At 41.9% G+C, this 240928-nt stretch overlaps 4 protein-coding genes, 2 long non-coding RNA genes and 2 other non-coding genes across 21 annotated transcripts; 4 read left to right on the forward strand and 4 right to left on the reverse strand.

The window, feature by feature from the left end:
• Positions 1 to 5504: 5504 nt before the first annotated feature.
• Positions 5505 to 16964, reverse strand: LOC120383283 (sterile alpha motif domain-containing protein 9-like). Of its 2 annotated transcripts, XM_039501208.1 has the most exons (4): positions 16304 to 16964; positions 14561 to 14678; positions 13172 to 13217; positions 5505 to 11462 (listed from the first exon to the last, which is right to left on the reverse strand). In XM_039501208.1, the coding sequence occupies exons 3-4, from the start codon at positions 13173 to 13175 to the stop codon at positions 6676 to 6678; spliced, it is 4791 nt and encodes a 1596-aa protein (XP_039357142.1). In that variant the 5' UTR covers positions 13176 to 13217; positions 14561 to 14678; positions 16304 to 16964; the 3' UTR covers positions 5505 to 6675. The 2 variants fall into 2 exon arrangements, with proteins under 2 accessions (XP_039357142.1, XP_039357143.1); XM_039501209.1 differs by lacking the exon at positions 16304 to 16964 and having other exon boundaries at positions 14561 to 15604.
• An 8893-nt stretch (positions 16965 to 25857) lies between these two features.
• Positions 25858 to 39330, reverse strand: LOC120383282 (sterile alpha motif domain-containing protein 9-like). Of its 6 annotated transcripts, none has more exons than XM_039501204.1 (4): positions 39290 to 39330; positions 32675 to 32764; positions 31611 to 31657; positions 25858 to 31210 (listed from the first exon to the last, which is right to left on the reverse strand). In XM_039501204.1, exons 3-4 carry the CDS (start codon positions 31612 to 31614, stop codon positions 26412 to 26414), a joined length of 4803 nt encoding a protein of 1600 aa, XP_039357138.1. In that variant the 5' UTR covers positions 31615 to 31657; positions 32675 to 32764; positions 39290 to 39330; the 3' UTR covers positions 25858 to 26411. The 6 variants fall into 6 exon arrangements, with proteins under 6 accessions (XP_039357138.1, XP_039357136.1, XP_039357137.1 ...); XM_039501202.1 differs by lacking the exon at positions 39290 to 39330 and adding an exon at positions 38584 to 38781; XM_039501203.1 differs by lacking the exon at positions 39290 to 39330 and adding an exon at positions 36593 to 37566.
• Positions 39331 to 41974: 2644 nt separating this feature from the next.
• LOC120383288 lies at positions 41975 to 54949 on the forward strand. The gene is made up of 3 exons (XR_005588400.1): positions 41975 to 41984; positions 42768 to 42770; positions 54860 to 54949. It is a non-coding gene; the product is annotated as an uncharacterized LOC120383288 (long non-coding RNA).
• Positions 49306 to 107339, reverse strand: ERN1 (endoplasmic reticulum to nucleus signaling 1). 3 transcript variants are annotated; one of them, XM_039501218.1, is made up of 23 exons: positions 107173 to 107236; positions 105296 to 105374; positions 85882 to 86002; positions 72549 to 72582; positions 71578 to 71650; positions 69946 to 70018; positions 68346 to 68468; positions 67304 to 67405; positions 64740 to 65001; positions 64339 to 64417; positions 62758 to 62920; positions 61904 to 62022; positions 61258 to 61449; positions 60273 to 60477; positions 59008 to 59098; positions 58390 to 58579; positions 55114 to 55213; positions 54293 to 54492; positions 53583 to 53730; positions 52903 to 53030; positions 52335 to 52458; positions 51684 to 51751; positions 49306 to 51308 (listed from the first exon to the last, which is right to left on the reverse strand). In XM_039501218.1, the coding sequence occupies exons 2-23, from the start codon at positions 105353 to 105355 to the stop codon at positions 51102 to 51104; spliced, it is 2862 nt and encodes a 953-aa protein (XP_039357152.1). In that variant the 5' UTR covers positions 105356 to 105374; positions 107173 to 107236; the 3' UTR covers positions 49306 to 51101. The 3 variants fall into 3 exon arrangements, with proteins under 3 accessions (XP_039357152.1, XP_039357151.1, XP_039357153.1); XM_039501217.1 differs by lacking the exon at positions 105296 to 105374 and having other exon boundaries at positions 107173 to 107339; XM_039501219.1 differs by lacking the exons at positions 105296 to 105374; positions 107173 to 107236 and adding an exon at positions 106917 to 106949.
• Positions 107340 to 108685: 1346 nt separating this feature from the next.
• LOC120383287 lies at positions 108686 to 110146 on the forward strand. The gene is made up of 2 exons (XR_005588399.1): positions 108686 to 109171; positions 109827 to 110146. It is a non-coding gene; the product is annotated as an uncharacterized LOC120383287 (long non-coding RNA).
• LOC120384103 lies at positions 109601 to 109665 on the forward strand. The gene has a single exon (XR_005588638.1). It is a non-coding gene; the product is annotated as a small nucleolar RNA SNORD104 (small nucleolar RNA).
• Positions 110002 to 110140, forward strand: LOC120384104. The gene has a single exon (XR_005588639.1). It is a non-coding gene; the product is annotated as a small nucleolar RNA SNORA50 (small nucleolar RNA).
• Positions 110147 to 112013: 1867 nt separating the features above from the next.
• On the reverse strand, positions 112014 to 214847 carry TEX2 (testis expressed 2). Of its 6 annotated transcripts, none has more exons than XM_039501214.1 (14): positions 214676 to 214847; positions 196065 to 196113; positions 193983 to 194062; positions 165418 to 167069; positions 150623 to 150823; positions 148224 to 148560; positions 147378 to 147625; positions 142360 to 142509; positions 137689 to 137788; positions 128375 to 128507; positions 117478 to 117603; positions 116610 to 116819; positions 116001 to 116121; positions 112014 to 114079 (listed from the first exon to the last, which is right to left on the reverse strand). In XM_039501214.1, exons 4-14 carry the CDS (start codon positions 167041 to 167043, stop codon positions 113957 to 113959), a joined length of 3375 nt encoding a protein of 1124 aa, XP_039357148.1. In that variant the 5' UTR covers positions 167044 to 167069; positions 193983 to 194062; positions 196065 to 196113; positions 214676 to 214847; the 3' UTR covers positions 112014 to 113956. The 6 variants fall into 6 exon arrangements, with proteins under 6 accessions (XP_039357148.1, XP_039357144.1, XP_039357145.1 ...); XM_039501210.1 differs by lacking the exons at positions 193983 to 194062; positions 196065 to 196113; positions 214676 to 214847 and adding exons at positions 179982 to 180045; positions 180886 to 180982; positions 181897 to 181922; XM_039501211.1 differs by lacking the exons at positions 193983 to 194062; positions 196065 to 196113; positions 214676 to 214847 and adding exons at positions 179982 to 180045; positions 180886 to 180943; positions 181897 to 181918.
• Positions 214848 to 240928: the final 26081 nt, after the last annotated feature.

Consider the following 240928-nt stretch of genomic DNA (forward strand, 5'->3'; position numbering starts at 1 on the left):
CTCCTCTGGACTCTCCAATTTGTTCAAGTCTTATGTACCAAACCTGGACGTAGTACTTCAGCTGAAACTTCACCATTGCCAAGTAGAGCGTGACAGTTACATGTGACACTCCTGTTATCCAGAATGACATTTGCTTTTTTTGCTACAGCATCACACTGTTGACTCATTCAGTTTGTAATCCACTGTAACCTCCAGATCCTTTTCTGTAGCACTGCTGCCTAGCCAGTTATTGCCAATTTTGAATTTGTGCACTTCTCTTCCTTAGTACTTTGCACCTGTCTTTATTGATTTCAGACCAAATCTTCAATTTATCAAGATAATTCTGAATTCTAGTCCTGGCCTTCAGAGTGCTTGCAACCTCATCCAGCTTAATGTCATCTGCTAATTTTGTAAGCATATTCTCCACTACATCATCCAAGTTGTTAATGAAAACATTGAATAGTAGTACTGGACCTAAAATGGATCCTACTTGCATAAGACCGGCCATGCTGGGTCAGACCAAAGGTCCATCTAGCCCAGTATCCTGTCTTCCGACAGTGGCCAATGCTACTTGATATCTCCTTCCAGTTTGATGGTGAACCATTGATAATTCTTTGAGTCTGGTCTTTCAACCAGTTGTACACTTGTTATAGTAATTTAATCTAAGCCATATTTATGTAGTTTCCATATGAGAATGTCATGGGAAGCAGAAGACTAGCCTGTAGAAGGAAATTAGATTGGTTTAGTGTTACTTGTTCTTGATAAATGCATCTTGGCTACTTCCACTTTATCTTTCATGTTTGAACAATTTGATTAATAAGTTGTTCCAGTATCTTTCCAGATATTGATTGCCCTCAGAAATTAGTAATGATGTGTCTCAAATTTCTAGGCCATATGGCATCATGTACCTTTTTGACTCCTGTGTCTATTTTGCATGAAGCAAGGCAGGTGCCTAACTCATTCTTGCTAGAAACAACTTAGGCATCTAAAGTGACTCCTGGAGATAGGTTCCCTGCTGTGAACTGCTAGTACAAATAGGTACCTTCCTGCAGCCCCAGCCTAGGAGCTGAACTCGGAGTGAGGATTAGCACACAACCACTCATCAGCATTTCCCAGCTTAGGCAGCTCCCACTTTAGCGTGCTAGCTTTTGTGGATCATGTTCTTAGGTGTCTCTCCCCTTGCCCCGCCCCATTGTTCAGGGACCCTAGGTACTTAACTCAGGCTTTGTAGATCACCTTGGCGCTCCACTCATTTTTTTTCTATGAACCCAAAGTTAGGCATTGTGATGCTGAGCGGATTTTGAGATCTGAGCCTAACTGCTTAGTGCAGAATTTCTAGAAGCTAATTCTTACAGTCCAGCTGTCAACTGGCCAGCACAAGGTGATTTTTCCCTTGAAACTGTTTGAATAATCAATGTTTTGCCCTTCATAGACTCATAGACTTTAAGGTCAGAAGGGACCATTATGATCATCTAGTCTGACCTCCTGCACAATGCAGGCCACAGAATCTCACCCACCCACCTACTCCTGTAACAAACACCTAACCTATGTCTGAGTTATTGAAGTCCTGCAATTGCGGTTTGAAGACCTCAAGCTGCAGAGAATTCTCCAGCAAGTGACCCGTGCCCCATGCTGCAGAGGAAGGCAAAAAACCTCCAAGGCCTCTGCCAATATGCCTTGGAGGAAAATTCCTTCCCGACCCCAAATATGGCGATCAGTTAAACCCTGAGCATGTGGGCAAGACAGCCGTAGTTTAAAACAACCTTGCCACATGTAGCTGAGAAGGCTCTGAATGAACCATATATAAAAGCTTAATTAATATCCTGGTTCACCCCATTGCTCTTCTGCTGTAAATACTGAAATGTGAGGTTAACCAATATCTTAAGCTTGTATCTGTCTTCTGGTGGGATCCTCAGCCATCTGTAGTTCAGATCCTTTTCAAGCTTTTATGAAGTCAATATACAAATACAAATTTCACAATGTTTTGCAGAGAGTGACAATTCTAAGTCAAGTTTTTAACTCTTTGAAGTGGACAGTGTGATGGAGTAGGGACTGTCTGTGTGGGGGATGGGAGAGCTGGGGAGGACTTTAGGTGATGGACAATACCTGAGCCTGTAACCTGAGCTAGGCAGGGGGGAGGGGAGGTCAACACCTTTGCCCGGAAAGCTAGACAAAGGCAGAGAGCTGGCTGGAGAGAATTGGGTCAGTTTCGGTTTGGGGCTGGGGGAGTGCAGTGCAGGGAATCCCAAGCTGGGAACTAAGCTCCCTGCACCCCCAGAAGGACCAGATTGAGGGGTCCTGGCTGTATCTCCAAGCTCTGCTGTAGCCTGCGTTCCGGTGTCCAATAAACCTTCTGTTTTACTGGCTGGCTGAGAGTCGCTGTGGGTCCCAGGAAGAGGGGTGCAGAGCTGGACTCCCCCACACTCCGTGACAGACAGTTTTAAAAAAAAAAGTGTGCAGGAATACCATTTGCTGTTCCAATACCATCCATAACTCTGATCTCAGATGCACCCAGGAAGGCTTAGGGAGTACATATATGTCAGATCCAGATTCATGGTTGGTGGTCTCATTGGGAGTGCCAGTTACATATTCTAGAATTGAGATGGATACATCTAGCTTGCAAAGAGTTTCTACCACTGATCAAAGATTCTTCCCTTCAAATTCTGGACAATCCACAGTGGCCTACTATATATAAACAGGGAAGTGAAAGATCAGATCTTCTGTGTCAAGAAGCCATAGGTCTGTGGGAGTGATATATCCAGAATTGTATCAGTCTTGATGGCTCTCCACCTTCTGGAGGAGAACAATGGTTTTAACAGACTCACTAAGCAAAAAAGTGACTTTATCTCACAAATGGGAGTTACAAGATTAATTACTGGACCAAATCTTCCAAAGATGGGTTTTTCCCCAATTAGACCCATTCACTTTGAATCAGAGAAAGCATCTGAAGTTTTGTTCTCGAGCAAGAAAGAGTCCAGGATCCATAGGGGACACTTTCATGATTGCTGGTTACACCATTTGATATGTGCCTACCCTCCTTTTCCTTGAATTCCAAGGCTTATTAAAGAACATATGACAAGAAAAAGCTCTAGTTATACTGGTAGTTCCTGGTTGGCCTCAATAATTCTGGTTTTCAGATCTCCTAATATTGTCCAATCACCAATTTATCATGCTGCTCATTCAGAACGACATGATATTGCAGAACCACAGCTTAGTTTTTTACCCAAATCAGCGTCACTGTATCTCGCTGCTTGGATGGTTTCTGGATGTCTTCATTAGATAGAGGGTGTTCTTCAGAAGTACAGAATATCTTACTTCAAAGCAGGAAATTGTCTACAAGAATTAGGTATTCTGCAAAATGGAAGTGTTTATCATTAGGGACAATAATTGAAGGGTCACATTCTTTCTCGGTGTTCTATTCCAATAACCTTGGATTATTTATTATATTTAAAACACGTGGTTCTATCTTTTGCTTCAGTTAAGGTACATTTTGCAGCAAAATCAGCATTCCATCTGCCTACAGAAGGACCTTTGGTTTCTCTCATTAATCAGTGAGCAGAATTCTGAGGGGCTTGGTTTGTTTTCCTCCTGGAAAGCGGGGGGGGGGGGGGGAGATTGCTGCAACATGGGATTTAAATCTAGTGCTTGCTTCTCTAATGGAACCCCCTTTTTGAATCTTATCAAGCTGTCCAATACACTTCTTATCAATGAAGGTGGCATTCTTGGTGGCAGTTACCTCAGCATATAGGATAAGTGAATTACAAGCATTCATGATTAACTCTCTCTCCACAGTTTTTCATATGAATAGAGTACCTATGACACCTCATCCATCCTTTGTTCCAAAGTATTGTCAGATTTTCATATTAATCAGTTTATTCATTTACAAGTTTTCCTTCCAAGAATTCATTTATCTCCAGCTGAAGCTAAATTACATAACTTGGATGTTAGAAAATTATTATTTTACTATTTTATTATTAGTCTTTCCATAAAACGTCAAGATTTTTAATTGCTAGAGGTAGCAAAATCCAAAGGAGTGGCTATCTGATTTGTACTAGGATGGCATATAGTGTTAGTAAGATAAAGACCATGTCAAACATTTGGACTTATTCTGATAAAGCGCAAATTACATCTGTTGCATGTCTAAGTCAAGTGCTAATACTGGAGGTTTCCAGAGCAGCTTCCTGAACTTCAGCTCATACATTTAAAAAAAATATTCATTAGTAAACGCTTCACCCTTTTAGGAAGGGTGGTTTTACGATCTGTTTTTTAAATAACTCCTGCCTCCCATCCCATTTAAGATTACTGCTAACTAATCACCATGAATGGGATCCACATGTACAGTACTCAAAGAAGAAAGAACTGTTACTTACTTTATAGTAACTGTGGTTCTTTGAAATGTTGATACATATGAATTCCACAAGCTGCTTTCCCTCCCCACAGCTCAGAGTCTTGTGTATTTTGGATTCTGGGCAGTGAAGGAACTGAGTAGTGGTTGGGGTCACTGCACTCTGTATGCCACTGGGAGGGGGAGCATGAGCACAATCCCCTCCTGGACATTGAGTGAAAATGTTCCTCACTACTGTGCTAAGGTGTCCATATACCATGAGTGGGATCCACATGTGCCTACCTCTCAAAGAATCAGTTACTATGAGATAAGTAACCCTTTCTGATTGAAAGACGCAGAGCAGGTGTAATCAAGTTAGATATTCCAACAGCCTACAGCTTTTCCGCTTGGAGTATTATTGGGAGAGAAAATCCAAGCAAGAAAGCTTCTCAATTAGCCCTTCACAATGTTGCCCTGATACTACATATGCTTAATTTTGGAAATCTAATAGCTTTGTGTGCAGCAGGCAGAAAAATATCGGGGAAACAAATTTCAAATACAACCATAAAGTCTACTTGAATCCGAGAGACAGCGCATCAGTTTGAGCATTTTCTGCACAACACCACTTCCTGCAGGTATTAGGCATTCAGCATCAATCTTCTTTCAACAATGTAGCGGAGTCTAGCATTATTTATACTTGATTGTGATGTAGACATATTTAAATACTGAATTGTACTAATGAATTCAGGCTTTGTGTCATCTCTCATATGTAACATGGATGTTATATTAAGTTTAAAACGTCAGCCGATTTTAACAGCCCTCTTTCTAACAATTTCCGTTTTAATTTAAAAGTAACTTTCCTCTTCCCCCAGACTTTAAATAGAGAAGTAGGGCTTAATCCTTGTATATAGGAAAATAGTGGCTGATAATAGTTTCAAATGAACTGCAGAACTAAGTGGTTGCAGCTAGAGCCATCAGATGTTGAGTGTTTTAGCAAAATGTACATCTATTTACCCTTTATCTTCTGTCTACATTGAAGAACTCAAACAAGTTGAGATTCATGTAAAAGGTTGTTTAGTCTGACAATATGCAAATGCTATTTGTTTACAGTGAAGTTTGTGAGTAGTAATAATACAATAATATTAAAAGAAGCAAAACACAAACTCCAAAAATAATGTATTGTTACTTTATTATACGTCATTAAAAATGAACTGGTGCAGTAAAAATACTTATGAGGGCTTTGCCTTTTCAACATTAGTAAATGATAATAGAAAGAAAGGATTCATGTTCAAATAAGACTATGAAATCAGTAAACATATAAGTCATGTCCTAAACCACATAACATGAAGGTGATATATCAGTCAGTGCCCTTTCTACAAAACATAACCTAGCGTTGTGAGAACCGCTCATGTTTAGTGTCTTACAATTTTTCGAAGTTTGTCTAAGGTAATGATGCTTAGGGGTTTTTTTTTACTACAAACTATTAATATATTTAAAAAGAAAGCTGCCAAGGTAGATTAGCCACTATTTCACCTACTTTACCTGTTTTTTTAAAAATTTGATTGGCAAACTACAGCAATTTTTTTGTAAACAAATGCTTACTTTTCCTGCCCACCACTTTTCTTGCACCCCTCTATAAAAAAATGGACAAATGAGTTGATGTGCTATTGAATTTGGTTATTCAATATGTGGTACTATACAACGAATGAAGTATGCTAAATAGTTAATGTACATATTTTGTTCATGTGTACAACATGAGTCACTTTAAAATTATTTTCTTTCCTTCGTCTTGGAAAATACTAAAACCAAACTACAGAACACAATTACAAATGATATTCTATTTTACAATTCTTTTGATGCATCCAAGAAACAAAATAAATTACCTAATGTAACAACTGTGGAATCCACTGTCTGGATTTTGGAGGAAAGGATAAAACTGACATTAACACCTGCTTTGTCTTGTGGTGGATTTTGCCTCATAACCCCAAATGATCTTTCTCATTCTCTCTCTTTTGCATTTTTTTAGTTTTACCAGTAACTAATACACTAGTGAGTTGTGCACTCGAATTTTTTTCACTGATAAAACAAACTTAAAAAGTGAATGGACCCATAATTATTCAGTCACTGTGATTCATGGTAACAGGTTTTCTAAAATAGAAGTTTTCAAACTTTGTAGATCTTGAAGCAGGCTTATTATGCTTCTCCCCACAATTCTTTGGGCTTGTTTTTTTTCCTGTGTGTCATAGAGTTTGATTTCTTGATGTACAATGTTTTCTGAATGTAACAAGACTAGCACAGTGTTCTAATAGTACAGTGGGTACTCTCAATTTAATGCATCCAAGTACCTTACTCTATGGAAGAGTTTTTTTTCTTTACTTATTGAGTTGAATATCATGGGCAACAAGCCCATTAAATGAAAATCCTAAATAAAATGTCACTTTTTCATTTCCATGAGGCACGGAATCATAATGTAAAGCTACAATCTGAATCTGTCCAACATGACCCTGTACAAACAGTTTTCCATTCTCTGTCCAACCTGAAACCCTTTTAAGAACATCACGTATTTTATCTATATTCCACACATAACCATGTTGCCACTTCTTCCGTCGATCATTTAGGGAGCCATCAATTAATTTGTCAATCCTAGTCTTGGGCGTAATCTTTTTTAGACCACTGCGCTTTCCTAGGAAAAAATGTGTGTAGATTTTTTTCTTTCGTGGAGCAATATTTTTCACCTTGATGTCATGCATGCGTTTCATAGTCTGAAGAGCTGATATGAGAATATCGTCTTTATCAGGATTAGGTTCTTTGTCTAATTCATCATCAGGCCAGTACAGTAAGGTGAGCAAAAAATAGGCACTTGCTGGAAATGCTGTTCTTCTCTGTTTAAAGAATCTATTGCTGAGTTCTCTAAGTGTCTGAAAAGGAAGAAGTTTGGAAGATCTAGGAGATAAACATGCTAGTGTGATGTGACACAAAATGTAATTGATGAGATCAATGTCCTCTAGCCTTTCTTTCTGTGGGTCATCTGGATAAAAATTAATGATTTTTTCTAGCTTTTCAACTGGCTTCTTCTCCTTTGAATCTGTCAAAAATGAAAGAATAGTAGTGACACTGCCACCACCATACTTATAAATGTTCATACGTCTGACGAGTTGAGTTTCGGATTCTGCATTGTTTTCTCCCATAGGATACTCTGAGGTAAAGAACTTAGCATATACCTCAGACTGCCTTTTCAACCACTTTCTGGGATTGTAAACTTGTTCTTCCTTCTCCTCCTTTGCGTCCTCATCTTGTTTCTCCTGGTTTTTATCTGTTTGGAAATAACTTAAATCTTCTGAAATCCAGTCCAGAGCATTATAAATGTTCTGGCGTAAGCCTTTTAAACGACTGTGGAGCTTTCCCCAGGGTTTTTTAATTTCCTCAGGAATGTAGTCTGTTAGCAAATAACGCACAAGCTCAGGATGTTCCCCTTGTGTGTTTCTGGGAAATACCTCAAGTGTAGACAGGAGTTTTAGTAGACGACATCCCACTTCAACCTCTCCAAAATAACCAGCATTGTTCATGCTGTCGATCTCTGACTTTGCAGCCTGTTGTGCAGCCCTGAAGCATTTCATAGCTTTAAGGGCAATTTCTATCATCTCAATGACTTCACTAGGAGTGGCTTCATCCATCTTTTTGTCCACAGTAAAACTAAACCATTTCCTATACACTTGACCTTCTGTATCCAAAATAAAAGAATCATTTGGCAAATGAGATTTGGCTACCCCTGCCCAGTATTCTGCATCCTCAAATTTTTCATAATTGTAATGCAATCGAGCAAGTTGCTGGGCAAAGAAGGCATCTTTTCCCAGGCATTCGTATGCAGTTTTTAAAACCTCTATAGCTTTTTCACAGTTTTCAACCTTACAGACATGCTCAATGAATGGAGAGAAGAGGCTGTCAGTATTGTCTCCCCTGCTCTTCTTGTCGCGTCGTATGAACAAATCTCTGATGAACTTCATGAACTCTTCTCGTCCAAATCTATGGTTTAAAAGCACTTTTTCCTGAAGAAGTTTCATTGCAATTTGACTCTGAGGCTGACTTCCTGAGAGCTGATGCAGAATTTCTTTTGCAACCAGGTAATGTATGATATGGACAGATGAAATACAGGTGGTATTTTCTCTTAATTCAATAAAAATAATTCTTGCCTGTTCACTTAAGTTATTTTTGAAATCATACTCTCTCACTCTCTTTTCTGTATATGCCCCCAGGCCTAGAAAAGCTTCACAGTGTGATAATGAAATATATGAATTGTGTACATAGAAATTGAGCAGAGCAACATACTTCATTAAATTAGTAACAGGGGAAGAAAGGTCTATGCCTTGCAGCAGGTGCTCTACAAACTCCCTCACATATGTTTCATTAAACTCCTCACTCATTAGGACAAACGTAAGAATAAATTCAGGCTTGAAGTCTTTCTGCTTTTTAAGTTTTTCAATTTTGGTTGTAAACAGGTGTTTCTCTTGGTCTGTCAGTTTGTGAGTGACGGCAACTGTATCGAGGGGAGAATCTTTGCATAGCTTTTCAGGGACATTAGATCGTTTACAGCACATGAGGATGAAACAAGGCTTGGAAAAATGACTTCTTCGAGTTGCCATCACATCCATTAAATGCTTTTTTAATTCATCCAGATAATCTTCATCATAGTCTTCAACAAGGAGGAGGACTGGGAGAGAATTCTTCATTTCATTTTCATCATATTCTCTAAAATTAACTGCATGCTTGGAGACACTGGCAATTGGATATGAAGTTTTGACCACAGCACATCTTAAATCCTTTCTTCTTTTCCATAGTACTTGCCTTGCAATGGTGCTTCCTCCACTTCCAGGTTGATGAAATATTTTTAGTTTAGCCACAGACCTCCTGGTTCTGTTCTCATGCAAAATGTCATCTAAAATTTTATGAACCTCTGCACAGGCCTCCCGCTCAATGACTTCTCCACAGCTCCCTTTATCAGCAAGCCAGAAATTTTTCCAGCTGACTTTTCTACCTTGGTAAAATGTACGTTCTATCTCTTGTATTTCTTTTGTGCTCAGAAGATCCAGTTTGATATCATCACATTGATCTGCACACAATATTTCAAGGGAAAACATTTTCTCTTCTTCCAGAGTTGGAAGCGCACACAGACCTCTTGTGGAAACTGGTAAATGTCTGGGACATATTGCGGATGGCAGCTTTTTTTGAATAGTGGCATCTACGTGACTTATCTTCATGCCCACAATGCTTCTCTGTTCTAGTGTCTCAATATTACAAGATGCCTGAGCTAGGTTAGCCCATTTCTCATAATTTTCTTTGGACTCTGCAATGCATATGATATAATCCATACCATTCATTTCTGTATAGAATTCCTGGAAGGTGTCTACAATTGGCTTCTCCACAGGTGATAAGAGGAGGAAAAGTACCAAAAATCCTTTAGGAAGGATTTCATCACAGATAAAAGAAACGGCTTTCTTAAGGTACTTCTTTTTAGTTCTAATCCAAGTGTCTTCATCACAAGGTTTTTCATTCCCAGGGAAGTCACTTCGTCCATTGCAAAATATCCAGCTGGTGTGATCAAATAGGCCCAAATGTTTTTGAAATTCAGTGGTGCTCATCTTGTTTTCATTGGCATAATCTCGCAAGAAATGCACATTTGTTGCATGATGCTCTTTGTACTTGGCATATAAACCTGACACATTAGAATCCTCATCAAAATCAAACACACAGAAAATATTCATGCGCATTAAAAAGTTGACAGATTTCAGATCTTCTTTTCCACATCTGTTTGTGACAAGAATGTACAATAGAGAATCATTCATATAGTTCTTGCCATCAGCGAATAGGACTGATAACTTACGCCCTAAATTTTCAGAAATTTCCATAGGGTCCTCGCTACTGGAGGACTCAGCCTTTTCCCTTCTGACATCCTTCTCTTGTAAACCCTGAATAAAAGCCACTAGTTCTTCATTCTTTACAGGCTCAGACTTTGTTCCCACTCTTTGATAGAGAATTGGAATTTTGTCGAAGTTCACCTTATTACTCTGTTCGTTAAATCTAGGTAAGCGTACTTGAAAGATCTTCCCCTTCACTGTACTGGATGATGGTTCAATGTCAACCTCTACCACAAAGTATTGTTCTTGAGAGTCTTTCTGAATCACTTCCGTAAAAATAGGAGGGTGAATGCAATTTCTTGCAGCTTCTTGTTCAGATGGTTGAAAACATTTTTCAATGTAATCTAATGCATCTACATAGATGTCTCTGTCTCTTACTGGTATGCCAGCTATCTGTCCGTGTTTCCAGCCCTTGTCTTCAACACTGTCCATTACACCAAAGTGTATCGTGCCATTTGTTCGAACATTCATGCAGGCTGAGGCATATCTAATCACTTCATAGGCAAACTTTGCTTGCAGTCGTTGCCTGTCTAGCTTCGCAGCAGTTGTAAAAGATTTGTATTCATGGCAAGGGGTGATCAAATCTATGACTCCAGTTTCCGGAGCAAGAATTCTGTTTTTCACGTATTTAAAATTAATGTCTTCATTTTTAAATTGCCTGAATTTGCTCAGAGTTAATGATTCAACTGTATTTTCATGTAAGGAATGACTTTTTCTACTTCCTCTCCGGCAAAAAGTAGACATTGTTTTTTCTGTGTGCTCCTTACCAGTCTCCTCGTCTGCCCCAGAGTTGTCTGTTTCTGAAGATCCCTTCTGGTAAGATGTTACATGAAAACTTTCGCGCTGTTTGATGGTGAGGGCCTTTAAATCGCTGTCTGTCTCTTCAGTTGGTGCATCAGACACAGCTGAATTCCTGTTTTTTACTCTCTTTTTATCATCATTGGTAGTGATATCAGAACCCAACACTTCTGAAGCCTTAATGCTGGGATTATCTGCTTGGGCTGAGCCTACCCCTGCATTTTTCTGCAAATGTTCCAAAAGTTCATTTCTTTTCCGTGTTATGATGTGGATTTGGCCTCCTTTCATACCCATGCGTTTGAGGAAAGGTTCATCTAATTCTCTGAGCACTGGGCCAGTCACTTCCTCTTCACAGAGCTTTTCTACATATTCTTTCTTAATTCCAATAGATTCTAGCCAGCATCTAACATGAGACTCGTTCCATTCAGCCAAAGGTAGCGTTTTGTAGTCTGAAAATGAAATTGTATGTCAGTAGCACATACTCAGGGAGGGTTACTCTTTATTTCACTACAACATGCATTTTGAATTAGTGTTACGGTCCTCTTTAAAGCCTTGTCTAGACCCAGAGTTAAATATGTGATGTTAGCTAACAACATGTTTGAAAACTCGAGTGAAGACAAGGCAGTTTAGATTTCAACATATACTAATCGCATTGAGTTGAAGGCCAGGCTTCACCCACCTATCTTAGAATGTGTTAAAGACAGCGTGGCTTGTCTACACTAGACTTCTCAAGCATGTTAGCTAAAACTTTCTGACAATGCACCTTTTATCCTAGTGTAGACAAAACCTAAGAGACTGTATGGAGTAGCTTCAGAGACTAGTAGACAGTGTGAAGCTTCATAGTTTCCTACAGGTTAAGGCCAGAAGTGACTGTTACATCATCTGGTCTGACCTCCTGCATATCACAAGACATTAAATTTCACCTAGATCACTGGTTTTCAGACTTTCTGAGGACCCAATTTTCAAAAATTGTGACCCAATGGAGCTGGGGGTGAGGGGTTTGGGGTGTGGGAGGGGGCCTTGGGCTGGAGCAGGGGCTTGGGATGAGGGCTGTAGGGTAGGGCATGGAATAAGGGTTTCAGGGTGTAGGAGGGGGCCCTGGGCTGGGGCAGGGGTTTGGGGTGCAGGAGGGGATCAGGGCTCTGGGCTGGAGGGCTGGGGATGAGGGATTTGGGATGCAGGAGGGGCTCTGGGTTGGGGGGGCTCAGGCTTTGGGTTTGGGGCCAGGGATGAGGGGTTTGGGCTACAGGAAGGGGATCCAGGTTTTGGGGGGCTCAGGGTTGGGGTGCAGGTTGTAACACGGACTTCCTTCCAGTGGCTCCCAGCCAGTGGCACAGCCAGGGTGCAGAGGCAAGTTTCCCGCCTGTCCTAGCCCTGCGGACCGCGCTTACCTGAAGCAGCCAGCAGCAGGTCCAGCTCCTAGGCAGAGGCGCGCAAGCAGCTCCACACGGCTCTTGCTCGCAGGCATCGTCCCCCAGCTGGCCAATGGGACTGCAGAGCTGGTGCTTGGCCACTTCTTGGGCCACTTCTAGGGCGCAGCGTGGTGTCGGAACAGGTAGGCAGTAGCCTGCCTTAGCTGGGCAACACTGCTGACCGGGACTTTTAACAGCCTGGTCAGCAGTGCTGACCAGAGTGACCCAGTGCCTTACATGCCCTGATCTAGTACTGGATCGCAACCCAAACTGTGAAAAATGCTGACCTAGATACTCCTCTATTATTCAGAGATGTTAACGAGACTAAAGCATTTCAGTCCTCAGGAGAATGCCTGGGGCACAGAATGTAGTGAACAGGAGAGGTCAACGTGCTGTCAGTGCCTAAGTCTGCAAGGGCAGGGGCTTGTTCAGATGAGATGTGCTCCAATGATCCCAGCAGGCGAACTACACCCCATGCTGCAAACTCAGAGGAAGGCAAAAGCTAGGGATCAAGTGCTGAGGTCTAGTTATGGGTGTGCCACTGATTTCCTTGATGTTCTTGGGGAAATCACTGAACTACTGTGTCTGTTCCCTTCTGCTCACTGAGGATACCACCTCCTTACCATTGGCCCAGGGCTGCTGAAAAGATTCACTAGTTTGTCCCACATGTTAGATAAATAAAATGTTTTATATTCAAAAGGGAAGTATTAAGGCAAATTCCATTACCCAAGAAGTGCAATACATACCCATTTTCTTGTAGAAGTAGTAGTTTATCCTTTCTCAGAAACTGATCTAAAGGGGAGAAAAGCCATAACAAATAGCTTAACAATTTGTTTCTATTTTGTTCACTCACTTTTTTTTGGGGGGGGGGGGACTAATTACTGAATTTAAACTAAACCTGAGTTTGCCATCTAGCTCTGCCTTTCAGTCCCCTGTATGAAAGGGGTGGAAAAATAAACCTAAGAATGTGAGAATCTCTTATTCATAAACCAGGGCAGTAGCCATTCCCTCCCCTGTCCTGCTCCCTTTACTTTTTTCTTGTGAAGCTGGTAAAAGGTGCCAGATTGAGGGCTCTGTTCCTCCATGGGGCAGTGGCTGTCCAAGCTTCACAGTGGAGGGATAAGCTTCAGGGATGAACAGATAGCTTAGGCTTTTGGCCATTATAATAATATATATGGAGATATCCTATCTCCTAGAGTTGTAAGGGACACTGAAAGGTCATTGAGTCCAGCCCCCTGCCTTCACTAGGCAGGACCAAGTACTGATTTTGCCCCAGATCCCTAAGTGGCCCCCTCAAGGATTGAACACACAACCCTGGGTTTAGCAGGCCAATGCTCAAACCACTGAGTTATCACTTACCCTGTTGGGTACTGGGTGTGTTTGCTGAGATGGCCCTCAAGGGGCCATTTGTGATAGTATTTCTCTTCTTGAACACTGGACTGAAACTATTCTGACAACTAGATTTCAGATAGACCACAGAGCAGCCAACACAAGGCTGGCAGAATTATAATTAAAATTTTAACTACTGCATTAAATCTGTTACAGTGTGGTCTGAATTCCACCTCTTCACCTTTACAAAGGTCTGTTTACTCTGTCTTCTCCCCAATAATGCACTTCTCTGGACAGTACCTTACCTAGTGCCACATTAAGAGAGGGCTCTTAAGAGCTTGTTTAATGCTGCTTTGCTTAAGTGAGCAAGAATAATTACTTGTCCTGCTCCTGCAGTCAGTTGGCAAAGTTTGTAAATCAGTGGGTCTCTGGTTATATCATGTAAATCAGCGAAACCACATTCTAGAGCCTTGTCTACATAAGTTGTACTGCTTTATACCATTATACTTTAAAGTGGTACAATCCTGTCCCCTCCTTAGTGTAGACACACTTCATTTGGCATAAAGGTGCCTTAAACTGGTGTCGTTTATTCCTATATTACAAACAACTCATCCAAAACTGCAGTGTGCAAAATTATACGAGAGCGAGAAAATAGAAATTTAACAATCCTTCAAATAAATATTTATAAAAGGTCCCTCAAGCAAACTGAGACAACAGAAAAGACATTTAAAGAATAACATCAGGTGCCTCAAAATATGTCAAGGAAAATTTGTAAGTACAAATAATAGCCACAAACATTTCCGTACCACACTATGAAAGGTAAATTCTGCTCTCTCATGCCAGGTCAGTGGAGGCAGGGTTCTACACAGCTGAGATCCAGTTCCATAGTGGCTATTCCAGGCTCCTACCTACTTCAGGGATGTGCTGTGAATTCAGATTTAAAGACAGAAGAATCTTTAGAGTGGCTCAAGAGAGCAGCCTGCAGCAAAAAGGCAAGTTAAGCAGGGGTGAGCGTAGGATTGGAGAAAGATGGTCCAATTCCTGTGAAGGGCAGGGCAAAGAAGGGACAGCAGGCTAGTGGGGGGTGGGAGAGATTGGTGATAAGGGGTTAAAAAGAAATGGGGAACAAATTCACACATTTAAGTAAACCGCAAGACCCTGGAATAGATATGAGAGCGCGATGGGTATCTGCTACCTATGCAATTAACAGCCCCCTAAATTCTTTTGCAAAAGCAACTCTAAGGCTGTACAAATACTTTTTAATGTTCTTTTATTTTTAGCTGATCTCTTAAGAGCCCCTTGGTGTGGGGCCTGATTCAGTGAAACCCTTTCCCTTTGAGCAAAGTGGGAATGTTAATTCCTTGGGCGGGGGTCACAGCCCACACCCTGAAGTACACAAAATGGGACCTGAAAATGCAGTCAGAGTTTTTGAGGAAACGAGTTATTTTTTACTGTCCTGGCTTAAAAGCTCCTCAAGGAGGCAGCAAAGTATAGGAGCTAGATGCATTTCTAAGTTGTTACATTCCTGATCGGAACCAAGCCCTCTGGGAGGATAAAAATGGCCTTTATCCCAGTCCCTACTGAAGTTAGAGCAACCCCCTGGGCTGCCCTATGTTACAATCTGCTGCCTACGGGCCCAAGGGGTTGTTTTGGCAGCCACAGAGTGTAGCACTGCAGCAATTCCGGCTCACAATGCTGTAGATTGGTTATGCTGGTTCTATACCACACTATGCGCACAGGGGTAGGGGGGAGAGGGTTGTCAGTGACTGACACCAGTAGTTTCGCTGCTCTACTTCTCCCGCCTCCCAGGGAGGAGAATTAGAGTCGGGACGGCATGCTCGGGGAGGATGCGGAGCCAGGGGCGGCTCTAGAAATCACACTGCCCCACGCAGCGCGGTGCGCTGCGCCGCCCTTCCCCGGCATGCCTGCGGGAGGTCCAGCCGAGCCGCGGGATGAGTGCCCCCTCCGCAGTCATGCCTGCAGCAGGTCCGCTCGTCCCGGGCTCCGGTCGACCTGCCGCAGGCAAGTCTGCGGCAGGTCCGCCGGCCCAGCCTCCCGCCCTCCCCGGCGACAGGGGACGCCCCCTACATTTTGCCGCCCTAGGCACCAGCTTGTTTTGCTGGTGCCTAGAGCCGCCCCTGTGCGGAGCAGAGGTGAGCTGGGGTGGGGAGGTGCTGCACGGCTCCCCGAGCTGGGGGAAGCTGTTGCGGGGGGAGGGGTGCCTATGGCGCGAAACTTCCTTGCACCGGCCCTAAGGGCATCTGAAGAACTGAGGGGTTTTTTTACCCCCGAAAGCTTATGCCCAAATAAATCTGTTAGTCTTTAAAGTGCCACTGGACTCCATGTTGTTTTGGTGGATACAGACTAACACGGCTACTTCCTGATACTTTATGCCTTAGGGAGTGTCATTAGCACTGAGTGACCGAGAACTATATACCCAAAAAGAACATCATATTCATCCCCATCCGCCACACCTAGCCCCTTACAAGCCAAACCACCTTTACTGAGTTTTGAGCCAACTCTCAAGTAGTGGTACAGGGAGGGATTACCTGACTCAAGCTGCAGAAGGGAGAAGCTGCCTGCTCGCTCGCTCGCTCACTGAAGCTCTAGGTCTGAGAGACGAAGCATTTCCCTTTACAGTTGAAGGTTTGATTGTGGAAAGAGGAATTGATCACAGGGCTGGCCAGTAGCCCATGGTGGCGAGGCTCTTATGCGGTGACGTCCCCAAAAGTGCGGGGGAGAAAGAGTCTTTCCTCTCCTCCCCCCAGAAGTGAGCTTCAAACTTGTCCAAGTCTCCACCCACCAGACTGAGCCTGGCTAGAAATCATCAAGCACAAGGCGGGACACTGTTTAGCTTGCCTGAGGCCTGGCCTACACAGTTTATGGCCTGATTTAACCCTGTAGGTTTTTCTTCTGAAATAGCTAAATCTGCACACCCCTCATGTGTGGCTAGTGCTGGTGTTCAGGTGCTTTATAACACCTTTCCTTAAGGGGCTAAGCACCTTTTACCACGGTAGCTGCCTCCGTGCTAGAGTGATCTAGTTAAAGCAGTACAACATTTGTGTGTAGGCAGCCCTTTGCTGCAGGCTGCACTGTGAGCTCTCCCAAAGGAAACCTTTGGGATGGGGGAGAAATGACAAAGAACCCCCCCCACACACACACCCTGAGTGATCATATTTTCCCAAAGGGAAAATGGAACTGGTCCAAGGTGCCCCCCCGTCCCGGTATGAGCCCTGCTCCCAGCCCTCCCTGCTGCCCAAGCAGGGCCAGCCCAAGGTCCCCCCCCCTTCCCACTGGCCCAAACCCCTCTGCTGCCCACCCATGTGGGACCGGCCTGAGGCTCCCCTTTCCCACCCAAGCCTCCCTGCTGCTCTCCCTGGGCTGGCCCGAGGCCCCCCTCCGCACACAGGCTGGGCCAGCCCAAGGCCCAGCTCTATCCCCTGCATTCGGGGCTGGCACAAGATCCCTGCCACCCGCCCATGCAGAGCTGGCTTGGCCCAAGTTGTTCTCCCGAACCATCCCTCTCATGCAGGGCTGGCCTTGCCGCTTGCCCCCCCCCCCTTCCCTAAATGTTCCTCTGTGCCTTACTGGGGTTCCAATTGCAGCCCACTTTTTTGGAAATAATGTGCTTTTTGCCCACTTTGCTCTTGCCAACTGATTAGCATGTCGGTGGCAAAAGAAAATGCCCATGTTTGTCAAAAAAGTAAGGCTGGCTAGGCCAGGGCTTAAAAAAGGGCCTGTCCCAGCCAAAACAGGATGTATGGTCACCCTACCAACCCCACCCCCACCCCCAAACAAACAAACAAAAACAACCCCACGCTCCAGGTGTTTTGTAGGAAATGTTCTCCAATGTCCTCCCCCCCAAATCCCGTCACCGCCCCCACCCTCTGTCCCGATTTTTTCATCCTAAATGCAAGGAACTGTTTGGATACTACAGGATGGGCTGAAAAACCTTGAACTGTGCATAAATCAGGAATTGCAGGGAGATTTGCAGCCAGAGCCTCAGTAAGACTCAACTCACAGAGTGTCAAGTGTGCTGCACTCTTGCAGCAAAAGGGATCGGTGTCGGGGCAGGGTGTGGGTGTGAGCGAGCAAGAAAGCGAGAGACCCCCCCGCTCATGGCTCTGTGAAGGCCCTGCCCCAGTTTAGTTGTGGAACAAGAGTGGAATCCTCGCCCGCCCCCCCCCCCCAACCCCCACCCAGGTGGCAGCAAGTGGTGTTGGGCTGGGCCGTGAGGGTGCAGAAGTGGATTACATGAAGCAAAAACGTACAGGCAATCTCTGGGCGCGGTTTAAAGGTGGACCAGCTGAATGTCATGCAGCCGGCTCAAATGGCATGTTGGGGGGGAGGTGGGGGTGGGGGAAACCTGTGGGGAAGAGGGCCTGACAATGTGTTCCAGTGGGCGAGGGGTGCAGACTGCGCAGGTATCCTTCTGTAGGACTGCTAAAGGAAGCAGGAGGCATGGCTGCCCTCACTGCTGAACCATTGGCTGTGCAGCTGGCAGCAAAACGCCCAGGCAGGAGGGAGCGCTTTGCTGTTTGTTAGTCCTTAAAATTACCTCTCCCCAGCTGCCTGCCCGTGGTGTGGTCAGATCACATGTAGGGAGGCAGACATAGTAGTAGGGTCACAGAACACGATCTAGAAACAGCCTGAACCCATTTGTCTCTGTAGTTCCAGGGAGGGCAGGTATATCAGGTGCCTTGTTTAGACATATAACGGTAGTACTAGAGGCAGTAGCCAGGTTGCAGTGGTGCATGCTGAACAGAACTATGGTAAAGGTGCTGTCACCAATTTGTCTAAATAGGCTTTTGCTGTGAAGCGTCTCTGTGCCCAAGCCTGGTTTTAGGGAGCTGCTTTAAGAGCCATGTTTCAAGGTTCTTTTGTTAAACCCTCGTTATTGTTCAAATGTCACAATAATCATAAGCCACACCCAGCAGGGGGCCGCTGGGTGCTGGCAGTGCTCTAATTCAGTGGTTCTCAAACCGTGGGTTGGGACCCCAAAGTGGGTCGGCAGCCCAGCCATGGTAAGAGTTGTGTGGGGCAGCAGTAGGGAGCCACAGACCCTACACCTGCCTGGCATTGCCCCTAACCCGTGTCCCGCTCTGCCAGGCCCCCCACCACCCAGGGCAGGTGGAGGGGCCACAGCTGCCCACACGGCTCTTACCATGGCTGGGCTGTACTCCCCATCCCACAGCCAGAGCCTGGATCAGGTGAGAGCTGTGCAGGCAGCTGTGGGGAGCCGCGGCCCCTCTAGCCTGGGGGAGCGGGGAGCATATTGACCTGAGGTAAGTGACTGATTCTTTGGGATTGGCCGTAACCGGAATAGTTTGTGATCCTTGGTGTAAAGTGATCATCTGTCAGTGTCTGGGTTGCATGGTAAATAGGAACGCCCAGTGAGAATGTCTGTGGTTACATGTTAAGGTTATATGGTGTCTGAGGAGTTTACACTCGTTACTTGGTTGGTGAAATCTAAGTAGAGAACGCTCAACCTGTTTGGGGTTTGTGCCCTGCTTCTTAACAGTCTGCCCTGAGATTGGTAGTGTTGCTTGTGAGCCACTCCAGAGTGTGATACCTCTCTTTCCGTAACTGTTGTTCTTTGAGATGTGTTGCACATGTCCCATCTACCGTGGGTGTGCATGTCCCATGCATACAGAGATTTTTTTCCCTCAGCAGTACCTGTTGGGGATGGTTTGAGAACCCTTTATTGCCACCCACCACTGTGTGCTGGTGTAAGAGAGGGGAGCCACTCGCGCCTGCCTCAATTCCTTTGTTCTGGACAGACTCTGATAGAGCCCTCAACTCATCCACCCTTCTGGCTGAGGTAATTGCCACAGAAATGCTGCAAGCTGCACCCTTATAGAGCTAATAGCCAAACTCTGTTTTAGAAGACAATCCAGCTAAAGGTCCTCAAGAGACCCCTTTCCTGCCAGACCAAATGGAGAAGTGCTTCCACTTAGTGCTTCCACTGTTGTGAGAGGATATGCTCTCAGTCGCAGCACTAGGTCCCATAAAGTTTCAAACCTGGCTTGTGGAAGCAAGCCCTTAACCTTCATGGCATCTAAGACTGCCTCGATGAATTCCATTGTCTTTGCCTATTTCAGGATTGATTTGTCTCAATTTACTAGGATCACCACAAATCTAAGAAACTTTCCACCGTCATAGCATATTGCAACATGGAGTTAAGCATCCTTTAAACTGAGGGTAGTGTACCAGTCTTTTAAATCTAAAATAGGCATGTGACTCTCTTTGTCTTGGGGATCAGGAAGTAGCAGGAATAGAAGCCCTTTTCCCTGAGGTACAACGGGACTTTCTCTATGGCCTGAAGACAACATTGGATCTCCTGTTGAAGGGCAATCTTGTGAGAATGAAGAGGGATGGGGAAAGCGGTTGGGGTGAGGCAGAAATGAACTGATGCTATGTGGGCCCAAGCATTTAGGCAGTGGGATAAGCAATTGATAAACAAACAATGGGGAACAAATGGAGCCACGGTGACCAGTACACTGTCCTCAACAAACCCATCAAAATGCCTGTTTGGATGAGGTGGCTGAATGGAATGAGCTCATTGAGGCTGAAGAGGAGGGTGGTGGAGGGCACCTCCTGTAATCTCAGCCCTTTTTTCTGAGTGGATCTTGGGATCAAGGTGCATCCTGGTATTTGTGTGGTTGCTGTGGATGATACTGTTTTATTTTTTATGTTGGAGTATAGATCCAAGGGGATTTGAATGATGCCTTAAAAACTTTATGGCTATGAAGCCTGATGTCCATTTTCTCTGAAAACAGTGAGGGACGCTGGAAAAGAAGATTCTAGATAGTCTGTTAGACCACTAGAGGTAGACCAGATGACTGCAACCATGAACTCCTTTCTCATAGTAATAGCTTTTGCCAGTTTGAACAACCGAGTCTGCACTATCCAAACCCTCCTGGAGGGCAGTCCTGTTACCCTCATCCACCATTACTGCAAATTCTTGTCTACAGTCCTCTGGTAGATGTCTTTAGATTTTATAATGTTTTCCTAGATGGTGAAGTCATATCAACTCACAAGAGTGTGTGGGTTGCAATCCTGAGTTGCAGGCTTCCTGAAGAAGAAAGCTTGCAACCAAACAGATCCAGCTTCTTTGAGTCTTTGCTTTTCGGCGTGGAAGTTTGTTGCCCCTGTCTTTCCTGATCATTGGCAGAAATCATCACAAGAGACCCAGGGGGCAGGGCAATGGAGTAAGAGTAAAAATGTTCATATGCCTTAGAGAAGATGAAGTACCTCCTTTCAGCTCATTTTGCTGTGGGGGGCAGGGAGGAGGGTGTCTGCCAAAAAAGCCTTGACTGGTTCCAGGATGGCTTCATTAATTGGTAGAGCTACCCTGACTGGGGTTGCTGATACTAGGATGACCACCAACTTGTGAGAGCTTTCACGCACGTCTTCTGCTTGCATGTCAAGTACAGAGGCCACTCTTTTAAAAAGATCTTGATGACCAGTGTGGTCCCCTGGCAGTGGTGAGTCACTTGGATGGCTCAACAGCCTCATCTGGGTGATGAGGATGCAACATGCATCTGAGGTGTTGGTTGGTCTGTGGCTTGTGGTAGGGAAGGTGCCTGAGTGGCTTCTGGCTGCTCAGTACTAGTCTCAGTACTGGGTACCAGGGAATGATGTTTTTTTTGGTACCAATGCCTCTGGTGCACGCTCAGCAAGCAAGATGGTTGAGGGGAGGTCCTAGCTGGAAGGGACCGTCCCATGGCATCCAGAATGGCTACTGATATGGGCCTGGAACCCATCCTTGCTCAGCCCATTGAGCCTTAGAAGAGGATGCTGTAGGATGCTGTATGCAATGCTGGGGATGCTGTATGCCCCATGGTCCCAATGACTTATGTTCCCCATCCTGGGTGGGATACAGAGCACCACACCTCTGAGTCTAAGGAAAAAGAGTCAGATGCTTCTGCCAGTGGAGGGGCAGATCCAGATGGGACCGGGAAGAGCTAACCGGAGCCTGGAGATGGCAGTACTGGGAAAATTATGGGAGGCTTTCTTCTCATCAACACGGACTTTTGCAAAGGCTTGGGTAGTGGCACTGTAGGACCTCGATATGGTGAGGTATGAGCAACAGAAGTAGGTACCAGCTGCACACCTTCCACTGCCAGCGATATTAGTACCAAGAGGCTGAGTAAGACTCATGCAGATGCATACACCTCCAGGAGGGTTGGGATCAGCACTGTCTGCTGGCCAAGTGTCATTCAGGGGACAGTCTTGTCAGACCTGGCACCGGCTCTGGAGGCTGTTATCCCCTCCTGGGAGGTGACAAGCTTTCTAGGGGGATGTGTCTCTTGCCCAAATTTTTTGTCAAGTCTCTGCCTTTGTCTGGCTTTGCAACTAAGTCAAGAGAGGAACTGAGCCTTCAGAAGGCCTAAACTTTTTCGTTTGTACCAAGGAACAGTCTCAAGGAGCCAAAGACACCTCCGGTGGCTCTGTACCAAAGTTGATTTACTTGGGGCGCTTTCCCCATGTGACGACTCTGAGGGAAGCAAAATGCTGCCTCCATAAGGAAGCACTTAAGCCTCACTGCCCTATCTTTTTTTTGAGTGGGGCTTGAATGCTTTAAAAATGTGACATTTGTCACTAATGTGGGATTCCCCCAAACATTTCAAGCAGGCTGGGTGCAGGTTGCTGACCAGCATGGGTTTCACACAGGTTCAGCAGGACTTAAACCCCAATGAATGCTGCACCATTCTGGTACCAAAAGAGAAAAAAGGTGGTCAAAAAGGGACCAAAACCAGAAAACTAGCACTAAAACTGTCTAAAACTGACAAACTACTATTTTACAACAAACAGGATCTATAAGCAGAAAAGAGTGAGGGAAGCACTTGAATTAACAAGCCTGGATCGCTCCAACAGCCGTCACTGGCAGTAAGAAGGAACTGAGGCAGGTTGGGGGAAGAAGCTCCACTCTCTTATACCAGCATACAGTGGTGTGTGGCAACAGGGCACTCAAGCCAGCTGGTTGGGTACTGCTGGGGGGCAGGGGAGAATTTCCAATATCTTTGTACAGGGTGTGTGTACACCTATAGTGGAATGGACATGTGCAATCATTTGAAGAATAAACAGCAATCTCACAGATTACCTCAATGGACAGTACTCAGCCAGTCAGGGTTGGTAGCTGAAAGACTCTATTCTTAGAGATGAGCCTTCCCCATGATAAATCCGTTGGCCACCAACAAGAACAACAAATACCCTTTCTTCTGCTCCAGAGCAGGTGCCAGCCAGGGTTCCTCCAGAATTATCTCATGCCTTGGTCTCAAAGTTTACTTTATGCCTTTCTCCTACTACCCAAAGTCATAAAGAAGATCGGGCAGGAAGGATATGGTTACAGTGACACAAAGAGCCCCCTTAATGGGCCAGAGCATATTCACTAGCAGACTTACTGCATCTGTGCACAGCGACTTCTCTCTCTCCCCGCTCTCCCAGACTTGTGGACAAATTCACCAGACCTTCCAAGTCTCCAACTGTTTAACCCTTTCAAGTCTCTACCAAGCAAATTTAAGTTAATTTCTACAGTTGAAATGACATGGAACACTTTGTGGCTCTTTGGGAGGCAGGGAGGAGCATGCAGCATGGGTTTTTGTAGTAAGGTAAAATTAAATAAGCTGGTTTTTAAAAAGTCCTTTGTAACAGTCTCCATTGTGTAGCTTTCTTCTCCCAAACTTTGAGCAGAGGAGTTGGGCTTCATCAGTGCTTATAGGAAAATAAGAGCTTAGTTTGCAGCTACTTTTATAATAACTAGTTGTACCTAGTCAACAAGTGTCTCTAACATCCTTTTTAGGAAAACCTGTCATCTAACTAACCTCTGTCTTGTATCTGTAAGAGAGAGCTCAGATTAGGTTTCTGTTAAAGGGTTCTTTTGTCAAACTAACAGCAAGTGATATTTTAGTCTCCTGTGGATGTTTCAGTGAGGTAGTAACAATGCAATAATTGTGAAAGAAGCAAAATGCAAACTTCAGGAATTCTTTATAGAAGTTACTGTATTGTAGTAAGTGCAATAAAAACAGACAATGAATCAGTACAATTAAGATATTTGTGCTGAGTGTTTGTCTTTTCAAAATTAATAAGTTAAAATATAAAAACTATATGTTCAAACAAATGACATTAGGAAATCAGTATACATGTAAATCCTAAAACTAAGTAACAGGAGGATGTAACAATGAGCAGTACAGTTTCTTAAATAATTTAGCCTTCCACGGTGTTAGAACTTCTTGAGTTTTGTTTCTTACCATAGACAAACTCTGTAAAATTGTAATGATGCTTCTCTTTTTTAAAAAAATCTTCAAACTACTATATTTCCCTTCTCCAAAATGAACAGATGTTTTGTTGTTTTATTGAATTTGGTTATTTAATACAGATAACTTTCACAGTTAGTGTGCCTGGTACTATACAACAGATGAAGTATGCTGAATAGTTATGGTACTGTAGTAATATACATAACTGGTATGGCAGAGAAAGTTTATTAATAGCTATCAATTGTTCTCCATGTCCACTGGAGGTAGAACAAGAAGCAGTGGGCTTAATCTGCAGCAATGGAAATTTAGGTTAGATTATTAAGAAAAACTTTCTAGCTCTAAGGGTAGTTAAGCTCTGGAATAGGCTTCCAAGGGAGGCTGTGGAATCCCCATCATTGGAGGTTTTTAAGAACAAGTTGGACAAACGCCTGCCAGGGATGGTCTAGGTTTACTTGGTCCTGCCTCAGCATGGGGGGGGCTGGACTAGATGATCTCTCAAGCTCCCTTCCAGCTCTACATTTTTGTGATTCCATGACTTAGCTGTGGGCCAATGTGCAAAAACCAATAAGTATCACAATAAAACTTAAAACTAAATCCAAAATTATAAATGTTAAAATACTTATAAATACAGCTTAAAAAAAGACATACAGCATTAATCTGTATATGATCACCATACCACTTGCTTTTTCCTTATACTATAAATGGCATGATAATATACCTATCTATATATGGTAATATATAAGTATTTGATATGGGTCACCTTAAAATGTTATCTTCCCTCTTACTTTCCCCGAAAAGATAAAAAACAAATTATAGGTTGCAATTAATTATAGCCACGTTTGTATCTTCTAATAATTCATTTACTAAATAAAAAATGAAAATAAATTACCTGTATTAACTACTGCGGAATCTGCTGTCCACATACTGCAGTAAAGACTAGTATTGATGTCACTTAAGTTGGTACACATTCAGGCTAGTGGGGAATTTGGCTCCATATTGATAAACAATTACTTTCTTTTGGGCTTTCCCACCCCACACAAAAAATCAACTTGACTATACATGACCATTACAGTTCCCATGATATTCTGCATGGGAGTTAGAGGGGTTTACAACAGAGTTATTAGAGCTACCCAAATTCCAGTTCCATTCAGTCTGCCTCCTGAAATTCCACTAGTTGTTAATATCAGATATAGGATTCTTCTTCACGTTCTCTTTTATCTATTGTTGAACACTGCTGCTGTTAAACTCTTAAATATAACTATATTATTTTACTAGTTGGTGAAAGGAACTAATATAAATGTGAGGCAATCTAAAAAGCATATTAAGAGGTTCCATTTATTCCAGCCAGCTGCCTGTACATATTTGAAAGCAAGCAACTGCAATAATAATCTGCTGCTCTCTCTCAACTGATGAAGCAAACTAATTTTTAAAGCCAAGGGAGCTGGAGCACATGAGTTATAAGGAGAGGCTGAGGGAACAGGGCTTATTTAGTCTGCAGAAGAGAAGAGTGAGAGGGGATTTGATAGCAGCCTTCAACTACCTGAAGGGAGGGTTCCAAAGAGGATGGAGCTAGGCTGTTCTCAGTGATGGCAGATGACAGAACAAGGAGCAATGGTCTCAAGTTGCAGTGGGGGAGGTTTAGGTTGGATTTTAGGAAAAACTATTTCACTAGGAGGGTGGTGAAGCACTGGAATGGGTTACCTAGAGAGGTGGTGGAATCGCCATCTTTAGAGGTTTTTAAGGCCTGGCTTGACAAAGCCCTGGCTGGGATGATTTAATTGGTGTTGGTCTTGCTTTGAGCAGGGAGTTGGACTAGCTGACATCCTGAGGTCTCTTCCAACCCTAATCTTCTATGATTCTATGACCAAAAATAGCTCAGTCACCATGATTACAGATTTTAAAAGGATTTCCTAGCATTCAAGATCTTGGAGCAGCTCCATCACTACTTTTCTTCTTATAAGTGCTGGCTCATATTTCTAAGTTTGTGTTATTAATATGAAAACTTACATATCATTTCAGTTTTATACAAATAAAGGATGAAGTCTCTCTATGTTGAATATCCAGTTTTCTTCATTCTTTCCAAGAGACAATAACTTAAAAATTTCCTAAGGGGGAATTGAATCATGACAGCTACATTGAAACAAAGTATTCAGATACAAAACAATTACTTGAAAATTGCATATGGCAGTTGACACTAATGACACTATGTCAGAGTTTTGGTTGTACTTGCTCTAAGAAAAAGATTTATTACTCATTTTGGACAGTTGGACTTATTTTTACTGTATGTTCTTTTCAGAATGTAACAGGTAAAAAAAATTTTTATATCTTGCAATGTTTTCAGTCCAGTGGGAATTTCAACTTAATGCACTAAGTATCTTATTTTTTGGAGCAGATTGTTTTATTTTTTTACCTGAATGTCATAGGCAACAAGCCCACTAAATGAAAATCCTAAATAAAATGTCACATTTTCATTTCCTGGAGGCACAGAATCAAAATGTAAAGGCAAAATCTGAATCTGCCCAACATGACCCCGCGCAAATACTTTTCCCTTTTCTGTCCAGCCATTCACTCTTTTTAAGACACTATGAACTTTGCCTATTTTCCATACATCTCCATGTAGCCACTTCATTCGTCGTTCATTTAGGGAGCCATCAATTAATTTATCAATCCTAGTCTTGTGCACAAATTTTCCTAGACCGTTGCCTTTTCCCAGGAAAAAATGAGTGTAGATTCTCTTTTTTCTTGGAGCAACGTTTTTCATCTTGAGGTCATATAAGTGCTTCATGGACTGAAGCGCAGCGATGAGAATATCATTTTTATCCGGATTAGACTCTCTGTCTAATGCATCATCTGGCCAGTACAGTAAGGTGAGCAAAAAATGGGCACTTGCAGCAAATACTTTTCTTCTCTGTTTAAAGAATCTATTGCTGAGTTCTCTAAGTGTCTGAAAAGGAAGAAGTTTGGAAGATCCTGGAGATAAGCATGCTAGTGCGATGTGACACAAAATGTAATTGATGAGATCGGTGTCCTCCCAGCTTCCTTTCTGTGGGTCTTCAGGGTATGAGCTAATTATTTTTTCTAGCTTATTAACTGACCTCTCATCCTTTGAATCTGAGAGCAATGAAAGAATGGCAATGAAACTGCCACCACCATACTTATAAATGTTCATGCTTTTGACTAGCTGGGTTTCAGGTCCTCCTTTTATTACCACAGTAAGGGAGTCTGAGGTAAAGAATTTGGCATACACCTCAGACTGCCTTTTCAACCACTTTCTGGGATTGTAAACTTGTTCTTCTTTCTCCTCCGCCTCATTTTCTTTGTTCTGGTTTTTATCTGTTTGGAAGTAACTTAGATCTTCTGAAATCCACTCCAGAGCATTATAAATGTTCTGGCGTAAGCCTTTTAAACGACTGTGAAGCTTTCCCCAGGGTTTTTTAATTTCCTCAGGAATGTAGTCTGTTAGCAAATAACGCACAAGCTCAGAATGTTCCCCTTGTGTGTTTCTGGGAAATACCTCAAGTTTAGACAGAAGTTTTAGTAGACGACATCCCACTTCAACCTCTCCAAAATAACCAGCATTGTTCATGCTGTCGATCTCTGACTTTGCAGCCTGTTGTGCAGCCCTGAAGCATTTCATAGCTTTAAGGGCAATTTCTATCATCTCAATGACTTCACTAGGAGTGGCTTCATCTGTCTCTTTGTCCACAGTAAAACTAAACCATTTCCTGTACACTTGACCTTCTGTATCCAAAATAAAAGAATCATTTGGCAAATGAGATTTGGCTACTCCTGCCCAATATTCTGCATCCTCAAATTTTTCATGATTGTAATGCAATCGAGCAAGCTGCTGGGCAAAGTAGGCATCTTTTCCCAGGCATTCGTATGCAGTTTTTAAAACCTCTATAGCTTTTTCACAGTTTTCAACCTTACAGACATGCTCAATGAATGGAGAGAAGAGGCTGTCAGTATTGTCTCCCCTGCTCTTCTTGTCGCGTCGTATAAACAGATCTCTGATGAATTTTATGAACTCTTCCCGTCCAAATCTGTGCTGAAAAAGCATTTTTTCCTGGAGAAGATTAATTGCAATTTGACTTTGAGGCTGACTTCCTGAGAGTTGGTGCAGAATTTCCTTAGCAACCAGGTGATGTATTATTTGAACACATGAAATATAGGTGGTATTTGCTCTTAATTCAATGAAAATAAGTCTTGCCTGTTCACTTAAGTTGTTTCTGAAATCATACTCTCTCTTTTCTGTATATGCCCCCAGCCCTAGGAATGCTTCACAGTGTGATAATGAAATGTATGAACCATGTACATAGGAATTGAGCAAAGCAACATACTTCATCAAACTAGTAACACGGGAGGAAAGGTCTATGCCTTCCTTCCAGTGCTCTACAAACTCTGTGATATATGTTTCCTTAAACTCCTTACTCATCAGGACAAACGTAATTATAAATTCAGGCTTGAAGTCTTTCTGCTTTTCAAGCTTTTCAATTTTGGTTTTAAACAGATGTTTCTCTTGGTCTGACAGTTTGTGAGTGACAGCAACTGTATCGAGAGGAGAAGCTTTGCAAAGCTTTTCAGGGACATTAGATCGTTTACAGCACATGAGGATGAAACAAGGCTTGGATGAATGACCTCTTCTAACTGTCATTGCATCCATTAAATCATTCTTTAATTCATCTAGATAATCTTCATCATAGTCTTCAACAAGGAGGAGGACTGGGAGAGAATTCTTCATGTCATTTTCATCATATTCTCTAAAATTAACTGCATGTTGGGAGACAGTTGCAACTGGATATGAGGATTTGACCACAGCACATCTTAAATCCTTTCTTCTTTTCCATAGTACTTGCCTTGCAATGGTGCTTCCTCCACTTCCAGGTTGATGAAATATTTTTAGTTTAGCCACAGACCACCTGATTCTGTTCTCATGCAAAATGCCATCTAAGATTTTATGAACATCTCTGCAGGCATCACGTTCAATGACTTCTTCACAGCCCCCTTTATCAGCAAGCCAGAAATTTTTCCAGCTGACTTTTCTACCTTGGTAAAATGTTCGTTCTATCTCTTGTATTTCTTTTGTGCTCAGAAGATCCAGTTTGATATCATCACATTGATTTGTACACAATATTTCAAGGGAAAACATTTTCTCTTCTTCCAGTGTTGGAAGAACACACAGACCTCTTGTAGAAACTGGTAAACGTCTGGGACATATTGTAGAAGGCATCATGTTTTGAATAGTGGCATCTACATGACTTAGCTTCATGCCCACAATGCTCCTCTGTTCTAGTGTCTCAATGCTACAAGATGCCTGAGCTAGGTTAGCCCACTTCTCATAATTTTCTTTGGACTCTGCAATGCATATGATATAATCCATACCATTCATTTCTGTATAGAATTCCTGGAAGGTGTCTACAATTGGCTTCTCCACAGGTGATAAGAGGAGGAACAGTACCACAAAAGATCCCTTTGGAAGGATTTCATCACAGATAAAAGAAACGGCTTTCTTCAGATACTTCTTTTTCGTTCTAATCCAAGTATTTTCATCACAAGGTTTTTCATTCCCAGAGAAGTCACTACGTCCATTGCAAAATATCCAGCTGGTGTAATCATCTAGGCCCAAATGTTTTTTAAATTCAGTGGTGTTCATCTTGCTTTCATTGGCATAATTTTGCAAGAAATGGAAATTTGTTGCATGATGCTCTTTGTACTTGGCATGTAAACCTGATACATTGGAATCCTCATCAAAATCAAACACACAGAAAATATTCATGCGAATTAAAAAGTTGATAGACTTAAGATCTTCCTTTCCACATCTGTTTGTGACAAGGATATAACTCAGATAGTCATCTATATAGTTCTTTCCATCATTTAATAGAACTAATAACTTACGCCCTAAATCCTGTGAAGTTTCTATCAAGTCTTCATTACTGGAGGACTCAGCCATTTCTCTTCTAACATCCCTCTCTTTTAAACCCTGAATAAAATCCACTTGTTCTTCATTCTTTACAGGTTCAGAATTGGCCTTAAGTCTTTGATAGAGAACTGGATTTTTTTCACATATTGTCTTATTGCTGTTTTCGTTAAATCTAGGTAAGCGTACTGGAAAAATCTTCCCCTTCACTGTACTGGATGATGGTTCAATGTCAACCTCCACCACAAAGCGTTGGTCTTGAGTGTCCTTCTCAATCACTTCAATAAAAACAGGAGGGCGAATGCAAATTCTTGCAGCTTCTTGGTCTGATGCATTGAAACATTTTGCAATGTTTTTATCCAATGCATCAATATAGATGTCTCTGTTTCTGACTGGCACACCTATTATCTGCCCATGTTCATAATCCTTGTCACCTTCAAACCTGTCCATGACACCAAAGTGTATCGTTCCATTACTTCGGATATTCATGCAGGCTGAGCCAAATCGAATCACTTCAAAGGCAAACTTTGCTTCAAGACGTGGTCTGTCTAGCTCCGCAGCAATGGCAAAAGATTTGTATTCATGGCAAGGGGTGATCAAATCAATGACTCCTGTTTCCGGAGAAAGGACTGTGTTTTTCACATACTTAAAATTAATATCTTGAGTGCCAAATGGTCGAAATCGGCTCAGAGTTAAAGCTTCAACTCTTTTTTTATGCATTGAATGACTTTTCCCATTTTCTGTCCTGACAAGGGTAGACACAGATTTTTCCGTGTCTTCCCTGCTAGACTCTTCTAGTGGACCAGAGATGTCTGTTTTTGAAGCTGCGTGCTGGTGAAATGTTACTTGAGAACTTGGTACATTTTTAGGCCGTGTGATTTGGATGGTCTTCAAGCCACACTCTCTCTTTTCAGCTGGTACATTAGCTGTTGTAGGCATGTTAGAATTCCTGATTTTCACTGTCTTTTCCTGAGCATTAGTTGTTCTACCACTGTCACTCAAGCTTTCTGGAGTCTTACAGCTGGGATTATCTGCTTGCCCTATACCTGCTTTTTTGTTCAAACGTTCCAAAAGTTCATTTCTTTCACATATAAGTACGTGGATTTGGCCTTTTTTCATACCAATGCTTTTGAGAAAAGATTCGTCTATTTTTCTAAGCACTGGACCTGTTACTTCCTCCTCCCATAGCTTTTTCACATATTCTTCTTTTATTCCAATGGACTCTAGCCAGGCTCTGACGTGACACTCATTCCATTCAGCCAAAGGTAACATTTTGTAGTCTAAGAATAAAGTAAGTTTTAATAATAAATAATAAAAATAAATCAGACAAAACGTGAGGTCACCCTGAGCAATTCAGCATGCTGTATTCTCATAATTATAATCCTCCTTGACAGCAAGCATGTGTACACATGGGTTGGTGGATTGAGTATAAAACTGGGAATCAGGAATTCCTACATTCTGATTCCAACTCTCACTCATTTGCTGCCTAGTCTTGGGCAAGTCACTTAGCCATTGTGGGTCTAAGTTTCCCAATCTGTAAAATGGGAATAATACCTATTTACCCACCTTGCTGGGCTGTTGAGAGGATTCACAGTTGTGTACCAGACGGTGGACCATTTACTTGTACTTATATGTTTAAAAAATAATTATGGGGAAATAGCTTAAAAGCAAGGTACATACCCATTTTCTCCTGAAGTGGGTTTATCCTCCTGCTGATAAATTAAGATCTAAAGTGGAAGAAAACATACATACATAATGTGTTTCAGAAAATCATTTCCACATCCAGATTTACTCTATCTATACTGTAATTAATTTTTTGCACCATTTGTCTTTTTATGTAAATTATTTCTTCGTTTTCAAAATCCATCTAGCACTCTGCTTTTCATAGTCTGACATAAAAGTGGTGAAAAATAAAACCAGTAATTTATAGAAAATAACATAACTGATTAGTCATGAACTTGGGAGCTTAAATTCATAACTCTCTAGATGCTAAATATCATGGGCTGAATAGAGACACTGGATTTAATTCTCATTACAACAATGTATAACCCACTAACTCCCCTCCAGCTGTTTCCTCCCTCCCCTTTCCCGGCCTTTGACTGGAGAGGCCTTAACAGGCCATTTCACCTTGAATGATCCCTTGAAATATGGGTTAACTACTTATGCGAAACAATCTGTTTCATCTTGTATTTAGCTGTGACACTCTGGTTAAGTTTCCCAGACATGAAGAAGAGCTCTGTGTGGCTTGAAAACTTGTCTCTCTCACCAGCAGAAGTTGGTCCAATAAAAGATATTACCTCACCCACCTTGTTTCTCTGAGGGCTTGTCTACACTTACAGCACTGCAGCCTGTCACTGTAGCGCTTACTGAAGACATTACGAGAGGCAGTAGCTATGTCGATGGGAGAAGCCCTCCCGCTGAGATTGCGCTGTCCACACCAGGAGTTAGGTCAGTACAACTGCCTCACTCAGGAGTGTGGATCTGACGTAGTTATAGCAACGACGTAGTTATAGTCTGAACAACACAATTATAGTAACGTAAGTTTGTAGTGTGGACCAAGTGCTGCACTCACACAGTCTGTTGCTTGCAAAATTGGGAAAACACCTTAAGATTTTCCCCATTCCGCCTCCTTCTTATCCAAATGTGGCACGTTAATGCAGTCAAATTAATATTGATAACCACAGTGATAATGGGCCCAGCTCTCAAATAGTGCTACATAGATAGGACAACCCTTGACTAATCACCTGTATCACAGAATCTCCTGCTCATCTCATTGCATCTGCATCTTCAAGAGAGTGAACTGGATACATTTTTCTCATTTGAGAGACGCTTGCCTATGGGTAGGAAGAAATGATCATTAGGGCTGGCTGGCATCCCCTGGTGAGTTTTAGGGCTTGGCTAGATGATGTTAGTGTGCAACAAGAGGGTTGTATATTAGAGTGTGTTCCAACATGTCACACACAAATTGGCTAATGGAGACTCTGCTGGCATGCACTAAAAATTCCCTAGTGTTAACAATTTACATGCCTGTGGTGTGCACTCACACCCTGTAGACAAGCCATAGGCTTAATTGGACTTCCCTAGAAGTGTCTATTACGGGGAGAGGGCAAACTTTTTGGCCTGAGAGCCACATCTGGGAATAGAAATTGTATGGCAAACCATAAATACTCACAAATTTGGGATACGGATGTGGGAGGGGGGTGAGGGCTCTGGGATGGGCCCAGAAATAAGGCGTTCAGGGTGCAGGAGGGGGCTCTGGGCTGGGGCAGTAGGGTGTGGGGGTAGAGTGAGGGTCTGGCTGGGAGTGTGGCCTTTGGGGTGGGGCTGGAGATGAGAGGTTATGGGTGCAGGAGGGTGCTCTGGGCTGGGATTGAGGGGTTTGGAGGGGGATCAGGGCTGGGACAGGAGGTTGGGGTGTGGGAGGAGGCTCAGGGGTGCAGGCTCCGGGTGGGGCTTACCTTGGGAGGGGTTCCAGAACCTCACCTCTCTGCTGGTGGTGAGAAACCACCTAATTTCCAGCCTAAATTTATTTATGGCCAATTTATGCACAACAGTCCTCGAGTTTAAAGACCCGCTTCTCCCGCCCTGGTGTTTTTCACAGACAGCAATCCTATCCCCTCAACCTTTACTTTGCTACATAAGACACTACACACTCCAGCTTCAGCCAGTTTGCACTGTAACCCAGGAACAAAACAAAACAAAAGCGATGCAACTTCATAGGAACCTCTGTGGTCATAGGCGCTGACTTCTAATGGTGCTGATAGGGGCTCAATTCCCTTCTGCCCACCCCACCCGACTCCACCCCCCTGCCCTGCCACATTCCAATCCCTTCCCCAAAGGCCCCTGCCCCAACTCTTCCCACCCCTATTCGCCTCCTTCCTCAAATCCCTGCCCCGCCCCGCCTCCTCCCCTGAGCGCACCATATTCCCACTCCTCTCGCCCCCCCCCCCAGAGCTTGCTACAGCTGTTTGGCCACAGCAAGCGCTGGGAGGTAGGCAGAGAAGCATGCCTGCAGCACGCTCACGGGTGGGGGGGGTGGACTTGGCTGCTGGTGGGTGCAGAGCACCCACTAATTTTTTCCCTGCCCCGGAGCACTCACGGATTCAGTGCTTATGTCAGCAGTGTTAAACCAGCTTAGCGACCCAGGGACTTGGTGGGTGTTACAGCCAGATGGGCTGCCCTGTAGCTACAAGAGCACCTTGAGGTGGCCTGTAAACATTTTGCAGTTCCTGGTTTCAGAGGTTTACGCCTGGGGGCACTCAACTTTCTGGAAGGGCAGGAGGCTGTGCTGGGCAACTGGACTGCCACGTTAACCAGGGGGGTTGGCAGTTATGTCCACAGGTTTTTTTTTTTGAAGAAAGTCTGTGCATAGATAGCGATCAAATACAGTCCCACCCCTACTTTCCCGGGTTATATTTTAGACAAGGGGCTGTGCTGTCTGTGTACAAAATGAGTTCACATCCCAGCTTGTTCCTGGTGAACAATACCCTGCAGTGCAATATCTAGCGGGGCCTGAGGGAAGGGGGCTGGGAGGTGTGTTTTGGTGGAGGAGCAAAGCTGGTGTGCAAAAGCCCAGTGGGGTGTGTTGGAGATGGGGGGAGGGAAGGCTAACTGGAGTCCGCGTTTTGATGGGCTGGGCTGGTCCTGCATGGTCTTTTTGGCTCTATTAGGGGTTGACTTAGCTGTGGGAGAGGTGAATATTACCTTGCCCAGTATGGTCTGTGCAGCCCATGTGTGTACAGTAGTCACAGGCTACATATATGAGGAATTATTGGAGCAGATGTAATGGGTGTGTTTGGTGTTTTCACTGACCGTGTCACATACGCATCAATGAGTGGTTGGATTGGCTGCTTACGTCCAAACAATGAGAATGGAGCAAACCCTGCTGGTAGTCTTGTCTAAGGCCTTGTTTACACTAGCAAGTTTCTGCGCATTAAAGCAGCTTTCTCACGTGGTGTACACACTGCCAAGCCACTTAGTGCTCAGAAACTCCGCAATTGCATCGCTGTAAAAAAAAACCCCACCCTGACTAGAAGCGTACAGCTTTCTGTGCTGGGGCTACACCAGTGTAGACACCCTGGTCGATTACAGTGCTGCAGTTGGCCTCCGAGAGGTGTCCCACAATGCCTGGTCCTGCCTCTCTGGTCATCAGTTTGAACTCTACTGCCCTGCCCTCAGGTGACCAACCATGAGCTCCAGCCCTTAATTTCCTTGGGAATTTTGAAAGTCCTCTTCCTGTTTCCAGGTGACCATGCCTGCTCCACACACCGGGTGACCCCCCGCTGGGAGCAATGCCAAGCTGCTGGACCGCATCAGCATTTGGGGTGAGGAGGCTGTCCAGTCCGAGCTATGCTCCAGCCATAGCTACGGACAGATTTCATGATGTATGACAGAAAGAGGCCATGACTGGGACACATTGCAGTGCAGGGTAAAAGTGAAGGAGCTGCAGAATGCCTACCACAAGGCACAGGAGGCAAACCGCTGCTCCAGTGCTGCGCCCATGAGCTGCTGGATGCGATATTTGGTGGCAACCCCACCTCCACTGTAAAGGCCACTGTGGATACTTTGGTGGCTCGCATGCCAGTCGAGAGTGGACCGAGCCAGGAGGAGGAAATCTTGGATGAGGATGTGGAGGGGGAGGGGACCGAGAGGCAGAGGACAACTCAGAGGTCAAAGATGTATGCAGCCAGGAGCTCTTCTCTACCCCGGAGGAGTCTAGTCAGTCCCAGGTGTCAGAGTTTGGTGAAGCGCAAACAGGAGAGGAGGCCCCTGGTAAGTGGCTTTGATTTTGGGAATCGCTGAAGCAAGTTGTTGGGGGCAGTAGGGTTGCAGAAATCAGGCTTATGTCGATACTAGCAATTTATGTCGGTATAACTGTGTTGCTCAGGCATGTAGGAAAATCATACCCCTGAGCAATGCAATTATACCGCCCTAACTCCTGGTGTAGACAGCACAACGTCGACAGGAGGACTTCTCCCATCAACATAGCTTCCGCCACTGCAGCCTTTTAAGTGCAGACAAGCCCTGAGTGTATCTGTATCTGTCATGCGTCAGATGCAAGTGTTTGACTTCTTCTTGTAGGGTAATAATTCTCCCTTTCCCCTTCAGATCTGAGGCTGCCTCACTGGACTGAGACTATTCTTCAGTTAGGCCACTGAGCAGCAACACAAGGCTGACAGACGTTTCATTCTAATTTTAATTACTGCATTAAACCTGTTATATTGTGGTCTGAATTCCACCTCTTCACCTGCACAATGGCCTGTCTCCCCCTCTTCTCTGCCAGTAATGCATCTAAGGGGTATATAGTCCACACATTGCCTCACCCGAGGCCACTCTGTGAGAGTTCCCTTAAGAGCCTGCTTAATGCTGCCTTTGCTTAGTGGACTTTATGTTGGTATAAAGGTGCCTTCAACCAGTGTAGTTTATTCCTATACTACAAACAACTCATCCAAAACAGAGTGTGCAAAATATAGCCCAATAATTCAATTATGCAAGAGAGTGAGAAAACAGAAATTTAACATTAATGCCTGCAAATAAATATTTCTAAAGATCCCTCAAGCAAACTGAGACAACAGAACAGAGTTAAAGAATAACAACAGGTGCTTCAGAATATGTCAAATAAATTTTTTAAGTATAAGTAATAGCCACAGGTGTTTCCATACCACACTAAGAAAGGTAAATTCTGCTCTCTCAGAAACGTCACCGGAGGCGAGTTTCTACAATTCCAGGCTCCTACCTGCTTCAGGGATGCGAATGCAGGTTTAAAGGCAGAAGAATCATTAGAGTGGATAGAGAGCAGTTTGCAGCAAAAAGGCAAGTTAAGCAGAGCCTCTGATACAAACTATGTTTTTTGAGAGATGAGAAACCCTTGCCCCTTTAACTTTGATGGCGAGGTGAGTATAGAACTGGAGAAGGATGGTCCAATTCCTGTGAAGGAGGGGAGGAGGAGGGTCAGCAGGCTAGTGGGGGAGACTGGTGGTACAGGCTTAAAAAGGAATGGGGAACAAATACACACATTTAAGTAAACAGCAAGCCCGTGGAACAGATGTGAGTGAGAGATGGGTATTTGCTACCTGTTCAATCACACCCCTCCCCCAAATTCTTGGGTAAAGCAACTCCAAGGCTGTACAAATACTTTAAAAAAATTCTTTTCTTTTTATCTGAGCTTTTCCTTGATGGGGGGTCTGATTCAGTAAAACCCTTTCCCCTGGAGTAGACAGGGAATGTTATTTCCACGGCGGGTCACAGCCCAGGCCCTGCAGTACAACGGGCCCTGACTAGGCAACCAGAGCTTTTGAGGAAAGGAAAGTTATTTTTGTCAGTCCTGGCTAAAACGCGCCACCAGGGGACAGCAAAGCTTGAGAGTGGAAATTGATGCGTTTGTCGATTGTTTGCCAGGTGAGGTGATCTGCTCCAGAAACTACCAGAAGTGGGGTCAGGGCCAGTCCAAGGGGGGGTGGGGTTGGGGATTAAAATGGCCTTTATCCCAATGCCACAATCAGCTGCCCACGGTCCCACTGCAAAATCCCAGCCTGCAGCAAAGCCCGGGGCACAATTCCTTTTAGCCCCGTATGCCCAGGGCTGGTGCCGAGAGGATGGGGACCCCTCACGGTGACCAGACAGCAAGTGTGAAAAATCAGGAGGGGGTGGTGGAGGGTAATAGGTGCCAGGGCCGGCTCAGGCTTTTTTGCCACCCCTAGCAAAAAACAAACAAACTGTGGTGCGGCCAGAGCGGCAAAGCAGGGGGAAAAAAAAACCCTGCAGGGAGGCCGGAGCCAGGGTGCAGGGGGACTCCCTGCACTGCAGACGTGCCCCGGCTAGCGGAGGGGAGAGGGAGGGAGCGGGAGGGAGAGAGAGAGAGAAGAGGGGGCGGCCAGGGCTTCAGCGGGGCGCTCGCCACGCGTCCCCAACCGCCGGACGGGCTCCGTGCCGCTCTGGTCGGCGGGGAGGGAAGGACACGGGCTGCCCGGCTTGTTGCAGACCTGGCACCGGCTGGGGCAGACGGAGCGCGCAGCCGGCTCCCAGTCGGGCGCTCCCCTCCTCCGCGCTGCCGCCCCCTACAAGGCGGCCCAAAAAAAAGTGGCCGCGCCACCCTAGGATGGGGCGGAAGCTGCCCCGTAGGTTCTGCCGCCCCAAGCAGGAGCTTGCTTGGCTGGTGCCTGGAGCAGCCCTGAGAGGCGCCTGTATCAGAACAAGCCCCAACTCTCTGGACTGTTCCCTATAAAATCGGGACATCTGCTCACTGTAACCCCCCCCCCCCCACTGGGGTGCGCAGGGCCCCCGTCAGCCGTTCTACTGCCAGGGACCCAGCACGGGGGAGACCCGGGGGCCGCCGCTGCGCGGGGCTCTGCCCCTCTGGCAACCAGGCCGCAGCGCTGCAACCCCGCCCGCCCCGGGGCCCGCAGCCCAGCTCGGGGCGCCCCAGCGGGGTGGGGGCCCCCTGTGGGGCGCGGTGAGCGGGGCCGAGGCCCGACACCCTCCGGCCGCGCCCTGCCGAGCCTGAGCCAGGGGCCCGGGCCGGGAGGGTGGCACCGAACGGAGCCGCGAGACCCTTCCCGGGGAGCCGCCCAGCAACTGCCCCAGTGCGGGGGGGGGGGGCAACGCTCCCATACCCCCCCCCCCGGCGCAACGCCAGCGCCCGGGGCGGCCTCACCCGTCGCCGAGTCCTGCCCCGTCCCCAGCCCCGAGCGCGGCACCGATCCCGGGTCTGATGCTCCAGTGGGGCGAGAGCCAAGCGATCCCTGACGTTGCACTGGGCCCTGCCCTGCCGCCCACGCACTTAAAAATCCCCAAATCTGGGTGTTAGGAAGCGCCCCGGGGTTTCACTTTCGTTTCCCCGCCGCCGGGCAGCGCCTGTTCCCGAGCCTGCCCACCCCTAAGGCACATGGCGCTGCCCCTGCCCAGAGCTCTGCTCGCACCCGCTGCCTGGCTGCTCCTGTTCGGGTCCTTCCCACCCTGCCGCTCCCGCTGGCTCACACACCGCAGCAGCCTTTAATGTTGGACAGTTACTGTAGCGGGGCAGCTTCTGCCCTGACAGGAGTGGGGTTAAAGCCCCCGCACCAACTCCTGTGGGCGGATCGCTCAGGTCTGCTTCCCCCTACCAGGGCCGCCGGGGGGGGGGGGCAAGTGGGGCAATTTGTCCCAGGCCCCACAAGCCCTGGCCCGGCGGCGGTCCGGGGCTTCGGCGGCCAGGGGGCCCTTCAGTCGCTCTGGGTCTTCGGTGGCATTTTGGCGGCGGGGGCGCGTCAGTGCTGCCAAAGACGCAGAGCAACTGAAGCCCCCTCCCGGCCACCCCACGCCAGGTGAGTACTTTGCCCCAGGCCCCCTGAATCCTCTGGGCGGCCCTGCCCCCTACCAACCTCTCAACTCTGCAGCTGCCTGCTGTTCTTGCACAGCCCCCATCTCCCTCCCGGAGGACATAGCGAAATCTGCTTCAGTGCTGGTCAATGGCATTCACAGTGCCGCTGTAGCCTGGGGGCCACTTCTGGGCCTGAGAAATGAACGGAGTGGTGGGATCACGTTGTAATGTGGGGTTGGGCTGACGCACAGTAGCTGCAGAACTTTTGTTTGGGAAAAGCCACCTGCCTGGATTGAAGTGCTGAGCTCACCCCAGAATGAGAAGTGACTGGGAGCTTACAACGCCCAATTGCTACCTGCCAGTGGGCAATCGTTTTGGAGCTGGAAAAGCCGCAGTGGGGGCCATGAGTCGCCTTGTGCGATGCAGATTTGTGACTCTCCATAAAATGCCGGACATAGTGGATGGATTCGCAGCAATGGGGTTCCTGAACTGAGCTGGGGCCATCGCTGGCGCACATATCCCCATTTTGGAACAGCTCACCTTGCCCCAGAGTGCAGCCACAGAAAGGGCTGCTTTTCTATGGTTGTGCAAGCATTGGCGGATCACCAGGTATATGTGTCACCAACATCTGTATTGGCTGGTCACAGACGTTGCATGATGCTCATATCTTTAAGAACACAGGGCTGTTGAAACAGCTGCAAACAGACACATTCTTTCCTGACCAGTGGATTACCAAGGGCAGTGTTGAAATGGCAACAGTAACCCTGGGGGACCCAGCCTACCTCCTGCTCCCATCGCTCATCAAACTCCACACCAGCCACCTCGACAGCACCAAGGAAAGATTCAGCTACCACTGAGCAGGTGCAGGACAGTTGAATGTGTTTTTGGTAAGCTGAAGGGACACTGTCACTGCAATCCAGTCTTGTTAGTAAGTAACACAAAGATACCCCAATGGTTATAGCTGCCTTCTGTGTCCTGCATAAGATCTGCAAGGCAAACGGGGGAGAGGGAGGGGGAAGGGTGCAGCCAGGTAGAGTGCCTGTCAGTTCAAACAGCCAGATGCAAGGGCTATTAAAAATGCTTAACGCAGTGCTATGTGGCTGAGGGAGGCTTTGAAAGAGACTTTCCTTAATGCTGTGTGGAGGCCTGTACTTTACCCAGCCCAGAAAGGTTGGGGCAGACAGGAATTGTGTGGTGTTTGGTGTACATTTGTTAATGCGCCTATTAATTTTGTGGTGTTTGCTGTACCTTTATAAATTATTACACTGTCACTGCTCATTGGAGTTCCATCAGCCTGCAATAGATCATGCTCTCACTAGCCTTAGTCATTCATGCCACAGCCTACGTTGTGAAGTAATGAAGATGAATTAGTTTCCAAAAAAAGATATTTTTATCGTGTACCAAAACCAGTGCACAAGTGCTATGTTGCAACTAAAAACCCAGTACAATAAAAACTTCTGAAATAAACAAACAGAAAATAATTTAACAAGGAGAAAGAACATTCATGTCCATTTCGACTACCCTACAGCAACCATGGCTCTCATAGGCCAGTGAATGTGAAGCTAGAGAGTGTGTGTGTAAGTGTGTAAAAAGGAGGTGCTAAAATGGACCTCTCACTTGACTAATTGTAGCAATTATTTTATCATTCATTTATTGTGGGTGGTGTGATGTTAGGATTATAGAAGTATAGGACTGGTTAGTAGTTGGAAGAGACGAGTATATATGAGGTATCTAAGTAAGCAGGGCTGAAACACAAGGCCTAGAGCCTGAGGCCGGTAGGAGTTTAGCTTAGTCAGATTAGCCCTTAGAGTTAAGAAATGCTTTATGTAAGTAAGTGACAGAAGAATAACCCGATGCCACAAGATTATGAAAAACAAATATCAGTGAGTGGTATTGCGAAAAATTAGCTGCAAGATTAATTTTAGATTACAAAATACCCTAGAGGCATTTTTTTTAACGTGTTCCTTAACCACAGGATACAGATTGTGTGTCAGTGCTGAGAATAAAAGGAACTATACACAACCTATGGAAAACAGGGTACCCCAATATTCTTGGGGGACACAATACAAATTAGGGAAAAGAAGGTAGACATTTTCACACACATGCACAGGGTATGAGGTATAGTCAGAATCTCATCATAAAAGAGGGTGCCCAGATTGGGAAAATTGAGCTCCCTATGGGAAAACTCCAGCAGGAACCCTCTTGTCTACTGATGATCAATCCACGAGAGACCCATAAAATCCGAAGACGATCTAGGAGGATATGAGTATAGCTATAATTTGTGCATGGATAGATGTAGGATTTATCTGTGCTTGGATATTCATTGTTGGTAACTTTTATCAATTTTATTAAAGATATTAGAAATTGTTCTAGTGAATGTATGTGTTACTTTCCTTGGTCTTCGTGTGTTCCTAGAGACTCTAGATCTGAAACAAGTGGCAGAGGGAGCTTTCACTCTGTTGAGCTTGCGACTATAGCCATCAGAGCCAAACCCACAGTGGTGTATACAACATTGCTAAATGCATTGGATCCGAAGGGACATGTAGCTGCATCGCTTCTTCCATGGGGAACTTTTGGAGGCAAAGCTCCTGAGCTGGGAACGATTGGCAAATGGAGCAGCGAGCAGTGATATGGGCTTCACCCAAGCAGTGGAGGCAATGTTGGTGCTAGTCACTCACAGAGAAGGAGTGAGGGCATGAAGAGAAAGTTACTCACCTTGCAGTAACTGAGGTTCTTCGAGATGTGTATCCCTGTGGGTGCTCCACTCTAGGTGACGGTGCGTCCCGGCGCTGTCGATCGGAGATTTTCGGTAGCAGTGCCTGGTTGGGGCGCATGCACCCAGATGGTATCTCCCGTCTACTTGGAATCTTCCTGAGTGCGTGCGCCCCACACCCTCCTCAGTTCCTTCTCTACCGTGGAGAGTCATCTCAGTACTCCAAAGTAGAGGGGAGGAGGGTGGGGAGTGGAGCACCCACAGGGACACACATCTCGAAGAACCTCAGTTACTGCAAGGTGAGTAACTTTCTCTTCTTCTTCGAGTGCTGTCCCTGTGGGTGCTCCACTCTAGGTGAATGTGTAGCAGTACCCACTATGGTTGGTGGGACTTTGGAGAAATGGCAGGGAGTACTGAAGATAGTACTGTATGACCTACTATTGTGTCTGCCGTGGTGTCTTGCGTTAAAGCATAGTGTTTTGCAAACGTGTGTTCAGATGACCATGTAGCTGCTTTGCAGATATCGGGAATGGGAACGTTGTGTAGGAAGGCAATGGATGCCGACATGGCTCTAGTGGAATGAGTTCTAACGCCTTCAGGCGGTTGAAGATTCTTCGCACGGTAACAGGATCTGATGCAGTCAGAGATCCACTTGGATAGGCGTTGTTTAGAAATAGCCGTGCCTTTTGATCTTTCGGCTATTGAAAGAGAGAGTCGTGGAGACTTGCGAAATGGTTTAGTCCTGTCTAAATAAAAGGCAATTGCTCGCCTGACGTCGAGAGTATGCAGGGTTGCGTCCTGTGGCGTTTTGTGAGGTTTGGGGTAGAAAGTTGGTAAATATATAGGTTGGTTGAGGTGGAAGGTCAATACCACCTTAGGAAGAAATTGAGGATGCGGTCTCAAAGTGACTTTATCTTTGGAGAAGATTGTGTATGGAGGGTGGGCCATCAAGGCACTTATTTCTCCAACTCTCCTTGCTGATGTTATGGCAACTAGGAAAGCCACCTTCATGGACATATGGAGATCAGAGGAGGTAGCCAAGGGCTCAAATGGAGGTTTCATGAGAGCATGAAGAACGAGGTTAAGATTCCATGTAGCCACTGTTGCGTGAATTTCAGGGTAGAGATTTTGCAGGCCAGAGAGAAAGCGTTTAATGGTGGGGTGTGTAAAGAGTGAGTACCCATCCAATAGTTCGTGGAAGGTGGTAAGCGCCGCTAGGTGCACTTTGATAAAGCTAAGCGAAAGTCCGTCCTGTTTTAGTTCGAGGAGGTAATCTAGAATGTTCGGAAGGGTCACATTGTTGGGTGCTAAATGTTTATGAGAGCACCAAAGAGCGAAGCGCTTCCACTTCTGAAGGTAGGTTTTGCGGGTGGAGTCTCTCCTACTGTGCAGGAGGACATGTAGGACTTGCTCGGAACAAGCTAGTTCATGGGTTTGGAACCATGAAGGAACCAGGCCGTGAGGTGGAGCTTCTGGAGTTGGGGATGAAGGACCCGCCCGTTGTCCTGGTAAAGGAGGTCTGGCCTGTTGGGGAGAGCCCATGGGTGACGGGAGGACATGCGGAGAAGGTAAGGGTACCACGTCTGTCTTGGCCAAGCCGGGGCAATAAAGATGACCTGGGCCTTGTCGTCCGCGATCTTCCGAATAACCCTGTGTAGTAGAGGGATAGGCGGAAAGGCGTACAGGAGGTAACTGTTCCATGAAATGAGGAATGCATCCCCTAGGGATGCAGTCCCGAGTCCCGCCCTGGAGCAAAACAGGGGGCATTTTCGATTTCGGGTCGTGGCGAAGAGATCTATTGATGGAGTGCCCCAGTGGGAGAAAAGGTGTTGGAGTACTGTGGGGTGCAGTTCCCACGCGTGTTCTGTGGAGAAGTGCCTGCTGAGTGCATCGGCAGTAGTGTTGTGGCAGCCTGGTAGATAGGAGGCGATGATCTGTATTCGATGTTGTATGCACCAATTCCAGAGTCGAATGGCTTCCATGCAGAGGGAATGTGATCTGGCACCCCCCTGTCTGTTTATGTAATACATACATGCTATGTTGTCTGTTAAAACTCGCAGATATCTGTTCTTTATAAGGGGAAGAAAGTGAAGGCATGCTTTCCTCACTGCTCTGAGTTCTAGGAGATTTATATGTAGATGCGTCTCTGATGGAGACCATCGACCTTGTGCTCTGTGTTCTCCTAGATGCGCTCCCCAACCTATCAGGGAAGCATCCGTGGTGAGCATGAGCGTTGGGGATCGTTGCTGGAAGGGAACCCCTGCACAGAGGTTTTCTGGACTTGTCCACCATTGTAGGGAAGTTATAACATTGGGAGGAGGAGTTAGCAGCATCCCTAAGGGATGTCTGCTGGGTTTGAAATTGGAGTTGAGCCAGCCCTGGAGGCATCTCATATGTAGCCTGGCGTGTTGAACCACGAAGGTGGTAGCTGCCATGTGACCAAGGAGCTGTAGGCAGATTCTTGCTTGTGTCCTGGGACGAGTAGAGAGTGTGCGTATGAGCTGTGTGATAGTGAGGAATCTGTTGTATGGGAGCGAGGCCCTGCTCTGGGTTGAGTCGAGATGAGCTCCAATGAACTATCTGTTGCGTGGGTATCAGGGTGGATTTTTGGGTGTTTATTTGGAGACCTAGGCTGTGAAAAGGGGAGATGGTGAGATGTGTGGCTTGAAGTGTGTCGCCACAGGAGTCGCCCTTGATGAGGCAATCGTCTAGATAGGGGAAAAGTGTGACTCCGTGTTTGCGGAGGTGAGCCACAAGGCTAAGGTCTTGGAAAAAACTCTTGGAGCCGTGGAGAGTCCGAAAGGAAGAACTCGGTATTGGAAGTGATCGTGACCGATTGTGAATCGTAGGAAGCGTCTGTGAGCTGGATGAATTGATATGTGGAAGTAAGCGTCTTGTAGGTTGAGGGCTGTGAACCAGTCCCCATGATCCAATGCGGGTATTATTGTGCCCAGTGTGACCATCTTGAATCTTTGTGTCCTCACGAATTTGTTCAGCCGGCGTAGGTCTAATATAGGCCTCCATCCCCCAGTCTTTTTCTGCGTTAGAAAGTAATGGGAGTAGAAACCTGTCCCCTGGTGTTGCAGAGGCACAGGCTCCACTGCGCCTAATTGCAGAAGGTGAGCCACTTCTGTGCGAAGTAAGTGCTCGTGGGAGGGGTCCCTGAAGAGGGACGGGGAAGGGGGACGGGTAGGAGGGTAGGAAATAAAAGGAATGGAGTAACCAGTCTGAACTATTTCGAGGACCCAGCGGTCCTGTGTGATCCGCTGCCAGGCATGTTGGAAATACTGGAGGCGGTGGCCAAATGGGAAAGTAAGTGGTGGAATCAAGGGGTGGTCATGCAGACCTTCGACCAAAGCTTCAAAACTGTTGTTTATTGCCCTGTGGACGGAAGGTGGTGGCTTGGTTTTGATTTTGTCTACGTTTGGGAGGTCTATTACGATTCCGAGTTGTGTCGTACAGTCTGGATTGAGGGCGATAATACTGACGTGTTCTTTGGTAGGGTTGATATCGCTGTCTCCTGGGAAGAGATGGTTGAATGCCCAGGGTGCGCAGTGTCGCTCTGGAATCCTTCATGGTATGGAGGAGTTCGTCAGTTTTTTGGGAGAAAAGTTTGTCCTTGTCAAATGGGAGATCCTCCACTTTAGTCTGGAGTTCTTTAGGAATGCCGGACGCAGAGAGCCATGAGGTTCTGCGCATAACCACAGCAGTTGCGGTAGTACGGGCTGCTGTGTCCGCCGTGTCTAAAGATGCCTGTAGGGCTGTTCTGGAGATTAATTGTCCCTCAGACAGGATTGATTTGAAGTCTGCTCTTCTGTCCTCTGGTATGTAGGAGGCAAATTCGAAAAGCTTATTGTAATTATCGAAATCATAACTGGCGAGGACGGCAGAGTAGTTAGCAATCCTGAACTGTAGTGTAGAGGATGTATAAACCTTGTGTCCCAGGACATCAAGGCGTCTAAGGTCTTTGTCTTGAGGAGTGGGTCGATATTGTGAAATGTTTGGTCCTCTGTGTCACTGCATCGATGACAAGGGAGTTCAGTGGTGGATGAGAGAATAGGAAGTCTGCGTCCTTTGCAGGAACGTAATATTTACGCTCAGCCTTCTTGCAAGTTGGTACCAGAGAAGCTGGGGTTTGCCAGAAAGTGTCAGCTGGCTCCATGAGTGCTTCATTTATAGGGAGCGCGATTTTCGAGGGTGCAGATGGTTGAAGGATTTTAAGGAGTTTGTGTTGCTTCTCCTGAACCTCTTCTAAGGGAATATCCTGGCTGATCGCAACCCTCCAAAAAAGTTCTTGGAACTGTTTGCAGTCGTCCACGATCTGTGGAGGTGGAGGGAGGCTGGCTTCATCTGAGGCTGATGGAGAGTTAGGATTAGGCGAATCAGGATATGGTGCATAGCTCCCCAGTTCAGGAGGGGGTTCAGGCACCCTGGAAGTGGATGGAGCAGGAGACTGAGGTACCGAAGGAAGGTGATTGATAGGAGGATTCTGCCACGGGTACCACTGCGGCCAAGGCATGGGGTAGGAGAACCCAGGCATCACCCACGGAGGGGCAGCATAGGGAAACTGAGGCTGCTGAACTTGAGCCGTGACCTGAGGTGGTAAAGGTGCCTGTGGAGGAGAAGCAGGAGGGGAGAACCCTGCTGTTGCAGTTCAAGGTCACCGTCGGTGAAAGCCATTTCAGGTGGAGAAAGTGGCAGGTCAAGGAAGGAGTCCTCTGCTTCCAGGAGTGGAGAGTGAGGCTCAGGTGGCACTAAAAGGTCCCTTTGAGTGAGCAGCTGTCGTTCCTGCTCTCTAGGCTGAGCTAAGTCTACTCTCTGCTGTAGCTGTTTACTAGGCGAGAGTGACAGAGAGTCTCCTGTTGTATTGTGCTTGGACGCCCTCTGCAGGGGGTCTGCTGCTAGTGCACGGGTAGCAGAGTGGCTGGGTGCTGACCCTGTTCTCGGTGCCGAGGCTGATCGAGCTGTCTGCACCGCAGCTATTTTGTCGCTGAGGCAGAGCGCGCTGGCGGGATCGTGGCTGCTTTCAGCGCTGAAATTGACCAGGCTGAAAGCAGCACGGCTGTTCTTGGTGTCGGTGCCGAATGCGCTGTCGGCACCGCTGCTGTTGCTGGTGCCGAGGCACGTGGTGCCGGTGTTGCAGCGTGCCTGGATGCCGCAGAGGAGCGAGGTGTCTGTGCCACAGCCATTTGCGGCGCCGAGGGGACCGAACAGGTAAGTGCCTTCCCAGCGCGGGAAGTCTGGTCCCTGCCTTTCAGCTCTGTCAGAGCAGTAGCTGAGGCATTCTAAGAGGCTGAGGCAGCTGTCTTTCCTGCTGTCAGCACAGGGGGTAGGGATCACGCCGGAGACCCCTTACCCTTGTTAGAGTCTCGTTTGTGAGACTTCTGCGCTTCGTGCCTCCGCTCCAGGGAGGGTGAAGCGACGCTCCCCACCGGTTCTGATCTGGCTGGGGAGCGTGTGGGAGCGGGTTCCACTTTTCCCATCTCCGACAGTGGCTGCAGGGATTTCTCCATCATGATGATCTTGAGGCGCAGATCCCTGTCACGACGAGCTCTTGATTTGAGGCTCGCACAGTGTTGGCACTTTGCGGGGATGTGGGTGTCCCCGAGGCACTTCACACACTGGGAGTGACCATCTGACCGTGGCATGGAGTCCTGACAGGAGATGCATCTTTTGAAACCCGAAGCTCCTGGCATTGTGAATTGGAGATGGGTGAGGAAAGTGTCTCAATGGGAGACAAGCCTGAGGGTTTTTTTTTTTTTTTAAACTAACTAACTAACTATGTAACTATACTAAAGGAAGGGAAACAACTGGGAAGTAATTAATAATTATTTCTATGTTTCCTACAGAGATCAGGGAAGAGAAGGCAGCACTGCTCCGAGTCCCGTCTTCAGCCGAGGACGGTTGAGAAGGAACTGAGGAGGGTGTGGGGCGCACGCACTCAGGAAGATTCCAACTAGACGGGAGATACCATCTGGGTGCATGCGCCCCAACCAGGCACTGCTACCGAAAATCTCCGATCGACAGCGCCGGGACGCACCGTCACCTAGAGTGGAGCACCCACAGGGACAGCACTCGAAGAAGAAGCTCAGTACTTAAACCCGAGTTGCCCGGGCATAGTGACCGGGCTGGGGAAGAGTCCGACAAAGGGAAGGAAAGTCCAAAACGGTAACTAACAACTATGAATGGATAATTAACTACAACTAAAGAAAGAAAAACAAAACAAAAAAACCAGTGAAAAGCACCGAGGAACAGGGGTTCCGACTCTGGCCACGCAGCAGTAAGAGGGAACTGGAGCAGCATCGACCTGCCCAGCCTCTTAAAGCCTTGGACATGCTACACAGTTGATGCACAACGAATGTGCGGGTCAACTGACACTATTATGAACAGTTCCAGCTCCAGCACATGGTGTGCATGCACTCTTGGAATCCATATAGGGACCATCACTCAAAGAAGAATAAAAGGTAGGTCAACCAGAGTTTGCACCGTCTGCGTTTGCTGCTGGAGACACTCCATCTGCCTCTCCCTTTTCTGCTGGGACTCCTGGGTCGGTTGGCTCTTGCCCTCTCCACTGTCTGAAAATATTCACCCTCCAGTCCCTCTGTTCACGGTTTAATGCAGCACAGGCTTGCAGGATCTCAGAGAACATGTCCTCCAGTATCCTCTTCTTTTACCCGCTCCTGTATTTTTCAATTCATGCATCTGATGAAGTGGGTTCTAGCCCACGAAAGCTTATGCCCAAATAAATTTGTTTGTCTCTAAGGTGCCACCAGGACTCCTTGTTTTTTTTTTGCTGATACAGATTAAGAGGGCTAACACTGAAACCTATGCTCTCTGTGCATGTCTCCACTGCCCTCTGGTGGATGGAATGTTAGACTCACTCAAATGTTTAAAGAACAGGAGTACTTGTGGCACCTTAGAGACTAACACATTTATTTGAGCATAAGCTTTCATGAGCTAGATCCCACTTCATCAGATGTATGAAGTGTAAAAGTTTATTGGCCTAGTGGTTGCAGCATAAAAACTCTTAACAGTATCGCACAAGCAGGGATTACCTTTAGCTCTTTATTAGGAGTAAACATGAACACACTTACCCAGTATCTATCTCAGAAACCTGATGCCTTGCTCAGGAGGAGTTAAAAAAAACAAACAAACAAAAAAGAGCAAAACTTTCTGCCTTACCCTTTTTGCTTGGTTACCTTTAACATGGGTTTTCACACTTCCCCCCCCCGAAAGCCATGCTATTTCCATGAAAACAGCAGCAGAGAGTGCACAGCTTACTTTCTAGTCCTACCCATCTTCCCAGACTCCTACTGGTGAACAGCCATTTTCACTAAAAAAGGGGAACACGCCTCAGTTTTTAAACCTATTTGTATTTATTACTGAGTACAAGTCATTATTTAGTAGAATTATAAAAGAACTGTACATTAGAGGTATAAAAATATGAAATACGCTTTGAATCATCTTAGGTAAAACTACCATTTTTTCAAGCTTTTAAAAACATGTAACTTGCACAATTTGGCATCTTACCTTGATATCTGGTTTCATACAATGTAAAACTAGGAAACTCCCAAAAATTTAAGCTTCAGAAAGGTGACTGCATTAGAAAAAGAAAAAACACACATCCCATAGCAATGCCCAATCACACAAGTAACCGTCAATAATTTACTAGTTTACGACACAATGGCACAGTCAGACAAATTAAAAGCTTCCCTGTTCCACATGATTTACACATTAATAAAAATAGACAAATTAGTTCCATTGAAAGATGCAGTATAGCTTTTCCTCTTCCAGTTATTAAAAAGTGGTTAACAGAAAACACTAGAAGGGTTTTTTGGTGTGTTTTTTTAAAAAAGATTTGGCATGCTTTATACTTGTACCATTTAAATTTGATACCACTTTGTAGTAAAAATTAAATAAATATAAATACGTTAAATAAATATATTGTAAAAGAATAATACACATGTATTACATCAGAACCCAGCATTTCTTAATGCTGTTCACACACTTAATGCTTGTCACAGCTTTAGGGCCACTGAAAAGGAATACTGCATCCTTTCAAATGTAAAGAAAATGTATATAAGCTTCACTTTGGACATCATTATCAATCCAGACAGACAGGAACTCAGGTTCCATTGCTTATTACTACTTTCGTTCACCAATTAAAAATGTGGTCCATAATTTCACTGTTCTTTAGAGCAATTCATATTTCAATCCCTTCCCCCCTGTAGGGTCACATTGCTTCTGGCTCAGTAACTGAAGACCTTCTTAAGAAGAAAGCAAGGAACAATTCCAGCCAGACAGTTGCTGTGTCCAACACACCCAACTGGCCTCCTTTCCTACAAAGAAACTAGAAACGGACATCTGAATATGCTTCTCCAAATTACGGCATAGCTCAGTTTTTAATACTGTGATCTAAGCCAAATACTGCCATTTCCTTTCTATGAACATTTGGCTGATCTCTCAAAACACCATGGCATGGAGTCTTGCATTTGTGAAGTAAATAAAACTGACCGATTTTTCCAATCGGTAATCAATAGGATGGCATTGTAGCTACCCAAGAACTGGGGTCTAATATTCCAGGGTTGTACTGATTAATTAGAAATTACATTCTCTTTACAGGTTTTGGATATTTTCAGATTATTCCCTTTACAATCACTGTATTGTATCTAAGACACTGTTTCAAATGCAGAATATGGCAGTAGTGCAATAGCAGGTTTGGATGGTTTGCTACAACTAAAAGGCTCCTCTTCCAGATCCTAATGCCTAGTAACGATATGGTTTCAGTCACTGTTTGATTCTGTGCAGTAAAATATATGAATGATAAAATCAAGTACAATGTAAGTATGTTCAACAGCAGAATGATGTTTACACACAACTATTTGCACTCCATTTTCACTTTCTTTCTTAAAAGCAGCCTTAGGATAACTCCACAGCTTGGTTCAATGCTTTTCTGACGTTAGCACTCATTCCTTGTGCTCCTACTGTCCTTTTCCTGCTCCAGCGCAGACACAACATAAGGCACGTTTGGAAGCTTGGTTTCTTCAAAGAGACATTTTACTCTCTGATGATCCCACTAGTCCCTGCTAAAGGTAGGCCAATTTCACAGCCCTATGCTTGGAATGTTCATCACAGAGAAGGGAGCTCCATCCCCACCCTCTCAAATGGTATCTCCTGAAAGTCTCTGCTCTGCAGAGTCCTGACTATAGTAATGCTGAAAGAGTCTTTCCCCGCAGCAGATTTGCATTGCATGGTAGGTGTGAAGGAGAAGGCGAGGGAAACGAGATGTGAAATAACATACAAAATAGTCTGGGATAGAGCCCAGCGTCTCTTGCACTTCCAGGGGCAGTTCTCTGTAATGATGTTTCTAGAAAAAAAAAATACAGACAAGCATTCTTTATAGGGTATTCACTTTCTTCCTCTATGCAACATACTAAAGAGATGCTCATGAACAAGAAGCAGTTTAGTGGCCAAAGAAGCCTTACTAAATGACAAGTGTCATTTTATAGTGGTGGATTGTTGGTAGTAAAGTGGAACACCACCTAAGATAAGCCAATAAAAAGATGGTTTAGGTGGAAACCAGAACATATTAGTGGAAACAGAATGTGTAACATTCAAGTTATTTAAAATGCTGCTTATACTTCTAAATAGGCATGGAGAATATGACAGGTATGGGTGGCTAAAGTTTAACGTGGTACAGATTCTACGGTGGTTTGACACTGGTTCACACACACCCCTTTACCTTATTTCTCATCGCCCGTAGAAGATCCCGTACTGAGCCCCCTTTATAGGATCTGAATTTTCGAAGATCTGCAAAAGCAAATAGGCTGTGTTTGGTTGGTTGTTTTTAAATGAACTGATGTGTACAAAGTCCTTCAGGGAGCTATACTTGCAGCCAAAACACGTGAAAGAGCTGTTTGTAATGTTCTGGCCAGGTAAATCAGGATTTGATGTATTACAAACACTTTTTCAAACACTAAAGGAAAAAAATCAGTGCAGGAGGCATATTGACAATGCAGAATATTAAACAGTTTGATATATGTGTGGCCCATATGATTTTTTAACTGTATCATCTCTGCTCTTAAAAAATAAAATGTAAATACCACTAAAGCCTGGTAAATAAACAATGGAAAATAGGCCTGACATTGCTACACTCTTGTTTTTTATGTTTTCATGCTTGTTTTAAGTCACTCAGCTCTAAAATAGGGTTATATACATGTGCACGCGCACAGGTGTACGTATATGTACTTTTTAATTTAGAACAATTCAGTGCAGGCCAAGATCTCATGTAACAAATTTGAGAGCCAATGGTGTTGCTGCCTTCCTGTACATGCCGGTTAGGGGTAATAGCCTGTCATTCCCTTACATTATTATGGAATATAATCTCAGTTACCTGTCTGAAGGGGAACCGTGATGTGCTCTCTCCAGTCCATTTTTACCACCTCTCTCCCTCCTCTCTCTAACTGCTTGACTATGGGACCATCTAGAGATTCTTTTTCTATTCGGTCACTCACATCCTGGAAGAAACGTTCAAGTTACTTCAAATGCTGTATTTTTACTTCCAACTCCTACCCACTCCCCACCCCCCAATTACAAATTGCCACCCTCTGCCAGATTAAAGGGTGTCCTGAAAAATGGCTGCTTGCTGCTGTGAGACAGTACAATGTAACTGAATTGAATATAGGATTGGTAGTCAGGAGCTATCTGCAAGAGTTCTTTCAACATAGAAAACCCAACACGCTCACTGGATTGAAACTCTCCAAAGGGCTGAGCATTTCCATACATGCACTGACTAAGCATACAACCTCACTTCTTTGTTCCTGACACTGTACGTTCATCAACTGCCGATTCTGCATGCAACTATCTCAAAGACTTTAAACTTGAAGTTTTAATGTATACGATTTTAAAAACATATGGATAATGTTTAATCCTGGACAAAATGAAAAGTTGACAAGACAGACCTGAAAAAACTGGAGCTGTCTTTCTAGATCCCAGAAGAACGGGTGCTTCAGCACACAGCTGGCAGATGGACGTTTCTGAGGATCCATGTTTATCATCTGCTCTATTAAGTCACGAGCAACTATGTCATCTAAGAGAAAAAGGGTGATTATTCCCAGACTGTCTGAAACAGTTAAAGTTGTTTTCAGTCTTTAAGAAGCCATCACGACTCCTTCAAGTTTGTCAGAAATCTAGAATTTCCAGTTGGACGCTTAGCCTACAAAAAACAGGCCAAATCCTGCCCTGATTTATACTCTGTGCAACCCATCAGCAAGTCATTGGGGTGGAACCAATACAGCTAAGAGCAAAGGTCAGTTCAATCTTTTGAACATCCTGGATATACATGAAATTCCTCTTAAAACTATCACAGTAAAGCTCAGAGGGATGAAAACTTTGCAATCACCCGGAATGTTGTATGCTTTTGGACAGTAAAGTCAATAGTTTTAAGGGCTTCCAACTTTTTTAAAGGAGCTTCCCATATAATTACTTCAAGTGCTTGTACTTCACATTTGCAACTTTGGGGTCATGGTGATTCATAGGTCTCAGACCATTTCCACTGGTGTTCTGGGAGCTATTGAGCCCCACAGAATAAACTGTGCAGTGCTTTACATTTAACAGAGTAGGAAAACATCCACCTGCTTACCATGCTTCTCTGGATTTAAGGAGTCCAGACTGTAAACACCCAGTAGAATGTTGGCTTGCCGCTGCAGGGACTTGCCAAAGGGATGGCTGCCTTCAGATACCACATAATAGAAGACACAGCCAGCCGAAAAGATGTCCACCGTGTATGTCTGCAAATAACATATGGTTTATAAGCAACATCACAATATAGTTTATTCAATACTTTGGCTCAACTTCACAAGTCAGTTGTGCATCTGAGGGAACAACAGAAGTTTCTACAATCACTTCTCTCCACAATATTCAAAAGTAGTTAGAACATGGCAAATCCTGCACTAAAGCCCACCTCCAAGAACATCTCCAGTCTTAAGTGACCACTTAAAGTATCCCCACTTTTCTAGTACAATTCTGTTCTATCGCTAAAGGCCACCATGAGTAAGTAACTGATTTTTGGTGGCCTCTTGGGTGATCACTTTGATTTCACTATGATTACAAAATATGGTACAGGATAATACAGCAACAGCCCACTGATCAGAAGTTCAGCCCTCAACGACAGCTAGTTGTGTTCAGAACCTCTGAAAATTAGTCCACAGACATTTTAGTTCCAAACCAGCTTGAATGAAGAGGCAATGAACTGTGGACGTTAAGGTCTGATGGCAACAACGTGACACTTGCCAATCCCACTCCATGGAACTTCCCTAACCCTCGGAACAAGAACAATTATGATTGACTTACAGGGTTCTCTTTGCAGTCTTCACTCAGCATCTCTGGAGCGATCCACCCTTCAGTGCCTGGCACCCCAGACTGACGGCTAAAACTGTGCCTGCCCACTGCCAGCTTCTTACACAGGCCGAAGTCTGAAATCATGGCTTTGACCTTGCCATGGGCATTGGGCATTGAAATTAGGATATTATGAGGTTTCAAATCCCTGTGGACTAATACAAGCACCAATTAATTAATACAAGCACCCAGAGCATTTTTAATTGTTTTATTTATTTGGAATGAAATCCTTTCACATTGCTGAAGCAGTTTTTGTTAATGTTCAGGGATCCATAGGCTTAAGTTCAAGGAACCTGTTGCCTATTCATTTGGGATGCCTATTCTACTCCATTTCCTTCAAATCTTGCAAGTTCTTGTTAGAGCCATCACCCCCTCCCCCTGATATTCCAGAGCCATCATTCGTTATATTCTACTTCTACAGTAGCTGAGAAGCTCAAAGCAAATACTAATATAGCAGGGAAGTATTATCCTCATTTTATAGATAGGGGAAACTGAGGCATAGAGGGGTTGTGTCACATACAGGCCTGTGGAAGAGCTGGGAACGGAAGCCAGATCTCTTGGTTCCCAGTGCTGCGCTATCATGGCCACTCCGTGAATGGGCATCATGGAATAGTATTGTTATTTAAAAAAGGAAAGAAAAAGAATGACTGGTCTCCACTTCTCCCAGCCACCCAGCAACAAACTACATGGCTGCCAAGGCTCCCTGCACCAGGCCGGCTTATTTTGCTTCTTAAGCAATAAAACATACATGAAATTAAAACAAAGGGCCTTCTTACCAATACTGAGAGAGTGCAGATACGCAAGACCAGATGTCGTCTGTTGCAGTAGGGTAATGGGCTGTAAGCCATGGCGACTGAAGTCCTTCTGCTCCACATACTATACATTAGATAAGGGAAAACAGAAAGTAAGCCTAAAACCCCAGCACGTTCCTTATACACTGGTCTTTATACAGATCCCAGGCCACTGAAGAGCTCCCTCAAGAGAGGTAAATTCTTCCCTGTCTAATGAGAGCTGGTTATGCACTTGCAAGAGCCTATTCCACAGACAAAGGGGAACTTTAAGATGTCAGACTGTACTAAAATTCTACAAGCCTGTCCCGCAGAGAGCCCATGTGCTGGGCCACTCCAACATGCTTTTCAAATGAAGGACTTTTATTTACAAGGGGATCTCAAATAAAAGTGAAGGGCAATAGACTGCTCAGTAGATCAGCAGAGTGAATTTTTTCAGCCGAACATTTATTTATTTTTGCCAAAAATGCAGATTCAGGTTGAAACTTTGTGCGTCTGAGTCAAATTTGCTGGTTTGGGTCAAACTCCACCCCCACCCGAAAAAATAATTCAGAAAAAAAACAAGTGTTTGAGTTTCAACATTTTCAAAACATAACATTTGGATTTTTCAATTCAAAATGCCCGTTTAGAATTTTACTGCAACTTTATTTTTAAAAAGATTAACTCTCTCCCTCCCCTCCACTAAAATGAAATGAAACTTTTTGTTTTGGGTTTCACTCAACTAAATTTTTCCCCCAGTCTGGGCACCAAAGCAAAAACCCAGGTATTTGTACATACTCATAGAAGTATGAAGGGACCATTGTGATCTTCTAGTCTGACCTGTGTAGCACAGGCCACAGAACCTCCCCAAAATAATTCCTGGCGCAGATCTTTTTGACAAACAGCCAATCATGATTTAAAATTGTCGATGATGGAGAATCCCACATGACCCTTGGTAAATTATTCCAATGGCTAATTATTCTCACCATTAAAAATTTATACCGTATTTCCAGTCTGAATCTGTGGCTTCAACTTCAAGCCATTGGATTGTTTTATACCTTCTCTGCTAGATTAAAAGACCATTCTTAAATATCTGTTCCCCATATGGATACATATGCACTGTCATCAGCGCACCCTCTAATTTTCTCTTTGTTAAGCTAAATGGATTGAGCTCTTTGAGTCTATCAGTACATGGCATGTTTTCTAATCCTTTATTCATTCTTGTGGCTCTTCTTCGAACCCTCTCTAATTTATCAACATCATTCTTGAATTTTGGACAACAGTCCTGGATGCAGTTTTCCAGCAGCAGTTACACCAATGGCAAACATAATGGTAAAATAACTTGTCTATTCCTACTTGAGATTCCCCTTTTTATGCATCACCGGATCGCATTAGCTCTTTTGACCCAGCGTTATGCTGGGAACTCATGTTCAGCCAGGACCCCCAAATCTTTTCCAGAATCACTGCTTTGCATGAAGTCCCCATTCTGTAAGTATGGCTACAGTCTTTATTCCTAGGTGTGTACATTTACATTTATTGTTATCAGAATGCATATTGTTTGCTTGCACCTAGTTTACCAATTGACCCAGATTGCTCTGAATCAGTGACATCTCCTCTTCATTATTTACCAATCCCCCAATTTTTGTGTCATCCAAAAACTTTATCAGTGATGACTTTCATGTTTTCTTCTAGGTCATTGATAAAAAAGTTAAATAGCATAGGGCCAAGGACAAATCCCTGCAAGATCTGACTGAAAAAACACCCACTCGAAGATAATTTCCAATTACATTTTGAGATCTATTTGTTAGCCAATTTTTAATCCATTTAATGTATGCCAAGTTCATTTTATATTGTTCTAGTTTTTTTAATCACAATGTGGTGTGGGTACCTGTGATCCTAAGCAATCAAGTCAAATGCTTTACAGAAGTCTAAGTATATTACGTCAACACTATTACCTTTATCAACCATACTTGTAATTTCATCCAAAAAAAAAAATGAAGTTAGTTTGACAGGACCTATTTTCCCTAAGCCCATGTTGATTTGCATTAATGACATCATCCTCTTTTAATTCTTTATTAATTGAGTCTGATATCAGGAGCTCCATTATCTTGCCTGGGATCAATGTCAGGCTGACAGGCCTATAATATCAAGCCATCCCATTTACTATTTTTAAAAACTGGCACAGCATTAGCTTTCTACTCTATAGCTCCGTATTAAATCTCTCTTATTTCCACAGTGAGAGCCCAAGATAGCTGGGGCTTTTACTCGTCAGTTTCCCTAGAGGGCCTGGTTTTTAAAGGAACATCATTCTTTTTATGTTTTATCCTAGCTCAGAGAAACCTTTCAACAGGAATTTAACTCTGAGTAAATGCTGCTCATTAGCACTGCCCAGTGGAGGCTGAAAGTAGGTAGGCTAAGGTGTCCAGCACCTTACTCACACCAGGGTAAGCAAAGCCGCTGCCTCAGTTCCCCGCACAAAGCTTTCCTTATCACATGCGCCACCTGCACACTCATGCTGCTGTGCTTCTTTAAAAGGCGGCTCTCAGGACAAGCTAAGGCCTTAAGAAGCAATATTTTAGAGAGGCTCCTAGTGAGGGCAGCAGATGCCTTACACATGGTGGGAGATACAGAGTGACTGAGGAGGAGCCTTTTTCAAGAACATATATTGAAGGTTCAATAGTCCCTTCTCTTGTATCAGAGACCTGGGGAGGGCTGGAAGCCAAATGGCAGGAACACACAGCAAAGGGGGAAAAGGAATGTTGTCTGGGCAGCAGAAAGCCAGGGAGAAGGAGGGGTAAGAAAAAGTTTTCTTGTTCTGTTTTACCACCAGGGCATTGGCAGGCACTGTGACACTGAGGCCATATCCCTTCTCTTTATTACCGTTGCTGATTACAAGATAGAAGGAAAACAGCAATTGTGTGTAGCCCGTGAGGCTGTATCCTTTGATTCTGTGATACCGGAGTATTACAGTAAATTGGGCTGTCTCAGATTCACCCTGGACTGTGATAACACTAAAGGGATGATGATGATACGAGGAGGAAAGCCTCTTAACTACACATACACCAACGACTATGTTGTAAAAGTAAATAACCAATTACAGATGGTAATTTGGATAACATCAGGAACTTTGTCTGCATATGACAGGTGCCTGAACTGCAGACTCAGAGCAGAGCTAAGAGTTTGACATTGAGAAGCCTTTCACAGCCTGTGTTTTCTCTCTGCGTTTACCCAGCAGCCAAAGCTCTTTGCTTTACCAATCTTTTAGGTTTGTAAGTGACCCGTTACCTCCTGTAAGGTGGCAGCACAGAGCTCTATGGCAATGTACTGAAACTGCCTGTCCTTCTCAGTGCAGAAATAGCGGATCACGTTGGGGTGCTCATCCGACTCACGCAGCAGCTGCACCTCACGGTCAGCAAAGCTGAAGCATTCGGGGAGAATTCTTTTCACCGCCACATCTCTGTTATCAAATGTCCCTCTGTAGACAGTGAATCATACAGCAGAGAAACCTCTTTGAGTCAATCTGTGCACTGAGATAAGTGGGTTACATGGAACACACTTCATACAGATAGATTAATAAAGCACTTCTCCAGTGTTAGACAAGGTGCCTCTGTTCAATGCTTTCATTTCAAACAAACATTTACAAGTAACAACATAACCCTGGATTTTTGTTAGTGAAGGGACACTGCAGAAAAGTGCCACACACACACACACACACACACACACACACACACACACACACACACACACACACACACACACACACACACACACACACACGACTTTTAAAAGTTCCATGGTAACGTTTCCATTCATATTAGACCATAAGAATTTTTTTTAAAATACTCAAAAAAATAGTGGGGCATTAATTGGGCTCTAAAATCAAATGCATATATTGTCTTGTACCTGTAAACAATTGTTCCTTCAGCTCCATGTCCCAGTACGTCTTTTGGGCTAAATGAAATCTTGCCGACCATTACTATGCGCGTGTCCTCATCTGAACAAAAGCAAGCAGCGAAAGGATTAAGGCAGATTTTAAAAGTCAGCACTTTGCAGTTGCATTTCCATATGGAGTCGGTATGTAAAACCTTCTCTTTCAAGTTTAAATGCACAACACTGAGAACTGAGGAAGGGGGAGGGAGGAGATCTAAGGCCAGGCTTTCAAAACTGTATGTAAATTGCCAACAAGTTTTTGTACAGGCTGACATTCCGAGTTGGGCATGCAAACTGCACCTGTGCATACAGCTTGAGTGGCTGGACACCAGACTATCCAATTCATGATTTCAAACATTCTGTGTACAGATCAGGACAGCCCCAGTGGGGCTGGCGCCCTCTGGAATTTTGGCTCTTACGACACAAAAGGTCATGGCTGGGGACATACATGAGACAAGTAGCTTTTAGAAGACAAGAAGCTCTTTCCAGTTTTTAAAACGCTTATGTGAATGTAGTGTTGGGGGAAAGTGCTGAACTGACAGCGCTGGAGAGTGGGTGCAGTGCAGGCACTGTGCTGCCCTGGTGGTGGAACTTACTTCCCTGGCGGGACCAGAGACAACATGCAGAGGGGAGGGGAGTCCAGTTTCCATGGTCCACTCAATTCTTGGCTTCAATTAATGCCAAAACAACATTTTATTAAAAATAAGCTCGATTTTTCTGCATTAGGATCTGCACTGAGGCCGCCAACCCATTTCAAATATGCCAATGAGCACATGGCCCATGGGCGGCTCAATACTGCACTGTCAGTGGTAGGATTAAGCCTAAAATGACAAAAACTTGTGGTCAGCATTGAAAAAAAGAGTTTGAAAAGTCACCTCTCACTAGAAGAGCTCAAGAATAGGGATGGAGAGAATACACCCAATGGTGCACATGAATCCCAAAAATCAGGATTCAAGACCAGATGTCTTTCTGGGAGATGTTCTAGCTCAACCAGAAGTCATGGGCTTGCTGCAGAAATCAAAGGGGAGGGAAGTTCTCTGGCCTGTGTTACACAACAGGAGGTCACAAATCAATGGTTCCTTCAGGTCTTAATCTATGAAATATTGTCAATATCCTACTTTTGTTGTGCCCCACCCGTTGTTGTACTTTGTTACCTTTGGCATTGGGGGAAATGTTATGAACTTTCTGATTTTAATTCTTATTGGGACACACTACAAAAGAAGTTAGATTAACATTACCTCGCTCTTCCTGCTCAGTGGAGAAACATCTCCCAGTGTCAGAGCCAGAGAGGTTGGAATACGCTGAATGGTTTGATGCTTTGGGAGACACGTTGGGTGTGCTGGTGGCTGAACTCTCCGTCCGCACATAGGAGGTGTCCAAAAAGTCTGTCTCTGGGGGGAGATCGCTGGGGGCACTGAAGGGCAGTTCCTGTTGCTGCGTACTCTTCAGGAGGAAAGAGAGATGGTCTTAACGCCACACCAATGAAGGGATAAAAATCTCAATAGACATGCCGACGAGAAGGCTCGGCCATGACTCAGCATCCAGAAAGGGCAGATTCTACTATCCTCTGAGTGAAAAACTTCTCATTGCCAGATTCCTAACTTATTTCTGGTAGGGCAATTAAAGAGTCTCTATCACCCAAACTGTTCTTTACCTTGTTATACATTTTTAAAGCACGGTTGATAACTCAGGCTGGTTGTTTGTTATAGCAAAAAATGCCATTAGCCTGAAGTTTTCCCTTAGAAAAGCATCTTTAGACTGAATAGCTATCGTTAAACAGTAAAAGGATACAGGGCCTGATCCAAAGCCCAGTGACGTGGATGGGGGCGGGGGATCTTCTGGTAAATTCAATGGTCTTTGGATCATGACCAAAAAAAAGAGAGCAACACACACACACACTCTCTCTCTAACTGAATGGGCAAAAATCCATGGAAGAGTCTTGCAGGTGGAATAGGAAAAGTCTCAAGGGTAACAGCATGTGTCACAGAAATCACTGCCACATCAAACATGCAGTAGCCTTAGTTATCGGATTGCACACCTGTGAGTTATCACAGTGATAACCGTTACTACTGATAGCTAATGGAGAAAGCAGAATTGCCCTTCTTTTATGAAGTCGTGACTCTTTCCCTCCCCAACTCCTGCATCATCTTTACCAGGCTAGGCTGCCAAACATTACAGCCCTTTCTCAGAATTCACTAGAATACCAAGATCAATCAGCATTACCATTGGACAGGTGATGACGAATGCTACCCAGCCAACAAACAAAAAGGTGCTCAGGATGATTGTGGCCATGTCTTTCAGCATAGAATCTACGGGAGCCTCTGGCCGAGGTACAGGCTGACTGGGCTTCTCTTCAATGTCCTTTGGAATGGTAGGAGGCAATTCTTTTGAGGAACCTTCAACTATACCAATAACCTAGGAAACACAGAAGACTCCATCAGTTCAAAGTCTCCATGGATAATGTATTTTGCAGCTGTACTAGCATTTATAAGGTACATTTCAATGAGGGACCATTTCTTAAAAGCTTAATGATGTGCAAGACTCTCTTGGATGTAATGGTGGCTCATAGCAAAATTGGTCAATATTCTGAGGACCCTGCAGTTCATTTATTCAATGGACTATTTCCACTGAAGTCAACGGGAGTTTTTGCACGTGGAAGGAAAAGCAGGACTCAGCCTTAAGTCTGATAGCCAGAGTTCTATAACACAGAATAATGCCAATGACACGCCATGGGAGGGTACTGTGCTGCACTTCCACAAAGAATTTGGGAAAATTCCCTACACTTTTTCCTACAGAGTCCAAGTTCTCCCAAAATTTTCATTTCCCTCCCCCTGTAATTTTCCAGTGGCTTCTTCAGTTATTCACAAACCTCCTCAAAACTGGCTTTATCAGAATCAGCTGGAATCACATTTTCATGCCGTTTAGGCAAACTGCTTGGAAATTTCTCCAGGATCTTTGTAGGGGCTGATAATGGTGTTTCATGGTGACCTTTAAATAAAACAAAATTTGTTACAAGAATGGTTCCTTTTTAGGGCAAACATGCTTGATTTTGGCATCTCTGCCAAGAAGCAATACTCAGGGCTTATTTGCATTAATAAAATGGCTTGAGGCCATCACAGTATGACAGTTTAGAATAAAATGAGGCTCTCTTATATGTACCTTAACACCAGAGCGCTGTCCCTGTGGAATGACCCAAAGCCTGGAAGATTTGGGTATATACCTGAAAACTGTTCCATGCCCTTTGAAGTGAAGCAACGCTCTTGCTCTTAAAGGCTCTAAACCTTCAAGTATTGATTATGGCCACTGACTTCGGCAGGACTTGTGCTCAGGCTCTGGCTGCAGATTTGGACCTTGACTTTGTCTCTTGTTGAAAATAAATATTGAATAACTACCCATTCGGTGAGCATTGCCCACCCTGTGCACTGAATGAGACGGGGGCCTTTGGAAAATATAGGATGGGATCATGTAATTACAAACAGTATCATGATGCATGTGCATAAGGGGGCCAAATTAGGGCTGTAAGGCAAACTTAGTTCTGGCATCCTCTAACTTTTGAGTGCTTGACTGCATCTTTTACAGTCTTTTAATGTAGTGGTTTTGGATGTACCGGTAATTTAAAATACTTTGTATATGGTAACAATAATCTCTGCTTGGATTATTGCTTTTGTCCACCAGAGGACAGTGCAACAGAGAGCAGGTGGAATATTACTGACTTCCTGGTACCTATTAACAGCCAGTGGTTCCTCCAATAGTTGAGTTTCTTTTCTTTCAATCCTGCTGAAAATTTTAGATCCGTACTAGGAGTGATAACACACTCGCCATTGTCTTCAATAGTAACTCCTTCTGTTTTGGGGCCCTCTAACAGAGGTATGGCTCTGCCCCGAGGCTAGAAAGACAGAGATTTATTATTACAGTTAACAAAGCACTATATCGCTACACAATACTTTACAAAGCCTCAGAGAATTTACCAGTCTAACTTGGACAAAAGACATGGGACATAACTCAAAAGTCATATTTGAAATACCACAAGCTTTCCCTTGGAATTAAGTAAATGTTTAACTCAAAATATTTTATTGCTAAATTACAGGTGGGAAGCTCTACATTACTTTGGGGTTTATACTTCATATACCATGCCTCTCGTACTGTAGAGTCAGAGAGTGTTAGCAAGCACCAAGTTACATGCCAGCAATGCAGTAACTGCAGGTAAACATGAGAGCCATTATGCTCTCAGCCATAGTTCACACAGCCTTAGACATTAGATCCTGCATTATTGAGAGAAGGAGTCTTGGTTAGGAGGTGGGGTTGCCCCCCCCCCTTTTTTTTTTAAATAGGAAAAAGGATCTTTACCTCCCCCCAGGCTAGCCACAATGCCAGCAAATAAAACCTTGCTCTAACATCTCATCAAAATGTTGGTGCTTTCAACAGTATGAACTGGGTGCAACTTTAACATCAATAACCACGACACATTGTCAATAGTGGTAGAAACAGCCTTGATAAAGAACTTGAACTCACACGCTCTGGTTCAGATGTGAGAGGGCTTCCGTCCCAGCTCAGCCACAGAGAGACACTTCCTGACTAGCTATAATATGCTTTCCTAAATTACATGGTTTGATTGATATCCTGTCACTGTTCAACATTTCCCTGCTAGGAATGCTGTACAGGAGACTGTTTGTGGGTAAGAAGCCCTGCACGGATTACTCTCCGTTCATATTTGGAAAGGGATCTTCACAACCATAAGGACTATAATCTTAGTTAAATAATAAAAGCAGTTCACAGAAGACTCCTGAGCATCTAGGCCTTTTAAAGTAACAAATTACAAATCAAGGAAGCCACAGCAAACCATGAAAATTTGACAATCCAACCTTATTTCAAGAGTGGTTTCCAATGCTGTAAGTGACATTTTAATTATGCTTTATCACAACAAGATCTAGAATCACTAAATAACCATAACTCACAAAGAATCATTGTATCTATATTCTATGTGTATTATGGTTATTTCTCATTTGAATGAATTTAAGTACTTAGCAGATTTAAAAATAAAAACCACTCCATAGATTTGAAAAAAAGATTTTTTTTCCCTGCTGAAACCGACACTTGCATTTTTTGCTATGACAAAGCTGTGATTTTTCCAATGTTTTGCCAGCACAAACAGCCTTAAAGGATAACTAGAGATGGGCTTAAACACCCCAACATTACAGACCGGATAAAGGGTCAGATCTCAACTTTGCTGCACAGAACCATACATAATACTAGAAAGTGGGCTTTTCAAAACATGGTATCAAAGTCCTGAAATATCTAACTTACCACAATAGCCACTCCTTCATGCACCATTGATGGAGATGCATACAAGCTCGTTGAGTATTTTCCTACATAGAGCGTAGGCCTAGAACAACAACAAAAATTAGGAAGAAAATTACAAATGGCTGGTTTTATCACCCGAGTTACAAACTCGGTCATACACTGTTTTAGAGACTCTTAAATTTGAGTCACTGGCATCATCAGCATTTATTTATTCCTGTACAAACACAACGTTCAGTAAATGTTAAAGAGTAAGGTGCCAATTATGTAGTCTCTCCTTCTACTATCTTGCAATTTATAGAATAGCAGCTGTATTAAGTAACTGAACAGAAACACAATTTTTAATTAGAGTACTGCAAAGCACCATCAAGCCAGACTCTGAAAACAATACTAATATTTATACTCACGTCAACTTGCTCTTGGTCTCTGTTTCCTTCGGGAAAGGATACTTCCACTTAGTGATGCGTCCAACCTCCCCAGACATGAAGGTCAGGTAGCGCAGTGTTTCTATTCCCACATTTGTGTGCATTACTTTCCGTAGTCCTTCACGCTGCCAGATGTAAAAAGCTACCACTGGGGACCCATAATTCTGAATCCACAGCACATCCCCAGACTCACTATCCACAGTCACCACCAGCCCGTCTCCGTTAGATACAAAGTGGGACATTTCTAAAATATACAAATACACAAGAGGTTATCTGGGTCTCCTGCTTATTCATGGCTATAGTAACACATACATTAGCAGTACTTGAATCGTAAATGAGCTACTAAAATCTGTTAGGGCTTGTCTACAAGAAAACGTAGTCCATGACAAGCCAGAGTGTGAATCTACAGTGCATTCTCATAGACTTAGACTTTAAGGTCAGAAGGGACCATTATGATCATCCAGTCTGACCTCCTGTACAATGCGGGCCACAGAATCTCACCCACCCACTCCTGTATCAAACCTGTGTCTGAGCCACTGAAGTCCTCAAATCACGGTTTAAAGACTTCAAGACATTCACTGCCCACTAACTGGCTGTGTGGACCCTGCTACTACGTGCTAGTAGTGCACTTGGACATAGTGCTGTGTCCATCAAAGTGCACTACGGGACTTTTAGTGCTTGGTAGCAGGGTCTGCATGGCCAGTTGGTGCACAGCAAGCTATTGCGCTGTAGATTCACACGTTGGCTTGCCTCGCACTAAGTCTCTGTGTAGATAAGCCCTTAGACTGGTTCATTTTATATTGAAAAAGACTAGCCTTAGTGCGTGGCTCAAGAGTTCTTGAAATTATCCTGCTGTAAATACGTTCTTCTCTCTCACCAGCAGAAATAATATATCGTTTAGTTTGGCTCCTCAGCATACACTTCTAAGGACTTGCAGATCTGCCTCTTCTTTACATACAGAGTAATCATGATATAAACCACAGGATCTCCAAACACGCATTACAAGACAGCACCACTCCTGTATAACTGGGAATTCACAGAAGAACTTTCAGCCTCTGAGCTGGGCTCTATTTAAAATGACCAGATTTAGAATACATACAGCCCAGTTCCGCAACACAATATGCTTGGGCATGCCCCGGCACCTGCACACAGCCCCCCTGGAGTCAACAAGTCATCCCATTGCAGGACTGGGGCCTTAACTGGGAATTAAAGAACAAAACCACGTCATGCACATTTCTTTTTGATTACTTCCATTAGAAGCAACTCTGACATTCAGGAATTAGGCTGAAATATTCAAGATTTACAGGGAAACTCCCGTGACACTGGGGTTTAATGCTGCCTATTCCAGAGTCAAACATTTGTTTGTTTGTTAAAAAAAAAAAAGCAGTATCAGCACTAAAAAGTTGCAGACATTTCCCAATAAGATGAAAGGGAAAGTAACTGTTTCCATGTAAAGTCTGAGATTTACCATAATTTGGGGGCATACTCCCATTGTGCAATAGTTTTGCAAGGTGAAGAAATACCCACTAGGACTCAGAACTGGAAGGTTCTTGTTTTTATTTCTAACTCACTTACCTGATGCTCTTTTCCATACCACAGGACAAGTTTTAAATTTCATGTGTGTTTTAAAGTTATTCTCTCTAGATCACAACTAGGCAGTGCCATTCTCCTGATCCACATGAAGCCCCACTGTTTTTAATAAACTTAGCCACAATAACAGGTTTCAGAGTAGCAGCCGTGTTAGTCTGTTAGCTCACGAAAGCTCACGAAAGCTCATGCTAAAATAAATTTGTTAGTCTTTAAGATGCCACAAGTACTCCTGTTTTTTTTTAGCCACAATAGTTACCTCTTTCAAAATTTCCCCTTCCACACAATAGCTGTAAAGAACGTTATTATCATCATTCATTCTGTGCTCAAACAGCAGGCACTGTAATTCAGGGAGGATACACTGTATTCTTCATACATAACTATTGTCCTACTCTAATAGTCATATTATTTTGCACTATCACACTTGTTGAGATCGTCAGGTGTAAGTGCAAATCATTATCAATAGTATCAACACCAATAACATTTTGCATTTCTTTAGTGCTATCCAACGGATGATGCCAACAAGCTTTACAAACATGATTTAAGCTTCTCAACCTCTTTATGTAGCAGGGAATTATTATCCCATTTTACAGCTATGGAAACTGAGGCGCTGAGAGATTACGTGTCTTGCCCAAGGTCACACAAGAAATCTGTGCCAGAGCAGTAGGGCCATCCTTTCCCTGATTGGACAAGTTAAAGGTTTGCCATATATGCACTCAGATTGAAGAAAAGACTCCAGGACTAAGTGGCTGAATTGAGTTTTTCCCTGGGGAGCGGAGGGAGGGGGACAGAGAAGAGAAGGGAAGGGGGCAGGGCAGAGCAACTTAAAAAGATCAGTGTGTAGATACAGAGGTGGGGAGAGGGAGGGGCTGGTTCTTCCCATTGCAGAGAAAAATGTCAGGATATTGGAGCTATAGCAAAAGTGAAAAAAATGCAAAGGACAAGATCAAAGTTCTTACTGTATTTCACATCTTCATCAGGTACAGTGGCTGCATAATCAAAGTAGGTGGCATTCCATCGGAGCTCCTTATTTTTGGTATCATACATTGTAATAGTGTATTCTGTTAAAAAATACACACACTGTGAAAATAATCCTTGGAGACAACAGAACTAGTCACCTGTAATGCCAGACACTTCTCAGGACAACGCACAACCTGCTTTTCATGTTTTTATCTTTCTTTTAGGTTTTTCCTGGCACTAAGAGATATAGTCACACCTCACGGAACTTAAAGACAAAACTAATTTCTGTTCCACTGAAATCTCCTGCTCAAAAGGAAGCTCGGGAGACAAAAAGCAGTAGGCAGTGCTCCAATCCATTTTATCAGCTCTTTGTACTTCTTCCTCCAAGACTTCTTCCGTAGCATTCCTATCTAATTTTATCTACAACCAATCCTTGCATTTCAAAATTAGGTGCAATATGTTCTGTAACAGAATTTTTGCAATAAAGATAATTTTAAAAAATATTCTTAAAAACAGATTAATCTACAGATCGAATGGCAAATCTGTAAACACAGCCTACAGAGAGACATCCCAAATATAGGTCTTTGGTCTATTTTAATCTTCTTCACTTAGAACGGAGCATTTGTATTTTCAGTATGACAGCTGCTGTCTCCATTTCCCCAACCCATTTATTCATGAAGACCAAAAGCTTCAGATGCAACCAGGGCTACAAGCTGCTAGCATGGTACATCATTGAATCAATAGAATTTAAAAGCCACTTTGCTTGGGAGTCAGCCCCAGGAATACTTACACAAGCACCACTATATGCAGAACCACACATTAGTCTGTGAATGTATAAAATGGCACATCTCCATTGCTATCGGAAGGCAAATAATTTTTTCTGTGTACATTATAAAGCCACCACCTCCAGGAGTTATTTTAGGAGATTAAACAAACCTGAGTTTATCATCACAAGGTTATCCTTTATGGGCCTGCACTAACTTTAAAATGAACCCAAAAAGCCAAACTTTCTTTTAAGCGGTAGAGGGAAAAGTGTCTTACCGGTTCGCCCAAGATACAAGAGGGATGTTGATGGACAAAGGCTTTCTGCAAATGAAGACGTTAAGGTTTGCTGTTTCTCCCCAGTGACAAGGTCTATCACATACCAAATATCTTGCTTCTTTCCTGAAATCACCAGTTAAATTGCATTATTCAGTCTGAAAATTACTTAGATACAAAATCCAGGCTCTTAGAAAAAGCTTTTTTGATTTGAGAAGTAGTTCTCTAGTGGGCCCATAGTTTGGGATTTTTTTTCATGGAAAATGTTTAAAAGTTTTTTTTGTTAAACAAAATAATTTTGGACAATAACCAAAACTAGAAACCAAAGAACATTGTTGTCCCCTCATTTAACGTTACTGACTCCTACCAGGTACTGGCAAGCATAGTAACAACATTTCTATGACATCCTTATAAGCACTATCACGTAAAATAAGGTTATCACATTCACAATATCCAATTGGCAAATGGTTACTGAAGAGAGTTTTGAGGATTGAAAATCCTTATGCTAGGAGAGGAAGAAGACTGAGGTGCTGTTTTTTGTAGCACAGTATGGTGGGAAGGAATGATCAGTTTCTACACATGTAGGAACAGTAGGACAATGAAACTGCCTAGGGAGGTTATGGAAGCTCCTTTGCTGAAGGTTTTCAAAAGGAGACTGGAGCCATCTGTCTTAGATGTTTTAGATATAACAAATCCTGCATCTTGCCAGACAGTTAAACTAGATGACCCTTGCGGTCCCTTCTAACCCTATGATTCTATGATTCCAAATTGATAATGGATTTTAGCCCTCAAAACCCAAATATCAGAGCCATAGTCTGTAGCAGCCTAGTTTAGAAGTGTCAAATAGTTAACCTGCTTTCTCCCCTCCCACAATGGTTTTCAACAGAGTGATGTGAACTGGAGAGCTAGAAGGAAGGGAGAGAGTGCAGATTTCCTCCAGGTCTTCACAGATGTGGCGTCATCTCCAAAGATGCCAACCAGGCAGAATAACGTAAATCCCCCTAACTATTAATGAATCAGGAGATCTGGTTACAAGATGGTTAAAAGCTGTAGTGTAGATTCAACCTAATCATGACCATGTAACCAGGCTTCAGATTTGAACCGTACCCCAGTTAGGTCTCGCCTACATTACAACTTAGAACCATGTTGTAACTCAATTTCCTGACTCAGTCATAGTTGTAATGTAGGCAGGGGCCTTTGGCTGGCTGAGGCAAGTATATTTATAAGCATGAGAAGGTGATTAAATATACCATATAACTGAGCTAAATATGTATTTGTGACAGAATAAAGTTAATTACATTTTCTGTAGTGGGAGAGTAACTTTTTTTTTTTTTTTTAAGGCAATGCAATGGTTTGAGAAGCTATTCTCCTTCTAAGGGAAGGCAGTTGACTTTTTATCTTCACATGTCAGTAAGTGCTGTATTTAACAGATTCTCTATCAGAAAATATTACGAAAGGCTATAATTAACAGCCAAGGCTGAGATGACATTTTCATGCAAGAGTCCTCTGTCTGGTTTAGGCAGTTTGTATTTGTCAGTTGCTGGTGGGTAATGTTGCAATCTTCGAAATCAGTTAACCCATGGAGAGATTAACTAGAACTTACCCATGTACAGAATCCCATCTGAACTGCGACAGGGTGATGCCTGCACCAGCTCAGGGATTGTAAATGGAAGTTTCTAGGGGAAAAATATGAAAAAGCTCATTTAAAATCATAATATTTTTATACTTTGAAATTAGTGCAATTTTCCCAGTTGTGTTCAAGGGAACCAATACAGCTCATCTGGGGACTTCTCAATGTTTTACTAGAAATGTAACAGGAAAGGAGGAAATATTTATAGCACAGAGGACTGGAAGCCAGGAATCCTGGGTTTTATTCCTAACTCTCCCACTGACTTGTGCAACCTTGTCCATGTCCCAACACTGTGCTTTAATTGCCCCACCTGTTAACGAGTATACATATATTTACCTGCCTTGCAGGGGTGCAACATTAGCATCTGCAAAGCTCAGCGATCTTCATACAAGCCATGTTATTAAAAAGGCAATGAATTATTATGATCGCCAAATTCTATAATGCTCTTGGGCATGTATCACGCCTACCTATTTGGTGAACAACCTTCCAGGATTTTAAGAGGCCTTCGTCAGGAAGAGAAAAGTGACAAACAGAAGTGTTGCACAAACACAAGAGAGGCCAGGACTTTAAAAAGTGAAATTACTTCCATCTAGCTTGGAACATCTACAATGATGCATCCAGTCAGAATATTTTTACCTGAGGAGATTAACAGGTGAAAGGAAACATGATGTTCAGGACTGATTGCTACCTATATCTACCCACAAAGAGCACCAAAAATACATACACAAATTAAGGCCACGTATCTGGGTGCATTAGGAAAAAACCTGTCAGTAAATTCTTCTCTGTTCAAAAATAAAAAAATGTTAAAGTTCTAAAAGGAAGTCATAGCGGCTGCCAGGAAAAGAAACTTGTGGGAAGCCAAACATTTTATCTGAGTTTCATCACAAAGCTGTTGCTTTACTCAAGTGTTCAGCTGACATCTGCGGGGTTGACTATTTCGATGCAAATATTTTGGAAGGGTTCGCAGTTTAGCCTGTTTACTAAGTGCTATAACAGCACCTGCTATTTGAGACAGCACAGAACCCGCCCTTATCCTAGTATGGGTTGGACTTCTCATTAGGACTACTAAAAATTTTATTTTTTTCAGGCCATAATTGAGTGTGCTGTATTGGATACCTCTCCATCCTGGGGTGCTGTGAGGATTACTTAATATCTGGAGAGTGCTAAAGAAGTGGTGTTATCGTCATCATTACATTAGCAAGTACTACAAAAATATTAAGGTGGGTCAAAGCGGTCTGCCTTTTGTTGGTATCCTCAAGCCAAAGGGGTTTTTGGAAGCTCACAAGGAAGGCTGTAAATGTTCCCTGTCCTAAACTACAGGATGACCCTCTGACCCAGCAAGCAGTGCAACTCGAATGGTGTCGTTCCAGGAATTTGTATCCTAAAATTGGCACTGAACAGTGCTTGCTAGCCAATGTTGTCAGGCCTTCCCAAGAAATACTTGCTTCCAGTAAATGATTCAAAATGTGGGTAGCCTGCAGAACTTTACAACGCTGTCAGGAAAGCAGGTAGTTGGGAAAGTAATTTAGGGACCTACCCTTCATGCAATCTAATTAGGGTGCATGTGCAGACAGATTAGACACTAGCAAACCAAAATATACTCACAGTTAAGCCTTCATTATTTTTGCCACCAAGTGTATATAAACTGCCATCGTTTGGGTCTGGAAGAAATGCTGGCCTATGAGTTAAATAGTGATTATAAATAAATCGAACACATGACACTTGTCACCAAACAGAGAAGCAGCAATGGTCAGTGTGTGTGTCCTGTGAATACCATTTGACATGTGCTTGTTTTCTTTAGAATATCTGGTTGTTCAAAACACTTATTAATTGAACATCAAAGAGAATGAATATCAGAACTGGCACAGCCTGTGAAACCTAAACTACCCTCAAGAGTGTTCCTAGTCCAACTGAAGCTGGGTTGACCAGTATGAATACAATGCATAAGGCCTTGCAGTACAGGGATCATAGTTCAAATCTAGTTTATATGTAGCAGCAATAAAACCAGCAGTAACATATACAAACAAAAGCGGCACAAAAGCCGGGGGACAAAAAAGCCTGCCCAAGCCCCACTGCCCTGGGTGTGGGGGACCAAAGCCCAAGGGCTTCAGCCCCAGGCAGGGGACCTGTAACCTGAGCCCTCAGGCGGTTGGGCTCAGACTTCGGCTCTGGAGACCCCATTAAAATGAGGTCGGGACCCACTTTGGGGTCCCAACCCACAGTTTGAGAACCGCTGAGATAAGGTACTTAAACTAAATCTTTAGAATCTGAACACCGTTCCCCAGCAGGTTCACTATTTTCCAGCCTGATCAAGTCAGTGATCCTGAAACAGGCATGGTAAACCTGCTTGTGTTCCAGACATGTGCTCCAAGCATGGTTTTTGGAGAGAGAAAGTCTGAAGGAAGGACATTTCATTTGACTCCTACAAACAGGGAAAGTTTTTAATCTTTAACCCCATGTCCGGTTACCTGTGGTATTTCAACAGTTCCCTATTTTAAACTAAAACCAAACTTCATGATGTCAGTGAAAATCAAACAAGCAATAGAGGGCTGAAGTAAACAGAGAAAGAGACTTACTCTTCCACGTGTGTTGGCACCTGGAGTACAGGATCTGCACAAACAGAACATGCAGGAGTCAATGTATAGGCAATTAAAAGTCATGAACTCACACCAAACCCAGGATTAACCATTTTGTGAGCCACGTTGGGTGCCTGAGGGAGTCATCCATAGGAATGTCTAGCATCATAACATTGCACCCATCTGACAATGCAAACGGGGCTTGTAATTTATTATATCCCTTTGTAAGCATCAGCAGGGCACGTTTGCTCCCTATAAAGCTACCTTTGTACTCAACCCTATCCACACGCCTCCACTCTCAACAGGTAACTCCCAAAACCATCAACAGGAGGGGATTCACATGGAGCAGCAGTGTCACATCATGTCATGAGTCATCTCTATATCTTTCCTTGGCCACAAGTACACTACATTGCATGTAAAGGCACCTTTCTAGTGGCAAAAACTACCTCTTCTTCTAAAAACAAGTTCCTTGGGGTCTGGTCCTTGGCTGCCCAGAAGGAAGCTGATCATAATTCCCACGCAGCCACAATGACAGGCTTCTGTGATCAATTTTGTTTAAACACATGTAAACATTCATTAATGTTAATGGGTCATGGAGAACAGAGAGAGAAGAATATAAATTTTAATGTCTGAATGCAAAAGGGCCTGCTTAATGCCTCTTTCATCTGTATTTTATGATCACTCACTATTCTGTGTCTAAGCAGGCAGGCAAGCATATACTTCCTTAGCGAACTTCACACTTAATTTATGATGCAACTTGTAAACTGAGGACCTGGTTCTGCTCCCATTGAAATCAACAGGAACACAACCAATGATTTAAGCGGGAAGCAGATCGAGACTTAAACCAGAACAACCCTATTCAACTTCCTACTCCCACGGAAAATGTATGGGATATGGAATAATTTAACAAATTAAAAGGTCACTGAAAAAAGCCACAGTGTCCCAAGAACCTTCCTTCATATCTGTCTGTGACAGAAAGGATCATCTGAACACTCAAGGAAAAGTGCATTTAAATGATATTTGGGGAAGTTTCACTGGAAAAATTCATTATTCACCCCTCAGCATTGCAAGTTCTCATGATTTTACTGCAAATCTCACAGTATTTAGTATTTTTCTTAAAGCCCGATCCCGGATTTCCTGTGATTCCATGACAGTTACAGCTTTCATTTAAAAAAGAGAATTTCTGGACCTTTTGGATGCAGAGGAAAGCTTGAAAACATGATTCCTAAAGGCTCTCACAAGCAGGGGCGGCTCTAGAAATTAGGCTGCCCCAGGCAGCGCGGTGTGCTGCGCCGCCCTTCCTCGGTCCCGCGGCGGGTCCCCTCTTCCCGCGGCTCCGGTTGAGCTCCCGCGGCAGGTCCACCGGAGCCCCGGGACGAGCGGACCTGCCGCAGGCATGACTGCGGGAGCTCCACCGGAGCCGCGGGAACAGCGAACCTCCCGCGGGCACGGTCCGGCGGCTCCGCTTGAGCTGCCGCAGTCATGCCTGCGGGAGGTCCAGCCGAGCCGCGGGACGAGCCCCCCTCCGCAGTCATGCCTGTGGCAGGTCCGGTCGTCCGCGGCTCCGGTGGACCTCCCGCAGGCATGACTGCGGCAGGTCCACCGGCCCAGCCTGCCGCCCCCTAGATTTGGCCGCCCTAGGCAACAGCTTGGTTTGCTGGTGCCTAGAGCCGCCCCTGCTCACAAGTAGGCATATTTAAAAAAAGGTTGTTTTTGTTTTTGTTTTTTTAATCTCCTGATTTTTTTAGGCTAACCTCATACTGTTTTGGGGCTTAAGGTTTGAATGCCTGGGGTTGACAATACTGGTACCAACATGCAGAGATACCCGAGTGTGCAGCATATACTCTTGTGTGCACAAAGCATGCATCCTTCCCCCTCAGCTGTAAGAAAGCTTTTAAAATAAACCAGAAGGTAGGGTTCACAACAGGTTCTTGCTCCCAAAAGATAAAAACATTAAAATAATTCAATGAATAAAGAAAACAGATTAAAGTTGACCAAACAAGCTACTGCAAAAAGCAACTCTTATTTATCTTTTACACCAGTTCTCTCTCCGCACACACACAAACAAAATGATGCAAGAGGAAGGAAATAAGGGCTCAAACATTCGCTTATGAGAGACTTTGATTGGGAAGTTGGCACATGTACTAGAGATTTCAAATACACGACAGTAAGAGCAGATCTATGCAAGATAAGGGCAACAGACTCACGTCCCTCCATTCCCCATGTACTGCAGCACACACACTGCTAGATCTGAAGAACAGTAGCGGAGCTTCCCCCACACCTTCAGCCATTTCTTCTCTTCCACTAAACAGCCCCACAGAGCAGCTGAGTTCAACAGGATCCAGAGTTTTGTTTGCTTTTTAAAACCTAAAAGATGACTGAGTAGGTTCTTTCTTAAAGCAGACAGAGCAGTTTAATTCAAAAGCACATAAAGCTTCTGGAAGAAACCCAATTCATGGGTGTGAAGCCAGCGTTCTGTTATGCTGTTCAGCAGTGTTACACTTGTAGATTAGATCGCCCAGGGAGGCCATGGCAATAAAGGGTTGATGCTCCCTACACACTAGCCCAGGGGTTCTCAAATTGGGGGTCGGGACTCCTCAGGGGGTCATGAGGTTATTACATGGGAGGTCGCGAGCTGTCAGCCTCCACCCTATACCCAGCTTTGCCTCCAGCATTTTTAATGGCATTAAATATATAAAAAAGTGTTTTTAATTTATGGGGGAGGGGGGATTCGCACTCAGAGACTTGCTATGTGAAAGGGGTCACCAGTACAATAGTTTGAGAACCACTGCACTAGCCTGTATATGTCATGGAAAGCAGGAACCAGGACACTACCTGCTTAAATCAAATCATTTACTTAAAGATGAACTATCACAGTAATTACCGTTGGTCGAGGCAGGACAGGGATAGGGTTTAGAGCTACAGCTGGCAATACAATGTACTGCTGTATTTCATTTGTTGTGGGTCCAAGTGCCACAGCAATAAGCTCCAAAAACAATTACATTTCGAAGGCCTTTGAAATAGAGCAGCTAAGTGATTCCTAGTTGTACTATCTCCACAGGCCTGTTTGGTTAATCAGAATAATTTTTCCACCCAGCTACATAGAAGAACAAACTGCAACAACTCATTTTCATCTGTTCAGGGGAGAAAATGGTCTGAACAAACCAATTTTTTCACTCTTCCCTCATAGGTCATTTTTTCTAGACCTTTAATCATTTTTGTTGCTCTTCTCTGGAATTTCTCAAATTTGTCCACATCTTTCCTGAAATGGGGTGCCCAGAACTGGACACAGTACTCCAGTTGAGGCCTAATCAGTGCGGAGTAGAGCAGGAGAATTACTTCTAGTGCCTTACTTACAACACTCCCGCTAATACATCCCAGAATGATGTTTGCTTTTTTTGCAATAGTGTCACGTTGTTGACTCATATTTAGCTTATGGTCCACTATGATCCCCAGATCCCTTTCTGCAGTACTCCTTCCTAGGCAGTCATTTCCTATTTTGTATGTGTGCAACTGATTGTTCCTTCCTAAATGGAGTACTTTGCATTTGCCCTTATTGAATTTCATCCTATTTACTTCAGACCATTTCTCCGGTTTGTTCAGATCATGTTGACTTTTAATCCTATCCTCCAAAGCACTTGTAACCCTTCCCAGCTTGTTATCATCTGCAAACTTTCCATCTAAATATCCATCTAATACAGGGGTTCCCAAACTTGGTTCACAGCATGTTCAGGGTAAGCCTCTGGTGGGCCGTGAGATGCTTTGTTTACCTCAGCATCTGCAGGTACGGCTGCTCGCAGCTCCCAGTAGCTGCGGTTTGCCGTTCCCGGCTAATGGGAGCTGTGGGAAGCTGATTTCCAAATCATCTCCTCACCAAAGATGAGTAGCAAAGAAAAAGCATGAGATGCCTGATGTAGGGTTTGGTTCAACTCAACAATAAAAAAACCAAAGACACCTGTTAACTAAAGAGTGATCAGAAACCGTAAGTGTCCATCAGAATCTGGGTGAGACAGACTAAAGGGAGAAAGAGATAGGACTACTATAGGCTAAGGTATTTATAGTCACAATGACCTCACAGGAAGGGGGAAAAAATGTTACTTGGTGATACGAGAGCATCATAAATCAGCAGTAAATGGCAAATGCTTCTGTTAAGTCAAACTTTAATTCAAATGTTACAAGCACTGCTTGAGGCAAACACCAAGTGACTTGCAAGTTCTTGATGAACTGATTATGTACAAAAATTTCTGATGTGGGAAGACATAAGATGCTTTTGGTAATTTCAAAGATTTATATTGTCAGTCTATCTTCAGCAACAGTACTTGAGCAATGCTGCCAAAAGCCCTATCTATGATCATCGCTTCCTCAAGTGATCGCTCATGATGATAAATCTGTACACTTTGGTTTTGAAATGGTATATTTGTTTTTTGGGTTTTTATTAAACTCAGCACAACATTACACATTTTAAAAATCACTTACTCCCTAGTCTAGACAAGTTCTTAGGTGACTATCTCTTGCCTCAACTCTTCCTTTAAACTTTTCAGACATTTTTAGTCTAAGGGTCTCTTATTTATATGAATGTGAGAAGTACGCCCATTGACAAACATGGTGTATAACTAGTGAGATCTGAATCAAGTTTCAACTTTTCTATTACACTATTTACTGACATACTATAGCATGCACTCAAAGCTAATTCCAAATGTCACCTTTAATTTAAAGGCTGCACTCATCTTCTTACTGATGAAATCCATCATTATGTGTTACTTTACAACTTGCTTCTAAACGGAACAGGAAAGGATGTGGTGTTTTTTCTTTGTATAGATTAGTACTTCAGGTTTTTCAACTAATGTATGAGAAAAGGCTTTAACTGATATGAACAGCTGCAGGAATGGACAGAAGGTTAGATTCTAATTCGGAGTGTGTGTATCTGGCTTGTCCACAACCTTAGGCAAAGAGAGTTTTAACTGTCCTTTCCCCGCAAAAAAATTAGAATTCAATTACAAACAGCGTAAGTTCCATAAAGCATTTGTGGACTAAAAAAACCTTGAGTTCAACTTATCTTTTAATGCTGGAGAACCTACTCAAGAGGCATGCGCTTCAAGGCTCAGCTCAAAGTAAAGCTCCCCTCCCCCTTTCCTACTACCTAAGGGCTCTTAACCCAAGAATATGCTGCGATTTTATCTACCAACTATAACTAAGCAATATAAGAGATAGGAACACACACACATTCCTATCTCTTATGTTGTCTCACACACACACACCTTAAACTCGGAGCTTTCTGACGCTGTTAGAGAAGAGTTTCAATCATGACAATTTCATCAACCAGTAGTACTCCCTTCAAGAGACTGAAGTCTCACAACACCAGAAATCCAATTAATGTCATCTCACCTTCCTCAATCAAGCTTTCCTGTAGCATTGTTGCATGTTCTCAAATATGGAAAGAATGTATTGTAATGCTATGAAAATAATGAGCTCTACTGTGATGTAAAAAGTATGTTCTCCAGTATTTCAGGTAGATCCTTATAAAGATATCACCACGACTGTGAGAAAGTTCTTAAAACGTTCTTTCCTGGAATCATGATTTCAAGCTCAATCTCAAAGAAAGGGAAATAGTGATTCCTTAGAGGTGAGAATTCCAGTTTTTACTTACCCTCTCAGTGATGGTAATTTGATTAAGTAAATAGTCAAAATTAGCAAGGTGGGTGGACTAGATTAAGATGTTATACTTAAGGGGCACAAAATTTTGTATTACTTACTGGACAAAAAACAAAACCAAACACCAATCCCATTAATGGCCTCCTAGAACATTGCCTAAATGTCCCATATGAATCATAAGAAATAGCTGCCTATATATAAAAAATACGGATCTGATTCATTTTCACTCCAGAGACTGCTTGCAGCAGAGCATAACCTGATTGAGGAAAATCTTTTCTGTTCCTTTACCCATAATACTGCACATCCAGTCTCAATTCATCCCTTGAAACAAATTTTCTGATTTCCTTAACACTCACATTATCTTTAATTAAAGTTTAAATGCCCTTGTGAAACTTCCTTCATGTGACAGGGGCGAACTCTTTCTTATTCTCTGTTGTGTGGTTTGGGACATACTACAACTTTATTTCAAAGTTTAATTTGAAATAAGAAGTTACCTTGGGATGAAAAAAGAAGCTTGTGAATCCAAGTTCATTGATATCTCATCTTCTGGTAGCTCCAATGTTAGCACAAGCAGACTAGTAAAATAAAGACTATCCTACTAGAACTGATGTCAAGCTTTTTCTGCCTAATGGGCTAAAATGAAGAAGGCTCTTGTCACAGTTACTAGGCTCTCTGAGTGCACCCCCTCAGGTCTTGGGCCTCGAGCCCACTTCTCTCTTGGGGTGGAATCACGTAATTTTTCCACTCTCAGACCAGACCCTGCGCTGCAGTTCCCTGTGATCAACCGTGATTACCTCCGCAGGCCTGACTTATCTTCATGCCTACAGTTCTGTTTCCTCTGGGAACAATGACAGCAGTGACCAGACAGCTTCCTTAAAGAAACATATTATTTATTTAGAGCTAAAGTATTTAAGAGAAAACGGATCTTAAAACAACAAGCCCATCTATATGCATGCCTGCTTCTGCCTGAGGCTCACCATTCCCCGAATCTAGGAAAGATCCAGCTCCTTCAAACTCCAGCCTCTCTCTCAGCCTTTCTCCCTGGACAGCAGCTGACAACTCTCCCCTCTCCCAGCCAAGTCTTTTTAACTGTTCAGTGTCCTTTTGATCACTAGGCTCCCAACCTGGCAAAGCTGTCTCACTTCAAGCTGGAGCCTGGAAGTATGCCCTTGTCCTGTAATTGCTTCCTATATTTGTTGGGAGGTTTGCTTATCTACATCTATTGTGCTGCTTTCCTGCTTGTTTTTTGCACTGTGCCACTATTACATTAGATCAAAACATTCATATAATTCAATATATAACAACTTCACTTCACTGACCAGTGCATCCCATTATTACATGTCACTATTCCTATGATTAAACACAGCAGCTGCACGCCTGCCACTGTCCTGTCAAAGCCCTCAAAAGTACTGCTAACCACAGAGAGATGGAAAAAACAATTGGCAGGGTCATTCAGTGCATACCCCTGATGATGCGGGAGTAGAAAATAATTTATTTCTTGAGATTTAACCAGTTTCCATTTTTGCAACTCTTTTCAAAAAAGATCTGTACTATTACAAATCCATGGGCTGGAAAATAAAGGGTTAGAAAATAAGAGGTTGCTTCTAGACTCTCTCTGAGGGCCCACTTACAAGAACAGAGTCAGGGGGCCTATTTACATAATGAATGTCCCTGGTTTTACCTCATTAATGGGGTCTAGTTATATCTCATTGGCAACAATGTTATAACCAGGCAGCAGTCAGATGCCCTGACCCAGTTCTGCTTGTAGTGTACTGTAGATGGACCCTACTAATGACAGACTAAATTATTCTAGAATAATTCTAGACAGTATTTTGAAAAGACAGCCTGGAATTTTAAAGTAAAAAAGACAAATCCTGCCATATTTGTATTATTTGAGAATAATTCCTAGCAAATGGCATAATCCTAAAAGCTGAATATGAACATCTATCGCTTTAAATTCTCTCTCTCTGCCTCATTAAAAAAAAACGAGATAAGGAGAGATTTGCCCTTTGACGGTTCTTTTTAAATGCATGAGATATCACTTCAGATTTCCATCACTTTAACGTGCCTCTAGGTTGAACAGAAACACATGAAAACAATGACTGAAAAAGGAGAAGTGGCAGATTCTGAAACAGCAACTGAACTAGTTGCTGCTACAGTGGAATGAACTGGAAAAACGGTTTCTGAGCTAGGGTCTCATCAGAAGATGTGGGCTAATGGACTGGGCTAAAAAGTGTGTGTCATCCCAGCTAAGCATTGCAACTTCTTTCAAAAAGATTAGAGACACTGACTCACAGTCCTCTGGAGTTTGCTAAGGACAGAGGAGTTGATCGCTTTAATGGATTTAACAGTTTCTCTCTCTAAAGTCCCTATGGGTTTTAATCTTTGGATCTGCAATTCTGTACCAAACAATCCTCCAAGGCTGGGAAATTATTATTCTTATGATTATTTATTTTACAGTAGGATCTATATAGCTCAATCTGAGCCCACTAACAGTGCTTGAAATATAGATTATACAAAGGGCCCAAACCTGCAACATCTATTCATGAATCCTTAACTTCAATGGGCTAGTCATGTCAGTAAGGCTTTGGAGGGTCAAGATTCTTTTTATAATATATATTGACAACTGTTACTATGCTCAACATTGTGCAGAAAAGAACATACAGTCCCTGCCCCAAAAAGCTTACACTCCAAATTAGACAATACACCCTATACTAGCTAAGGGAGGCAGTATGGAAAGGGTGCTGGACTGTGACTCTGGAGACCTGGCTCCATTTCTAGCACTGCCACTGATCTGCTGGGTGACCTTGGGCAAGTTACTTCATCACCCTGTGCCTCTATCAGGCAGGTGGGGCTGGTCAGCTCTGGCAAGCTGTCCACCCAGGAGACAGAAAACTCCAATTTCAAACCAAGAACATTTGGCCTGGCTGGCTGATTTGTATCAGTTGCCAATCACACATACTCTAAGAGTCTTCACACTGACTCTGACTAGTGGGACAAGGCAAAGGCAAAGCAAGCAAGCAACCTATACTGGCAATAGATATAGCCTCAAACCTGCGCATGTTGTATATTCCTTTGGAAAACACTTGACGGAAGAAGTGGATTTTAGGTAGGTAGGGAGAATGAAGAGAAGGATCATTTGGGGCAAAAGGGCAAGGAGACTGTTCCAACCAGGACAGCGACACAGGATGCAAAGAAATAAACTGGAGAAGGACAAAGACAAAATATACCCAAAATAGCACCTGAACACTTCATACTTAAATTCTTGACCCTTCAAGATGCTGCTTATTAACAAAGTCAACAGACTAGCCCAGAGTTAACAGACTAGCCCAGAGTGCTTTTTGGGGAGGCAGTGGGGACAGTACTTCTTACGAAACACCGTCTGAACAAAGACCACTGACATAAGACTTTTTAAAATACAGACCATTATATTGACGACATTCAGGGGAGAACCATTCTTCAGATCCCATCTCGCCAATTCGCTCTGGGCCGCCTACTGTAACACTCTCAGATTTCTCATTTGCACTTTTTCTCCAGCTCAGTCTTCCCTGCCCTGAGAGATTTCCTTTCCTTCATTGTGGCACAGATTATAGTTTTGTGACCAAAGCAGGAGGCTGCCTAATAAGTCACTCGTAGGCTCATTACTGGCTGCTTGCTGGTAATTGATTCTATCTTCTTCTATAGAAAGAATACTGCATAGTTGTCAGATACGTTTAGTCAAGAGCACATAAGAATAGTCTGAACTGCTGCACCCTAGCCTTGCAACACAAACTAAGGAGGTGACACAGAAGCAGCATCAGCAGCAATGCCATCTCTAACTGCAGAGCCCCATCATTTTAAAAGAAAGATGACCTTTCAATCCAGAGGGTTTTATTGATTAGTCACTTAAGCCACTGTAGATACAGATTTCAATCAGAAGGGTGAGAGTTCATATTTTATGAGGAATAATGGTAAGAAAAAAAGTTAAAACGGAAAGAGCTGCAAGCTAACATGGAGACTGCTCAACAGCTTGTGAAAAGCGCAACTTTACATTGCCTGGAATTTGCCCTAATCGTAGCTTTGTTTAAATGATCGTTGTTTGGTGCAGTGGCCTGATGATACCCAAGTTGGCTTCTCAGTCTCTGGATTCCACAGACAGGCTGTCAGTGCTGAGGAAGCTTGCTTGGTGTTTTGACAGTGGTGAGAGGAGAAGGTAAGGGAGTGCGTCACACCGCTCAGAACTAACCACTCCTTTTGTTGATCAGAGATGGCACTTTAGAGACTTGTTCACAAGTGGTGTCCACACCCTGGAGCCTCAAAATGCTACGGCTGGACGGTTTGGGGCTCTAGCAGGGACAAAGGCTCTTCCAGAATCTGACTACCATTTTTTTCCCTAACAACTCTAGGACCATCTTTGTGAAGTGGATGTGATGATGCAACATCAGTTACATGGCCAGTCACTGAGGGCCCGTTGACACCATTGGAACCTGAAGGCACTCAGCACCTTGCAGTAACTGAGCCCACAGTTCACACTGCAGGCAACTGTATAATGTGTTCTTTCCTTTCTAAACTATTACCTCTCTCACTGTTTACTGACAGTTGATTTGTGCTGCACATGGGGAGAGAGAGCAGGAGCATTCAAATCACCTTTCTTGGCAGCACTAGATGAGGGCAGGAAACTCAAAGATTATTGTGGTGATAAGAGGCACTAGTTCATTTACTTTGCATTCCTGTAATACGTTTTAGTGCTAATCAGGACAAACTGTAAATGGAAAGATGTTCATGTTTGTTTAAGCACTACTAGAATGTGAACAACCCCCATTCCTGATACTAAGTTTTAGCACATGAAGACACATGGCTGTTTTGTTTTTAACAAGAAGGTACTATACCAGTTGGTCGTGTTAAATACCTAACTTCTTAAGTAGAATAACAAAACCTTACGTCACTGATAAGTGATTTCACTGTGCTGTAGGTGACCTCGAGAGTATCTCAAGTCATGTGAACAACAACATATGCTTAATTTTCTGACATCTAGGGTACAAAGCAGCTGTCAGAGAACCCAGGCAGTGTGTGCAACGTAGAAGTTTCACAGAAAGTTTTGTATGAGTTACAAACTTATAGTTAACAGAGACAGATAGCACGACATATAGTAAACATACCAAATTCAGTACTAATATTACAGTTCTTCTGGTATTTAACCCAGCATTAGAGCAGGATGGTAGGCGGTTAGCCAACTCTGATGTTGGGCTCCCAGCACTACAGCTGTCACACATCTTTAATGTGGGTTTTTCACCAACCTGGTAGCAACCAACGGAAGATTCAGAAATGCCAATTTCAGTTAGAAATCTAATTTCCAAATTCAATTACCAGGTCATACATGTAGTTCCTTGCCTGTTGAGATTTCACAAGTTTCACTAAGCTAACCCAGAAACATGCAGCTTGTTTTTAAATGAATTCCAATGCTAATGAATATTACCATATATTTGTGCATTGAGGTTTGTGGTTTTCATTGCTATATAGAACCAAATCAATGGGTGATAAGCACTTCACAAAACACTAGTTGGGTGTACTGCACACAGATAAGGATCCAGAATATTAAGCAGTCAATAAAATAAAACTAGCACCACCAGACTGGATAATCCAGTTCTGTAAGACATTAATGTACCAAAAAACAACAAAAAAACAATGGTGTTTTGCAACTTTTTTTTTTTTATAAGGAGGAGTAACTTAAACAATCTGAACTTAAACTAGTGTCCTCTCTTATTTTCATTAGTTAGGTACCCTCATCAGAGACACCTAACCTCTTCCCCTTAATAAGAGTGCTTACAAGTGAAGGCCAACTACTGCACTGAGTCTATACAAGCGAGTCTAACTCTACAGAGGACAGGGCTATACACTTGTATGCACATATGCTGTGTTATGTCAGTATAGGTTAAAGTTTTTCTTAATATTAATATAGCTACAAGCAACAAGGCAATAGTGAATTAAGAGAGTAGTAATTTTCATTCTTCTAATCAAGACTGCTCAGGGATAGAGGGGATCTCCGTGCAACATTTACCTGGGTGAAAATATTGGTACGGGGGGGAGGGGAAATTGTGAGGATACCCATAAATAGAGATTCCTGACATTTCTGGCTCACTGGCTTACCATTTCCTACTCCACAGTGGATAAGAGGGGGTTAAAAAGTGCTCCTTGTGCTCTTATAAAAATAACTGCTTGTTTGCTAGAACTACATTCAAACAATGAACCATCTCAAAGGACAGAAGAACTGGTTTGGACCACAGAGATCAGACTAGCAGAGTCCTTCACCACCAATTCAACCTGCCGACTGAAAGGGCAACTGGTTTACAAACACTGAGTAGAATGATGCAATCACTGTGACATTTCATTTAGCTGCTTTCTAATGGATTTCCAAAAGGTGAGGAGAAAGGGCTACATCTCAAATATACCTTTAATGTGTAATCAACCACCAGAGTCCAACCACAACCATTTTATTTTGTATTAAATGCCATGTTTTCACGAAGAAAAAACTGATCAAAAGCTATTCTTGTAAGAGCCTCTTTCTTATTATTTTATGTATTAAGTTATAAAAGTGTGCAGTCCCTAGCATGCAACTTGTTCAACGTCAACAATGACAGACCTGAACCATTAAACTTGTGTTATCCCTATTGCCATTTCCCTCAGGCACACAGCAGAGACAAGAGATGACCTTTATACCCTGCCCTTTAGGTTAATAGACTTAGGCTTTATTGTACCAATGGCAGAACTTATTCCAGGGTTAAGAGCCTTCCACTACAAATCTTTTGCCTCCAGTTCCCAGTGTATCAGCAGAAGAACCCCAGGGAACCTTTATTCTGTTCTAATCAGAGGCTTATAAGGCACCCATCATGCCATGGTATTTGGGTACTCCTGTTCTTTTTGCGGATACAGACTAACACGGCTGCTACTCTGAAACCATCCAGAGAGTGACTCTCTTTCAAGTAATCAGACGCTTATCTGTGTACAGTTTTATAAATCAAATACTTTCAAGCACATTTGGAAGCAACCATAGAACTATTGCAGTATTCAGAGAATTAGTGCAACTGCTATGCTCCCCCACAGCTGGATGGGGGGAAAGCTATGTCCTGTAGTAGTGCTTTGTGTAATCCAATCTGGAAGGGACAAAGGTACTAAAAAATCCTTGCAGATCCACATTACCCAGTGCAGAAGAATGAACTTTAAAAGGGGACATTATGTCCAAAGGCAAATAAAGCTGTACAAATATTGCTAATGTGCAGGCCTGAACTAAGATGTTTGGTACAGTAATCGTATCTATAACCTCTGCCTAAATGTTCTGAAACATTAAAAAAAAATCAGATATAAAAAAAATCCACATGTGAAAATATACAGCTCAACATTATTACTGTAATGCTGCAGTTAGATATCAAGTCATGTCCAGAAGGAGAACAGCAGAGCTAAGGAATAGGTCTTTCAGTGTCTACATCTGTTTCAAAGATTTTTTTGGCTTCTGCACCCCTATGTTCATCCTTTACAAAACCATGATAGATTTTGTACAAAGTATGTCTTGTGAGGAAGTATTTAAAAACTCATAATCAGCTGAAAATTATTGTCATGGTAAAATATGTGTATCAGCATTGTATGTAAAGTTATATACAGTTATTGAAGTTACTGCACAGAAGACAGGAGGACACCTTGTACTCACCTTCTTTTAAAGCCCACTTAATTGATCCTGTCCGTTTGCTGACAGCATGCAAACTTCCATCAAGGGTTGAAACAAACAACAGCGTTTCTGGCACAGTCACCGAGCTAGTGCTTCCATAGCACTGAAAAAGAAGAGCCCATAAATTTACAATATAATTTGTTTACAATCTGTTACTTTTAATTATTTTATGCTGCAAAAAGTCAAGATTCTTTGGTTTTTCATGCAAGGATTAGTCTGCTTTCTGCAAGACAAACTGTTTTACCAAATCCCTGCTAGGCAGCTGTGTATAGTAGAGATGAATGAATGTCACTCAGGGGCACCCAGTAAACCTGCAGGACACAGGAAATGGCACTGCCAGATAGAAAATTGAGGAATGACTAGCACCAATCAGAAGATAAACTAAAGAATCTAAAATCTGAGCACTCATTTAGACCCCAGCATATCTCTTGGCTATTCCTGCTCCCAGAGCTCAGCCCTCCTGCTATATCAACACTGCAAAAACAAGCTGTGTTAGACACTTGGGGTGAAATCCTGGCCCTGTTAAATTCAATGGAAGTTTTACCATTAACTTTACCTTTAGTGTCAAGCCTTCTTTCCTACATGGGGTAGGGTACTATACTCTGCTATTCCTCTTGATACCAGTGGAGAAATCATTCTCAACACTGGTTTGCATAGGTGGGAGAACTGTTTACTACTTGTTGTCATTTTCATAGCACAGACAGTCTTTGAGTCTACCTATTATATACATGTAATTCTATCACAAGGCATCCCAGAACTATGTAAAAAGATAACTAGAACAACAAGGTTGGGTCAAAGGTGCTAGCAGACTAAACCAGAAACTTAACTGAGTCACGCCTCCCTCTCTACATGGTACAAAAAGAATCAATATATATCAACAGCCTCAACACATACATTTTGTTACAAGCCTTCAGTTATCACTCAAATAGCTTCCTTGTTTGTAAACTGTATTTGTATTGCTCATCAGCCTGCCATCTGCCTTGTCTGGGAAGTTTCAGAACTATATTTAAATCTCAAGCTACTATTGTTGGTAAGGTGAAACTGTGCATTGATAACCCAATGACTGAAATTTTAAAAATAATTTTTAGATAAATTCAAAGAGTTTTAGCCATATTAGAATTTGTGAAGGACAAAACATGAAGTTGCCACGCTCAAAAGCTTTGGCTCACCTGTGGCTCTCTCCTTGGAAATTGTGGATGTTTTCAGAACAGATCAATTCTGCAGTAATATACCCTAGTTCTTTTCCCATTATATAGCAGTATATTATAAAGTAATACTTAACTAACTCCTAGGCACCACCCACTGACATAGTAATACAGTGAGCATGCATGTTTCATAAATATTTATTATTGCTGTAATGCAACAGCTTGATTTAAACACAGAAAACAGTTAAAAGTACAAATCAACAACAGTACTGAAACCAGGGATGGGAGATAAACTGCTGTAGGTGCAGAGGAAGGAAAAATATATTAGTGCTTAAATATAGTTAAACTCAGACAAATAATAAAAGCTACAAGGCCTAATGTTCAGACAAAGGACATTTCCAGTTAAATAAAATATTTATACACTGCATTATAGACCAAACTACGTAATACTTGTTCAACAAGGGGAACTTAATAGCAGCCTCTCTCATGCTGGTCTGTAGTGCATAAGGCAAATGATGTCAGTAATCAATGTTCAGTTTAAAAGCATCTTTCCACACAAATAAAATCAACTGTGGCACCGCAGAAAAAAGAGGAGCTATTTTTTAAAGACAGGGCATCTGAATCATCTTGCAAAAATTATGACGAGTTTTTTTGAAATCAAGAAGTGTCCCTAATTCTTAAGTTCATCATCTTTTGGTCTTTTCCTACTTATAGCAATTAGCATTTATTCAGCATGTTTCCTCTTCAAATGCTGTACAAACAATATTTAGTCTCATACTGCATAAATCAACAGTTACTTCAGTGGAATTGCACTGGCGTAAACATGGTGCGAATATCTGAGTAGGTCTGTGATGTGGTTCTAGGTGGGGGGCTGGTTTACATGGCCCCATACGTCTGAAACCAGTTTTATTCAGCTACACCTGAAGAGGACCAGCTCCATGAGACACACAGAGGTGTCTCTGGACTGAACAGATCTCTTCACTTATAAAATACACAAGTATAAAATGTAATCTTAATCTAATACATTTTAATTTTAAAGTCACATCCTTTAAAGTGACTTCGAATAAGCTAAGTTGCTCACAAGCGAAGACCTGGTGCAATGGATGTTAGCCTGGAGAGATTTATAATGGAAACGCTGGCACAAATGTGAGCAGAACAGATCAGAATAAAAATGGAACACCCTTTTCTGATTAAACTGTAAAACATTAACGAGAACAGCACATGTGCATATCCTGCCTAGAGACTGGGAATACATTGCCCAGGCCTTGCCTGCTATTGATTCTGTGCAGACCAGTTTGCCCCAGGGCCGAGTTCAAGAAAAAAACATGTATATATATTAGTGCTTTTCGTGTTGCATAGTTTTGACACACCCTTTTTCTGACATGTGATTAGGATATCCTAAACCCACCATGAAAATATCCAGGGCGAAAAAATGGTGCAATAAGGACTGAACCACATACTGTGCTTCTATGAATTTTTGGCACTAGCATCATCATCTTATCAGGCTTTGCAATACAGAAAAACTGTCTGCTTGATAGGGTCCATCTTGATCTAAAGATTCCACTAAAGAGTCTGTTTTGTGGATTGAATTCTGCAGCAGAGGCTCTATGTGGATGGGGATCATTGCAAGATCAAGGCCCAGAGCTTTTAACTATTAACACTGAATATTAAAGGTAACAGACAATATTTTTAAATACAGTGCTGTTCATCACCAGCTCTCAAAGCATTTACAAAAATGGATGTACATCATATCCTCCTTTTTTTATAAAAAAGGAGACTTAGGCACAGTGGCTTGCCACATTACACACACACAGAATCAGTGGCTAAGCGGGGAATAAAGCAAAGTACTTCTCCCAACCCACTCCACCATGCTGCTTCTCATAACTATACAAAAAAGCTTTTCCGACAAATGCAGTGCAAATCTTTTTAAGCCATCAATTTTTAATTTTAATTTTATAAAGTAGATTTGAAAGGTTAGGCCCAAAATAACTAGCAATTCTGGTGGCTCAATATTTGGGTGCTGAATCTGAGATGCTTAAAGGGCCCTCATTTTCAGAAAGTGGTCAGCAGCTGCCCTCTGAAAAATCTGGCCTCTAACATGTCACAGCTGGACACCCAAAATCACTAGTCACTTTTGAAAATGTAGGCCTTGCTGTTCTTCTGTGAAGTCAAAGGAGCATTTTTAAATATTATGCATTAGATAAAATATTGAAAATAATAAATTGGACAAAAAAAGATTGAAAGAGAACCACATTAAAGAAAAAAAAAACACCTCCCCACACTATTCTTACCTTCAACAGCAATAGCACCATAAAGACAAAGTGTGAAAAATCTAATTGCTTTTCAATATTAGACTATTTAACATTTTTCGAGCTGAGAAATGCAAAAGTAAAAAGACCAATCAATTTTATTTTTGTTTATTGCAAGTTTCACTTTTAGTTTTGATAATATGTCCAGTGCTATCAGTCTAAAAAAACCCAAGTGTTTACATTGGAATTTATTTGCTTTTTAACAATTAAATTTCATGTAAATATGTGTATGGGTATTAGGTTTATTGCATGTTAGTTTCACAAAACAATTTTTTTATATATTTTATAGACAAGATTATGCAACAGCAAGATAGCCATCTAAGCGCCTCTACAGAAAGATCAAAGACCTCCCCCATATGTCTCTGGTCTCACAGTAGGATTTCACTTTTTAAAATAACCTGCCTTTCTCTTGTTCATTGTTGTTTAATATGCAATACAGATAATCATCATCTTTTTTATTAATGTTCAATGAGGCATGAATTTTTGGGGGGGACAAGGCGGCAGGTTTTTATGATATGTGGTCAGGGTATGTGCCAGATCTTTCAGGGCTTGCAATGAGTTCCCAGTTATTTTGTTTAGTAAACTGAGGCACAAAAAACCTAAGTAATTTGCTCAATATCACACAGCACCTCAGTGGCAGATCTAGGAATAGAATGCAGGAGTCAAATACTAGATACCACTCCATCTTTGTTTACACAAGTGCTTTCCCACACCAGGTCAAAAAAAATAGGAGTGAGAACAACTGTATTACACGAGCAATTGAAACTCTCCATAACTGAAGTTATGTGAAACCTACAGTATGTATTGTTCTCTCTCTTATGGTGTTATTTTTTCAGATTTCAGACTTTTCCTGCAGCATTAGCACTATAATGCAATTTAATTTCAAACGCTTTTCTTTCTATGAATCATCATCATCATCATTCATAAATTCAGGACATTCTGGTCTGGCATAACCAGACCTAACTTTCTGGTTTGCCTAAAGATTCAGCAAACAAACAGCACTAACAGAACAAAAACGCTTATGTTTGTTTCTCATTCCCATGAAGTCAAATTCCTCCTCCTCAACAGGAAAATCAACAGAAGATGTGAGTTAATCTGTGATATTTGTTTTGGAGGGAATTTGCTCGAGATCTAACTGACAATATTCATCAGCAAAAATTAAAAACACAGCCGTATGTCTTTCAAGAGATGTTCATGCAATCAGGCAAACTACATTAGTATTTTTAACCATTTTGATATTGTGTAATTAACAAAGAGTTAATATTTAAAGAAATTGGTTCTTGTTCTCAAGAATAAATTACTTTGAAAACAAAAACTAGTGAATTTTAAACAAACCTATAAATTTAAGGGAGGTTAATTTTCTGAATATCATCATTTGCACAACAATACTTTGTAACAATACTTTTCATCTGGAAATCTTCACAGATGTCACAAAAGATAATTAAGCCTATCACTGCTGTGAGGTAGGTAACCATTTTTAAATATGCCTTTTACAAATGGGTAAACTACCACAGAGAGGTGAGGTGATTTTCTCTTGGGCACATAAATCAGTGGCAAGCCCAGAAGCAGAAGTCAGGAGACATGACTCCCAATCCTTTGCTCTAATCACCAGATATCACTTTCTTTCCAATACTGGTACAGCTGACACAGTGGCATTTTCTCTTCTGGGCCAGAAATTTACGGATTTAATTCCATACCAAAATCTTTAGCTCAAATGCAATACCTGTAATGCAGTTCTAGGTGAAGGTGATGTACTGTTTATTAAAGGTGCCCATCCTTCAGGTGGTATATTAAATCAAGGGCCTCTCTGTCTATACTTTAGGCTGTCCATGTCAAAGATCTCATGTTACTTTAAGGAAAAATAAAAAAGAAGAGACACTCTGGGATCTATTACCCAAGTATCCTGAGTAACTTTCCCTATCTTGATAATACAGGTTCTAAAGTCCAGGACTCTGTGTTCAAGTAACTAACTGCAGAGTGCATAATGTCTGAATAGCTACCATAGTACTAAGAACTACTAGTATCTAACAGTTTTGGAAATCACTCTGACGTACTATAAATAAGACAGATACTATATAATATCTTACTGTTTCACTAGGTATTTTACCTCCAATGCTTAATGAACAGCAGCACCCAGTTCTCAGTTAGCAGTCTCTGGTGTGCAAACTGAAAGAAAGCATAGAAGTTTCTTACTTCTGTATGTCAGGTATTCATTCTTCCTACATCTAAAAATGTTAAATAGCTAATGTACATTTAAGTTAGTGTATACTTAAAGCACTCAAAATTATTGAAAAACAACAGAGGCCTTTTAAAAAAAATAGATGAGCAATTTATTTAATTTGTTCAAACATTCTTTAAAACTGTTTGCAACAAATTAAATAGACATTCAAACATTTTTTGTTGTACAGAGTGATCCATCATCATTTGTCACCGTCCGCAGGGCACTGAGCTGTTTTTAAAAAAAGAAAACAAAACACCACAGCTGAACCTATGAAATTAAATAAATGTTCCAGTTCTGAATGATCTATAAACCACATAAACAAACTGTGCCCATGAAGTTAATTGCACTTAATTACGTATCATCCTCATATGCCAGATGTTGCCCAACTGTATGTAACAGGTTAACTAATAAAAGATAAAGCTCATACTGGACACCTGTGGTGGTTCATTTAAGGAGACAACCACTGAACTATAAATTTTAAACAACCTGTGCGTATGTCCACTTTATTCACTTGCTAACTCAGACTCTTACCTACTCCAATTATCAGAATGGGGCAATTATCTCCCATGCCGTACATACGGTACTCCCATTAATACACTCCAGAATGACATTAGCTTTTTTTTACAACTGCATCACATTGTTGACTCATTCAATTTGTGATCCACTAGAACCCCCAAATCCTTTTCAGCAGTACTGCCACCTAGCCAGTTATTCCCCACTTATATAGCTGTGCATTTGATTTTTCCTTCCCAACAAATGGCTTCCTTCAAAAAGGAAGAAATAACATTTTATCTTTACATAACATCTTTTGTTCCCAAAGCACTTCACAAACAAAATGGTATTCAAACAGGTATTACTTTATTCCACTACTAAAATGCAGTTATCTCTGGAGTGAAACACAGCTGTTAAAGACAGGAAGGGAAGATTATTGTAGCCATCTAAAACTGCAGGTAGGATTAAGCTAGGCAGAATGTAACAAATAGAGTTGGAATTTCCCACGAATAAAATGGCTCAATCAACAAATCTCTCTTCAGACTCTACACAGATTAACTCTGCTCTTCAAACTATTCACTCTCTGAACAAGCATTTATCATCTCACAGATTCAGCTAGTTCCCCAACCAGCATTTTCACTTCCTGTCTTCTTTTGAGAAGTGAATCTAGTATGTATCATCACTGTAAAAAATAAACATATGCAGGAAACTCCTATAGGGGCCATTACTAATAACTAGGAGAAACACAGTCAGGCTGAAGAACTGATCATGGATCAACACCTTCAATAAAGGAGAGAATAAGGAAAGAGGAGAGGGTGAAGGACCTCAATTATCAAAGTCCTTCTCTCCAGAGACTGGGGGAAGAAGGTCTGACCATCATTAGGGCACAATACAAAATCTGTGTTTTAGCACAAGCCTCCCCTCAGTAATGAAGGTAGAAAGGCATCCCAGCTCCTTGCATGCCAGCCTGAATGCTATCTTATACAGACTGAGACACACCAGAGTCACCTTAGCTGATCCCTGGCTACCATCAAGGCTTTTTTTTCAGCTTCGAAAAGAGACGACTAAGGAGGGATATGATTGAGGTCTATAAAATCATGACTGGTGTGGAGAAAGATATAAGGAAGAGTTCTTTACTCCTTCTCATAACACAAGAACTAGGGGTTACCAAATGAAATTAATAGGCAGCAGGTTTAAAACAAAAAAAAGGAAGTATTTTTTACACAACACGCAGTCAACCTGTGGAACTCCTTGCCAGAGGATGTTGTGAAGGCCAACAGGGTTAATAAAACTAGATAAATTAATGGAGGATAGGTCCATCAATGGCTATTAGCCAAGATGGGCAGGGATGGTGTCCCTAGCCTCTCTTTGCCAGAAGCTAGGAATGGGCAACAAGGAATGGATCACTTGATGATTACCTGTTCTGTTCATTCCCTCTGGGGCACCTGGCATTGGCCACTGTCGGAAAACAGGATACTTAGCTAGATGGACTTTTGGTCTGACCCAGTATGGCCACTCTTATGAGTTCTTCCATTGACCTAGCCACCACCTCTCAATTGGGTGGATTAACTACAGTGATGCAAAAACCTTCCATTGTTGCAGCAGGTGTCTATGCTATGGCTCTGCAGCTGTAATGTAGACAGACAAGCCCTGATATCACCCACTGGATTTTGAGTGTGCAGGGTGAGTTACTCACTATGCAAATTCACAAAAGCAGTGTTTGAATAATTACACTTATATTTTAGTTACAAAAGACACACTGGGGATATTCGGCATGTTTTCTCGGCAGAGGATATTCAGCTGCTTCAGCCCCTTACATTGGCTTGCACCATCATTCCCCACAGAAAGCTTCTAACTATTGAACTGCTGGTGCCATGAGTCAGTTCCTTACAGCTTTATTGTGGCTTCTTACAGATAAAGGCAACACCCAACAGGAAGAGAAAAACAAATAAGATCAAAACCTAATCAGGTCATTTTACCATAGTGTGCAAGAATCTAAATGATTAGACTCAGAAACAATACCTGGAGATGCAGCACAACTCCTGAGGAGTCTCCACATACCAGAGAGGAACTCAAACACATTGAAATGTTCCTCTGCTACTAAGGCTGCAGTACTGTGCATAGGAGGAAGAGGACCAACCCAGAAAAAGCTTCACATCCTTAGAGTTTTGAAATCTTATAATGAAAAGTACTATACAAGTGCAAACAATTAGAGAACTTGGTTATCTTCACCACATCACAGCACAGAGGGGAAGTTGGAAGGCATCACTGTAGCTCCAGATAAATCACTGGATTTTTCTTGATGCCTAGATGTCATGATGATGGGAGAAAAATATATAGATCTATGAGATTCTGAATAAAGGAGAAATCAGACATTGTACTAAGTGACCTGGCACACCTGCAGTTTTACACCTCCTGCCCTTGTTGCAGCTTTCAGAGTATAGGAGTTATGCCTGTAAAACCCATTAGTTCTAAACTGTTTAAACAAGGTGCAGTTCCACAAACACAACTGTACAAGGGGAAGGGCTGTAGCAGCCACTATTTATCAGGTGCTGTGGCTAGCCTATAGAAGGCACCTCAAAGCCAGACCATTTGCAAATTTTGCAAAGCCTTTGTCTATAGGGACTGCTTCAAAAAAACATGGCTTGTCCATGGATTTCTGTTGTATCTACTCTTTACACAACATTAGAATATGAGGAACACCCCCCGCCCCATAGACTACCCCCCAGAGCTAGGTTCTGGTAGCTTCCGCAATAGAAGAGACGGAAACCCACGAGAGGGCTTCCAAAATATGTAAATGGATACTACCCAATTCCTGTACACTGACATTTCCAACACTTCTGACTGTGTGTGGCTCAAAAGTTTGCATCTCTTCTCACCAGAAGTGGGTCCAATAAAAGATATTACCTCACCCACCTTGTCTCTAACTTTTCCACAACTAATACAAAACATTTCCCAGAAATCACCATGACAAATGATCATTGCAGCCATAATGATGTTTGGAAGGTACGTATTGTTTTAAAAAACAGTACTTAAGAAGCAGAGAACTGAAATGTTACTTTGTCATGGCCACATGAATTGTGAACTAAACAAGACACCTAAACTGCTTGTTGGTATATCAAAAACCATATATTTTCTTTTAACTCTCAGCCATCTTACACGATCAGTAGTACCTGGAAAGGAATGGAAAGTAGTTAAATGTGCAAAGAGTTCTCTCTGCACACGCTGCAAATGGGAAGCATGAAAGTATTTTCTTACTTTTAGCCTTCAGATCATTACCGAGTTTAAAGATAAAAGGGGAGAGGGGAGACCATAACTGAAGGAAGTATTCACACAGCTTTCTACCACAAGCCAGACTGTCACTGCACAGCGTATGACCCAGAAAGTTCTGAAGTATTAATCAGATCGTGAAATTCTAGCAGCAATCTGCACTCTCATCTTAATCTGTTGGGTGTAGTATAACTGGAAGGGGGAGGGAATAATCTCACTCTCACACAGCCAGCTCCTTTTTAGTCAGGTAGAAACCTGACATCACTTTCTGGTTCAGGGACAGGGATAACCAGGAAATGTGCCTTCTATATCCCCTCTCTCATCCAAGTTTCAGTGACTAAGGTGGGCACTTTAGTCTGCATGGCTGTCAATCTAACCCTGTTCACAAGCACTAAATAAAATAACTAAAATAATAATAGCGTTGGAGCACGTTTTCACTCAGAACATGTTTGTATTCTAAGTATGTATGATCTACTAACTTTTACATATTTTCAGATTAAATGAAGAAATGTGTGAGACACTGTGTTGAGAAGAAACCAACGGCTGCACAGCCTTTTCTGATACTAGCGTGGTATGTTTTTACGCTGGCAGTCAAGCCACACAAAATAATCTACTTCCAATGCAGTTGGATACAACTAGCTAATCTCCTCCCCGGCACGCCAAACAGGTTGCTGTGCATGTGGCCCACTATCGGTAAGAGTCCAAGAAGCAAATGTGCCAGGTTCTTTAATGGACCTTAGTCTTCTGCAACTTGGCACATAGCACGGACATTGCACAACTAGGCTGGCAGCTACTTCTGGAATTCAGAACTCAAACTGGGACTAATATTTTGAAAAAGATAATATTAAGGTTGCAAAGCAGACATAGAAAGCTCCTGTACCGAAGAACTTATTGTCAGGACTCCAAAGCCCAATTTCTGCTCACTTACACCCAGAAGGTTGAAACCAACTAAGTTACATAGCTGTAAGCGACAGCAGAGCTTGGTCCCATGTATATATCTCTTCCCTTCAACCAACTGATCCTATAACAAGGATGCCCCTGTTAAACTTTGTTCTCCCTTGCTCCAGTTGCCTTGTTCCATCACCTCTTGCTCCCTGCTTTTTTCTTCAGCCTTCCTTTATTCTCCATGCATAATCTCCAGCTGCTCAAGGATTCTCTGTTAATATTAAACCATCGAAAGAGTGTTTATGTGGTGCTGCTTCTTATGTGCTGCAGCAGCCACCTTAGATATCAAGGGTGCAATCATGAAGCCTTGAGCTGAACCCTGAAGGTGAGTCAACTATTTCAGGCTTGCTACACTTGTCAGTGTTCCTTTATTTCCAATGCCTTATTTGTTTTATCTACTAACAGGTTAAAAATCCATAAGCATATGCAACTCTTAACTCAAAATCTCCAATTAATTTTAATTATTTGAGGCACAGTATTTTTCAGCTAAGACTTTTAAACTGACAGACCCATTGCAAATTACTGAAGTTTGTGAGTTAGCAAGTAGAAAGGAAACCAGGAATGCTGCATCACAAGATCTACTTTATTCACAAACAACTATACAGTCACCTGGAGCAACTGATAGGTGCTTAGTATAAAACAAGAGAAATAAGTTGATTTAATAATTTAAATTCCTTCATGGCATATTTGTAAATATCAATAGATTATTGAAAAATTAACATGTATAAATGTCTAAATCCAAATTTTCATGATTCATGTTGTTTACTTGGATTCTGCACTTCACATTGGACAACGAAAATAGACAGGGCAGTTTCACTTGCGTTTATTGGTGTACTTCAGCACTACCCAAAGACTGCAGGGTCTGGGTTGCAAACACTGAACAGAAATGTTTATTCGTTTTTCAAAAAAAAAACCTGCTCAACTGGAATTTTTTAAAATGCCCAATGAAAATATTTCTATTAGCATGAGATCTTATAAAAACTTGTATTTACAAAGCCTAAAACTTGAGACAAGTTTAACCTGATGGTACCTGGAGAAACAGACTGTTCCACCATACAGAACACTAAAGCTCCAATCCTGAGATGAGCTCCAGGTTTAGGGGGTCCACTTCTTCAGAACTCATTTCAGCACTGGGGCCTAAACAGTTATAATTCAATACAAATTCTTGAAACAGATTCTCATTTCACATTACAATCATAGTCCAAGGAGATGTAACATAACACATTGCCAGAGAGATATGGCAGGATGGAGAATTAACAGGGCAAGAAGACAGACCAAGCTATATCTCTTTAGTGAATAGCAGAAAAGATTATTAGGGTTAGAAGGGACCTCTGGAGATCATCTAGTCCAACCCCCTGCTCAAAGCAGGACCAATCCCCAACTAGCCCCCTCAAGAACTAAACTCACAACCGTGGGTTTAGCAGGCCAATGCTCAAACCACTGAGCTATCCCTCCCCCCAATGATTATACAGAACACGTGAAAAGCTTAGTTTGGGTCCTCCCTCAAAAAACCACCCTCTGTGGAATCAATTATGAATTTTGATCAACAGGATAGCTCCTTGCTAACCGTGAATTTCCATCCCAGCGGCAAAATTACATGAAAGATTCACAGTATTAAAGAAACTATATTGCTCCTTTTGGGATTATAAACAAGAAATTGTTTCTTTAAATAAAAACTAAAAAGAAGGGGAGTAATGATGGTGCTATCTGATATTTTAACTAGAAACCCAAATTTCTACGTATTCTCCATGCCTTCACCAAGTTAAGCTTCAACAAATATTCTTGGGTACTGAATGTTAATCAGGATGTAATAGAAGAGGGCTGGGTCTTTTAAGTGCTTGTTGCCACTAGCATAACAAACCTCCTCTTACTGACACTCACTACCTCTTTGAGGGAAATAAATAAATAAATTACAAACCAATAAAGAAACGAGTCAAAACCAATCTGAATTAAAACAAAGATGTGTGTTACAAATTCTGATATGTTTATGTATTTGTGCACAGCTGAGTACCAAACAGGGTATTATTTATCATTTAGGAAACCTCTGCATGGGTTATCAGATAAGTGCCCTATTTCTAGTACTTCGTTTTTAGGACTAGAGAAGTTTGTCTAGAAAATACTGGTTTAATGAAGATCAAATTCCTATGAGAATAGTTTCCTCCATTAATTTAGCTTTGTTTAAAGACAGTGGCCTATATTTCAGAAGTGCTAAGCGCCCATATCCTACTAAAGTCAATGGAAGCAGCAGTTTTGAAAAAAAATCAGGCCACTGATTCCTTAAAGTTTTAGTTCTGTAACTTAGAAGTATGCCATATTATTGGAGTGCTTATCACTAGGTGCTCCTCTAGTGCGAGTAAACAACACAGGAAAGTATTCCAGCTATCCACAATATGTCCCAAACCTTTTGCTTTATTGAATGAGCTCAGACACCAGGGATGCCATGAATTAGCTGTGAGCTAGGACAGCAGTCTGAATATTGCTTCCTGTTACTTCAATAAAACAGTTTACAGTTTGTTAGTAAGCAAATCACAATGCCATGTGTTATCAGTAAATGATTTCCACTTTTTAAATAAGAAAGTGTTTGGAAGAGATTATAAATGTGTTTACAGTACATTCAACTTGCAGTGTTTGGTGGGATAAAAACACTGACATTTTGCTAGGTTTAAATAAGTCTTCACAACTTCGCTGCTACTGCCTGGCTTAAAGCACTAACATAAACCTGTTGAAAGTATAAACTATTAACAAAAGACCAAATCCTGCATTCCTTGGGCACCCAATACTCACTATTTCAATGGAATGCAGAATAAGACTGTATATTTATATTTGGAGCTACTCTAGCAAAAGTAGAGCCTATTCCCACTGACTTCTATGGGAGCAGAATCAAGCACTTTAGCTACAGCAAAGACCAGAAATATAATTGGTGCTCCAGGAGACTAGGTGTGGACAAGGTAATACATTTTTAAAATGAGCATCTGCGCAATACTGGAAGCATTTAGCATAATTGTCATGTGGGCTATGATTCAGGGAGCCGATTTTGTCAGCTAGTGCTTTAATTACATTGCTGGCTACAGGCTGAGAGTCACTGTGCATTATAAAACCAAGTCACTAAAATAAAGTTTGTGAAATGGAATGAATTAATTTTGCAGCATTAGTAATTAAGTTGATGCTTAAAGGAAAGATACCAAAAAAAAAAGAAGCTATTTTACACTTTCTTTAGAAAATGTAATAGGTAATAATTGGAGATATACCAATCTCCTAGAACTGGAAGGGACCTTGAAAGGTCATTGAGTCCAGCCCCCTGCCTTCACTAGCAGGACCAATTTTTGCCCCAGATCCCTAAGTGGCCTCCTCAAGGACTGAACTCACAACCCTGGGTTTAGCAGGTTAACCACTGAGCTATCCCTCCCACCCTGCTAACATATAGCAGTCTTTATGACCTAAAAAAAAAAATCTAGCAACTATCTGTCGGTTATTTCTAGAGTCCCCATCACTGCAGCGTCTAGGCAGTGGTGAGTCTTCATAATTGTGTGCATGTACATGACAAGAACATGTCCGTACACATCATGCTGTACCTCTATTCCCAGGAGCAGGCAGGGTATTGAACTATACGTAAATTCCACTCTTACAGGATTCTATCCTCTTTTTGGGTCAAATTCTGAGAGGTACTAAGCAGCATCAACTCCTAGGAAAGCCAATGGACTGAGGCCCCTTTGGGGAAACAGAACTTGTTTAAATATTCACAAGGACACTAGAGCCAGGAAGGGTAAGGACAGAATGATACATATGTGCATCTGTACACTAAGCGACAGTTGTCAGGTCTAATCCTAGGTACATGCATCTTGTTAGTATTCCTCTAAAGGAATATAAACACAGTAATTATTACAATGAGCTACCAAATGTATCAGCAATTCAAACTATACATACTGGTGTTATTCAACATAAACCTTAAAAAATATGTCTCTTCATTAAGTCTTAATACGGTCTCACCTTAGTTTTCATGCATGTTTGGCAACTTAACTAATACTGCCTGATGACAGAAGAAAATGCTTCAGAAGAAAACATCTGATTAAGACTGGGGTTTTCCACTTTCTAGAACATGCTGCATGTGTTGCACCTTATGTATGTTATTAGGATTAAAACTCAGCCCACCTGCCCACGGTAGAGGACATACCAATGTTCTAAATACTCATTTTATCCTTAACAAGAGGTTGCTATTTTTGAGCTGTATAATCTTTGAAGGGCAACAGGCAGAATTCCGGATGTTCTGCTATAGCACTGATCACAAGGAAGGGGTTAAACTAACTAGCTTTCTTAAATATATTTATCTTCTCAGTTCACCATAACACACTTTCTTTCAAATTCCACAGTGTTATATTTCAGTGCTCTATTTATTGTGGCACCAGTGACTATTTATAGTCCACTCTATTATACTCTTCACTGTTGTATCTAAGATGTTGCTCCCTCATAATGTCCTTCCATTTACTGCTCGGGCAATTCCAAGAACTGCTCACTGAGTCACCTAAATAATGAGGAAGGCCATGTTAAAATACAAGAAAAAATAAATATCAATATAAACTACAAACAACAGCAATGGTATCACACCAAATGACAAACGCTGGGAAATTAGGGCAGACGAACTTCTACAACAGAATGTCCCCGTTACTTTTTCTTAATATGTTCATCTATGTCTGTCCAGTTATTTGGGTGATCTGCGTTTTCTAGACTGTTCCATGTTTTTCACACCTTAGTTCAATGTTATAGTGATACCAAAAATGATATGCCAGTTGGCCATTTTCATATGTATTTATTGTCCAAGTGAGCTCTTCTGGTCAATTAACTTAATTATTGTCCAGGATGGAAGGGGGGGAGGGAGACTGGGACTGGTTGAGCATCGAGATTGAGAGTGGGAGATGGAAAGGGAAAGGGAGGGGACAGGGAGCTAGCAGGGGCGGGAATGGAACTAGCCAGGCAAGGAGACTGGGACAACCAGTGGAGTGGTGAAAATAGGGAGTGGGAACAGATCTGACAGGGAGCCAAGGTGCAGGGGAAGAACTTGGATGGGCTAGGCAAAGAGACTGGGGCAAGGATCTGGAGAGGTGCGGGAAGAATATCCAGATTGGCCAAGGAGCCCAGGGAGGGAGATTGGAATTGGGAGCCCGTGGGAATAGGGAATGTGGGGTGTGACTGGAGGCCAGGGTAGGAGAAAGACAAATTGAATAAGGAATTGGGATGTGGGGACTGGTTGGGAAAGGAAACTGAGGACAAGGAGCTGAGGGTCTGGAGAACTTGGAATGGCTGGTCAAGAAGACTGTACGTGGGCATGGGGAGGAGACTGAGAGGGGTGAGACTAGGACGTGCAAAAAGATTGAGATTAGAAGCCTGAGGAGTAGAGACTGGTACGTGCAAGGTGAAGAGACTGGGACAAGGAGAAAGGGGTTGGGAAGAGACAGGACTGGTAGGAGAGGATAAGGCAGAAGGGGTCACGCTTGAGGGGAGTGGGCAGAAAAGTCTGTGCCTACTAGAGCATGTTCCCCTACAGAGCCTAGAGTAGAACCCAAGTTCCCTGAGTCTCTTATTCCTCTGCTGACAGCAAATATATTTGAAACCCACTGACAAAGTGTCTCATCCCCCTCAACTGCCAGTCCATGTGATAGAATCGTATGACTGGAAGAGACCTCGAGAGGTCATCTAGTCCAGTTCCCTGCACTCATGGCAGAACTAAATATTATCTAGACCATCCCTGACAGGTGTTTATCTAATCTACTCTTAAAAATCTCCAGTGATGGAGATTCCACAATCTCCCTAGGCAACCACCCTGACAGTTGGGAAGTTTCTCCTAGTATCCAACCTAAATCACCTTTGCTGCAACTTAAACCCATTGCTTCTTGTCCTATCCTCAGAGGTTTGTTCCCGCTCAGTCTTCTCTTCTCCAGATTAAACAAACCCAATTTTTTCCAACCTTCCCTCATGTTTGCTAGACCTTTAATCATTTTCATTGCTCTTCTCTGGACTTGTCCACATCTTTCCTGAAATGTGGTGCCCAGAACTGGACACAGTACTCCAGTTGAGACCTAATCAACGTGGAATAGAGTGGAAGAATTACTTTACATTTCTCCAGTTTGTCCAGATCATTTTGACTTTTAATCCTATCATCCAAAGCACTTGCAACTCCATCCAGCTTGGTATCGTCTGCAAACTTTGCAAGTGTACTTTCTATGCCATTATCTAAATCAGTGCTTCCCAAAGTCAGGCCACCGCTTGTTCAGGGAAAGCTCCTGGCGACCCAGGCCGGTTTGTTTACCTCCTGTCCGCAGGTTTGGCCGATTGCGGCTCCCACTGGCCGCAGTTCGCCGTTCCAGGCCAATGGGGGCAGCAGGAAGGGCAGCCAGCACATCCCTCAGTCCACGCCACTTCCCGCAGCCCCCATTGGCCTGGGATGGTGAACTGCGGCCAGTGGAAGCCGTGATCAGCCAAACCTGTGGACATGGCAGGTAAACAAACCAGCCCAGACTGCCGGGGCTTTCCTTGAACAAGCAGCAGACTGGTTTTGAGAAGCTCTGATCTAAATCATTGATGAAGATAGTGAACAAAACTGATCCCTGAGGGACCCCACTCGATATGCCCCTCCAGCTTGACTGTGAACCACTTATAACTACCTATTACTGATATCCGTTACTCTGTTAGCTCAAGTGGCAGTGGTCTGTGTGGTTGACCTAAATGTTGCAACTCTCTTGATGACCCATATGGATGTTCATATAATGGAATTTCTGTTAGTATATGGTTATGTAACTAAATACAGTACCATAGTGCATGTGTACAAGGGGGCTAAATTAAGGTTGTCCAGGCAACCATAATTCTGGCATTTCCCTAAAGTTGAGTTCTGTAACATTAATAATGTTATTTTAATGTAGTTTTGTGCATGTGTAATATAAATTTAAGTTATACATTTCCAATGGGTGGGAAAAATTGTATCTACAAAATATATTTTTTCAAGACATCTTTACCTGACTGGATGTAAGTTCCTTCTCAGAGCTATTACAGCACAGATGAAATATAGACAGAGTTTTGTACTGATCTCTTATGATTTGTTAGTGTTAATATGGAGAATTTTAAAGTAACTGTAGATTGTGAATAAAACCTAGATACCTAACCTATTTTTAGGGTGAAGCAAAAGGGAGGGGAAGCAAAAGGGAAAAGGAGTTTCATTTCAAGCCCAGCACCATCAATCCTAATTGTAACTAAGGAGTATTAATGTGCAGGGGCGGCTCTGGGGCGCTCTGCCAGTCGCCGGTCCCGCAGCTCCGGTGGACCTCCCGCAGGTGTGCCTGTGGATGCTCCACCGAAGCCGCAGGAACAGCGGACCCTCCGCAGGCATGTCTGCGGGAGGTCCACCGGAGCCACCTGCCGCCCTCCCGGCGACCGGCAGAGCGCCCCCCGCGGCATGCCGCCCCAAGCACGCGCTTGGCGTGCTGGGGCCTAGCGCCGCCCCTGTTAATGTGATCTAGTGACTAGGGGTTTACTCTGGGACTCAAGAGACCTGGGCTGTAGTCTCAGTTGTGCAAGCGACCTTGGAGAATTGCTCCTTGCTTGTGTCTCCTTCTGTAAAGGATAATAATCATAACTGTGACTAAACATTTTTTTTTCCTTAAAGCAAATAAAAGGCTGTCCCTGGACAAAATCATACATGCCAAGTTTTAGGTTGGAAAGAATTATCATAGTCAAGTTATAAACTTCTACATACAAAAAGCACTGATATTAACTATGGTCCCAATCCCACACTGTGATCCTCATAAGCAAATAAAATACTGTGCTCATACAGTGCCCGTTGATTTCAATGGACTCTGAATGGGTGGCCTGAATGGGACACCCAGGCAAATCATCATGCAAGATTTAGGCCTATAGCAGTATGAAATTAAATGGGGTTTGTTCATTTAGTGTTTTTGGACCAGCTTTCATTTATAAGACGGACCCTGCCAGGCATAGGTGCTAGAAGTAGGGGTGCTGCTGCACCCCCTGGCTTGAAGTTGTTTCCATCGTATACAGGATTTACAGTTTGGTTCAATGGCTCTCAGCACCCCCACTATTCAAACTGGTCCTGCACCCCTGCTGCCAGGCCCAAAAATTAGGTTTTTCTGGTGGTGTTGGCATGGTAAGAATTTTACAAAACTTACTATTAATCTTAAATTGTTGTCAACATTAAAACACAGTGGGGGATTAGGAGACTATTAGTTTTCCTCTGCAGTGCTCCAAATGCAATAGCAACGTGCTACACAATGAAACTCACGAGTTTAGATCTAAACTGTCCAAATTGACTAGAATAAAAATAGCAACCAACATAAATGGAGAACTGCATCTTTTTTTCCTTTGAAGTAACCACATAATTATACCTAAAATTCAATACAAACTATGAATACAAAAATCATCCTAAATGGTGAAAGGCAAATTAGATTACCAAAACAAGGAGCTTAGAGAAAAATATCTAAGGTATTACCACTACACAAAGATTTTTACCGTAATTTATCTTGACAGTACGCTTTCAACTTTTGCACTTTTCCTAATTGAGCAACAGTACAAAACACTTTAGAGTTTCACTGTTAAACATGTTTACTTTTAAAAAGGGGAGTGGAGCTCTGTAGGGAAAAAGAAAGCCTCCAGCTTTGCTTAACCTGAACTATAACCCCATCTATCAAATCGGTATTTTCAGGTGAACAACAAGCAAGCCATTATATTTGCTTAAAAAGCATAACCTTAAAACGCCCCTCTCCCAGATTCAGATATAGCTCAAATACCAAGAACAGCATGGCAGCTGGCCCTTTTCACTAGCACTGGATCCATGGACATCACAAAATAGAGGGTCTTTTTCAGGAATGTAATTTTTAAAGAATAGATATTTGAACTAAACACACATTTTTTTAAAAGCAACTAATTTAAAACAACCTGTCTCTGTAGCAAAAGCTAATTGCCATATTAAATTTATCTGCAAAAAGAATTCACTTGTTAAACACACTATTTACCTCAGTGAGTCCATGGCTACATTCCTTCCCATAGCCTCTTGATGCCCAATGATATCGCATGAGCAAATCCACGTACGATCTGATTATTTTTCAAAGAGAGTTTGTGAGAGTACATGGTTCACTTGCTTTTTACCCCTAGAGATTAAGTTTCAAATTCTGAATAAGAGTCCCCTCTAGATATTTGTTCACATCACAAAGTCACCAACTGCATATTTAGCATAACTGGCAATTTTTGGTCAAGAGACCACGGAAGTAAAATAACAAGAGCAGCAAATTGGGAATGCACTGGGCTGGGAGTTGTGTAGGAGACACTTAATCATTTTTATCTCCACCATCAAGAGTGTTTAGGTGTTTCACAGAACATAAGAAGACAAGGCCTCTGATCTGAAGAGCTTACAATCTAAACAGAAATCTACGGATGAAGGACAGGAGACAGCATACAACAAAAAAGTGAAGGGACTGAGCTGTGATGTTTTATCACATCTATCTAGTTGCTTTATTTGTCTACATTATTTTATCCATCACCAGTTTTGTTCATGCTTCCTTAACCATCACCCATCTGCTTGCTGCAAAGTTCATTCTATTTTTGGTTTGAAAATTAGTACACCTCTACCTTGATATAATGTGACTTGATATAACACGAATTTGGCAATAACATGGTAAAGCAGTGCTCTGGGGGGGAGTAAGGGGGGGTTGTGCACTCTGGTGGATCAAAGCAAGTTCGATATAACGCGCTTTCACATATAACACGGTAAGATTTTTTGGCTCCTGAGGACAGCGTCATATCGAGGTAGAGATGTATATATCCATCTATGCAGCAAATATTTAGATAGGGTATTATAAGTAACCATGGCAGATAGCAAGTGGGTACACAGCTGCGTGTTTAGGACAGAAGTGAAACAGAGAACGTCATCCACATGCATGCGTATACACAGTCATTGGGCACTCAAGGGGAGAAAACGGAGATCATACAATGACGTTTAAACAGGCAAATAAATAGCTTTACAAAGATACACAAAAATGATTGCCATTATTATTATTATGCAGACGCAGGCGGCTGTCTGACTTTGCAGATGTGACCTACATAAGTTACAGTAACCTCTTGGCAAGCCCTAGCCAAACACACCCAGATGGCAGCTCCCCTCTTACATATCCCCACATACACCCACAGCTAAGGGAGCAGCTCCTCTCTGTGCAACTCCCTTCATGCAGTATCCTTGTGGAATTGGGGCAAGGGGAGCAATTCCCTCCTCTCTCTGTTCACACTGTAACTCAGGCTGAGGGTACTTCCCCATATCTCTATCCCACACCCTGAGCCCAGGGGAGCACCCCTACCTTCATAGGCCTGAAGCAATCCTCTCTCTCACACAGACCCCCCTCCTCCCCAAGGGGTGCACTGCCCTGGTGCCCAGATCCCCCCACTCTTTTATACCCATCTCCTACACAACCAGAGGCACTGCCTGAGCAACTATCCCAGAGTCGGGGAGGAGACAGCTCCTCGGTCCCCCCCGCAGCTGCCACCAGCTTGACAGAGCCCCAGGAGCTGGGTGTCCGTTTGGACAGGTGGGGGAGCGCACAGCCTGAGCAGAGAAGGGCTCCCTCAACCAGCGCGGGGGGATACCTGAGGTAACTCGCCCATCTCAGCCCTGGGGGTGGGGGACCGGGGGCAAGTCCCCGCTCTGTGTGCCCCCTCCCAGCCCCGGGTGGGGCGAGGGATGTCGGGGGGCAGCTCCCCCCTCCCAGCCCCGGGGGTGGAGGGTAGCGGGGGAACTCCCCCGGTGCCCCCGCTCACAGCCCGACCGACTGGTAAACATGGGGCTCCCCCCTCCCTGTGCCGCCATCCCCGGGCCCTGAGCCCGGGGCCGCCGCTCACTTACTCTGGGCCCCGGCGACAGCAGCACCAGCAACGCGCCCAGGCTGAGGAGGCACCGGCGGAGCAGGGCCCGGTGCGGGGGGCGGCCGCCCCGCTCCATGGTTCTGCACCGGGGGCTCAGCGGCGCCCGGCCGGCTCGGCGGCTCCCTGGCTGCGCCGCGGTGCAGCGTGTCCGGCCCCCTGGCTCCGCGAGGCGGAGCCGGGACGGGGCAGGCCACCGACGTCACCCCCGGCAAAGGAGGTGGAGCAGAGTGGGAGGGAGCCTGGCACGGCTCGGGAGGAGCCCGGGCATACAGGGGCCATGCCCGCCGGGCCCTGGGCTGAGCCATCGCCTACACGGGGAAGTGCCCCCCAACCCCTAGCTGCAGACGGGGACACCGTTTTATTGCGCCCGGGCGTACACGGGCGATTCCCCCTGCACCCCATGCAGAGAGACAGCCACAGTTCTGTACTCGCTTTCTCAGTAGCCTTGCGGCTCCCGTGAATGCTGCTCTCCGTAACGGGAGCTGCAAAGCTAGCGCCAAGTGCATTTAAAACTCTCTTTGACTATTTGGGTGGTGGGGTGCACTGATCTAAACTGCAACTTTACATATTAAACCAGTTTACCTTTTAGAATGGCTCAGTGCAAGTTTGAATTTCACAGATGAGAAAAGAGTCTTCCAAAAATATGGACTATGGAAAGGTTAAAATATGGAAACTTTGCAAAAATAAGCAAATACACTGGAATCAACGTTGTACAATAGCTATGAAAAACAGCATGTTTAGAAAGTGTTTTATGTTTAATGAAAAGAAAACTCTTTTCTCTGGGCACAGTTAAAATACATTTTGAAATGATCAACTCCCACAAAAGAGAAATTAGGATGACATCAAATTCTGGAGTGGAGGTACAGCTCCAGCTTTTATCTACTTTACTAGTTTCCGTTGTACATAGTGACTGTCTCCCTCTGCTGGGCAAAACATATCCTAGGCATTACAAATGTTTTAGATCACAAATAATGTATTAAAGCTTATGATCTTAACATGTACAGCTGCTGATGGAGATTAGCAAAAGCATGTGGAAAACGACCTTACTGTTTTTCCTACTTATTTAGGTGTGCATAGTACTTTAAACACATACAACAAACAAAAATGAAGTCACACTGCTTAGTATTCACATAGAGGCCTGATTATAGAAATTCTGCACAGAGAAGGGTTGGACTTCTATATAAGACCGATAACATACAATGGCAACTAACCACAGAGATGGGGAGAGTTCACAGGAAATAAGGGAAAAGGGAAAACTCCTCTTCGGTATTATTTATCAAGGAAGCAGAATTTTGAATGGTCACTGTAATACTGTTCAATATCTCCTCATTTAGTTGTCATAATCCTGAAATCTATGCCTATTAAAAAGCATGTTTCCCAGGGTCTCAGAACTGGTGTTTTTTTAACACAAGGCAGGCAGGATAAATGCTTCTATTGGGAGGAGGGTGCTGGGGGAATCAAGAGAGCAACGGTCAGTGGGTTTGCAACTGGTTAATCTAAGGGAGCTCTAGCACCTACTGGCCCCAGGTGGGCTGGATGGTACCTGGTCTGACTCAGACAGGCTTGGCCCAGCATGGGACAACCAAGTTCAGCTCTGTTCAACCCACCATCCTGCTTCCGACCCCGGCCCTGCCGCTGAGCCCATCTCAGCCCCTTTGACCCAGGCCTCCTTCAAAACAGAACCGTTAGCCCCGGGGCTCTGGTGCCAGACCCGGACCAACCGGCCCTGTGCGGTCCAGTTTGGGCCTAACTGGCCCAATACACCCCTCCCCCTCATCAATCCCCCACCTTCTCGCGGCCCAAACTGCGTGAGAACCAGCCGCTGACGTCAAACTGTCGTGTGTCCCGTGACTTACATTGTATTGGTTGCTGATGAGAAGGGGCGGGGCGGGGCCTGTTGCGGGGCCCGCACTATAAATACCGGTGAGCGGCCTTGTTCCGCCTTTCTCTCTGCCTAGAGAGCAGGGGCGGTGCTGGAGGTGAGTGGGGGCGGGGAAGGCAGGGCAGGGCCGGGCCGGGCCCAAATCCGCTCGGGAGGATGGGGCCGGGTCGGTGTTCCGTGGCGGCGAGGGCAGTGAGATGACCCGGGGAGGGGGCATGGCTGGGCGCGGGCCGCCTGCTCTGGCGTTGGGGAGGGAAGCGGTGGCTCTACGGGTGGGGTGTCCCACCCGCCCCGGCAGTGGTGAGGGGGTTACGGGGAGCGGTCACTCGGGGGGGTTGGGGAGTCCTGCCCGCCCCGGCAGTGGTGAGGGGGTTACGGGGAGCGGTCACTGGGGGGGGGGTTGGGGTGTCCCGCCCGCCCCGGCAGTGGTGAGGGGGTTACGGGGGGGTTGGGGTGTCCTCCCCGCGGCGGAAGGGGGCCGCCTTGGGGATGGGGGGCGGGGGTGTCTGTCCCACTGGCGCCGGCTGCCGTGATGATTCTCCTTACACGTGTTAGACTTCTGAGGCGGATGAAGTGAAGCCTAATCTGAGCCACCGGCGCCTGGTCCCTCTGGCCCGGGAGGGATATGGCGTCCTGCCGCCTCCCAGTCCCCCGGCTGCGGGTTGATCCCGGCCCTGCGCCCAGCCGCGTTGCCGGGGAGTCAGGGCCGTGCACTCGGGCTGTGATCCTAACAGGGCTCCTGTTCCCCGCAGGCATGACAGGAGCTGGCCTGGGACCTATGCCATGGGGACCTGCTGCAATCACTGGAGAATACCTACCCTGGTGCTGCTGACCCATCACCAGCTGCTTTTCTTTTTGTAAAGGGTGGGAAGAATGGTTAATAAAACATCAGAAAAAAATTGTGAAACTTTATTTTGTTGTGCTCTCTAGCACTGTCTTTGAACTAGTGAAGTGTCCGGCTGATGGCTTCACTGGCTAAGCAACAGTGCCACAGGAAAAAAACTTGTTCATAACTGGTGCTGCTTAGTTCAAATCTGAGTGGCTCTTTTAAGATCAAGTAACAACGTTATTACTGCACCTCTTGAATTTAATTATGGTCCTCAATTAAGATTTAAGCCCTCCCCTTTCTGAATGAAATTTCCTTTGTTTAGTGGCCCAGGACTTCTGTATGGAGGACCTCAGAGACATACCTGTGGGTGATCAAAGTTAATATGATCTCTAAATAGTTGCTAGACTTCTTTTCATAGTGTGTCTCTAGGACCTTGGCACACCCTTTGTAGAACTGACTCTGTGATGGAGTAAAGGTAGCATCAGGTATACCACACTTGAAGCCTGGTGATGTATAATGCACAATTTTGCATTATGTATCTGGGGTAGAATAGCCTGCAGCACAGTAGTCCCCCTCTGATGGCTAAACTTGTCCTGTCCTTGCTTACTGTACAATTGGTGCAGTGAAGGAGGCAGACCTAGCTTAAGGGTGGTGCTCTCCCTGCCATATGGCCTCTGAACCATCCTCTGTGCCCCTAGGGGGAATGCCCTGCTGGGAATTTACATAAGCAATAAAAACAGGGTAAATAGCTAAATATTAGGTGAAAAGTGAAATGCTGGCAGGATCTAAAATAAAATGTCCTATTATAGCCTTATTTTGCTCAACTGAACAAAGCTGTTGCACAGTGGAATAAGATGCAGTAGACACTATACCGGTGAAGTGGATAGGGAAAGAATTTTTAATCTCCCATACATAAGTTGGGTTATTGCCCACTTCTATAGTAGCTTTAAGATCGATGTATAGGGTTTTTCCCAAGGTTGGCTTCACTACTGTTTTCCTGCAACATAGATCAAGCAGAGGAAAGAAAGCTGTATAAACAGTATTTGAACCACACCACCTTGAGTGGAGCCCAGTGATTATTAAGGTTTTTCCTTGGCAGTTATAAGGCATCTTTCAAGGGTAGTGGCCATCTTGTCACTCATGATCAGTGAGTTTGTCCTTCCACCTCTGGTAAGGCATATTGACTTGTAAGAGGAAGACTTGGCAGCAGCTAGAATTGAGCTTAGGAGTAGACAAGGAGATACCTTTCAGAGAGAAGCCATTTTTTGTCTTTGACCACAATATTTTGAGAGCCACATCACATGTAAAGCTTAAAGAGTTAGAATTTATCAACTAATAATTGAACATTAAAGTTTTACTACTCACCAATACTTTTAATGTGACTTCTGCTATTTGAATTTGACTATAAACAGGAGGGGGCTATGTTGTGTGTGGTTGCAGCCTATCTATATATATCTATATATCTATCTATCTATCTATCTATATATATATATATGCACACACCACCTGTATGGCCCTCAGGATGGGCTACAGCTGTGCTCTGATTGCACTGCAAGTGGACCATGGATTGTGAACCACTGGATTAAGGAATCCTAGGACCTCCCATACCAAATCAGACTAGTGGCCCCTCTAAATCCAATTTCCTAATTTTAGCCTGTACCCTTTTTCAAGAAATGCTGAAGTGGCCAACTGTGGGATAACCTTGGCTTTTCCTCATCTAATGAACCTAAATATTCTTTATCCATATACATCCTTTTAAACTATGTCTACTGCCTCTACATTTGGAATACTTTTACATAAACTTTCTACTGGAACTAAATGACCCATTTATCCATTACAGCAGCTTAGAATTCAAAACTTTGATTTTTAAGCTTTTATTTTCAAAGCCAGAATAATATTTTAAATCCCTTATCCCAAAGCATCAGTCTCCGTAGCCTCATAGTGCAGCTTGAATTGAACATACAATGAAAATGAACTTCTGGAGAAATTGTAAGAGTGGGATACAACATGAAAGTGGCTTCCCAAATACATCTTTTGAAAACATGGGTGTCTTGCACAAACTCAAACTACTGGTCAAACAAAATTATGCAGAAATAACTTACAAGCTATGTAATGTGTGTGACATGGGATAACTTTATTTCAGAAAACAAAGCAAGCCAATTGTAGTTACCCACATAGTTTGATTAGGAAGTGCAATATGACAATTGTGTAACAAATCTGGATATCTTTACACATTAGTGCATCTAGTCCTCTGACTTATAATTCAGTTATTGCACATAGAAATCTCATAAAAGACCTGCGTACAAGACATGCAGACTTCATGAAAGGCAAATAATGCCTATGTAGTAATGAGCGCAATACCAGAACAGTATACACAAACTGGAATGGTCACAGGAGTTTAGGTAACAAATATAACCTGCTAATATTGCAATTAAAAGTAACCAAAAATAGGTGTTCAAATATAGACTTAATTTTTAAATATATTAAATGCTAATTTTATGATGTTTCAGGCAAGGTGCTGTTTAAAAAAAATCTTCACTATGATAACTTCATTTAGAGATGGTAAATCATCGAAAGTTAAACAAGGTAATTCTGGTTTACAACAAATGGGACTGAACACAATATACAAAGTTCTTAATTTACATTTCAAAAGAAAAACAAATTATGCTATTCAAAGGGGATCTACAAAACTCACCTTTGTAAACTAAAACATTCTGACACAAATACATGAACAGTTGGCAACACTGAGAAGAGAGTCATGTTAAATATCAGATATGTAGTGTTAAACAGTTATTGATTTAATGCATACATTTAATCTTGAATCTCCACACAGGATAGAAATAAAAAGGCAGTTTTTTTTCCTCATAGTTTTGGCCATTTATTAGAAACAGTCCTTAAATCTGTCATAACCAGCTTGTGATCAGCCTGAACAACTTCAAATGCTTGAATTCCTATTTCACATACAAAACTGAGAAATAAACACATGGGTGTCAAAATCTGCTTTCAGTGACAGCTACAAATCCTCACCAACAGCCGGTGATTTGAAGTCACTGTGTGTGTATGGCTGTCACAGATCAGAATTTAGTCCCATGCTTTGCATGTAAACACTGGTGTGTCAGGAAAACAGCAACAGAAACTCCTATGAGAATCCCACAGTTTATTTCATTGTATAAGAGACTCCATACACAAGTAGGATAACTATTCCTGGTCAGTATGTGCAGTTTTAGACATTTTCATGTGTGCTCATATCTTTAAACATTCAGAATTAATCACAAACCATGGTGATTGTACCTCACTATGAGGCAGGCTTGCTATGGTTTGGTCTCATGGCTTTGCCTAACGCTTTCTTAATCACAATAACCCTACCAATTCCCACCTTCACTGATATTTGAGTGTGTGTGTTTTATGGCTACTTGCTTCCCAAAAAAGCACTAACTTTGTATGAAAAAAATAAGTTAATATGTATACTCCACATAAATGGATTCACAATATTACCTATACATCCAATTTACATTCTTTTCTCCTGAAAGCATTTCATATTTCAATTGCTTGACACAAGCTATTGACTGCAGAAGTGAAAGAACATAAAACAGTTCATTCTACACCTCCAACTGCCTGAGAGAGAAAAATAGTCTTCCAGTTGTATACATTTGTTCCTGCCAGAGGATTTGGCATGCAGGTCCTTTACTGCAAAAGAACCACCCTTCAATGCAGCAGCATGATGTATGAACACAAACTGGCCACAATTTGTGTCATCAAGCTCCTTGATCTATTACAATTAGATTTTCTTTTTTTTCCTTCAGAACAGGTCACCTTAGCCTCAGTTAAAATCCTGACAGCAGCCATTACAAAATAAATCAACCTATAAATGGAATGAAACTTTGTATAAGTGCAGTAAACAGGAACAATAACCAGGCATGTTGAGCGCAAAGAAATGGTTATAGGCAGTCCTCTTTAAAAAGGTGTGGCACAAGTTAAGGACAAAACTACCGCACAGTTTAAAAAACCATGAAAATAAATTTCTTAATACTGTACACTGAAAATCTTCACATTTCATGGTTGATCAGCAGCCTCTGTGACTGGATCTTTTGAAGGGCACGTAGATGAGCGGGGATCCATGGCTGAGTGCATTAGAGGAATATAAACATCATCCATGTTTGGCATGACAAAAATTTTCTGTGAAATGAAGGCAAAATTAAATGCAACTTAGTTTAATATGTCATTCAACATTTTTGGGTTTCTGATTAGCATAATTCAAAAGTAAGTAGCATACTTAAAATCAATTTCGGTTTCCCTGGGTTGACCAGAATTTGATGCAATTTGTATATGCAAACTCTGCAGTGCCTACTAGCCACAACAGTTTGACTAATATGTGACACTGCACCCCATATTCTTCATAGTGATTATGATATGATTATAGCATAATTATGGTGTATTTTATGCAAGACGAGTCATGTGAGGGGTCACTGGAAAAGTTATGATTTGCCAAATATGATTATCCTATTTGTATGCACGTATCATCTTTGTATCTAAAGTTAGGAATATTGACTATGTATCTGTATTTCAATTGTGCTTACTCTGGGTGACACCCACAACTAGCCTTTCTGGTACACCAATGAAGAAGCCAGACAGTGCTGATGGCCCATCAGCAAAGACAATGGACCCTGGAAGAACTTAACCTTCCTGTGAACATTCCAGACAGCCTGTAAGTAATGGCTGCTATGACTATACAAGGATATGTGACCAGGCCACATGATTCTAGACTCCATCTAGGGATGCCAGTACTTTTCCACAAACCAGTCTGAGAACCAAGGTTTTGAAACAAAGGGTTCCTGCCATATGCTAAAGCTATACAAGGCAGTGAGTGACATCATCTGTTGTTCTTCACTCCCCACACAGAAAGATTCCCAGAAATACCGGAGGAACAAGGACTGAACTGGGGGAAGTGCTCGACCCAGGCTAAAGGGATTTCTAGCCTGTGTATGAAGACCTGAGAAACCCAAGCTGTAAAGCTAATGCAGCTTGTGCCTTAAGAATCTACAAGTCTGCCTGTATCATCAGTTAGATTGGATATGAACAGCAGAGTCTCATCCTATCTAGTATATAAAGCTTAGGTTACATTTTTGTTTATTTGCTAGGTAATCTGCTTTGATCTGTTTGCCATCACGTATAATCACTAAAATCTAACTTTTGTAATTAATACATTTATTTTATGTTTTAATCTAAACCAACGAGTTTGGAGTGAAATGCATGGGAATCTTAGCTCAGAGAGGCTGTTGCATATTCCTCTCCACATGGGGGCGCACAGGCGGGCGAGGGGAGCAAACTCTATGAGCTTACACTATACCGCGCAAGACGGTATAATTTTGGGTTTATACTCCAGAGGGGGTGCGTGCCTGGGGAGCTGAGAGTTACCTTGGCTTTTGCCTTTCTACTGTTGGTTCATGCAGTGGCTAGTCAAAGAGCCTGCATCTAACTGCCGCTGGGTGTGTCCTCCGTACCTAAGTTTATGCTGTGGAAGTGTAAGACTGGGAGCGGGTCTGCAGCTTGTCACAGCCGCACACTGTGAGGGAGAGCCCAGGCTGGTGGGTCAGAGGGCTCAGCAGTACCCCAGTTCCAGGTGGCACCTTGGGGGGAACCCGTCACAGTATAAAGCACATAATTGAAGATGAAACATTAGGAAGTGCTGAGATCCCTGTACATTTCACTTAACTCAATAAAGAGCTACAGGGAAGTGCCTGTTTCCACCACCCCCAGCATATGTCTCATTGTAGTTCCCTTCAAGCAGAATTCAAGGTGGCAATTTTGATCTAGCCAGTCTGCTTGATAGGGTTGCCTCATAGATAGTCAAGAGACCCCACTCTTTCGAATCTCCTGGAAATTTATTTAAGTTAAGGTGATCAGTTGGCCAGATTTTCAGCAGTGCCCAGCACTAGCAGCTCTCACAGAACAGGAGAGCTGCTGGATGCTGACCACTTTTGCAAATTGAAAATCTGTACTTCTCTTATGTCTGCACTAGGAATTAAGGGAACAATTTTGAACTGTAACCTCCGTTAGTTAAATGAAAAATGTCTTTAAAGTTATTAAAGAAACATACCTGAAACTCCTGTTCCAGTTTCTTTTCTATCCAGTCAGTCACATGAACCAAAGTCACTTCTCTCTCGCCGAGCTTTGGCCGAGCTTTTAACTCTAGATAGGGAGGTCTTCGGAAACCGTACCTCAAAAGCGCACACACACACACAAAGAGGAGAGAGTTTTTTAATTGTGACTATCTCTTGAAGGAAATGCTTGAAAATATTAACTGTAAATGGAATTCAGATTTTGACAATAGCACCTGTCACCACCACTCTAGTTTATAAATATTAATTCCTATTGCATCTTTCAAAATACATTCCAGCTGAGTGTCTACGCTTTTCTTGTTCTTCTCGAACTATTTTGCACATGAAATGCTCTGCAGTTTGCAGAGGAAGGTTCTACAGATACTAGAGCTTCTGACGTGATGGCACACACATTTTGTAGCAAAACATTTCAAAGACGCTGGGCAAGGGAAGAAAGAATCACACTGATTTTTATTTTATTTTACAGAATTGTCAAATAGCTGCAAAGATATAAAAGTACCCAGTATCTTTTATAAGGGAAATTAGTATCACAAGTGGAAAATGACAGTTAAAAGAATTCAATTTCTATTTTGCTTTACTACACTTACCATATTCTGTCAGTAGGTGGTGGTGGAATGTTAACTGCTAGTGTTCCTTTACACTCTTGTACTTCAACAGTTAACAGCAGTGGAGTATTGGAGACCTCTTCAATCTTCTTTTTAATGAACTCAGTTTCTGTTGCTTTCTGGAAATATTTTGACTTGGTAATTTTATCCACAATCCTCATGATCTTACTTGTCCGATGTCCTCCAACATACCTTCATATGTAGAATAAGAAAAATACATAATCAAATTGATGCTCCCAGAAATTATCTAGTTTTCCTAAAAATGTCTCTCTCTGCATGCTCCATGAAGGAACAGCACAGTAGGAGCTACAGGCTGTAAAAACAATGATCTGACACTAAAAGCTTTGGAATAAAATGAAGAAAAATGTAGGCTGAATGCCAGGGAAAAGGTGTGTGGTGGAAGCCTCAGTAGTTGAGAAATGTAAAGCAAGGCATACTAAAAGCACTCTTCCAAAAATATTTTTTAATACATATGCTGGGATTTTCAAGGGGAGCTAATAGAAGTATCAGATGATATAAACTGAACACTATGCAGTTCACTCTGCAGAGATCTTTTGCACAATACATTAGAAATTAAGCTCCTGTCTTTTCTGCTATGATAATTTACAAGAGTAGCTATTTGTTTTGGTCAATATTTCCCTTTCTTCCTTTATTGTGTAGTATGCTACCTGACTGCTCCCCTCCATCCCAGAAGCGGCTGCTTTTCAGGTGTGCTATTGGATGGACATACATACACGTAAGCGATGCCCTTTCCCATGACAAGAACTATAGTGGAACAGAACATGAAAGGTTGTCATAATCCTTCAGCTGGCAAAGCATGTTTAAAAAAAAAATCAGGTAAACGTCTCACCCTTCTGCACCAGGAGTCAGCTGCTTCTCTCCTCCCATCACCTCAGGAGCATCATCCTCCTCTGAAGACCCAGCACTAGAAGACTCCTCATCACTGTCTGCAAGGCAATATGCTCTTGGCCTGAAACTGAAAGACAGATGACAATTTCCATATGAAACTTGACATTAACACCCATTCACTGTGGGTAGCTCTTTTGGTGCCTTATATATTTATACTGAACTGTCTGTAATCCCCCCACTCCCTTTCCTTAACTATCCAGAGAGATAAAGTAAAACAAACAAACAAACAAATAAATGCACACTGGGATTGGTTGCAGAATCCTTGAATTAAATATACATGACTATTTACACAGAAGCCTGTTTTTCTTCAGTAAAGCTGAATCCTGCATGAAATGAGAGGGTATTGTACGGCAAGACAGAGAACATAATGGCTATTTTGCATGCCACCTAACGGAATGGAAGATGGCTTGAAATATGTTTGCAGACACATTCTTGTTGGTGTTAGTTGCTTTCCAAAAGGTTTAAATAAAATGAAGAATGTCAAAAGTTTTTAAAAACAAACAAACCCAAACATGAGTTTTAAAATGCTGAGATGAGAATATGCAGCTGTATCTTGTGCTGAACAAGTGGATTTATATTGAATGCCAACATAGGACTCTATTCAACACAAATTTTGACTAAGGGTTCCAGGATGGGAAGTTTCAGCTTTTATTTTGGAGATAAAAAAGCACACTGTGCCATGCCAGGTATGGTGTTTATGTTTCACATATGTACACAAGCTATTATCCCTGGTCACTACCAGGGTCACATGGGTCCTTTGCGTCTATCTACCATAATTGTTGTGGGATGCCAGATTTAGAAACGATGTGTAAAGTAGTGTAAATTACAAGCTGGTAGGTGCGTGTACAGGAGGCTACTTGATCTTAAGAGAATCTGAGTGAAATCTACATGCTGAAGGACCAGATGGTGGTTTAAGGGAAAGTATCCTGCCCCCACACAGTTTAACTCACACCCTCCTGTTGGCTGCTTTTCTTCTTATACCTCATCTCTTCTGGCCCCTACCTGGGCAAGTTGTACGAATTCAGGTTCTCTTACAGCACATACACCCTCTTACTGGTGTGTAACTTATAGCATCTTACATATTCTTTTTTAATTGAAATCTGTGCAAAGTAATGTGTTGTGCACACTGTTGGTACTTAAGATATTCAACCTCTCATTTTAGGTGAGAAAGTCTATGATCATTAGTAGTTATGAAGACAATACCTCCTCTAGAAACTCATAGATCTTAGTGCAGTGGTTCTCAAACTTTTGTACTGGTGACCCCTTTCACATAGCACACCTTTGAGTGCGACTCCCCCTTATAAATTAAAAACACTTTTTATATATTTAACACCATTATAAATGCTGGAGGCAAAGCAGGGTTTGGGGTGGAGGCTGACAGCTCATGACCCCCCATGTAATAACCTCATGACCACCTGAGGGGTCCCCAATCCCCAGTTTGAGAACTCCTGCCTTAGTGGGTGTTAGAAAAAGAAGGAGAGAAAGACTAAATGGAAATTTCAAGGGACACTGGGCCTGATTCTCCATTGGCCTCTAAATAATGTATTCACGCACATTCAAAATTGCATGAATAAGCGATTACACAAGGTGCAGGGCACTGGAGAATCAGGTCTCAAGGCTCTGTCTACATCAAGGAAACTTGCAGTGTTGTAATTAATTGGTGTGGTTACATTAGTAATTTGTATCATTGCAGCTACAGTTGATGTATCTACATGGGTATAAATTTCCCTAATGCAAGTTTAAAAGGGAAGGGTAAGAAAGGAATTTTGCTGCTGGGCAAAAAGAAAAATGATTCTAGGTACTAAAATTCCTTAAAAAAAAAGTATTTTGTAGAATTTCCTCCATCTCACCCTAGCTGGGGACACAATCTCCAATTGGTCTCTTTGTGGCACACATTTCCCGCCCTATGGGGAAATGGTTCTGCAGGCTGGTCAAGTTGTAGCTCATTGTGCCAGTGAGGCACAGGAATCTGGTCAGTGACCTGGTGTATATGGCAGTAGTGTAATTTCTGCTGAAGAGAGTCCATCCTGGATTAAGAGGAGCAGAGGTAGTGGAGCAAAGAGGTTACTCACTTTGTACAATAACTGCAGTTCTTCAAGATGTGTCCCCCAATGGGTGCGCCGCTTCGCATGCTCATGTGCCTCCTAAGCCCTTGAATGGAGATTTTCAGTTATCAGCATCCATTTGGCCCATGCTTGCACCCTATGCCTCCTCATGTAAGGTAACAAGGCTATATAGAGATGTGCAGGCAAACTGCATTCAGTTACTTATTCATTCAAAACATCCCCTATGGAACAGTCTGAAGCAAAGGGGAAGGAGAGTGGGTACTGGAGCACCCATAGGGGGACACATCTCAAAGAGCCAGTTACTGCACCAAGTGAGTAACCTCCTCCCCATGGGTGCTCCACTTCAGATGACTTCCAAGCAGTATCCCCAGATGGAGGATGGAGTTTTGAACTGAGTCCAGAATTGAAGACAGTACTGCAGAACCAAGTACCACATCGGATCTGACAGCATGGATCAGGGCATAATGTTTCAAAAATGTATGTATTGAAGCCTGTGTAGCGGCCCTACATATGTCAGATACTGGTACATTCTTCAGTAATGCCGGAGACATTGCCTGAGATCTGGTTGATTGTGCTATCACCCTTTTGGAGGTGAGGGGGAATGTCTGCAGCATCGTAAGTGATAATACATCCCAATATCCATCTCAATAGTTTCTGACTAGAGACTGAGAACTCCAGGGATCTACCTACAAAGGAAATGAAGAGCCTAGGTGACTTCCTAAATTTCTTGGTTCCCTTCTATTATCCATGATACATAAAACAGGATTCTTGTAGAGAACTGTGTGGCTTCAGGGAAAACCCTGATAGATGAATGAATTAAGGTGGAACTCCGACAGAACCTTGGGTAAGAATTTAGGGTGTGGGCATGAAGAGACCTGGTCTATAAAGAACACCGTAAAGGGACAATCTGCTGTCAAGCCCCCAATCTTCCTGATCCTACTGGTCTAGGTGATAGTTACTAAAAAGACCATCTTAACAGACAAATGCAACAGAAAACAGGTTGTCATTGGTTTGAATTGAGGTCTCATAAGGTAACTGAATACCAAGTTGAGATCCAAGTTCGGGGTAGTGTCTCTAATCTTCAGACAGAGATTCTCCAAACCTTTAATAAACCTAGATGATACCAGATGTGCAAATATGGAGTATCCTTCCATTGGAGGATGAAAGGCTGATATTGTGGCTAAATCGACCTTAACTGAACTAACACATAACCCCGATTTTTTTAGATCCAACAAATAATCCAGGAAGACTGAAAGCTGCACCAAATCAGGCAGAAGGCAGCGACACCACCACCAATGGAAGAATCTCTTCTATTTCTGCACATAAACAGTGTGGGTTGATCTCCTTCTACTATTCAGTAACACTTGTACTTCCGTAGAGCAGGAGTATTCTAACCCCATGAACCAACAAGAAGCTACGCCCTGAGGCGGAGAACCACTAGGTTGAGATGAAGCATGCAACCTGCATGTTGTGACAGGAGATGAAGACTGGTCAGGAGCCTGAACAAAGGCTGGACACATAGGTGAAGCAGGTAATGGTACCACTACTCTCACTCTTTATGTAAATTAACTATACTGACCACTACAAAATATTAGAAAAGCCAAAGCACACTCAAGGCAGACATGCTAGGGTTCTACGTGAGGCCAAGGGTGGTTGAGAAGAAACGAAGGACCATTTGCCTGCGTATCCCTATATTGCCTCGGTATTCGGCATGAGGCGGCATACGGTGTATGAGCAGGCCAAGCAGACACTGCTAACTGAAAATCTCTGATCAACAGCTTGAGAGGCATGCGCACCTGAAGTGGAGCACCCAGAGGGAAACTATTTGAAGAATAATCTTAATCAAGATACAAAATATTACACAATAGCAACTAATTCCTGGGCTCAATTTTTTTGAGTAATTTTGTGTCACATGCGAACCAAATCTTTTCGCAACAGATTCAAGTTAGGGAAGGATATGGGTGAATACACTTTGACATTAATATATCTCTTGTAATGCAAGAACAAGAGAGAGAGTTTTAAGCAGTTATAAAACAAAAATTTCAGGCAAGAGAGAATTACCCAGGACTGTAATTTTAGTTGTGTAATATTTCACAGCTTGTTAAGAACATGCAATTTATAGCTGGGTTTTCTTTCAGTTTGTTCTTGTGGTTTTGTTCTCATGTTTCCCTTTTTCAAAGGACCCAGGCAGAACACTGATTGAAGCCATTGTCACTGCCCATATAAGTGGGCAGAGGAAGATGTTTAGATTGGTGGGACTCCATACAGCAACCTTAAGGACAGTTCAAGTACAATGCACCAGTACACAGCATTCTACCCTAAGAGCACGCGTAAAGAATGAGGGCAATAATCTCAAATTCCTTTTTAACTAGCAAGGATCCAAGTTCTGAGGTTTGGATTTGACCTTCCTCAAAGATTTCTTTGTAGGTACAACCCCACTGTAGCTCCCTGCTTCTATCAGAGCACCCAAAAGTGATGCATACCAAGTGCTTCTACACCAAGGCTGAAAGAGGTCACTCTCAATAGTCCCAGTGAGCATTCCTAAAATAATCCCACAACTGTGTCGCTACCAGCCAAGACATCAGCAAGTTTTTAAATTAAATTAAGTGACATCAAAAACTATCTCCAATCTCAGTATATGATGAGTGGATCACACTACATGATCACAACAGAAGGGAGTGCCATTCTCAAAGTACCTTCTTGTGCTGACCGCATGGGATTTTACTAAACTGCCACTTGTACCCTGTATTATTACGTAGTATACTACAACTAAGAGAATTATATTGTGTAGGAGACTGCATTGTATTTCTGAATGTAGATTAGCTTGCCTGTATTTGCATATAGAAATCTCTGGTATGCTGTCCGAGACCTGCTACAGTCATTTGTTTATAGAACTGCTGTTTCACATTTTGCTCACTGGCAGTGTCTCAGAGTTGCATTTTGTGTTTGAGTGCTCTCCAGCAGGATAATATCCCAACACACTTCAGAGTACTGTCCAAAACATTAATGTAAAATACTGGTTTTGACAGAATAATGCTGGACATGTTCGTTAATATGAGGGACTGAAAGCAACTTAAAGCTAACTAGTTTTGTTGCCTTTTTCAAATGAGGCAGATGTCTCTTTTTCCAGCTATTTGGAATGTAGGCTTTTTTGGCTGTTGTAGCTCCAAAGCCAATTTGGCTCAAGGCACTTCAGTAAAGGTCACAGTCAGTCAACTGCCTACTCTCATTTATATATGGTCTGCACTGCTAACTGAGATTTCCTCACTTGCTTATACAAATCTCACCCATACTCAAATCTAGTACCACTTTGGCAGACAGCGAAGTGTGGTATGGGGAGACACTGCTATGGCTACACTTGCACTTCAAAACGCTGCCGCGGCAGCGCTTTGAAGCGCTAAGTGTAGTCAAAGCGCCAGCGCTGGGAGAGAGCTCTCCCAGCGCTGTCCGTACTCCACCTCCCTGTGGGGAATAACGTACAGTGCTGGGAGCCGCGCTCCCAGCGCTGGGGCTTTGACCACACTGGCGCTTTGCAGCGCCGCAATTTGCAGCACTGGAGAGGGTGTGTTTTCACACCCTGCTGCAGCACTGCAAATTTGCAAGTGTAGCCAAGGCCTCAGAATAAAGGTTTATGTGTTAGGCAGTGTGGTCTGGAAGAATAAGCATATTGCTGGGAGCCAGGAGGTTCGAAGTTCCACTCCTGCTTTTGCCACTGACTATCAGAGATGCATTGGCAAGTCGGTTAACCTCCCTGTCTCAATTTTCCCATTGTGAGGGATTACAAGTTGTAAAGTATTTTGGACATGTCACAATAGTAAAATTACTTGAAGAAAAGATGTTGAAAGAAAGGTTCACTCACTCAATAAGAAATATTTATGATGACTTCATTATTTATGTCTATTTCTGATTTCCTTATAGTACTTAACCCTTTCATGCCAAAAGTCAGATATCCCAGTGCTATCTGTTAACACAAGCTCCAAGAGGTAACATTTCACCACTCAGGAAACTTCAGTTTCCAAAGGATTTGTTGGAAAGTTTTCAATCTATCATGCTTCCTTGACATCCCTACTTAGAATGGATATGCCTTTTTCCAGTCGGGTGGGTGGGTGGGTGGGGGTGTGGGGGGGTGTGTGCGTCCCCAAAGAAGGGTAAAAAAGGTTTTATATATAGGATAGGGCACATTATGTGGAAAAGCTCCTTTTAACGTTTAGGATCACACTCTTTGTATTAGTGAGACGGATGTAAATCAACAGTAATTTGTCAGACTTCGGTGGCGTCACCACACATTTTACTTTAGTAAAAAAACAGAGCAGAATCCACACACAGACTTCAGATTCCAGATTTATCTGTGCAACAGTGCAGAATCTGGTTATTAATATGTTTTTGCTTTTATTTTCTTTTTACATCATGTCATTTAGCACTGCTATAAATCTCACTTTAATATACTTCAGAATGGACCAGGTTATGTCTTGAGCATGCAAATTAGCTTTCATTAAATATTAAGAGACAGTTTTAGTTATATACCAGCAAAAGGTTAGATTTGCAAGAATATTTTCTGGATTTGTTGGCAGTGGAGATGCACTATCATGGAGTCTGCCTACTGTTCAGGGAGTGGTGATTTCTCAGGAACTACTATGACATTCTAGTTTGTTGCTGGAAGAGAAGAATTCCTTTGAACCATGCAAATTCTAGGACCCCAGTGGCTACTTAAAGTCTGACTTCACTACATAGCAAAACTAGCATAGGACACATGGATTTAGGAGCATTCTTAGCTTCCAAGGATTCAGAAATGGGGTCTTTATATCCAGGCTTGATAGTATTGAGACACTAGGGGGCAGCAAAAGCAAATGAGGAGGCTGAGAGCAACCTATTATCTTAGCCTCTAACTTAGTGCATTGTTAAGATTTTTTCCTTCTAAACCAACCTTAGAGAAAGAAAACCCATTGAATGGTTTTATATAGCACAAAAAGAATCAACATTCCACAGCTAAATTAGTTGGATATTTGACAAATACCACTCACCAGATAAATACAAAATCCACAGAATGATGAATCCAAACACATTATAAAAAATGAAACAAAAATAGCACAAATACAAGTTAGATAGGATACAGTATGTAATTTCTAGCCAGTTTATCCAAGATGCATTTCTCATTTAAACATAGAAGGTAAACAGAACTGTTATATATACAAAATTGGACATGTTTATTCACACTGTGCAGTAAAGTTACTGAGGAGTGTCTGAACTGTTGACATGCAGGATGCAGCTACCCTTTCACATTCATTTGCAACATTATTTGTGTTATAGTAGCACCACATAATACTTACCAGTCTAAAGAAGAAATTGGGCAGAGTATTGATTTCTCAGGCACAAATGGGAGCATTGTGTTTATGAAGGAAAAATGGGAAACCACTATGGACTCACCAAAGGCACATTCAGCATTTAGAATTTTGTGCATGAGAGATTCAGGTCAAGTCTAATGCCTAAACGGCACATACCTAGACAACTACAAAAGAATGGTATGTAGAGCCAATGAATAGGGATGAAAATAGGTGTCAGAAAAATCTAGTCTCTACTTTCAGTTCTGTCATCTTAGGCAAGTTGCTCCACCTCTCTGACTAACTTTCTCCCCCATTTGTTAAACATTAATACTTGCCTGCTTACTTACTATACAAGAAAAAATTGAGAACTATCTAATAACTAAAGGTATTTGAAAATGTAACATCCATATTGGTTTATGCTCACACAATATTTGCTAATTTAATTTCAGAATGGGGAACTACACACAAATGTGGAAACTAGTTGAACAGAAATAAAAAGGTACAGTTACAAAAGTGAAATGCCTGCAAGCTGCATGGAAACTTTTTAAAAACACCATAAAAGAGGCTCACATTAAATCTATATCCCAAATTAAAAACAGTAAGAGGACCAAAAAATGCCACCATTGCCAAACAAAGTAAAAAGCAGTTGGAGGCAAAAATCCTTTAAAAATTGGAAGTCCTACTAAGGAAAATAGAAAGGAGCATAAACTCTGGCAAATCAAGTGTACAAACATAATTAGTCAGGCCAAAAAACAATCTGAAGAGCAACTAGCCAAATACTCAAACTAACAGCAAAACATTTTTTTTAAGTACATCAGAAGCAGGAAGCTTGCCAAACAATCAGTGGGGACACTGGAAGATCAAGGTGCTAAAGGAGGATCCAAGGAAGATAAGACCATTGCAGAGAAACTAAATGAATTCTTTGCATCAGTCTTCACTGCAGAGTATGTGAGGGAGGTTCCCACACATGAGCTATTCTTTTTAGGTGACAAAGCTGAGGAACTGTCCCAGACTGAGGTGTCAAGAGAGAAGGCTTTGGAACAAATTGGTAAGTTAAATAGGAATCAGTCACCAGGACCAGATGGTATTCACCCAAGAGTTCAAAAGAAACTCAAGTATAAAACTGCAGAATTATTAAGTGTGGTCCCTATCATTTAAATCAGATTCTGTACCAGATGACTGGAGAATAACTAATGTGACACCATTTTTTAAAAAAGGCTCCAAAGGTGATCCTAGCAATTTCAGGTGAAGCCAAACTTCAGTATCAAGTAAATTGGTTGAAACTACAGTAAAGAACAGAATTATCAGACACACAGATGAACATGATTTGTTGGGGGAAGAGTCAACATGGCTTTTGGAAAGGGAAATCATGCCTCACCAGTCTATTAGAGTTCTTTGAGGGTGCCAACAAACATGTGGATATGGGTAATCCAGTGGATATAGTGTACTTGGACTTTCAGAAAGACTTTGAAGAGGTCCCTCATCAAAGGCTCTTAAGCAAAGTAAGCAGTCATGGGATAAGAGGGAAGGTCCTCTCATGGATAAGTAACTGGTTAAAAGACAGGAAACAAAGGGTAGGAATAAATGGTCAGTTTTCAGAATGGAGAGAGGTAAATAGTGGCATCTCCCAGGGATCTATATTGGGATTAGTGCTGTTCAACATATTCATAAATGATCTGGAAAAAGGGTAAACAGTGAGGTGGCAAAATCTGCAGATGATACAAAATTACTCAAGATTGCTCTCTGCTTTGGATTTAGCTAAGAGTTACGAAGGGATCTCAAAAAGCTGGGTGACTGGGCAACAAAATGGTAGATGAAATTCAAAATGTTGATAAATGCAAAGTAATGCACAATGGAAAAAACATGATCCCATTTATACATACAAAATGATGAGCTCTAAATTAGCTGTTACTACTCAGGAAATAAAATCTTGTAGTTATTGTGGATAGTTCTCTGAAAACATCTGCTTAATGTGCAGTGGCAGCCAAAAGAGCTAAACAAATAAGAAAGTGTTATTTACTCCTTCACTTAACATAAGAACCAGGGGTCAGCCATGAAATTAATAGGCAGCAGGTTTAAAACAAACAAAAGGAAGTATTTCTTCACACAATGCACAGTCAACTTGTGGAACTTGTTGCAGGGGATGTTGTGAAGGCCAAAACTATAATGGGGTTCAAAAAAGTATTAGATAAATTCAATGCCTATCAGCTAAAATGTCAGGGATGCCACCTCATGCTCCAGGTGGCCATAGCCTCTGACTGCCAGAAGTGAGGAGTGGATGACAGGGGATGTATCACTCGATGATTGCGTGTTCTGTTCATTCCCTCTGAAGCACCTGGCACTGGCCACTTGCAGAAGACTGGATAGATACTCGGCTAGATGGACCATTGGTCTGATACAGTATGGCCGTTCTTATATTCAAATTTAGGTACATTTGGGTATCGTGCAATATTGGTGAATATGTTAATTTCACAGCAAGAATGAACAAAATTAATCTCTAGTGGGAGCCTACCAATGCCATTGGAGTTACACTGAGAATGTATTTATCCAATATTTGCAGTTAAACTAAATACTTCTATTTCACTGACTTGTCGGTGTCAAAGAAGGGAACACTGGAAGGAGACCTTATATACGTTCAAATACCTATATTTTAAGTTTATCAACATTTTTCCTTTTAGAAGTTATCATTTCACAATGTCACAATTTGTCTTTTTCTTGCAGAAAATATACAAAATAATGAAATCAGAACTTATCAGGTAATTAATGAATGAATTCAATTGATTTTAAAATAGTCTTTTCAAATCTACTTATTGGTAATTTAAATGTCTATATGTTCTAAGATTTTGGATTTTTTTAAAAAAAGTATTTTGTTCTGCTTACAAAAGCTTTATAATTTTATTATTATTATTATTATTTTTAAATAGGTCCTATTTGGAGAGCATATTTATACTTTGTGTACAGACTTATCTTCAGCATTTACCAGGGGTCTAATGCAAGTAGAATCATAGAATCATTGATTATTAGGGTTGGAAGGGACCTCAGGAGGCCATCTAGTCCAACCCGCTGCTCAAAGCAGGGCCAATCCCCAACTAAATCCCCAAATGGCCCTCTCAAGGATTGAACTCACAACCCTAGATTTAGCAGGCCAATGCTCAAACCACTAAGACATCTTAAGATCAAAATCTATTGTCTAAACATAATGAAGAACTGATATAATAAAGTATATTATCTTGTTATAAAAAGTTAGTTTATGAAGATAATCAAATGTCAATAAATAGAAGTAATTGCCTGCTTCCAGATGTTATTACACACTTAAGGCCAAATTCAGCCCTCAGATACAAACATCAACTTTCACTAATCTAGAATTGAACTGCAGTAATATCTGAGGGTAGAATTAGCCCTGCCTTTCTAAACACAGGTCTGGTTTCTTTCTTGGGCAGTAATATCTTACCCTTCTTTGCCAATCTCTCCAACTTTCAGTGCTTCACCAAGAGGCTCTTTACCAAGTTTGGTCAAATTCATTTTGGTCTCGAGGGTCATTAGAAAAGACCCGTTGTAGGACATTTCCAAATCAATCCAAAGCCCTAGAATTGTTAATAAAAAAAATAAATTTTTTATAACGTGACATTGCAACTTAGAGTAACTTACACAATCATTTTATACTAGTGATGTCAAGCTAGAAATAATTTTAGAACAAAAGCGTTCATATGGTTACTAATATGACCAGAGATTTTTGAAAATGGAAAATATTTTTAAAATATCTTACTTTCTAACCACTTGTGCTGTTTACTTTCACATTTCACTCAGCTTGGATAGTGCAGGTAACGAAGATGTGTCAGTTATGCTATGTGGCGAGCCCACACTACCACAATGCCATTATGGTTCAACTTCCAAAACTTTGGGGCATTGTTTTAACATTAAATTAAATTGTTTGAATCCCTGGACTAGTGGATATCTCTTTAAACATTATATCCCAAGGCTACCAAATTAAGACTTGTCAAAACCCTTCTGCTGTCAGCCATGACTTGTTGAGGTAATATATGAATGCTCAATCACTTTTAACTCAAATTTAACTTTTTCCTGAGGTCTAACTCCAAATATATCACTCATGAAAGTTGCTGTATAAGTGTAATGTTTAACTTGCACTTTCAATCATCTGACTGTAATTCACTTTGTACAGGTGGCCTCTTACCACAGTGACCAAGAAAATTTCTGGAAACTTGGATGTGTGTGCCGATCCCTTATCAGTGACACATCCTTTCTCCTAAATGCAACTGTTAGACATGGTGCTGTTTCTCCTCCTGTGAGGCATGAAGTGATCATTAAATACGAAGAGCTATAGGTCACCTGTGATATGGAAAGTAGAGATACACAGGTGCCCCTGAACATGCTACAGAGAAATGCTCCATTTTCACAAATGAGGAACTCTAGGACATGAACAAAAACTGCCGCCCCCATCATAAAAACATTTAGAAAAATTTTGCAACTCAACATTTATTCTGAACTCCAACTGCAGTGGAATCCCCGACAGCTAGGGGTACAGTCCCCATCTGGTCAGCTTCACGCAGCAGCCTCATTTCCTGTACCAGAGGCCCATTATTCTTGGGAACATGAGGAGCCGTTGTGTGGTCAGAGGCATGAAACCTCCAATGTGATCTGGAGTGTCACTGGAATGAAGTTCAGTACCCCCCCCGGAAAGAAGCGGATGGAGAATCTCCTGGATGGAGCTTGACATACTCTTTTGAGGCACTAAACAGCTAACAATTCAGGGAAGACTAGCTTCAAGTTATGTGCATGTATAACTTCCAGTAGTCCACATTCCTGCTGTACACCCACGTTAGTGGTTTGATAAAATACCAAAACAATTAAATTACTAGTGAAGTTCTAGTTCTATTGTGGCGCTCAGAAATCTATACAATATCATCATAGTCAACATTAAATAATTAAACTGCCTATAGACAATCACTCCCTCTACTGGCTCTATAGGGTCACAATCCTTCCTAAGCCACTGTAAAAAATGAGGGGGGGGGAAGACCCTCTGATACATCCTCCACAAGGGAAGGAGAGTGCCACACCTTCTTGAATGGCAAGATAGAGCCCCTTAGAGAAGGTATCAAACAGTCTCATATTGCATGATCTTACCCAAACAATCCTTGATATGACTTCTAAATATTCACATTAAGGCTTCATAATACAAAAAATAATTCTTCTTTGAACGGCCTTATTTCCTCTATTGATTTACTTTATGTGAATAATAATGAACACTCTCCTGCTGCAGTGCTCTAATGCACTGAAGACCAATATGAATATAATTCAAGTATTTAAAAAAAAAAAGTAAAAACCGCTCTCTTAAAATTCAAACCTATGTTTTCAGAAGTGATTAGTGATTTTAGGTGTCCAATTTGAGACACCTTAAAAAGCCCCAATATACAGAGGACAGGTGCTCAACACTCAGAAAAATCAGGCCCCTTTTAAGTGTCTCAAGTTGGGCAACCAAAATTGATCCACTGAGAACACTAGTCACTTTTGAAAATTTAGGCCTATGTGAATGCAAAGTATCTATGGTTCTCTTTTCTGCAAACACACATAAGCAAAACTGAAATGCCATATACCACAAATTCCAGGATGCAGGCCACCCAGTATACCAAGTCTGCTATCATCATACAGTTATAAATAATTCTGAAGGCAAATTGTCTTTAGTCTCCTCATTTACTAATATAAAACTTCTCTACAATTCAGATGAATGCGAGTTGACTGTTTCACATTATGTTTCTAAACAAGGAAACAAATGCCAATTTATGCAGAATTTCCCTCTCTGCTTTCTGCTGGTGAAATTAAAGATGGCATTGGGAACCAGATATCACAGGTCTGAACAGCTGAGACCAACTCTTTTTGTAATCTGTGAGTCAGCATGCTCCAAACTTCAATGATGTTTTAACAATAGATTAAATTAAGATAAGGAAACAATTAAATCAGATTACTGAGAGAAAGGATGTTCTCTTCTACTCAGGGTGACTGGTTTGTTAGTATTTAAATAAATAAAAAAAAAAGATAGCCGCCTCCCCTCCCGCTCCCACAGTCATGGTACAATTTAGTCATCAAGTTGTCTGTGGCCTAACCTTGATGAAGATACAGTAACACCACAGCACATCTTATCAAGTTATGGTTATATTAACACAAGCACTGTTTAAATTAAAAAACTGCTTTCTCTGTCAAGGTCCGTAATTGCTCAAATGATGAAAGCCACATGAGAAGAATGTCTGTTTCTTGAAGTCAAGCATTAGTGGAAATTTGTTGTTTGTGAGGCTCTGAAAGAGTTCTTCAAATACTGTACATCACTGCATTTTTAAGACCCAAAGCAGACTACATGAAGTAGCCTCAAACTGCATAAAACCACAACATTTAATTCAGAACTGCAATTTTGATTAAGAAAGTTGTCTAAATTACCTTTATGCTAAGGAACTTACTGATAAGTTCACATTGCTTATGCAAAAATAAAAATAATTTTCCAATTATTGTTGTCATATTGTTGACATATATCCCCTTAAAAATTAGAGCCAAAAGAGAATTAAACTAAGGTTATTGCAGTGGCTCCATGTTTATTACTAGAATTAATAAAATGCAGGAACTAAAACATCACGTAATTGGACAACGTGACTGCAATTACAAGGATTATGAATCCTACCACAAACACTTGTCTGCTGTAACTAGTCTGTAAACAAGAAACCGAAAGGATTAGTTTTACTGAATGGTAGTGCTGTTGTAAATACAAAACTAAACCAAAACACACAGCAATCTCATAAAACTTGTCTCCTGACTTTTAAATGTGATACATTTATTACAAAGATAAGAACATAGAACTGAAGTACTAAGTCAGAACTGGCAGCCAAAACAGATTCTTAATAATTCAAACATGCATTTCCAGAATAAAAATTCTTAGAAACCAATTAAAAAAGTTGTTGAATCTCACTATCAGTGAATCTGTCTACAAAATCTTAGAATAAATAAAGCTTAATATACTGGAGCAGTTAATGCAGTTTTATTGGTTTTTAATCAAGGTTGCGTGCAATATGTTTTTTTTTATCTGTTCAGTTATTTCTGTTAAAAGTCACAGTAATGCTGATGGGTTTTGTATACTAACTGCTTTCAGCTTCCAGACATGGGCATCATTTCAGAAAAATTTTGATGGTGGGAGAAAGAGGACAAAATGGTGTCAGCATATAGAACATTATATTATATTCTGTAAAGTTGGCAGGAGATTAGAAGACATAATGGAACATATACACCTGTGAAATGTCTGGAGGGGGGAGGGAAACCAAGGTCACGGGGGGGGGGGGGAAAGAGGGGAATTCCCCTCCCCCGCCCTTGCTCTACAGTAAATAATGCTCTTGCTTGCACATACTGGGGATAAACCTGCCACTTGTGGAGACCAGTATCAGCAGAGTGCAATTTTCATTGCACAAAATATAAAGCTTATTGCCAATAAACTTTTATGAGAGTTCTTTGCATCTTTACTGGAGAGGACAGGCAAACGTCTGCCACTAGACTGGATAGCTAGGTCACAACATGTTTTGCAGTCTAAGTTGTTCCCTAATTTATATTGCGTCCCACATTGAAATCAATGGAATTACAAAAGGAGTAATTCAAGATAGAACTACTAGAGATCCAAGTATACAGTCTGCCTTCTACATGTGGAATAGAATTGATGATAAAAGTATTTAAAGTAACGTTACTTTAAAAACAGGATTTTTTTAAATACACAAAAACAGTTCAGTGAAAAATGTCAAAAGTTTATGCAGAGTGTTCTTAAACAATACCCAACCATCATTCACAGTTTTCTGATTACATTTTCCGCCCAGCTGATCTGGCTCAATTGTTTTCAGTTCTGTGAAATTAGCCCTTAATGACTTTAACCAGTTTTAGCCATCCTACTTCTTAAGTCAATAATAGTATTTTGACTGCAAAAGGCTGATACTTGTACGCATGATTTCTGACCATGGTATAATCACTGATTCTGATGCTATTTCAACTGCTATAAAACCAAAACTATAAACAGAATTATGCAAGTCTCTGGTACCAAAGAAGAATACAAGAAGCAACATGTCCATCATAAGCAACTACTGCTGGGCGTGTCTTAGTAGGGCACATCTAAAATTGCTTCACTTCTAATGAAGAATCAATGCTAGAGGGTTCCCCAGGGCTTTATTAGTGACATAAGCAGAAAAGCAAAGGAGCTAGTAATGTCAACCTATTTCTGTCAAAAGACATGCCAGATAGAAATGCCTAACTAAGCAGACCAAAAAAAAAAAAGTAATAGAAACTACTGCAAATGGGAAACCAGAGATAATTACCACCAATAAGTGTGGCTTAATTTTGATGGAAAAATTACCAGACCATAAAGTTGTCTACTAAATTCACTTCTTTCAAAGTATTTTCAAGTTTTTAAAAAAATAAGATCCCATAACTGGGGAAAAACTACTAAAAAACAATTGAGAACTTAATCAGCAATATTACTTTTTAACAGAAATAGGATCACAGATGAATTGTAACTAGGGAACAAGCAATATGTTCCAATCCCCAGATAATCTGGGATGCAATAAAGTATTTCCCCTATTGAAATTCTATTTCCATCAGGGAAAAAAGGTTCCATTTCCAACAGTAGTGAAATTATTTGTGTCTTAGAACAAAAACTAAGTTAAATGAAAAAATGGACTTTATTAAAACTCTATATGGTGCACTCACAGTGTGCAAGGTGTTTTACAGGCAAGTTTCCAGCCCCCAAAAGAGTTTACAATACAGGAAGATGATGCACAGATAGATGGTGTTTGGATGCAACAAACTGCGGTGATTCAATGGTGGTGATTAGTATGTTTCTAGATAGCTCCATGATAGATTTTAGAAAATCTTAAAACTAAACAAACCTATTTTGCTCACACTTCTGAGAGGGACATTAGAGCTTATAGGCCTTCTTGTGTCCTTCATTATTTGAGAAAACAGAATTTTTAGTGTCATCCATAAAGTGTGTGTATGGCATTAACCAAAAGTGTTACAATATTCAGTGAGTGTCAATTATTGCAAAACTTGGTCTGACATCACAGAGTTTGCACGAAGTTAATTCAATTAATATATCAGACTCTCAGCCCTTTAAGAAGAAGATGATGCAAGATGATCTTGTATATTGCACCCAAGCACTTCAGACAGTAACTATCAGGTATGAAACTGATGAAACAACTTTACATAGAAGCAAGGCAAAGAAATATAAAAGAGTTGAATAGAGGAGTCTATCAGATGTTAAAAAGTTCTGACTTTACATCATTTTTATGTGGCGCCAAGGAATCCTAGCCTAGAGACAGAGTTAATTATTTCCAAAGTGTACAAATAGAATCTGCATCAACTTAGTCAACTGGCAAAAATGCTTTTTCAAAGATCCTAGTCCTTTTGATGAAGGGAGAGCTTGTTGGTTATTCTGTTTTTTCCAAATGATTAAGCTACACCTTCACCAGTTATCTTACTGCACTGGAATAAAACTCATCTTCAAGCTCAAATTTAAAAATGATGGGTCTTGGTCAAATAAACAGCTATTTACTTTGAGACTAAGAAGATGGAAGTCATGATGTGAGCATACACAACTGAGTGCAAGTTTCCTAGAATAGAACAAGTGTATTGACTTTTAGCAAATCCCTGAAGCACAGTCCCCAACTTGAGAGCACCCCAAATCTCATATCAGAAGGTAAACATAAATGTTTCTAAGGCCTTGCCAGAACATGAAGTTATATCACTTTAACTCTACTAATAGAATTCAAAAGTGGTAGAACTGCCCCAGTGTGGATGCAGTTATACTGGTACAAAAGTATTAGTATACACTGGTATAGCTTATTTATGTAAATTTACTGGAAGCAGCTATACACCAGAATAACTGCATCCATACTAGGGGCAGTTGTACTAATTTAATTATTTGGTGAAAAGTCACACCTCTAACCAAAATAGTTAAACTGGTACAAAACCTGTGTGTAGACAGGACCTAAAGTTCTGCTGGGCAGACTCTGATAATCTGGATATGATGTTAAGTAAATGCAGCTAAACACAGCATCAACACCACAGGTCTCCAGCTCCAGTGAGCCATCATCACCTGATCTTTGCAAACAAATGAGAGGAACTAAGATTTAAAAAGACAGAAAATATCCACTCTGGTCAGCAATTCATCAGCTAGTTTAGTACTGAAATTTCCCCTAAGAAGCACTGGAGAAGAGACCTGGTGGCTTATGCACGAGTGTGTATGTTTCACCATCCTTGTGTTCTGAGAAAATATCATTGTTGTTATCTTTATTTAATGTTTATTCCTGGTAAGGGACACTGGTAGAAAGGTCGGTTAGTCAGGAGTATTTCCCTAAAGTTCTGCTTAATGGAAACTATTTAGTACTTACTTTCATCCCATGACTTCAGTGTACTTCAAACATTACGTAATGTTAATGCTTTTGTGAAGGATTATACTCGTTTCACAGATTGAGAAACTGAGGCATAGAGCATGTACACAACTTTCCTAAGGCACACAGCAAGTCAGCAGGAGAGCCTGAATCTAGTCACGTGTTCTACTCTGCCAGTGGATCTAACTAATAATTCTTGTCAAGAGAATTTTCATTAGTCTTGAGCAAAATTATCTTTGGGGCTATAAATTAATTTGACTGAACACCTGTGCACTTTCTTGAGTACAGAAGCTGGATACAATCCTACTCTGTTTGAATACACTCTATTGAGAAGTTTGTAGAAATAAATGGAGTTTAACATTTTGCTGACTCAGTCTCTGTGACTTAGAAGCTCTATAATGTTCTCCAAAGTCCCCACAACTGAGGCAATTTAAAAATCCATGCTTACTCACGCTATGATTAGTCAGGGTATGGTTAGCATCCAGACATAGGTTACTGAGTGCTAGCTTGAGCAAGTTCTTATTCTGACATCTTTGCTGCTCAACTATCTGAAAGTCACTCATTAAAGCCATTTTCCCATCTAAGTTATGAAGCAGCTGTGGAGGGATGGTAAACAACAGGGTCCCTCAAGGGAGCATTTCCCCATAGACCAATTAGAGCCTTCTAAACTCTGGGTCAAATAAGCCCTTGTAGATCAACTAGATCCTTCAAAAACATTTCCAACAAGTCACCATCAAAATTAAAACAGGAAAGAGAAGAGGTGGAATTTAAAAAGAAAAAGGTTTGCTAAAGGAGACAGCTGAAAATCATGCCCATCTAACAAACTGTTTCATCTATCAGAATAGATTTCTATGTTAATGGGGGGGAAGGCACGAAAGGGGGAAGACCTACCTTCCCCCCCTCTTTAAGTGTACATCAAATACTTCTAAAAACAGAGACTTTTTTCAAGCTATAACACTCTGTCAATCTTTGAACTTTTTTCCAAAAAAGGATATTTAAGCTATTCTTCATCTGAGTGGACTGACAAAAGATCCTGTGTCTTTATGAAAATACCAAGGTGACAGAAGTCACAGCCATGACAAATGCCTTGTTTTGGGGATACGTTATGCCAGAAAGAACCCCGATTGAATTTCAGCTCCTAGGGCTTGCAGTAGGAAAATCATCACTTCACAAGTTATCACCTTTGACATTGAAAGGCCAGCACAAAACCCCACAATGCTATTTTACAAAGTCTCTTTTCAGAGCTGAGCCAATGTTTGTTTTCTGGTTTATTAGTTATAGTATTTTGCTGAATCATTGTTTACATAGAGCAAGGCTGCAGCTCTTGAACAGAAGTCAGATCTGGGTTCGCTATAGTACAGACAATTCTTCTCTGGGCATGAAGAAAAGATGCTGGATCCTTTACTACTTTGTACTTCCTCAAATTTTACTTTACTTTTATAATTCTGTGAATTTAGTGGTTTTCAGTTGGGAAGAGGATATCATTTCCTTATATTCATCCTGCTGCTCACCTATACAAGTGATAACATTGGTGCCAGGCATTCAGTACCTTGCATAGCCAAACCTCTACGGCCTTCATTTAGCACTCCTCTCTCAAGCAAAACTCATACTGAAATCCATGGGCCAAATTCTGCTCTCAGCAATTCCACAGGGTAGAACTGGAAAAAGAGGGAAGTCAGCTTTTCATCAGAATAAGTTTTGCTAAAGAGAACCCTCAAAGTGGGCTGCTTTTCCCAGGTTTACCAGATACCAGCCTCCTACACCAGTCTACATCTTCTATACAACTTTTCAGGCATACAGCATATTTGGAGTGCTAAAGACACTTTATAATAACTGCAATCTGAACGTCAACAGCTTTACAAATCCGTTCGTAATAATGGTATGGTAGGGGCACTCAAATAGTTTAAGCCGAGATCTTGTGCTTTGTTTAGAAAAAGGTTTTGCCAGACATAAGAGAAACCTTTGTGGGGTGTTTCTGTTTTTTTTAATATTTCAGTAGAAATAGTTTAGGTTGCAGACACTAGGAACGTTTATATCTATCTATCATAGTAGTGAACATTAACAGGAAATGAGAAATAAAAATGGTGAATAAGCACAAGTGAAGCTAATTAGGTGTCTAAACTGAATGAAACGGAAAAATTAAACAAGTCACAAATAGTAAAGTGTAACTACATGGTTAGTTTAAAAAAATTTAAAGGTTATCAGTAACACTGGATAAAGTGTTTTTAAAATAAATGGTTTATAACTTGACAGTGTCCTTTTACTTCTGCAATAGAAGCAAAACATAATGAATATCCTTCTTCATGCTAAAAAATTCCTGTTCAAACCAAGTGGTCATTACCTTTGTGATCAACAGAAGGTTTGAAGGCTTGAAGGATCTTCGGCACCGCTACTCCCATGTCAAGTTCAGTTAGAGCTAGCTCGTTCATGAAATATGGCAGCTGGAAGAAAGGAGAGAATACAAAAATCAAGTTAATCTTAATGAAACTATAAAGAGACCAGGTGTTCTGTGATATTTGGAAGGCGGTTAAAGTATATTGCATTTGAGAAAACGTTTAGCTGAGTTACCAATTAAAGGACACACAAATGACGATTACATGCAGAAATTTAAATTCTAGGATTTAGCATTCCTTTATTTCAAAATGATATTTTAGAGGATGCCTTGGTTTATAAACTCTGAGCCAATGCATTTTTAATATTTCCATTCCAATCAGTTGTGTGCACCCAATCAAGAATACAAATTTCAATCTACAGCATTAGGTTGATACATTGTCAAAACACTTGTATCCCACATTTGACTGATAAATGAACTGTATGCTCTATTGGTCGAAACAAACAGAAGGTGTAGACCAAGAATGAAGTGTAGATACTTGGCAGTTTGCCAGACTTAAAATGATCAGGTTTTTGGTTTTGGTTTTTTTTAAACATGTTATCCAACTGCAGTTGCACACTTTTTAGTGGAGAAATTCTGCAGTTAGGCTGATATTTTAAAATAATAAGACGATCACTACTTTTATCCACAGCAAACTCTGCCTGGGGTCTACGCCTTTTATCCTACATCATGCTACTAGTGCTATATACTGCGTGTGCACAAACATACAAAATAGGGATTTAGAACGAAAGCATATGAATGATCATATATCCATTACTAAAATATAAATATATATTTATAACACTATATGTTTAGAGTACCTATATAATTTCAAACACATACATGTCTGTGTGTTATACATGGTGAAGGAACCCTCATTTTTCTATTCTTGTTGCTGGAGGCTCATACATTCCCTAACTCACACTGCCCTGTGCTATGCTGCTCATCAGTCACAGTACACATACTTTGCCTCTCTGCCTCCTTCCTAGATGTTCCTTGCCTAAGTGAAGAGATTAGACAAACTGCTAAACATCTGTTTTATATACTAGGGGAAAGTAGTAATTTAAAGGAAAATTCTGTAGGTGAGAAAGTACATTATGAACACACTCAAGCAGTCTGTAATTAGAAACTATTTAGGGCTTATCTACACTACCGCTAAAGTTGATGTAACTTACATTGCTATGGGGAGTGAAAAAGCCACCCTCCTGAGCCATGTAAGTTACATCGACTTAAAGCACTGTCTACACAGTACTAAGCCAGCAAGAGAGTGTCTCCCGCCAACGCAGCTTCCGCCTCTCATTTAGGTGGAGTAATTACATTGACAGGAGAGCGCTCTCCCGTCGACAAAGTGCATCTTCACCTTATGCACTACATGGTGCAGCTGCATTGATGCAGCTGAACTGACAAGCCCTAAGTTGATGTGACCGAGTCTCTTGCAGCACTGTTCCCAACCAGGATAACGCTGCCTTTTCTAATTTTGCACAAGACACAGCAATTCCCCCTCTATCACAGCTGGATTAATACCAAATGTAGGCAAGGGGAACTTCTGCTGGGTTTCGATTGTAATGCTGTCAGTGATGACACCAGAGTTCAAAGCTGGCAGATGCATTATTTTCTGTAATAAAAAACATTCCTACTGAGATTCCTGGAGGAATTAAGGGGAGGAGTGTGGGAGGGAAATGAAAAAGGCTGCAATTTAGCCAACCAAATTAAAGGAAAGTTCCTAACATCAAGAGGCTCAGCAGGGATGAGACTGTTCTAAGCTGGTTGCACAGTAATCAGACTGCTCTAAAGGTCATATAATAAAGTCTTGCAGCTTGCAAGAGGAAGAGGGTTAAATGGACTGTTTGACATAAGGTGAGGACAGCCCTGAACAAGAACACCATGAGCACGAATTTGAAGACTACAATAACCTCAGCAATTCACGGCACCAGGACCCAACAGGGAGGCAACTAAGAGCCCATCTTCCCATTCTCCAGTGATAGGTGGCCACTATTTTGGGGAGTCACATGGTAATGCCATTGCTTGGGGCCCTCACCATGCAGACTGAGCACTTTACAGACTATGTAGTCATTGCTGAACAAAGTAAAACATTTGAAATATTAAAAAGGCTAGACTATGGCATCTAGGGGCCAGGAGCAGTTTGGGAAGATACTGTGCCACATTCAGACTCTTTCCCTCATGGAAAAATTTATTTCTATGACTTTAGAGGAAAGCCACATGCCACCTATGAAGCCCAGAAGCAGCACAGAAGATTTATCACGTGTTTCCCCCACTTTACTTTTACAGTGATGTGAAAGAAAGCTGAGAAGCAATAGGATTATTGCAAGAGCTTTTTTAACATATTTGTATAACTCAGTACTACTCTACAGACCAGTTTGTTTAGAACAATTCCTCCAATTTAAAAAACTGCTTTCAGAAAAACGACTAGAAAAAAGTAAATCCTTAAACCAAAGTATTAAAGTCTGGGTGGGGGACTATAATGCAATAGATGCATTAAGTGTTTCAATACACCAAGTCATTGGCATTATATTCTACCCAGATGCCTTTCTAGTCACCACACTGTTGTGAATTCCCATCCTCTTCCTCCCATTTTGGATAATTCAACAATCTACCTTTCACATTGCACCAATATAGCACTTCCAATAAGGTGGTTTTTAAAAAGCATAGTGAACTGAAATGGGGAAATAAGAAATATTGTGAGCATAACAGATTTGTATTCAAAGCAGATCAGGAGGTTTCTCTAACACTGCAAGTATCTTTTAACCCTTTTTAATGAAAAAGATCAAAAAGCTAGCTGCATAAGTTATTAGCATTTAAAAGATATTGGTATCCAGCTTGAGTTCCTGTGCTTTTAAAAAAAATATATTGTGAATTTAATGCTCATGAATAGTGCTGGCTTATTTGAACCCTGAGTCAGTGGATGGCGCCCACTGAAACAAAAGGCCCACCCCCACCCCAAAATAAGAGTGGACCCACAGACCCCAGGACTTAATAGAGGACAAAGAATGAAACGGGCAGTTCTCAGGGTCAAAACAAGGGACCAAAAGAGGGACACCAAGCAAAGAACTCCGGAAAACACCCACTGCTCAGAGGAATCATCTGGACTCCACCTAGAGGAACTCTGCCTGGATGTGTGAACCGATGAGGTACCAGACGTAGGCCCCCGAATCAGAGAGAACCACCCTGAAGAGTGAAGCCCTCTGCCATGTACAGGTTTTCCCGAACTGCCCTGCAATATGCCTCCAAACTGAGTGGAAAGTATCATGTCTCTGAGTCAGAGATCAGTTCCATTTCCACGGCCCAATGCAATCCTTGGCCTTCCTGCTGAGACCACCTAGGGTACCCGTTGTGGGGGGTAGGGTTTGTGTGCTGTGGACAACTCCCAACAAGAGACGGCACTGACACCATGAATGCATTCCCCACAGGAAAACCATCAGAGGGGCTAACTTTGTTACCAGCAGCCTGAATTTGCACTGACCACCAAGGAGGTGAAAGGCCCAGAAAGACAGAAGGGCAGCAAATCAGAGAAAATATATTGCATACCTTTGCCTGTAATAGCAGCGAATATTTATAACAGAGTAGTGTCCCATATATTTATGGCGTTTATCAGCATTTCATCTCTCTCCCCCATTCCAATTTTTTCCACTCAAACTGTTCTGAAAATGTTTGAATAGCTTGCTTCAGTGGCTGTGGAAACAGCCCTGGGTAGAATTAGTTTTATTGCTTACTTCCAGTAGTACAAGGAGCACTCTCTCTCAGCTGGTTTTGGCAGCTAAATTCCAGTGCTGGTGACAGCATGTCCACTCCTTCCTTTGTGTTTAGGAACAGACTGATAAACACCCCAACCCCACCCCACGAGTTGTTGAACAAACCTGTGATTAGCTGCTGCTATTTGGAAGAGTTTGAGAATGCAAGGGGCAGACCATGAAAGTCAGTCAAAACCCTCTCTCTTTATCTTTGAGCTTGTGCATTAGATAGCACAATTATACCCCTCTGCCCTTCAGATAGCTGCTGCATTTACCACTACTCCCACAGAGAATCCTTGTTTGTAATGGATTTCCGAATTTAAAGTGTGCTCATATGGGCACAATTACAGCTACCTGGTCCCCACTCCTTCCTGTTGTCAATATACCATTTCTAAAATCAGTTTTAATTTCACTGAAATCCTGAATCCTCATCGGGCGTTCCTGTTCAGATGTGCCAGTGAGTAGAGAACCAATACACTATAGCACAATAGGTTTGCAACATTAGCCTTAGAGATTTGTTGGTCAAGCAAGCTTAAAATGCTATAATACTACTGCTTAATGCTAATACAGTAACACTTTTCACCTCTATCAGAGGACCTCTATGTGTTTTGCAAACATCCATGAATTCAGCCTCCACACCCCTATGAAGCATTTTGCAATCAGATTAAGTGACTTGACCAAAGATGCCACTGTGAAATCTGCGGCAGAGCAGGATTACATCTAACTACTCCTTTTGTCATTAACAGGGCTCAAGACACTATATCAAAGTACAAGATATTTTAAAAAGTATTTTTAAATAAAATCTTTTTATAAATCATGTGATTAAACTTAAAAAAAATAATCTCTCTTTATGCTGGAGAATAGGAAGTGCAAACCCCCCAGAGAGAGATACCTTTATTTTGCTGAGTTTCATTTGGATCTTCTTGGACACAAGATCAGACCAGTACTTTTCTCCTAAGAAATCCCAAAATATTCTTCCAAGCAAAGCATTTACCCATGCCTCCTGTTCCTCTTCTTCAGCTACCGTACGGATATCTGGCAACTGGCAACACAAACGTATCATTCGGTTATGGAGCACAGCTTAGACAATCTAGTCACTGCCTAAAGAAACATTTCCCTCTAGGTCTTGTCTACACTGGGAAATTCATACTGTTCGTTAACCCATATTAAAATAATGTCAACACTGTTTAACAAGGATATAATCTTCAAAATCATGTAAAGTGATCATGGTTAACGTGCGTGTGTGTCTGTTAATGCAATAAAATTTCTCAGTGGAGAGCTAAACTAGACAGATTTGGAGTTATTTGCAGCAAAGGATGAAGGTATTCAAGTTATCAGATATTCACACAAACTATTTTTAATGCTAACAGCAAAATCAACATTTTTCATACTAAAAGATACAAAATTAAAAAGCACAGCAGATAAGAATCTGACAAGGGCTTAGGTCTCCTTCCTGCCCAAACCCACTTGCCTTATCAAGTCTGAAAGCAAAGCTAAAAAATTTTTTGCTAAGCAAAACTAAATCAGAAAAAAGGAATATGAGGAAAATGAGAGACAATAAAAAGGGAAAAATCCTTTATATTCTTCCTCCACTTGTATGTCCAAAAGTCCACTAATGGAATGGACAGAGCTATATTCAGTTAAAGATGAAGACTGAATCAGTGAGAGAAGAAATAGGTTAAGGAATGATTATCTGCAAAGTTATAGGGGTTCAAGCACAAAAATGCAACATGACCTAGACAACATGAAGCAAATCTCCCACATCATTAACGTTTGACTGTATGTCTGAAGAAACTATATGGTTTTCTTTCCACTGAACTGGGAGCTTTGTGGCAATATCTGAATGGATCATGTCCTGATTCATTTGAGAGTAATCTCAAACAAATGGAGACACAATCCATTTGATACTGCAACGTTCTGACTTCAGCTATAAAGGCAGAGCCAACCAAAGCTACATGCCAATACGTACGTACCTCCACTTTCAGATTCAGGGAGTCTGAACTCTACGTTGAGAGAAAGAATGCATGTGATTTCTCTAAAAAAGTTTAGAACAGGGGAGAGGTACAGGAAAACTTAATTCAAAGGCTCCTAAAGCACAGTCTTTCAGCATACTGTATTATGAACAATAATAGGAGATATGTATATGGGAGAAGTGTGTGCATAAATACTCCTCTCCCCTCCCTCCAAATCTACTCCCAAGAAGCTCAAAGGAACATGGTCAGTCCTTTTACTGAGTACTCTTAAAATAAATGCTTGCTCATAAAGGAACTGACCTGTTACTTAGATTGTAAGCTCTTCAGGGCCATCTACCATGGTTTTGTACAGTGCCTCATACACTAGGGTCCTGATTCACAGATAAGGCCAAAAGGGACCATTGTGATCATCTAGTCTGACCTCCCGCATAAAACATAGGTCACAGGACTTGACTGATTCATGACAGAGGCCCCTAGGTTTTACCGTAATAATAATATTGTGACTAGGGAGCTCCAAATATACATGCAGAATTGTAGTGGAGCCATTAGTGATAGAAATACACCAGTTAAAAGAAACGTCTAGTCAGTAGAATGCAGAAGTTAAGTTGCTGTGTCTCAGATGGAACGGATTCATTAATGGAGCTTTGCTCAATGGCTTCCTTGAAGGAAATCATCTTCCCCCACCCCTGCAAAAATGTGTGCATCAACTTTCACACCCAAATTGCAGAATAATGCTAATGGCTCACTTGAAGGAGATTTTAAAACATTTGGACAGGAGGATAACGGCCATTCTGTGGGATGCCTTAAGCTTACAAAAGGTTGCCCCAGCTGTCAACTGAACTAAATATTTCTTGCTTAAAAACAAATCTCAGATGTGTTTATTGTTACAGACAACTTAATCTTAATGTGCATTTTTTAACTTGCAGGAGGAGGAAAGTGACTGCCACATTTCCGAATCAATATTGTTTAGTGATGCATTTCCAAGCTGCTTGTAAAATTAAAGCAAAATTAGAAAGCTTTTGGTCTGTTTCTTTTTTAATTAAAAAAAATAACTGACAAATACAACCAATAGTTCTTGGATGGTGTATGGAGAAAGTTCTTGCTCACAAATCTCATGAGATTATGTTCTGAATAATGCTCTAAGAAGTTCCTCTTATATAAAAGCCTCATTTGAATTTTATTGTAAAAAAAGCCCCACATTCTAAATTGTCATGGAACATACATTAGCCAAGCTAGCATTAAGAATCACTGATGGGACTTCCATTAAATAAAATTGATTTTTAAATGTTAGTTTCTCTGCTTTGAGGTGATGCAGAGTTGATTTTCCTGAGGCAGTGTAGATTGCACATTTCCATGCTACTCTAGATCTCATTAAAAAGAAACAAGTTTAATAGGGAAAAAAACAGCAGCAGGCAGTATATTTACAGTGATAAACTGAGACACCGATAATATATATGGCACATGTTGTTTCAGTCTAATTCTTTCATGCGTGCCAAGATGATGGTCCTAAAATGCCAATTATAAACAAGATATGCATAGATTTTGTGCTCTCTGAGAAGCTCCACAACTTAATAAGTGACTCTAAACACATTTAAAATCTGCCATATTAAAAAGGGGCATAGTGCTGATGGCAGCTTGCCTAGGACCATGGGAGGTGGCATGTTATTTTGCTCAAGACAGAAGGATCAAGTTACCCAAGTTTGGACTCTGGTAAAGTGATAACTTGATTTGAAGTGCAATTAGTTTCACTATCCGCAAAAAGTTTCCCCCCTGGCTCCACAGTATCTTTGTTTATTTTTTAAATTTTCTGTGTTGTTCATACTTCACGTGTATATCCCCGTACATTAAAAAAGGAACCATTCTTTTACCATTGTAGGTTAATATTTATCCCCACAGCTTCAAACTTTTGTTTTGGCACAGCAACCAGCTAGACACAGTGGCTGCTCTGAAATCAGCTGAACAGGATTTCTTTGCAACCTTAATATTCCCAAGGGCTGTGACATTATACAAAAAGAGAATTTGCTGGATTGCTAAATTCTGTTATGACCCAAGTTCTTGCTAGCACCATTATCCTATTTATAAACTTAAGCCTGACACGTCAGATTCAGTATTGCAACCACTGTTTCAGAGGTTGATTGAGTGGCCAGGATCTCTCCTGGCCAGGGCCAATGAGCACCAAATCAGCTCATATCATGTACTGTACGTGGACCTCCTTAACTATGAGATGTCTGAGGGCCCTGAAGTGCAGATTATTTTACATGCACAAAATATATATTAAATAAACTGGAGTCACACTTTATATTAAGGTTCCATTTATTAAGGATAAATGAATGATTAATAGGCGTTTTACTAAGTAGTTGAGCAATTAGAGAGTCCAAGAGGTGAAGAGGCTCCCGATAAGCCATGGTTTATCTACAACACAACACATACTATTCACATATATAACATGCTTATAACATGTGTTAATCATTTAGTAACCCTTTATAAACGGAAACTTAATATACAGTATATACATACACAATACCCATGATTTAGTCTTTGTGAGAATGCTTTCAGATGCAACCTATCTAAATAGAAAAGTGGATAGTTCCATTGCTTTCACTCAATTAACTCTCACGGAAGGGCTCCTGCATTAGAAACTGTATCTCTTGGTCTTGGAAACCACACACTCAAAAAGTCATCAAATGAAATTTACATCAGTGAAGAAATCCTGACCCTAGGCAATGTGGAAACAATTTCACCCTAGATGAATAAAAAAAAAAAAAAAACTTTCCTTTGGGTGAATTTAAAAATACACAGAAAAATACACTTATGATATAAAGAACTGGAGAGATGAATCAGCTTTTGAAACATGGATAGAAAAACTAAATCGCAGGTTCCTGAGCCAATTTGTGTTTATTCCTAATGTGCTCCCGTGTAGTTTAGAAAAGAGAATAGTGGAAGTTTTTAGGTAGCAAAACTTAGGTTGAGGGAAGGAACAGGGAAAATAGTTTGTTTATGGGAGGTGTCCAGCATATTGCGCGCACACACACACACCCCATAAATGCACAGCTAAGCAGAACAACTGTGTGTAGTGGCTCTAAGGGGACCGAAGTTCTTCATCAGATTACCAAAGTCCATTGAATTGTTAGCCATTCTGAGCTGAAAACAGAATATGTATTAAATAACATCACAGTAGAAGTCCCTACTTACACACATCTGAGGATGGGCTCATCATAAAATAATTCCATCTGTGGGATGGTGGAGATACATGGACATATCTGAATGTTTTATAACTCCCCTAAGAAAGATTAGCTAATGAGAATAAACTCTCCTTACTCAGCACTAAATTGCATTTATGACTGAAAAAGGAACTCTAAAAATGACTCCCTCCTGATTTCAGCATGTCTGCACACCAATTACATTTTTAGTTGGATCTGGTTAATATTAAACAAAAGTTAGTTGATATAATATTTTTACCACTCTTACTATTGCAGCATAAGCACAACTATAGGAGAGTAAACTGGATGGTTCATAGCTCACACATCAACAAAAGAGGTAACTCCATATTTATTGTAGGGACTAATTCTGCCACCCTCAGTTCCCCCTGTGTTAACACCCACTGAAGGAAGTGAACAGCAGAGGGAAAACTTGGCCTACAGAATCATTTTTGGTACTGATGTCACACAAGCCAGGAGAACACAACTGGACTTCGGAGATCCCAGGTTGAGCCTAAAGAGCTGGCACTTAGAAACAATGTCTTTATAAGGAAGCAAGGGACAAACACAGATCCTCACAATGCCATTTTTACACAGTCGGTTTCAGAACAGAGCCGCACTTTCCAAGCTTTTTTTCCCCCCTTCTATACAATCTTTACTTTTTAAAGCAACAAGTGTCAAAAAAGTAACAGGACCTTAAAATGTGTCTCATGGAAGTATGCTAAGCACAGGGCTTTTACCTTTTTCACAGAAGTTGGGCTACTGTCTGCACTACAGGCTGGACTAACCACAGGGCTTTTATTTTCTTGTGGAACACACTTCGCCATGTATACACTGTAGTCCAAAAGCATTTTCTGTCGCACATTTCCTGCCAGCTCCTTTTGCTTAGGCGGAGACATGATTTCTTCTCCGCTTCCTTTGCTACTGCTGCGACTGTGCGTAAGAATTCCAGACTGGCTATTGGTTCTACTATGTGATGGCAAGAACCCTAAAGCAAAAGGAACAACAGCCATTAACAAACAGGGTGGAGAAGGGAAGAGAACAGAAAAGCAAGTAGCACACCAGGTAAACATGGATGGCTGTAGAGTATCAAGCATGAGGCATGAGCATCACTTTAAAAATAAATAAATAAATAAATAAATAAATAAATAAATCGCCAAACAGATGGCTACAAGGTTATTTGTGCTTAATTTATTTCATAAAAGGTACAATTCAAAGAAGTGCTTTTCCATCACACTTTTAAGGCTACAATAAATTCCATAGGTACATGTTTAGATGGCCTTAAACTCTAATTTGTCAGTATTTAGAACGATTCAATATCCAGCAACAATGCATGCAACTGGAGATGTCAAACTCCTCAGTTACCCAAATCATATGCAAGCAGGTTTGTGGTCACCTGTTTAAATCACAATTTTAGGGAATATCTAATTCTGCATGATTATTTTTAGACTTGCTTTTTAAGAGCTAATGCTTAAATTGATTCACTACAAACAACACTAGCCAGACATTCAGTTTTATGGAAGCTTTTTTTCTTCCTTTATAAAACTGTACCTTAGTAAATTTTAAAAAAAGATGATACTGGTTACCTGGCTTGTTTCCACATAAACTGAGAGGCTTCTTCGCTTCAGACTTTAACTTGGAAGCCAGAAGGAATCTCCTAAACCATTCCTCCTTCTCCCTACCCGTTCTTCCAAACAAATAAAGTATTTGATCCTTCTGGCTAATGGGCTTTGTCCCATCTTGAGGTTTCTTAGATTCTTCACTGCCTAAGTCTAAGTTCTCTGCTGGTGACCTTTCTTCTAAGTTCTCTTTATCAGTCTGGGCTTTAGCCATAAAGTCATCTTGTCTACCAAGTTCAATGCAAATAGGATACTTTTTATTCCAAATTCGTTTTCGAGCCAGACTCTTGGGAACCAGATAAATCTGTGAAATAAAAAGTGAGAGGGTCAGATAGATCAAAAAAACCCAAAAAAACAAAAAGAGAAATTCCATATGAATCAATATCTTCTCCACTTATATATTAATGTATAGCACTGTGCATTAAGTGATGAAAATAGCAAGATTTCACCTCAAAGATGGTCAATTACCTCAGTTCCCACTGGATTTAATGGGAGTGGTGGGTGCTCAACTCACTGGTGGATCAACAGGCCCCAGGCTTGCTAAGCCTTCTAACAAATGATATGGAGAGGCTTAGCAATAAGCCTTATTTAAACCGGATCATGCTCAGATAGTTTATACTCTTGGAATCATGTGAATACACAAGAATCTCTGCTTTTGTTTAATAAAAAAAGAGGGGGGGGGGTTCAGCTCTCATAGTTGTGCAAAAAATATGTGACTCAGAAGCCAAAAGGTAAAGAACCCCAAAATTATTTAAGTCTCATGACATTTTGCCGGGGGGGTGGGGGGGGGGGGGGTCGAACACACGATTTTTGGATGCTTGAGATCTGCAATGCTGGTGCTGTGTGACTGCATAGGAACCAGAAAGCAAAACTATTTGATGGTCATATTCCAGGCTGAGCAAATGCAAACAGCACCCAAATGCAAGTAGAAAGGAGGGATTTCTTTAAAGAAAAAATTTCTTACCCCAACTGTTCCTTTAAAAAGGCCTATGTCGCTAAAGATCCCCACCGGGTGTTTAAAAAGTAACGCTTAGCTTAAATTCCATTATTTGCTGATTGCATTTGGGGCACACTGTCCCTCTGTAATTGATTTTGTAACAAAAACCTTGTGCTACTTTTGGTCAGATTTTAGATACCACTAAGAACAAACAACCAAGTCCTGTTGTACTGAGCTATAAAACTGCTCAATCGTGATTTCAAAGTCTTATAGTTAAAATGTTTCCAGCAAGAGAAAATATGCACAGAGGAATCTTTACAAATCTCTACCTCATCTTTCTACCATGGAAGTATTTGGGCCCCCTCTGTGTGCAGATCCTGGGAGATCGATGAAGGCCTATTGCCTCTTTAGTTTTCTTTATTCTTCTCTTCTCCAGTCCCAGATTCCACTGCATCATCGGTTCCTCCTTCACCTGTGCTGCCAATACCTTTCTGTGGCCACCATCCCTTGTGATGCACGGGGATATCATGCAAGATAATGCTGATGTAGTCAGCTTTATTTTATGCTGGGATCCCCCACAAATTTGGGAGAGGGGCAACATAGGGCAAACATTTCCCAGTCTCACTTCTTCCCACTCCTGTCTTGATGTACAGAAACTCAGATCCCAGAATGCACCTACCTGGAGGGAAGCTTCCACAGCATTGTAGTGGGAAGAGACATGATGCAGCAGAGCTATCCTTTTCATCCATCTACCCCACCCACCTCCCACTCTCTTCTGCTGCATCCACACAATTTGTGTTCCCTCCACTTGTGCAACAGCAAAAATGACTGGGCTCTGAATCCTTTTGCAGTCTTGAAACAAGTAAATTTGATTGCAAGATTTCTAAAATATTATATGCATATTGTTTTATGTATTTGAGAAAGAATGCTCAATCTGTCCACACCACACAGTTTCAGGACACTGCATATTTACTAAATAAAGGGGGGTGGGGGTTGAGTTTTTAAATGTCCTTCTGCTTATGTGCTTCTGATTTATTCTCCCAGTCCCCTTTTTAACCTTTTCAAGAGGATGCTCTGAACATTGTCCCCAGTGGTTTTATTCTTTTCATAGCAAGATTCATCTATGTGGCAATGTAATGGAAGGCTTGTGTAAAAAAAAGATACAGGCCCAAAATGTTTGTTTTAAAATTTTTATACCCATAAAAAGAGATTAAACATAGATCAGTCTTCAGTATGAAATAGCCACTGGCTAATGTCTGTTCCCTTTTACGCCCGCAGATTAAACCAGCATAATACTTTGAAAGCCAATCAGTAAATAATCTTCATTTACATGACAGGTGAAATTAAACAACTAATAATGTAAAAAGGTAGTGTCTCTCTCTATACTACTACTATACAGCAATCAGCTGCATAACTAAATAGAACTCACCTTGCTGTCCGTAAGCTCATAAATTTTCTGGCCAATGTAGGTGACATCAGGCTTAGACTCATTGTAAATAGCCCTTCTGGAAATATTTTTATTGGGTTTTGAAAGTCTTAGGGTACTTCCTTCAAGTCGCACGTAGACAGAATGAGTCAATGTAGCATGATAAGTTTCTGGATCATAATTATAAATTTCATTCATCCATCCCTAGAAAAGGAAAGATTTGTTAATTGATATTGAATTGGCAACCTGATGTAGTGTGAAAATAAAATTTTAAATAAATAGTTGTCAACCATTTATAGTAAAACAGACTCCTTCCCACCTCATGTGTCACATTGCATGGATGAATGCAATGAAGCAGTAGATTGGGCACCAGAGTGAAATCAGGAAAGCAGGATTCTATTCCTACCTCTAGCACTGGCTGTCTGAGACTTTGGGCAAATCAGTTCACCTCTCTGCACCTTTTTGTTTCCTTATCTGTATAAACAGGGACAAATGTTTCTTACCCACCTTTATAAAGTGCTGTGAGATCTAGGGTGAAAAGCTCCATATTTAAGTAATTATTCCCAATCCTGGGGGTACCAGATTAGCCAACGGAGGCACTTGGCAGAGGAGGAAAGAAGCAGTGTATTACCCAGAGCATACATGCATGAGACATTAAGTCAATCTTTTCCTTGTCTTAGCCTGCCAGATGACATGTCTTAATAGTGACTCCTGCATTTGTGCATTAAGAGCCAAGTCCTGCAAGGTTTTGAGCATCCTCAGTGCTCAGTGAAGTCAATGGAAAGTGAAGCTACTCAGGACCTTGCAGTCAAGCCTTAAATCTGCACAGTAGAAATCCTTACAATACTGGAGGAGTGTACGGGAGGGACGGAGAGAGAAAGGGAGGAGGAAAAGAGTCTATGAAGTACATCTCTCAATACCCTATTAAAAATGTTACACAAGCCACTATTCAAAAAGTCAATTTACATATTATTGCAGCACTATAGCCAATTTAAAAAATAAATCTCCTACACAAAAAACAGGCCCATTTACTTCATTGGGAGCTGGTGCCAGGCAGTTTCTCAGAACAAACATTGCACAATTTTCTGAGGACTCTTAGATGCCATTACCAATTAATGGTGCCTAGATTATATTAATTTCCACTACCTATTTGCATTTTCACTAATATCCACAAACAAAACACTAGGAAAATGAAGCTATTTTATATGTTCAGTAGCCACCTCACTACGTCACACATCTGACATTTCAATTTAAAACACATACAGTCCGCTTTTAGATTTCACCAACACCTAAACTGGCTTTTAGAGACGTTTTGTATTTGGGTTTTGTTTACAGGGGAGATAACCAGCCTTCACATACAGAAATAAAAATGCATCAAAGAGACAGTTTGTAAAGCCAGGATGATTTACAGTTTGCACAGCAGGGTTCGTTTGTAATGGGCCCACCCTACTTCCTTTCTGGAAGTTATTAAGCCAAAAAGTTTCAGAGCAGACACAGCAACTAGTTTTCATTTGAGTTTTGAATTTCATCCAGAAATTCCAGCTGGAATTATCAAAGCACAAGGACATCACAAGACTTGCCTACAGTCATAGCGTGTTACTCTGTGCAAACCCAGAGTATCCTTATGGCTCATGTAAAAGTTCCCCCTCCGCCCCAAAGAAGTTCTCTAGCGTAATGCAGATCTTTGAGCTTTCTCTGGACTTCCTACGGCCATACTGACAGATGGGCATGCTTCTCAGGCAGTGGCTCTAACCAACATTGCACCAACACCAGAGACAGCTCACACCATACCAATGGCCTCAGCCTAGCTTCACCTTTTTTTGTTGTTGTTTCTTTTGAGCAGCACCCTCATGGAACAATATACTTTGATCACCTTTGAGGTGTGGGCAGCTGTGTAAGGGGGAGTCTGCCACACCTTCATCAAGTGAGCCTGCCCAAGATCAGGTGCAAGGGCACAGCAACCCTGGCAGACGAGACTACAGGTCCAGGTCCCTTAACTGTGTTCTTTGAGTTAAAACTGGTACAGGAATCTACAAAGTCAGCTGCCTTGGACAGCTTCTGTAATACCTGAGGGAAAGATGCTGTATTTCCCGAAAGATCACTATCCTGGTGATCTTCTATAGTGGAAGAATATTTGGCATTAGAGCCTTTCGACTCAGAGTCTAAATAGTAGATTTATTACCCCAATCCTCAGCTCTGTTTACCTGCAAGCCTCCACTGCATACGGGCCAGTCCTGGAAGAATGGAGGGGAACTCACAGGACATGTGCACATGTCACATGATACTGGAATCCAGCTTTAACCTGGTGCTTTTCCATTTACAAGGAGGGGTGGGAACCCAGAGAGAGACAAAGGATTCCCGCCTTGTGCCAAAGATATAAAAAGGGGGTAGAACAGAGCAAAGGGGGCTGCCAGTCATGAGAAATCCCCTAGTTACCACCTGAGCTGGAACTAACAAGGATTGTACCAGAGGAAAAGGATTGGGCCCAGACTAGGAAGGAGTCTAGTCTGTAAAAGAAGCTTATTGGAACATCTCTGAGGGTGAGATTTTATCTGTAATTAGGCTTAGACTTGTGTGTTTCGTTTTATTTTGCTTGGTAACTAACTTACTTTGTTCTGTCTGTTATTACTTGGAACCACTTAAATCCTACTGTTTATACTTAATAAAATCACTTTTATTAATTAACCCAGAGTAAGTGATTAATACCTGGGGGAGCAAACAGCTGTGCATATCTCTCTCTCAGTTGTCAGAGAAAAACATAGTTCTCACTCTTAGGTTGGGTGTAGCAAGTCAGATACTTTATTCTCTAGCAATTGCATGGAGGGAGAGAATGCACTAGGACACAGGGTTCCTCCCACCTAGGCAGGTCTTTCAACAGGTAAACAATTACAGCAAGCATTTATACTTTTTGTTACATACAATAATAAGCAACGGCTGCATTTTGTTTATACAGAGGTCATCCTGATATCTTATTTTTCTTACTTCTGTTTAGACTATAGTCTACATTCCATACTTATCTAACACAAGGTCGCAACAACTTCTCTCACAGTTCTTTCCCACTCACCTCACACAATCCTCACTTCTACAAATCTTGCGTTATTAGGGTTACAGCTAACCTGACTCTTGCTCACAGAGCAGACTGTTTGCATTGAAATCCCCTTCAAATCCCTGTCAGTTCTTGCTCTACTTCCACACAGTGTTATAAAGGGTGGACAATTTATGAGTTTATCCTGTGTAAGCTTTATACAGAGTAAAATGGATTTATTTGGGGTTTGGATCCCATTGGGAGCTGGGTGTCTGGGTGCTGGAAACAGAAGTATGTGCCGAGCTGTTTTCAGTTAAGTCTGCAGCTTTGGGGATGTGGTTCAGACCCTGGGTCTGTGTTGCAGCAGGTTTGCACACCAGGCTCAACAAGACAGGGTTCTGAAGTCCCAAGCTGGCACAGAAAACAGGCACAGAGGTAGTTTCAGCACATGAGATGACAGTCCCAAGGGGGTCTCTGTGACCAAACCCATCACAAAGCCATCAATTTGGTTATCAGAATGACGCTGTCCTGTTCACTGAGAGGCTTGAAGCTGGTGGGTAGTTTTCCTTCCTTCTTTAGGTATCATACCTGCAAAAGAAAGACAGAGTACTGGTTGCCTATAGGGAGCTCCTTCACTGGCTACAGTTAAAACAGAACTGACTGGAATGTTCAGCAAGGGTCGCATGGCAGCTAAGATGATGCATGGCTCATACTCCATTCTCTTATTGTCATCATCAAGGGCCAAAAAAATCCCTTCCAATTGAGCAGAGTTCTACCAGTCTCATGATGATTAAGAAGCTCAGACTATAAGAGTGAAAACTTATGAAAATCCATTGTCTAAACTGAAAAATACTAAACTAACTAGAGAAGCCAAGTGACTCTGTTAATTAATCTGAAACTATATGCCTGATGCAAAAGTATTTTCTAAATATTTATTTTACCTCAAATTTAGTTGGCTGATCAATAAATCTGCTTGGGGGGGCGGGTGTTTTTGCATGTTTAGTTTAGAATAAAACCTTTGGAGAACAAGTGCAAAAGACATGTGAAAACCTCAAGATTCTTTTCTCCAATTTAGTTACTCTCTGAAACTCCTCCTCTCTCTGAAAAATAGTCAGTGGGGATGGGCACATATTTGCAACCCATGTTGCAACCTATTTTGCAGTGTGTCCAAAACAATTAAATTAATAGATTGTGCTTAAATATAGCAATTCCATCACTATAATCCATTAGAGACAGATACATTATCCCAGGCTATTGGAACATCAACAGTGGACTTTATTGTTGTTTGTGGAGATTGCATGGTTTGGTTTTTGGTACTACTGAAGCAGTTAAATTAAGAAATTTAGTAACTCAGGGAGGATAATGGGAACAGTCAAACGACTTTGCAGCTGTTTGCCATCGACAGTGATCTTATGATCTCCATCTTTAAAGATGAGCAGTTTTGTTTAGAGGATGGAATAGGAGAAATTGTCTGGCTATCAGTAGAATAACTAAATTGAAAAGTGCTTTGTTAAACATTAGGTGAAACTGCTTTTAGGAAAGTTCAGCCATACTGTTAAAACAGCTAGATTAATAACCAGGCCAGGTCCTGTTAGTGTAACAGTAAATGTTGAGCTTTTGGCTTTAATGAACTGTGTGACCTCTGTCTTACCAGTACCATAGGCTGTCCTAAATCTCCTATGAAGGCATACTTCTAAAGAGCGCTCACAAGAAATTCAGGTAATTTAGGTTAAGATGGACTAGCATTTTATATATGTTCCCTCACCACTTGCCCAATCCTGCAACTTTGTACCTGAGTTGCAGTCCCATTGAACCCACTGGGATTACTCTTGTAAGAGCTGCAGAATCAATCAGGCTCTTTAGTACCACACTTGAACAATCAGACATATTAGATCATTTCACTATAACTGTTTAATACAGTTATAGTTTAACATGCCTGAGATTTCAACATGAAAAACTGAGGCTGCCTCTTGGAACAGTGTTACGACTGACAAGCCAAAGTGTTCAAAAATACCAGGTTTTCTGCACAAAGATACCATCAAGCACATAAATGAAAACATCAGCCAGCCGTTTCACATGAGCCAGAATTCAAAATATCACTTCCTCCAAGAGTCACTTGGCATCACTTTCACAGAGATTGATTAGCAGACATTAGCACTAAACTGATTTCATTTTAAACCCCAGTACTGAGGTCCAGAAATGCCTGTGAAATCTGATATGCAGTCTTCATCAGAACAATTCCTCTTTCGTAGGTTGTTTCCACTCTTTCGTAATTAATTCATTTCTAGAATATGTTGCTTGATAAAGTGGGGAAGATTTAAAATATATATATATATATATATATATATATATATATATATATACACACATATATATATACACACATATATATATACACACATATATATATACACACATATATATATACACACACACACACACACCTTGTACCAGCATCTTTCAAATCAGGGATATCAGCCACTTTACAAGAGGTGGCCAGTTAACAATAGGGGATACAGAGGCACAGGGAAGTGGCCAAGGTTACAAAAAAACCCTCAATGGCATTATCAGGGATGGAATGTGTGTCTCACTTTAATCATTAATACACTTTAATGCATTTTTTCAAAAAAATGCTCAGAAGTCCACTTGTCCCTGTAAGTGCTCCTCTCTCTCCTTTTAAAAAAAGCTCATGTCTCCAGACTTAGAAGTTGTATCTTCATTGCATAAGGGTGTAAAAATTGATAAACCTACACACAGGCATAAATTAAATATAGGAAATGATCTGTGCATGATGTAAAGCATAAACATGACGGAATAAAGCTTAGCATCCATAAACGGGGAAAAAACAAGAAAAATTAGAAAAAGGCTTACTAAGTTTATCTATGCTCCAACAACATAATTGAACCATTAGCTTTTGGCAATCAAACTTCATCAATCACTGTGGCCAAGTGAATGGACTGTGGCCAACTGAATTCCAGACACATTAGCCAAATTCAACCCTGGAGTAATTCCACTAACTTGAACTGAGTTACACTAGTTCCTTATTTGGTCCATTCCGTGAGCCTCAGTCTAGTGTTTCAAGGCATAAGATCAGCACACTCAATATTAATGCAAGGCTTTGGGGATCAAATACTTGAAAGAACTGACTTCAGAAGGGACGTTGGCTATGTTGCTGAATCATAGGACTAAGAGGAAATGGAACTCTGAGCCAGTGGACATATTCTGCACAGTTCTGTGCCGCAAGCTGAATCTAGTGCATAGATGAAACACCATCAGAAAGTACACCATTTCTTCAATAAACCAAAGTTTGCTACACCCAAAGCTATCAGTTTCCTAACAAATTAGATTGCAAGTTCTTTGGGGGCAGGGACTGCCTTTTACTACAATATATTTTTGTACAGTGCCAAGTGCAACAGAGCTCCTCTATTCTGATTAGGGGCTTTGGGCTTTTTTATTCATATTACCTCTATTATAGTAGATAGAAATTGAAACCTAACCTCTTTGCTTTTGTCCTCTCATTCAAAAGACCCCTTACTTTTCTGCTTTTAGAACTAAACCTCAACTTCTTTTTGCTATACAGATACTTACTGGATAACATCTAAAGGCCAACTAATATATTTTGCATTTGGATAGCATCTTCCATCTGAGCTTTCAGCGTGCTTTACAAAAAACACTAAATATACCACTGCAACCCACTTGTGAGGTAAGCACTGTAATTTTTATAGATTAGGAAACTGACACAAAAAGGGTAAATGATTTTCCCCAAGAACACACTGGAAGTCTGCTCCAGTGCCAAGAATAGAACCCAGATCTGCTGATGCCTGGTATTATGCCTTACCCCCATAACCATCCTTTCTTCTGATTCAGCCAGACCAAAAATCTTCAATCGTAAAGATAACCAGCTATTTCTGGAATAGTTTTTCTGAACTTACTGCTATAGTTATTTAAAAGGGTGTAAAATCTAGGGAATTCTATGTTTATGACAGAGATTGCAAATCTAATGACTCTGGCCAATGAGAGTGCAGAGCCAGTGCTCAAGGCAGTGCCTGGTGGCCCGGGCTCTGCCCGCCTGCCCACACCTAGGAGCCAGACCAGCTGGCCACTTCCAGGGTGCAGCACGGTGCCAACCAGGACAGGTAGGGACTAGCCTGCCTTAGCGCTGCAGCACCACCAGACTTTTAATGGATGACCGGAGCTGCCAGGGTCCCTTTTAGACCAGGTGTTCTGGTCAAAAACAGGACATCTGATCACCCTAGGGAGTGGAGGGCTTCAAAATCAGGCTAACCCTGGATGTATAATTTGTAATACTTTATTCAGCGAAGTGTACTTTTTCTTTTCATCAGCTGTCTGCAAAGAGTCTGAAACTCATTTGCAATTTGCAGACTTACAGCAAACAACTCTTGGTTTTCAGATTACCAAAACAGTTCATGATCAATGTTTAAAATTTGCATCACGTTTATACATCACATATTTGTTCCATTCCCTGACTGGATGACTTACAGCATGTATCTAACCAATATGGCATGAATTTCATCACCAATTTCAGTATAAAGTTCAAGTTTCAGAATTCAAAATGTGCAGTGCTGCTGCTGAATTACAGAATTCAAAATTCACTTTCAATAAATTGAGTTTTAAATTATGTTTTGCAATTATTCATGCAAATAATTTTTTTTCTAGAATATTTGTGAAAGTGAACACAGAGGCATGAATAGCCAAAGCAAATTTTTCAAAACTGAAGTGAATATTTGCCAAACTTCTGTGAGTGTGGTATTCACCCACCTCTCAGCACTCTTACTTTCTCAAAGAAACATTTGAGAAGTCCTTTATATAAACAATGGAAATCTGAAATGTGTACAGGTATACACAGACACAAAATACCGTTTTTAAACCAACAGCTGAAAAAATCAAGTCATTTTCCTGGGAAGGCTCTCCTTTTCCGTTTGGAAACGTGGATTCCCATCCTCATTTAGGTTTTCAATATGACTCTTTTGTAACCATTACTACTTTACTTGGGCATTTCCATCATCAGCAATACCATTAATGTTGCCAATCCAGCTCTGCAAACAATGTTTTTAAAAAACTTGCGCTCCCTGGGTGGCTCTAAAGCATCAAACATTCCTGGAAAATCACTTTGCAAGTCCAACATAAACAACTACATTTTGTTAATTATTTTATTGACAGAAGAACAGTTTTGGGGTTTGTTTGTTTGTTTGAAGATACAGTAGGGCAGGTCAAATGCTGGGTTTAACCAACCTGGCCTTCTCCACTTAGGCATCCAAAAAAAAGTCTCTATCATTGCTTGAAATATAAAGCAGTCAGAATTGTGTATTGGCTAGATTGTTAATAGGGAGCATATTTTAAGATAGATGTAATAAGACATGCTAGCGAAGTCAAGACACCTTTAACAACAGATGGTGTTTCTGACACAGCCTATTGAGTTTGTACAGGTAAAGGTGATTATCATTTCTAAAGCTGACTAAAGATTGCTCAAGCAATACATTCTGAATACAGATGTGAACCTTCCCAAACAAAAAACATATCCCACTTTCTTTTAAACCTCGTATTTCCAGTAATTAGTTGAGTATTCTTTTAAGCTATATAAAATAGGCAGGTAGCAAAAAGAAAAAAAAATTACAATACGTGCACCAAGATTTTTTTTTTTCCAAAGTGACAATCAAGCTGTGCTCATTCTTGGCCTATGTAAACATGTGATCTTAATATTACATTTCTATCTCCTGTTATTTGCCCTTCCCCTTCCCTCTCTAATCTTCTCTTAAATTAAGCTGTTTGGGGTAGGGGCCACATCTACCTCTATTTGTAGAATACCTAGCATGAGTGCCTGATCCTTAGTTTAGACTCTTGTTGATACCATAATATAAATAAAGTTCAAGTACTATGCTAGTGTAGTTTTGCTCATGTTAATCCAAGGCATGGACCCCAAACCAAACCTTTACGTGAAGTCCAGAAGAGTTTTTCCAAACGCAAAACTTAAACATCAAGAGCAAACACACTGAAGCAGACTGAGCGTTCAGCAGTATTCACCACAGATACTTGATACATGAATCATGCTGAATTGGATGGGCCTGATAAGCCTCTCGCCTATATCCCCCCCCATATAAATGTATTACCTAAATCCAAAATACAGGATAAGAAAGAGGTGACATAGATACACCTCAGGATATTTAGCATCAACTGTAATCCAACCTTCTGCTCACTAGCTCTTGCAGATTTGAGGATGAAGTAAGTAGTAACAGGCAAGATAAAAAGTTGGTAGGATTGTAGGTCAACGAGGTGGCAGGGAGGATGGCTTTGGGTGCAAAAGGGAACGGCAAAGAGAGAGAAATGGTACCACTTAGCCAGATCAAATTAGAGCAGTATACCTGCCTGCCAAATCCCAGAAGTATTCAAGATGGATCCAGCCCTGAAAAACTCATATGGAAAAATCCTCAAATTCGTATTTCCCAATTTCACATTTGAGGTAAACTATTTAAGGTATAAAGACATTTTCCCATGTGAAAAAGGGGAACCCTAATATCTCCCATCAAGTTATATAACATTTGGCCAAAGACTATTCTCGTTAGATTCTAAAATGATCCAAAATTCAGGACTGTTGTCCCCCCAATCTGTACTCAAGAGTATGTTATCTGTGCTAGTTCAGATGCCTTATTGGACTGAGCCCTCATCTGCACCATGAACTTCATTCTCAGAGGTAAATATGATGCAGATAAAATGATTTGATTTGAGAGGACCAAAGTAAACCCAGTTTAATCCACCTCTAGTGCTGATCCTCTTCCCTGTCATTGCTTCATATTAGAGTATTTGAACAACATGTACACAGAACTTTCTGCCTAGGAACAGCAGCAGCAGCCAAAAACTGAAACTCTATCACATGAGCACATTGAAACTTAAACAATACAGCACATTGTATGATTGCTAACAAGCTAATGCAAAGTGCCCCCTACGCACCAACAAAACCCTCTTAAAGTTAAATCATATGAAGCGCTGGAAAATTTTAACAGAAGCCAACTCAGTCCCTGCTAAGAACACTGCCATTTCAATACACAGATTAAACTAATGTATTCAATGCTTGAGAATTTCATGACTAAATGTGTATCATCAAAATAACCTGTATATATTTAGTCTATTCTACCACATCAAATTCAAGCTCCTTGCCTCTCACTAAGCTCTGCACAAACGTCAGCCCTGCCCACGTTTGCACTCTCTCATTTCTTATTTTTCCTCCCAACTACTGTTACTGGGCTTATTTTCTTTTCCCACTTAACTTCCCACCTTCTTTCAAGCCCACCATTACTCTTGGAATAGCCTTCCATTTTGTGTTTGACTAGCACTTTCTCTCTCTTCTCCTTCAGATCCCCTTTAGAACTATAGCTGTGCTAAATGACATCAATGAACCCTCAAGTACACACCAGCAATGCTTTTAGAAGTTAGTGGTTCAGTGCATCTCAGACTACGTTTGTGAAAGTTTAACAAACATAGGTTGAAGCTATCCAGCCTCCCCACAGCCTTCCAAGCATCTGGAGACCCTCTCCTCATTATTCATATGAAGCTTTTGGATGAAGATTAATAAAAGAGGAGTTTCTGTTAGAGGTAGTAAGAATTCTTTTTTAGGACTGAAGCGAAAATTGGCAATTCCTGTTAACCTCACTTGTTTTAAAGCCCACAGTTCAGTAGCTTCAGCAATTAATGTATTTTCAGTGGGTGACTCTTGCTTGAGCTGATCAAAACTAAAATCCTTCAAATATAATCAACTACAGAAATGGATGTCATGCTGTTTTATTAGTTACTTAACCAGAAAGGTCGAGAGTTTCCATGTTAGCTTGCTAAAATTAGCATCCACTTACGATCCAATGGCAGTAAATCAGAAGTGCTACAACTATGCTAGTCACTTCCGCCATTATTTGATGCATTTAATCTGCAGAGATCAAAAATGTAGGCCACGGAATTCTACAATGCAGTTTGCAGTAGCCTTCAGTTTAGGAACTCACAGAAACTACAAGTCCCAGTATGCAATGTTCTCTCTTGAAGTAAGTAACATGCCATTTTATGCATGTTAGTTACTGCCGAACCCTCAGCAAGTTCTCAGTTTGGCAAAATCTGGGCACACCTGCTATAAATACAATGCCATCCAAAATATTCACTATCCTTTGATTAGGAACTAAAGTATTCACGTGGAAAATTAAGTTATAAAAAAATATTACACACAACATCTATCATATGGACCTCAGGTAATCTGTTTGATATCAATCTGCCTGAATGCCAAGAGTTGAATAAAAAAAGGCTGTAAAGGATGAAACCCACAGGAAACGAAACAATGGCAAAAGAGAAGGCTCCTGGAGTAACCAGTGCAGGGGAGCTATCAACTGGGGAATACCCCCATTTGGATCCATGGAATGGTTTCATCTTTCCAAGGCTGAGCTAGGATCAAAGGGGATCCTAAAGCTTTCAAGATGCTAGAAAAAAAAAGGAAAAAGGTAATGAGCGAGTAGCCCGGTGTGTGCTGGTGAAAGCTGACACCGTATGACATGCAGAGACAGGGAACTAGCCCAGGAAGTTAAATAAAATACAGTATAGAGATCAAAATTCTTCAAAGAACCTGCACGAAATTCCAAGCATCTTTCTCGGCTCATTCTAATGCAAACACATACCATATGATTTAGTGAATTTCAAAATGTAATTTTACCTGGAAAATTGAATCAAAAAGGCTTTCTTAAGCCTCCATCCCACATATCTGACGTTCCCTATAGCTTTGATGCAGTGCTGGACAGAAAAATAAAAGTGATTACTGTCAAGACTTCAAGAGTTCAGATTATATCTATCCTCCCACTAGCAACAGAACAAAAGACTACTTGGCTACAATGGCCAACTACAGATCTAGGTCTGCACTGCAAGGCTGCTCAACTTCAGGGTCCAGCCTACATACAGAACTAGGGCTGGTTGAAAACTGAAACTACTTCTTCCCCCTTCATTTTCAGAAAATTGTTTTGTTTGGGTTTTTTTAAAATCAGGGCCGCCCAGAGAATTCAGAGGGCCTGGGGCAAAGCAATCTCGGGGGCCCCGTCCATAAAAAAAAAAAAGTTGCAATACTATAGAATACTATATTCTCGTGGGGGCCCCTGTGGGGCCCAGGGCAAACTGCCCCACTTGCTCCCCCTCCCCCCTCTGGGCAGCCCTGTTTTAAACTAAAAAAGAATTTTGGGGGAACTAACTGCTTTCCTTGAAAATTTTCAGATTTAAAAAATAAATATATATTTTGTATTCTTTGGTTGCTATAAATTTTGTTTAAAAGTCCACATTTTCTATAGAAGTAGAATACACACACACACACTTTACACAAAGAGAGAAAAATCACTTAAACACTTCAGATTATAAACCTTTTGGAGCAGGTACTGTCTCTTCCACATTTGTGAAGCACCCAGAAATTGTGGTGTTTATTACTACAACATTTGTGACCGGGGGAGGGGGGTGGGGAGAGAGATATTACAACACAGTGAAGAAAACAATGAGGGAAGAGTGACAAGTGTGTGGGGAGTGAAAAAAATGACGCGAGATACTGACTGAAAAGAGAAAAAGAGGACATGGTCAACCAAACTCATTTTTAGCAGAATAACCCAATCCACATCGGTTTTATAGGGAAGATGTGTTAGGAACCAAATTCAGTCAAATAGTTTTAAAATACCACAAACTCCAACTTCTGCCTACATACTCCTCCACTCTCTCCCTCCCACCCGCTTTTCAGCCATGCATGCTGTTTCACCAGAATTTAGTAAGTGCTCCTGAGTACATGTGCATTTTCAGCAGCATCAACTGCAAAGAATACACATTCCTAGCCAGCACTTTGCAGGCTATGCCACTGGGAAAATACTCAGGCTCAGGAACAGCTGCTGGAGCAGACAGTCCTGTTTATGGTCACCTGTTGGAGAAGAGGTAATGTGCTGTCAGTCAGTTTGCATCTTGGGATGACATGAACACCTAGTGACATGAACACCTGCGCTGAAGAGAACAAAGATTGATTGAGAGGAAGACCCCAGACTGAGAGAACAATAAGTAGGAGAGAGAGAACTAAACTGGGAACAGCAATAAAAGGAGTTGATTATTTATTGAATACAAAGTGTTTCTGGAACGGTGTTAAGGATGACACTCTCCACCCTAAAGAATTTACACACTATTAGAGCGAGAAAATATACAAATGCACATGACAGCGTGTAGGCTGAAGGTCTCAGCTTCAGAGGAAAAAAAAAATACTGGAACAGAGAAGTAGTAAAACAAAAAACACAGAAGAACAATCAATCATTACAAAAAACCAAGCTATTATTCTAAAGAAAAATACAGAATGAAGAATGTTACATAAATACTAAACAGTCCTGACTGAAGGGCTTTTAAAGCATATGACATTACGTTCCTGAACATGTGACAACTAAAAACAGATTAAGAGAGAGCTCCAACCAGGTTTAATATTTCTTTAATAATCAGTATTTAGTTTAATCTATTATAAGTAGGCTCTTTCTGGAGAGTTTTAACTGTCATCTATCTAAAAACCAGAATAGTCTTCAATTAGAGGAAAAATAAGCAACTTGTCTAGAAAGTTCAATTCTCCAATGCAGCCAGACACATTGCAGCAACGTTTTTATGGTCTCTGATGGGAATGGACTCTATTAAGAATGCTAAGAGCTGCACCATTTCACAACAGCCTATTCATTATTTTTATAACCAGTATTTTGGGTTGACTTGTTAATACACAATTTTTTTTTAAATAAAGACTCACATTATACTGAGATTTTAATCAGTTAAAATGGTATCAAGCGAAATTCATTGTCACTGAGAAGTTTGAGGTTATGTTCTTTCTATTCCAGACATAATTTCTTATCTAAATTATCCAATTAGCCAATTGCCTATTCTTTTTCAAGTTTTATTTTTATTGTGGACACCAATGTAAAAAGATGATTACGTGACTACAAGTGAAAATATCAAAGTATTAGAAAGAGTGGTCACATGGGTCACAGCTGAACAAAGTACAGTTGTAAATTATACAAGGCAAGAGAGAGTACATCGGCTCTGAACAAGGAGAAAACAACCACAGTGCTAGCACTTTTTAAATCCAGGTCTTAGCTCATTTGATGGATTGCAATTAATTATCAAACTAAGATATTTACAAATTATTCAAATAGAGACATACCCCAACCCAGATTGTCCCCCTTGACATTTTTCCACTTACCATTTCCTCCTCCCACCCTAATTATCTGACATTTGAGGTAAGTTTATTTTCTCTCTATTTCTATATTGGAAAGGTGGAAGCTTCACTAAAAAACAAAAACAAAAACAAACAACAAACAGTGCTCTTGGACCCACTACATGAGATGAATTGCAATCTGGATAGCAAATTCCCCAAGAAACAAAGCACAGTCTGAGAGACACACTGAACTTCACACACAACACAAAAGAAATCTTTGCCATTAACTCTATTCTGCAAGACAAGTTCAAAACACATCTGTCCTTTTCCTTTTGAGGTGATTACTCTATTTTTCCTCTGTAGCTGTATGCAATGTTAGCTCTCTTGTCTTGTATAAGTAATTCACTAAGGCAGCTGAAGTAGAATACTCTTGCCTACTAAATCATTTCTGATATTGCCAACACCACATGCTCCCAAAGGAGTACTTCAACTGCACTCACTGATAGATATGATTCTAAGGTGCAAATGAGCTAACTAAGTTAGTTTTTCTAGCCAGAGTAAAGCATGTCCAGTAAGAAACCTCACCTTCAATATTTCCGGTTCTTTGATGTCCAGAGATGCTGTATTCCATTGCTTTCTCCGATTTTTATGTAGTTTGTGATATTCACGTGCACTTGGTGTCAGAAGCCAAATCACACAGATAGCAATCATAAATCCAAGGGCAACTCCCAGGAAGAGTCCACAGAAGTAACTAGGGAGAGGGAGTATAAGATAAGCATAGACTAACATTGTAAAGAAGTACAAAGTCTTAACGGGTATTTTAGGCTGCTGCACACATAAATCAACTTCGTCTTCACTACTGAGTGCGGTACCATATTCCTCAGTTATTTCTGCCTGGAGCAAAGGTTCTGTGGGTTTTTCCACTTTGCTTTCATCCTCTATTAAAAAAAAATCTTCAGAATACAGTTCACAAAATTCTTCATCCTCTTTGCTTGCCAGTGCAGACAAAGAACATTTTTCCAGTACCAGCGAAGTCTTCAAATTTAAGTCCTTTGTGCTTACAGACTGAGAGCTTTTAGTCTCTGTGTCTTTCACATGTTCCTCAGCAGTTTTGGACTGGTTACTTTTATTTAGAGTAGAATCACTTCCGTAGTAGTCCCCTTCAGAATCACATTCTTCTTCCTTAATGCTATAGTTGTTATTGCTTTCCAAATGACCATTTAAGTTGGAAAGATTTGAGAGTTCTGAAGCACTTGAAGATAAGGCTTTGGGCCTGTGGCTACTACTTTCATCGCCCATTATTTTGCTGAGGAGTTGAAAAGGCTCATAGATGACTTCTGAAAGGCGTCTTTTAGTGTCTTCAATTTTAGCCTCCATTTCAGGTACTTTAAAAAAGGAACGAGTATCTGAAGGAGACGTTAACGGGGAGGAGGGGGCAGTTTTGGAATCGCCACCTGTAACTCGAGGCTGAGTGAACTGTTTGAATAGGTGCAAGTTCAGTTTAGAGTCAGGTCTGTAGGATACAGCTTCAGATTCTTGTTTAGATGTGTCTGTGGACAGAGATTTCACTAAAGTTTTCATTAAATGTCTATGTCTTGTGGGCGGGGTGGGCTCTTTTGGTTCTACATCTGTTGAAAGGGACCTAACTAAACTCATAAAAGGCTTTGAACTAGAAACAGTCGATGAAGCACTAGACAAGACAGTTGGCTTGGATGGAGAGGACAATGGGGAGGATGACAAGCTGGCTTTCTCTTCCAAAGGAGACAACACACCTGATGAGCTAGTTACATGATACAAATCAGATGAGGGTGATGGAACTAATGGCACTGCACTGAATACTTGCGATGCTGAAGAAGAATCCAATGGCTTTACAGTGTTTACGGTTGGCAAAATCACAGGTGACGAAGGTAAGAGGGATGCAGAGTCGACCATGCTATGCGAGGTAGCTGGACCAGAAAAATCATGGCCACCATGTTCAAAGCAGAGGTCTTCCTTGGCTTCAAGTGCTGTTACAATGCTTTGGTCATCCAGTTCATCACTGGGAGACTCCTTAAACTCCTCTTCCTCCTCCTCTTCCTCCTTCCCAAATGCCGAGAAGTGAATGGTGATGACATCTCGAGAAACAGATCGCTGAACCTGCACTTTTGGGGCAGACTGCTTTGAAGACATTTCATCAGTTTTCTCTGCATGGCTACTGTTCAGACTTGTCATTGCAGGTCCCAGAGATGTGTCAGGGTCTGTGGAGAGAATATTGAATTAAATTAAAGGCATATTCTCCCAAAACTCCACTCTTATTTCCAACTATTAAGACAAATACAGAAAAAACCTATTTACATATGGCATGTCTGCAACTTAAGAGCAGCAAATATCCCTACTGGCACTTTTCATTCCACTGGATATAATTGCATTTTATCAAACGTATTCTACAGTAACTAAGAATTTATTTTCAAAAAAGTCAGACATATATGTTTTAGATAAAATACATACAAACTTGAGGAAAAAGTAGTTTCTCCTAGTGCACATAACAATGCTTTTCATATCATATGCAAAGTTTAAAAGGGGAACTTGGTCACAGAGAAAATGAGACAGGGAGCAAAGGAGGTGGAGGAGAATGAAGACAAAGGAGGAGTGTGTGGGGGGGGGGTGGAAGAAACGGAGGAATGGAGAGGTAAGAAGATTCCCTTTCAGATGGGCTTCAAAGAAGAAACTAGATTTTGGTGGTAGTGGTGGGAAGAAAGAAAAAGATAAAGGATGCCAGGAATTAGAGGTATGGATTATTAGTGTTCTCCATGATAGCAGAAATGTATGTTTCCACATAGCAGAAAAATATACCTACCACCATTAAGATAGTTAAAAAGATTCTACACTGTTAAGCTACCTTTAAGTTTCTACAATTATTTGCCCTGTGTAGAACCCCATCATCTATATCCCTAGTATATTTAGTTCTTACAGACTTATTTCCTGGGATCGAGATGCTATCCAGGCTTTAACAAAGCCTCCAAACTCTAAGCAAAGACAGAAACATGTAGAAATGGTGAGGTTAGCCTTTTTGCTTGCCTTTTTAGTTCTCATTTCAAGTTCTGTGAATTATGGACAAATGGTCAGGATAACTATCGTTTTAGCAATATGCACTAGAACAATAACTGCAAACAATCAAAATTAGTTTTGGGCAGTATTGAAATTCTAAAGTCATCATTTAAACAGGATTCTCAATCCCTTTTGACTGAAAATCCTGTAAAATACATATTAAATTTTGGCAGTATTCCCAATAAAGCAAATTGTAAAATGGTTCAAAACTCTGTAAATAAGCAGCTAGTATGCTTGTCAAAGGGTTACCACCACCTTAGTTAGGACCATTTGCCTTGTCATTGGATATGAATTTCTTCTCTGAGAAACACCTCTGACAATAAAGTTCAAGGCAATTCTATTGCTAGGAAGGCAAGTGTACACCCGTCTTTGACTGTGTGTGGTTAATAAGAGGGTGTTTCAATTTTGATCCCTGTTTTGAACAGGATGTTCAGATCTGGGACGGTTCTGATTTATCCCATTGCAGAGATAAGAGGTGAGGTGTATAACATGATCATCTAACTTCTAAACCCTTCAACTAGCTTGGGGTTGTTCACATTAAGGAGGTTGTTTCAGGCCCATCTTTAGCTGTGACATCAGTTCAGACATATTACAAGTGCCTAGAAATCTATTGCTCGTCATGTAGGCTTCCTGGGGAGAGGTCTAAAGCTGAAAAATGGAAATATTAAAAAAAAAAAAATACAGTTAAGGCAGGAAGTGTGCGCACCCAGTGGCTAGAACTGGGGTCTGGGAGTCAGGAGATCTGGGTTCCATTTTTGGATCTGAGGGAAAAAAGCCTCAGTTTCACCCTCTGTAAAATGAAGAATTATGCCACCTACACCACAAGGGTGTTGCCAGGTGTAGGTTAGGAATGAAAGCATTTTGAGATCCTTTGATAGAAAGGTGTTGTGTAAAAACAAAGCTTTATGTCTGTCATTTAGGAAATTGAACTCCAAGTAATATTGAAAATGATGAAGATACAGTCCTGTAAAATCATCTGACAAAGCAGCAACCAAAAAGTAAAAGAGGAGCATAACTATAGTAGAGACAAGGAGAATTAAACAGGAGGCTTCTAGTTTAAGTTAGAGAATTTTTTTTTTTTAAGTTCCAGACCCACTGCATGCTAAGAGCTAACAAATTCACCTTTCCACACCTCTCAACATGAAGCAGCCCTTAGCTTATACTAAGAAGATGGTACTGCAGTATAGGCAGACCAACTACATTCTCTGAAGCCTAAATGTGTCACCACTATGACATACCTCTATTAGCTCAGTGACAAATGATCACAAATCTGTTTCAAAGATACTGATCTCCACATCTAGTTCAATGCACTAAGGTCACTTAAAAAATAAAGTCCTACTGAGCCAAACTTGCTAGCAACACCGCTTTGTATATTAATCACATTACATTCATTAATAACACACAAGATAATTAAGGCATCTTTCCTGTGCAAAAAAAGGACTGAAAAAAAATGGAACTAGAACACACACACTTACTTTTAAAAAGAAATGAATCCAAGGCACTGGTAACCACCATCTAAAATGGTCAGGCAGAATAGAACCTCTGCAATTTCCCATGAGGCAGTACTTTATTTTCATTGTCAAGATAATACATTTGTCACTTTAGTAACTAAGCTATTTTCAGGTGCTATGAACATGCTGTAATCAAACTGACAAGCAGAATTAATCAGAAGTCTTTGCTGATGTTTAAAGTGCTGTTAGACTTAGAAAGGCTATGGGAGAGGGAGCTGGATTCTGTTCTGGGTTACACATCATCCACAGAACTGTTAACCAAGTTCCAACTGCAGGACCAAGTTTTGCCATGTGGTTACAGCAGTGCAATCGTACTGCAGACAAGGAGCTAAATTTGGCCTGCAGAAGCAATTACAGGTGATAACGTAAAAGAATGGAAAAACCCAGCTGAGGTTTCAGATATCAGGGTGAATTTGCAGTTGGGAGGGAGGGAAAAAAAAAAAGATATAAATATATAAAAAAAAAGTCTTGTTTTACTTGTAACATGAGCAATTTGTAGTCGCGGTGCCAGCGCTAGAATAGAGCTCTCCCAGCACTGTAAAAAACCCACTCCCACAAAGGGCGCAGCTCCCAGCACTGGTGCACTGTCTACACTGCCACTTTACAGTGCTGAAACTTGCATCGCTCAGGGGTGTTTTTTCACACCCTGAGCGAGAAAGTTTCAGCACTGTAAAGTGGCAGTGTAGACAAGGCCTAAGATACAAACATGAAAACCTATATTGTCTGTTTGACAGATTCACTTTACATAATACAATAGCATTTTTACTGCTAATTATGCAAACTGGTATCTTTGTACCAGACATAAAAGCAGTCACATATACCAAGCTTCTTAAACTAAATTAATAGCAAGAAAATTATGAATACTAAAGGTTCCCCCACCCCAGAAACAGTAGAATGCAGGTTAGGAGAGAAATGGGTGTGGAGTGCTGTTCCCTGTTTTCTGTTCTCCACCAAAATTTGATCAAACCAATTCCTTGTGTTCCATGATTTAACTCCCACTTTTTTGGGGGGGGCTTTGTTACACAGCTAAGTTAACAGTTCATTTCTGAGATACTCTGTATATTGCTTTCAGAAGGCAAGACCAGAGTCAAATAGGATTTTAACTTGATGCCCATTATTAGGACACTAACAAAGAATATACTCTTGTAATAAAACATGCATTACTGAATCAGATTTTACTGTTTAGACCATAATCTAGATCTCTTAAAACATACAGAATGTACAGTGTAGATGAATTAATGCACTCAAAACCTTAACTTCTGCACTTCCTAATTTTTTTTTCTTTTAATTGCACAAACCTCTGGTGTTTCATCTTTGTACTTCCACGGCACCTTTCTTCTGATGATCTCAAAGAGTTTTACAGGTATAATAAATTAAGCCTTACAAAACCATCAGCATTTTGCACATTTCAAGTGGGGAAATGGAGGCAAAAATATAAGAGACTTGATCTAGGTCATACAGGAAGTTTATACCGGATCCCCAAGCTTCTCAGTCACACGAGACCATCCTTCCTTATATTTAATATGCAACAGTTTAGATAGTAAATTTGATATTAACAAAGTTATTTAATAAGAAGTTTGGCACTTTGCCACCATTAAAGAGCCAGGAGCGTGTTTGCTGAATCAGCCAGCCAGGCCAGAAGACTTGTTTTCCCCAGCCAATAGACTGCTTCTTCATTGAAGCTAGAGAATGTTTACTGCTGAACACTGTCCCAAGTGGCTTATTTTGCTGGTCTGTTCTGAACCAAGGCGTTTAGAAAAATCACAGTATTATCACATCACTGGTGCTCCCCCATCCAAAAGAAGTCAGGATGGAATTAAATCCATTTTAATCTCATCAGAAGGATGTCATCATTCTTGACCACAGTGTACTTATCTCTTGGATATATATGCATAAGAACTCTTTAAAAAAAAAAAAAACACAAGGTGGGGGAGGAGGTGGGGAATATTCAAGACACTCGCAAATCCAAATCAACTCCACTGGAATCACAACTCTTCCAGTGTCCCTAGTAGTTACTGGTACATATTGCCTAACTTGCATATTTTTACTTCTATGTAAAGAACCTTACAATATTTCAGTTTGAAAAATAGATTTAGTTCACACTGTCAAACACCTCACAGTGATTAGTTGGAATACAATAAACACAGGTCTTGGTTTCGTTGTATTTGCTATTAAAATATAGAGACATCTACCACAGCTTGCAAACCTGCTCATAATTTGATGGTTACCAAGGAATGAAAGGGTGGAGAAATCAATACTTCAGGGCACAACTGTCAAACTCTCAAGTACAGATATATTGTTTTTTAGAAGAAGATTCATACAAGAAACCCAAACAATCTGAAATTGATTAACCAATCTTTAGTTTGCTTTGCTTTCCCTCCTAACAGTGAAGTTAGTGCTATTAATCTTTCACTTTACTTGAGTCAAGCTTAGTGCAGGTAAGAACTAGGGCAGGTTCTCTTACTTAGCTCCACCATCACACTGCAATCCTGACCTACAACACTCCCACATCTGTGTCAATGCATTTCAGTCATAACCTATAGCATCTCTGCTATTCCAGTTCTCCGCAACTCTCCCTACTTTCCCTCCCACCTCCCATATACACTCCCCCACTGTAACAGTCCTAGGTCTCCCACCTTCCCTCTGCCAATGCCCATCAATCCTGACCTTCAGCACTCCCTCCCAACTGCCTCCCACCATTCTAGTCCTGAGCCTTTTGTTTATGCACTATCAATTGCGCCAAACTGTGTAGATCTGATTTTTTGGGGGGCTCATGAAGTGTAACTATTACCAGAATAATAAATTGAAGTTGCCTGTGCCCCTGCTCCATAAATTTAAATACTAATAGTACAAAAACTTTCCCATGACATCTTGCCTATTGAAGGCACCACTTCTTGTGGGTTAGAGAGAAAGAAAGTAGACGGCCATGTGTGCCAACAAGGGAGATGGCAATTTCTGCAATATGGGTTTCTGGTTATTAGGAACTGCCCTAAGGTCACCAATTAATTTCACACAAGCTACCTATAATGGGTGTAGATATTAATGATCTTCAAATCCTATGGACCTGATTCTGTATCTGAATCAGTACCCTAGGAATGAAAAGCTCCTTTTATTTATAATATGAAATTGCACACTGCCATCTGAGCCCTCTAGCCCCCACTGTTAAGTATTCTGATTTTTTTAGGAGAGAGAGAGAAAGAAAGCGCGAGCGCGCGCCCTGCACGGATATAAAATTTGTATCTGCAACCGATCCGCAATAAGAGAGCCACATAAGTAAGTGACACTATGTGCCCCAAAAGAGTAAGGCATATCCAAACTAATGGTCAAGTGTTGTGCGTAATGTGGTCTATCAGAGTGCCCGTGGTGTGAACTCTGTCGTGGGGAGATAAGCCCTGGGCCCTGACAGTCTAGGGCTGCTCCTATAAATTCTACTGTCTGCATCGGAGTCAGGTTAGACTTCTCCATGTTTACACAGAATCCCAAGGATGCTAGGAAGTGGAGTAGCAATAAAGTTGATGCCATGACTTCTAGGCAGGACCAGCTGTTCAGAAGCTAGTTATCTAAATACAGGAAAATGTGATGAGTAATCTCTGAGTTACCACACAGTCTAAAACTGTTTACACCTGATGAGTCATCCCTGAATTACCTCTGAGCCTGCTTGAGCCAGTTTAAACCTGATGAGTCATCCCCCAAGCCAGAAAGTGTGATGAGCCTCTGTAGGTAATTACCTACAGGTCTTGTGATAGGCCACACGACATTCAACCAGGCTTCAGCCAATCCACAGGTAAGGATTCACTCAGGTGAATCCCAAGGTAGGTATGTAAGTTCCTAAGGGAAGCAGTGTCTCCAGTCGGCTCAACATTACATGGCCAGGAATACTCCCATTGCCTAGTAGCTCTGATAGACTACCCCTGCTCCAGCTATGCCCGTTTCCACACTAGCCAGCCCCTGCTCCAATCTCAGCTGGCTGCCTGATGATTCTGACACTCATCTCAGCTGTGCTACTACTACTGAAAAAAACACTTTTGTGAAGACCTTGCATGCTGTTGCAGGGCCAAACAGAAGTACCCAGTATTGGTAATGTTTGGGATCCAACACAAACCTATAGAATCTTCTGTGGGAAAGGTGAATGTCCACATGAAAGCACATGTCTTTCAAGTCAAGAACTGTGAACCATGTACCCTTTACAATAGGACCAAAAGACACCTCCCTGGAAAACATGGGGAATATTCCAACACAGGCCATGTGGCAGACAGAAAGACTCTGACATGCAGTCAGTCTGCACTGACCCTTTTACCATCAGTGCAGAGCAGGGGGAGGAAAAGGGCGCAGGTGTGGGCTAAACTAACAGACACCTCTTGCAAGAATTCTCTGGTCTCAAGTGCAAGGAGCACATATTTACCCACAGTGGGATACACATAAGGAATAGCCTCAAAGAACAAAGAATTAAGAGAATTCTCTGTAAAGCTCATACAACTGCAGAAGAATCTCACATGAAGGGGTAACAAACAAAGATGTAGCATACAGGAATACAGAGTTTGTAATATATGTATTGACGACTGAGGTGAACAACTTAGACATCTCATGACCAAGAACAAAAAGAGCTCTGCATATAAACAGAACAACACTGACCCAGGAGGTGGAAAAAGCCACACCAAGAAAGAGGGGGTAACAAGATCTATCTGAGAGAAGGTTTTGTGGAAGTTTAAGTGCAACAGACCAAAAAAAACAAAACAAAAACTATAAATTAGCCTACAAGACCAAACAGCTACCAACCTAACCTTTGCAATAATGCTAGCAAACAAGGATATTTTGACTGAATACCATACGACATAAAAGGGAAAGACAGAAAAAATATTTCTAGTGGCATAAACTCCCTATATGCCACTTTTCTATCAGCGAAGAGCTTATTATATTCTACAATGACACCTCTTACGGACTGCTTCTTTTATCGTTATTCTACCTTCCAACTTGAAGGACAAGTCCCTCCAAAAATCAAAACCAAAAACCAGTACTTTTTAAATCAACTACTCAAACCCAACAGAGAAACAGGAGTTGGAACAAAGCTTATTGGACTATATACACATTGATATAAAATTTACCCTTTTCAGTTTTAAGTATGAAGCTCATAGTGGGGACAAAGATCCCATATCATAGAGCAGAAGGAAGCAAAGCACCCACACATGCATACCCACCCCCTCTCCAGGATTCTAGAGGAGCCTTCCCTCAGTTTCTGCTGCAGGAGACGCTACTAAAACCTCATGCATCTTCTTACAATACCATTGGTGAAACCTGATTTATTTACTGTCATGAACATACAGCTAAGGGCAGCATAAAATCCCTCCTTTACCTATAAAAGGTTAAGAAACAAAAATAACCTGGTTGGCACCTGACCAAAAGGACCAATAGGGGGAGATACTTTCAAATCTGTGGGGGAAGGTTTTTGCTTTGTGCTCTGTGTTGTGGTTCTCTCTGAGACAAAAAGAGAGACTGAACAAGTAATCCAGCTCCTGCTGAAATGATACATCTAATATTACAGATATAGTAAGTAATCCTAGATTAAGAGGGAGGTTTATTCCTCTTTTTTTTGGGGGGGGGACTTTAAAGTTTTGCCTAGAGGGGAATCCTCTGTTTTGAATCTTTTTGTTACCCTGATTTTACAGAGGTGATCTTCCATCCTGATTTTACAGAGGTGATCTTTTTTAAAATAAACTTCTTTTAAGAACTGATTGTTTTTCAATGTCCTGAAGACACAGGGGTTTTCATTTGTGCTCACTTTATAACCAATTGGTTAGGATATTATTCTCAAGCCTCCCCAGGAAAGGAGGTGTAGGGGCTTGGGAGGATATTTTGGGGGAGGTAGGGCTACAAGTGGCCCTCCCTGAATGTTTGTTTAAATCACTTGGTGATACCAAGGGCAAGGAAGGAATTTATGCCTTGGGGAAGTTTTTAACCTAAGCTGGTAGAAATAAGCTTGGGGGTGGTGGGGGGGGAGGGTTCCACGTGGGTCCCCACATCTGTACCCCAGAGTTCAGAGTGGGAAGGGAACCCTGACATTTACAAACAGGGAGATCCTTGAGAAACTTAATATATTCCTTAAAATTTGATCTCCTTGAACATGCAGCATTTTACACGGTTTGACAAATATTTGAAGCAATGGGCTATTGTTACAATAAGGAGATATACAGTTTCAGTTTTTAAAATTTAGTATCACACCTTGCAGTGAAGAGAAATTTCATTGTTCTGGGTCACATTTTTGGGGCTTAAGGATTTAATTTGCTATAGACTTAGATATAATTTGCCTTGGTAAGCAAATCAGCAAGCTACCAATATACAATAGGTCTTTGAAATAAAAATCTTTTTAAATAGCAAACTGCAACAAAAATATTATGCAACAGTCCAAACAGCAGTCGTATGACGTGAAGCAATACACCTTCTGAAGGGCTCCTCTCAGTAAATGTTCCTTATTTGGTCTTTCTTTACCCTTCTGTAATATACTAGCATTGGCCCTGCACTCTGGTATAAACCATCAATTCTTTCCCTAAAAAAAAAAAAAAGGGTAAAGAAAGTTCCCTGAGCTCCACATAACCATGGCTAACCTTTACCTTAAAATAAATATAAAGAGCAAAGACAAATGTGAAAAACAAATGATTCAAGCTGCAGTGACATTCATACCTTTGGCAGCCCGAATTCTTGACAAAAGAGCAAAATTTTCAGATTCTATTTGTTACCTCCAATCAAAATGTCAGAAGTCTGCCGCTTGGCGATAGATCTGATTATCAGAGTTGCTTCAGGCAGGCTCCATATTGAGTTATCTTACAAATTACAGTCAGGAAGACAGGGTCTTGTATTTCTATATTTTGTTGTTATTGAAATAATAAAAAGCAAAAGGATCAGTCTTAAGGGCTCTTCTGGTCACTTGACAGAAATACAGAGTTTAACTGAGGCGAAAGTGTATAATGGTGTAATAGCAGAGAGAGAAATTTACCCCTCCTAATACTGCTTTGAAAAAGAACTTCTGTGATTTTAAAAGTTAAATATATATTGACATTTATTTATTAAAAGCAGATTTGGGGTTTGTCTACCTTAGGATTTTAGCACTAATGCAGAACCTATAACACTTCACTGCTGTAGTTTATCGTGGAGTAAGCAAGCCACTTCTAGTGTAGATGTGCTGCTATATAAGAGGTTTGCACCAGCATACCTACAATGCTGGCGTTATGTCAGTGCACAGTCCACAGGGCAGACAAACCCTTGAAAGCACATTCATCTGTGTTTGACAGGAAAAATGTAGTTCCGCCTCATGTCCAGATAATACAGCTACAGTACAGGGAGCCAGAATCTCCATTACAATGCACTGACTGTCAGAGGCATACTGCAGCAAGTAACTTAAATAGCTGTAATGGGATATCAGTAGGAGGATGGAGGAGGAAAATCCATGCAATAAAAGTAATGATTGAGAATACTTTACACAGGCCTCTTCTCCTTTAGGGAAGTGTATTTAAAAGATTGCTTTGACTTAAACCTCTGTTGTGGAATTTTTTCCCCTGCTCCTCCCTCAAATTCTTCTGCCCTCTCAAAAATAAACAACCCCCCTCCCCCGCCCCACAACCAACCTACTGGAAAAAAAAACAGGAAGGAAAAATCCTCCTTTATTTAAGTAACAGAGCTTTAGCTCCAGACCATTAGTCAAAACACAAACAAGTTTGTTTCTTTCCACTTTCAAATATGCAGTCAAATAGTTTGTTTCCCTAAACAGTGTAAATGCTCTTCAATTATTCACAAGCTCAGATACAGATTGTTTTTACAGGTATGTGAGCAGATATTTTGCAACTAGATGAGCCTTGTGTGTAAGCTAAGGGGAGAATACCATGGTATTAAAGAGAGACATTTTCATCAGCTGCTGGAATCTGAGCAAGAATGTGGCTCTTCAGGACACTGTGGCTCAAAGTGGTGAATCTAGAGAGCAGATGTGAAAGCTAACAGCAAAGCCATTTCCTGGGTAAGGTATATATTAGAGATAGGCACGAATTACCAAGACAACTCATCTTCCTGTCCAAATCCATATGGATAGTTAGCTCTGAATAAGTGTATTTATAGGCATAGGAGGGACAAGGTGGGTTATGTAATATCTTTTATTGGACCAACTTCTGTTGGTGAGAGAGAGAAGCTTTCGAGCTTACACAGAGCTCTTCTTCAGGTCTGGGAAATATACACACAGTGTCACAGCTAAATACAAAGTGGAACAGATTGTTTAGCATAAGTCCCGTAAAAAGATATTACTGTATCCACTTTGAGTCTCTAATATCCTGGGACTGACACGGCTACACCACCACAGCATATTTATGGACATATTCATTCTAATACACCAAATCCCAGACTGTTGGAGACACAAATACTATGCATCTCCTTGATGAACAAATGAACGGGCACCTGCTAGCACACCCAATTACACCTTTAGTCTTTCGCAATTTACATTTAAATCAGACTCTGGTAACAGGCGAAAAGGGGTTTTGTCCATTTCCTGCAATAGGAAACACTTGTCCTCATCACCCAAAATCCATTGCAACAGAGCACACTTATCAGATCCTTCTGCGAAGACATGGTAAATAACATGTCAGCATTAGGTACCAACCAAAATCAGTTTCAAAACCACAATTTTACAATCCATAAATGAGATCTTCAAAAGACAATATGCCCAGGCACTTTGGTAACAAATACTTAAAATGTCTTTAGGGTTCTGCTTCAAAGTTTTGGAGAATGTTTTTGAAACACATGGGTTTAAATTTTACTGCTTTCAATTTTCATTTACTGTTTTCAATTTACAGCCAAAGACAACCAAATCTGTACTGCGTAAATACACTACTCTAGATACAAACTCTCAATGGGCAAATTTACAGCTTGTCTAAATAAGCATTTAGATTGCTTAAGTTTAAAAGCAGGGTAGATCAAAGCACACCAAGAAATTTTCAGTATGCAGGAGCAGGGTCCACATGACAGTTAGTGCACAGCACACCAGTGTGGCACAGATTTACATTCCAGCTTGCCACACACTGTGTGTCTATATAGACAACTGGAACTGAGCTGTTTTATGAAAACAGGAGTGCTTTATATATTTAGGATTTCCGTTTGGTGGGAGATTGTGTTTTTTGAAACATGCTTTCTTATCCCTGCAACACTACAAAATTATGTTGACCTAATTTACGCTGGCATACAGCCACTGCAGTTATTAAATCGCCTGTGTGCATACAAACTTGGCTCCTTGTGTCAGAGGTGCGCAACCTCACCAAGAGTGCTTGTATCAATTGTATTGTCAGTGTGGGGCATTGTGGGATGGCTCCTGAAAGCCAGTAACAGTTGATGTAAGCAACACAGTGTCTACATTGACACTTCATCAACCTAATTACATTGGTGTAGAGTCACAGTCAATCAGGGAGGCGGTGTTAGTAAATCGGCATAAAGAGGCACTTACATCAGCAGGATGTAAAGTGAAGACACTTCCACAGCATGACAGCTGATGTCAACCTAACTGTGTAGTGCAGACCAGGCCTATCTCAGAGACAACAGTCAAGGGCATTATAAGTACCTAAACATCTCACAATCTTTAAAATGTATTTACCCTAAGACCCCCCCTATGAGGTAAGGAAGTACTATTACCCCCATTTTACAGATGGGGAACTGAGACACAGAAATTAAGTAGCTTGGCCAAGGTCACACAGGAAGACGGGCACAGCTAGGAATTGAACCCAGGTTTCCAGAATCCCAAGCTACTTCCCCATTCACTGGGCTGTCCTTTTTGGATTATATATCAGTATGCCACAGTAGTTTTCCGAGTTCTAATATTTTAGACCATGTATAAATCATACATGAGTGGCATACCAAACGTAGGAAAAGAGCAAAAGAATGCACACACGCCATTCAACCATAAATTACGGGACATCAACATTTGAAAGGTGAAAAAAAAAAATGTACAATCCAAGTTCTCTCATATACTACTTTCTTACAGTTCCCTTAACTGTAGACCCTAGCTTCTCTCAAATGCACTAAATTCACCCCAAACTCAGAAAGGTGATAGGAAAAAAAAAAAAAGACAACACATTTGCAACTGAAAAGTAAAAAATTGGTTTAACAGAATTAATCTGCCAGATAAAAGAATTAAAAAAAAAATCTAAGTATGATGGTCACCCTTAAAGAAATTGTTTGCAAGCAGACAATGCTCACTTAAAGTTATTTTCTAATCTAAGTATAGGGGAAACTGCAGCATCTGACCCCAACATGTGGTAACTGTTTTTTCCTAAATGGCAAACATTTGCAATTATTCTGTAAGTGCATGTGTACATGCCCGTACACAGTGGTTGCCTTTAAAAACTTTTCAAGTAAATGTTATATCATTATGTGCAATTTTCCCCTATGCTAAGTACAGTGATGTACACAGAATAATGCAAATGAGGTACCATTATGCAAGACAAAACTTTTTAAGGCTGACGACTGTAGTTTCACAAGTTGACCAGAGGTGAGTGGTGCAACAACAATGCACCTGAGCACTATTACCTTGCCATTTTTTTTTAGCTTCCATAGATTAAATCTTTTAAGGGTGTCCATTTGGATCATGAGTCTGGCAACACAAAAGAAACAACATGCACTTCAGGTTTGTTTTAAACATTTTATTTCCTATACAATATTTTTGACTAGCAATAAGTGTACTCTTTAGTTAGGTCATTAACACAATCTGTATTTACAATCCCAGATTCACAATGTAGTGTTAATTACCCAGTGTTTAAGTTATTTAAATATCAGTTGCTAATATATGCAGTGTTAATTACCTGAAACAGATTAATTTTACTAACAAAACAAGTGGGTTGGAAATAATTTTGATACACAATGAATAAGCAAGATTTTATACCACAATTGACTAATCATCATACCAAACAGGGAAAGTCTCAATTAGCTGATATCTTCCCACCTCCATATTATGAAGTATATATAATTTTATAAAAAAAACCTTCCTAAATGCCACTCTCAACACAAATAGCATAGACTTTGGCATCGGTGTTACAAGACACAGCAGGACATTCCCTATGGTGAGGATATGCTTACCCTTTGGCTTCATCTATGCAAAGCTATTTAAGGTTAACTCTATATTGACTGAAACCTATAACAGTATGGTCAAACCATGGTATAAGTGGGTTAAAAAACAAAACAAAAAAAACCCGACATGTTTCTATCTTACTCCCCCACCTGGCCATTTTAACCTGGTTTGATCCTGCCAACAGAATTTAAATTGTGCTCGTGCAGTTTAAGTTAAACTCTTGAATGCAGTGTATGCATGGGGCCTTACACCTTCAGACTATTTTGTCCAACTAATGCTATCTGTGCAAGAGAGAATACACATCTGCAACTCCTTACTGTAGATGGCTACGTTCAATTTAGCATGTCACACACCATGCATACATACCTTTAGCAGATCCTGTTTACTTCCAGCACAATTCATTTCAACCTCCAGATCAGCTGCCCTAATGAAATTCACTCTGTGAAACTGCAGTTAATTCAACCTATCGGATTAGTAATTTAGATTTTAATATAAAGACTGACCACCAGTGTAATAGGGTCAAGGGATTTTCATTCTTCGAGATGTTATTCTTAAGTGCCTGTCTTTTGACTTCATTTATTATAGACATTTTAATTATCCATCTGGATTATGACAATGTCTCTATTACCTCTGAGAGAAAAGCAGATCTAATCTGGACTCACTAAACATCATAGGTACCACAACGAGTCTGCTTCAAAAAGGTATTTGTTCACCCTTACTGAGGTCATCAGCTATATTAAAATAATGTAGTTATAATACAAGTTCCACTGTTAAAAGAAAAAAATCTGAACTCCCTGGATCTTGGCAAAATTAACACCTCAAACACAGTGCATGCTGATACCATAAACATTCTCAGAAACAAAGAAAACTGTACTCCCATCTGGAATAACCCTGTTTAAAATAATTCTTCCCAATTTGCACATATTTCAACATTCCCTCTCCAAACCCATATTTGGAATGTCTTTAGCTGATTCACAAGAAGTTTCTCTGTGACCTGGGAAAAGGCGAGAACTAGAAATTTCCCTGATCCTACCTGTGACCATTTTTCTAGTCAACATCTTGACGCCTACATCCCCCTTTTTAATAGGCAGAGAAATAATTTTTAAAAATACAAGTTTAAAAAGGTTTCTTAAAGACAATACAAGAACTATCCAATATTAACATCCCCAACTACTTCCCACTAGCTACACGCCATCCGGCAAAGGTTTCCCCTTTAAAAAGCTGATAAATAGCTAACATTTAAGATTCTCCCCCTCTAAAAACTTTGATTTGTTTCTTAAATCATTTTATATATTTGCGCTCTCTCCATCTTAGTTTTCCTTTCTTCACACTCTTGCTCAGGCTTCTCCTAATTCCAATTAAGTTTTCCTCACTTACTCCTCCCATTTTCTCTGCTGTTCCTGAAGAGTCCTGCTTCTCTCTTCTCTTCCAGATGCTTAAAACAAACTGCCATTTCCCAACCTCTAGGGAACCTTCTGACACCAACATTCTTTCCCCTTTTTCTTTTAAAGGAACATCACCACAAACAGTCTGCTTGCTATTTTAAGCAGATAACATAAGCACCAATATTGAGTAACACCAGAAAGAATTAACACATTTTATACCCCCATTGACTGGGATAGTTAAAAAACACTCCTTACACCTTTCCTAGTTTACAGGTTGATATTTAAAAATCACAATAGTAAAATAGTTAAGTGTATTTAATAGAGAAATGGACCTGAACCAAAATGCTTGATCCATATACCTCAGACTTTGGGTGTTTCAAAACCCGACCCCCATCTTGGCTTGGTGGCTGACCACAGGGCCGCCCAGAGGATTCCGGGGGCCCGGGGGTCTTCAGCAGCGGGGGGCCCTTCCTTTCCGGGTCCCGCCACCGAAGTGCCCCGAAGATCCGTGGCGGGCCCCCCCCGCCACCGCCGAATTACCGCCGAAGACCGAGCTGAACTTCGGCGGCGGTCCCGCTCCGTCTTTGGCGGTAATTCGCCAGCGTGGGGGGGGGTCCTTCCGCCCCGGAGCGGAAGGTCCCCCCGCCGGCGAAGACCGGGAGCAGAAGAAGCTCCTGCGCCCAGCCCCGCAAGAGTTTTCCGGGCCCCCCGGAGCGAGTGAAGGACCCCGCTCCAGGGGCCCCGAAAAACTCTGGTGGGGGCCCCTGTGGGGCTCGGGGCCTGGGGCAAATTGCCCCTCTTGCCCACCCCCTCTGGGTGGCCCTGGCTGGCCGTTCCATCCCTCAAATGGTCCAAGACAAACAAGCCTGCACTTGGGTGCCTTCGCAGGGTGGGGTAGGAAGGTCACAAAGTTTTATCTTGAACAATCACAGCAATGTCATCACTGGTATCCAGGTGATAGTAGCAAGTTTAATTTGTAATTCTTACCCAGTAAGGCTTTTCTTTTAGAGTTCTGCAACATAACCCTGGTTTGCTGTCCCTGATGATTGTGCAGCACTTAGCCCTAGACAGTGCATTCTACTCTTGTGTGAGGGGGAGGGGCATTAACGGTCTTTTAATGGGATTCTAATGGCACGTCTGCACTGCAGCTGGGAGTGTGGTTCCTGCCTGGGTAGGCAGTCAGCTAATGCGCTAAAAATAGCAGTGTTACAGTCTGTTTTCCCCCCAATCCACATTTGTGTACTTTTCCTATCCTTTAAGAGGAATCAGTTTATTTCTCTGTAGAAAACTCACTTTCTCCAAGACATTCCCCTTTATTATATCCTTACCTCCCTCCATTAGTTCCACGCATCTCTCCATTGTCTACTTCTTGGTTCTCCCCTAGAGCTCACTGAAGTCAGTAGACAAAGTCCCATTGCCTTCAATGGGCTTTGGATCAGACCCTTTGCAATGGGGCTGGAGCATGAGCCCTGCTCACCCTCTAAACGTAGGTGAGTTGACAGCCCTGCTGCTGTCTTATTTCTACTCTCAGTTTGTGGGCTTGAATCAGAGGCTGTAGATGATTTGTTTTGAAGCTATTTGAATGTTTATTTCTCAGTCTTCTAACAGGTCATTATACGATATTAGTCACATGAAAGGACTAACAAATGACACACTCATTGCTCATTAGTGAAGCAGCAGCTGCAGCAACTTCAGTCAACAGTTAAAAGCCAGGAACTGGTTGGCTTTACAGTGTGTTGCAAGAACGGTCTGTCTCCCCATCCCACACATCATACTCTTAATAGTGAGCTTTTAATTCTGAGTGGCTGCCTACACAATCTTTGCCGTTGATGTCAATACACCCACTCTGGAAGGTCAAGGGACATTCTCCAGATTAACTGCCAAGAAAGGAGACGGAGTATCCATTCTGGGACACAGCAAAGAGGAGAGTGAAATGACTAAACACCGATATGTCTTTGAATGACCAACATTAGACCTTGGACATACTCTCATGGAAGGACTATGAAACCAGACAAAAGTATCTGGACTGAGTCCAGCTGAACATTCAAAGGGCTGCTACAAAACACAAATGCAAATTGATGTGGATATGACATATGTTGCTTTTACACAGTGCTGCCAGGATCGATCATTAACTTTCCTTCACTCTACTACAGATATTTCTATTGAACTTATGCAAAGGGTAGTTTTCCTAACAAGGCATTGTGAAGCATGCTGGAAAATACGAGACACAAAGACATTCTCTGCAGGATAAGGAAAAAGATTTTTAAACACATGAAACGCAAATCACCACCCCTATTCCTACTCCACTATCAAGATTAAGGAGACACAGCAAAGGTCAATGACGTTCTTTCCTCCTAGATCTCAATGGTTCCTCAGCCCTCATTCCTAGAGCTGGATCCCAGTTCAATCACTACTCCCAGGCTTTACCTGGCTGGAATTCGGTTTTCAAGCTCTGGCTTTCAAACTCCATTCATGTTAGGTTCTTCCTCCTGTCTTAGCAGGACAGTCCCAGTGCTCTTAGCTAGGGCAACTACCCTGATCTTAGGGTCTTTCCTGTAGGAACCTCTCTGCAGACACCGCCACAGCTTTCGGAACTTCCACCCCAGCTTCCTGCTGCCCTTTATAGGGGAAATCAGCTGTCCTCAGTCAGGCCCAAGCAAGGTTAACGCAGCACAGGTGGCTCCTTCGGTAATCAGGTTTGGCTGGCTCCTAGCCAAAGACCCTTAAGGAGCAAGCTACCTTATACTAACATTTAACGTGTAGATTTTATTCTCAGGAGAATTAGCCCTCTTAAAATTTCCCCTCTTTAAAACTAATAGTTAGAGGATAAACCTTATCATTTGTAAATGAAAAGCTATCATTGCCTATTGTAGTATAAAAAATAAGAGCCTGTGGTTAAATAAACTCAGAGGACAACCATCTGGATAAGGCACTGTGTAGATCACTGAACAAGTGGGAGGGATCCCTTGCAAGCAGAAGGGCTAGGGAAGTTTTACTTTTATAATGAAAGGAGTGGAAGTGTGTTGTGTTTTGCTTTAATCCTTCCCACCCCACCCCAAGCCAGTCCCCCCTCAACACTGACAGACAATTTCATATTTCAGCCTTGGCATGAGCCAGGAGGGATCTACTGCTACTGCAGTTTGGCACCCTTCAACAAGCTTCCTACAGCTCCAGTAAAAGGTCTATTTATGAGAGGCAGAGGAACAGCCACACGGAGGCAACTGATTCAACAAAACAGAACATTTCAACTCGAGGGGGGGGGGGGAAATGGAAGGAGCATCTCCAAATGAGACCCCAGAGATTAAATATTTATATTCAATGTCCTTCCCTCCAAAAGTGGTGCCCCATAAATATAGACCTCCTAAGCTGATCCCCAGAATCATAACACTGTACATTACAGCAGACCCTCTTATGCACCTCCTACAAGATATTAGATTTTGTGTATACTTCTGGTAGTTTGTTCTGCCACGTCCAGACACAGCATCTTAAAAAAAAAAAAAAGAGTTCTCCCACTTGCCAGATGGAGAGTGCTTAAGGATTGAGATCTGAAAATTTCTGCACCGAGAAAACAGACTGACTTAGAAAATAAGAAGGGAGACATGGAACATAAGCAGTTGATTCCTAAATGGATTATTTACCTATTCTAGTCTTGATTGTAAATTGATCATTGTGCATGCATACTGCACACAGAGTTGATTGTCTGCATGTGTTTATTTTACACTCTAATAAAAACATCAAATGATTTTAAAAGGTTAAAGCCATACAGAATTGCAGAGAGGCAATGATGCAAGGCCAGAACCTTTTCAGGAAGTTTCTTATAAACTCAACTCTGAAAAAATGGCTTTCAAAAGGAAACTCTCAGAAAAATGCAAAGAATCTCAGAAAAATGAACATTAGAGGGAAAGGTAGGATCCGCTGGCATCCACACACACACACACAGTTATTTAGAGATGGAGGAGGGGTGTAGTTCAGAAAGGAAAACAACATTTCTTAATTATACGCTACTGTTGTGACTAAGGACAGGGAAGGCAAGGTGTTCTTTCACTATCAAGATTCTGCCTGATCTGAATGGTATCAGTTTCACACTACTAGACACCAAAGCCAAATTCTCACCTCCAACACTTTGGGCTCCTGCATACCACTGGGAGACCCACATGCATTCTGAGAGCAGGATTTGGCTCTTAGAGTGTAATTATACACTACAGTGAAAGGCCAGCAATCAGATCTTCACAGATACCAGCAATTCAGGTGTCCTATTAAAACATCCATGCCTTAAAAAGAGGAACAAATAAACTGGATGCTTTGTACAACTAAGAAAATCCCTCTCTCTTTGAATTGCATTTGACAGGGTAATGTGAAATGGACCTAACACTAAGATATAGACTATACTATGTTAAAAACAAAAAAAAGTAGAAGCAGGACACAGGATTGCAAACAGCAGTTCAGAGAAATAAATGGCCACTGAAGAGATCCCCCCCCCCATACACACATTAATTTTCTTTAGTTTTTCTCTGCAGTTCAATGATCATTGTGAAATACATGCAGCTTTATCTAGAAATGATTGATTGGTTACAAAGCAGTGTCTCTATCAAGATAGTAGGGAGTGGAGGTGGATCAATCAGTAACGCTTAAAATAATTAAGCCTTACTTGATTTCATATGCAAAAGAAATGGGACACTTTCTTATCAACTAAGAATTTAACAAAATGTCAAGCCTGCCTTGAAAGTTTGACTGATGCACACTGGGTTGCTTTCCAAACTCATAAGAAAAAAAAAAACACACCACCACAACACTTTGATGCACTTCCAGTCCAGCAATAAGGATGTTTTAACAAAACAGGATTCACAGAGTGGAACCAGTTCATCTGGTTACAAATGGCTTCAGCTTAGCATTCTTTTGGCTCCACATCAGCTTGCAAGGGACGCTGCTAGCCAAGTACAGGTCCTACGTTAATAAGCAAACCCAAAATTATATGTTCAGCCTTTGCTTGCTCTAGTTATCCTTCATTTATTAAAGAGACAAAACTTCTGGTCATTAATTGTGGCAGAGGAGACAGTATGGTCAGCCAAGCACAGTGGTTTGAACCAAGGGTACACGTACTCCTGGGGTACATCATCTCATCTAGATATTTGCCTCGTTTTACAACAGGCTACATAAAATGCACTAGCGAAGTCAGTACAAACTAAAATTTCATACAGTTACCTGTTTATACAGCTCTATATACTATACACTGAAATGTAAGGACAATATTTATATTCCAATTGATTTTATAAAATTATATGGTAAAAATGAAAAAGGGAGCAATTCTTCAGTACTAGTGCGCTGTGACACTTTTTTATTTCTATGTCTGATTTTGTAAGCAAGTAGTTTTTAAGTGAGGTGAAACTTGAGAGTACAGAGGACAAATCATACTCCTGAAAGGGGTACGGTAGTCTGGAAAGGTTGGACCTAGCAGCACAGTTACAGTAACCTATTTACTGCACCACAAGATGAGTAGGAAAGACAGGTGAGCAGCAGGGCCATAGCAAGATCACTCAAGGCTGGGAAAGACTTGGTGGACTGGAGATAAGGCCATGAAGGCCTGAAGCACTAGCTTAGATGCCAAGAAACTATGGGCCAGTAGCCAAGTATCTTTCCCAGACCTGAAGAAGAGCTCTGTGTGGCTTGAAAGCTTGTCTCTTTCACCAACAGAAGTTGGTCCAATAAGAGATGTCACTTTGTCTCTCTAAGCCGAAGATGAGAAAGTTTGGGAACATGAAGAGAAGGCTGTGGGGACCGTGAGAAGAATCAGCTTTCATACAATTCACTCACTGGTGCTAGTTTCAGCTCTCACTCTCCCAGAAACTAGAAAGCAAGCTAAACCTCTCCATTAGTGAGCATTTGCAGCATATATGTAAGTCAATGGGAACATTTTCTTTTTGCTATCTTCTAAAAAAAAAAAAAAAAAAAAGGATACGTAAAGTGTCTATTACATGTTTAACTTTATACATGAAAGAAAGTCACATCTGCACAAACTAGCAACTTATTGAAGGAGGCTGATTAAAATAGCTTACTACAGTATTTTATGGGTTAACAGACAATTTGAAAGAGCAGGTCAAAATTAGTGTAGGCAGTACTTATCTTGCCTGCCTTAAGAAACTTCAACACAGCCAAATTTACTGCAATGGTTACAAAGGGGAATTTAATTGTGCAATTCAGTATTTTCTATAACCTTTTCATCTGAGTGACAAGGAGCAGTAGTGGAACTCAATTCAGACATACTGAAACAGGCCAACCATTCCTGATTGTGTTATCATTGCTTAATGCAACATCCTATTTGGAGGCAACAGACTAATAGTGTGCAACAAACGAGTCTGTACAAATGGTTCAAACCTTCTGCAGCAAATGTCCTATAAGGAAAACAAAATATTTGGCATTGCTCTGAACTACAACAAACAGGAGCAGATGAGCTCTTAATTTAAAAGTAGTTTTCAATTAAATATGCATATTTCCTTAACAAGTGAGGGGAAAATATAAACATTCTAAATAAAAGGCTTTTCAATTTTTTTCCTTATGAGCTGTCAGCTGCACTTTAAGTGTAGGCCCTGCCAGCTGCCCATGAAGACACTAATTTGATTATTCTGAATGCTATGATTGGATTTTATTCAGATTCCTCTTCAAAAGGGCTGTGAGGGGTAAAGAAGTTTTTCACCTGTTAAATCTTAGCTTTCTCAAATGATTCTTTTTGCCTCATATGTGCCATCATTCCTTAAACATGCATCCCTTGTCTTGCCATGCAGACATCTGGTGAAGGACGGGTGAAAAGAGGAGGAATAGATTTGTTGAGATCATCACACTTCACAGTAAGGGCCTGTCTTCATTGGACTTTCAGTGGGATGGAGGTGAACCAGCTACACAGGTCTCTGTGGTATCACAGACTGGCTCCTGGCATGTTTTGAAGCACTACTCCTGAGTCATGCTAGAGGCATGGGAAATATTTAAAAGCAAGGTTATTTCAAAACAGGATTTTACGTCAGCTTGATTCTAGAAGATCTGGTCATGCACCCTATACTGTTGTTAAGCAACAATGGGCCAATTACAAAGAAAAAATTGTTTTCAGGTGTTCTTATTTGAAAGTGAGAAGCATTATCTGTTCAAAACACAACTGCACCTCATGGCCAATGCAGCACCATTTTTCTAATCCATCAGTCTTCATTCAAGAATAATAGCTTTTCCAAAATACAACAGCCACTGAATTTTGTTTTCCTGTTCTGCCAGTTAATTTATAATATTTTGCCTGTTTAGAAAGGGGTCAGGCAGATAGGATTGTTAAGGTTTGTAAGATACGTTAAAATGAGGACAAACTGAGCCTTGTAGTTCATTAGGCATGTTTTGGGATGTTGATATAACCACTAATTTATTCTTCATTATAAATCACTTGAGTACTTTGACAGTAATATCACTGCATGATACTTAATCTTGACTTTTGTCCTTCATAAAACGAATACTATTAAAACATGGCCCTTTATTCCCCTGTCCATTTATGCTGATTTTCCTTACATATCACTGTGCTAAATATTGTCTGGATTCAGTACATTTCTTCATGGTACACAGAAATGAAAACTCATTTTGTACTGCAGATAATCACACACACCAGTAAAATATAAGCAAATTTTGTTGCATGTTTCCTCTATCAAACCATCAGGAATGCGATATATGCCACAGCATTCAAGTCTGACCTCTCTACATGGGGCAGATTCTTGAACTGGTTTTAACCAGTTCAACTAAAGTGGTCTGAACTGTAGCCCAGTTTGAGGTGCCTTAAGGTAGTCTGACCTGTTCTTACTAAACCAGTTGAAAGGGCAAATTGTGGCCACATTCATACAGACACCATGGTCACCAGCAAGGACTGAACCTAGAACCTTCTGCACAAAAGCACAAGCCCATATCACTTTAGCTGAAGGAGTACTTCTTATGCAACAGGTCACTGGGGCCAGCCACTAAAGAAAGCATGGTCACACACTAAGCTACTACACATTACTACATTGGATCTAGGATTTCAGTTTGGGCCCCCAGATACAATTTTAAGGCACTAAGAACCCCTCTGGAACATTTAGGGGTTATTTAATAGCTAAATAAAAGCTGGAAAACCCAGCTTCCCACATTAGCATCTTATATGTTTTTTGCATCATTCTAAAGATGCCAATCTCTAGTGGTCAGCCACCTTTCCCCACTGTGAAGAAGAGCTCAAGAGCTGTCTGCTTTTCCATGTTTCTGAATCTCTTTGATACCCTTCAAGGTGGAAAGCACTATAGAATCTGGATATATTTATGCTACAGTTACCATTTGGACAGCCAGTTTCTACGTTATCATACTATCAAGGCATAACAGATGCCAGTTTTCAGCAGGATGCCTCATTCAGGCCTGTTTAGTATGCTAGAGATTTCCCATTAACATACCATTCCTACTTTTATAGTAACAGATTGGTGGGAATAAGTACTGTTTCTTTAAATATGTAGAAGCGAGCCAGAAAACACAAGGGCTAGAGGAAGCTTCCAGCTAGAAGCTCTACAATGATATATTCTAATAAAGGTCTTTGTTCAGTGCTAGAAGAAAGTTACTTTTTAACATTGCCAAAATGTCAATCACAACCCAGAATAAGAATATAACAAGTATCCAAGGCAGCAATCAGGAATCCCGCTTGAACGTTAAAAGCTTAGACGTCAGCCTTATAATAGCACATATTTTTAAGATCACTATATCATAGTTGTACAAAATTAATCCATCAGTTGAATATATTTAAAACAAAGTAAAATTGGAGCTGCCTAACCCAGAAATGCAAGTGATTTTAAATGTAGCTGTCACTATTTGATTAAAAAATTATAACAGCAACTTTCGTAATGCCTACATACATACAAAAACTATGCCAAAGGTCTGATAGCAACAGAGTATAACAGAGAACAACGGAAGGGCAGTGAAGCCACTACATCACCAAAGCAGCATATTCAACACTTTAGTTAGTTATTAAGTGGATTAATACTGAATTCAAAGAAGTGTCTATACTGTACAGCAGGGGTCGGCAACCTTTCAGAAGTGGTGTGCCGAGTCTTCATTTATTCACTGTAATTTAAGGTTTTGTGTGCCAGTAATACATTTTAACATTTTTAGGTGGTCTCTTTCTATAAAAGTCTATAATATATAACTAAACTATTGTTGTATGTAAAGTAAATAAGGTTTTTAAAATGTTTAAGAAGCTTCATTTAAAATTAAATTAAAATGCAGAATCTCCTGGTCTGGTGGTAGGTTAGTTATAAAACCTACTCCACCCTACTAAAAGCTTTTAGAGCACTCGGAACAAAAGGCAGCCACTGACAAATGCATACATTGTCCTGAATTTGCATTACCAATGTAGCTTTTGACTAAGCCCACTTGATCTGGAGTTCTTTTCCTCTCAAGAATTCTATTCTCCAGAATATTCACTAAAATCTCTCAGCCAGCATCTTCATGTCATCATTGAGAGACACAGGATAGTAGTTGTCTGGTGTTCTCCAGTCATTTTCAAAAACAAAATCATCGAGATCTTTATCGTCAATTCAGCCTCTGTCAACAGCCAGAATTCCAAATACAACGAAAAGAATAAAAATTAAAAATCTCCAGTCTATGCACACAAAACTCAGTCTCCACAAAATACTTGTGGAGAAAGTGGCTATAGCCTTGAACTAAGCAACAAACTGTTTCATCAAGCCAGTAACTGAAGTAATCACCAATAAACTTGCAGCACTACCTTTGCCATAAAGCAATGTTCCTCTCAGTATGTTCAGCTGAGAATGATCCCGCACTAATGGAGGGATGCAGAAAAATAATCTACCATTAAAGGTCTCTCTCTAATTTCTGGGACTCCATTTATTTATATCAGGAAAGTGATTTAATTCCTTGATAAACATAATTTTCCCTACTCAGTCTCCAGTCTTTTTTCAAGCTGGGACATTAAATATCCTCCTTAAAACAGAATCACAAAGCATTGCATTACAAAACCATGGTTCCACTGGGCTACATTTCCTCATACTTTGAAAATAAACTATTTTGTGACATTAGAAGCTGACTGAAAAGAGGTAACTAACAAGTACTCGAGACAAATGCCCAGGTCATTACCGACCTTTATGTATGATAAGGTATGCTATGTCCTTGAAAGGGCAGGAAAAAAAACCAGTAGGGATATGTGAAAAGCAGATTTCGTAATTGCTGGGCTCAGAAAACCACCATTCATTGCAATAGTTTTCAGTGCACAACAGTTGCAAGAATAAAGCCAAGATGTCTTCCCAGCTTTTATTTGTACTGCTTGAAGTTAGTTTCACCTCATCACCTCAATGATGGGGGGATACAAACTTCTGAATCCTTCGTGGTTCTGATGGTAGTTGCTTATCAAGTGCTTCTAAAGCAACACCTCAGACTTCATAAATGAAGCCTACAAAACTGATGTGCTTCCAATCAGCCTACAATTTCTGCAATTCATGCAATTTTAGAGAAAGGACCATTTAATCCAAGGTTATTTTTTAATCATTCTAAATTTCCCCTTTACCACCACCCAGACTAACTAAATGCTTATCTTTGCATATTTACTGTATGATCACTGAACTTGATTCAGTTAACCACAGATCTGTGTAATGTGTACCCCACCCTGCAAAGGAGAGTGGCAAGCATAGAAAGATCCTTCAGCATTTGCTGGGATGAACAGGCAAACGGGATTATGCTGTGAGGATCTGGGAGGCATGCCTTCTGCAAGAAGATTGTTGTTGGATAGGCTTTTTGGTTGGGGGGAGTGCAGTAAGGGAATGGGATGGGAGGATGGAAGGAATGTCTCTTAGTGCTAACAGCAGAAAAAAATCAAGATACACAGAATAATTGGGCAACAGGCTGGAGATTACTGGTTATAAAAGCAGTGTGGGGAGGGAAGAGTCAGAACAGAAGACAAGAAACATGAACACTTAAATTTTAATCAACATACTCATACATCTGCCTACATAGATTTGACCAGCTGCTATCATGTATATTATTATTTTCAATACTACTGCTTTTCCCTTATGTAATGCTTTAGCAAAGAACATTACAAAATAACTATCTTTGCCACCCCTTTATAGAAATAGGCAAGGGAATATTTTCCATACAGCAAAAGTGACTTGCCCAAGAGCACGTAGAAAGCCAGAGGGAGAACCAGGAATGGAACTTAGGAGTCCCTGGTACAAACCCTGACCTAAGGCTGCTGGATCATGCTGCTTCTCTGAATATCTTTACAAAGGGTGGAAGAGGATATATAGGCTTTCAGAGTGGTCATGATTCTGTCACCAGCCTAGTAAGGCATGCTCAATCATAGCCAGGATGTATACACAAATTGGCTATTTTCATTAAAATTAGCAGAAGGTAAGATACAAATGTGAAGAGAGTTTAGTTTTTAGTTCCAAGGTGTTCTCGGTGATTTAAAAAAAAAAGTATGGAATGTGATTTTTAAATCCACGTGACCAGGATTTTCAGAAGTGCTCACAAAGCAGCTCTACCACTGAGAATGACAAAAAATCCTCCCACCACCACCTTAGAGACGAGAGGGAGCTGAGCACATTTGGAAGTCTGCCCTTAAAATAGATCTTTATAAGAGCTTGGTTGCATTGAAAACGTCTAACAAGAGCACTCTTCATAGGTGCTTCATGTAAGAAATTCTGCCACTCACTTGAATGGTTAAGATAGAACTTTTGAATAGCAAGGAGAAGCACGCAGAAGTGTTGTGTATAATTATAATTTATTGGACTAAATTCATCCCCATGTAACACCACTGGAACTAATGGATTATCATCTATCATGTAAATCCACTGCCTCCAATTAATTTAGTCCATCACCATAGCGTAACTCAACAGGATCTAAAAATAAAACTAAATATCAGAGGTCCCCCAACTACTACATCCCCATTCGTGACTCTCAATAAGTTATTAGCATATTTGGAGTCACCTTCAGATAATGTATTCCACAGTCAACATCGATTGTTGCTCTCTTACATCTATTAGTCATTATTTTTAAATGAACTACATAGGCAGGGTCAATAATTACCACCTCATGACAAGTCCATGAAATCTTTGTATCAGACGAGGGATCCAGTTACCAGGGTACAGACACTCTCACAGATCACTTTCCTACAGCATTTAAAAAGAGAGAGATCAGGCTGTGTCTTAGATTTGTGCTACCAGCTGCAGGGGTAAAAAAGTGAGCTTAAAACAATATTTTGAATAGTTGGGTGTTTATAAGGGACATAATACAAAGAACACAGAGACATTCACATAGGGAATAGTGCAGTGGTCTGGAAAGCAACTCGAAGTAGCATGTAAATGAACTGAAATATCAATTATCTGATATAAGAAGTCTAACGTGCTCAACAAAAGCCAGCACTTAGAGGAGATCATAGTATGCACATTACCACAGCCAAAATTGTGCGCCCCCCCTCACCTCTGCATAAAGAATCAACTACAATTCAAAAGGGGCAGATAAGAACATAAGAATGGCCATAGTAGGTAAGACCAAAAATCCATCTAGCCCAGTACCCTGTCTTCCGACAGTGGCCAATGCCAGGTGCCCCAGAGGGAATGAACAGAACAGGTAATCATCAAGAGATCCATTCCCTGTCGCCCGTTCCCAGCTTCTGGCAAACAAAGGCTAGGGACACCATCCCTGCCCATCCCGGCTAATAGCCATTGATGGACCTATCCTCCATGAATTTGTCTAATTCTTTTTTGAACCCTGTTATAGTCTTGGCCTTCACTACATCCTCTGGCAAGGGAGTTCCACAGACTGACTGACTGCACTGTGTGAAAAAATACTTTCTCTTGGTTCTTTTAAACCTGCTATTAAATTTCATTTGGTGACCCTTAGTTCTTGTATTATGAGAAGGCGTAAATAACACTTTATTTACTTTCTCCACACCAGTCATGACTTTATAGACCTCAATTATATTCCCCCTTAGTCGTTTCTTTTCCAAGCTAAAAAGTCCCAGTCTTATTACTCTCTCCTCACTCATTCTATTCCCCTAATCATTTCTGTTCCCCTTTTTTGAACCTTTTACAATTCCAATACATCTTTTTTGAGATGGGGAGACAACATCTGCACACAGTATTTGAGATATGGGCATACCTTGGATTTAGAGAGAGGCAATATGATATTTCTGTCTTATTATGTATCCCTTTCTTACTGATTCCCAACCTCCTGTTAGCTTTTTTGACTGCGGCTACACATTGAGTGGATGTTTTCAGAGAACTAGCCACAATGACATCAAGATCTCTTTCTTGAGTGGTAACTGCTAATTTAGACCACATCATTTATATGTATAGTTGGGATTATGTTTTCCAATGTACATTACTGTGCATTTATCAATACTAAAGTTCATCAGCCATTTTGTTGCCCAGAGACCCAGTTCTGTGAGATCCTTTTGTAGTTCTTTGCAGTCGTCCTGAGACTTAACTATCTTGAGCAGATCTTCAGCTGACGTAAACTGTCATAACTCTACTGAAGTCAATGGAGCCATGACAATTTACACCAGCTGAAGATCTGCCCAAGAATCTTTCTATTTAAAGACCCCACACTTCAGGAAGAGGAGGATTACCTCAGCAGAAGATTTTGATTTTTTAAAAATGTTCTCCTGGAAAGTAATAAGTAATTCAACATCCTTCCTAATGTTTCTCTCTCTTTTAGCTGTACCTTAAGAATATATACATCAATGAAAGATAACTTTAATAATAAAAACTTAAAAATTATATATTACACACCCACACACACACACACCCCTACCTCTTTCCTAAAATACCAGACCTGAGTTCAGAGCACTGTTTCCCTTCTGGAAAGTTGATTTCCTCAAGTATACCTAAAGCAGAGTTGTAACTCCTTATTTTTTCCACAGGAGTTAGTGAAGTCTTCAATTACTACAGGAGAATATAGAACCCTTAACTCTGATCCTGGCAGGTAATACCTTTCACTCCAACTAGGAAGGTGCAGACATAAAAGTATGTGATTTTGCCCAGAGATGAAAAACAAAACAAAGCCAAAAAAAAATTTTAAAATACACACACCAGGTAAGAGCATCTATTAAAACAAAACAAAAAAAAATTTCTTAAAAATACCACCTGTAAAATGGGTAAAAATATTCACCTCCTTGAGAGGGTAGTTTGTTGAGCTTCATTAAAGCAGGATTATGTTTCTGTGAAAATGAAAAGCACGAGTATTAAGTAATGAATGTTTGTAAAGCTCTTTGATTGTTCAGAAAATTCTGAGATTCATGGATGAAAGGTTCTACAGAAAGTGCAAAGCATTATTCTACTTTAACGAAAGCTGTTTCAAACGATCACCCAAGAGACAAACAAGATGGGTTGCCCAATAAAGAACAGCTTTTAAACAAAAGGTCAAACAAAACTGCAATAGAAAATATGGGGACATTTTAAAAGAGAGTTACCCCTAGTGATCTTTAGTGCAGGTAATACTGTACTAGAGGCCTTTATAAGTACTTCTAAATTCATAAGAACTTCATTTAGTGCTAGCTAAATTTGCTTTGTCCTATTTCAATCGTGTTCTTCAAACACTGTTTTTCTTAGTTTCCAGCACTGGGTAAACACGTTATTAAAGTAGAACAAAGCAAATTTAGCTAACACTAAATGAAGTTCTTTGTGTGAATTCCCCTAAATTTTAAAGAAACTGTAAATCAGAGATGAAAAATAAAAAGCAAACATAGTACCTTACAAAGAATGACAATATAGCAACTAGAGCTGGGTGTAGAAAGGTAATCCCATTTCACAGAGGATTATGATATTTCAGAATTTAATTTTGTTCAGCTTTTGAACGGAAATCAGAAGTCCTGAAGTTCTCTGTGAAAGGAAATGGAGCTCTGGCTCCAGGGCAGTTTGCCTAGTGGGCCGCCCCAGAGCTGGGGCCCTTCAAAGTCGTGGGCTGCCAAGGAGCTGTGAACCTGGGAACCAACTATTCAAATGTGGACCACACTGAAAAAGTTTGAGATCCCCTGCAGTAATGGATTTTGACAATACATTTTGAGGGAGAGGTATTGTCTATCTAGTGGACTGACCGCAGGAATGGGAGACAGGAACTTCTGAGTTCCTGTCCTGGCTCTGATCCCAACTTCCTGAGGATTTACACAGGATAAGACGGTATTTTTACAAAACGTAGCATAGAAAGGGCAAGTTGTATTTTAAACACATTAACTGGTTGAAGTGAACACCATGCTCCCCATAGTGTGGACTGTGACCAGCTAACGTTTCTCTCACACCCACTTTTATGCTAGTCCAGGCAGGCCCTTACAGGGCTTGAACAAGTCACTTAGCTTGCCTTACTTCCCTAAAATGGGGATGATATTAATGAACCTGCCTCACAGGGGCAATATGTGGGATTCGTTAGTGCTTGAAAAGTGTTCTGCAGATGGAGAGAGCTATCAGTATTAGATATTTACTCTAGTACAAAAACAAAATATGAAGAGATTAAACACACAATGTAGGTATAAACTAAAGCGAAATCTTCTTAGTGATGCAGGAAGGGGTAGGTACAGTGGTGCGCGGAACTTTATTGCACAGGAGAACGAGTTGTAAAGAGCAAACAATCAGATCCTCTTTAATCTGATGAAAGATTATTTCAAACTTCAGTGGATTAGTCTATGGTTGTCAGGGCTGTCTGCATCAGTGATTAAATTAAAGGATGTTGTAAAAGCTTTTTATTTGTTGATGAAGTGTCCAATAGAAAAACCAAGAAAGGATATAATGTCCATTTTGGATTTAAGAATTTAAAAAGCAAAGCCTAACAGTCTCCAAACTGTATTATAACCAGCTTTATTTTATTCAGTTCTGATGCTTGGTCACCAATATGAAGCTACCTCTAGGTGAGAATACACAAGTATTTCCCCCCTCCCTCCCAAGAGATTTACACAATAGAGCAAAACTCTTAAATTTCAGTTTAAACTTTTAAAAAAACCCACATGCTTACAGATTATACTGAAACAGACTAATCAGTCTAATGCCACCTGCACTTGCTCATAAATCTTATTTTATACAAAAATTGTTTTTCCTTCCAAAAAGCATGTGCTACTAGCCACCTCAAATCTTCTCTTTTTTCCTTTTAAAAAAGTAGAATAATTTGCATGCTAAATTCCTGCACGTGTAGCACTGGCATATTTGCCATATAAAAATATACAAAGATCAAATTCTGCCCCTATATACTAATCAGACAACCCCATTAACAATAACGGTTTGCCCACTGAGTAAGCCAGGGCAAAACATAACCCAAGATGTCTAACTTTCACAAATTGAAAATTACTTCTCTTTTTTTAATACACCGGTAATTTGTTCATCCAGAACTACTAAAAAACTAGGAAAGAGGTCTCCACATATAGGAATAAAGAGAATAGTGTAAAGGACGTGATTTAAAATAAAGGGAGTTAACAGCAACAAGAAACCACAAATAAAAATGAGCAGCACTGGATTAGTCACTAACTTTTTACTCTAGGGGACCCAGAGTTCAAATATGAAAGGTCACTGAAAAAAAGCCATGGAACTACAGCTTTGCAAACCATAATTTAGATTACACCAAACATGGTCTTTGCTCAACAGTTATTCTTAACCACACAAGTGCCTCCTAATGAGATTTGCCTCCTTGTGTGTTTTTATTCTTCAGAAGAACAGAACTATTAACTTACATTTTTTCATATTTTACATTTATAATCATAATTCTGATTTAATGCCATTCAGAGGATTATCAAATTGCAGGATTAGTATTTTAAGGCTCTTTTATATCTGATGACAAGACATATTCCATTCATTTTTTTCAGCTAAACATTTCCAAAAAGGTTGTTCTAAGGGTTTGTTTATTTTTGTGAACCATTTTCAGAACCATCTAAATTTGTGTGATTAACAATCAGAGAACAGAATTGCACGGGATGCACCCTCCTAGGCAGTGAGGTAGTAATCTAAAAAGAGTTGCTGCTGAATCATTAGAGAAAGACTGCACCAGCCCAGTAGCTTCTTTGTAGGATAGTGCAATTTGGAATTCACATATTTTACACTACAAACCTATTTTAAGAAATCACAGAGGTTAAGGAGAATAGGGGTGAATCTCTTTGCTCTCAATCTCTAATGAACCAAGGTAAGTGATGGCCAGCTATAACACAATATTCCCCATGAGTCATGGACACACACAGTGCACCAAATCCTGCTTGTCTGGCTCTCACAAGCACTCCCACTGATTAACTATGGCCCCCATGCTGTCATCCTCAGTCAAGCAAACTCCTCTTAATTTCAATCAGAGTATCCACCATCCTCCTTGTACAAATGCATCCCTCGATTTGTAACTGTATTTGTCATAGGTGGGTTAACTTAATTCACAGTGGGGGAAGGAGGGATAGCTCAGTGGTTTGAGCATTGGCCTGCTAAACCCAGGGTTGTGAGTTCAATCCTTGAGGAGGCCACTTAGGGATCTGGGGCAAAAATTGGTCCTGCTAGTGAAGGCAGGGGCTGGACTAGATGACCTTTCAAGGTCCCTTCCAGTTCTAGGAGATTGGTATATCTCCAATTATTACCTAGTTTGATTGAAAGAAAAGCCAACGTTGTATTAAATGGCCTATCATCGCCCTGGTTCCTACAGTTTTTGTGGGTTTGGCTACACAATACCATGCAGTTCTAACAATCCCACTCCAAACATGAAGGCCCTGAAAATAGACAAGCAGTAGCTACTGCAGCAGTTAACATGGCTCATTGCTGCCAAAAGGTTTATGAATCACAGAAGGTTATTCCTGCCTCACCTGGGGATGGGGGTGGGGAAGGAGAGAGAAGATAAGACAGAGAAAAAACAAGCAAAACTGGAGGTCATGTCTTCCTGAGCAAGCGTTCTCAAATTTGTTCCTAGCACTGACAGTAATTTAACAAGAAATGGTCTAGTGAATACCTTTTCTCCCGTTCATTATTGGATGAGCCATGTCTCCTCTCATTCACATCCCTGTGGCAGCTACTGCAATGGCTTACATGAAAAAGTAATTGTAGAAAAGTATTTAATGTATTCTTAGCCTTTTAATGTGATTTGGCAGCTGGAAAGGAGAAAAGCCAGCACCATATGATCAGCCAGCTCTCCGTGGCCCACAATTTGGGTCTAGTGGGCCAGGATTTCCCAAGTTCTGGCCCTGGAACCTGATCTACACTGCAAAGTTGGCCAACCTAAGTTGATGACTTGCGTCAACCTAGTTGTGCATGTGAGCTAAGGGGTCACCTGCCTTTCTGCTACTTGATTCTTCCCTCCCCATGTAGGGGACAAGAAAATTTCCCCGCAGGGAATTTCTTTTGAACTACTGTGCTAGAGAGATGGATTTTGCCTTCCCATCTAATTCTCACGCCACGCCCCCCGCCCCACTCCACTTCAGCAAATGAGGCTCAGGGCTGGTCTACACTTACAGCGCTGCAGCTGCACCACTGTAGCATTTAGTGAAGATGCTGCTTATGCCGACAGGAGGGCTTCTCCTGTCGGCATAGGTACTTCATCTCCCCAATAGGTGACAGCTATGTCAACGGGAGAAGCCTTCCTGTCAACATAGCGCTATCTATACCAGGGGTTAGGTGGGTAAAACAATGTCACTCAGGGGTGTGGAAAATCCATGACGCAGTTATACTGATATAAGTTGGTAGCGTAGACCAGAGTTCGGCTGCCCAAAACAACAGACGTGCCAAGATCAGCACACATCTCAGGAGAATCACAGGTGAAAGAAGCATCTGAACAGACACACAATAAGCTTTGCTCTCCCTTACCATGAAGCCAAGCAAAAAGCCACCAATCTAATAACCCTAAAGCAAGGTAGGGCAAAGGATCTTACAATATAACCAGAGAGGATAAAGCTTTCCATAGCGATCATCTCACCTGTATAGAAAATTACAGTAACTCCTTATTTAATGTTGTCTCACTTAACATTGTTTCAATGTCACGTCCCTGCTCAATTAGGGAACATGCTCATTTAAAGTTGTTTAATGCTCCCTTATAATGTCGTTTGGCTGCCTGCTTGTAAGATTCTGTGGAAGAGCAGCGACTTTACAAGGGAGCATTGCACAAGTTCCTCTTCTCCGCCTCCTCCCTCTCCCTCCCAGTGCTTCCCCCACCCACTTAGGACTTTCTGGGACAGAGGAGGGAGGAGCAGGGAAGCGCCGCGTCTCCACTCCTCCCCCTCCCTCCCAGAAAATCCTAAGCGCCACCAAACATGATGCTAAAAGACATGCAGCATAGCTGCTGTTTGTCAGAGAGAGCTCTCCTGCTAACAAAAAAAACTTCCACCCCACACAAGCAGCAGCGGCTTTGTTGGCAGCAGAGCGCTCCTGGTGACAAAGGGCTGTTCACACCAGTGCTTTTGGTTGGTACAACTTTTGTCATTTGGGGGTGGTGGGTTGTTTTTTTGTTTGTTTGTTTTTAACACCCCTGAACGACAAAAGTTTTGCAACTCAGTGCCAGTGTAGACAAACCCCAAGTTTCTTAATGGAGGGATAGCTCTTCCAAGCCCATTCTTATGCAAAGCTTGCAGTCACTCATGCAATAAGGACCAAAGAGGTCCATCAGTGGGCCTTCTTGTCTGAGAATTACTCACATGAGTAAGGGTTTGCAAGCGTTGGCCTTTAAATATAACCCAGTAGCAAATCATTAGTATTCTACTCTTAAACAATATATCTATTTCCAAGTAATGTTCCTTTAGTTTTTAATTCAAAATGTGGAACATAAAATTCTCAGCCTAGATTACTATAAGCTCGCAAAAATATGTGAAACTCAAAACTAACCATTTTGAAACATTAAAAATGCTAAACAGCACAATTAAAAACAGGATCTCTCTATGGGGCACTCCTTACTGTTGCTAATCACAACAGTTTTAAAACACGAATTAGATTTTTTTTTTAAATTATGTTACAGACATGATTAGGGACAGATTCAAAAATAATTCCAAATATCTGTTGAATATAATTTGTTGCTTAGGTCAGAAATCTGAAATTTTCTGGTCCATTGTCATGCCTTTATTATACAAGTTTTCAGTGCTTTTGAACAGTGCTAGTTTAAAATGAGGAGGTTGCTCCAAACAAGGAGGATAAAGCCAGCCATGTGGAGGACTCAAATAACGTATGACAGTTTAACAAGAAAATTGAATTTGTGGTAAAAAAAAATTCAAGAGTCTAAATCTCACTGAAAGCAAATCTGATCCATCAGATCAGGGATCCTGTCTTTTTAGTGGGTTTGTAAATGCATATTTAATAGTACTTCACAAACAATGTGAAACCAAGATATGAACTTGGGATTTACACAACATTCCAGACATCAAATTGATTTAGCTGTACTTATGATTCCTAATCTTTTGTATTGGTAGTATTAGAATTGTTAATTGGTCCTGGTTGCAGGTCAGGGCTAACATTCAGCTGCTACCTGAAGTTAGGTTTTATAGTTGAGGATTTTCACTAACAGTTACTAGTCTAAATTAAATGCTAATGAAATCAGCAGCACAGTTTGACCAGTCCTATTCAGTTTTTAGGTGTCATCAGGGGAAGTTAATAAACAAACCTAGATTGGTAGGTAGGTCTACTATTGTATCCATCACTATAATATGAATGCTGTGGTTCACACATTAGTCTAAACTAAGCCAGGGGAGAGGACAAGATACTGAAGAGGAAGCTCAGGGGAACCAGTAGATATTGAACCAGTCTTCAGCATTTACTTTGCCTGAAGATTAAAGTTCTCTGTTGTCAAACACTCTCCACTACCAGCAAATAGGGTGGTATGTTGAAGTTAAGAAACAATGCTTATTCATGAAAAACTGCTGCCTTGCCTGTCACCCAGAAAATGACATTTCTTCTTTAGGAACCAAGAAAATTACATGACATTTAACACCTTCTCCCCACCCCAGTATGCTAAGTAAGGTGGCAGGAAGTGGTAGCAAACTGTCAGAGACAAAGAAAAAGTAGTTTTCATCCACTATGATCAATATGCCTTGTACTGTAATGTTTGTTTGCTAGTTTTAGCATCCCTCCATTGGGTCCCAAGTTAACATGACTAATGTTAAATTCCTTTCATTTACTGAGAGTGTTTTTCTTTTGTATCTTAGTATTAAGTCTATTTTGTTTCAATAATCTGCCCAGATTCCATAGTTATTTGTTTTATTAATTCTGAGATAGGAATCTTTTATATGCTGAAATCAAAATAAAATATTAGTGCTGTCTAATACTTTTGGGAGATAATCTTGTATATAAGAGTGGTGCAAGCACTTTGTGGACCAAAGAGATTGTGGGCTCCACTCTTAAGAGACACCACTAAGAACGAAAGAGCACAGGGCTGAAGCAACTGTAACAGTTGGAGTCATTATGAAGGCTGTACATTTTTTTACACAGTGCATAATTAGCCCATGGAACTCCTTGTCACTAGACAGCATTGAGGCCAAGAGCTCAGTAGGATTCAGAGAAGGACTGGACGCATATAGATAAAAACATCCACATTTACTGTGACTAGCAATTTTTTTAAAAAATGCAAATAAAAACCAAATGTTTCAGCATATAAACCCAACCGCTAGCCAACAGGAATTAGCAAGAAACTTTCCCATGGGCAGATTATTCCACTACAGGGTTTCATGCACCTTCCTCTGAACAAAGATGCTGGCCACTGTCAAAGACAGGATACTAGACAAGATGGACCAACAGTCGGAGCTGGTATGAATTTCTGTGTTTTGTTTGTGTACCTCAACTTCATGTTTTAAGCAAGGTGTGGGTTAATAGCCTTAGGATAGTGTGTTATATTGAACTGTAATATCTCCTAATAATAAGCTAGGGCACTTGCATAATAACTCCTATTTCCAAAAACATTTTTGTATACTGCATGTTTATTGAAAAGGCAACATGGTGAAGCTGATTATATAGAGTATCTACCAGGTGCTGAGCAGGCTCATTTCCTACTGAAATCAACTGGAACTGACGGTGCAGCACAAGATTTTAATACAATCAACACAAACCACAGCAGCTAGCTATATGCATTTGAAGGACTGAACAAATGCAGCTTTGCTATCCACTTGGAATAAACAGGTTCAAATTATGAAAGACTGACTGGCAGATATCCCCATAGTCAAGATGACAATTATTGTTGGACTGATAAAAATCACCCTTCCATCGTTCCTCTTTCTCAATGGCCAGAACACTGGTGACATCCCAAGCGGAGTTTCACATCACATGTAATTACAGCGGCTCCAAGAAGAAAATTGCAATGGTAAGGAGAGGGGAAGCTATGTTTTCTTTCCTACAGCTGTTGCTCTCTTCTCTCAGCTACGTGATCCAACTCAGCATGGGTCTTCTCCATTACAAGCAGGGTCAGGAAGTTAAAGGGAAAATTAAAAACAAAGCTCAATGAAGGGTTTAAATAAATTAGATACTTACTGGAATTTTCAGCACTCACCAAAAGTACTCTGGCCCCTCAGATGAAGAGGTGGTTTCCAATGAGCAATAATGCTTTGAGCCACATAGCCAACCATTTTATGCACACACTACCTCCTCCCTCAACTCAGAGGGCAATTGTTTTCCACTGTATGTCATAGCTTCAGTCAAATACATACAAGGTACAAACATATAGTGAAACAGATCTAGATCCCCTTATTTTACTAGAAAATGGACCTCAGCCGGCAGAGAGAGCTACTGTCCATCCTCCCAAATCAAATCATTCCTCTAGGCTGCTACATTAAGAAGATGTTCATATTCTGAATTCTGACTAGCTACATATGGAGCTGCAAAATGTGTAGGCAGATTTCATTTTGCAAATGTTAATCAACCTAATGGTCTCCATGAGCCTATAGAGGACAACTATACAGTTGAAAATAAAAGATGGTAGGTGGGAATATGTATCCTACTTCCCTGTTTGTCTGCAGAAGTCACAGTGCAATAATGTATTAAAATCACTGTTCTACTATTTAAGATCAGCTACCATGTATGCAAGTTCCCTGTTTCCCCTTCACGGCCAATATTTTATAACTAGTCTATTTTGAGACTGAACCTGCAAAGCCTTACTTGCACCAATAGTTCTTACTCATATTATTAGCCACACTGACTCATTGGCAGCCAATTACCTTGGGTCCAATCCTGAGAAGTACTGAGCCTTCAACTCTCATTCAAGTTAGTGGCACATTTGGCACTCAGGACTATGTAAGATCATGCCACTCATACATCTGCCTGTAAAGTGCCATGAAGATCTACAGCGCAGAAAAAATAATTAGTATTACAAGAAACTGGGTCAAACCTAGGTCTCAGCTACTTGATAGCTTCCATCCAATCTAATACATCCCACTGATTTTCTTCCCCTACCCCCAGTAGAAATACTATGTAATTAAAAGCAGTGCTGATAAAGCATTAGTTATTTTATGTCTTGATTTGCCTGGCAATAAGTTAAAGAACAGCAAAAGCCACCAGATGGACTCCAAAGGGCAATATAAAATAATTGTCTTAGATCTACATCCTGCCTTGTTCAAATACCCTATGTATATTATGCAGGTCATTCAGACTTTGATACATATTGCCATGCATGCAATCTACCATAAAATGTAGAGCTCATAAAAATTACTCTAGTTGGTAGATGTGCTGTTAAAGCTATCTCCTCATACATCTCTATGCACCAGGGGTGTGGTTGTTTCTATAAGACTATTAATTGCTAAGCCAAAGGGGGGAGGGGGGATTTGAGCACAGGTGGCAGCAACAGTTGCCTTGCAGCGCCAGATAACACAGCAGCACTGACAGACATCTGAGGATGTCATCCATTCAGTCTCATGTCTCTTTAACAAAGTCCCATTTCCACCAAAACAAGAAGATATAAAAGGGAAGTGAATAACTCCCCCCAACCCCCCCCTTTTTTTTTAAATGGGGGGGAGGGAGACTGCTCATGGAATACAGTAACTTTCACCTCATATCCATCCATCACAAGTCAATAGTGACTAAAAGTGTAGTGTAGGCGATGGAACAGCCATCTTAAATATAATAACTAAGTTTCTATACAGTTCTTAGCAGATAGTGTCCACGTCACAAAAGTGAACACAACTGACATCAGTCCTTCATTGCAGCCTCAACAGCATGAGACCATGCAGACTGAACTACCTACTCATTGCTAAAAGTGGTCTTGCTAGGTCACCAATAGGCATTTTGCCTAGAAGGTGTGGAAAGAAAGGTTGCAGTGCCACTACCCGTGTTTATCCACAAAATGGGTACCAGAGAACTTGACAAGGCTGTCAAATCACACGCAATATATTCACTATGGAATCTAGTCACAAGAAGAAGTAAAAAAGTAGTACCAGGGAAGAGAACAAAAGCCAAGGTCACTAGCCAGAAGTAAAGTAGCTTTCAAGATACAGGGGTTTACTCACTGTTAACATTCCTACAGTTAAGCGTCTGTTGGCATTTCCATTACAAGCCCAGATCCGGTTCCAGAGTTGTATAACTTAGCTATTTAAAAAAAAAAAAAAAGAGGCTGCCCCAGGCTGAAAGTTGGCATATAATGTCTCAGAGGAGCACAGATTTTTAGGGGTTATTGTTTCTTAAGTATTAATTTAGCTCTGCACGTTTTAAAGGCATAGGATGGCAGAAATAACAGAAGTTCTTACAGTTAAATACTGTTTCTGCTCTTATAACTGTAGCATTTTAAAAATTAGTATTTTCAGGCAATTAATCTATATGGCCCCAATCCAAAGAATTGCTGTGCATGGTACGTTAGCGTGCTTATAACATCCTATGAGTCACTGAGCACCTTGCAGAACTAGGCATATTGTCACCAAAAAGCAATGAGCTATAAATGACAATCACTTTGCATGCAGAGCTAGTCCTTTTCCTGTAAGTATCTTTCTTGTGATGCTTTGGAAATTATGAATATAATAGCTACACTGTTTTAATATATATTCATAAAACATAGTATAATGGTACTGCAAGGACGGTTGGGGTATTTGTTCAGGATGTCTATTAAAAACACAGTGAAACCTTTATTAATAAACATTTTATTCAATTCACAGCTACCGAAGGATTAATATTCAATCATAGGACTATTTCCCTTTCATCCCCATTTTTTTTTAAATACTTCAATCTAGCCATGAAGTCATAAAGTTTAAAAAAAAAAAAAGAAAAAAAAAAAAAGAGTGAAAAGGACACCCAAAGAGCTATGGAAATTCAGCTTAAGAACTGCAAAGCTCTTTACAAAGATTAACTTATCAGGTCTAACAACCCAGCTATGAAGACAGCAAGAGATACATAAGGATCATTAAATCCACCACTGAAATGCATTTACCCCTGAGGTGGAACACAAGCAACACTATGCAACAGGGTTGGGACAGAAAGTGAAGAACACCAGTCAGTTGAAATTGCAGAGGGACATTAAGGAGGCAAAATGGAATTACCTGATCTGGATTGTGGCCAGGCCACTGTGGGCTAGAAATGCTTCACTTAAAATAAAGTTTGTATGGTGGCAGAAGTGTGTGTTTTTGTTTTGTTTGGAGATTTTTGTGGTTGTTTTGTTTTTAAAAAGGACTCAATTGTCTGGACCTTGGCTTTAGATCTCAGCCAGAGGATGAATTATTCAGTCTTTAAATCACAGAGATATGTGCTGGTGTGCAGAGGGGTTTCTAAAGAGAGTGGACAATCATATATATTATATACTGCAAATCCTAGGCAGAAAAAGGTGAAAAAGGAGTAAACCCAAACCCAGCTTACAACCTTCATACTATCTGGTTTCAGCATTACATATGAAATATTCTTTTATCAAACTAGCACCATCCCAAGGACGTAAGTATCTTTTCCCTCAAAGCATAATTCTTTCATCTGACCGTCAAAACATGGACTTTTTAATTCCTCAGTGTTAATTCCCATTTCTGAATCATAACAGAACAAAAACTACATTATTGCATTACATTATTAATTTCACACCATGAGTTCATTTCAGATCATGAATGATAAGCTACATTTATGAAAGTTATAGTACTTTGGATGGAAGGGGCTAGAAGTACAATTTCAAAGCACTTCACAAACATGAATCAGATCTCAACAATTCTGCCAAGAGGGTGTGAACCATAATTTAAACTAAGGAAACTTGCCCCAATTCTGGAGATTGAGATCTATTTTAGGCCTGTTATCTTCATTCCTAGTCCTCTGCAGCCACTAAACCTTGGCAGTGAGAACTATTTAGCATTATTCAAGGCCAAGAAAAACACATTACAGATTGTGAAATGTAGTCTTCCCGTGTGAAATCTGCATAGGGGAGACCAGCATTTCTCAAACTGGGGGGCCTGACCCAAAAGAGAGTTACGGGGAGGCCCAAGGTTATTTTAGGGGAGACAGTATTATCACCCTTATTTCTGCACTGCCTTCAGAGCTGGGTGGCCAAAGAGCAGCAGCTGTTGGCCAGGCGCCCAGCTCTGAAGGCAGTGTCCTGCCAGCAGCAGCACAGAAGTAAGAGTGGCAATACCATACCATGCCACCCTTACTTCTGCGCTGCTGCCTTCAGAGCTGGGCGGCTAGAGAGTGGTGGTTGTTGACTGAGGGCCCAGCTCTGCAGGTGGCAGCAAAGAAGTAAGAGTGGCAATACCATAACATCCTTACTTCTGCATGCTGCTCACAACGGCTCTGCCTTCAGAGCTGGGCTCCTGGCCAGCAACCACCACTCTCCAGCTGCCCAGCTCTGAAGGCAGCCCCCACCAGCAGCAGTACACAAGTAAGGGTAGCAGTACCACAACCCTACCTACAACAAGCTTGTGACCCCTCCTACAACTCCTTTTTGAGTCAAGACCCCTACAATTACAACAACACCGTGAGATTTCAGATTTAAATAGCCAAAATCATGAAATTGACCAAAATGGACTTTGAATTTGGTAGGGCCCTAACTATGAAGTTGATCCTTTAGGAGATTTATGCACAATTCCTAAGCACAGTAGACATTTTCAGGTCTTTTTACAAACTCTCTTAAACTTGACCCATGCCCATCTTGGGATGGCCTCAAATTTACAAGAGTTAAACAGTTTCCTTGCCCAGTTTCTTAAGTGCCATGGGAATAATCCTGCCTTGGCTGGACAAAGAGACCCCACCCCCAACAGTGATGATGAAAACCTAATTGACACCACTGGGGGTGGTGATGGTAATATGGTAGAAGAGTGGTAAAGAGCCCATCAGTGGCCAAACCATGCTGACATTGTGTAGTAGAATGAGGTCAAACAAACCCAGTTCATGAAAACTATTAATCTACACCAGCAGTTCTCAAACTGTGGGTCGGGACCACACAGTGCGTCATGATCCCATTATAATGGGGTCACCAGGGCTGGCTTAGACTTACTGGGGCCCAGAGACAAAGCCAAGCCTGAGGGCTTCAGCGCTGGGCAGCAGGGCTAAGGTTACAGGCCCCCTGCCTGGGGCTGAAGCCCTTGGGCTTTGGCCCCTTGACCTGGGGTCCTGTAATAATTTTTATTGTCGGAAGGAGGTCACGGCGCAATTAATTTTGAGAACCTCTGATCTATACCACCTTTCTGGGCTTTAAGGGAAAAATGCCAATGTTTGTTACATTTTATTATCTGTCCTTCAGAGTCATCTCTTCTCATCTAAAAAACTGACTCAGTAGAATATTGGCCTGTACTTTTCACAGCAAAACAATATTAATATTAAAAGAATTAAGGTGCAATAGAAAAAGAATGGTCTTGCAGTTAACAGATAGGGATGGGAGTTGGGAGATCCAGGAGGGGAAGAAATTGGGGCTTAAAGTGCCCTCTTTTCCCCATCATATTCTCCTACCTCCTCCAAGGTAGGAATGACAAACTCAAACCAGACCTCTAGATCTGATCTGACTACCACCAGACTTGCAGCAAGTTTAGATTTCAACTCTGCAGGTTAGGGACCATCTCTGCCAAACTACATCCAAGACTGGCACTGTTCATCACTTCACAAGAAATTGTTCAACCATCCAGCCCCATTTTGTTCTTAAAGAATTTTCTGTTGTTTTTCAGTATCTTCTGGTTGGGAGAAGACTGAATATGGTCCAACAATAATCCATTTGAGACATTTTTCAAAAGCAACCTCTGACTTTGGGTATCTCAAATTTGGGGCACCCAACTTGGGACACAGACTTCATTTTCAGGGTGCTGATCACAAACAACTCCAATTAAAGTAAATGAGAGTGCACATGCTAAGTAACTGTTAAAAGGAGGCCACAAAGCATCAGATTAGACACCCAATATAAGCAGACACTTGGAAAATTCAGATGTTAGCCTCTAACAGCCTCACTCTACAGCACCAAACTGAAGAGGAAGAAGAGACACCTTAATTATTTCGCTAAACAATTAGATGTGTAAATATGGAACTGTGAAAATGATCTGATACAATCTGCCACACCATGCCAGGCATACTTCAATTTTGTCACAAAATTTTTGCTGCATTAGAATGCTCAGAATTTATTGGAACTCAATGCTAACATAAAGTAGCTCTGTGTCAGAGACTGCAATATGGCTTTGGCTCTTCTGGGAGAACTTAAACATAACCTCCAGTAATTACTTTCACCTGCCAAACAATACAATTTTTTGCCAGTTTGATTTTATTGTTAAATACTAAAGTAACTAAAACGTTTTTTGCATATGTATATTACCATCTGTAACATACAGCATAGGAAAAAATGAGCATTATGAATTTATAATTAGCATTTACTATTGTGATGTTTATATTGAAAAGCAAAAAAAAACTTTAATAAAAAAATATCTTTGCAGAGAAGGAAAAGTTTCTTCTGTCTCTCAGGTGACAGACAGCCCATCCTGACAATCACTCTCTTTCCCTCGCTCTTGGCTGTCCAAGAGCTTCACCTTATCACATACTTACAATATGCAAGATGTTGCCCCATTTGCTTTCAACTCTATTCTAAGAACAAGGGATTTAGAAAAAGAGGCATATAAGGACATAGAAACTATGCTAACTCCTGTTTTAATCAAATATATGGAGAAAAGGGAGGGTTAAAAAACCTTTGGTTGTTTCCTCTAGCAGCTTTGATTTAAGGATCACAAGCAGATAAAGTTAAGTCACACAACATTCCATGTATTATTATTGCTATGAGCAAGCTAAGGCATAGAAAGATTAAGTAACTTGCACTCCTCTGACCTTCAAACGTTCCCGTTCCCAATCTAACCACTACGCCACAGTCTTAAACTGGAATAGGATCTTAACCAATACAATCGGGAAAAAAAAAAAAAAAAAAAGAACCCAACAAACAAGTTTCCTAACTTTATTGGTAAGAGCTTCACTTTAAACCGGCATTATTTTGGGTTGTCAGAATATCTAATTATAGAGCAGGGGTCGGCAACCTTTCAGAAGTGGTGTGCCAAGTCTTCATTTATTCACTCTAGTTTAAGGTTTCGCATGCCAATAATACATTTTAATGTTTAAGCTTTTCCAGAGGTTTTGGTGAGCCACCTGAGAATGCTTGAGAGCTAATTTTGCTTCTCCTCCCTCCCCAGGCCTGCTCCTCCAACTACTCCAACATATTTAAAATCCCACTAGGTCTCAGTTCCATTTTTACCTAGCTGTATCATATTAAGAAATATAACAGAATGAAGTTTGGTCCTTCAACCTCTGTAGGATATGTCTGCATTCTAAATCTAACACACCACTTCAAACACACTGGGGCAGAGACTATCTTCCCTTGCCCCTCACTGGCTCACAACCAATTCTCAGTAAGTCTCACACAGCTCAAAGTTGTTGGCTTTCTGGGCATGCAGCAAGACTTTAACTCTTTTCCCAGATTTCACTTAAGGGTTGAATGAGTGGAGAGTGAGAGCTGGAGTCCAGATGGATTGACAGTCACAGTTATTACCAGGAGAGTTTTAGCATATGTTTATAAATCTAGAGCAGGGACAAAGGGACACAATTACCCTTTTCCCTAATCATTGTCCTTTTCAGTAGACTAATATGTTGCTACATATTTCTCCTATGTTCTCTTCACTGTCTACCTCCCTTCATTTGTTCCATATTGCTCTCTTCAAGTTTCAGTAAAGCCCCTAACCCACCTTGCTGCCATGTAACATATCAAATATTTCTGTCCATAACTGTATAAATCACCTGTCTCACTTCATACTCTTTTTATCTACATCATCCCACAGCAGTCTAAACAATTGTGTAGAGAAAAATAAATATTCTCTAGTAGCATTTGAAACTCAAACACTGATATGATAAAAATCTGAATATGAAAACAACAACTATAAAATAGAAGTGCAAGTGACTTCTTTATCCAAAAGAAAAAAAAATAAAGATTAATGTGTATTTTTTAAATTTTCATTTTTAATAGTCTAAGGTATTTGTATTATGTCATAAAAGTTTGTTTTTACCTATCATAGTTAATAGTGTTCATTAAATATTCCCCCATATTCTCTATATATGATAAAGAATATGTTTACTTTGCATCTGAAATGTCAAATTTAATTATATGATTCAGATGAGAATAGTTCTTGGCCCATGACAAGAGCCAAGTAATAATACTACTATGATTTTTTTTAACTTGACAGGAAGAGGCAGATTTAAGCTGCCAATCAGAACCATTCAGACCACTATACCTCCATAGACGCCCATTCAGGGGTCACCCAAATGGATCAGTTTGCAGAATAAGGTCTTAAGTCAATCAAAACACATATATGAGGGGGGTTATTATGGCATATCACAACAAACACTTAAAGGCTGACTTCTTTATTCCACAAAAGCTTAACTTTACTTTCTTCTGCTGAAATTAAAATGCTTATACTTCTCTCATACTCTATTTTTTAAGAGCGATCAAGTACTCACTCTAAAAATAATCGGAAGTTACACAAATATTTTCACTTTTTAAAGTACATTAAGTTTTTCTAAATTTCAGTTAATGTTATAACCTACTGAATAAAACAAACCAGTGACATTGTGCGGTGGTTTTGGTTCTTTAATCCACACAAACAAGATCGTGAAATTGGCATGTATGGAGACAAACAAGTATGACAAAGCAAATAGGAAGATAGGTTTTATGGATTGGAATTTTCAAAGGTGAGTAAGAGAGCTAGGCACTCAATTCCAGCTGAATTTCAATGGGAGCTGGGCACCAAGCTACCACAGGCCTCTCTGAATCCAAGCCACAGTTCAGAACACATTTGTGGATGAGGTATACACTGGCAAGAAGTTTAGAACAAACGTTTAAAGGGAAGTTGTTGGTTTCTTTTAAATAGTTGCAAAACCCAATTTTAATCCCAACTAGAATAATTTCCTGGGATTTAAACACTGAACATCAATGGAGGAACACTAACATAACAGTACTGAGAATTAATTGCAGGAGAACCAGAAGGCGCAATGGACAAAGCCCACTTTTACTGAACAGAGTAAAGCACTAAAACAAAAAAAAGCATCAATACTGAAGAGTAAATTAATTGTTTTCAAAGTTTCAACAATTATTATTTGAAGTGTTATTAACAGTAGAGGCCAGGAAACTTGTGTTTAAGATAGGACAATTTTTAAGATTTAAACAGTGTTCCTGTCAGGCTACATATCCACTGAATACTAGTATCCGACCAGATTCCAATTTCAGTTACGTTGAAATTGATGTGTAAATCAGGAATAACTCCACTGACTTCTGCATCTGAACTCATCAGAATCCAGAAAAAAAATGGCAATCCTGATATATCTGACCAGAACTGCTCATTGCTCACTGGAAGGCAACCATCCAACCCCTCTTACTATTAAGTGGAAAACAAAAACAAAACATGATAAAGCACTGTTCACTAAGTCTGCTTTCAGCCGTGGCATACAGGCAGGCAGCGTACTTGCCATTAAGTACAGACCAACGTAATCTATATCGGGATGAAAACTGGCTGTTCTTCAAGTACTCTCTCCTGTTGCGGCTGGTGCTGTTCCCTGCATCGCAGCCTGGCTACCTGTGAGCTACAGACATGATACAGCCTTCCTCCCAACTCCATGGCTGCAATCAATATGTGTGTCTCCTACAGGAACAAGGGGACAGACAACCTAGAGCGGTGGATTAGCCTGCCTCATGGCAAAAGGGGAATTTTGAGGGGAAGGTCACTCCTCCAACTGCCACCGACCTCAACCACGTTAAAGTTCCCTTGACAGTCTAATCTCTAGATGCCCAGCCCAGATCAGACCCTTACAACAATCCTGACAGTCAATGACCCCTCCCCAACACTAAAAACCCAGAGCCCCAATACAAGCTCTGTTACCCAGACTCCCACATCCTCTCCCCCAGTCATCACTCTGTCACCACGTTGCTGCCCAGAGCCCCGGCACCCCACTCATCACCTTGTCATCCCAATAAACACGTTGCTGCCCAGAGCCCCGACACCCCTGTCACCACACCACTGCCCAGAGCCTCGACACCCCACTCATAACCCTGTCACCACGTTGCTGCCCAGAGCCCCGGCACCCCACTCATCACCCTGTCATCCCAATAAACACGTTGCTGCCCAGAGCCCCCCAAGAGACACCCTCCCTCCCCGCCCAACCCTGCCATGTGCCGCCCCAGAGGGGCAGCTGCGTATCCTCCCCAGCGTAGGCCCAGCCAGGCTACTGTTACCGCCGAGGCCGGAGGTCTCCTCCTCGCCCAGTCCCGGAGCCTGCAGGAGGCTGCCGGGCTCCAGCGCCTCAGCCGGGGCTCTGCAGCAGGCGCTCCCGCCGGGCAGGCTGCAGCTGTGGGAGCGGGAAGGAAGGCGGGAGAGAGCCCAGTCCGCGGCGGGGGGCCGGCCCTACCCCTCTTACCTTAGCGCCGGCTCATGGTACTGCTCTGCCCGGGGTGTGGGTGGCTCCAGCGTCGCCCTGCCCGGTCCCTCGCTGCCAGGCCAGCCCCGAGCCCCGGCGGCGGCGGCAGGAGCAGTGGGTGGCGGCAGAGCTGCCTGACGCGACGCGGCCAATCCAGGCCTGGCGGTGGGCTGGGCCTACCACGGCAATTAGCTTGGCTGTTAAAGGCACAGAGGCCACGGCGCGGGGCGGTCCCGCCGGACGGGGGGGCCCAGCGTATGGGAGGGGTGGAGCGGAGCTGTGTTCCAGTGTAGTGGGGTGTATGGGGAGGGAGCTTAGATCCAGTGTAGTGGGGCAGATGGGGGGGGGCTTGAATCCAGAGTAGTGGGGTGTATGGGGAGGGAGCTTAGATCCAGTGTAGTGGGGCAGATGGGGGGGGGGATGAATCCAGAGTAGTGGGGTGTATGGGGGGGAGCTTAAATCCAGTGTAGTGGGGTGTCTGAGGGGGCTTGGATCCAGTGTAGTGGGGTGTATGGGGGTGCTTTGATCCAGAGTAGTGGGGTTTATGGGGGGCTTTGATCCAGTGTAGTGGGGTGTATGGGGGGGCTTGGATCCAGTGTAGTGGGGCAGATGGGGAGGGGAGCTTGGATCCAGTGTAGTGGGGTGTATAGGAAGGGAGCTTGGAGCCAGTGTAGTGGGGTGTATGGGGAGGGAGCTTAGATCCAGTGTAGTGGGGTATATGGGGAGGGGGCTTGGATCTAGTGTCGTGGGGTGGATGGGGGGGAGCCTGGATCCAGTGTAGTGGGGTGTATGGGGGGAGTTTGGATCCAGTATAGTGGGAGAACCACATAGGAATTGAGAATGGACAGATTGCTGCAGACAGACAGAGGAAAAGACTGGTTGGGAGGGGAATGAATTCTATACAGAGAAAGGGAGAGAAAAAGAAGGGAGAATGGCACAGAAGAGACTATTCTGATGTAGCAGCAGCAAAGAGTCCTGTAGCACCTTATAGACTAACAGATGTATTGGAGCATGAGCTTTCATGGGTGAATACCCACTTCGTCTGATGATAAACAATAATAAAAATTCAACTCAGATATTTTTGCATATAAGAGCATGAAGCTGGATTTGCCAGAATTTGCAGTTTCTCATTACTCTCAAGTGTTCAGAGAACGGTCAGATGTCTGTGAAAGTGTTTGCAAATCCTGAACTGTGGTAGGAATGATAATTTGTTCAAATGATCTGTGCACGAGTGTCTTGTTTAAAAAACTTTAAATCATGCAGTCAGCAAGCAGAAGAACAACTTAGGGTTTGTCTACATGGGGAAATTTACCGGCATTACTATACTGGTATAATTACATTGCTATAATTATTCCAGTATAACTTCCTGTGAGAACACTCTTATTTCAGAAGGAGTGCCTTTTTCCAGTTTAGTTTATAGCATTTATACCAAAGCAACATAAGCTAAACCAGAAAAAGGCACTCCTTCTAAAATAAGAGTGTCCTCATGGGGAGTTATACCTGTATAACTATAGTGGCTTATTAAATCAGTATAGTTATGCTGGTAAATTTCCCTGTGTAGAAAAGCTCTTAGGTCACTTTATTAGGTGATATGTCAAAATGGCAAATGTAATTTACTAACTAAAATTAAAATGAGATATGGAAACAGGTTGCAAGAGTTCCAAACTGGCTAGTGCAACCAATTAATGACGTCTTTTAAAATACACTTTGACCACCTGTGAATGTTTCTAAATCTTATTAATTGTTATCATAGAACAGTAGCACTTAAAGACCCCAGTCAGGTATTGGGGCTCATTATTCTAGGCACGGTATTGACATAGAGAGAGAGTGATTTTTTACTATTTCAAAACCAAATACAAATAGCATTCAGACTGTTTTTCTCTACACATCAAGTGAATTTTAGTGCTTGTGAAAAGGGATGGATTAACAGCCTGGAGACTGCAGACTAGGATGCTTACATCACTACATTATCCGAGTATCTTTAATGTATTTGTCCTCATAACACCTCTGGAGGTAGGAAAGTGGTGTTATCCCTACTTTTCAGGTGGAGAATGGAGGCCCAGATCCAAAGGTATTTAGGCACCTAACTCCCATTGAAATAATTGGAAGTCTGGCATCTAAATACATTTGAAGTTCTGGGCCTACGTGGCTTGCTGAAGGTCACAGAGGATATCTACAGCAGAGCAGAAATTGAACACAGATCTCCAGAGTCCTGACCCCAACCTTAACTATAAGGCCATACACCTCCTCCCCTCGCCTCAGAACAGGCAATTGTGGTACAAGTTTCCCACACCCTGCCCTGCCATTATCCTGCTTCTAAAGCGACCAGCTCTCTGAATAAGATGGGAATAACACTCCTAATACTCATGAGGGTCACAGTCCTTAATGGTGCTTAGTAGCTCCTCTAAAGGCTGAATGCCCACAACTCACACTGAAATCAATGGTAGTTGAAGGTGTTCAACATCTAGCAAGACCTGGCCCTAATACACTAGGAAATGTACGGAGACTACCAACTTAAAGGCCAGATCCTTCAAGATGCTGAGAACCTCCTATGACAGTGAGCACTCCCAACTCCCACTGAAGCTAGTGGGAGCTGAGGGTGCTCAGCACCTCAGAGGAACAGGCCCTTATTTCCTATAGAGCATTGAACAACCAGCAGATGGGAATAACTTTTGATCACTACCAATGTGAATTGGATTTTCAGCCAGTGACCTGTGCAGGTAATAGTCTCTGTATCCTGTTACCAATTTTTTGAACCATCTAGTAGCATTCAAACATCAAATGAACCTGAAATATTGGTTCCCAAAATAGCATCAGGTACATTTAGGGCTCTCTGGCTCTGTGATTTATTGAACCAAGATTGTTGCTGTTATTGCCCAAAGTTATCACACCAACAAAAGGTGTAATAGGATCCTGAGAGCGGTTTACTCAGCATACGTAAACAGAATAAATATGATCTTGCAAAATGCAGATAATTATGTTAATCTTCCTGTTCTTGCTTTATCCTCTTGGAATATCCAGGTGAATGGAGGCTGGAAATATATGTGCAGGTTATTTGCAGCTTTGCTGATTGCTGTTGTTGCTGTTCATTTTAACATAGACATCATTTTGAGGCTTCTGGTCTTAGGGCCTAATTCTCCACTACCTTGTATTTTGTGTCATTATTTACTCTACAGAGCCAAATCCTACAGCTCTTATTCAGTGGATTGCTCCTTCTGAATGCAAAAGGGTGAGGACATTATTGTTATGTTTTTAACCTGCCTTGCTATATTATTATACACAGCAGATGATGGTGTTCCAAAGTTTAAAGATCGTGGTTTTTATTTTTCTAGCAGCATGTTTTATATAGCAGGAACATATGCTACTGCCTGAAACTGATCGGTGGATTGTTCTCTTTTTGTAGCTACAGATTACATAACAGAAGCGCTGAAGTTTATTTTTTAATTCCTCAAAAATATGTAACAAAACATTACACTAAGATTCCAGTTCAGGAAAGCACTTAAGCACAAGCTTAAATTTAAACACATGTTTTGATCTGATTGACTTCAGTGGGACTTAAGCAGCTACTTGAGTTCTTTGCTGAATAAATATGGGATTATTTGTCTGCGTAAAGATAAGCACATACCTGATATTTACATGGCAAGGATCTATAAAACTTCCTAAATGACTAGGAATAGGAACTAAAACCTCCTAAGTAAAAAGATTTAAATGCTTAACTGAATTGGGACTTAAATAATCAAATCCTCCCCCCTACATCCTTCCAATCTGAAACTTTTTTCACTTTGTATGGACAAATTAACAAACAAATTGGCAGCATAATAAGGATATTCAGACTTATAATTAATATGTTTTAACATATCCCAGACCAGTGTCCATATAGACAATGTTTACATATTTTAAATGAAAATCAAGGCCTCCAGTCAGTGTCTGCCTGGTTGTATATTTGTTTTAGAGCATGAGTATGGGTATATAGTCCATGTAGGCAAATGGATTGAGGCTCTTTACAATGGTTGCTAGTGTTGTCCCTTCTCCTGATACGAGTGTCCTGTTCTGAAACCACTGTCACCCAGCTGCCATGCAGTAGCAGATGTTTCGGGTCTTGCCAGTTGATTTCTTGGTGGAGGAGAAATCAGCAATGTGGAATCTGAATATATTTTAAATGCAACTTGTTTCATTTATACATACACACCAGTCCTGGAGCACAAGTGACTCCAACAGCATGCAAGCAAGCCTTTCTCTCAAGAATCTCTGCAGTGCTGAGCACCAATACTTGGTTCCCAGAGAGCCACTCTCTTTCTAGAATTGATGCTAATCAGAGACCACAGCAGAGTGCAAACTCTCTGGCTGCTTGCACAGCTCCCTTGCCAAGGCCAGAACCTTGCATATCTCAAGCTAACACCACCACTGCCTGTCTTCCCAAGACTGAATATTTGCTCATGTAAAATTGTGCTCCTGGAAAGGTCGTTGCTAGCGGGGATCAAACTGGGACCTCTGGATCTTAAGCATAGCCCCTACTGCCTGAACTAAAAGTCACAGCTCTGTAAGCCAATGCTGCAGCAGACTTATCAGTCTCACTAGGTGGCCTAGCCACCACCAGAGGGGGACAAAGGGATTGATTCCGTGCTGATTAGCTACTCCTACTAGCCAGGGACTCTCCTGCCGAGCTTCAGTGGTCCACCTCTCTAGGCGTTACCACAGTCTTTTACTTCAGGCAGTAGAAGTTCAGTCTCATTTCTTTAGATCCAGAGGTCCTCAGTTCATTCCCCACTGCCAACAACCCAGCCCAGGGCAATTAGCAACACATGCTGAACACTCGAAGACTGAGCGTAGCAGGAGCACCTGGTGACACCTGCCAGAGCACTATATCTAAATGGCTCTTGATGTTATATTTTTCTGTGTCAGGTGAGAGGAAGAACAAGGACTAAGGAAATAAATGTCTAATATTTTTGTTTTAAGCACTGTTTCTAATTGCAAAAAGTTGTTGCTTACCATCTATTATAGTTTTGTCAGGTATTTACAATCCATGAAACGTTAAATTATGCCCAAGACTCAGTTTTGTACAAACAAGATTTCAGAGACTTTAGGGCCAATATGAATGTTTCAGTCCAATGACAACAGCTTTTTGCCTGGCTTTGACCTTTCCTCTGCACTGTTTCTAACACAGAGCACTGTGCTACTGCACGAGGAAGAGAAACTCACTACAAACTGACTAGAAACAAAACATAACAGACAGAAATCCCGTCAGTACTGATGCTGCAGAACTCAGCAATAGCTAAGCATGGACCTCCCGGGATTCGTCCCCTTCTATTTGCAGAACACTGCGCAGGAGGTCTTTGCAGGGGGAGATGCAGAGGTGACAGAGCCAGTTCTGCACCTGCTGGTGCACCAGGGTAGTTAGTATAGAGTGACCATGATGTGGGCCCAAATTGTCCAGGCTGTATCCTTGTCCACATTGAAATAAAATGCCAAAATAAACAATCCACATTAATGGTCTGATCCTTGGATCAAGTTAGAATTTTGAAATTCGTTCAGCTTTAATCATCAGTCAGATATATGTAATGGCTAGGTTTTTCAAAAGTGGGCACTGATTTTGGGAGCCTGAGCTGAAAGCACCATGGGCCTGATTTTCAGAGGTGTTGTGCACCTGCCTCCAATATTGACTTCAGGTGGAGTCCTGGGTGCTAAGCATCTCTGAAAAGTAGTCACTCATCTATAGGTGAAGAATGCTACCACTTGTGAGAGTGTCAGTTTGAGAGTGATATAAGCTGACTGACCTGCCTTGGCATTAAAGTACCTAACAGAACTGGCAGCATCATAGCATGATGGAGCTTTACCTCCATGCATAGAAGGGGAGTGAGCATATGGATACAAGGAACGATAGTGGTGCTTCCCAAGCATATCCTCACAACAGGATTCAACTGCATATCCTACAAATTAGGGGTCTGATTCTCAGTATAAATCAGGGGTAGTTCCACTGAAATCACTTTATTTAAACCAGCATGGGGGAAATGCCCTATGAGTAATGGAAACACAGCAAGCCTCACACAATGAGGATGGGAGCGTAGCAAGGACATGAGTGGGAGACTGTCTCTTTGCATTTAACAGCACAAGTAATTCTTGAATGAGGCAATGCTCTGAGAAACAGATCAGATCATTTGGCTGGATAATGTGATCTTCCACCCATCCTACAAAAAGACAAGGGCTAGAATACAGCTTGGTATTCTTGGTACTCCTGCCACGAATGCAGGCGACTGGACTAGATGACCTCTCAAGGTCCCTTCCAGTCCTACAATTCTATGATTCTCCAGGTAAATGTGAAGCAGTTCTCAGAAAGAGCAAATCCAGTAAGCTCCAGAAATAGGTTGGGTCAATGATTCTTAACTGCAGCATTTGAAATAGCCTCTGATTTTGGGTACCCTTTTGAAAAAGAAAAATATTGATCTAATCTCTCAGTGCCTATAGTAGCTTTCAAATGGGAATTCTACTTATCTACTTCATGGGGGCATGGTGAGGCTTAATTAATGTCTGTAAAGCACTAAGAGACCCAGATCAGACTTTCACAGTTCAGGCCCCTTTAGTGCTCACACTTTTGCCAGGAGAGATATTTGCCTGTCTGCATGGGTTACAGGAGCTTTCGAGAATGATTTGTTTCTATTGAAATACATTCTGAAGCCCTCCGTTGTCTCTGAAGGCAATGAGAGTTCACTGAAAACAGTGCCTGGGAAAGATCTGGCAATTGCAGGCCTTGGCCCATTCTAAATGATATCCTCTGAACCTTTGAAATGAATTGGACAGCTCCAGTTCGCTGCATGAGTCAGGGGGTCCACACTCGGCTCTGGGTGTGTGTGCACGTCATTTTCTTTTCTTCTGCTTCCAATTTTAATTTGCTGTGGTGCTGTACAAAACAAAGACCCAAGACCTGCCTGCTTCAGGGTATGGGTCATTCCAGTGAACCCTTATAAGCTCTTACTTCGTATTGCTGCAGCTGGTGCTGATTACATGTGGAGAGAGTGGGAGTTTACTGAATAATTGGCTCCTTTAACAGTGTTTGTCTGTGCCTCTGTTCTACCTGTCAATTAAATGCGTCAAAGAAAGAAGTGCTTCATTTGTGCAAGAAGAGCATCCTTGACAACCCACCCCTCCAGCTCTTACCTCCCACTTCTTTGATTGTCATCCTTGTACCTGAACTCTCCTCCTCCTCCTCCCACACACCCTCTGTTTGCAAATCTCCCCGTCACAGCCCCTACATACATCACTGTCTCAATTACACCTCTGCTGATTTTCTCACCCATGCCTTTACACTACCCAAGGTGAGAGGCAGTATCTCCCTTCTCTTCCCCACCTGCTAGAGCCCCTGCTCTCCAGCCAGTACACAGTGCTGCTGCCCATCCTCTTACATGTACAAAGAAAGACAACCATGTCATCCCCACCTCAAGGAACACCACTGGCTCCACTTCCACCCTATTCATTCCAGAATCCAGCTCCAAATCCCTTTGGTACATTTTTAATCCTCCAGGGACCCTGTTGCAGGTCTCACCAATGCCGAACTGCCTCTACTCTTGTTAATCATTGGCCTCCTCTCTACCTGCCATACGGTCTCACTGCTGGTGTTGCAAGAACCATCTCTGCAGATCCTGTCTTTGGGATTGGCTTTCCTGCACTGTTGCCTTATTGACTCTTAATTCCTTTTCCAAAGCTCAGCTGAAGATCGATCCTTCCCCCCTTGCATGTCTCTTAATCTCTCACTTTCTCTCTATTACAATTACGAACACAGAGTTCTACCTTGTAAAGCATCTCTGTAGAAGTGGCCCCTTCTGACGCATCACATCAGTTCCTTGCATGTATTCAGAGATAGTCATGTTGGTTTGCTTTAGTGATAATAAAAGCAAGGGGTGGAGCCTTTTAAAGCCAGCACAGCCATGAGAAGCAGCAGCTGAATTCTGTTCTTTCATTTGTGTCATTAATAAAATTGATGACTAAGCTTCAGTTACTGACACCTGTGCACCCTCTCAAAGTCAACAGGGCTGCACAGGTGTCAGTGACCAAAACTGGCCAAAACTCAGAATTTCTGATTTGCAGGAAACAGCAATATATAGAAATTTGGTTTTGGTCTGATTCAGCAGGAAACTAGATTTTTCAAAATGTGCCAGAGTCTGAAAAATTCTCATTTGGGAAACACCTACACATGGGGTGGAACAGCTGCCGGCCCCTGAATAGCAGCTTCCAGGGCTGCCAGGCTCCCTGATGCACAACTGGGAGCTACTTAAAGCTGGGCCTTACAGGGCTTTCAGTCTCCCAGCTTCATCACAGGGAGTTGGAAGCCCTGGCATGGTGGAGCTACCCTGGAAATCCTAGGGTCACCAGCCCTGGGTCAGTCCACATAGCCATGGACTCTGGCAGCCCACCAGGAAACCAGGCACGTTTCCATCATGATTCAACAAAAGTTTGTCAAACTCAAGATGTTTCCACAAAACATTTCAGGTTTGGCGAATTGGCATTTTCTGTCCGACAAAAGGGAGCTTGTCGATTCCAGGCATACAGCTGTCATTCCCACGTGGAGGGTCCCATAATCCTAGTGCTGGGGCAGGGATGAGGGGAGACAGCATGGGCCTCCCTCTTCTGTGGCTGCAGGGGGCTGTTCAGCTCCCAACACAGGTTAGGGAAACCCTCTGCCCTGGCCCCTTTGAGGCTTGCGGGAACCCCCCTGCCATGCCTTCTCCCACTCCCAGCATGCCCCTGGCATTACCCCTGTCCTAGGGAGATTCTGCAGGGTGGTAGCAGGGATATAGCACTAGCATAGTTAGTACTGCACCTGCCACCAACACATCCTATAGCAGGGATATTCCTGGAGTGGGTGCTTCACAGCCCCTTTGTGCCAACATAGTCAATGAAAAGCAGCCTGAGGGCACCCACTTACTGAGCCCAAAGAGTTTGCACAGATGAGTCCAAGGGCAGACTCTGTCCTGTAGAACCCTCCTGGAGCTTTTCAGATCGGCTCATTGCATCCCTAATGCAGACTTCAGACAGGTGACACAGCTGGTGCTTACCTGTCTGTTGTGCCATCCATCTCTCACAGGGAGGTGATCCTGTATGCTATGCAGCAGAGCCACACGTACACTGCCAAAGTCAGATGAAGGTTGCAGGAGCTGGTATCTGGAGTTCAATGCACTCAACCTGGCAGTTGCACAAAGCTCTAAGAGGCTGAAATTTGATCTGTACATGATAGAGAAGTCAATACCCCTCCTTTTGCAGAAACAATTGTGAATAACACACATTGACCAGGCTTTATGGTACAATCTTGATAAAATAGAGTAGCTGCAGAGGATAAAATAGCACTCACTATTTTAAATGCTCTCACCGCAGACATTATACCAGAAATCACCAACAACATCAGACAGCTCAGGTATTTGCTATTGGCTTGTTATTAATAGCAGGGCAGGTGCAAGGATGTTTTGCGCCCTAGGCGAAACTTCCACCTAGCACCCCCCCGTCCCCGAGCCCTGTGGCAGCTCTCCGCCCCAAGGCGCCCCCCGCGGCAGCTCCCCCCAGCCCAGGGAGCCATGCAGCAGCTCCCTGCCCCAGCTCACCTCTGCTCTGCCTCCTCCCCGAGCACGCCGTTGCTGCTCCACTTCTCCCACCTCCCAGGCTTGCAGTGCCAGTCAGCTGTTTGGCACCGCAAGCCTGGGAGGGAGAGAAGCAGAGCAGGGTGGCATGCTCATGGGAGGAGGCGGAGCAGAGGTGAGCTGGGGCGGGGAGTTCCCCTGTGTGCCGCCTCCTCCCCCCGACTTGCTGCAGGCAGCCCTCCCCACACACCCCTATCCCAGCTCCCTCCGCCTAAATGCCGACGACGACCGCGGTCGCTGCCGAAGGACCCGAAATGCCTCCCCCCAAATGCTAGCACCCTAGGTGACCGCCTAGGTCACCTAATGGGTTGCACTGGCCCTGATTAATAGAGAAAAGCAAAAGCATGGGAAAGGCTCTAAGTAAACAGCAAGTGTCTTGCCTTCTTACCTGTTAAATCAGTCATTATTTTAAATGTATGAGTGAATTCAGTGCTGGTGAGCTTTAAAACACAGGTTTTAAGCTCTGCAAGCTTCCACACACACACACCTTTGCCAAGGGGGTCTCAGTCCCAAGCTGCAGTACCTGGCGGTTCTTGTCTGGAACCATAACAACCACCGTCAGATGGAGAGAGTAGAATGCAACTACCAAAGTCAATTTCCTTTGTTAACTGAACCCAGGTCTGGAGAGATGAAGGACCATGGAGGGCTTACTGGCACGAAGAAGTAGTTTGCATATTCCATAGTGTTCCAGACAGGCTCAGGATAGGTCAAAGAGTCATTTGGTACTGCTGACTCTTCCCTTTAACTCAGGGGTCACACACTTCACCGCTTCTGCAGGTCATGCTCCCTGCATCCACAAGGGGCTCCTTGCATCCTTCCTTTACCCCACCCCGTATGTGCTCCCTGTGTGCTACTCTCCCTTCCCCCTCTATTTCAGGGTCTTCCTACAACTCCCCCCACAGTTGCCCCTTGCCAGGAGCTTGTGTGCTCTCCATTTCCCCATGCCAGCGTCTGTGTGCTCCACATGCCCCTGATCTCCCCTACCAGAGCCCCCCATTCTATCACTGCATGGCAGGGTCTCTGTGTGTCCCCCTTCCTCTTTTTTCCCCAATCCAGGGGCTGTGTGCACCTCCTCATTCCCCCACCTCTCCCTCATTTCAAGATGCTCTGTATGCACCCCTAGTGCCCCCCTTTTCCCGATGTTCCCTTTCCCCCCATGCTAGGGGCTTTCTGTTGCCTCCCATTACCATTATTATTTCTTTTCCTTCTGTCCAGGAGATAAGTCAGTCAGGGTGTCAGCATGTTAAACTCTGTTAGGAAGATGGGCAGAGATGGGCATCTGTTCAGGAATTGTACCTGTACCTGGTAACAGATAATCAGAGACTGCAGTATAAAAAGAATTCTTGGTTGCAAATGCAGAATACAAAACTGAAGATGTAAACAAGATAGATAATTTTCATAAGTTAATGACAGCAAAACCACTGCATAGTTCCAGGTAGTGTGACTTCAAAGCCGAGTGTTGCAGGAATCGTTATTTAAATGACCTTTACAGAAGTGCCAGGAACTACATTCTCTGCCATAATTAGTTGTAACCTTTCTATAAGCAGCAGGGCTGCCATGGTCCATAACTGCACTTCATAGCTGCATCCAACACAACTGCACTACGACGGTACATCAAAAAATCAACAGGGCTCCCTGTGTGGAGAGTCAGGCCGTTTTCTAAATGATGCAAATTATTCCCTGAGCTTTGTATAACCAACACTACAGCTAGAGGAATGTGTTGAAAAGCAGAGTTATCATATATAATTCAAGGTTACTCTTTCCTCTTTTACGTTTCTAGGAAACTAAATAGTTAAAATAGCCAACAAAGTTGCAGGAAAGAGACGGAGGTTTGTATGAAAACCCTACACGACTTTGATTTCTCTTTACCTGCTCTGTTCTTTTTCTTTATCTGTGCAACAGTCAACTGCCTCTGCAGTCCACTAGAGATTTACAGACCACATATTGAGAACTGCTCCCCTTAGCTTCCCAGGTCTCTGCTGGATGCGTCTATCTGTGTGTGCCTGATAATGAATACAGCCTCAAACTGCCCTTTAGCAACTATGGAGCTACAGTCACTGGGCAGGCACTAAGACAGCCTTGAAAGCGGATGGAGGGTAATCTGGCCTTTTGCTGTGACACAGAGCCCCCCTGTGGAAGAGTGCTGGCCCCTTGTCAGTTCATTGGGAATAATCACAGACCAGATCCAAACACTGCTGAACTTTGATGGTGGCAGGTGCCATTCAGAAGCTCAACCTGGATCTGTGTACAGATTTCACACCTGGCCCTTACCTGTAACAACAGATTGGACACAAACTCCAGAGCCAAATAGTTCTCCAAAGCCCAGCTCCGGCTCCAAACTGTGCCACTTCCTCAATCCATCTATTTTATCTGAAAAGCATTGGGGATAAAAAGCTCTGTGCACACAGAGACAAAAAATATTACTTAATTAAATTCCAGCTGGTCATTTTACTGACCTGAGGCTTAACTCCTTTTTTTCGGTCCAGGATAACTATGAGTTACTGATCCACAATATCCTTATCTAGCTCCTGTTGCCAGATACGGACCTAGAATGGGGTTTGCAGTGCAGTTCTGCACAAATAAGCACAAGGGAAAAAAGCAATGAGCAGGAAGGGAAGTGCAGAGGAAATCAGTCCCGTATTAATGAGGTATGCTGCTGCATAGCTACCAAGTTATTCCTGTCTAGCAGCAACAGTAAGGCCAATGAGGGGAGCATACATTTAAGAACTTCAAGCAAATGGCAAGGACCACATTTAAGCTCCAAGCCATCCGCTCCCTCCTCTGCACTTGCCCCTTCATTCCCTGCAGCCTAGAGACCAACCATGCCATGGTCTCAAGGCTTCAGCTGAGTGCAGAAGCTTATGCCTAGTGGCACCCAACCACAGTGCTGTGTTGGGGGATTGGGCAAAGCCCCATTGAAGCTGGTAGGCATAACGCCGGCACTTCATTCAAGATAAACGTAAGAAACAATCAATCTGTTCTGTGGAACTAGATAGCTGAAACAATGGGAAACCACCCAAAACAGGCCCATGGCAAGGCTTCAGTAGAAGCTGAACTGTGTACTAAGGGTTTCAGAGTAGCAGCCGTGTTAGTCTGTATCCGCAAAAAAAACAGGAGTACTTGTGGCACCTTAAAGACTAACAAATTTATTGTAGCATGAGCTTTCGTGAGCTAAAGCTCACTTCTTCGGATGCATAGAATGGAACACACAGACAGGAGATATTTATACATACAGAGAACATGAAAAGGTGGAAGTATGCATACCAACAGGCAGAGTCTAATCAATTGAGATGAGCTATCGTTAGCAGGAGGAAAAAAAACTTTTTGAAGTGATAATTAAGATGGCCCATAGAAGGTGTGAGGAGAATAAATTCTACGCAAAAGAATAAATGGACACAAATCTGACATCAGGAATCATAACATTCAAAAACCAGTGGGAGAACACTTCAACCTTCCTAACCACTCAGTGACAGACTTGAAGGTGGCAATTTTGCAACAAAAAAACTTCAAAAACAGACTCCAAAGAGAGACTGCTGAACTTGAATTAATATGCAAACTAGATACCATTAACTGTGGTCTAAATAAAGACTGGGAATGGTTGGGTCATTACACCAATTGATTCTATTTCCCTATGTTAAGTTCTCCTCACACCTTCTATGGGCCATCTTAATTATCACTTCAAAAAGTTTTTTTTCCTCCTGCTAACGATAGCTCATCTCAATTGATTAGACTCTGCCTGTTGGTATGCATACTTCCACCTTTTCATGTTCTCTGTATGTATAAATATCTCCTGTCTGTGTGTTCCATTCTATGCATCCGAAGAAGTGAGCTTTAGCTCACGAAAGCTCATGCTACAATAAATTTGTTAGTCTTTAAGGTGCCACAAGTACTCCTGTTTTTTTTGTGTACTAAGGGGTTTCCCCCGGAGGTTGATATAGCAAATGCAGGGGCTGTGACACTAATTGATAGAGCTGGATGTGTTTGTGTGTGACAGGGAAGCAGCAGAATGACACAGAAGGACGTAGGGTAGGAGCAAAGAAGACTCAGACACCCTCAGAGAAGCCCTGGTAGCATGACCTTGGGAAAAAAGTTAAGGAGACCTTTTATGTTTGGGCACATGATGGCTGAAAGTTTCTTTGCTCAAAGTTCAAAGCCTCTGTCTCCTGTTGCTGGATTCCTATTATGTTCAGTGAAGCGAGATTTCACCCATTCTTTGTAAATAAAACAGGACTACATCAAAGAGATACGTGATTCCATCAGCAATTTCTCCTCCTTAGAGAAACAACCCACTAGATCCACCACAGTTGGCTAACTGCTTGGGTCAAAACAAAAACAAAAAGGTCAAAGGTTTCCTTTCACACTCGGTCTTGAAAAGCAACAGCATCATGCTGCTGGCTGCACGCTGCACAGGACTCCCAGGGTCCAGGCCTAAATGGATGGCTGCTTTTATTCTTTAACTGGAATTGCAGGTGCCTCTTTATTGGTTGCATAGCCTTGATTGTCCACGTACCATATATAGCATTAACTAGGCTTTCAAACAGAGATGACACATAACTGTTGATAGTGGGGGAGAGGGCACAATTTAAAGGTTCTGGTGGTATGCAGCAGGGTTCAGGGTAGGGAATATAAACCCAGGCAGCAATCTGGGGGGCACATGACCCTCTCCTCCATACATGTCACCTCTGCTTTCAAACCAGTGGACTGGACTAGCTAGCTCAAAAACTGGGAGGAGTTGGGGGAGGAAGGAGAACTATTCAGCAAGTTTTCTTCCTCACACTTTTATTCCGGAAGTTACAGAAGATGGGGAAAGATGTGCCCGGTTCTGTAACAATCAGACACAGAGCTCTGCCTCCTCAAAGGCCTTTTCCAGTTGTTTGGGGAAGACCCTTGCCCCACCTGCTCTACAAGGCTCCTGGCCCTGAGCCTTCAAGGAATAGAAGCACAGGTTTTCCCCAAGCACAGACTATTCTCTGAGTTGCTTCCTCTTCCCCCATATCTGCCTTTGTCATTTTTCTGGATTCTTGGGTACCAAAACTTAAAGGGGGCCACGCCACGAGGGTGATTTTGTGGATTGGTAGACCTGTTGTGATAATCGGGCCTACCAAATTTTCCCTATAAGCTCAGCTATAAAGTAGTGAGTGTAAGTTCATAAGTTACCACAATAATCTATAATAACAACGTTGATGGGGAAAGGTACAAAAGGGAGATGGAGACACTGAATTAGCCCAAATTGAAAGGCTTCCTGATACAATTCAAGGACTGTATTAAGATCATGCCTGGTAAATAAGAAAAGTGAATCAGTGAACCAAAATTGGTGTGCCAAAAACTAGCCCTAACTGGGATACAAAATAATGAGGGGAAGAGCTATTCCACGTACAACTTCCTTTGCATGTCCTTAAGGAAAGAAACTGCCACCTTCACCATCTCCTGGGACCCTGAGCCTTCACCATCCTGATTCTGAGAGATGTCTGGAAGAGACCAGGCCAGAAAAAAGGGACCCAGACAACTTCGCCACCATTCTGGTTCCTGCTGAATCCCACCACCACCTAGGATGAAATGAGATTGGACGTTTATTACAATAGCTCTAGCCCATTTCAACTAACTTCTTTTCCCCCCAAAAAGACAGTTATTACCATCTTTAATACCATCCAAGAGACTGTCAAACAAGGGTTGTTTTAGTCAAAAACTCTGCAGCTAAAGAGAAAGGGAACAAGGGCCGTTGTTAAAATGAAAATCTGATTTAATACTTTACATTTAAAGATGTTTTTCCTTCTTTTCTTTATCTTTAATAAAAGGTTAACATGATTTTTAATGCAGTTTGCCATGGAACTGAGCAGGCTGAGATCTCTGTATACCTAATCCCAAATCTGGTTTAACACTGTTTCAGGTGACTGGGTTATGTTAACACCTTTAGCCCATGTATTAATTTAGATGGAATATAACAGGCCCTACAACGCTGAAGGGGACAGACCAACCCTGTCATGTAGGCCCTGTGGTTTTACATTGGTGTGAGAACACAGTCAAACCCATAGTTTGTATGTGGTAGGGGAAAATATAGGTGTGACCTTTCTTAGAGTCAGTATGCTAATTAGCATGTCAGATAATCAGTATTAAAGCTTGATCTACAGCTACTATATTAAGATCATGCCTGGTAAATAAGAAAAGTGAATCAGTGAACCAAAATTGGTGTGCCAAAAACTAGCCCTAAGTGGGATACAAAATAATGAGGGGAAGAGCTATTCCACGTACAACTTCCTTCGCATGTCCTTAAGGAAAGAAACTGCCACCCTCACCATCTCCTGGGACCCTGGGCCTTCACCATCCTGATTCTGAGAGATGTCTGGAAGAGACCAGGCCAGAAAAAAGGGACCCAGACAACTTCGCCACCATTCTGGTTCCTGCTGAATCCCACCACCACCTAGGATGAAATGAGATTGGACGTTTATAACAATAGCTCTAGCCCATTTCAACTAACTTCTTTTCCCCCCAAAAGGACAGTTATTACCATCTTTAATACCATCCAAGAGACTGTCAAACAAGGGTTGTTTTAGTCAAAAACTCTCTGCAGCTAAAGAGAAAGGGAACAAGGGCCGTTGTTAAAATGAAAATCTGATTTAATACTTTACATTTAAAGATGTTTTTCCTTCTTTTCTTTATCTTTAATAAAAGGTTAAAATGATTTTTAATGCAGTTTGCTATGGAACTGAGCAGGCTGAGATCTCTGTATACCTAATCCCAAATCTGGTTTAACACTGTTTCAGGTGACTGGGTTATGTTAACACCTTTAGCCCATGTATTAATTTAGATGGAATATAACAGGCCCTACAACGCTGACGGGGACAGACCAACCCTGTCATGTAGGCCCTGTGGTTTTACATTGGTGTGAGAACACAGTCAAACCCATAGTTTGTATGTGGTAGGGGAAAATATAGGTGTGACCTTTCTTAGAGTCAGTATGCTAATTAGCATGTCAGATAATCAGTATTAAAGCTTGATCTACAGCTACTATAAAGGAGAAAAGGCAGCAATTTAGTTAAGCCTAGTATTATACTGTTAATGTTGGCGAGTTAAAAAAAATATACCGTAATCCTGGAAATCTATAATTAAAAAGCATAAATTATATCTTTTCATTGTAGAGGACATTAATGAAGTCTGCTTTGCCCAGCACAAGACAGATGTGTAGGATTATATGAATTATCCCATAACAGTAAAAAGGGAAGAGAGACACCGGGAGAAGAATCAGCTTCAGCAGGGGGGAAAATATAATTTAAAATGGCTTTACAAATTTGTCAGCATAGCCTGTTATTTGACCAACCCTGACATGCACCTGGGCTTTCATTACAATACTGGGACTCCCTCACTTCCCTAAGGAAGGGTCTATAGTAAACTTAAATAGGATACACAAGGTTCTAAAGGTTTGGGCCTGAGACAGGTAATATCTTAGTTCATGCTGACCGTACCATCTTCCTGTAGCGAGGAACAAGTCCCAGTGATCTCAGTGAATGACCTGGCTTATTCCTAAATCTTCTCATTTCCCACCTCTGCTTCCCAAAGATCTCTGACATCCGGACATGGGGCCAAGTTTTCTAAAGAGCTGGAGGACACATTTTCAACTGCTCAGCCCCCACAACCGCAGCCAAATTTTCAAGAGCATTTAGAGTCTATCCGCTCCAATTGTGACACCGCCTGATTTTCAAAAAGCTCAGCACCTAATGCGCACATTTGAAAATCTGGCCCTGGTTGTGTGTGCCGAGCCATTCTGAGAATTCCAGCCATGGAACCTGATTCTCCCCTACCTTCCCCTTGTGCAGTAATTTACAGCTGTGCAGAGAGAATGCAAAGCAGATGCAAAATGCCCCCGTTCTGCTCTGGACGCATGTTACAATCTGTGCAGGGGTAAATAACTACACAAGATGCATATTAGTAGAGGCTCAGGCTCATCGTGCCCAGTCCTGCTTGTGAGTACAGTAATCAGGATTTGCCCCTTGATGGCCTCAGTGATTAGAGTTATATAGGTCATCTATTCATGCATGGTAAAGGGTTGGTAATCTGAAAACAGGGCTAGGAAGATGGATCACCTTGTCAATGATGGTCAGAAAAAACAGTGTTAGCACCTTGCATTCAAGTACTGAGAACACGCTCTGGCTTACCCAGTTTCAACTTTAGCGTGGACAGGGCCCCAGGCTTACAACCTGCCTCTTGAGACTTTGCCTCATGACAAATTTGATAGATCTTGGCATTTGCCAGGCTTTTAAAAGCTGCTGAACCTTTAACAATCCAATTATCTGGCCTGAAGATAAAGTGACCAAACACACTTACATTGAAACAAAGCCCAAAATATGTATTGTGCATTGTAGAGACTTTGGGGGCTTTTTGTTACTTTGCCTTTTGCTTTTATTTAATCTAGTTTTCTTATTGACCATCTCATTTTAGTTTAGTAACCTGGGCTTGCTGCAATTTTCATTAATCTGACTTATAGTTGCTGTGTCAACTTGGTGCTGTGGGTATTTAAAAATGAATATGTGCCCAGCCAGTGCAGAGGACTTAGAAGCAAGCTCTGTGCATGCAGTGTCAATAACCGCTTTGTGTAAGGAGGATAGCTAGCATTTGTGCTTACTCTGCAAACTGCACATCACTTGGATAATAGCATTTAATTGACAGATTAGACAGTATCACTTTTGACTACACACGCTCCCAATCAGAGGCGGCTCTAGCAATTTCGCCGCCCCAAGCACGGCGGCACGCCGCGGGGGGCGCTCTGCTGGTCACCGGTCCAGCGGCTCCGGTGGACCTCCTGCAGACGTGCCTACGGAGGGTCCGCTGGTCCCGCAGCTCCGGTGGACCTCCCTCAGGCACGCCCCCCGCAGCATGCCGCCCCAAGCACGCGCTTGGCGTGCTGGGGCCTGGAGCCGCCCCTGCTCCCAATGACAAATATCACGGTCTATTGTATCAATAGTCCATGGATTAAAGTTCCTCAGAATCACATGACTACGTGTCCTAATCCAGTAGGAATGCATAGACACCATAGATTGCAATGGTCTCCCTGGCTCAATGTATAAAAGTAGCTTTTATTGACATCGATATTTTTCTATTTTACCTCTCAAGAAAAGGACTCAGACCTTTGCTGATTTGTGCTCAACCCTTGTGTCTCTATCACTGTGGCGTCTTTCTCTGATGAAACTATGTGATTCTGCACTTAATTCTAACTCAGCTATGATTGTTTGTTCCCTTCATTGGGAAAGCTCTCTCAACCTACCCACGCAGTATTTCAGTGTATGCTGAGAAAACAAATTACCTGTATAAATGTACACTCATATTTAAATTCAACTTCCCATGAAAGCCACATTCTGATGATTGCTAGACTCTCTGGGCTATTCTTTATGAGAGCTCCTCTTTGTAAATAAAACAGGACTACATCAAAGAGATACATGATTCCATCAGCAATTTCCCTTCCTTAGGGAAACAACCCACTAGACCCACCACAGTTGGCTAACTGCTTGGGTCAAAACAAAAAAGTCACAAAGGTTTCCATTCACACTCGGTCTTGAAAAGCAACAGCATCATGCTGCTGGCTGCACACTGCACAGGAGTCACAGGATCCAGGCCTAAATGGATGGCTGCTCCTATTCTTTAACTGGAATTGCAGGTGCAAAGTCATTCTTTTTTGGTTCTTTAATTTAGACATGACAGGCATCTGCCCCCCTGGTAGCACCCCACAGTCTTGCTGGGTCTCCCCTCCCCTGGGAACTCCCAACCCCCTATCCTCCCCTCACCTCAGTCTTTGGCTACTGCCAGTCACTATCTAGCCCCCGCTCACTGGGGCAGATGGCAGTATAATTGCCACTCATCATCGGCAAGGAAGGTTTGGACCTGCTGCCTCTGCCTACCCTTAGGCTGCCCTCTGCAACCCCAGTACCCTTCCCAGCCTTTACCAAGGTCTGCAGCCTGGGGGTTTTTCCAGGCCGGAGCTCCCCAGCTCCTCTCGCCTTCCCCCAGCTCTGCTACACTCCAGGTACCTTGCTCAGTTCCCAGCAGCCAGGCCCAGCCCTCTCAACATCTAGAGAGAGAGACTCTGTTTGCATTTAGCCCACTGAACTCTTATAAGGGCCAGCTGAGGCCTGATTGGAGCATGGCCCCACGTGTGGCTATTTCCCCCAATCAGCTTATTCTTCCTGGTTCCCTACTACAGCCCTCGCCCAGGGCTGTTTTAAGCCCGTCAGGGCAGGAGCAGTTCACGGCCCCGCTACACCCTCCTTTATAAAATGGGTTGACATCTGTGGATGAAAAATGCCATAGTGGTGCTAAATATTATTATATTACTCAATGCTTTGCGTAGCTATTGTGGCATTTGTCTCAAAAGTTTTGTACAAAAAAAAAAAGACTAGTTAACCCTCAGACTGTGATTGAAGTATTATTATCCCCATTTCAGAGGTGGAAGGTGATACACAGAAAGATGAAGGCCCAGAGCCTTCAAAGTCACCTAAGAGTCAAGTGGGTTGTGCACGCTGTAATATTGAATTTAGATTAATAGATCCCAAGGCCAGAAGGGACCATTATGATCATCTAGTCCAGGGGTTCTTAACCTTTTTATTTCTGAGCCCCCTCCCCTCCCGCTATAAAAAATCCACATCTCACCTGTGCCACAACAATTGGTTTTCTGCATTTAAAAACCAGGGCCAGCGTTACGGGGTAGCAAGCAGGGCCATTGCCTGGGGCCCCATGCCACAGGGGCCCCTGCGAAGCTGCATTGCTCGGGCTTTGGCTTCAGCCTGAGTGGCAAGGTTCAGGGCCCCAGGCTTCAGCCCCCTGCAGTGGGGCTTCAGCTTTCTGCCATGGGCCCCAGCAAATCTAATGCTGGCCCTTTGGCGGACTCTCTGAAACCTGCTCGCAGCCCCCCTAAGGGCCCCTGGTTGAGAACCACTGCTCTAGTCTGACCACCTGTATAGCACAGGCCATAGAACTTCCCCAAAATAATTCCTAGAGCAGATCTTTTAGAAAAACATCCTATCGTGATTTTAAAATTGTCAGTGATGGAGAACGGACCACGGCCCTGCTATATTGTTCTCATGGTTAAATACTCTCACTATCAAAAATTTACATCTTATTTCCAGCTATATGAACATGTGCTTAAAAATTAAAGTATTATTAGGAATAGAAATCAGGCACAACTCCTGCAGTATTTGCTTGAAGAAAACTCCCATCGACAATGGAAACTGCAAGATTTACAGAGCATTCCACCTCATTTTCAAATGTTTAGGAAACGGCCTGTAAATTCTTTGGCCACCAGAGGTCAGCACTGAATTAACACTAGAACACAAGGGCTGCAATGGGTGCTTCTAGATCCAAAGCTCCAATGAAGCGTTGGTATAACAAAGTAGACGATAAGAAAATAGGCTAAATTCAACCCATGTGCATTGAATGAGTCCATTGGTCCCATGTGTGTGCCTAGATGTCTACAGGGAGATAAATTGTAGTGAGAAGTTTGACATTGTCTTGGGGAAGAGAGGTTATTACCAAAATAGTTGTGCCCCCAGAATAATGAAAGTTTAAAAAAATTAATAAATTTGCCCTCTGGGTAAGATGCTGTCTTTGTCTCTGGAGGTTTTGGTTCAGCTCCTTCCCTTGTGGGATGGGTTGTGTGTGTGTGTGGGGGGGGGGGAGGTGGGTGCAAGGGGGGGAGGGTCACTTGAGAAGCTCATTCCCCTTCCAGTAGCTGGATCTATTGTTTCTATGCCCTCCCAATGAAGACAGCAAAGAGGGGACCTGAACTCAGCTCTCCAGCATGACACAGCAGTCCCAGAACCTTTGGCTCTGCCTTTTCTCCATGTGGGCTACAATAACATGCAGACAGAACAGAAGGGCAGATCCTTGGTTAGTGTAGATTGTCAGTGTTTCATTGACTTCCCCTGAGGATCTGCCCTAGAGCAAAATTAGTGGTATCTAAACTTTTCCAACCAGTTTCGTGTGAGGTTGGAAGTGGGACCAGGAGAAGAACTTGGTCACAAATTATATGACAAAAAGATGGTTGGGGGTTTGTTTGGTGGGGGAAGGGTTGGTCAAAAACTTTTTCCACAGAAAAAATTTTCAACGGAATTATTCATTTTCTGGAAAATATGAACAATTTTGGGGCAATCCCCTGTAAAAAAAAATTGAAATAAAAATTATCAGGAAAAATGGAATTTTTCCAGAGTTTCCTAATTTCTATACATTTTAAAAGTTGTCAGTTCTCCCCCACCCCCAACACAAACTGAATTTTCCACCTTTTGCCAGTTGGAAAACGGTAACAAAGTGTTAATTTCAGAGAGAAAGCACATAATTCTTAAATGTGAATTAAGTGTAACACCTAATAGCGGAAGTTACTTTTAAAAGTCAAAAGTTGTTGCTCTCTCTCTCACACACAGTCTAAATGGTTTCCCAAATGGAAAAAGTTGGGAACAATAAGAAAGTTAGGGGAAAGTTACTTTCTTACATTTTTAAAATTCCCATGGAAAAGTCAGAATTGCCCAACAGGAATTCCAAGCTCTCAAAGCATTTCCGGACAGCTCTAACTAGGACATATATCCCAGATGAATATTTGAGGCTAAGCCTCCCCACCACTACCTATCACAAAGTCTCGAAAAGTTGTATTTACAAAAGTTTTGCCATATAAATACCCTTACTGGTGCATTGGATGACCTGAGTCAGTCCACCCAGATGCTGTGCAAGAAACAATACTTTGCATTTCATGGCATCCTCCATTCCATGATCTCAAAGCACTTCACAAAGCATAAAGGCAAAATATTCACTACTGGACACCAATTTTCACTGCCACAGTTTGTAGGTGCTCAGTTTGAGACATCTAAGGGCGTGATTGTCACAGATACTGAGCAACCACTTTGGCTGAAGTGGTGCACGCACAGCATCTTCACAGATTAGGTGCATAGTGTGTCAGGTGCAGCACCCAAAGTTCAATAGTGGCTTTTGAAAATGTTGCCATTATTTAAACTTCACAGCCTCCCTGGGGGATAGAGGAGTGTTGGCTTCATTTCACAGATGGGAAAACTAAGTCAGAATCTTGGGGGGATTTACAGTGTCTTCTATGGGGGGAAGGAAACCCTCTCATCCTGTTGGGAGATTAAGTAGGAAAATTCACAAATTGGAACTCAGTGTCTTCTCCTTTACACAAGCTATCCCTGTGCAGGGACAAACGGGCCCCTTGATGAACAGTGACTTTGTATCACATGCAGTAAAATTATTCAAATCTGCAAATAACTCTAGCAAAAATCAGTAATGCTACGGCAGCTCCAGTGAGGGATGAAATTACTAAACACCATGAGCCACAGTTGGCAATCTAAAAAATAATAAGGGAAACATCATTAAGCACTTAGGAAGGGGAAGAGAAATACATTTCTTCTGGGCCCTCTGAATTTTGTGATTTCTCTTGGAAAGTTTAGCACAAGCCAGGCGGGTTACCATGCCAAGATATTCCAGGAAAAATCCTAACGCAGCTGAGTGTTTTCTGAAAATCACGTAGTACCCAAACTTGGTCTCATTTAGGTCAATCACAAAACACCTATTGATTTCAGAGTGAGCAAGGTTGGACCTTCAAAGAGGTTTCAGTTAAGATTAAGCAGCAGAAATAATTGTCTATCATTTCTTAGGATACATTTGAACACAGGGCTGGACTTAAGTACCCACAAAACCAGTGACCACTTGGAGTGCCTGCTTTGGGATGCCCTTCAGTCCTATACTAGCAGCAATGGGATCGGAGTGGGAAGGAAAGTTACCACCCGATTCCCAACCAGGCAGCAGAATAGATTTTAAGGATGAAGAACACTGAATTCCTTTCTGTTGAACTCCACAGTCTGACTAATAGGATTGCTGTGTGCTTTGCAAGCTAAGGGATTAGTAGGTTCTTCTTCCACTTGCAGGCGACTGTGAAAGGAAAAAGAGCAAATAAAATGGAAGTTCAAAGCTCAAAAAAGAAATCGACATTATCAGTAAGATGGCTGGCCTCTGTGTAACAAGTATGGTCCAGTTCCCAGAGGACAATTGTCCATAATACAAAAACCAGCTGAGATCCATTCATCATTTGTTTTTCAAAGGAACACCCATGGTATCTTTGTTGATAAGGAAAACCCACAGCATATATAAGACATCCACTTGAAAATTGTACATTGGTGAGGCAGATTGGGGGAAGCTGCCACACCTGTCCTGGGGAACAAGAGGGTTTCAATCACCAGAGATCTCACTCCATCACCTTTCAGAGGCTGCTCAAAGGAGCAATAGAGCTTTGAAGGAATTCAGAATAGCCAGAGCATAAGAGCTTCTCGACCACACCTCAGTCCTCTTCCAACCTTTGCTTGTAGAATATCAGGGTTGGAAGGGACCTCAGCACTGCCCCAGAATGCCGCCTGCACCTGTGAAGTCAGGACTCCCTGTGCTGGAGGAATTCCCCACAGTGCCCTGCAGCTGCTTTCTACTAGCAAGGGCCATATCACAATGATGAATAGGGCCCTTAAATTCAAACAAGAAGGGGGGGGGGGGGGAGAAGGGCAATGTTGGATTTCACAGACTGTTTAGAAGTATCCCCAAACTGAAGAAAAAGTTACCTTTAGAATTTCGTTCCTTCACAGCTCTATTGGGCCCTAGTGACTAAGGATAACAAGTGAGTAAATGTTGCAGGTTCAAGCCTCACAGCCCAAAACAGCCATGTAGCCATGGTTGAGAATTCCTGCCCCTCAGTCTGCGCTGTGCTGATAGATTCCAGGAATCACACTTCTGAAAGCTGCTGCATTGTCTTTTGAAATTATTATTAATTTCCTCCTGGCAGCATTCTCCCCATCCGCTGCTTTTCCCATGGAAGCTTCTTGGCTTCTGACTTCTCTAGCTTAACACAAGAGGCTGGCTCTGTGTTCTCTTTTTCCACGGTTTGCAGAATCAGTGCTTGCACTTTAATGATGACCAATTCAAGCAGCCTCAGATGTGCTTTACATTAAGGGGATCTAGGTTTCCTTTCTATTTGCTCTTTCACTGTGTAGCCCCATGGAGAACAATCCCATTGTGTCATTCTGGGACAGAGAAAGACTCTGCTCTCTCTCAACCTATTGGCTAAAGATTTCTACGGGACACAAGAATAAGGCCAGTGGTTTTGGACACAAGTCTCCTACAGACTGTCTTAAATTTGTTTAAACTGGCTGCTGTTGCTAGTATGTTTTCTGCAAGTGAGGCTCGGAGGACAAGCAAACCGGCTCTGCATGCCTGAAAATAAGCCATCTAGTATAAAATTGGTGCCTGAGGCAACAAGGTCTGTTCCCCCTCTCAGACCTGGGAACTCTAGCGCTCACCACTGGGAATTACACATGCAGGACCTGTTCTATGAAGTGATTTAACCGGTTGCTTCTCACACTATTGTGTAAATCAGTGTTTCCCAAACTTGGGACACTGCTTGTTTAGGGACAGCCCCTGGTGGGCCGGGCCAATTTGTTTACCTGCCGCGTCCGCAGGTTCAGCCAATCGCAGCTCCCACTGGCCGCGGTTCGCTGCTCCAGGCCAATGGGAGCTGCTGGAAGGAGTGGCCAGTACGTCCCTCGCTGCTTCCAGCAGCTCCCAGTGGCCTGGAGCAGCAAACTGAGGCCAGTGGGAGCCGCGATCGGCCGAACCTGTGGACACGGCTGGTAAACAAACCGGCCTGGCCTGCCAGGGGCTTTCCCTGCACAAGCGGCGTCCCAAGTTTGGGAAACACTGGTGTAAATGAATCTCATTAAACAACATCTTCATTCTGTCTTATGCAAAATGTTATCCCCTAGTCTCTCTTTGAATGGAACTGGGGCTAGGGGGTGGGGAGGATGAACTGGAGCTTTTGTAAAAGACCCCTTTCCCCCTACTTTTTAAGGTGAATACTTACAGCACACTTGGTTTTTCATTTGCTGAGCCAGACTTGGTGAGATTCTAGAAATCTGAAGAACTAAACCAGCAGATTTGTAATGGCTCATTGTTTTGAGTCTTAATTGAATACGGGCATTGTTTCAACACAAGAATCTTTCCCAAGTGTTCAGTTTAACAGGTTAACAAATGAGGCTTGCTTGGCATCTGAAGCCACATTCTGTGGAACAGGAAGCTGAACTCATCATGTATGACTGTTCCTTGTTTAGTGGGTAGGTACATTAGCTTTGTCTGCAGCAGAGAAGTTTACTGATCTATTCCCCAGCATGCCAGTGACACATTCCACTTCCACACACAAAAGTGCTCAAACCAGTTCACATGAATGATTTCCCTTCATCCCTGAGCACCTCCTTACCTCTGGGCACCCTAAACAGAATTACCCTCCCACTTCCTCTCTCAGGCCCCAAGGGCTCCAGGACAGGCTCTCTTGGTTCAAGAAACCAGCCCCCAGGACAAATATGCCATAGCAAGAGTCCCAAAACATAGTCCATTTATCACCCCCAGTGCACACAGGCTTTCAAATCCCACAACATACAATCCCTCAGCCTAGCACATACCACATTCCAGCATCTTCCACCACACCCAGACTCTTCTGCCAGACAAGCACCCCAGCCCTCCCTGCTGGAGTGTAACCCCAGTCTTCCCAGCAGGGACACCCCACTACCAACACTCTCCTGGGAGTTTGTCCTCACCAGGGAAGCAGCCA

The sequence above is a fragment of the Mauremys reevesii genome, linkage group 15 (genome assembly GCF_016161935.1).
Source record: "Mauremys reevesii isolate NIE-2019 linkage group 15, ASM1616193v1, whole genome shotgun sequence".
Taxonomy (NCBI): Eukaryota; Metazoa; Chordata; order Testudines; family Geoemydidae; genus Mauremys; species Mauremys reevesii.

Excerpts from the sequence above, each read along its gene's own strand:
- ERN1 (XM_039501217.1), bottom strand. The coding sequence starts at position 107,268 with ATGGAGCGGGGCGGCCGCCCCCCGCACCGGGCCCTGCTCCGCCGGTGC. Across the intron at positions 60,478-61,257 it reads TCGTCATCACCTGTCCAATG|AGTACGCAGCAACAGGAACT; the intron begins GTAATGCTGATT and ends TTCCTCCTGAAG. Across the intron at positions 53,731-54,292 it reads AAGACTGCAAAGAGAACCCT|ACATACACGGTGGACATCTT; the intron begins GTAAGTCAATCA and ends TGTTATTTGCAG.
- TEX2 (XM_039501210.1), bottom strand. The coding sequence starts at position 180,006 with ATGGAAGCTAAAAAAAAATGGCAAG. Across the intron at positions 167,070-179,981 it reads AGCTAAAAAAAAATGGCAAG|ACCCTGACACATCTCTGGGA; the intron begins GTAATAGTGCTC and ends TTCTCTCCACAG. Across the intron at positions 150,824-165,417 it reads AAGAACCGGAAATATTGAAG|GGATGGATGAATGAAATTTA; the intron begins GTGAGGTTTCTT and ends TTCCTTTTCTAG.